We start from the raw sequence: 288,358 nt of genomic DNA on the forward strand, positions 1-288,358 counted from the left end.
GTCTAGTCCTCTATGATATATTGCCTGTGAATGACATTGAAATATCTTTTTTCGCTTTTCCCGTTGTACCTTTCCTTCTTGTTTTCTTCTCAAAAATTTTATCTGCTGTATGTGGTACGTGTACATTATGATAGGCTACAATTTTAATTAAATTCATCTGTCTCTCAGTTTTTTTTCTGGAGTTAAAGGCATTGCTACTGCAAGATTTATGGCTGAGGGGTAAAACGCCATCTTGTTTGATTGATTAATAGTTCAAATGGTGTATGATCCGTACCAGTTGCATTGCGAAAAATATCGGAACTTATTCTGTCAACTGTGAGCACGAGTTTTGTGTCCAAAAAATTTTTAGTTCACAATTCACATTTTGTAACTCGCTAAAAGAAGACCATTAAATATTTTAAGCAGTTGATCAATTTCATCATTTGTCCCATTAAATACAGTCGAAATATCGTCATCATACGTGGAATAAAGTTGAATTCTTAATATTATAGGTGCCTTTTATTTCTACTTGGCTATTTCTCATGTGACATTACTAAACTTTTTAGCCGCGTCTCTATGACCGCTTACTTTCTGTTCAATGGAAAATACTTCTAAATGACCGATGGGATGGTTTTGGGTTCTTCTTATCACCAGCTATTGTTAACTTCTTTATGGAAGATTTTGAAAACACGTATTTTTGCATTTTGATCTCTATGACCAATTTGTTTTATAGTTATGTGGATGACACGATTTTTATCTAACCTCGCGGAATGGACGCAATGCCTCCGTTCGTGGACCACGTTAACTCCATACATCCGAACATCAGATAGAAGTAGAAACAGAAGACAAGTTGCCGTTTTTGAACGTGTTCGTGGAACTTAAAATGGATGGTTGATTGGGTCATTCCACATACAAAAAGGCATCTCGCAACGATCTTTATTTCAATGAGCGAAATTTCCAGCAGCTAGCACAAAATCATTCCGTCCTGAGTACCTTATAGTACGGAGCACATAAAATTTCAGACTATGATCGCCTGGGATCTGAAGTGAAACACCGTAAGAATGTGTCCAAGAGAAACGGATACAAACAACATCAAATTAGAGCTGTATTTGCTGATAAAACGTAACCACAAAACCCATCCAGCCAATGGGGAAAGAGAAACCGGCAACATTATTTCCATTCTACAGAACCACCTCAGGCAAAATTAGAAGCATAATACGCAAATATGGTAGTAGACTAGTTTTACGATCTGCGCGGAAAATCGAGGATTTGCTACTACCAGTGAAAGACGGCCTGGATTTGAAAGTAGCTGGTGTCTGCAATGTGCCGCGTGAATGTGGGGAAAATTATGTAGGGCAGACAATCCGAGCGCAGCACTGAACATAGTCGGGACGTCAAATAACGAAATCTCGAGAAATCAGAGATAGCGGAACTCAGTCTTACGGAAGCGCACAAGAGCAAAAACGACGGTATTGTTCCATGCATCGGCCTACCGGAATTCTGTCATAAAAGTATCGGTAGAAATTCGCAGGTGCAATAACAACTTCAACAAAGGTGGAATTATAATCTGAGTAATGCGGCGGACGAGCACTTTCGATGAGCGCCTTGAAAGAAATACAACCAAAAATTATAACTCTTAAGGAGACAGGTGTTGCTGGGGGTGGTCTCCGTTCCCCTTTCGCCCCTCAGCCGCGACCGGGCAGAGGAGGGGTGGGAGCACCCCGCGCGCTGCCGGACACTTGATTTGCGCATGCGAATCACGCCCTCCAGGTAACGTCACCGCCAATGGAAGTTACAACTCCAAGCACATCAGCCCTCCAATCACAAGCTTGTACGACACTATAAAGGAGGTAGATTTCGCTCCCGACAGACAGTCATCTCCCGACTAAGAGGTCTTAATCTTGGAATGCTCGAATTTCAACTGTGATTCGACGCTGTCTGAACGCCGAGAAGATTCTATACAAAATTGTAAGCGTATTATAACTTTGAATTAAGAAGCTGAGTAGTGTCTTTTGATGTTAAGTTATAATATTTGTTCTTATTACTTCTTGTTCAACTTAAAGCTTCATTTATGGATTAGGTTCGAGGAACTTATTCCGGTTTCAGCATCTTAGCTCCATCGTTCCGTGATACGATCGACGTCCCTTTCACCTTTGGGTACGTGTTGCAAAACTTTTTCTTTCATCTGCTTTGTTCCATTCTGTTTGCGTGTTCTTTCCGTTTCTGGTTATATGTGTAGATTTTTTTCTGTTGTTGCAGTTGTTTTGGTCTCACTTTAACATCTTCGTTTCTTCATCATTTAAGTGATCCGAGGAATTTCATTTCTGACGTTTGTATTCGATTTATGTCTTGCAAGCCTCAGATCCATGACGTAACAATGGCCTAGCTAGTGTTTTATAGAATGTAAGTTGCATTTCTTTAGTTGTCTTTTTGTTTAACGTTTATTTTATTGTTCTACAAACACCTTGGTATTTTGCTGCTTTGCTGTTTACATCTTTATCATAATCAAAAGATATTTCGCATCCCAGGTAGTTAAAATAACTTACCTGCTCGATTATTTTGTTTTCTATCACTATTTTTGATCGCACCTGCTGTTTTCGTCGGAATGCCATTATTTTTATTTTTCCTATAGATATTTTGAGATTACTATTTTGACAAATTTCGCTTATGTTAAAAATATTCGTTTGTAATTCTTCTTCTGGAGTAGTTATTATGGCCTGATCGTCGGCATACATTCACGTTTTTATATGATGGTCATTATAACGTTAATAATTGTTCTTATCATCGGGTAGCTCGATAATGCCCAAAGGCTTGATATTAGCTAATCGGTAACAATGAAATAAAGGTTTCACTTGGAATGAAACACAGCCTGCATAGGAAACCGACATCTTTTAAGATTCTTTCTTGTGTTCTGAAGTATGTACACTTAAATTTTTCTTACCAGTACAGCCGTGCTTTCGGTCATACTTAAAGTGAACAGTAGTGTAATCGCAGCTGTTGTAACGACTTTGAGTTTTTACTAGAGCAGCTCAGTGCATTTACTAAATCTGACGCTGAGCCAATAGCAAGACGTAATGAGTACACATACAGCGCCAAATATCGCTACGATCAGTTGAAATATAACGAGGTATGTAGACAGTTCGGTGCTTAAGAGATTAATACCTAGTCTGGAAACAGGTTTAGTTCCAGAATTTGAGAACTGGAACGTTCTTACGTCCTTTAGTTTATGAAGACCACTAATGAAGGAAAGATGGGAAGGAGATGAAGGTTTAACGCCCCATCAACGACTAGGTCATTACAGATGGAGCACAAACTCGGGATGGGGAAGTAAATGAGCTGTGCTCTTACAATGGAACCATCCGGAATACGCTCCAAAAAATTGATTTTTTGTTTTTCATCTTAAATAGATGTTTAGAGTTTTTAGAACAAAATGGTGGTTAAAATAACTGAATTGGAGATGAAGAAGTTGTTTAAAAATGAACTTAAAGATCTCGTGGTGTGCATCCACGCCCTTGTTTCCGCTCCCTCCACCCATCAGTGTCGTCATTAGACTCATATTCGCGAAACATATACCATAAAACCGTTTTTCAAGTTGAAAGCCCTGTAAGACGATACGTTTTGCGATGTTCTTATGTCTCCCTTGTATATATATGGTTTTCTAGCGTTGTTTTCCTTATAACCTTTTCTGTAGTTTTATCTGCAGCTATTTTGTCATTCTCGAAAGTTATTATGCCTGTAATTTGTCTTAATGGAGAACAGTTATCAGGTGAAGTCTAGAATTGCTAGGACTATATATTCTGCGTTTAATAGGAGACAATCGCTGTTGGCAGTCGATTATTTGAGAGTAACCGAAACTGAAAAGTGGGTCCTGGAGGCAAGCGAAGACGGCGGATTATGGAGAAACGAGAAAACGAAGAAAGAAGATCAGGAACGTGTAATCTAAGAAGATTATGCAACTGGAACGTATTACGAACAACAGAGGTCAATCGTTAATCAAATACATCTTTGAATTGAATTTCCCAAAGATAAAATTTTCTGACATGTTTATTTTATGCAAGGAAAAAAATCTGTTTGAGGTAGAGGTCTGAATTTTTTTTCGATGTCGCAGGATACTATTTGGAGGAAAGCAGACTACAGACACTAACGTACTCTCAACAGGAAGGAAAACACATACTGATTAATTACAAAAAAGTACCCTTAATTTAGATTATAAGGTGTAAGTATTTCTAGAATAAAAACTTGTGGCAGAAATGACGTATTGTAGTCTACTTTTTAGACAGACATGTTGTTTGTGTGTACTTAAAGTTTCACGCTTATGAGAAGCACAGTTAGTCAGTAGAAAGATTCCAAGTATGTCCCGGTATATAGAAGTGCAACCAACTGATCTTCACAAAAAAATTGTTATAAATTAAACGTGAGAACTAATTTCATTAACTGTGTACCAAAATGTTCAACAAGAAACATTCCTATTGTCCTACAATTTTCACCCCACTAGGAGTTCACATTTTTTGGTCAAAGCCGCGTAAAATTCATGAAAATTGTTTATATTTTTCCAGGTGTTCACAGGAAAGTTACCTTCAGCGGGTTAGGGAAATCACAGAAAACCTTAATCTGGATGGCAGGATATTAAATTGTATCGTCATCCACCCGAATACGAGTCTAGTACGCTAAGCAAGGCACCAACTCACTCAGTACCACTATTCAGACGGCCAATCTCTTTTTATAGCGCCCATTGTTTGCTGCAGAACCAATCTAGTTCGTCAGTCTGCTAACTGAAGTTGTGCTTCCCTGTGTGGTCAGTTTCATATACGCATGCTAAGGACATTGATCTTATCGCTAAGCATACTTTTTGACAAAGCATCTCTGAATATAGGTTGCCGTTTCGGTCGCAAACCCTAAAAAGGATTCTGTATCTTCATTATTAGGTTACACCTTTTTATATCGTCTTAATTACAATTTCTAAGGGTTCAAGCAAGGAACTGCAAACCTATGATGGGTGTTTGTGATAGTTAAGTGGTTATCAATAAGAAATTAACAATTTTGAGCTGACGAGAAATGTACTATACCGGAAATCGATTCACGTATTCGCACTCACTTAATTTCGAATTAATTTTCCCTTTTTCTTTATGTACAAGTTAGTATAAATACTAATACCTGCCGTTAATAAATTACAAAAATTGTAGCGCCTTTAGTTTTATGGCTACTATCTTTATGAAAGCGGCATCGTTTTTGAAAAATAAAGACTTAAAAGGCCGTCGAGTTGGTCGAATGTCACTATCGATAGGTCGCAGGCGGGGCGCGCCCCCGCGTCGACGCAGTGGACCCGTCCGCGCTTCCTGTTTGTGTTGGGCGAATATCGAACGGCAGGGGCAGTCGGTGTGTGCTAGCACGTGCAGTAGGCTTTTTAGCCGCTGTGCCTCCATCCAAGCTTCACGCCCCGGCACCAACGGCGAAGATATTCTTTCGCGCCGACTACGCACATACCAGGTAAATATACCGTACCGCTCGCTGTAAATTCGTTGGCAAGTTAGCATGCAGAAGCGCGTTCGTGTTAATGACAACACACGACGTTGTTCGTCGAAAACAGTTTGACTGAGAACGAATGCGGTTAACACCGTGACAACCACTAATTGTTTCCACATATAACACAAAGTGTCGGCTTCTTTCCCTCTAAAATGATGCCAAAATCTACATCTCCTCCGAATCCCTGAGAGTATATGCGGCACTTCGTGGCTATGCAATTTTTCGAAGCAACTCTCTTGTACCCCAACCCTGCAGACACAGGTTACTGTATTTGAAAGTGAAAATACGAATACGCTTGCTGGGTGCTTTCCAGTCGAGCAGTGGTTACGCCCACTCGAAGCGTCAATGTGTGTGTGTGTGTGTGTGTGTGTGTGTGTGTGTGTCTGTCTGTCTTCACTCACGTGTAAATACGGTCTCCATCTGTTCACCATACTTCAGGTAATTTCACTCAGTTGTCAATGGTGAACACGATGCACTGCTGGATAGCACGGAGTTTCAACCATATTTTATCACAAGAACTTATACTGTCATTAAAAAAAAAAAAAAAAATAAAGAAAGAAAAAGAGAAACTTTTGCAACGTTTGGTCTTAGGACGCTTCAGTGCAAGATTTGGAATGAAATAATACATGATTCCCCGTATAGTTCTATGTTGTCATTATCGAGAGCGAAATTACGATTTTGCCCACCATTTCAGACATTAGAATATTCCGCAAATGTGCAGTATACTTCCTCGCGTAGACACCAAGTACAAACAATGATTTCTTCAAATCCTTGCAGAGAATTGCACACTGTCCATATTTTCCCCACTGTTTAGTATGCAGTAGCTACAGCGTTTCATTTCTCTATAAATTGTAAGGCCGAAACATTGATTGTTGTTCGCAGTATCAAATTTCCGTGTCAGGCAGGAGTTGTAAGTACTTTGTGTCACGCAAGAGTCATAAATACTTATTTGAGCAATCTGATTTCGGGTTAACTTAATTTATGAAGTGTTATAAATGTTTTTTTCTTTCAGTTACCAGCATGATGCTGCTCTTTTAATTGTATTTCGGACCAGACATTGTTGCTAAATCCTTTCGTTCAGACTGTCTGCTGAGCCTGAATGAATTTCAGGAAGCGCTTAATGTCAATGGCGGCATGTCAGATGGCAGCACCAATGACTGTCCAGTAAATTCTCTCAACGGATCAGCTGACCTACCACTGACACAGATTGTGCCTCTCAACCACCTATACGTCGAATATCATTAACTATACTTTATAATTCGCTCATCGATACTGAAAATGTCTGTGACGTTGCCTTGTTCCAAGATCTATTAAAATGAGTTGAGAAAATCACTGAACTTTAGCCGAAATCACGTGAGACAGTGCACATGGTATCTGCGACAGGTTTTTGGCTTTTTTTTCGAGCGCCGTAAATATTGATTAGTACGCTGATACGTGAACAAGCACTGGGAGGAACGCTTGTGCCTCTTTCTAGCGAAGCAGTTGTGCGGTTTGTATTAAATTGATGATGTAGGAATAAAAAAATCCAAATGTAATTAAAAATGACAATGTGTCTTTTTGATTAGGAAATGTGGAACTGTAATTTAACTATGTAACATATCATTCGAGATGGCAGAAAGCCGAACAGACTAGCAGATGATGTGATACAAACTGAAATTTAATGTTAGGAGAAACATTCTGATAAAAACATCTTTTAGAGCCGTTATTGGTCACGAATAAGGTAGTTTAATTTCATGAATGAAGTACTTGCTATTCCCCTAACTGAATTTTATATTTATGTAAACAGCTTTATGTGTTTTCTTACACTGTATAGTGTTCGAGGATTATGTGAAAAATTTATTTTTAAATGTTTTCGGCGTGGGTGATTATTCTTGGCTATAAAGATAAAGAATATAGTTCTTTTCTGTCAATTATAGCTAACTGCTTAGTTGTTCTTTAATTGCGATTACTTTATGAAGCATTTTAGACTGATAATGATATGTGTGTTTGGGCTCAAGTCAGCCAAGCCATTAGCACCCGCACTAAAATATTTTTGAGGCTATTGTAGTTAAAATTTGTAAAACGGAGAAGTGTGAGCAACAATTGAAACATAAAAATGCACCCTCTCCTCTCACACACACACACACACACACACACACACACACACACACACACACACAAATGCAAGAGTACTGATTCATGGTTGTCCGTTAGTGATACTGAATCTATAAAAGTTTTATTAATTATTTGAGTTTCCAGATATCTCTCATAATATAGTAACACTGTAGAGATAGTTCATCGACATACAACCTTCAGCATGTTACAGATAAGTAAGTGCAGCATTTTTGTTTTAGTGTACCAATTGTGTCATGTAAATACTGTAGCATTTAGTAACAGTTTGATTTTCTTAAGAAATTAGTTTACAGCTTCTATAACACATCCCAATGAAGTATTTCTGATATTGTTACCTTCTTCTTAGTTTTTCATGATGCTTCAGAAATTCATGTGTCTTACCACTTTTCTTTTATTTTTACTATTATTGTTGCCATGAATTGCTTCAGCTTGATACAGGTGAAATAGTAGAATAAAAGATGGATATGCAAGGCTATCCTGGAGAATTTATGAAAGAAGACTGCTAATTCCGGAAAACAAAATTCTCAGATTTGAAGCTGAGGTAAATCTGTAGTACGATAAGCGTAAAAAGCGCTTGCAGTGGAACCGGATCACGTAAGCTACGAGCAGTGTGAGTTAGTTGTGTCTGACAATGGGAGACTTCTTAAAGGCTTTAAGTAATAAGGATGCGTAGTCACTACATACATGACATTCCATATGGATTCTCTGAAGCAAAACCTTTGATTGGTAGAAGGTTGTAATAAAAATCCGCTTCCTAAATTGAGAAATTAATATTCTCAGAATAGAACTACAATATTAATTCATGTTAACTTAAATTTATCGAAGCAACTATTTTCATGTAAGTGACTTCAACAGCCTCTAGAATCTTCGTAGGATATTCATAGCCGTAACTGATAATATACATCATTGACTGTTAGTCTTCCAAGACAACTGAAAGATAGTCAAATTCCTCGGAGCTAACAAAACGGATAAACTGAAAGAGTATGTTTAAGAAATTAAGTGAATAATTCCAGTCGCAAATCTTCTTCTTCTTCTTCTTCTTCTTCTTCTTCTGATGGAGTTACAAAGCTGCATGGGCCTTAACCTCTTCAACAAGGTTCCTCCATTCTACCCTTTCCAGAGCGCTTCTTCAGCATTCTCTAACTCGGAGATCTTATATCTACTTCCAGATTGTCTCTCCACGGCTTTCGTGGCCTTCCTCTTTCTCTTCTCCCAGTTGGCCTCCACTCGGAAACCTTTTTAGTTGTTCGTCCAGTTGCCATCCTAAGAACGTGTCCAAGCCAGACTATTCTCCTAGTTTTTATTGTTCTGACAATGTCAATTCCTTGTATGAGGCGACCCAGCTCAGTTCGTTCTAGATCTCCAGAAACAATTTTTATCCTAAATTGCCCCATAGATCTTGAGCAGCACTCGTTAATGTCCATGTTTCCCACTTCCGTATGTTACAAGTGGGCTGATCATGACCTTATAAATTTGAAGTTTCAATTGTGTATTTAATGTCCTAGAGGCCAGCAATCTCTTAAACTTGTGGAAGCATCTATTACCACTTGGGATGCGCTGTTTTATTTCAGTTGACATAGAATTTGCCCTACCAATATTAGATCACAGATAATTCTGCGTGTTCAACATTGAAACCAGCTGCCGATAGTTTATCAAAGTTATTATTTCCCTTCCTGGTGAAATTCATGTATTTCGTCTTCTTTTCATTAATAGACAGGCCTCCATGTAGTTTGGCTTCTTTCAGATCACCTATTGTTCTCTCTAGTGAAACTCTTCTTTTACTAATAATTGCTACATCATTAGCGTACGAACATATCTGGGTTGACTTAGTGCTGACGTAACCAGATATTTGAAGCTTTTGAATGGCTGCTTCAAGAGTCATATTAAAAAGCATTGTACCTAGGGGATCCCCTTGTCTGTCTTCATTACTAACGCTAAACCATTTACTGAGTTCCAGTCGTGAATAGACTTTCATTAATGCGTAAGAGCATTGATGCGCAAAGGACAGTGAATTATTAAATGGCCATACGAGATAGTATCACGGAGCGTAGTGAAGTAGTCTGCGCCTTAATGGAACTTCACAAGAAACGCTACTCAAAACTCGTGGCTGTCTCGAGTTGCTAAAGTGTGACGCGGGCTAGGCCTTTGAAAGGAAAGGAAATGACTAATTGAAAGTGTCTAAATAATGAGTTATTTACTAGTCATTCAGCCATAACTCAGTGTTCGTTCCCTTAGAATTACAAAACCATACACAATGGGAAGCTTAATGCTTGCGCCTTTACAACAATAACTTCGTGTTTCAACCTGTGTTAGCTTCATTGAAAGACGCCACACAAGTACGATGGAACTAAGGCAAATTTTTTATTTCTGGAAACGGAATTTGTCGCACGGAAGATAATGAATGTGGAGAGTCACTGTCATAGTCAGCCATATATCATACATATTTTCCAAGAGAAGATATTTCTATTGCTTATCATTGCTGTATAGAATCGTATATTTTGTTATATGATGTACTGAAGAGCTATATACATGAGAAATTACACAAAACTCGTCCTCTATCCGGAATTAAGACTCTTTCTATTCACGATGCAGTACGCAAACTAGCGATTCGTTACAGGTACTTTATTTATATTATACATAATATAGTTGCGTGTGTGATTCGTTCTGCTAATTTCTATCATAATAAAATTCACTTTCAATTCGATACTTCGTAACTAGGAGCTTTAATGCTGCATATCAACTCGGTTTATGAACACCGTAAGTTCATGGTTACAAAGTGTACAAGTGGTAATTCAGGTTACGCTGGCGTAGAAGTAGATCCACCACGTTATTGATATCAGTATGCTGTATTTTCTTTTGATCACCACGAGAGGCAATCGGAAATGGACGTAAATTCCATTTAAACGCTAAGTTTTTCTCGTGTTTCTGTCTTCAGTAATATGTCGTATTCATTTGAAAGTCTTTCTTCCCTAAGAAACATAATTTTATCTATACTTCGAGTTTTTTCAGTGCACCGTGCTTCCTTTTGCGACATTCCATCGCTGTCTATAAATTTATGTATGCAGAATTTTCTTTTATCGTAAATCGATCATTTCGTCCTTCTTTTCTTTATATTTTTAAACTTCAAATTGCACCTGATCGTTATCTACCAATACGTTTACCCTTCTAGCCAAACAGTAACTTCTGGATGTCAAAGAAGCACAGGCAGACTGGGATATTAAACTCTGTCGATTTCTCCACAATCTATCAAAGTGAAAACAGCATCTATTGTGCTCCTGTCAATTATTAATGCTCTCGCTTGTGCCACTTATTTATTTCATAAATCTGGTGGAAGGCACACTACAGTTAAAATTTCCTCGTGGAAACACTCTTCTTTATCTGGTGACGAAACGAGTGCTGCGCGCTCTAATATTTTTTTGTGTTGGCTGAACTCCGGCTTGGACGGTTGGTGAAAAATATCAACATGTTACAAGGTTTCTTACTCAGCTGTAATGGCACCACATGCATAAGAAATTATATTTTAGATGCTTGATTAAGATAAAAGCTTTCAAATAAAAAAATAGGATCGCATTAAGTTGTTAGAATTTAAATATTTTGTAACAACTTACACGCCATTCTAGACTCTTTTTTTTAAAAAAACTTGTATTCTAATTTCTGATCGCTGTTTCCCAGGAATGATGTTCCAAAAGCTGTTTGATTAAGCATTTCTCTCGCCCTTAAATACGTATTTTAGAATGCAGCTGATAACTTGAAATAAAAATTACTTATTTTTAATTGCTCTCGTTTTCATTGCTTTATATGAACTGTGTGTCACGTGTCCCCAAAAGCAACAAAACTTAGAAGATATTCTAACGCGTTAATGCGGAACCGATTAACTCTGGAAAAACTAGTTCCAATTTTGGCCACCAGGTGCAAATCTGGTGCTATGAATGAAAGAAAGACGTACAGAAATATTTCCATGAGTAACAGATTAGGAATGGGACGTGGGCAGGAAAGGTCAAACAAGAAACTAATAATGTTGATGTTATTATTAATTGCCGCTTACAAAGTTTGTTCAATATGAGCACCCAAGATGTCGACGAGATGCTGTATAGCGTGAGATTTGCACCTGGTGGACAAAATTGGAAATAATTTTTTTCGGGTGTAAATCGGTTCCAAATTAACGCGTTAGAATATCTACCAAGTTTTGCTGCCTTACGATAATTACAGTTCACACTGTGAGTAGCTGCAGTTTAATTATAACCACCCAGAACCTTCTTTGAAGTCTCCATGAAGGCAGACTCTAGATTTTTAAATGCGGTTCCTGCAGCAACATGTAGTATCTGTCGTCTAATGGAAGAAGGAAGGAAGATTAAGGTTTAACGTCCCTTCGACAGCTAGGTCATTAGAAACGAAGCGCAAGATCAGATTATTTTTAAGGATGGGGAAGAAAATCGGCCCTTTCAAAGAAACCATCCCGGAGTTTTCCTGCAGCGATTAGGGGAAATCACGGAAAACCTAAGTTTGGATGATCGGACGCGGATTTTAACCGTCGTCCTCCTGAATGTTAGTCCAGTGTGCTTACCACTATGCCATCTCGCTCTGTGCTCGACATTCGGATCATTAGGGGGAAAAATTGCTGTAGAGTTACCAGAGAGAAGTTTTGTAATCGCCCTCTTTCGTAAATAAGGTAATCTCCCTCAGGAAGATTTTAATGAATCTCAGCCTAGTATTTTGTCTAGAAACAGATTTGTATAGTCGTTGCGTCCTAGTGCGATTCGGCAGACACTCAAACAAATAGAGGCACGTGGAAATTTATATAATTACAAGCAACCGTCCGCCGTCAATCTGACTGGTACAGCGCGTCACGTGATAATCGAAGGAACATTACAGTGGCGTCGCTGCGTAGCAGATGGACAAAGCACGAATTCATTAGATACGGAGCCACCTAAAGATTTCATAGACAGCTATGTGAAGACGTATACCATCGTGCAGATAGTGAATTCCATCCATAAACACATTTTGTCCATTTTGTCATACAACCAGATGCGCAGATTTTCGCATGGATGGATCAGTGAATGGTAGTGACACTGTCATAACAAATCCTAAGTGTATTCAGCCGACGATGGCATGGGAAAGCTTGCAGATTAGTAAAACAGGTTCACAATTCGTGGAATATTTTAGACGCGGCTAAACGTGTAGCTACGGTTACCATCAGCCTGTAAAAGAACAACTCACAGGGAATGGTATGAAGTGGGCCTGCTGAACCTGGTGGCATACTGGTTTCTTTCTCCGGACTAGCATGGTGCACGATATGTAATTGCGAATCTGGCAGGTGCCACCACAAACCAACACAGGTCGCTTTGCTAAATGGGCACAAACTGCAGGAAACGATCGCTGAAAGGATAAGGGGCAGAAATAAAGTTCCGCAATTAACTGCACTACAGCAAATGTCTCGTGCTCAAATTATTCTTGGGATCCTAGCCGGCCGCTGTAGCCGAGCGGTTCTAGGCGCTTCAGTCCGGAACCGCGCTGCTGCTACGGTCGCAGGTTCGAATCCTGCGTCGGGCATGGATGTGTGTGATGTCCTTAGGTTAGTCAGGTTTTAGTAGGTCTAAGTCTAGAGGACTGATGACTTCAGATGTTAAGTCCCATAGTGCTTAGAGCCATTTAAACCATTTCGGGACCCTAGGGTTGGCTGAAAACCGAAGTAGAAAGCTCTGAGATCTTTAGCGGTTCATGGAACGTGTATCGAGAAGGCAGATTTGTCTCCATAGAAGGAGGAGTGTTCATTGCAGCTGAGAAAAATGTAGCTATTGAGGTCGAATGTGAGTGACAGTGAAGTCATCTGGTTGCGTAACTCTAGGCGAAATCAAGGTAATTGTTGAATGTTTTTACCGGCCACCCGATTCCGTTGTGACAGTTTTCGAGTCATTCAAAGCTAGTGTACTGTCAGCATTGTAGAAATGCCCAGATCATGTAATGTTGGTTGGAGACGACTTTAACCTATCGAGTATAGACTGGGACATCTATGGGTTGATTGCATGGGGTACAGACAGATCCTGCGAAGTACTTTTGAACACGTTTTCCGAAAACTGTCTCGAACAGCTAGTTCGACAATCCACACAAGATGGAAATATTTTACACCTTATAGCTACAAACAGGCCACGTTTTATCGACAGTGTCAGTGTATAGACAGGGATTAGTGATCATGATATCATAGCGGCTGTCGTTACTAAAGTTTATAATTCAATTAAGAAGGATAGGAGGGTATTTATGCTAGAAAGAACAGACAAGCAGTTGTTAGCATCCCACTTAGACAATGAAATGACATGATTTACGACCAGTATGATGGATATAGAGGAATTATGGGCAAAGTTTAAACGGACTGTAAACCAGATTAGGCTTATCCATTACGGGTGTTTAAGAACTCTTGCCTGTTTATCCAGTATAAATACGGGAAACTGCAATCTGTCCCTTTTTTTGAAATACTTATTTGTTCTATAAACCGCTTTACGAACCTTTTCGGACTCGTCTTCATGTGGTGCACGGAATGTTACATGACTATTTTAACGCATAATGCCGGTTGCTGGTTCTGTGACAAGAAGATGGAACATGCTTTAATGCAGTACCATGAGTACTGTTTATATGACGATTTGGATCCAAAAATGAATTCTGTACTTAAAGTGACAGTGTGGGTGGCTTTGTTGTTAACACCCATCCAACAGTTTCCATTGTGATGGAAAGCTGCCAAGGTTTTGTAAGTACGGTGTATATACATACATATCCTGTGAAAAGTGAGTAGTGTTGCCTACTGTCCATCACAATGGAAGTTGATAGATGGTTATTAACAAACCCACCCATACCGTCGCAGTAAGTACAGAATTCAGTTTCGGATTCAAATCGCCTTATAAACAATATCGTGTCGATGCATTAAAGCATGTTCCATCTTCTTGTCAGGGAGCCAGCACCCAGCATTACGCTTCAAAATAGTCCTGTAACCTGTACGCAACCTGAAGATAAGCCTCAAAAGCCTCGGTTAATGAAATAAATAACCATTTCAAAAAAGGGTTGACTGCAGCTTTCTGTATTTATATGGATTGTAAATCGTGCAATGGAGAAGTAAGTGCTGAGTAACTGAATTAAGGATGAACAAGACCCACCGCGGTTTAACAACGAAATTGGGAAAATTCAGAAGCAAAGGCAGTTGCACTATCGGTTCAAAAGAGAACACACAAATGACGACAGGCAGAGGTTATTAGAGATTCGTGCGTCTGTGAAAAGATGTATGCGCGAAACATACAAGAACTATCACCTACCTTAGCAAAATATCTGCCCGAGAATCCGAGGAAATTCTGGTCGCATGTGAAATCGATAACGGATCTAAGCATTTCGTCCAGGCACTCGTTGACCAGGTAGGTGTGGCAGTAGAAGACAGCAAAAGGAAAGCCGTAGTTTTAAATTTCTCTTTTAAGAAATCGTTCATGCAGGAAGATCGTACAAACACACCGTCATTTGGCCATTCCCGTATGGAAGACATTGTAATAGACACCATGTCGTAAAGAAACAACTGAATTAGTTTAAGGGTGATATCCCAATTAAGTTTTACAAAGAATGCTCTCCGGCATTGACCGCTTACTTATCTTGCATTTACCTCGAACCTCTCGCCCAGCGCAAAGACCCAAGCGACTGAAGAAAAGCTCAGGTGACTCCTGAGTATAAGTAGGGTAGAAGAACGGATCCGCAAAATTACAGACCAATATCCCTAACATCGGTTTTCTGCAGAATTCTTGAAAATATTCTCAGCTCGTTGCTGATGATGCTGCGGTGTACGGGAAGGTGTCGGAGTTAAGTGACTGTGGGAGGATAAAAGATTACTTAGAAAAAATTTCTTGTTGGTGTGCAGCTGGCTCTAAAAAGTTAATGCAGATGAGTAGGAAAAACAAACCCGTAGAGCTCGACTACTGCATTAATAGTCACGTCGAGTAAATATCTAGGCGTAATGTTGCAAAGCGATACGAAATGGATCGAGTATGTAAGGATTGTAGCAGGGAAGGTGAATGCTCCACTTTGGTTTATTGGGAGAATTTTAGGAAAGTGTGGTTCATCTGTAAACGAGACCTCATATAGGACACTAGTAAGATCTATTCTTGAGAACTGCTCGAGTGTTTTGGATCCCCACCACGTCGATAAGAAGGCATCGAGACGATTCGGAGGCGGGCTGCTACATTTGTTTCCGGTAGGTTCGAACAACATACAAGTTTTACGGAGATGCTTCGGGATCTCAAATGGAGGAAACGCGATGTTCTTCACGAGGAATACTAGAAAGAAAATTTAAAGAACCGGCATTTGAGGCTGACTGCAGAACTAATCTACTGCCGCTAACGTACATTTCGCGTAAGGATAACCAAGATGATAGAATTTAAGGCTCATATAGAGGCATATAGACGGTCGTTTATCCCCTCGCTCTATTTACCAGTGGAACAGGAAAGGAAATGACTAGTAATGGTGTAGTGTACCCTCCGTCACGCATCATACGGTGGCTTGCGTGATACGTAGATGTAAATGTAGAAAAGGACGTACGGACGGAAATGCGTTCCAAGGGAGGTAGAGATAAAAGATCTTTCACGGTGACCCCAGTATCAGTACCGGGCAGGTGATCTGCCAGCATGGGATGAGCCAGACGACCGTGTGGAACATTTTCCACAACTGCCACTACCTGCGTCACATGCGTCTGCAGGCTGTATTACATGTGGACTTGCTCATTAGCACCGTTTCAGCCTCCCACCATATCTACGTCTACATACATATTCCACCGGGCATCCTATAGTGCATGGCAGAGGGTACCTTGCATCACTGTTAGTCATTCCCTTTCCTGTTCCACTCGCAAGTAGAGCGAAGAGGTAAACGACTGTATGTGGCTCCGTATGAGCTACAATTTCTCGTATCTTATCTTCGTGGTCCTTAGGCGAAATGTATGTTGACGGCAGTACAGTCATGGCTGAAATGGGTCTGAGCACTATGGGACTTAACATCTGAGGTCATCAGTCCCATAGACTTAGAACTACTTAAACCTAAATAACCTAAGGATATCACACACATCCATGTCCGAGGCAGGATTCGAACCTGCGAGCGTAGCAGTCACGCGGTTCCGGACTGAAGCGCCTAGAACCGCTCGGTCACATCGGCCGGCTAGTACAGTCATTCGGCAGTCTGCTTCAACTGCCAGTTCTCTAAATTTTCTCAATAGTGTTATTCGAAAAGAACGTCGCCTTTCCTCCGGGAATTCGCGTTTGAGTTCCAAAAGCATCTCCGAAACACTTGTTTGTTGTTCGAACCTACTGGTAACAAATCTAGCAAACCACCTCTGAATTGCTTCGATGTCTTACTTTAATCCGACCTGGTACGGATCCCAAACGCTCGAGCGGAACTCAAGTATAGGTCGCACTAGCGTTCTATATTCCGTCTCGTTTACAGATGAACCGCACTTTCCCAAAATTTTCCCATTCGCCTTTACTACCACATCCCTCACTTGCTCGTTCCATTTCATATCGCTTCGCAACGTTACGCCCAGATATTTAAACTATGTGACTGTGTCAAGCAGGACACTTCTATTGCTGTATCCGAACATTACGGATTTGTTTTCCCTGCTTGTCTGCATTAACTCATATTTTTCTACATTTGGAGCTAGCTTCCATTCATCACACCAACTAGAAATTTGTCTAAGTCATCTCGTATTCTCCCACAGTCACTCTACTTGCCGTACACCACACCATCGTCGGCAAACAGCCGAGATTGCTGCCCACCCTATCCGCCAGGTCATTTATGTATATAGAAAATAATAGCGTTCAGTCACACTTCTCGGGGCACTCCTCACGATACTCTTGTCTTTGATGAACACTCGCCGTCGAGGAAAATATCTTGAGTTTTGTCACTTAAGAAGTCTACGAGTCACATATCTGGGAACCTATTCCAGACACTCGTACCTTTGTTAACAGCGTACAGTGGGGCACCATGTCAAATGCTTTCCGGAAATCTAGAAACATGAAATCTGGATGTTGCCCTTCATCCATAGTTCGCAATGCGTCATGTGAGAAAAGGGCAAGCCGAATTTCGGACGAGCCAAACTTTCTAAAACCATGCGATTCGTGGAAATAAACTTCTTAGTCTCAAGAAAACTTCGTAGGCCTATATACGAAATGAGGAGGTGTTCAAGGATTCTGTAGGGAATCGATGTTAGGAATTTTGGTCTGTAATTTTGCGGGTCCGTTCCTTTACCCTTCTTTTACAAGGGGGCACGTGCGGTTTTTTCCCAATCACATGGGACTCTGCCGTAGAGTACTCTTTGTAAAACAGAACTGGAATTCCATACGGACATGACGACTTATATGTTTTCAATTATTTTAGTTGTTCTGTAGGCCAAGGATGTTTAGTACTATGTCATCCATACCGAAGTCTATTCGACGGTCAAACGACGGTATGTTTGTACGACTTTTCTGCATTAACGACTTCTTAAATGCAAATTTTAAACTTCGGATTTCGTTTTACTATCTTCAGCTGCTACAACAGACTGATCAATGAGTGACTGGATGGAAGCCTGACTCTCTTAGCGGTTTTACATACTGCCAGAAATTTATTGGGTTCTGGCCAGATCTTTTGCTAAGGTATGATGATGGTAGTTCTTTTGTGCTTCACGCATAGTTTTTCTCACAGAGGCACGAACCTTACTAACGTCTCCCTGTCATCATTTGTGCGTTCTCGTTTGGATCGGGAGTGCAACAGCCTTCGGTTCCTCGACATTTTTCATATTTCATTGTCAAACCATGGTGGGACTTTTCCGTCCTTAATCCACTTACTCGGCACATACTTCTCCAGACCACGATGCCTTAGGTTCACTGTCATCGATCAAACTGCATACAGTCTCGATATGATCTCAATTGTATTTCATTAGTTTCCAAAACTTAAAATAAAACTTTGAGGACTTCACTTTGATAGTGATGATGCGGTGTAAGCAGAGGTGAGGTTGTGGCTCCATCAACAAAGTCAGACTGTCTACAGTGACGGTATCAATAAATTGGTCTCTCGCTGGGCCAGAGCGCCTACGTTGAGAAATATGGTTATTAAGAACCATTTCCTTCCTTTTTGTAATGTCCAAGGGACCATCATCAATCGCGGTGACTTCAGTGTAATTATTATCTTTTAATAAAAGTGTCATTTCTTTTCGTCTCATTACGTATTTTTTCAATTACCTTCAGTACTATAATGTAGCAGGTCTTTCTACGTACCATCCAAGTTTCACAGAGCTATGTTGCTTTGCAATGACATATCATGCGAAAGTTACTTCCGTCTTCGAAGTTTTGCACACCTGTGTACATCTGACACTATGACACTCTGACTAAATAAACCAGTTTCGAAATATGCCGTTCTTCTTTGATCTTTCTCTGTCTTATCAGTGAAAACTGATTTAGAAATGTCTCAGACAGAGAAGTGGTACTAGACTGTGCCTCCACTCCACTTGTCAGCAGCGTCCTGCCTAAATTATTGTAGCTAACCTTGCATCTACGTTATTGACAGCTGGCTTCTCATCCTATATTTGACTTCTAGTGCTGGTTCTAATGGCTCATCGCAGCTATTGTAATCAGGAAATAACAGTCCTGCTTGTTACATTTGCTGATATTCAGAATAGGTTGCAAATATATACATAAAACGTACAAAAAGAAACGAGCTGGAGACATGATTACAGAAAACAGTACCTGTATGTTAGAAGTATTGAGCCTGGCTGTTGAGACACTTGTCCCACTGTGACACAAGGCGGTGAATGGCTGTCTTCTAAAATTTCCGGGGCTGCGATGTTAACCAGCTCCGCACGTACAGCTGGACGTCGTCGTCCGAGGCGAATCGTTTGCCCCTCAGTGCCTCTTTAAGGGGACCAAAAATGGCCTAATCACAGAGAGAGAGGGTGACCGAGAACCTCCCATTTGAATTTCTGCAAGAGTACCTCTAATGCCCAGTAGCACGTCCTCTTGCATTGATGCATGCCTGTATTCGTCGTGACATACTATCGACAAGCTCGTCAAGGTACTGTTGGTCCAGATTGTCCCACTCCTCAACGGCGATTCGACGTAGGTCCCTCGGAGTCGTTGGTGGATCACGTCGTCCATAAATTCATATCTGGAGAAGATGCTGGTGCTTTAGTCAGGAACCGCGCTGCTGCTACGGTCGCAGGTTCGAACCCTGCCTCGGACATGGATGTGTGTGATGTCCTTAGGTTAGTTAGGTATAAGTAGTTCTAAGTCTAGGGGACTGATGACCTCATGTTAAGTTCCATTGTGCTCAGAGCCATTTGAACCAATTTGAATTCCCCACTCACTCCGTCGCCAGGCCACGAGTGGCCTACCGGGACCATCCGACAGCCGTGTCATCATCAGTGGAGGATACGGATAGGGGAGATGTGGGGTCAGCACACCGCTCTCCCGGTCGTTATGATGATATTCTTGACCGAAGCCGCTACTATTCGGCCAAGTTGCTCCTCAATTGGCATCACGAGGCTGAGTGCACCCCGAAAAACGGCAACAGCGCATGGCGGCCTGGATGGTCACCCATCCAAGTGCCGACCATGCCAGGCAGCGCTTAACTTCGGTGATCTCACGGGAACCGGTGTATCTACTGCGGCAAGGCCGTTGCCCTATTCCCCACTACAAAACCCTATTTTTCAACAATTTACGTTCAATGAGACCACCATACGTTACCCTACTGGGAGGGCTTATATGCTCGCTTTTCTGGTCGACGTCGGATCCAACGTCTTGGTGCATCAATAACTTCCCCATCATTCACGTGCTGCATCCTGTGGAGTGCCTCCTTCATTGAGCCAAACGGATGGAAGTCGGAAGGTGTGAGATCCCGGCTGTAGGGTGGATGAAGAAGAACAGTCCAATGAAGTTTTGTGAGCTCCTCTCGGGTGCGCAGACTTTTGTGACGCCTTACATTGTCATGGAGAAGTAGTAGTTCGTTTACACTTTTTGTCGACGAATATGCTGAAGTCCTTTCTTCAGTTTTCTGAGGGAAGTACAGTTGATCATTGCACCGTGAGGGAAGACATCAAACGGAATAACTCCTAGAGGACCGTCGCCGTGACTTTAAAGGCTGAGGGTGCGGCATTTAACTTTTCTTTCGGGGGAGACGTGGTACGCTGCCATTCCACAGATTGTCATTTTGTTTGTTTCTGGTACGAAGTTATGCACCAATTTTTCATCGTCTGTGACGATGTTCGTCAAAAAATCGTCACAATCAGCCTCGTAACGCTCCAGCAGTTCCTCGCAGATGGTTCTTCGTTTCTCTTTATGTTGCTCTGGTTGGTGGCGGGGAGGCCAGCGGGAACACATCACTGAGTAACCCAACTGATGGACGAGTATGTCAGACCTCTCAACAGAGACGTCACGTTGTTCAGCGAGGCCGGCCTAAGTGGCCGAGCGGTTCTAGGCGCTACAGTCTGGAACCGCGCGACCGGTACGGTCGCAGGTTCGAATCCTGCCTCGGGCATGAACGTGTGTGATGTCCTTAGGTTAGTTAGGTTTAAGTAGTTCTAAGTTCTAGGGGACTGATGACCTCAGAAGTTATGTCCCATAGTGCTCAGAGCCATTTGAACCATTTGTTCAGCGAGGTGTTGGTGAATCGTCGATCACCTCCAGTGAGGGAGTCCGCATGTTCCAGCATTGCACGTATCACAGCTGTGCGCTGCAGACCGACACATGGGAGATCGCACAGCATTCCGCTATCTTGAGGTGATGATGACAGACGCCTTATTTGGAAAGCACCTCCTTTATAGACCCCATTTTGAAGGCTACGTATAGCGAAGCCACCTATCGGTAATCCATGAAACTATAGGGGCTGAAGCGGAAATATTCCACGATGTCCCAAAACAAGCTCCACATTTTTTTTACAATCGAAATTGGCCGAGAAAAAAATATTGCATTGCTTATTGGATGCCCCTCGTAAAAATTTTATTATTTTCTATCCTTCCTTGTGTTTTAGTTTTAATGGCCAGCTGTGCAGTCAGATGTAGTTTGTTGTTTCCTTCGTCCGGCTCTGTGAGTCAACTAATGTACACAGTTACGGGGAAATCATGGGGAGTCGTGTAGCTTAACGCGCGGTCTGAGACTGGGACTGTGTAACGTCTCCTTCGAGAGACAGATTGTGCTATAATTGGGAGGCACCGTATCTACGCTGTAAGTAGGATCTGTATGCATTGCATATCTAAATCACAGAAACTGTTATACCACTGTTGTTGTTTCAGTGGAACCAGGTGATACATTTATAAAAAGCGATCTTCATCGTCAACGACGAGTACCGTGTTTCACTTATCCCTGCAGTAAAGCACAGCGGGTCCCACTGTTGATGTATTCACCAAATGACTCGAACACCTAGATCTTTCTAAATTGCGAAGCAGCCATCACAGCAGTTCGTTTGGGAAACCTCTTGTCTGAATTTACCAGGACTAGGAAGTTAGGTTTCCTTAATTCGTCACTTGCCGTCCTCGAAGTACTCGTACTTCTCCGTCTCTCACGATTCGTTCGAAAAAACTGCGATCTTCGGTGCACCGGACTGACGGCTCTCAAGTACACTTAGTGTAAAACGAACGAAGACACTTCATTGTTTAGCCTTTAAGCATGTGTGGAGACGAATTATTTTGTTAACAAAGACTCAGTTTGGAATTTAAAGTTAGTGTGATGTTTATCTACAAAACGTGGGGAAATAAAGTCACAGCACATATAGCATAAAATAAGGTAAGATTTCGTGAGAGGAAACAACACGCACAGCTTTTAGGGGTATTTTAAGAATGGCGTCTTTTGGCTTTAGCCGTTCTACCGGGAATAATCACTGAAGCAATCTGAGTGAAATACATTCGCATACTTTTCAGACTCTTCAGATGTGCAAGTTCTCTTGCTTTGCGCATTAGGTGTAAAGAAATGATTGTGCTACATTAAATGTAGAGGAAATATTAAAAAAAAACTCAACTTCTGTACATTATTTCACAAAAATTAATTACAAAATATCCATTGTACCAATGAGTTCGATTATACGTACTCATCTTACTATATTGGGACCACTAATCTTGGGATAATGTTCATGAGACTTGAACACACCATTGTTCGCTGCCCGTGCATCAAGTCTTTTTTTCCCTCGTTCTACTGCAAAGTATGCCCTTATCTTCAGAAAGCGGATGGTCTATTAGCTTCCCGAAAAATCTTATAAGAGCTTCATGCAGCCTGTAAATAAACACACAGGACAACAAATTATTCACTTTCAGAACAATTTAAAGCCATATTTACTGTTAATCGACCGTAATCGAATATCAGACCAACTGTGTGATTGGACTGAAGAGTTTCTAGGAAATAAAACTCAGTATGTTATTACGAACAGAAAGAGGCCCCAGGAGAGTATTATAGGACCATAACTTTTCACCATATATGAGGGTTGGAACTTTAATAGTGGCAACTATTTATTTACAGCTCGTATAAAATAGATACGTGTTTCAATGTTTTACTGACCTTCAAATGGTTCAAATGGCTCTGAGCACTATGGGACTTAACTTCTGAGGTCATCAGTTCCCTAGAACTTAGAACTAATTAATCCTAACTAACCTAAGGACATCACACACATCCATGCCCGAGGCAGGATTCGAACCTGCGACCGTAGCGGTTGCGCGGTTCCAGACTGTAGCGCCTAGAACCATTCGACCACTCCGGCCGGAAATTGACCATAAATTGGTAAAATCAGGACAAGGAAAATGGTTGCTTCACGCTTCTATCCAGGGCATATCACACCAAGGAAATCTTGAGACCTCCAGACGAATGTTCCGAGAGGACTCACGACTCCAAACATACGAATAACTTTGGGTCATGCGTGTATCTCGGTACACTTATACAGGGTAAACCAGGAGGTTACTGGCAAAATTTTTGAGGGCGTTCCGGGATATATTCTAGTATTTTCGTACGATGGACCCATGATCTCCTGCGGCTCAATATGTGTATATTGTATTTCGTTTGATTTCTTACGATCATTTGTCTTTGTATCCTTATTATACTGGAAATATCTGTAAAACACTGCAAATATCGGCGGCGTAGGCTGTATGCCTTGTATGGTAACAAGCTAGTTCCACACACTCACAGTACTTGCCGTTGACAACAGTAACGCCTACTTTACTCTTTACCCTCAAGTTTGCATTCATTTGTGCCCGGATCTGTCTCGGAGTTGTGTTTTCGGCTGTGTTAATTGTACATTAACAGTGGTACACGGCTGTAGGAACAAATTTTCCGATGAAGACTTGGTCAATATTCACCCCGTGTGTTGGTTACCTGAAAGCAATGGATGAGCGACACAACGACGTAATGCAGAGTTGATCCCTCACAACACAATACTTTTGTATCTGCGAGTTGTTGAATTACTCTGTGTTTTATATTGTACGTTTTGATGCTTGCACTATGAAGGTATTTTCAAAATCGAATAACTTATAATTACATTCTTACTTTTAGTGAGTCAGTGGAGATCACGGGCCCTTATACGAAAATACTTTGAAAATATCCTTCAGCAACCTCCAAACTTTTGTCCGTTGGGCTAGAGTTAACCCTGTATAGAATCGAAGTAAGACACTCTCAGACTCAGTGTACATCTAGTAGACGATGGAGACACGACTGTTGTTAAACTGGAATACGCTAAATATACCCTATACCAAAACAAATCGTGGATAAACCTTGTGAAATAGCGGATTCCTCTGCCAGTCAAAATGAAACCCCTAATGTATCCAAGCAGTATTGAATTAATAACGTAACTGCAAGCGTTTTGTGAGAAGCCCGTATAATCCTCTGACGCAGCAAATGCTGTACTTTTATGAAACTCATAAGGGGCAGTTAAATGAAAACGAGATATATGGAAAAAAGTGTCAACTGTTTATTATTTGAAAAGTATCCGCCGTCACTGAGAATACATTTATCGCACTGTGAGACAAGACGGTCAGTGCCTTCATGGAAGGTTCAAATGGTTCAAATGGCTCTCAGCACTATGGGATATAGCATCTGAGGTCATCAGTCCCCTAGACTTAGCCGGCCTTGTGGCCGAGTGGTTCTAGGCGCTTCAGTCTGGAACAGCGCAATCGCTACGGTCGCAGGTTCGAATCCTGCCACGGGCATGAATGTGTGTGATGTCCTTATGTTAGTTAGGTTTAAGTAGTTCTAAGTTCTAGGGGACTGATGACCTAAGAAGTTAAGTCCCATAGTGCTCAGAGCCATTTTAACCATTTTGAACCCTAGACTTACAACCACTTAAATCTAACTAACCTTAAGGACATCACACACAGCGATGCCCGAGGCAGGATTCGAACCTGCGACCGTAGCAGCAGCGCGGTTCCGGACTGAAGCGCCTAGAACAGCTCGGCCACAGCGGCCGGCTTCATGAAAGGATATTCGTGGTTACTTGCGGAACCACGATTGTACCCAACCGTGTACCTCTTCGTCCAAAGCAAATCGACAGCCACGAAAGTCTCTCTTCAGGGCCCCGAAAATATGGCAGTGGCATGGGAAGAAATTGGGACCGCATGGAGGATGTGTAAGGGCTTCCCAGAGAAACTTCCGGAGCGTAGTCGAAACAACCTTGGCAACATATGGGACCGACCACGTATTTTTGGAACCGCATATTTTAGAAGCACTGAAGAAAGACATTCGTGGCCATCAATTTGCTTCGGACGAAGACGTGCACGTCTGGGTACGATCGTGGTACCGTAGGCAACCGCAAACATTTTTCCATGAAGACGTTGACCGTCTTGTCTCACAGTGGAATAAATGTATTAACAATTATGACCACTACTTTTGAAATACTAAACAGTTTACTTACTTTTTATCTATTTGTCTCATTTTCTTTGATTAATATCTGAGGTCATCAGTCCCCTAGACTTAGAACTATTTAAACCTAACTAAGCTAAGGACAGCACACACAGCCATGCCCGAAGCAGGATTCGAACCTGCGACCGTAGCAGCAGCGCGGTTCTGGACTGAAGCGCCTAGAAACGCTCTGCCACAGCGGCCAACTGTTGGCGAACAGTGATGAGTGTGATAAAAATTTGACACATATATTTGAGGCGTGCATTTAATGATTTTTGCCTGTTTACTTTTTTGAACATGCTCTTTTTAGATTTCAATACATATTTATTCCTTACAATTATAGTAATTCATCTAAATACCTAAGATAGGCCATAAAGTGCATATACTTGCGTATAAAAAAGGGTTTATAATAATTATTACTACTTGTTACTTACTAATGCTGCAAAAAAAAAAAAAACTGATAGTACAAAAGGGAAACAGAAGAAGGCAGAAAATAAAACGTCGGTAAGCATTGTCTGTTGAGATCCTTTGAAGTGTGGCTGCACGTCAGAGGCATTTTCACTGTAGTAATCGATTCTTTGATTCACTGTAATATCTCAGGAACCACATTTCCATAATCACATGCACAAATGAGCAGGAAAATCTTGAAGACCGTCTCCTCCGATGGTCGCTGACCTCAGTTTCTTTCGGGATAGTTACACACTGACGGGTGGTTGAGTGTCTCGCAAAATCATCTCTGAGCTTCCTGGGTGCTGCGGCTGCTGTATCGCGAAAGATGTACCAAATCGATTTGTTTTTCAGCGCTGTTTTGGGATTCCGCGTCCTAAATGACTTACGAGTATTATCTATTGCGCCTCCGTTGAGTATGCAGTCGCGCAACATATACATCGGAGTGCCCACACTGTCGTAATAAAAGTATCATTTATCTGTCTTTTGATTTCTTACAAATACGCAGCTTATGGTCCATGTCCGGACAGGTAATATATCAGGAGTTCCCATTCTTAACTTCTCCCTGATGTTGCGGAGAAATTCCTATATTCTTCTGCCTGTGTCGGAAGTATCCCATTCATTTTTCCAAAATCATAAAATGCAGCAGTGTTTTAATTTCTGTTTAACCAATGCAGGTTTCCTCTTTTCCAGATCTCCAGGTCCAGTTGGCATATTGCCAGAATTACTAACAATGCATAGTTTGGCATCGTGCAGTAGACGCCTGTTGATCTCACTCGTATATCTAGTGGTCCTCCAAGTGTTGAAGGTGGTTTCATGTATTTTTGGACCCACACTCACACCATATAACTGACGCTAATTTTCATTCATATCATACCTCGACTGTTTTCAAAGGAGGCCGAAACTGTCTATTGGCGATGATTATAATTTTGTACACCAACTTTGTACATTTTCTGCCTGCCTTCAGTACACTACTATGATTGTGAATACACCTAAATATCTGATTACTAAGCGTCTTGTAATCGTTAAGTTATTCAGTTTTGTTGTAAGATGTGTTGTATGTTCGCTTTCAGCAAAACGTTTGTTACTTTTTGAGGTATTAGTGATACCAGTTCACGGAACATCACATTACATCCATCTTCTATAATTCTTCTCAAGCCATAGCTTACGACGAACAACATGTCATCTGCAAATGCCACCAGTCGGCTCAGCTTATCGCTGTCTTGTAACTTCCGTACTGTGAGCTCAAATGCTACATTCTAAAACTCTGGAACACACACTAATCTCTGCGGATAGCCTTTAGAGATGTTATTTGTCATTTTCAATCCTGGAAACATTAAATAAGTTTGTTTCCCACAGTAATAGTGTCTTAGGTTGTTGTATAGTACCTCTGGACACTCCAGCCCCCTCAGGTGACCAAATGGAGAATGCCAACACAGGTTGTATACCATCTTCGCTCGAAAATACACTGTCTGACAAAAAGAGTGAAGCACTTAGCAGACGTGGTCGGATGTCAATGCACTTCGTTCATGTTCACACCGTCGGTTGCTATGAAAATTAATAGAGTTGCATTTCTTTGTGACAGGTATATCGGTCACCACAGTGCATTAGTCTTGTTTGTCTTTAGTGTCGTTACAACTGCTGGTAGCGAATATCATGGACATCGACGACATCAGATGTTGAGTTATCTCGGTGAAGGACGCAGAGATGTGGCTTGGTCGCGTGGAACAGCGTTATCAACACCTGACAACGAGTTCGAAACGGGCCTCCGTTTGGCCGGATGGTCGAATCGTATTGTATCCAGATTTGGGTGTATATGGTTGTGACGCAAGCCTACTTCACATCGAGGTTCAAGTCGAGCCCTCTGACCACCACAAGGGAGGACTACCGTATCTTGCACCAAGAACATAGAATTTTTCCGGGTTGTAGGGCCGTGGTCCATGGAACTCTTCAATCCCTGACATTTCGTCCAAGGCTACGTTGGACATCTTCGGAGGTGCTCCTGGTTGTGCTGAGTCTTGCCGACTTCGGTCGTGAAAACCTTCATTGTATGACATAGTAAACCCTTCGCATCTGCTCCTACCATCCGAGAACAAGTGATGGACTCAATGCAACATACTGTGTTATCCCGCAAGATTGATCAGAGGCTAGTAGCAGCCGGACTATGGAATTACCGTCTCAAGTGTAGACTGTTGATAACACTGCTGGTTGGATTGCTGCCACGGCCGGGAAGCGTGGACTGCTGATGAATGGCGTCTCATTGAGTTCAGCGATAACGCGGACCTATACTACCCAGGATGACCATTGTCCAAGAGTATGGTGACTACCAAGGGAGAGGTCTCATTCTCCCAATGTTTTGAGAGGCACAGTGGCCTTACTCCTGACGTCACGGTGTGGGGAGCCATCAGGTATGATTTCAGGTCACGGCAGGTAGTGACCGAGGGAACTCTGACGGAAAACAGTAAGTCACGGACAGCCTGCGTCCTCATGTGTTACCATTTATGTGACGGTGGTTCAAATGGTTCAAATGGCTCTGAGCACTATGGGACTTAACATCTGTGGTCATCAGTCCCCTAGAGCTTAGAACTACTTAAACCTAACTAACCTAAGGACATCACACACATCCATGCCCGAGGCAGGATTCGAACCTGCGACCGTAGCAGCCGCGCGGTTCCGGACTGAAGCGCGTAGAACCGCTTGGCCACCGCGGCCGGCTATGTGACGGTATCTCGGTACCATTTCTCAAGAGGACAATGCTCTTTCTCACCTGGCACCTGTATTTGTCAACAGTCCGCGTGATATTGCGGTACCCCATGTCCAACAAGATCCCCAGATCTGTTCCTGACAGAAAATACGAGGGTTGTCCAGAAAGTAAGTTCCGATCGGTCGCTAAATGGAAACCACTGTGAAAATCAGAAACATTTTATTTGCAAGAGTTAGCTACACTTTCCAGATACTTCTCTACACAGTCGCTGCTCCGACTTAGACATTTGTCGGAGCGTTATACCAAATTTCCAACACCATCGTCATAGAAGGCAGCCGCCTGTGCTTTTGTCTTCGTATCCAGCGTTTCATGTGAACAGAAATGATACTCAAGACGAGCCAATTAGGGCTGTTTTGTGGGTGACGGACACTTCCCAGCGAAAAGGCTGCAGGAGCGTCTTCACTGCCCCTGCTGAGTGCGGCTGAGAATTGCCATGAAGAAGGAAGTGCGTGGTAGTTGTGTGAGGTCGGCTGCATTCAGTAAGGCGAAGCCTCTCAGAGGGTCCTCCTACGTGGCGGGAGACATCGTTGTTCTAGGCACCTTTACTCGCTCACAGTGCGCTCACAACTGAAAAGAGCGTCTTGATACGAGCAACGGTCATACTAGAGACACTACCCAACACATCTGGGCAAAGCTTCATCGGGTTTTCACTGTGCTGTCCATTTCGCAACTGATCGAAACTTTTTTTTTGGACAACCCTCGTATGTGGGACCAACTAGGACGTCAACTCCGTGGCTTTGCCAATATGGAGGATATCGAGGTCCAGTTGCAGCAGTTATAGATTATTTCGCGCAGTGTGGCTTGTCTGTCGGCACTGACAACTCTACGCAAAAGCCACTGCTATTGGTCGTTAAGTGAAGGGCATCGGCCATTGGTTGTTCGTGATGATAAATAGTTCCTGAAATTTGGTATTCTCAGCACACTCTTGACACTGTGGATTTCGGAATACTGAATTCCGTAACGATTTACGAAATGTAATGTCCCTTGTATCTAGCTCCAACTACCATTCGGCGTTCAAAGTCTTAATTCGCATCGTGCGGCCATAATCACGTCGGAAAGTTTTTCACGCGAATCACCTGAATACATATGACAGCGTCTGCCAATTCACTATTCTTTTACGTCTTATGTAAGTGATACTGCCACCATCTCTGTATGTGCATATTGCTACCCCATGACTTTTCTCACCTCAGTGTGCCTATTTTGTGCAGAACCACAAATTCACTTGAGAATGGCCTAGAAGATTGAAACTCGTGAACAAATAAAATTAATACATCATCAGTGGAAAAGTCACCTTGTTTTTTATTACTCTTTTAATCTGGCAATTTCTACAACAGACTACCCTGGGTGTAACATTGTGTTGAGAGTTTCCTTGCTAACCCTGAAATCTAGTTTTGTTAGACAAAAGTTTATGTTTTTCGCAGAATTATTAATGGAATACGAGTTGTGAACACTTAGCTGCTTCTCTTTCTTTTTCAACAAAAAAAGTATCGACTCAATTAATTTCAACATGGTGGGAACCATCTCCGTCACCACTGCTGCTCTTTTCTTCTTCTAAAAAATGATTCAAATGGCTCTAAGCACTATGGGACTTAACATCTGAGGTCATCAGTCCCCTAGACTTAGAACTACTTAAACCTAACTAACCTCAGGACACCACACACATCCATGCCCGAGGCAGGATTCGAACCTGTGACCGTAGCAGCAGCGCGGTTCCGAACTGAAGCGCCTAGAACCGCTCGGCCACAACGGCAGGCTTTCTGCTTCTCATAGCCAACGAATCCAATCATGTTAATACTAGCCCCCTCACGCTTGTTTGTGAAGAAATTTTCAACAACCATTTCTCAGGCTGCTTTGAACTGAATACTGGCTGTAATCAGTCAAGTGACCTAATTAGTTCCCACTTTGGTTGAAACCGAAGTTTGCATGGTTATAAATGTATGGTCTCGTTCGGCTCTGAGTTGCCAGTGGAAGAAACTGGTTTGAGCCACTACATGCTTTGTCCCTCAAGCTGGTACATCCAATGTTTTCAAGCATAGGAGGCAGTGGAATGTGAATGTTTGAACGTTTGTTTTGATATTGTTGTAATCTATTAAATTAGTCGGTACGTTGGTACTTGAACCGACAACAGACACACACATTTTCTTGCCGAAGTGCCACTGGCTACTCTAGAGGCTGTACCACTTGGAAGATGTAGATGTATGTGATTGCAGCATGATGGGTACTACCTTATGGCTACGAACATGCTCACCCAGCTGTTTCTTGACCGCTGCATAAGACGGCTAAGACCTTAACACGGGCCCTGCTACGGCGTGCCAGACTTTAGCGCGTGCAGTGTGTGCGAACCGCGGGCGTGACAAAGCCCGGCCATCACTCGAGTTTGCTCTATCCTTCTTGGAAGTACTCGGAACGGCGTGACACTTCATTTAGCATTGCAGTGCGGCATTTTTCGGTCGGCGCAACTCTCTGAATTCGACAGAATCGTTGTGTCAGCTCTGTTTACCCTTAGCTATTTGTTCTTGGTATGAAGGACGTTCACAGGTCCAGTGGCTGTTTGCCCAAAAAGAGGCAGTCTATCGATCTATCGTTACAATCCTTTAAAATGAATGGGAGTGAGAAGAGAGTGATGAGAATTCTCAATTCGCGTAAGCGAAGGGCACTGCTTATTTTCTATGAAACTACATTACGAGACTGGAATAGAAGGGAGAACCGATAGAGGTACTCAGGGTACCCTCCGCCACACACCGTCAGGTGGCTTGTGGAGTATGGATGTAGATGTAGATGTAGATGTACAGTATGATTCAGCGAGAATTTAAAAATTTAGATGACAATGAAAGAGCAAAAAATTACAACGATCGGCAGATGGTACTCATTGTTCTGTATATAAAGAAGTAATTCGTGCTAAATTTTCAGGCATGAAACACTTGAAAAAATTGGTGGTTAGATTAGTAAAATTCCTGAAGTCGCACCCATTGTTCTATTGTCATATTGCAAAAATTTTCAGAGGAAATGAACGAAGAGTATGGAGACTACATATATTACTACAAAGTAAGTAGTGTAAGTCAAGGGGCATACCTGGAACGATTTTTCGATTAAGAACTTGTTATTGTTGAATTTGTGAAGGAAAAAGGCGTGCAGGAACGAAAATTAGAAGATCCGGACTGGATTGTAGACTAGCATTGTAAGTGGACTTGACTGAATACTGCCCACAGTAAAACACTGCAAGGTAACTTCTTTCAGAATGATGGGAATACATTCAAAAAAAGAATCGCGTTGTAGAAGGGAGCCGGCCGGAGTGACCGTGCGGTTCTAGGCGCTACAGTCTGGAACCGGGCGACCGCTGCGGTCACAGGTTCGAATCCTGCCTCGGGCATGGATGTGTGTGATGTCCTTAGGTTAGTTAGGTTTAATTAGTTCTAAGTTCTAGGCGACTGATGACCTCAGAAGTTAAGTCGCATAGTGCTCAGAGCAATTTTTTGTAGAAGGGACTCAATCTGACAAAGACAGTAAAGCTGCCTAGGCTCACTGGCTTTCAAGAAAGTGCGAGGTTTGAAGTATTCATTGCGGCCTTGCAAGAATTAAAAGGATAGTATTATAAAGCTTTTGACTACACTGTCAGTCTTACATCTCTTTTCGAGGTGTTTTCGAAACCGTTTGCCATTTCAGTTGAAAGCGCCCTGTGCATGTGCAGACATAACTGATTTACCTGCAAGGTAGTTTCAGTTTCAGTGACAAATTTTTTTACTTTAAAACTGTTCCAGAACATCTACATCAATTACCTCAGGTAGATTTTCCAAACCTCCATAATGACGCTGCAAAAGCCCTGAGCACTATGGGACTTAACTTGTGAGGTCATCAGTCCCCTAGAACTTAGAACTACTTAAACCTAACTAATCTAAGGACATCACACACATCCATGCCCGAGGCAGGATTCGAACCTGCGACCGTAGCGGTCCCGCGGTTCCAGACTGTAGCGCCTAGAACCGCTCGGTCACCACAGGCCGGCGACGCAGCAAAAGTGCTACAATATGTCGATCGACCTATTTGTGTGGAAGAATTTTGTTTCGTTATGAAACTACACTGAAGCGACAAAGAAACTGGTATAGGCATGCGTAGTCAAATACAGAAAGTCGGCCGCTGTGGCCGAGTGGTTCTAGGCGCTTCAGCCCGGAACCGCGCTGCTGCTACGGTCGCAGGTTCGAATCCTGCCTCGGGCATGGATGTGTGTGATGTCCTTAGGTTAGTTAGGTTTAAGTAGTTCTAAGTCTAGGGGACTGATGGCCTCAGATGTTAAGTCCCATGGTGCTTAGAGCCATTTGAACCATTTTGAACGAAATACAGAAATATGTAAACAGGCAGAAAACGGCGTTGCGGTCAGCAACGCCTATATAAGACAACAAGTGTCTGGTACAGTTTTTAGATACAATGACACGTTATCAAGATTTAAGTGAGTTTGAACGTGGTGTTGTAGTCGTCGCACGATGGGACACAGCATCTCCGAGGTAGCGATGAAGCGAGGATTTTCCCGTACGACTATTTCACGAGTGTACTGTGAATATCAGGAATCCGGTATAACATCAAATCTCCGACATCCCTGCGGCCGAAAAAGATCCTGCAAGAACAGGATCAACGGTGACTGAAGAGAATCGTTCAACGTGACAGAAGTGCAACCCTTCATCATCACGAATTTCCATACGAGACAGCAATCAGTTTGATGTTCAAAGCAGGGAAATCTTAAGTTCTAAATACTAATATTTCTTTACAACTACTTATCGGAATTAACAGAGCGATATTCTGTAGAAATCGTCTCTACGTCGTTATTAGCACAGATTACTGTAATTCATTTAAATACGAGAAAAATCGAATATGATATTGGAATCCGCGTAATTGTTGTTTCTTTGACAAGACAATATAGGGCATTTAGTGACGACTTTCATGTAACTCACCTGGATGAAAACAGAACTACGATTTAAGCTCAAAAATGGCTCTGAGTACTATGGGACTTAACTTCTGTGATTATCAGTCCCCTAGAACTTAGAACTACTTAAACGTAACTAACCTAAGGACATCACACACATCCATGCCCGAGGCAGGATTCGAACCTTCGACCGTTGCGGTCGCGCGGTTCCAGACTGAAGCGCCTAGAACCGCTAGGCCACACCAGCCGGCTGATGAAAATTAAAAAAAAGAATGTAACAAATCAGCCAGGCAAGAGGGAACACTGACTTTTAAAAATGAATCTGATGTTGTTGTTGGTACTGTGGTCTTCAGTCCGAGGACTGCTTTCATGCAGCTTTCCATGGTACTCTATGCTGTGCAAGCTTCTTCATCTCCGAATAACTACTACCCCTTACATCCTTCTGAATATGCTTACTGTATTCATCTTTTGGTCTCCTTCTACAAGTTTTGCTCTCCACACATCTCTTTGGCCAGCCGGGGTGGCGGAGCGGTTCTAGGCGCTACAGTCCAGAACCGCGCGACCGCTGCGGTCGCAGGTTTGAATCCTGCCTCGGGCATGGATGTGTGTGATGTCCTTAGGTTAGTTAGGTTTAAGTAGTTTGATCCCTTATGAATTCACACCCATTTTCTCTTATTCAGAAACGCTTTCCTTGGCATTGCCAGTCTACATTTTACATCCTCTCTGCCACGGCCGTCATCAATTATTTTTCTGTCCAAACAGCAAAACTCGACTACTACTTTAAATGTCTAGTCTCCTAATTTAATTCTCTCGGCAACATCAGATTTAATTCGACTCCATTCCGTTATCCTTGTTTCGCTTTTGTACATTTGTTGATGTTCGTCGATGATGATCATGGAAGGCGCCGTAACGGCTGTACGATACGTGAACGCCATCCTTCGACCAATAGTGCAACCATATCGGCAGCATATTGGCGAGGCATTCGTCTTCATGGACGACAATTAGTGCCCCCATCGTGCACATATTGTGAATGACTTCCTTCAGGATAACGACATCGCTCGACTAGAGTGGCCGGCATGTTCTCCTGACATGAACCCTATCGAATGTGCCTGGGATGGATTGAAAAGAGCTGTTTATGGACGATGTGACCCACCAACCACTCCGAGGGATCTACGCCGAATCGCCGTTGAGGTGTGGGACAATCTGGACCAACAGTGCCTTGATGAACTTGTGGATAGTATGCCACGACGAATATAGGCATGCATCAATGCAAGAGGACGTGCTACTGGGTATTAGAGGTACCGGTGTGTGCAGCAATCTGGGCCACCACCTCTGAAGGCCTCGCTGTATGGTGGTAGAACATGCAATTTGTGGTTTTCATGAGCAATAAAAAGGACGGAAATGATGTTTATGTTGATCTCTATTCCAATTTTCTGTACAGGTTCCGGAACTCTCTGAACCAAGGCGATGCAAAACATTTTTTTCTGATATGTGTACTTGCTCAATGTACAGATTGCATAATATTGGCGATAGACTACAACCCTGTCTCACTCCCTTGTCAACTTCTGCTTGCCTTTCATGCCTCTCGACACTTGTAACTGCCGTTTGATTACTGTACAAGTTGTAAATAGCCTTTCGCTCCCTGTATTTTACCCTTGCTACCTCAGAATATCAAAGAGGATATTCCAGTCAAAATTGCCAAAGGCTAGTCTACAAATACTATAATCGTAGGTTTGCCTATCCGCTAAGATAAGTCGTAGGGTCTGTATTGCCTCGCGAGTTCCTACATTTCTCCGGAATCAAAAAAATTGTTCAAATGGCTCGAGCACTATCGGACTCAACATCTGAGGTCATCCGTCCCCTAGAACTTAGAACTACTTAAACCTAACTAACCTAAGGACATCACACACATCCATGCCCGAGGCAGGATTCGAACCTACGACCGTAGCAGTCGCGTGGTTCCGGACTGAGGCGCCTAGAACCGCTCGGCTACCGCGGCCGGCTCTCTGGAATCCAAACGGATCTTCCCCGGGGTCGGCTTCTACCACTTTTTCCATTCTTCTATAAAGAATTCGTGTAATCGTTTTGCGACCATGACTTATTAAACTGATAGTTCGGCTTTCTTTGGAATCGGAGTTATTACAACAGTCTTGAAGTCTGAGGGCATTTCGCCTGTCTCATACATCTTGCTCACCAGATGGAAAAGTTTTGTCATGACTGGTTCTCGCAAGGCTGTCAGTAGTTCCAACTGAATGTCATCCACTCCCGGGAGCCTTGTATCGAGTTTGATCTTTCAGTGCTCTCTCCGATTCTTCTCGCAGTATCGTGTCTCCCATCTCATCATCATCTACGTCATCTTCCAGTTCTACAACATTGTCTTCAAGTTCATCTTCCTTGTATGGACCCTCTGTATATTCCTTCCACATTTCAGGTTTCCCTTCTTTGCTTAGGATTGGTTTTCCATCTGAGATGATATTCATAAGCCGCATCTCTCTTCTCCAAAGGCCTCTTTAATTTACCTGTGGATGGTATCTACCTTTTCGCTAGTGAAATATGCTTCTGAATGCTTACATTTGTCTTCTAGCCACTCCTGCATAGCCGTTTTAGCCGTTTTGCACTTCTTGTCAATCTCATTGTTTAGACGTTTGTGTTACCTTTCGTCTGCTTCTTCAATATCTGATGTGTCATCTAAGGATTTCTACAAGACCTTGTCTTTTTACCTATTTGATCCTCTGCAGTCTTCACTATTTCATCTCTCAAAGCTACCCATTCGGCTTCTAGTGTATTCCTTTCCCCTGTTCTAATCAATCGTTGCGTACTGCTCGCGCTGAAACTCTCAGCAACTTCTGGTCCTTTCGGCTTATCCAGATCCTATCTCCTCAATTTCCTACCTTTTTGCATTTTTTTATTTTTAATCTACAGTTCATAACCAGTAAATTGTGGACAGAGTCCACATTTTCCCCTGGAAATATCTTACGATTTAAAATCTGTTTCCCAAAACTTTTTTTTTACTATTATTTAATAAGTCTGCTACCTTTTGATGTCTCATAGTCATTTCCATGTATACATACTTCTTTCATGATCCATAAACCAAATGTAAGCTATGACTAATTATGCTCTGTGCAAAATTCTATTAGGCGGATTACTCTTTCATTCCTTTCCCCTACTCCATACTCACCTACAACTTTTCCCTCTCTTCTTTTTCCTACTATAGAATTTCAGTGCCCCATCGCAATTAAATTTTCGTTTCCCTGAAATATCTGAATAATTTCTTCTGTCTCATTGTAAACTTCTTCAGTGTCTCCATCGTTTACGGAGGTAGTTGGCAAGTAAACTTGTAGTACTGTGGAGGGTGTTACCTTTGAGTCTATCTTGGCTACAATAATGCGTTCACTATGCATTTCATAGTAGCTCACGCGTATTCCCACCATCTTATTCATTATTAAACCACCTTCTGCATTACCCATATTTGATTTTGTATTTATAACCCTGTATTCACCTGACAAGAAGTCCTTTTCCTTCTGCCACCGAACGTCACTAATTCCCACTACGTCTAACTTCAACCAATCAATTTCTCTTTTTAAATTTTCTAACCTACTTGCTTGATTGTGATCTAGGATTCCACGTTCATAGAACACTAGTTTTTCTCTCCTGATGACGACATCCTCTTGAGAAGTACCCGCCCGGAAATCCGAATGGGGGACTATTTTAACTCCGGAATATTTTACGCAAGAGGATGCCATCATCATTTAACCATACAGTAGAGCTGCATGCCCTCGGTAAAATGTTTTCTGTAGTTTCCCCTTGCTTTCAGTCGGTTGCAGTACCAGCATAGCAAGACCGTTTTGACTGGTGTTACAAGGCCAGATCGGACCATCACCCAGACTGTTGCCCCTGGAACTACTGAAAAGGCTGCTGTCCCTCTTCAGGAACTACATGTTTGTCTGACGTCTCAACAGATACCCATCCGTTATAGTTGCACCTACGGTACGGCTACCTGTATTGCTGATGCATGGAAGTCGCCCTATCAATGGAAAGGTCCATGGTTCATAGAGGGTGGATGAAACTGATAAGAAGCACAAAATGCCAGGGCAGGAATGGCTAGAGGAGAAATTCAAAGATATAGAAGCATGCATGACTGTCGGAACTATAGAGAGTGATTCTTATTAAAGTTTAAAAATCCCCGAAGCGACGTAAGTGACACTGAGACAAGTAATTTAATATAAGGCATATGGGACCGCAAAATTCGGAAATGCCCCAAAAGTGGATGACAAGTGTTGAACACGTGACGTCACCAGATGCAGTCAATCAGAAGCTGTTCTTATTTTGATTTTCTTTCCTTTTGATCCTTCTATTTTTGTTCGCAGACTTTATTTTGCAAAGAAAACGTTGGCCATTGCCATTTACTGGTAACGACGCATTTCGGTGTTGTACGGTACTTTACAATAAACCAGCAGAGACCGGGAGACCGGCAAATAAAATAATAAATATTACTTGGATCAAAAAAGTAACTGTCTAACGCAATGCAAAAAAGCACTGCCTGCCGGACGCAGAACTCGAATCCTGAGCCCCACGCACTGAAAGTGCACACGTAGACCCGCAGCCACACCGTTACAGGTCGGGATGATCAGGTACGCAGATCGATAGGCTCAACAGGTGCACGTGCGCCGAGGTACGTCACCTCGTGACGTCACATCTTCAAACGTTGTTATCCACTTTTGGGGTATTTCCCGACACTTGCGATCCCATGCGTTTTATATTAAATTACTTGTCTCGCCGTCATATACGTCGCTTCGGTGGTTTTGAAGCTTGGGATTCAAACCCGGATTTTCCGCTCATCCCGAGCGGTCGTCTTAACCACTTAGGCTATCCGAGCACACCTCGAGGACCGGCAAAAGTTTTCATGTGTCACCAACAACTGACGTCAATCCGCATTCGAAAAATGTGAATCCATTTCGCTAAGAAGGAAAGGTTGAAAGATGAAAATATAGGACTACTTAAACGTAGCCGGCCAGGGTGGCCCAGCGGTTCTAGGCGCTGCAGTCTGGAATCGCGCGACCGCTACGGTCGCAGGTTCGAATCCTGCCTCGGCCATAGATGTGTGTGATGTCCTTAGGTTAGTTAGGTTTAAGTAGTTCTAAGTTCTAGGGGCTGATGACCTCAGAAGTTTAAGTCCCATAGTGCTCAGAGCCATTTGAACCATTTGAACTTAAACGTACGAAACATAAAGACAGTATTATACACTGAAGCGCCAAAGAAACTGGTATAGTCATACAGAGATATGTACTAAGAGAGAATACGGCGCTCCGGTCGGCAACGCCTATATAAGACAACAAGTGCCTGGCGCAGTTGATAGAACGGTTACTGCTGCTACAATGGCAGGTAGCGATGAAGCGCGGATTTTCCCGTACGACTATTTCACGATTGTACCGTGAATATCAGGAATCCGGTATAACATCAAATCTGCGGCCGGGAAAAGATCCTGCCAGAACGGGACCAACGACGACTGAAGAGAATCGTTCAACGTGACGGAAGTGCAACCCATCCGCAAATTGTTGAAGATTTCAATGCTGGAACATCAGCAAGTGTCAGCATGCGAACCAGTCAACGAAACATCATCGACATGGGCTTTCGGAGCCGAAGGCTCACTCGTGTACCCTTGATGACTGCACGACATAAAGCTTTACGCCTCTCCTGGGCCCGTCAACACCGACATTGAACTGCTGAGACTACACACATGTAGCCTGTTCGGACGAGTCTCTTTTCAGATTGTATCGAGCGGATGGACGTGTACGGGTATGGAGACAATCTCATGAATCCATGGACCCTGCATGTCAGCATGGAACTGTTCAAGCTGGTGGAGGCTCTCTAATGGTGTGGGTCATGTGCAGCTGCAGTGATATGGGATCCTTGATACGTCTAGATACGACTCTGACAGGTGACACGTACATAAGCATCCTGTCTGATCACCTGCATCCATTCATGTCCATTGTGCATTCCAGCAGGCCAATGCGACACCCCACAGGTCCAGAATTGCTACAGAGTAGCTCCAGGAACAATCCTCTGAGCTTAAACACTTCCGCTGGCCACCAAACTTCCCAAACACGAACATTATTGAGTATATCTGGGATTCCTTGCAACGTGCTGTTCAGAAGAGATCTCCACCCCTCGTACTCTTACGGATTTATGGACAGTCCTGCAGGATTCATGATGTCAGTTCCTTCCAGCACTACTTCAGATATTAGTCCAGTCCATACCACGTCGTGTTGCGGCACTTGTGCGTGCTCTCGGGGGTCCTACACGATATTAGGCAAGTGTACCAGTTTCTTCGGCTCTTAAGTGAAGAAACTAAAGCGGAAATGGACGAAGATGAGATGGGGAAGAATATGACAGCACTGACATACCCAAGTCGAAACAGGGCACCTGAGGTTGACAGCACTTCCTTGAGTTATTGAGATGCTTGGGATAGCCAAACGTGAAAAAACTGTTCTAGATGTTCTGCAAGATATGAGAGAGGCGAAATACCCTCAGACTTCAAGAAGACTTACGGACTCTAATTCCAAAGAAGGCAAGTGCTGACAGGTGTGAATATTATCGAACCATCAATTTCATAAGCGAAAGGTTCAGAAAATTAACAGAAATTATCTACAGAAGAGTGGGACGACTGACAGAAGCCAGCCTGGGGAAGGATCAAATTTTTTCGGGAGAAATGTAGAAACACGCGAGGGCATAGAGAGCCAATCACGTTTCGTAGATACAATGCAATGTTGCTTCGGACGTAGTTGCATTAGGAACAGGCACTGCGGCGTTGTGGAACACAAGAAACGTATTCGCAGTTGCGAATATAGACATCCATTAGCTGTGTATTGGATTGACGACAGTGAAAATTTTGGCCGTACTGGGACTCGAACCCGGATTGCCCGCTTATTGCGAGCTGTCGCCTTATCATTGGGCTATCGGGGCACGACTCAGGGCCACACCCGAATTTCGATATGTCGTCAACCATGTGTCTGTAACCTGTAGTCGTATACCCATTATATATACTCCCGTACAGGGGAGATATTTTACTTGAAAGTCGCTTACCCGGTGTCGACGGATAAATACGGCATTTCAGTGGCGGTGTTATTCCGGATTACGATGCAATGTTCCCTGGGACACGCATGTATATATACCGCACTTATCCGGCGGCACCTGGCAACCGACTTTCAAGTAAAATGTCTCTCCTTTACGGGAATATACACAATGGATGCACGAGTACAGGTTTTAGACACATGTTTCACGACATATGAAAGTTTGGGTCGTGTTCGGATAGCCTAATGGTAAGGCGACCTCTCGCGATAGGCAGGAAATGTGTGTTGGAATTCCAGCCCGGCACAAATTTTCATTGTCGTCAGTCTATTATAATCCTGATGATTGTTCACATTAGCAACTGTGAATACATTTCTTGTACTTATCTTAGAAGACAAGCTCACTGGTCGAAATATTATTCACCCACTTCGAAGAGTAGACTGGCCGCTTTGAAGTGCTGCACGAGGTGTGGATCTTTTACCAGGCGATCATGTGACCCTCCTCCAGGGCCTTACCGTGACCGCGGCGCAACTGATCTCCGCCAAGAGCGCAGACACAGAGAGAGCACAAAAACTGACTGGAAAAAAAAGACCAAGGTAGGCGGTTTAAAAATTTAGCGGGAGCGGTACATGAGAGAAGGCCCGGGACTGCAAAGGCACTCTGTTGTCGGTGTCAGGTGTCCAAGCAGCATCGTAAATAAATGAGTACTGCCGAACAGGCGTCACATGGGTTGTGTGTCAACAGTGCACCTGGTGCATACCGCTACCAACTACGCAGCTAACTCATGTTCAACAATGGAGTTTTGCAGAAACTTCAATACGATATTGTAGAATCTCAAAGTTTAGTAAGTGGTTGCTGAGGCAAATATGTTATTTGACTGGAGGCTTATGATTTTTGTCGAGTTCTGCCAAGTGAGGACTGGAGTGAAACTGTTTAAGATAGAACGCATCAGATTATTTGGTAGAATAATACATGAAATGGGGAAAGGAATTTCTCTCACTTTAATATATATATATATATATATATATATATATATATATATATATATATATAGCAGAATTTGGTGTCAAATATAGCAGAAATATCTATACAACTAAGCTGGTTAACGAAATAGCGGTTTTCAAATTCAATAGAAAGAGCTGATCAAGAGCACCTACACACCTTCTCATTTGCATTTTTTGAAGTTTTCTTTCAAAGTGTGGGTTATGAGATGCTTATCCAAACACTGCTGTAACTTCGAAGATATTTGACAATTCCAGTGATTGAAGCATCTTTACAACTTAGTTTCTGCAAATTAAAGATGATAAGAAACCATTTAAGCTCGAGTATAGGTTTAGCGGACTGTCACATTCAGTTGTCTTGTTGATAGAACACGTCACAGCTGCTAAATTTGACTTCAGTGACATAACCAATGAGTTTTCTTCTCTCAAACAAAGCAAATGGAGACTAAAATTATAATAAAACATAATTTTTGGAAAGGAATATGTTCTCAACTGTTATTCATAAACCATCTCGTTTATTTCCCATTAATAATTTATGTGCTATTAATAATTTGTGAACAGCAATTAAGATCTGTTATTTGTTATACATTATACTAAACTTGGTATGCAGTAGCTGACATAAGAAAATAAGTAATTTATATTACGACGTGATGACATTGTATAATTCATGGTTTTACTACCTGACGAGAATGATTTATAGTTTGCCTGAAACGATGTTGTGAATTCTTTTATGAACCTGGTGATGGTCAGACTAATGAAACTGGTTGTGTATATAAAGAATTTTACCAGCAGCTCAAGGCTGTAATATGACGTTTCTCAAGTAAAAAATAAAACAGATTTTAACTTTCAGTTGTTTAGAAGGTTTATATAATTTGTAACTTATTTACAACAATGATGCATTTAATTAATTGTGTGCAGTGGTTTTAGTTTATTATTGTGGTCTTCAGTCTGAAACTGGTTTGGTGCAGCTCTTCCTCCTAGTCTCTCCTACGCAAGCCTCTTCAACTCTGCGTAACTACCGCAACCTACATCCATGTGATCATGCTTTCTGTATTCAAGCTTTAGTCTCCTTCTACAGTTTTTACCCACCAACACTTACTGTCGCTACCAAAATGATAATTCCTTAATGCGACAGCAATGCGCCCTACCAACCAATCCCTCCTTTTAGTTTAGTTGTCCTCGAGTTTATTTTTTTCTCCGTTTCGATTTATTTGTTATCCTATCTACCCATCAAATCTTCAGCATTCTTCTACAGCACATTTCAAGTTTCTTCTTGTCTGACTTGCCTTTCGCCCACGTTTCATTTCCATTCAATGTTCTTCCCGAAGTCTGAGAGTTTCGTATGTGTCATACATATTGCATACCAGGTAGAGTAATTGTGTCATTGTTGGTTCTCCCCAGAATCTCACTCCAGACAAATAACTTAAAAAAAAGACTTCCTTAGGTTTATATTAGATGTCAACAAGTTGCACTTTTTCAGGAGAGCTTTTCATGCTATTATCAGCCTACATTTTATTTTTTCCGTAGGTCCCTACATCGACCATCATCAGTTATTTTCCTGCCCAAATAACAAAATTCATATACTATTTTAGCGTCTCATTTCATAATATAATTCCCTCTACATCGCCTGATTTACATTACATTATCCTTGTACTTTTGTGGGTGTTAATCTCAAAATCTATTTTCAAGACACTACCCAATTCGTTCAACTGCTCTTCCATTCTCAGCCTTTGAGTCTTATATTGCAGTCTGGTTTCTGTATAAGTTCTAGATAACCTTTCGGTCCCTGTATTTTATCACTGCTACCTTTAAAATTGAGAAGAGTGTAATCCAGTTCACACTGTCAAAAGCTTTCTCTAAATTTATAAGTGCTATAAATGGAGATTTACCTTTTTTATGTCTAGGTTCTATGAGTCTATGGTATGTCTTAGGCTCAGTATTGCCTTGTGCGTTTCTATATTTCTCCGAAACCCTAACTGTTCCTCCTCAAGGTCAGCCTCTACCTGTTTTTCATTTTCCTGTAAATAACTCCTATCAGTATTTTGGATCAAAAACTTACGGTTCGGTAGTATTCTCACCTGTTAACACATGCCTTTTTTGAAATTGGAATTATTATGTTCTTCCCGAAGCCTGAGAGTTTCGTATGTGTCATACATATTGCATATCAGGTGGAGTAATTGTGTCATTGTTGGTTCTCCCCAGAATCTCAAAAATTCTGAGACGATGTCGTCTGCTCCAGGGACCTTGTTCCCACGTAGGTCTTTCAGTGCTCTGTCAGATTCTTCACGCACTGTCATATCTCCCATCTCGTCTTCACCTACTTCCTCTTAACTTGCTATAATATTGTCGTCAAGTTTAATTCCTTCGTAGAGGTCCTGTGTATATATTCCTCCAAACTTGCAGCTTCACCTTCTTTGCATAGCACTGACTTGCTGACTGAGCTCGTGCTATTCATACAGTTGCTTCTCTTTTCCCCAAAGATATAATTAATTCTCCTATAGACAGTACCTACATTTCCTCTAGATCCATATGTTTCTACGGCCTTTCATTTGCGCTCTGCCCATTCATACTTAATACGTTACTGGCCATTCAAATTGCTACACCAAGAAGAAATGCAGATGATAAACGGGTATTCTTTGGACAAATATATTATACTAGAACTAAGATGTGATTACATTTTCACGCAATTTGGGTGCATAGATCCTGAGAAATCAGTAACCAGAACAACCACCTCTGGCCGTAATAACGGCCTTAATACGCCTGGGCATTGAGTCAAACAGAGCTTGGATGGTGTGTACAGGTACAGCTGCCCATGCAGCTTCAACACGATATCACAGTTCATCAAGAGTAGTGACTGGCGTATTGTGACGAGCCAGTTGCTCGGCCACCACTGACCAGACATCTTCAATTGGTGAGCGATCTGGAGAATGTGCTGGCCAGGGCAGCAGTCGAACATTTTCTGTATCCAGAAAGGCCCGTACAGGACCTGCAACATGCGATCGTGCATTATCCTGCTGAAATGTAGGGTTTCTTAGGGATCGAATGAAGGGTAAAGCCACGGGTCTTAACACATCTGAAATGTAACGTCTACTGTTCAAAGTACCGTCAATGCGAACAAGAGGTGACCGAGACGTGTAACCAATGGCATCCCATACCATCACGCCGGGTGATACGCCAGTATGGCGATGACGAATACACGCTTCCAATGTGCGTTCACCGCGATGTCACCAAACACGGATGCGACCATCACGATGCTGTAAACAGAACCTGGATTCATCCGAAAAAATAACGTTTTTCCATTCGTGTACCCAGGTTCGTCGTTGAGTACACCATCGCAGGCGCTCCTGTCTGTGATGCAGCGTCAAGGGTAACCGCAGCCATGGTCTACGAGCTGATAGTCCATGCTGCTGCAAACGTCGTCGAACTGTTCGTGCAGATGGTTGTTGTCTTGCAGACAGCCATGCGGATAAGATGCCTGTCATCTCGACTGCTAGTGATACGAGGCCGTTGGGATCCAGCACGGAGTTCTGTATTACCCTCGTGAACCCACCGATTCCATATTCTGCTAACAGTCATTGGATCTCGACCAACGCGAGCAGCAATGTCGCGATACGATAAACCGCAATCGCGATATGCTACAATCCGACCTTTATCAAAGTCGGAAACGTGATGGTAGGCTTTTCTCCTCCTTACACGAGGCATCATACCAACGTTTCACCAGGCAACGCCGGTCAACTGCTATTTGTGTATGAGAAATCGGTTGGAAACTTTCCTCGTGTCCGCACATTGTAGGTGTCGCCACCGGCGCCAACATTGTGTGAATGCTCTGAAAAGCTAATCATTTGCATATCACAGCATCTTCTTCCTTTCGGTTAAATTTCGCGTCTGTAGCACGTCATCTTCGTGGTGTAGCAATTTTAATGGCCAGTCGTGTACTTTTGCACGTTCTATCAATTTCATTTTTAGGCGTCTGTATCCATTTCACCTGCTTCATTTGCTGCATTTTTATATTTTATCCTTTCGTCGGTTGAAGGAGTCGGAGGAAGAAAGTGCTAACCCGTAATTTAATAAGGGCTAATTTAACCATGTTTATGTTTTGTCTTCAGCTGCACCACATTCTGGCATGAAGCAGATCCATAGGTATCCCTACACAGTGTTGTCTGCTATACGTATTGCTTTCTCTTATTGTATTTATAATCTCGTCTTTGAATTTAACCTATAATATAACACACACTAACACAAATTAAGCTCCTGTGGGTTAATACCTTCTTCCGCTGACCCCTTCAATTACACTTAATATCTGATTAGTTATCCAAAGATTTCTACTAGGTCTAGTCTTTTTATCTGCCTTCACTATTTGATCTCTCAAAGCTACTCATTCGTTTTCTATTGTATTCTTTTCCCCTGTTTGAATCAAACGTTGCCTAATGCTCCCTCTAAAACTCTCACAAATCTCTGTTTGCTATAGTCTTTACCCATGTCCCATCTCCTTAATTTCCTACCTTTTTGCAGTTTTTCCAGTTTTAATCCGTATTTTAAAACCAATAGATTGTGGTCAGAGTCCAAATCTTCTCCTCTAAATATTGGCAGTTAAAAATCTGGTTTCGAAATCTCTGTCGTACCATTATGTAATCGATCTGAAACCTTCCAGTGTCCCTAGGTCTCTTCGACGTACACAACATTTCTTACATGATTCTTAAACCAAATAAAGGATATTATTCAATTAAGCTCTGTGCATAATTCTAACACGGCAACTTCCTCTTTCATTCCTTTCCCGCCGACCATGTTCTCCTACTATTTTCTTGTGTCTTTCTTTTCCTTTTGCTGAATTCTAATTACCCATCACAATTAAAGTTTCATCATCTGTAACTATCTAAATAATTCCCTTTATCTCCTCATACATTCTGTCAACGTCTTCATTACCTGCGCAGCTAGTGGACATTTAAACTTGTGCTCATTTCCGTTTTTCTTACTCATTATGAGACTTACTCCTGCATTACACCTCTCTGATTTTGTATTGATAGTCTTGTAATGACTTAAATGAAAATCAATACATCTGACTTCAACCTATGCATTTCCCATTCTAAATAATCTGACCTTCCTGCCCTAACATTCCGCGCTCAAATCCGTAGAATGCCACTTTTTTTTTTTTTTCTTTATGAGATCTTCCTGATTACGCCTCGTCCAGTGATCCGGATGGGTACTGCTTTACCTCTAGAATATTTTACCCGAGTGGATACCACCATGATTTAAACATACAGCGTAGCAGTATGCCCTCGGGAGGGAAAAGGGACGGATGTAGTTTCCCCTTGCTCTAGGCCGTTGACAGTACCGACGCAGTGAGGCCATATTGGCAAGTATTACAAGGCTAGATCAGTTAGTCATGCAGACTCTTGCCCCTGCAACTACTGAAAAGCCTGCTGCCCCTCTTCAGAAATCACGGGTTAGTCTGCCCTTTTCTCACTTACTGTCTCTCTCTCTCTCTCTCTTAAACACACACACACACACACACACACACACTAACACACAAGCTTCGTTGTGGTTGCAACTACAGTACGGCTATCTCTATCATTTCATCTATATAGCTCATTTAAGTAATATTTTTCAATAACGCCTCATTTTTATTGCATCTACCTTATAAATTACAAAATTTTCTAACTCTATGTAGGAAAATTGCAGAAATATAGTTTTTTCTAGGGGGAGGGTGTGCTGGTTTGGCAGTTCCGCAAAGGGGGTAGGATCACCTCGGTACGGTTCTGCCCTCCACCGCTGACGTATGTCGTGGCAGTGAAGCAGCGTGTGCGTGCCAGATGGTTGTATGGGATCAACGTAGTAAGATGGTCTGACTTGGAGACGAGGCACAATGTCAGAAAGCAGCTATTGTGTTTGAACGTGCCCATGACCACGCCGTGAACGAAGCTACCATTTTTTCTGATGTATCAACGATCACTGCCCAAAGTGTTTACAAGGAATGGTGCACTCCTCGCAGTAATGCAACATGGAGTAAGAACAGTGGTCGCGTACTGATAATGCTGTCACATCTTCTCCGGATGCCCTTATAATTTTCACTTGTGACTCAGATTCTGAAAAACTTGAATTTTAATAAAAAACTCTATTTTCTTGAATGAAATTTTTCCCCTGCAGCGGAGTGTTCGCTGATATGAAACTTCCTGGCAGATTAAAACTGTGTGTCGGACTGAGACTCCAGCTCGGAACCTTTGCCTTTCGCGGGCAAGTGTTCGTTGTATTTGGTGATAGCGGACATCACATGACATCCGTTGAAGTTCGTTGTTGATCCCTTCACACAGCTTTATATATACACTCCTGGAAATGGAAAAAAGAACACATTGACACCGGTGTGTCAGACCCACCATACTTGCTCCGGACACTGCGAGAGGGCTGTACAAGCAATGATCACACGCACGGCACAGCGGACACACCAGGAACCGCGGTGTTGGCCGTCGAATGGCGCTAGCTGCGCAGCATTTGTGCACCGCCGCCGTCAGTGTCAGCCAGTTTGCCGTGGCATACGGAGCTCCATCGCAGTCTTTAACACTGGTAGCATGCCGCGACAGCGTGGACGTGAACCGTATGTGCAGTTGACGGACTTTGAGCGAGGGCGTATAGTGGGCATGCGGGAGGCCGGGTGGACGTACCGCCGAATTTCTCAACACGTGGGGCGTGAGGTCTCCACAGTACATCGATGTTGTCGCCAGTGGTCGGCGGAAGGTGCACGTGCCCGTCGACCTGGGACCGGACCGCAGCGACGCACGGATGCACGCCAAGACCGTAGGATCCTACGCAGTGCCGTAGGGGACCGCACCGCCACTTCCCAGCAAATTAGGGACACTGTTGCTCCTGGGGTATCGGCGAGGACCATTCGCAACCGTCTCCATGAAGCTGGGCTACGGTCCCGCACACCGTTAGGCCGTCTTCCGCTCACGCCCCAACATCGTGCAGCCCGCCTCCAGTGGTGTCGCGACAGGCGTGAATGGAGGGACGAATGGAGACGTGTCGTCTTCAGCGATGAGAGTCGCTTCTGCCTTGGTGCCAATGATGGTCGTATGCGTGTTTGGCGCCGTGCAGGTGAGCGCCACAATCAGGACTGCATACGACCGAGGCACACAGGGCCAACACCCGGCATCATGGTGTGGGGAGCGATCTCCTACACTGGCTGTACACCACTGGTGATCGTCGAGGGGACACTGAATAGTGCACGGTACATCCAAACCGTCATCGAACCCATAGTTCTACCATTCCTAGACCGGCAAGGGAACTTGCTGTTCCAACAGGACAATGCACGTCCGCATGTATCCCGTGCCACCCAACGTGCTCTAGAAGGTGTAAGTCAACTACCCTGGCCAGCAAGATCTCCGGATCTGTCCCCCATTGAGCATGTTTGGGACTGGATGAAGCGTCGTCTCACGCGGTCTGCACGTCCAGCACGAACGCTGGTCCAACTGAGGCGCCAGGTGGAAATGGCATGGCAAGCCGTTCCACAGGACTACATCCAGCATCTCTACGATCGTCTCCATGGGAGAATAGCAGCCTGCATTGCTGCGAAAGGTGGATATACACTGTACTAGTGCCGACATTGTGCGTGCTCTGTTGCCTGTGCCTATGTGCCTGTGGTTCTGTCAGTGTGATAACGTGATGTATCTGACCCCAGGAATGTGTCAATAAAGTTTCCCCTTCCTGGGACAATGAATTCGCGGTGTTCTTATTTCAATTTCCAGGAGTGTGTATATATACACGCCTGGAAATGGAAAAAAGAACACATTGACACCGGTGTGTCAGACCCACCATACTTGCTCCGGACACTGCGAGAGGGCTGTACAAGCAATGATCACACGCACGGCACAGCGGACACACCAGGAACCGCGGTGTTGGCCGTCGAATGGCGCTAGCTGCGCAGCATTTGTGCACCGCCGCCGTCAGTGTCAGCCAGTTTGCCGTGGCATACGGAGCTCCATCGCAGTCTTTAACACTGGTAGCATGCCGCGACAGCGTGGACGTGAACCGTATGTGCAGTTGACGGACTTTGAGCGAGGGCGTATAGTGGGTATGCGGGAGGCCGGGTGGACGTACCGCCGAATTTCTCAACACGTGGGGCGTGAGGTCTCCACAGTACATCGATGTTGTCGCCAGTGGTCGGCGGAAGGTGCACGTGCCCGTCGACCTGGGACCGGACCGCAGCGACGCACGGATGCACGCCAAGACCGTAGGATCCTACGCAGTGCCGTAGGGGACCGCACCGCCACTTCCCAGCAAATTAGGGACACTGTTGCTCCTGGGGTATCGGCGAGGAACATTCGCAACCGTCTCCATGAAGCTGGGCTACGGTCCCGCACACCGTTAGGCCGTCTTCCGCTCACGCCCCAACATCGTGCAGCCCACCTCCAGTGGTGTCGCGACAGGCGTGAATGGAGGGACGAATGGAGACGTGTCGTCTTCAGCGATGAGAGTCGCTTCTGCCTTGGTGCCAATGATGGTCGTATGCGTGTTTGGCGCCGTGCAGGTGAGCGCCACAATCAGGACTGCATACGACCGAGGCACACAGGGCCAACACCCGGCATCATGGTGTGGGGAGCGATCTCCTACACTGGCCGTACACCACTGGTGATCGTCGAGGGGACACTGAATAGTGCACGGTACATCCAAACCGTCATCGAACCCATCGTTCTACCATTCCTAGACCGGCAAGGGAACTTGCTGTTCCAACAGGACAATGCACGTCCGCATGTATCCCGTGCCACCCAACGTGCTCTAGAAGGTGTAAGTCAACTACCCTGGCCAGCAAGATCTCCGGATCTGTCCCCCATTGAGCATGTTTGGGACTGGATGAAGCGTCGTCTCACGCGGTCTGCACGTCCAGCACGAACGCTGGTCCAACTGAGGCGCCAGGTGGAAATGGCATGGCAAGCCGTTCCACAGGACTACATCCAGCATCTCTAAGATCGTCTCCATGGGAGAATAGCAGCCTGCATTGCTGCGAAAGGTGGATATACACTGTACTAGTGCCGAGATTGTGCATGCTCTGTTGCCTGTGTCTATGTGCCTGTGGTTCTGTCAGTGTGATCATGTGATGTATCTGACCCCAGGAATGTGTCAATAAAGTTTCCCCTTCCTGGGACAATGAATTCACGGTGTTCTTATTTCAATTTCCAGGAGTGTGTATATATATATATATATATATATATATATATATATATATATACACACACATATATATATATATATATATATATATATATGTATATATATCACAGAGAACAGCCTGTTCTCTGACCGAACACGCTGAGCTACCATGCCGGCTGCCAACTCAGCTACCCAAATACGAATCACGACGCGTCCTCTCAGCTTCGATACTGCCAGTTTCAAACTATTTTCTTCTTTACTGTTGACTCATAAATTTCACACAATTTGTATTTCAAGTTTCTAACTAGAATCAGAGTATCGTAAAATTGTTATTACATCTCTGCACCGCGTAACGTCTTAAGAATGTCTCTATAAGCGTTCCAGGCTATAAAATAATGATCGTCTTAATACTGCTGTATCAGGACATTACTTTTGGTTGTGGTACATAACAGAAGCGTAGAAGATCGTAATCAAAGCTATTTTATTCTCTCGTCCTGGGTAAAAAAAATTTTTTTTCGCAGTAAGCGACGTACCAGTTGTGCAATCTCATTGCTGTACACTAGCGCGATGCCTTGCATCTGCAGTCTTCCTATAAATCACTACATTATCGCGAAACGGCCTGTCAGATTACAGACCATCTGCTTTATCATTTGTTTGCTAAGTCCAGAATGTTATAATCGTTAACAGAGATTACACTTTCTACCTCTTCAGCTGTCTGTCCGAAAGTCTGTACGCGTTTTATCCATTATAAATACAGATTTCACTGATGACTTTAAATGTTTTTCGGTACTTTCCTGCAAGCTATGATCCAGCGCGAACTTGTAGTCTGATATGTGGTCACTTTTTTGCATAGATACATTTAATCTCTATTTGTGATTCAGATTCTACATATAACTATCTTATTTGAACAAACTGGTCGATTAAAAATGAAACAGAATGAAGCAAATTTTGATAATTATTATTCGAACAGCCAGTCATTCAAAACATTGGAAATCGTCATTGCTTTAGAATTCCTAACAAGAAAGGCGGTCTGCTGATTACCTTCGGCATACAATAAAACTTCGCCGTTCACCGTTTGAAATAGGCTCTCTTGTTTATGTGACAACTGTGCAGGGAGATTAGGGGTTATCGTCCAGTCGGCATAGAGTCCGTTACAAGAGGAGCAGTAAAACGTCGACAAAATGGCCGTATATTTTCCGAATACGGCTGTAGCGTAGTAAACATGATGTCACCCGGTTTGCTGAATAAAAGTTTCACCGCTGACATGTTAACAAAATTCGAACATTTGCCCTCATCCGACGGTAGTATCACTGTCAACGTATGGTCTCAATTCACGAAAGACTGCAAAAAGTTTCAGAAGTTTGATCCAGATTACCAACGATAAGTCTAGTGATCAGGAGCTATACGCTACGACCTCTTCTCGTCTTATTCGCCAAACTCTGTTGATAAAAATTTCATCCACCCCCAAGACTCTAACGAGCTACCTTCTGGTCGGGCGGGACTGCAATACTGTTGCTGCCCCACACTTCCCTTATATTTTTTAAGCTTTTCCATCTCCCCTTATAGCTCATCCATTCTTTCTAAAAAAAATTCTTTCTATGGATAGCTTCTCACATTATATTCTTCCACATTTTTTTCGTTTATTCTCGTCTCCTTTTCCTTTTCTTATTCGAATTCTCGAAGTTAAATTTATTTTTATTTAAAATGGAAAAAAGGAAGAATGTCCATTCGTCCGGATTAGGATACTCTTTCTTGTCCAGTAAATGCCATTAGCGTTCAAAGAGCATCTTCTATCGTCGTTGAATTCCAGCTTGTATTCCTGAACAATGCAAACCGAGAGAGGCTGTGGTTACGGGGTAGTGAGTGAAATGAGCCACACACCAAGTTGACGACCTCTGTTTGGTTCCTGGGAACATGTGGCAGTCCGTCTGGAGAATGATATTCAAGTCTATGGTGGAATGGATAGTTCTGGTTATTAAAGCCGTTTTCTTCCATGTCCACGGCCAAACTGCATTTTGGCCACAACAGTTGAGTCTATGCGCGAGCATGTCCGTAACTGACACTTTCTGCAGAAAGGGTCTTACGTTAAATTGATGAATATCTTCTCTCTGGCTTGAACATTGCTATAGATTACGTTCGACCAAGCGGATTTGATATCTGTTAGTAGAAATTTTGGATTAACATTTCGCCAAACTCTGCTCCAGTCTAGTAGTAGTTTTATTCATCTGTAGATCTCTTTTACAAGGATATTGGATATGTCTTGGTATTACTGATTATGAACAACAAAAATAAAGTAATTCATATAAACAGACATTTACACATTTACAGGTTTAGTAAGCTAAGGATGGGACAGGTAGTCGGCCGTAGCCTTTGTAGTAGTAGGACTCATCCCAGTTGCCTGACGTAATTTAGAGAAACAACGGAAAATCTAAATAAGGATGGCTGGATGAAGAGAGGAGCCTCCGCCCTCCTGAATACAAAGCCAGTCTGTTTAAAACAGTGCTAGCTTATTCGGTTCGTCAGTAGAGTACGATACTGTTTTACAGATAAATTATTTAATAATGAAAGAGGCTAATGCAACACTTGTCATTCACTTCTCACTCCTAGTCACTGCACACACTACAGACAGTATACACGCATTGTTTCGTAATACTACACTCACTATCAGCTGATGTCAACACCATTTTGTGTGGCACAGCTTCCCATTTGCTAGCCTGAAAAACTGGGTCAGCATCCCTCTATGACGAATGAGATGTAGAGTTCAGAATGAGAATAGTTGTTATAAGTCGTTATTACTATACAGTCCATAGTTTTGCGAGTAAATTGCTTCAGAAAATCAAAAATGAAGGAAAAAAATATAGTGTGAAATTGTTATATGGAATGTTATATGTTTTGACATCAATATTATTGTTATTATTATTTCTTACCCATCTGTCGATGTGTAATTCCTGTAAAGTCGGTGTACCGGTGAGTGCTGAAATGCTTGTTGATATAAAAAAGCTGTGGAACCGTGGAGGGATTCCTCCCCTATGTAACTTGACATAATGAAATACGACTCCACACGACGGGGCCTCTGTTTCAGGCATGAGTAGGGACTGAGACGTATCGACAGGTCTTGAGGCGTTGAGCAAGGGTTTGTTCCCAGAATTTGTAATAGCTGATAAGACACTGAAAATACTTCTGGCCTTAATAATGTTGAAATACGCTAGAAAATTGTACAGACTCAAATCGCCTTCAGAAAGGAAGTGACTGTCGTTTGAAAGAGTATCATGAAGACGTTAGACGCCCAAGATTGCCCAGGCAGTGGCGGCCAGAATCTTTTTTGCTAGGTCGCCCGGGATGGGGTGAACTCGTGCGACGCGGTTAATGAAATGGAGCATCTGCAATCTGTCGAAATGTCGTAGTCGGTGCTCTCGCAGTGTTATCCAAAAATACTGCATTTTGCTCATCTAGTTTTTGTGTAATATGTCCTTGGGATTGGCTAAGATGTGTATTCATAGTTGGTTACGGAGCGTGAAGTTTTGTAGCCATGCAGTTAGTTCACGTCTTGTTCACAGCCCACCCGTAGCACAGCTGATTTTTGCCTATTGAGAATGACGTCGTTATTGTCTTCATATTCCTGTATGAATTGTTGCGTGAGACGAAGACATACGTCGCCAGAAAGGTTGATGTTTACGTCATCTGCCTTTGCCTGCGCTCCATATTTACAGTCAGTTCCACAAGAAAGAATACGCGGTTATATGTATGAAATAAAAAACATTATTATGAATATATGTTTATATGAAAATACATGTTATTACTAATTGCACGATTACCTAACAGTTAATCCAATCGCCGCCATTATCAATTATAGCTTGTCATCTTTTTGGCACGATTTTCACGAGATTTTCTGCATATTCTCTCGGTTACAATCTCCCTATTGTCCTGATTTTGTATGACAGCTGCTTGAAATACGATCAAACATTTTCGATCGTATTTGCAACCAGGGACACTGCAGGCCACTCCGTCTTGGACACCCCATTGTCTTGTTTCCACGCTGTACAGCGACGGCTGCAATGTTTCGGATTATTACCCTTTTGAAGTACCCAGTTTACCTCGTTCGAACGAAATAGCTTCTCAACGGACCTCAGAAGGCATTTTTGATAAATATTGCACATTTTTTCAGCGTTTAAATTGGCTGGAAAGAAGTGCAAATAGCCAAAACCACGTTTAGCGAAACATCCCCAAACATCCACTTTTACCAGGTGTTTGACAGTCCGTTGAAGCAAATTCGTACACCAAGCTTTCGAAAGAGGAGACCAGGTCCAAAAAAATGATTGACAAGGAACACTGCCTTGTGACGGTTCAGATATTTTTCACTCATCTTAAAATGCAACCGACAAAACGAAGCGTTCAACTCTCACATTGTTTACCTGTACACTGTGCAAAAGTTCAGATTCGAGACCATCGCCAGAGATGTCGCTGAGGACGTTACATTTAAAATCATGGCGTACACTTTCTTGTGGAACTGACTGTATGTCCGAGTAATGTTAAGCATTCGACGTTTAAATGGAGGCGTCGCAAAGGTGCTTCCATGACTACAGCACATAACCTCGCCGATAGTTGGCATTCCTGCCTCAGATCTCGATGGAAGTTTACGAGGGATGTGTGGGACTTATTGGCCCTGATTCTTGTTTTCTTGTAGAAGAAACATCCCATTATAGCCTGCTAATATCTCGTATCACTAGTTTAATGTCTCCCCCAGTAATTGCTATTTTGCATTTTTTTTCTTTAACTTACGGGGAGCCAGCGTAGTTACCAATCGTTTAAAGTTTTGGTAATCGGCTCCTACGAATCGCTTTTCCGTGTTATGCTTCCTCAGTCTGCATTGATGTCAAACATTTCTTGCCGTTACTGCTGACTCGAAAATCTCTCCCTACAGGGGAAGTGTTGAACGCACTTGGTGTGCAGCCGTTCCCGTGTGTAGTGGAGATGGGCGAAGCTAGCAGCCTGGGGATACCATGCTAGCTCGACCGCCTGTTCGAAAGCCCGAGTCCGTCCTCTTCACGCCAGTGCTGCGTCAGCTAGGACGTCGCCCGGTAGCCACTTCCCCAATTACTTCAGCCGCCGGCAGGATTAAAATATACTCTCATCTTCGATCCCTAGTCCCTTGCTTCACAGTGGCGCAAGGTATTACTATAAACGGCTAGCTGCATAACTTACCAACAGAATTCTAAGAGCGTTAAGATAAAGGAAGTGAGGAAAGAAAATTAGGGTTCATAGAAAGTATTTAAATTCCGTCTTTGCACGTAAAAGAAAATCGTTGTTTTTGTCACCAAAAGCATTCCGTTTTATTGAAATAAAACATCATCAGTGGTCTGTACTGAGAGATATTTACAAATTGGCTTTCTTTCTAGATCGAATAATAGTTCGTTTAAAAAACATATTGAATCTACTTACGGTATTTTCTGGCCGGTTTTCACTCACGTCAGGAAACACCGTCTACTTGCACGTTTTTGAGTTATTCCTTGTTTTGGCACTGTCGATTATGGTCTAATACCATACTTCTTTGCAGAACTATGTGTTTCTACATGTGAAACGCGTCACAGTATATCACCCAAAGAGTTTAAATTTCAATTGTCCGCCATGTTTGAGGAAAATTTAGCTGCCTTGTTTTCTGGGGTAAAAGGTATCCATAGCGAAGGATCCTGACTCACATTGTTATTCAATAGTGAATCGTTATTTAACTCACATAACAGTTTTCAAAAGGCAAGGAGATAAAATTTTCTAGGGGATGTGGAATACTAACCAACACCTCATACTCCAGAAAAAATGGCAGTTCAATTTGCCTAAAATATGGTGGACGTATAGCGTCTCTATAACATTTAAACTATCTAATATCACTACTATTGTCTGTTTTTATTTTTCTGGCCACATATGCCTAGTGTGCTTAGCATAGTATTACCAAATTTACTAATAGGTTTTTCTTGATCTAGAAATGTACTCATTCTCTTTTAAGCGTTATTTGTATTGTCATCTAATCATATTTTTATATATTTATTTAATGTGTCAGAGAAATGAAGGTGTAGTGATGGAGTTGAAGTTTTAAATGGCGAGTAGTTGGCGGAAGAGGGGAGGGGGGAGGGAGACAGGGGCAGAGAGGGGAGATGATTGGTCAGTGAATGCAAATTCGTGGAAAGGATAGTGTGTTGGAAGAAAAGGGGGTAAGGAGAAAGAGGTAAAAAAAAAAAAACGGGGAGAGACAGGGTGAGAGAAAATGAGGGATTGGAAAGGTAAAGATTGTTTTGCATTACGTGATTTTTTCGATTAATTTATATAGTGTCTGGTTTCCAATATTTATCTGTTAATTGAGTAACTGTTTATTTTGTGTCAATGCTTTCTGTGAATAAAAGTTTTCGTGAAGAAGGAGGAGGTGCTTGTCTTTAGTGATTTTTATGATGTTCATCTCTTTCTCTACTGTGCTTGCTCTATGGTATTTCTACATCTACATCTACATTTATACTCCGCAAGCCACCCAACGGTGTGTGGCGGAGGGCACTTTACGTGCCACTGTCATTACCTCCCTTTCCTGTTGCAGTCGCGTATGGTTCGCGGGAAGAATGACTGCCGGAAAGCATCCGTGCGTGCCCGAGTCTCTCTAATTTTACATTCGTGATCTCCTCGGGAGGTATGAGTAGGGAGACGCAATATATTCGATACCGCATCCAGAAACGCACCCTCTCGAAACCTGGACAGCAAGCTACATCGAGATGCAGAGCGCCTCTCTTGCAGAGTCTGCCACTTGAGTTTGCTAAACATCTCCGTAGCGCTGTCACGGTTACCAAATGACCCTGTGACGAAACGCGCCGCTGCTTAAGACGATCTGAAAATGTTGTGTCTTTCCATGTCCTGATGTGCTCTTAACGTATTATGTCAAATGTACTGCCAGTCATCCCGGTGTAGATTTTCTCACAGTCTCCATTATAAGAGGAGTATATTTCTAGTTCAAAGAAACACTATCGACAAAGTCCGTAATCCTACACAAAACGGACGAGGCTTATGTGGCCCTAAAGATACAGAGAGTAGTTGTGAAACATTTTGGTGGCTTTAACATCATGAAATGCATGGCTCTCCAAGGCTGTATGGGATTAGACCAGAACCAACGGTTACAAAAGATTGAATAACTCAAAAATGTCCTGACAGACGGCGTTTCCTTATGTGAGCACAAACCAGGCACGAAATACCGTGAGTAAAGTCAGCATCACTTTTAACTAACAGTTTTTCGATTTAGAAAGAACGCTAATTCGTAAATATCTCTCATTGCAGACAACTGATGATGTTTTATTTCAATACAAGGGCCGCGCGGAGTGGGCGCGCGGTTTGAGGCGCTGTGTCGCGGATTGCGCGGCCCCTATCGCCGCAGGTTCGAGTCCTCCCTCGTGCATGGGTGTGTGTGCTGTTCTTAGCATGAGTTCGTTTAAGTTGATTTAACTAGTGTATAAGTCTAGGACCGATGGCCTCAGCATTTTGGTCCCTCAGGAATTCACAAACATTTGAACATTCAATATAAGGAAACACGTTTGGTTGACAAAACACGCAACTTCTTATAGTTGCAAAGACGGAATTAAAGTACCTTCAATGATTATAAAGTAACTGCGGGCAATATGTTCCCACAAACGAAGAATTAATGTAGAACGTACAGTTGACGTCGAAGTCATTAGAAAATGAGCACAAACGCGGACTGGACAAGAATGAGATAGGAAATCCTTCTCGTCCTTTTCTAAGGAAGCATCAGAGCAGTCACTGCCAATAATTAAAGTAAACTCTCGCCGTTGTCGCCCAGTCCGCTAACACACGCCTATGAGGTGGCGCTCCTCTGGGAGGGAAACCGATTAAAATCCTGGCAGTGGAAAAAAAAAGAAAAAAAAATTCATCGTCGGTAACTGGACGACAAGGGGAAGAGAGGTGGTGGTGGAAAGTTCTTGATCACCAGACTTTGCGCCAATATTCTGGACTAAATTTCAAATCTCTTCATAGTGTATTATGAAGTGAGGGCATGTGACATTGTGAACAGTGATCCTTCCGTCGGATAGATGTGTTACACCTGGCGGCCTCCTCTGTGCTATTCGTGAGGATTAGACTGTGTGTCGTAACGGGGTTTTACCCTCTCACTTCTCTAATCATCATGCAACACTAACATGACATCACTTTACACAACCCTTTACAGTTACCCACACTCTACGCATACACTTAACACATTTCCCGAAGGAAAGGTGTCTATTGTGCTGGAAGGAATGAAAAATCTTTTTAATTATGTGGCTGAACCTACCCTTCACCGTCTCCCACCAAACCATGTCCTACAATAATCAATCATTTAAAATAAAGCATGCAAAACCTAAATCTGGATAGTGAAATGGCGATTTGAAACCAGCTCCTCCCGAATAGAAGTTAAGTGACTTGAAACCATAGCGCTACCTTGGTCGGCCAGTAAGAGGTTCAACTTCTGGGTCCATCGGCATAATTTAGACTTAGGACTTTAACTGAAACACTAATGCTTACTTTGTTATAGCTGCGGGTCAAGATATGAACTTCCATGGCTCTTCATTTACCCTTCAGTGCACCAAAATAGACAGTAAGAAAATTCGAGGGGCGTTCAATAAGTAACGCAATATTTCTTTTTCTCGGACAATTTCTGTTGAAAAACTTCGGAATTTGTTGCTGGACGTCGTGGAATCTTTTTGCTTCAGCCCCAATAGTTTTATTAAGTTCCGATGGTTGACGGCCTTCAAAATAGGATCTGCAACGGAGGTGCGTTCCAAGCAGAAAGCTGTCTTTTGGGGGAAAACCAGAGCATCGCAGATATTCATAGGCACTTGCAGAATGTCTACGGAGACCTGACAGTGAACAAAAGCACGGTGAGTCGTTGGGCGAGGCGTGTGTCGTCATCGCAACAAGGTCGCGCAAACCTGTACTATCTCCCTCGTGCCAGCCGGGCGCACACAGTTGTGACGCCTGCAATATTGAAACATTCAGGCACTCTCATTCGAGGTGATCTACATCTACATCTACATGTACATCGATACTCTGCGAATCACATTTAAGTGCTTGGCAGAGGGTTCATCGAACCACGTTCACAATTATCTATTATTCCAATCTCGTATAGCGCGCGGAGAGAATGAACACCTATATCTTGTCGTACGAGCTCTGATTTCCCTTATTTTATCTTTGTGATCGTTCCTCCCTATGTAAGTCGGTGTCAACAAAATATTTTCACATTCGGAGCAGAAAGTTGGTGATTGGAACTTCGTGAGAAGATTCCTTCGCAACGAAAAACGCTTTTCTTTTAATGATGTCCATCCTAAATCCTGTATCAATGGATGACAATGAAACACATCGCTGCTTAACTGGACGTCTCTGTTGATAGTGCTGACACAATTGTCCACCCGTTGGGATTCTCAAGGGTGTGTGCTACTAGGTTCCTCGCCGCCTAATAGATGCATGTAAAGAGCAGTGGAGGACCCTCTGTGCGGAATTGCCTGTGCGTTACGATGCTGATCGTGATAATTTTTTGTTAAACATCGTCACAAGCTCTGAAATGTGTGTTCATCACTTCGAACCGGAAACAAAACGGCAAATTACTAGGGTGGACGATGGTTCAAACCAGCGTCTGGTCACCCTGATTTAGGTTTTTCGCTATTTCCCTAAATTACTTCAGGCATATGCTGGGATTGTTCCTCTGAATGGGCACGGCTGATTTCCTTCGCCATCCTTACCTAATCCGAGCTCGTGTTCCGTCTCCAGTGACCTCGACCTCGACGGGACTTTAAATACTAATTTCCTCCTCCTTCTAAAACGGCAGTCCATTGAGTGGCACCACACCACTTCTTCTCCGAAGAAAAAGTTCAATGCCGCACACTTAGCTGGTAAAGTCATGGCGACAACCGTTTGGGACTCTGAAGGGGTTCTTCTCTTTGATGCCCTCCTTTATAGTGAAACTATCAACTCTGAAATGTGTTGTGCTATCCTCAAGAAATTGAATAAACGACTGCAGTATGTCCATCGCAAAAAAAAGACCAAACGAACATCTCCTTCTCCATGACAACGCAAGGCCTCACATAAGTCGGCGCATCCGAGAGGAGCTCACAAAACTTCACTGACGGTTCTTCCTCATCCACCCTTCAGCCAGGATCTCGCACGTTCAGACTTCCATATGTTTGGCCCAGTTTAATGAGTTCCTTTTAACATTTGTGTGGATGACTTCATACTTTTCATTATTTAGGGTCAACTGCCAATTTTCACAACATTCAGATGTCTTTTCTAAATCGTTTTGCAGTTTGTTTTGATCTTATGATGACTTTATTAGTCGATAAACGACACCGTCATCTGCAAACAACCGAAAACGGTTGCTCAGATTGTCTCCCAAATCGTTTATGTAGATAAGGAACAGCAAAGGGCCTGTAACACTACCTTGAGGAACGGCAGAAATCACTTCTGTTTTACTCGATGACTTTCCGTCAATTACTACGAACTGTGACCTCTCTGACAGGAAATCACAAATCCAGTCACATAACTGAGACGTGTTGACTTTGTGTCAATAGACCGTTTTCTTCGAGGAAATTCATAATGTTTGAACACAACATATGTTCTAAAATCCTGCTGCATATCAACGTTAACGATATGGGCCTGTAATTTAGTGGATTACTCCTACTATCTTTCTTGAATATTGGTGTGACCTGTGCAACTTTCCAGTCTTTGGGTACGGATCTTTCGTCGAGCGAACGGTTGTATATGATTGTTAAGTATGGAGCTAATGTACCAGCATACTCCGAAAGGAACCTAATTGGTATACAATCTTGACCAGAGGACTTGCTTTTATTAAGTGATTTAAGTTACATCACTACTCCGAGGATATTTACTTCTATGTTACTCGTGTTGGCAACTGTTCTCGATTCGAATTCTGGAATAATTATTTCGTCTTCTTTTGTGAAGGCATTTCGGGAGGCTGTGTTTAGTAACTCTGCTTTGGCAGCACTGTCTTCGATAGTATCTCCATTGGTATCCCGCAGGGAAGGCATTGATTGTTTCTTGCCGCTAACATACTTCACATAGGACCAGAATCTCTATGGATTTTCTGCCAGGTTTCGAGACAAAGTTTCGTTGTGGAAACTGTTATAAGCATCTCGCATTGAAGTCCGCGCTAAATTTCGAGCGTTGAACGGAATTATGTTGAAAAGAAGGGTTTTGTAGCCAAAAGAGTCGGCAATAATATGGTTTATGGGAATCCTGAATAAAACCAACCTGCTTTCAGAAAAAAGTGACCTGTGGATGCTACGAATATTAACTCAAAATCATTTAGTATGTCATAAAATTCAATACCCGAGTTGCTCAAAATAATGGGATCGTGACAAATCGTTTTGGTCATGATGTGCAGATAGTAACACTAAAAAAATGTAACAGAATATACACTTCAGAAAAATATAGACACCACTAATGCTGCTCGATGAATTAAGATTACAGTAAACATAAGAGCGGTTTTCAATTACCCCAATTACATCTCTGAATTTCACGTATTTCTTTATACGTTTGCATAGATTTTTGTATAAAGGCTTCTAAAACAAAACTTAACGCAATAGTACGAAGTTAGCTAAGAAATTTGGGGTCACTAAAGGAATCAGTAAGCCTTCAGAACGAAAACGGATATGTACAGAACCACAATCCATTTACAATTTAAGCAGCAACCAGTCACACATATGGTTTATAAAAGTTTATTTAACTCAAACCGTTATCGGTTTCGGATTTATTATAAGGGCAATCAAAAAGTTCCCGTTTGAGGGCGCTGCTGTAGCGTGTATGCAACGTACCGCGACTCCGATATAGGAAAGGGATTAGTGTGGCAGGTGTGTCGTTCCGACGTGCGGCAAATGTGGAAACGTGACCTGTGGCGACGTTATTTCAAAAGCTTCTAAACATGACCAACGAGCTGCTATTCTTTTCTTCGCTGCCGAACGACAAACAACGGTAGACATCCACCACAGAATGAAAGTTATATACACTACTGGCCATTAAAATTGCTACACCACGTAGATGACGAGCTACAGACGCGAAATCTAACCGACAGGAAGAAGATGCTGTGATATGCAAATGATTAGCTTTTAAGAGCAATCACATAAGGTTGGCGCCGGTGGCGGCACCTACAACGTGCTGACATGAGGGAAGTTTCCAACCGATTTCTCATACACAAACAGCAGTTGACCGACATTGCCTGGTGAAACGTTGTTGTGGTGCCTCGTGTAAGGAGGAGAAATGCGTACGATCACGTTTCCGACTTTGATAAAAGTCGGATTGTAGCCTATCGCGATTGCGGTTTATCGTATAGCGACATTGCTGTTCGCGTTGGTCGTGATGCAATGACTGTTAGCAGAATATGGAATCGGTGGATTCACGGGGGTAATACGGAACGCCGTGCTGGATCCCAACGGCCTCGTATCACTAGCAGTTGAGATGACAGGCATCTTATCCGCATGGCTGTAACGGATGGTGCAGCCACGTCTCGATCCCTGAGTCAACAGATGGGGACGTTTGCAAGACAACAACCATCTGCACGAACAGTTCGACGACGTTTGCAGCAGCATGGACTATCAGCTCGGAGACCATGGCTGCGGTTACCCTTGACGCTGCATCACAGACAGGAGCGCCTGCGATGGTGTACTCAACGACGAACCTGGGTGCACGAATGGAAAAAAAGTCATTTTTTCGGATGAATCCAGGTTCTGTTTACAGCATCGTGTTGAAGCTGCACGGACTTATGTGGCAAGCTCTGTTGGACTCAATGCCCAGGGGTATCAATGCCGTTATTACGGCCAGAAGTGGTTGTTCTGGGTACTGATTTCTCCGGATCTATCCACCCAAATTGCGTGAAAATGTAATCGCATGTCTGTTCTAGTGTAATATATTTGTCCAATGAATACTCGTTTATCATCTGCATTTCTTCATGATGTAGCAATTTTAATGTCCAGTAGTGTATATATGATGCAGCACGTATGTCAAAAACCATCGTTGTGGAATTGTGCGTTAAGGAGTGCTGCTGCTTCATGACAACCCACGTCCCTATCTCGCAAATGTCGTAATGCAGAAGATACGCCAAGTGCGAGACCCTCGAGCACTCGCCCCATAGGCCTGATCTCTCCCCACGCGATTACCACGCCTTCGGTCCCTTAAAAAAAGGTCGATAATTCCTGTCGGACGAGAATATGCAGCAGGCGGTTGCGGACTTCTTCACGCAACAGCACACTGTGTTTTACGAAACGCATATCTTCAGCATGGTAAGTCGATGGGATAATTGCCTGATTAGCATGCCGACTCTAAACTGTACGCCCTTATAACGGAAACGTTTTGATCGCTCCTTACACAAATTCACCTGCAGATGCCTCTTACAGCCCTTTTTCCTGCTGGAGCCTCGTTCTGTGTTCGTAACTGCTGCGGTATCCTAAGATAAACTCTTTATCTGTTACCCCCAGGACACCTCACCCTAAAATCGTGTAACACCGCCTCTACCCCTGCAAATGACATCAGTTCGGCGAGGAAGAGAGCAAGAATGTTTCTTCAGGCATGGTATACCTAACTGGAGCCACTCACTTTTGATTAGACCCCGTAGAGTTTGGAAATTACGGAAATGTTGATGCTACGTTTCATCCGCTGTTCCAGATTTTCCACTCATTTTGTATGGGATTAAGAGCGGGTGATTTAGCTGCTCAGTTGAGATGCGATACACTGCCTGAGTGTTCGTCAAACCAAGAACATATTCAAGCAGCCCTGTGTCATCTGGGGAAACAGGAGGGTCCACAGCATACATATTATGAGAATGTAGAAGAAAGAGCTACATCTGCTTACCAAGATGGTTGAGAACAGCATCCAGGTTCATGTATACGGTAACATACAGTCCAGTTACTGTGTTGTTTAGTCCACTGAAATGGTGTTTATGTTCCTCTGAGAGAATGGCCTTTTGCGATCACTGGGGCAACGAAAGATACCAGGCGATTGGAAAAAGCGCACATTATTACCGTTTTGAAGAAGTATCGCAGAGAAACTCTTCCAATCCATATGTGGCATACGGCGAACCAGTGCTTAACAGTATTGGTTAAAAGCAGTCTTGGTTGCAATTTTAGTTTTTTTATTTTTCAACGACGCGTTTCGCCTTATTTAGGCATCTTTAGGCTATCTTTTCTAGATGGACACGAGAGGCACCAAGAACTGCATAACGCGTTCCCGTGCATGCTTACTACCTGAGCCCGCATCTTACTGTTACTCGCTCCTGAGAACGGGAACGCGTTATGCAGATCTTGGTGCCTCTCGCGTCAATCTAGAAAAGATAACCTGAAGATGCCTATATAAGGCGAAACGCGTCGTTGAAAATTTAAAAAAAACTAAAATTGCAACCAAGACTGTTTTTAACAAATAGGTATCGTAGAACAGATGCTAATAATTATAGACCTATTTCGTTGACGTCAACCTGTTGTAGAATAATGGAACATGGTTTATGTTAAATAATTATGGTATTTTTGGAGAACGAAAATCTCCTGAATAAAAATAAACATGCATTCTGTACAAAAAGAGATCATTAGAAGCACAGCTCACTCTGTTCCTCCATAGCGCTGCAGACAACGCGCTCAGGCCGATGCCTATTCCTTGATTTCAGGAAGGCTTTTGACTCCGTCTTGCACTAACTTTTAGTTCAAAAAACTTTCTGAGACTCGGACCAGATCTGCGACTGGATTCAAGACTTCCTTGCAGACAGAACTCAACAAACAGCTCTTAACGGAACAGAATCGACAGGTAGAGAGGTAATTTCCGGAGTACCTCAGGGAAGAGTGATAGAACCGTTATTGTTTACAATGTATATAAATGATCTAGTAGAAAGCGTCGGAGCTCTTCAACACTGTTCGCAGATGATGCGGTTGTCTATAAGGAAGTAGCAACGCCAGAAGACGGTATCGATTTGCAGAATAACTTGCGCAGGATTTGCGAATGGTGCAGTCTCTGGGAGTTGACCATGAACGTAAATAAATGTAACACAATGCGTATATTCCACTGCTTTAAAACTACACTATAGATGCCAAATTGCTGGGAACAGTATCTAACGTAAAATATTTAGGAGTAACTATCCAGAGAGCCCTTAAGTGGATAGGAAAAGCAAATGCCAGACAGAGTCATAGAAAGAATCATAAGAAGTGTAGCTCATCCACGAAGGAAGTGGCTTACAAGGAGCTTTTTTGACTCTTTGAGTATTGCTCATCGATCTGGAATCCTTACCAGATAAGACTGATAAAAGAGGCAGAGAAGATGAGAAATTTACTATTGAAATTTCGAGACAGTACTTTCAGGGAAGAGTCGGACAGCATATTACTTCCTCCCTCATACAGCTCACGAAATGACCACGACGAGAAAATTCAAGAGATTAGAGCTAATACAGAGGCCTATCGCCAATCATTCTTCACACGCGTCATTTGCGAGAGGAACAGTGAAAGGCAGGGGGGGGGGGGGGAGAGGAGGGGGGGAGGGAAGCAGTTGGTGGTATCAGAAGAAGCCTACGCCCCACACCGTTAGGTGGCTTGCGGAGTGCGGTGTAGATTCAAATGTACACGACTACTGATGCCCACTGCGAGTATTTCCCTGGTTGTGATAGATCTGCATCCATTGACAGAAGAAGTTCCTGTCGTTTTTGAAACCCATTTTCAGTGATAAGATGTGACAATCGCCTTCGCTTCTTATCTATTAGGATCCTTTTACGACTACTGTTCCTACATTGTTTTCCATGGTTTCGAACAGTACAACATTCCATATAGTTACGTAGGACAGTCCACGTTGATACTTAAGAAACTGGGCAACGACATTCACAGTTTGGTCGTGGGCACATCTAAACACTACAGCTTCTTTCTGCCACGCTGTGACGTTTCCATGTCGACCTGTCTGATTCCATACAGTAGATTGTCACACACACAGCGCTTCACTGCCATGACATACGTCAGCGGGTTAGCGTCATATGAGAGCATGATACCAGTTCTACACAACTAGCAGCATTCCAGAGCGACCAGTATGCCCTTTCAAGGAGGTGATTAATATTCGGTCAACTGACCTTACTTGATCAACCAAAACACTCAAGTAAAGCTACTTTTCTAAAATAATAATAGCCTATTTTGGACACATATAAATAACTTACAGAAAGATATAATCGTCTTTTGACTGTATGATATGCTTTATTACGCGATCTAGATTTCAGCCTCAGGCAATTTTCAAGTGTTGCAAATGTCAAAAATCATCTGACTTATGTGGAACACAAGTAATCGTGAAAATATATATCTTCAGTTATATAAACCTGATGTTTCGTAAGTAAAAGTGAGAATTTTTTTGGTATTTTAATTGGCTGGCGTCTTGCAAGTTCTCACTTTTACTTACGAAACATCAGGTTTATATAACCGAAGACACATATTTTAGCGATGACCTGTGGTCCACACAAATCAGATGATTTTTGACGTTTGAAACCCTTGAAAATGGCTTAAGGCTGAAATCGAGATCTTGTAATAAAGCACATCATACAGTGAAATGGAGGTTATATTTTCCCGTAAGTTTCTTATCACTGGCTCCACAAGAAAGAAAAATTATCTGCATATAAGTAAGTAAGTTAAGTCCTACGGTATAATATCGGATGTTAATCCTAGAAAGTAATTAGAATTACGTGTGAGATTCACACATGTTTATTTTCTAAGCACGTGTTTAAATACCTGAGCCTATAGATTAAAGCGTGACACTGCATTAACTCACTAATTAAATCGATTGTAGGTTTTTAAACTGCCAGGTTAGCCGAGAGCGCTAATGCGCTGCTTCCTGGACTCGGATAGGCGCGCGGGCCTCGGATGGAATCGCCGGGCTGTTTACCGACAAAGGCCGGTGCGCCGGCCAACCTGCATGTTGTTTTTAGGCGGTTTTCCACATCCCACTAGGTGAATACCAGGCTGGTCCTTACGTCCCTCCTCAAGTTACACGACTCACAGACATCTGAACACATTCGCACTATTCCATGGATTACACTAGGCGCAGACAGCTGGGGTACACTAATTCTGTCCCAGGGGGTACAGGGTGGCGACATGAAGGGCATCCAGCCACCCCTTAAATTAACCTTACTAGATCCGTCTCCAACCATGCCGACCCTGCGAAACCGTGGGACGAAGGCACAAGCGAAATAAGAAAGAAGAAGACTCGAGTGCGGGTTTTTAGTAATAGTTATTCAAATATGCATTTAGAATGAAAAAGACACTCCGCTCTAAAAGGTCCAACTTCAAGAAAAAACGATAACATACGCAACTATTAATCTTTCTAACAGCTTATCTAAAGAATTAAAACGACTGAAAGCCACCAGTAGTGTTTTAAAATACTGATGAAAGTTATTTTTTCGTTACGGTTCCTTGTATACCATAGGGGGAGTCTTGAGTAGTAATAGTGAATTAATTACAAATCTGTAATAGATCAACATTTTGTCACATCAATATATATTTACAGCTTTGGTGCAAATTATGCTTTTTACGCTATAACGTTTATCGTGAGTATAATTTGCAGAACACACAAGTAATCAAATTGGTTTAGAACTGGAGTAGCTCCCGGCGTATCCAAAGACGGAAAAAAGAAGCCAAAGTTGGCCAAGAATGCAGTGGAGATGGGGAAGGGTGCTTAATCGATAGCAGAAAGACAGAGACGATTACAGTAATTAAATTAAACGATTGGAAACTTTGTAACACAGTATAGCCTTGCCCCACTTTTCGCCTTCTTCTAACAGCTGCCTCTTGAGGAGAGTCCACGCAGAACTTTAGAACAATCTACAGCCACCTTGCACAACTAGCGCTCCGTTTTAATTAGGAATGTACCTTGACGTGCTACTGTCAGCTTCGTGGGAGCTGAATGTCCAGTAATGAAAGAAATGGGAAAGTTCCTGCGTCAATTACTTTTTCTAGAACCTGTGACAAACATACCTGCAGTAATCGACAGATTGACAGATTTGGCCACAGACCCCTAAAAGTGGGGCTTTTATCTATTTATTTTCTGCTAATGTAATTCACCAGGAGACAGATTTTCGTGTATACCAATCCATATTAATGAAACACCCCTTTGACGTTCCACTAAAGAATATGTTTCTAGGAAAGTGACACGAGGCAGCTTCTATTTAAATCAGTTGAGCAAACTACAAAATATTTAGAATTCTTCGTCGTTAAAACCTTCTACCACAACTTCGAGATTCACAACTATTTTAATTAAATCTGTGGGATATAAAATTTGACCTAATCATTTGACGTAACATGTAAAGCGACGGCTAATGAGGCAGGGAGGCAATCCAGGCATCGATCGAATCCGCGAGCCGGACGACTATCCGTTGCTGTGGCACATCAGCCGTCTGGGAACGGGTAGGCGATTTCTACATCCTATTAACTGAATGCCAGCCTAGTTCATTATCTGTCTCAATGACACAATATACAAAGAATTAAGTACTAAAATACACAGGCCTTTTCGTAGATGAATCTGGCGTTGTGATATCTAGAACTGCCACGGGACACAGTAACACGTCCCATATTAACGACGAGCAAATATTCATCAGGTGCAGATCTTGGAACTCGAATAAAAAGAGATAGAAGAAGCTAACAAATGCAGCATTTAAAGCAGCACAGGAGACGTAACCCCAAATAACTGCTCTTATGTTCTGTTTTGTGATGAATAAACCGTCAACATTCCTATGCGTCGCAATCTGTGGCACGAGGAAGTGATGCTTGAGAATTTGATGAAAGTCGAAATTCTCTGTATAATTTATTGTGTAACATGACATTTAGGAAGTGGTTTTGGGCTACTTCGCGTTTCAGTGTCTGATCTTTCTCATCAGACACTGATATATGGTGAAATATCATCCAATAGTTTTCAGACCTTACTACTGTAGACAGCCTAATTGCTATATATTGGAAATGTTTCTGCAAAAATAGGCATAATACTAAGAAAAAATGAGGTTAAAGTGATGTTTCGCTCTCTATTAAAAATCTCGGATTTTTCGCTTCTGTAATCCGTCAAATACAGCATAGAGCTGCGGAATGCAGGTGTTTATAAGATCCAATGCGAGTGTGGCAAATGATATGCAAGGTGTCCCAGGAGCAATGGTCAATATTCAGGTATATGAGAGGAACGCTCATTTGAAATAAAAAAACTTCGTGTGGACATATGCCCTATTCCAAATGGTTTCAAAGGTAGAACAGATTTAATGTACATTTTACCAGACGTATGAGGGAACATCTCAGCCGAGCTTACCCTAATCGCCTCATTGGTCGTGGCAGTACAATGACTTGGTCACCAAGATAGCCAGACCTTATATCACTCGATTTTTGTTTATGTACTTAGATAAAGTCTGAGGTGTACAGACGAAAGATGAACAAGCTATATGGACTGCTTGGTCGGATCATGGATGTTGCTGCCCTCATTAGGGAACACGCAGAGGCACTCACACACACGTTCAGCCAAGAGTGTGCAAATGCACTCAAGTTGAAGGTGGGTTATTCGAACATTTATTATGAACTTTACAACAGCTGGGATGTGACGTGTACGATAATGCTTAAGTTGAATGTGCTTAAAAGATGTATTTTCAGCTGATATTTTGTAAAATGGATGTTGTAATGTTTACTAGCTGTTGTACAAGTGTACTGATCTCATTTAGGAAAGGAGATCTACGTGCGCCATGTGTTAGTGAACTGTGCTATATTGGTTGATACATACAGAGTCTTTCTAAATTCCCGTTAAAAATTAGTTGAATGTATAGGGGAAGCTGTGTACGTAATAATTCGTGAAGAGACCCAAACCCCGAGGTAAGCCTTTCGGTATACGGGAATAGACACGTAAAACAATAAGTTCCCCTCTACCTCGTATTCACGATGAAGCAGTGATAACAGTTTACTTGATTATGGTAATTTCACAATAATTTGAAACCAGCTAGGCCACCTCTCCAATGAACCGTGGACCATGACGAAGTGGAGTAGGCTTGTGCCTCAACAATACAGTCAACCGTACCCGTAAATGTAATCACATCGAAGGGGTATATGAAGAGAGGCCAGAATAACGTATGTTACCTGAAGAGTCGCAGCAGGGTTTTGAGTTTTTGCAGCGGCATCAATTTGGATGACTGACTGATATGACCTTGTAACATTAGCGCAGATGGCTCTGCCATGTTGATGCCGCGGAAAGGTGAAAGCAAAGGGAAATTACAGCCGTATATTTCCTGAGGGCATTCAACTCTCACCGAGCGAGGTCGCGCAGTGGTTAGCACACTGGACTCGCATTCGGGAGGACGACGGTTCAATCCCGTCTCCGGCCATCCTGATTTAGGTTTTCCGTGATTTCCCTAAATCGCTTCAGGCAAATGCCGGGATGGTTCCTTTGAAAGGGCACGGCCGATTTCCTTCCCCATCCTTCCCTCACCCGAGCTTGCGCTCCGTCTCTAATGACCTCGTTGTCGACGGGACGTTAAACACTAATCTCCTCCTCCTTCTCCATTCAACTCTACTGTATGGTCTAATGGTGTCCTCTTGAGTAAGATACTTCAGAGGTAAAATAGTACTCTGTTCGCATCTCCATGAGGTACTACTCAAGAGGCTGTTGTCATCGGGAAAATGAAATCTTGTGTTCTGCTGTGCAGCGCATAGAATGTTACAACCCTTAACCGGATAGGTAAGGCAGAGAATTTAAAATGAGAAATGCATACATTGAAATTACATATAACTGAAACAGGCGAAGTGCTGTGGCAGGACGAAAAGAACTTCTGGTCAGGTGATTACAGGATTAGCAACATAAAATTAAGTATATTTAGCGCAGGAATAAGTCTAATAAAGGGTAAAGATAGAATTTCGGGAGAGCTACTATGAACAGCAGAGTGAACGTATTGCAGCCAAGACTGACCCATATCCAACACCTACCACACCACTATCGGTTTATATGCCTCCTAGTTCCACATATGACGAAGAGATTGAAAGCATATATGATGAGACAAAAGAAATTAACCAGATCATTATGGGAGACAAAAATTTTGTTGTGCTAGGTAATTGGAATTCGATAATAGGAAAAGGAAGAGAAGGAATTGTAGGAGGAGTGTATGGAAAGAAGGAAAGGAATGAGACAGCCGCCTGGTAGAATGTTGCAAAGATCACAACTTAATCACTGCTGTCACTTGGTTCAATAATATAGGTGAGAGAGATCTGGAGACAACGAATGGTTTAAGTCCGGTTATACGAGGCGTGTTTTTTTAAGTAAGTACCGTTTTAAAATTTAAAAAAAGACGTGCTAAGATATCTCATTAATTTTATTTTTACATGAAGGCCTGTACCTTAATTTACTTTTCTACGTAATTTCCGTCAATATTGAGGCACTTGTCATAACGTTGTACCAGTTTTTGAATACCCTCCTCATAGAAGTCTGCCGCCTGACTTGTTAACCACTGCATCACCACTGTTTTGACTTCGTCACCGTCTTGAAGACGCTGACCGCCCAGGTGTTTCTTCAAGTGCAGGAACAGATGGTAGTCACTGGGCGCAAGATCGGGGCTGTACGGAGGATGATCTAGAGTTTCCCATCGAAAAGATGTGATGAGATCTTTTTCTGTCTTGCAGCAAAACGATGTCCTTGCTCAACTTCCATGGACTGTTGCTTTGATTCTGGTGTGACGTAAACCACCCATGTTTCATCGCCCGTAACAATTTGGCTTAAGAAATCATCACCGTCGTTGTGGTACCGCTCAAGGAAAGTCAATGGACTGTCTAAACGTTTGGGTTTGTGCACATCCGTCAACATTTTCGGATCCCAACGTACGCTCAATTTTCGGTCATTCAAGTGCTTGGTCACAATGCCATACAAAACACTACGAGAAACATTAGGAAAGTCATCCCGCAAGGAGTAAATCGTAAAGCGTCTGTTTTCTCTCACCTTATTGTCCACTTCCTGCACCAAACTTTCATTGACAACCGAAGGACGCCCACTCCGTTGTTCATCATGCACATTTGTGCGGCCATCTTTAAATGCTTTCACCCACTTTCTTACCATTCCATCACTCATAATATTTCTCCGTAAACTGCACAGATCTCACGATGAAAATCGATCGCTTTTAGGCCATTAGCACTAAGAAATCTTATAACAGCCCGTACTTCACAGTCGGCGGGACTCGCGATTATCGGAGGCATCTTAAACACTCAGTACACAACGTAAACAAGGAAGAATCAGACTGTAATGGCATCAGTGCGTAGATTAAGGAACAGTCTTTCATGTAAAAATAAAATTACTGAGATATCTTAGCACGTCTTTTTTTTAGTTTCAAAACGGTACTTACTTAAAAAACACGTCTCGTACTGTGGTAAGACAGAGATTTCAAAACAAGATTTTAGACTGTATATCTTTTCTGCGGACAGATATAGACTGCGACTAATATTTATTGGTTAAGAAATTCAGATTAAAACTTCCATGAAGGCAAGAAATTGAGGAGAGGAGACATTTATTATGTGACTGAAGCAGTGGTTATTGAGAGTTCCAAAGGGATCATCAGGTACCTAAAGACTGAATGAAACAAGACAAAGGAATAGAAGATGAACGGGCAGCTTTGGTAGACAGTATAGTGAAGGAAGCAGAGGGACAACGAGGCAAGAGGACAAGCAAAGTCCAGCAGATATCCTTGGCAACACACGAGGTAATTAATTTAGTTGAATAAGGATAAAATTATAAAAAATGCAGAAAGCGGAAGCGACAAAAGAGAATACAGATGTCTAAAAATGAGAGTGATAGGAAATGCAAAATGGCAAAGCAGCAAATGCTGGAGAGGAAATATAAAGCTGTAGAAGCGCGCACGGCTAGGGGAAAGATAGATACCATTTACAAGAAAATTAAAGAAGCAACTGGAGAAAAGAAGAAGATTAGGGTTTAAAATCCCGTCGAAGACGAGATCATTGGAGAAGAAGCACAAGGTCGAATTGAGGAAGGATGGGAAAGAGAACTGGCTGTGCCCTTTAAAAATAAGAATCCCGGTATCTGATTTTAGGAAATCACGGCAAACTTAAATAAGGGTGGTCGAAAGGGGATCTGAACCCCCGTCCTCCTCATTACTAGTCTAGTGCCTTACCACGACGTCACTTCGCTCCGTTCGGAGAAAAAAGAGGCAACTATGTAAATACCAAGAGCACATGTAGCAAACCAGAACCAAACAAAGAAGAGAAGTGTGAAAGATGGAGAAGGGATATACAAAGCAAAGAAACTAGGAGATAATATTATGGAAAAGGAAGAGGAAGTAGATGAAGATGAGATGAAAGATGAGATACTGCAACAAGAGTTTGACAGAGTACTGAAGGGACACATCTTCAGGCGTCAAGGAATAGTTAATTTGGTAACGGAAGAGTGTGTGTTGGGTTGAGAGACGGGAAAAATACACTGCGCAACAGAATTAGAACGCCACTTTTTCGAAATCTCGTAATTATTTCCTGTTGCGGCGTATAAGTTTGAAATTTGGTTCAAAGGTGCCTGTAATGGTACAAAACCGTGGTGCCCTGCAACATCAACCTCGGGCTGGACGACGCTCAAACATTAAGGTGTCGACACATGCGAAAAAAAGCCACACCTCAGAAATTAATGTGAGATGTAAAGTGTGTTAATGATGTCACTTTTCTCACCAAATTTCACCAAATTCTACTCAACGCCACAGTGGACGTGTCACAAGGTGCCGCTCAGAATCGACACGAAAAGGCCTCAGGATGTGACATAAAGGGCGTCAATGAAACCACCCTTTCCATCGAGGTGTTGATCCGCACACATTTTGCTGTCTAAAACGATAATTGAGCAACAGGACGACATTCTTGACAATCCCTGACACTGCTGATACCCCAGTGACGCTTCAACTCTTCTCTAAAGACATCTTGGTCCAGCAACCCCGTGAATATGATGGCACACCTTTGGAGTGCCGTGCGAACGCAATATTTGCTCTGGTGTACAGTGTGGAAATGCAAGGGGCACTTCAAAACCATTCGACGAAATTTGGATGCGATCCGAAGCAGGAAAGGGTGCTTATGCTTTTTCGGCCATACCGTTTTGCGCCCTCGTGTGGTCTTATCACGGAGGGATTGACATTATGACAGGCGTGAATCAAACGTCATAGGATCCCTCTAAGACCACCCAGTTCGACAACACCTTCAGTGCCAACCACCCACGATTGTTGAGCACTTTAAAAATGTAGCTGTACTGAGAAAACCAACGACGAGAGTCCTGGGCGGCTGCAGGTAGGCAAACCACTTGACTCCTCTCCTTTCCAGCGTGCATACTACACTACTGGCCATTAAAATTGCTACACCAAGAACAAATGCAGATGATAAACGGGTATTCATTGGACAAATATATTATACTAGATCTGACATGTGATTACATTTTTTCGCAATTTGGATGCATAGATACTGAGAAATCACTACCCAGAACAACCACCTCTGGCCGTAATAACGGCCTTGATACGCCTAGGCATTTAGTCAAACAGAGCTTGGATGGCGCGTACAGGTACAGCTGCCCATGCAGCTTCAACACGATACCACAGTTCATCAAGAGTAGTGACTGGCGTATTGTGACGAGCCAGTTGCTCGGCCACCATTGACCAGACGTTTTCAGTTGGTGAGAGATCTGGAGAATGCGCTGGCCAGGGCAGCAGTCGAACATTTTCTGTATCCAGAAAGGCCCGTACAGGACCTGCAACATGCGGCCATGCATTTACCTGCTGAAATGTAGGGTTTCGCAGGGATCGAATGAAGGGTAGAGCCACGGATCTTAACACATGTGACATGTAACGTCCACTGTTCAAAGCGCCGTGAATGCGAACAAGAGGTGACCGAGACGTGTAACCAATGGCACCCCATACCATCACGCCGGCTGATACGCCAGTATGGCGATGACGAATACACGCTTCCAATGTGCGTTCACCGCGATGTCGCCAAACACGGATGCGATCGTGATGATGCTGTAAACAGAACCTGGATTCATCCGAAAAAATGACGTTTTTCCATTTGTGCACCCAGGTTCGTCGTTGAGGACACCATCGCAGGCGCTCCTGTCTGTGATGGAGCGTCAAGGGTAACCGTAGCCATGGTCTCCGAGCTGATAGTCCATGCTGCTGCAAACGTCGCCGAACTGTTCGTGCAGATGGTTGTTGTCTTGCAAACGTCCCCATCTGTTGACTTAGGGATCGAGATGTGGCTGCACGATCCGTTGCAGCCATGCGGATAAGATGCCCGTCATCTCGACTGCTAGTGATACGAGGCCGTTGGGATCCAGCACGGCGTTCCATATTACCCTCCTGAACCCACTGATTCCATATTCTACTAACAGTCATTGGATCTCGACCAACGTGAGCAGCAATATCGCGATACGATAAACCGCAATCGCGTTAGGCTACAATCCGACCTTTATCAAAGTCGGAAACGTGATGGTACGCATTTCTCCTCCTTACACGAGGCATCACAACAACGTTTCACCAGGCAACGCCTGTCAACTGCTGTTTGTGTAAGAGAAATCGGTTGGAAACTTTCCTCATGTCGACACGTTGTAGGTGTCGGCACCAGCGCCAACCTTGTGTGAATGACCTGAAAAGCTAATCATTTGCATATCACAGCATCTTCTTCCTGTTGGTTAAATTTCGCGTCTGTAGCACGTCATCTTCGTGGTGTAGCAATTTTAATGGCCAGTAGAGTAGTAGGCAGCCAGGCCTCTCTTACAGGTTTTCTCCGAGCAGGTACATTTTTAAAGTACTCAACAGACGATGGAACAAGGCATTGACAGTATTGCCGAAGTGAGAGGTCTTAGAGCGACCCTTTGCCGTTTTGTTCACACATGTGTCGATGTCACACCCTTCCATGATCGCACCACAGGAGGGGGCGAAGCAGGAGGGCTGAAAAAGTATAAGCACCCTTTCCTGCTTAAGATCGCGTTCAAATTTCGTCGAATGGTTTTGTACAGTCCCATGTTGTTTCACGCTTTTAAGCAAAGCAAATATTGCAGTCGCACTGTACGCCAAAGAGGTGCTGTCGTGTTCAGAGTTATTGCTAGCCCACGGTGACATTCGAGATGGATTGACGTGTTCGTGGGGTGTTAGCAGTGTCAAAGATGATCAAGAACGAAGTCCCTTCGTGTGACACGACCATGGTAGTGTTGCACAGAATTGTGGTGAAATTTGGTTCCAATGGGACATCATTAACCCACCTTACACATCACATGAGCTTCTGAGATCTGGCCTTATTTTCGCATATGTCGACACCTTGCTGTTTGAAGCGATGCCGAGCTCGAGATTGACGTTGCTGAGCGGCACTGTTTTCCACCATTACAGAGGAAGGTTGTAGGCACCTTTGAACCAAATTTCAAACTTATATGTCGCAATGGGAAATAATTACGGGGTGTAGAATAAGTGATCGTTAAATTCTGTTGCATAGTGTATTACATAAGGAGGCCAAAGCTTGACTGCAGTAAGTAGGTTTAAATGGGCGAGATTTACAGTAGTTATGCAGAGATGGGATATGGAATATGGGATATGATCACCATGCACACGTACACAGGCCTCACAACGGGTTGGCATACTCTGGATCAGTTGGTCGAGCAGCTGCTAGGGTATAGCCTCCCATTCTTGCACCAGTGCCTGTCGGAGCTCCTGAAGTGTCCTAGGGGTTTGAAGACGTGCAGCGATACGTCGACCGAGAGCATCCCAGACGTGCTCGATGGGGCTTAGATCTGGAGAACAGGCAGGCCACTCCATTCGCCTGATATCTTCTGTTTCAAAGCACTCCTCCACGATGGCAGCTCGATGGGGCCGTGCGTTATATCCATCAGGAGGAAGGTGGGACCCACTGCACCCCTGAAAAGGCGGACATACTGGTGCAAAATGTCGTCCCGATACACCTGACCTGTTACAGTTCCTCTGTCAAAGACAGGCAGGGGTGTACATGCACCAACCATAATCCCACCCCACACCATCAAACCACGACCTCCATACAGGTCCCTTTCGAGGACATCAAGGGGATGGTATCTGGTTCCTTGTTCACGCCAGATGAAAACCCGGCGAGAATCAGTGTTCAGACTATACCTGGAATCGTCCGTGAACATAACCTGGGACCATGTACTGTGTTCTTGACATCAGGCTTTACGGGCTCTCCTGTGACCAGGGGTCAGTGGAATGCACCTTGCAGGTCTGCGGAGGAATAAACCATGTCTGTTCAGTCGTCTGTAGACTGTGTGTCGGGTCGTCTGTAGACTGTGTGTCGGGAGGCAACTGTTCCACTGGCTGCGGTAAGGTTCCGAGCAAGGCTACCTGCAGTACTCCGTAGCCGTCTGCGGGCACTGATGGGGAGATACCGATCTTCTTGTGGTGTTGTACACTGTGGACGTCCTGTACTGTAGCGCCTGCACACGTTTCCTGCCTGCTGGAATCGTTGTCATACTCTTGAGATCACACTTTGTGGCACACGGAGGGCCCGTGCTACGACCTGCTGTATTTGACCAGCCTCCAGTCGCCCTAGTATTCTACCCCTCATAACGTCATCAACATGTGTTCTTTGAGCCATTTCAACACACTGTCACCATTAGCACGTCTGAAAACGTCTGCACACTTACTCGCTGCACCGTACCCTGACATGCACCAACACACCTCTGTATGTGTGGACTGCTGCCAGCGCCACCGTGCGACGACCGCGGGTGAAATGCACCTCATGGTCATACCCCGAGGTGATTTAAACCCGCAAACCGCCCACCAGAGCGTTGTTTTACCATGTATCAGCATTATCCTTAATTTATGAGCATGAGTGTACATATGTGTCACACTACACTTTCGTTATCTCCTCTTTCAATGACCGTTTGTGTTCTATTTTCTACTGAAACTGAGACTATCGTAGAACTAGGTGTACCTGTTCGTATCGGACGACTCTAGAGAGTGTCGAAAATATGAAGATCAACGCTCGCTGATGCACCAAACGAGTGATACTTGGTGACGTGTTCGTTAGTGAACGTTGCGGAAAGTCAGTCAAAATCCATAAGTAACAATTCAGGTTTTATGAAACCAAAAGTTTTCTTTAATGTAAAGAAAAGAAATGACATACAAACATAAAATAAAGAGATACCTGAACTGTATACAGAGTTCGTCCAAATAAGCGAAACAAGTGCAAAGAAATAGGCATTATACTTCAAGGTGATGCTGAAAGGAAACTAACAAAATTATAGGAAGTGTTCTAAGACCCCGTGCCCAGTGTTGGAGGAAGCATGACTCGTGCACAAGGTTTACCATCGACTTGCGCTCTGTCGCAGATGCCTGGTGCTCTAGGAACGTTTTCATGAGCCGACATATCGTGTTAGCTAATCCCCTGCCTGATTCCTCCAGCATTTCACAAATTCCGCTCTCCAAAAGTCTTCAGGAAAATAAGTCCAGGTGGCTTGGGTCATTCGATGGATGCGATAATGAGCCACTATTTTCGATACTTTGTAGCGTCGTTGAATAAGATTTTGGACCAGATATATCTTCTGTTAGCTCTTTCAGGTACCCTCTACAATAATTCGATGTTTTTCAGCATCATTCTAAGACACTCTATTTATTAATATCGGACGAAATGTAGGGAGCATAATGAAAGGTTAATGGTGGAAAATGATCCTACAGCAGATATGAAACCCCTGTCTTTCACAGCGTTTTGTAGAGATAACTTATATGTCTGTGCGACCTGTCGCACCCCTGAAGCCGCCTATTAAAAAAAGCGTTATCTGTTAAATTTCTCCAGGAGGAGGATCAGATTTGGAAGGCGTATTGATACGTTAGTGACAGCTGCTCCACTGGCGCTTCTTGGGCTGGGAAATAAGGATAACACAATATTGTCCAGAACAGCATTTATTCAGCTTGTAATAAGAGAGCATGCGAGCTTTGTTCCCACTTTCTTAATTCTCACACTGGCAATTCTAATAGCCTATCACGAGAATGTCAGCGGTTGTAAAGTGTTTCCCGTGAACACAGCCACCGGATATTTACAGTGTTTAACCACGGGTGTCAAATCCACAGCACAAAAGCCAGATTAAATTAAAGTTAAAACACAAGAATTTCCACTTCATGGTGTGGTGGCACAGCAACCAATTATGTAGACTTTGGTGAAAGTAAGTCTTGGTTCCAGAATTCATTTTATTGCTTTATTTACGTATTTCAGGAAGCCTAGAAGGCTCCTGAACGGCCTTCTCACACTTACATGTTTAGAAAAAACACTCTGCAAACAAGGCCTATTCCTGCGTCACCCTCTGCCGATGGCGCCACTGTACGTCGTTATTCGAGGTGCACGATATCAGCACACCGCTCGCCCTCTCATCAATGTCAGCCTTCCCACACCAGTGCCACTAAATCTCCTTCACTACTAATGGACTGAGGGTACCTTGTTCCAATGCTACAGTCTTGTAACCAAGGAAAAGTTCTTAGCAACACTGGAATTCATCACCTAGTAATCAGCGCGGACGGTTGACCGCTCAGCTACGGAGGCAGGCTGTGTGTGTGGAAGGACGAATTTTTCTTGTCATAGTTTCACTGCAGTAAAGTCACTGTAACACATGGTGTGAGCCGAACTACTCTTCTTCACAGCAGGAGATTACTCGGGAGAACTAGCCTGTTATATTTCATTTGAAGGCTGGGTGATAGTACACGTTGTTACATTACGTAGTTACATTACTGTGAGTTTACGAGTTTTACCTGTTTGATTGCGAGCAGTCATACTGGTGCCCACAGCAGTTATGGAAATAAGTTCCCTCAGGCGGAGCCCGCATACCTGGATAAGCTTAATACAGCTCAGTTGGACTGAGGTTACTCTCTAATGAGTCAGTCGCCAGAACACCCTTTCATCTTCTCGGCACGTTACCTACGATGAGACCACACGATGATTTTCGTGCAGTTGCTATTTTTTGTGGTTTCGATAAGGAAATCAAATTACCGTTCCCTGGATTAACAGGATCTGACCGCTGTGCGCAACATTTGTCGATGAAGCACACCCCGATTCTAGAAAGGGGCACCGTGCTTTTCTTCTCAAAACGCAAAAATAATATGTTGACTCCCACGTAGACAGGGAGAAATTAACATCGTAATAAAATAATAGAAATCGGAACTCGTAATGTTGTGCGTATCTAGATGAGCTAATCGGCAGCCTAGAATTGCTGCGACGTAAGATGAATTTGATGCATGGCTGAACACTAGTGGGGTGGGACACTACGAATGTAGTGTGTGGACATACAAAGTGAGAAATGTGGGTCTCACGGGAGACGTGCGCGGGATAGCTCCTGCAGTCGCACTATCCTCTGTGCCCTCGGGGGCTCAGATGGATAGAACGTCTGCCATGAAAGCAGGAGATCCCTGGTTCGAGTCCCCGTCGGGGCACACATTTTCACCTGTCCCCGTTGATATATATCAACGCCCGTTAGCAACTGAAGGTAATAATATAATTCGAATTTATTTCTAGACAGCTGCAGGTCCGAAAGAACAGACACCATATCCATATAAGGTTAAGGATGTCCACTTTACAGCACTTTGAGATTCGACAGTAACCCACATCAAATATTAGTGCAAATCTGCATACATTTGCGATCTCAGAAAAATGAGACGCATCCAATGACACAATAATATCTCAATATCTTTAAAACTGCAGAAGTTAATATCTCGCAGCGAATAAACATTTTTGCAGTGGCACTCTGAATTAACAGCTTTTAATCGCTTCATTCGATTTCAACAAACTTCATGTCAGATGATAGGATTGCACTATAGCTATCATCCCTGAAAGCTATAGTGCCTGTATCTATTTCATTTCTTCATTTACAACGTCTTTTACATCTTTTTCATTATACAAGTGTATATCAGAACATAATATTCTCCACATGTACACAGCAAATGAATGAAACATGAAACCGCTATCTTGTCGTACTTGTGTTTTCATTTAATAAATAGTCTACTGTTGTACCTGTAACTTTATTTAAATGTTGGTTGCAAGTGCTATTAATAATCTGTGCTAATTTAAAAGTGGTCAATCGCATGTGTCAGCAGACAGCACAACTGTAAAGAGAACCAAAAGACGCCTCTGTCAAGAGGGCATAAATAATTGTTTAAATAATATTTAGCGATAATCTGTAATTATTTAACGTGATCGCACTTGCGCAGGTATACTGGTTTATTTATTTATAAACAACTATTACTAATATTTGTAAATTATCTGAATGTAACCGAATGTTTATAACGTTTTTTTTATTTAAATACTGTTGTAGTATTAGTTTGGTGCGGGAAAGTCGTCAAGATGAGTTAAAACCTGTGTGTGGAACCTGAGAACGATGTATTTTTGGTGTGGATGGCCTTCAGCCAGCGAGAGTTGGACAGTGGCGGAACACTGCCGGAATCAAGTGGACTGGGACTATCCGAGTGCAGGTGTCAAAGGATCGACTCTCGACGCTTTTACGTGACTTCTGGAAGGAGTGGACCTGCCATAGTAACGAGTCGTTTTCGATTGTGAAAGTGCTTGATTCTGGGCGGTGAACGGCCGCTATCATACTTAAAACTTCTGAAGGGACTTTATATTTCGAGAGGTCTGAATGTGTTCCAGAGTAGGACTCTAACTTTGCTGCTTGATTTACGGAACGTAAAATACACGGAGTATGAGTTAATATTCTTCGTACTGAGTGTGTTCATTTGTGAATCATCATGTTGATTTCAACAACTACTTTGAGCTGGAGAATCTTTCGTGTATTGTGATCACGAAATGGACTTAGTTTTTGTAAGTCTTTGATCACTGTGTAGTTAGGGGATTTTGCTAACATACTCGTAATGCTCTCAACGAAACTTTACTGCATTTTATAAGGACACTTTCTGTTTGTATTTTAACTGAATATCGGAAGACCACTTCCCGTTTATTTGAGTCGTCCTTTCCTGAACAAACATCATTCATCATAATGCTTTGCCGTCTGCATCAATTACAGACGTTAGAACAGAACCCTTGTTATTAAATTATTCATTTATCTTTCAGCTAATATTTCTGAGTATTTGTGAATCATCATGTTGAACTCAACTACTTTGAGCTGGAGAATCTTTCGTATATTGTGATCACGAAATGGACTTAGTTTTTGTAAGTCTTTGATCACTGTGTTGTTAGGGAATTTTGCTAACATACTCGTAATGTTCTCAACGAAACTTTACTGCATTTGATAAGGATACTTTCTGTTTGTATTTTAACTGAATATCGGAGGACCACATCCCGTTTATTTGAGACGTCCTTTCCTGAACAAACATCATTCATCATAATTCTTTGCCGTCTACATCAATTACAGACGTTAGAACAGAACCCTTGTTATTAAATTATTCATTTATCATTTAGCTAATATTTCTGAGTATTTTAGTAACTCACAATTCTAGCCAATGCAAATATTATGTGACTGCAGGATCACAGCTGCAGATAATTATTTGCAACGAGTAAGATGCGGGGCATGAGAACAAACGTGCGCTGCTCTACCCAAATACAACATCAAGCTATTCTTTTTAAACAGAGCCGTGCATATCCCCAGTACATGAAGTATGAGTAACTGCAGGTGAAGACGCAACTAGTTTGCTCCTATGGAGTGGAAGAGCTACACTCTATTTTAGCAGTAACCCTTAGGTACCGTCGCAGACTTCAGGAAAGATTTAGGTTTTCATTTTCCCCAAGTGCTATTTGAGAGTGGAACGGTCGAGAAGAAAGAGGTTCTGCGAACCCTCTGCCTAGCACATAAGGATGAACTGCAAATAGTTACATAGACAACAACACAACTATATCTAAATGTATCTCCTAACTTCGGAATTCTGGGTTCGACAAACCTATACACACCAAAAACAATCCGAGGCCGCTGACTTAACGCTAGTTTTCTACTCTGTTGAGACATCCTAGAGCGAATTATTTCTTGAATGCAGTAGAACAAATTTCTTTTGCGTAATGTATATGAGTCCCAATGTTAGTAGCATTCTTATCTTATGGCATTGCTATAAGTGTCAGAGGTTTAATCAAACCAGCCAGTCGTGTTCCAATACGGCCAAATGTGTTACCTGTGGCAGGGATGCCCATGAGGGTGATTGTCCACCCCCATCCCCTCGTTGCATCAACTGTATGGGGGACCACACTGTTTCCTCTAGAGATGGCCCTATTTTTAAAGATGAACACATTATTCAGGAAATCCGAGTGAAGGAAAATGTGTCTACCTTTGCTGCTCATAAGTTATTCGCCAGTAGAAATCCCACTGTGCTCCCAGCGGGTAAATACAGCAGTGTCCTCGCCTACCCTTGACCTACTAAGGAGGTAGCCACGCAGACTTGCGATCTCACCTTTAGGGCCACGGTTGTCAGATTGACCAGCCCAAAGATCGCCTGTTCAACCTCTCCAGTATCACCCACTCACTCTAAAGCTCAACCTTCATCGGCTCCTGTTAAATCACGGGCCCCAAAATCGGGTGAACGGACTTCCCAAAAAGAGCCTACACATGAAGATATTTTACCTACCCAGACCTCACAGCCATCCACTCCTCCTTCATCTCAACGTCCTGCTTCCAAGAAGGCTCATAAGAAAACCAGTTCCTCTCCTTCTACAGTGCCATCTAGCAGTACCCGCCCTCGGCCGTCTTCCATGTTGTCGAGACACACCACTGGCAGCCGATCAACCAGCCGATCATTGGCGGCAGGAGCTGCCCCCAAACAACCTATGGATCAGAATCTTATGCCTCTGGCTGAGTGCCATTCCATGCCACTGACCACTGGCACTTAGCGGTTGCTGAGTTGATGGCAAGTGTGGTGAGACTTTTCCTTTTTTCTTCCACCCTATGTCAATTATCCAATGGAATATCCATGGAATTCGCTCAAATCGGGATGAACCGTCGATCCTCTTACGATCCTGCTCCCTGGTCATCTTCTGTCTTTAGGAAGCAAAGCTATGTCCCCATGATTGCTTTGTCTTCCCTTATTTCCAATCAGTCCGGTACCATACACATTCCATCGTCCACAGCAATGGCAAGAGCCGATCTCCTTCATCTCCTTTGTCAGTTCCCCCCCCCCCCCCGCTATTTGCTGGTTGGGGACGTCCACGCCCACCACCTGCTTTGGGGATCTCCGCGTCCTTGCCCGAGAGGCTCCCTATTGATTGACCTTTTCCACCAAGCGGATTTTGTTTGTCTCAACACTGGGGAACCTACATTATTGTCTGCCTCCACGTCAATCTACTCTCATTTGAACCTTTCGGTTCGCTCTTGTTGATACACACTCAAGCGACCATTTTCCTTGTGTCCTTCCATAACAGCCACAACTGCCATCTATGTGCCCAAGACGCTGGAAGTTTTTCCAAGCCAATTGGACACTTTTCTCCTCTCTAGCAACATTTGATGACCGTCAGTGTCCTAGCATCGAAGATCAGGTCACTCATGTTACGGAAGTTATTCTGACAGCTGCAGAACGTTCAGTAACTCGTGTCTCCCCTTTGTTCCGGCACCAGCCAGTTCCTTGGTGGAACGAGGCATGCCATGACGCAATATGTGAGCGGATATGTGCTCTTCGCGTTTTCTGCCATCATCCTACGTTGGCCAACTGTATCCGTTATAAGCATTTACGTGCGCGATGCCGTCACATCATACATGATGGCAAGAAGGTAAGCTGGGATTTCTTTACTGGCTCCTTTAATAGCTTCACTCCCTCATCAGTTGTTTGGAGTCGAAGTCAATGGATATCCAGCACGTCCAGTTTTTCCCCGGCCTCTGGGATAACTGTCGCGCAGGGTACCTTAGTGAACCCAGTCGCAATCTCTAACTCATTGGGTCGATACTTAGCTGAGAGTTCGAGCTCTTCTAATTACCCACCAGCCTCTCTCCCGAAGAAACGGATAGCGGAAGAGCGACCTCTTGTTTTTTCCTCTCAAAATCGCGAAAGTTGTAATACCGTTTTTTTCTATGCGGGAACGCAGACATGCACTCTCCTCCTCCCGCTCTTCTGCTTCGGGACCGAATGGTATCCACGTCCAAATGTTGCTGCATCTATCATACCCTAGTCTGTACTACCTTCTTCGCCTTTATAATCGACTTTGGGTCGACAGTACCTTTCCCAGAAGATGGCGGGAAGCTATCGTCATTCCTGTTCCAAAACCTGGAAAGGACAAACATCTCCCCTCCATCTATCGCCCAATCTCTCTCACGAATAGTGTTTGTACGGTTTTGGAGTGTATGGTAAATTGCTATTTAGGCTGGTGGCTGGAGTCCCGAAACCTTTTAACAACTGCCCAATGGGATTTCCGAAAGCGTCGTTCCACAGCTGACCATCTTGTCGCTCTCTCCACTTACATCATGAACAATTTTCACGGGAAACGAAAAACGGTAACTATATTTTCTGATCTGTAGAGGGCATGCGATACCTGTTGGGGGACAGGCATCTTCCACACACTGTTCTCTTGGGGCTTTCGATGTCAGCCACCCCTTTTCATCTGTGAATTTATGACAGAGCGCACATTTAAGGTGCGAGTGAACACTACTCTATCCCGTACTTTCTCCCAAGGAAAAGGGGTGCCCCAGGGCTCTGTACTAAGTGTTTTACTGTTTGCCATCGCCATAAATCCAATTATGAATTGTTTCCTTTCTGATGTCTCGGGCTCCCTCTTTGTCGACGATTTTCCAATCTACTACAGCTCTCAACGGACCAGCCTTCTTGAACGACGTCTTCAAGGATGTCTCGCTCGCTTCCACTCATGGAGCATCGAAACCGGCTTCCGATTTCCTCCCAGTAAGACTGACTGTGTAAATTTTTGGCGCCGTACGGAGTTTTATCCACCTTCCTTAAAATGTTCAAATGTGTGTGAATTCCTGAGGGACTAAACTCCTGAGGTCATCGGTCCCTAGACTTACACACTACTTAAACTAACTTAAACTAACGTGTGCTAAGAACAATACACACACCCATGCCCGAGGGAGGACTCGAACCTGCGGCGGGAGGGACCACGCAATCCGTGCATTGCACCTCAAACCCCGCGGTTACTCCACGCGGCCCGCCTTCCCTACATCTACGCCCTGTTGACCTTCCGTTCTCGGACGTCGCCAAATTCTTGGGACTTAAGTTTGACAGGAAACTGTGCTGGTCTTCCCACGTTTCATATCTTTTGGCTCGCTGTCTGCGATCTCTCGACGCCCTCCGTGTTCTGAGTGGTACCTCCTGGGGAGCGGACCGAGTGGTCCTCCTCCGCCTATATCGCGCATTAGTTCACACGAAATTGAACTATGGAAGCATAGTTTACTCCTCTGCATTGACGTCTATTCTTTGGAGTCTAGATTCTGTCCACCACCATGGGTTGCTTTTATCATGTGAAGCTTTTTACACTAGCCCCGTGGATAGCCTTTATGCTGAGACTGCTGAACCTCCGCTGTCCAATCGGCGAGCTGTCCTTCTGAGTCGTTACGCTAGTCATCTGTCTTCCATGCCTGATCATCTGACCCGTGCCCTTTTTTTCGATGCCTCCTTGGATTTAGCGTATGCAGTCAGCCCTTCCTTTCGACTACCACTGGGAGTTTGCTTCCGTCAACTGCTGCATTCACTTTCCTTCCAATTTCCTAAAACTTTCTTGACAAGTGGGGGTACGACACCACCGTGGCTTCGGTCCCGGACCTGCCTTCTCCGTGACCTTTGTCAGCTTCCCAAGGATAGTACCCTCCCTATAGTATGTCGTCAGGCATTGTCTGCTCTATACGCACAAATTGAGGGTGTCACATTTATTTACACTGACGGCTCCAAGACCACCTCTGGTGTCGGGAGTGCCTATATTATTGACGCCACCCCTATTAGATTTCGGCTTCTCAGTCAGTGTTCAGTTTTCACTGCGGAGCTTTACGCTGTTCTCCATGCTGTCCAATACATCCGTCGCCACCAGCGGCTACAGTATGTTATCTGCTCGGATTCGCTCAGCTCTCTTCTCAACCTCCTAGCTCTTTATCCCGTCCACCCTCTGGTCCACCGGATTCAGGACTGCCTCCATATGCTCCACTTTGGGTGCATCTCTGTGGCATTCCTCTGGATCCCAGAACATATTGGTATACGCCGAAACGAGGCAGCCGATATAGCGGCAAAGGCTGCTGTCTCTCTTCCTCGGCCCGCTGTTCGCAAGGTTCCCTTTGCCGATCTACAGAGCGTTTTATGCCGTCGTGTCTTTTATGGCACACACATTGGTCTGTACTTCAGGATAATAAATTACGGCACATAAAACCTCTTCCCTGTGCTTGGACCTCTTCCTCCCGGCCTCGTCGTCGAGAGGAGGCAATTTTAACCAGACTCCGGATTGGGCACTGCCTTTTTAGCCATCGACGTCTTTTAAGTGGCGATCCTCATCCGCTTTGTCCGCCTGCTCTCAGTTATGGACGGTGAGACACCTTTTACGTCAGTGCCCCTATTTTAATCCGCTACTCGCCCGTTTACAGCTGTCGACTGATATTCCCTTTTAGCAGATGACGCGCGCTCAGCCGATCGCGTCCTTGAGTTTATAAATGTTAGAGAGATGACATCGGTCATTTGAAGCTCTTTTTGGAGAAAACAACCCCCCTTCAAAAGCACTTTTCTAAGATTTCCTTCCGTTTTTGGTCTCCCTCCTTCTTGAGTTTCGCTCCCATTGTTGCCAATTTACATTCCTGTTTTTATCCTTCACAAAGCCACAGACTGGGCGCTTATGACCATAGCTGATTTGCGCTCTAAAACTATAATCTAATAATAATAACAAACATTAGTACAAGTTTATATGCTAACCAGCTACTCAGATTATGAAGAGATTGAAAGAATCCATGATGAGATAAAAGAAATTATTCAGATAGTTAATGGAGAGGAATACTTAAGTTTGATGTGTAAATGGAATTCGGTACTAGGTAGAGGAAGAGAAGGAAAAATATTAGGAGAATATGTACTGGGGCCAAAGAATGAAAGGAACAGCCGCATGGTAGAATTTTACACAGAGCATAATTTAATTTTTGCTAACACTTTGTTTAAGAATCACGAAAGAAGGATGTATATGTGGAGAAGACATGAACACAATGGGTGATTCCAGACTGATTATACAGAGATGCTTGACGTCTATTGGGATATCTTGCCATGTACACCGTACATAAACGAACTGTATTCTTCCTACACACTCCATACACCGTGAGCATGTCATCTTTTCCTTCATTGGTAAATCCCATCGTCCACTCACCACCAACCGTAGCAGTCGCGCGGCTCCAGACTTTAACGCCTAGAACCGCTCGGCCACCTCGGCCGGCCTAGGTGCTACACTACCACTTTCACGTAACTGGTTGACGAGGTTGGCAGGCAACTGCCGAGATGCTTGACGTCTATTGGGATATCTTGCCGTATACACCGTACATAAACGAACTGTATTCTTCCTATACACTCCATACACCGTGAGCATGTCGTCTTTTCCTTCATTGGTAAATCCCATCGTCCACTCACCACCAACTGCTTGGACTATCACACCAACTGACTAACAATTAGCAATGCACTCAAAGATCACACAAGCACACTGTAAGCAAACGTAACAACATCGTACATAGCAACTACGCAGGTTAAATGGCACAAACAAGTGTCGATGTGGAAACTTTACAATATATGATACGTCGTTAACGACACGCACTAGAATCCTGCAACAAACGCCACTTATATTCTAATTTACACTACTTTTAGTTTGTTAATGTCAGTATGCATTGGTCAATTTAAAAAAGTGTATGTTTGCACAAAAAGTACACTTTTTAAGTGTTGATTGGCTAACAATACGAGCCCATAACTACCGATCCAGTCTTTAAAAAAGGCACATCAATAGCAATTTCCATTCCCGATGCAAATTTTAGATGATTCACCCTGTATATCGGTAAGACAAAAATTTCGCAGCCAGATTTTAAACTCAGGGATATTTTCAGGAGCAGATGTGAACTCTCATCATAATTTATTGTTTATTGACTGTAGATTAAAATGGAAGAATTTGCAAAAAGATTGGAAATTGAGGAGGTTGACCTGTTTAAGTTGAAAGAACCAGAGGTCGTTGAGAATTTCAAAGCGAGCTTTAGGCAACGATTGACTGAAAATACAGAAAAGAATACAGTACAAGGCCAATGGAGAGTTTTGTGAGATGACATAATGAAGGAATCAGGGGCTCAAATAGGTAAAAAGACAAGGTCTAGTAAAAAATCCTCGAATAACACAGGAGATATTGAATTTAATTGATGAAGGGAGAAAATAAAAAAAAACAGCAAATGAATCAGGCGAAAGGAAATACAAACGTCTGAGAAATGAGATTATTAGGAAGTGCAAAATTGCTAAGCACGAGTGGCTAGAGGATGAATGTAAGCCTATGGAACCGTGTATAACTATGGGAAAATTAGAGAGTCTTTGGAGAATGGAGAGGCTGTCGTGTGAATATCAAGTGCTCAGATGGAAAACCAGTTCTAAGCAAAGAAGGGAAAGCTGTAATGCGGAAGCAATATATAGGGGGGCTGTACAAGGGAAATGAAGTTGAAGGCAATAGAAAGGGAAGAGTTCCAAAGAAATCAGGCACTGATAGGTATGAGTATTACCGAACTATGACTTTAATAAGTCATAGTTACAAAGTGCTGATGCGTGTGATTTACAGAAGATTGGAAAAACTGGTAGAAGCCCATCTCGGGATAGATCAGATTGGGTCCCGGTGAAATGTTGAAACGCACGAGACAATAATGAAACTACAGCTTATCTTAGATCGTGGGTTAAAGAAAGATAAACCTACGTTTGTAGAATTTGTAGATTTGGAGAAAGCTTTTGACAATCCTGACTGGGATAAACCCTTTAAATTTCTGAAGGTAACAGCAGTAAATTACAGGGAGCGAAAAGCTATTTACAGCTTGTAGAGAAACCAGACGACAGTTATAAGAATCGAAGGGCATGAAAGGAAAACAGTGGTTGAGAAGAAAATGGGACAGGACCTTCCCTACCACAATCCTCACATGCTCATTCCATTTCATATCGCTTTGCAACGTTACGAAAGATATTTAAACGACGTGACTGTGTCAAGAACACTACTAATGCTGTATCCGAACTTCACGCATTTGTTTTTCCTACTCATCCGCATTAATTTGCATTTTTTCTACATTTAGAGTTAGCTACCATTAATCCCTTCAACTAGAAATTTTACCTATGTCATTTTGTATCCTCCTATAGTCACTAAACTTCGCCACCTTCCCGTTCTCCACAGCATCGTCAGCAAACAACTTCAGATTGCTGCCCACCATGTCCATCAGATCATTTACGTATACAGAAAGTAATAACGGTCCTATCACACTTTCCTGGGACACTCCTGACGATACCTTTGTCTCTAATGAACACTCGCTATCGAGAACAACGTACAATGTTCTATTACTTACGACGTCTTGGAGCCACTCGCATGTCTGTGAACATATTCCACATACTCGTACCTTCGTTAACAGTCTGCAATGGAACACCATTTCAAATGGTTTTCGGAAATCTAGAAATATCGAATCCTGCCTTAGCTTGCAGCGATTTCCCCTTATACCAGTGGACTAACGAACCGTGTCTAATTTTTTGGCAGCAGGAACGGTTATCCCGTGAATGGTCGACTTTCTGTGCATCGAATATTCTTTGCAGGTGGTCAGGCAGCTAGCCCATCTACATGGGCTGGCTCTCAAGTTGCAAGCTCATTCGTGTGGGGAGCCTCACGCAAGCAGCTGAAAAATATCCTATGTTAAATATAGTTTACAATTCCTTAGAATTACTTGCATTTTGGAGATTCAGTTTTATGCTAATTTATTCTCTAAAAGTTAGTTGAGAAATTTGGAACTTGAGGAATGTAATAACATAAAGCTTTTACCACAAATTCTTTTAAGGGGTGGATTTGCCCCTGGATTTAAGAGCCAATGAAATAGTTGTTGAACGAGCAGGCGGAACATTTCTACGAAGTTAGAATAAATGTTTTTCTATCAAATGCATCAAATGAATGAACACTATGTCGGAGAAAACTAAAACTAGTTCATAAACCCACATACGAAGCTTCATTTTTTCTGTATGTCGTATCTTTGCATTTGGGTTACACCCATCATTACATAACTTTTATTGCAAGAGGTTTCTAGTGCTAAATTGTTATTGTCTACGACATCGTTCTTAGCTATTATGCTCAATAGTCTTTGCCATATGTGGTGGTATGCTACGCATTTTTACCCTAATGTAACTGGATTGTGGTCACTGTTGCATTTAACTGTTTTCTTTATTTTCAGAGTATTGCTTCGCTCCGGCAGCGGGATGAGAATTTTCATTATTTCATGAGAACGTCTCCAAAGAATTTCAGAAATGTCGAAACATCGGCCTGTCAAGGATAATAACAGTGAACATGTTGCATGTTTGCTGCAGACTGTCATCGAGTAGGAGCCCCACTTACAGGTAATGAACACACGAGACAAAATTTGTGCAAAATTACCTGACCAGTAAAAAATTAATGACATATGACAGTTGTTTCACACCTTTTTATGTGAAAACTATCAAGAAGACTAATCAAAGAAGTTTCCATAACACTGACAGAAAAACTGCCTATTGGCTTTTGTCTCGGGTTCTTCGGCCGACGTGCGTCTGATGATCTTACTGACGTTTCGCCAGCACGAGTGGCTGGCATTGTCAGAGCTTCACCCTCCATTGCCAGTGGTGAATGGAGGGTGAAGCTTTGACAATGCCACTCACTCGCACTGGCGAAACTTCAGTAAAATCATCAGACGAACGTCGGCCGAAGAACCCGAGACAGAAGCTAATAGGGAATTTGTCAACAAGTGGACATGAAAGCCTTAACAATTTTGTACTGACAGAAAACCAACAGACGTGCGCTCTAAAGCTTAATCTTTCTTCAAAAAGATCTGCTATGACAGTCGATTGCTACCTCATATTAGTAGAAGGTGTACAACTTTGTTTCCGCCGTTTTCCCCCAACATTTGAGGCTTTAATGAAACAAATTGGTTACACATGTATCATTCAAAGTGTTTTCCATCGCTGGCCACTGCTTTCTCCCATCTTTCGGGCAGTGTACGAATCCCGCGTCGAAAAAATTGTTCATCTTTTGAAGTGATCCACGAATCGATCCAATTTGTAACTTCTTCATGAGATCGGAAGTGTTGGTCAGCCAGGCAATGCGTCATTGATCTAAACACATGATAGTCAGAGGGAGCAATGTCTGGAGAATACGGCGAGTGGGATACGACTCCCCATTTTGACATTTCCAAGTACGTGTTGACCTCTTTTACAACGTGGGGTCGAACGTTGTCGTGCTGCAAAATCACTTTATCGTGCCTCTCACTGTGTTGCGGCCATTTGTCTTTTAATGCTCTGCTAAAACGCATTAACTGCTTTCGATAACGAGCACCTTTGATTGTTTCACTTGGTTTTAACACCTCATAGTATACGACGCCGAACTGGTCCGACCAAATGCAGAGCATGATCTTGGAGCCGTGAATATTCGGTTTGGCCGTCGACGTGGAAGCATAGCCGGGACATCCCCATGATTTTTAGCGTTTGTGGTTATCTTAATGAACCCATTTTTCGTCCCCGGTCACAATGCGATACAGAAATCCCTTCCGTTTTTACCTCTGAAGCAACTGTTCACAAACACATGAACGCCGTTCAACGTCTATTGGTTTCAGCTCACACGGGACCCAAGTTCCTTCTTTCTGAGTCATGCCCATAGCCTTGAGACGTTTTGAAATGGCTTGCTGTGTCACTCCCACAAATCGTGCCAATTCTTCCTGAGTTTGACGCGAGCCTCCACTCAGCCTCATCTCCAATTCTGCATCTTCGAAAATATTCTCTCTTCCACCACTACGCCGGTATATGACGTTAAAATCACTGTTCTTGAAGCGTTGAAACCACTCACGACACGTTCTTTCACCAGTAGCGTCCTTACCATACGTACTTGAGAGCATTCGATGAGACTCAGGCTCTTTTCTTCATACTGAAAAAAAAAAACAGTAACACCTCCTGCAAATGACGAGAATTAGGTTCGTAAACTGACATTTTCAATCAAGAACAGCCTTATGATGCAGACACAAATCGACTAATGTTTGAATGAGGTTATGTTGACCGAGGTCCTAGCTAACTGCCTGACGTCTGCGATCCGTTTCTTTTGACCGCTACTTACCGTTGTCGCCACCTATCGGCAAACGGCGGAAGCTAGACCATAGGCTATACAAAGCATGTCGGAGGGATACGGAAAATAGTGGAGTCGCCAAAATGCAGAAACGGAGAAATTTATCTGATTTGCAAAAGGGTACAATCGTTGGCTTTCGGGCCAAGGGTGGAAGCATTTCCGAAACGATTAGATTTCTAAACTGTTCACGTGCTACCGTGTGTGAAGTACGCTGAGCGTCTCAAAATGGCCCTATCCGAAACTGGCGCCGGCCGCTGTGGCCGAGCGGTTCTAGGCGCTTCGGTCCGGAACCACGCTGCTGCTACGGTTGCAGGTTAGAATCCTGCCTCGGACATGGATGTGTGTGATGTCCTTAGGTTAGTTAGGTTTAAGTAGTTCTCAGTCTAGGGAGCTGATGACATCAGATGTTAAGTCCCATAGTGCTCAGAGCCATTTGAGCCATTTTGAACCAAAACTGGGGCCGAGGCAGATGTTCTGCACCACGGGCTATAGATGGCAGGGGTGAACGACGGGTGCGGAGATGTGTACGGGCGAACAGACGTGCAACTGTTGAGTAACTCACCGCCTGGATGAACCAAGGGACTAGAAACAGTGTCACAGCGAACGTTGCTGCGTATGGGCCTTTGCAGCATGCAACTTCTCCACGCAATCCATGCCGACTGCTGTTCATCGGCGCGAATGCTTGGATTTGTACGCCATTACCGTAACTGGATGTCCAATATGTGGCAACAGGTGGCCTTTTCAGACGAATCACGTTTTATGCTCCATCGGACCGATGATCTTTGCATGTATGCCCAAGCAACAATCATCGGAATGGTCCAGGCCAGAGGAGGAAGCGTTATGGTCTGGGGAATGTTTTCGTGACGTTCCCTCGTCATTCTGTAAGGCACAATGGATCTTCACAAGTATGCATCTGTGCTTGGAGACCATGTCCACTCCTTCATGTAGTTTGTTTTTCCACAGCAATATGACGTCAAGCAGCGGGACACTACATCGTGTTACACAGCTCACAGTGTAGATACGTGGTTCGAAGATCGCCAGGATAAGTTTATCGTACTCCCCTGGTCGTCAGACTCCCCAGTCTAAACCTAATCAAGAATCTGTTGTACCAGCTCGATCGGGCTTTACGCTCCATGGGCATCAACCGATTAACCTAGCGCAGCTAGCCACAGCGCTGTAGTCGATGTGGTTCCAGATCCCAGGCGGTACCTTCCAGAGCTTCACTGATTCTCTTATTACACGTACCGCGGCGATCTGCTTTGCATCTACATCTACATCTACATCTATACTCCTCAAGCCACCTGACGGTGTGTGGCGGAGGGTACCTTGAGTACCTCTGTCGGTTCTCCCATCTGTTCCAGTCTCGTATTGTTCGTGGAAAGAAAGATTGTCGGTATGCCTCTATGTGGGCTCTAATCTCTCTGATTTTATCCTCATGGTCTGTTAGCGAGATATAAGTAGGATGGAGCAATATACTGCTTGACTCCTCGGTGAAGGTATGTTCTCGAAACTTCAACAAAAAAAGAAAAAATGGTTCAAATGGCTCTGAGCATTATGGGACTTATCTGTTGCGGTCATCAGTCCCCTAGAACTTAGAACTGCTTAAACCTAACTAACCTAAGGACATCACACACCTCCATGCCCGAGGTAGGATTCGAACCTGCGACCGTAGCGGTCGCGCAGTTCCAGACTGTAGCGCCTAGAACCGTTCGGTTACTCCAGCCGGCCGAAACTTCAACCAAGTTACTGAGCGTCTCTCCTGCAGAGTCTTCCACTGGAGTTTATCTATCATCTCCGAAACGCTTTCGCGAATACTAGATGATCCTGTATCGAAGCGCGCTGCTCTCCGTTGGATCTTCTCTATCTCTTCTATCAACCCTATCCGGTACGGATCCCACACCGGTATGCAGTATTCCAGCAGTGGGCGAACAAGTGTACTGTGACCTACATCCTTTGTTTTTGGACTGCAATGTGGTTTATTCATGCTTTTAACAGGGGGTCACATTACTGTGCTGGACAGTGCAGATGTAGTTGTAGATGTAGACTATACGTCAGCTTGAAAGCTTGCAGTTGTTTATTTGCATTATCAATCTTAGAAAAACAGAATTGCACTTAAAATTTTGCATAGTGCATGTTAGCGAAGGAAATTCGTAGTGAAACGTGAGATTTTTATGCAAAGAATCTACGTAATGACCGTTCGTTGAACGCGACTTGCCGGCCGGGGTGGTCGAGCGGTTCAAGGCGCTACAGTCTGGAACCTTGCGACCGCTACGGTCGCAGGTTAGAATCCTGCCTTGGGCATGGGTGTGTGTGATGTCCTTAGGTTAGTTAGGTTTAAGTAGTTCTAAGTTCTAGGGGACTGATGACCTCAGAAGTTAAGTCCCATAGTGCTCAGAGCCATTTTTTGCATATATCTAATATGCATTGGCGGAGAAGAGACCAGGCTGTTATACACCGTTATTTCAATCTAATCGTATGTTTCCAGTTGCATTCCAATTTTCAAGACGATGGATTTACATTACCGATCTCTGACAACCTCAGAATCGTAACATTAGAAAGTTTGCTCCATGTTATCATTTACGGCCATCATCTCAACAACGAAACAGTACAACTCGACAAGAACATTAGCTCTTGTTAATCTTGTTATGGTGCCGTGAAACAAGTAAAGTAATTCTACGAAATCGAGAAGTATTTCGGAATACAACTGCATGGTCTATATAGTCACGTCTGACAGAAGTGATCAGCATTTCATTTAAGTGCGACATGATCTTCTTGGAAGACAACGTTCTTCTTCACGAACATCTTCGTGCTAAAGCGTTCTCCTTGTTAATCAAAGACGTGAAACTTATTACCTAGCCGAGGATATTCAGTTTTTGAAGCTCGTGTCTGCTTCTGATAACAGGAACATATTTTCAGTCTAATAATTGAGTTACGAACTAAGTCGTCATAGTTTTACTGTCCTCTTCAATGAGGATTGGCTTTCGACTGCAATTAAATTTCCGTGACGATGTCTTGCCACGATTCGAACACACTGTCCTGGCCTTGAAACAGGATCGGTTTAAGTTCCAGATGATACAAGCTTCAGCTTTGGGACTGAGAGAGGCACCAGAGTGCAAATTTTGTACACAGTGTGTACCAAAATTAGTAACGAAAACTGAGACGAGTGGAAGTATACATGGGAAAGGGGGAAGAGACGCCAAATGAAATGTAAACACGTCCTCAAATCGGCCCTCTCTTGAAAACTGATGCTGGCTTTGTTTCTCGTCCTCTGAGTAACTTAATTTCAAGAAACCGCCATCGCTGTTAGTCAGAAATCTCTCCCATTCGTGTAAAATGCGTATTAGGCGAACTGATAAAAGCAGACGGAATGGTGAAAGTAATATTGCCTGCAGGCTGCTATAAAATAGAGAAAACGAAACTAACTTCAGAATTTCAAGTGGGAACGTGTGAAAAATTAGTACCTTTGGAAAGAGCTCTCAAAACTTTATTTCAAAAATGTTGTTTTATTATTTTGCACCGTTTCGGTGATATAAAAAATTGTTCCTGGTGCTAGCGACTCGAGAAACGATTAAGGACAGCAAAGAAAAAATTGTAGGGTAATAGATGTGCTTTTAAATTTGAATAAACTTTATCTATTGATTGAACACAACAAATTATTAGAAAGTATCACGTTTCTCGGTTTAGGCTTACTGTAATAGGTGTTCAAAATGCTTTTCGCCTAGTTCTAAGCTCAGCAGTGACCGCCTTTATGTACACTGACTACCTTGAAGTATCTCGTCATCTAAGAGAGATATCATATGCTTCGCAGTTTCTGTCTTTAATGTCATCTCCTATTGTATGACGCTATTGATACTTAATATCTTCGAACTGTACCTAAGAGAAATAATGAACAGGATTTTAATCTGACTATTATAGGTTTAAAGTTGCTGAACCTCCATTACCATGCCATCGACCTGATAAAATCTGATTTGAATTATGCCTGGCCATCAAGGAAATTTAACCGACAGGAAGAAGATGCTGCGATATGCAAACGATTAGCTTTTCAGACCATTCACACAAGGTTGGCGCCGGTGGCGACACCTACAACGTGTTGACATGAGGAAAGTTTCCAACCGATTTCTCATACACAAACAGCAGTTGACCGGAGTTGTCTGGTGAAACGTTGTTGTGATGCCTCGTGTAAGGAGGAGAAATGCGTACCATCACGTTTCCCACTTTGATAAAGGTCGGATTGTAGCCTATCGCGATTGCGGTTTATCATATCGCGACACTGCTGCTCGCGTTGGTCGAGATCCAATGACTTTTAGCAGAATATGGAATCGGTGGGTTCAGGAGGATAATATGGAACGCCGTGCTGGATCCCAACGGCCTCGTATCACTAGGAGTCGAGATGACAGGCATCTTGTCCGCATGGCTGTAACGGATCGTGCAGCCACATCTCGATCCCTGAGTCAACAGATGGGGACGTTTGCAAGACAACAACCATCTGCAGCATGGACTCTCAGCGCGGAGACCATGACTGCGGATACCCTTGACGCTGCATCACAGACAGGATCGCCTGCGATGGTGTACTCAACGACGAACCTGGTTACACGAATGGCAAAACGTCTTTTTTTCGGATGAATCCAGGTTCTGTTTACAGCATCATGATGACCGCATCCGTGTTTGGCGACATCACGGTCAACGCAAATTGGAAGCGTGTATTCCTCATTGCCATACTGGCGTATCACCCGGCGTGATGGTATGGGGTGCCATTGGTTACACGTCTCAGTCACCTCTTGTTCGCACTGACGGCACCTTGAATAGTGGACGTTACATTTCACATGTGTTACGGCCCGTAACTCTACCCTTCATTCGATCCCTGCGACACCCTACATTTCAGCAGGATAATGCACGGCCGCATGTTGCAGGTCCTGTACGGGCCTTTCTGGATACAGAAAATGTTCGACTGCTGCCCTGGCCAGCACATTCTCCAGATCTCTCACCAACTGAAAACGTCTGGTCAATGGTGGCCGAGCAACTGGCTCGTCACAGTACGCCAGTCACTACTCTTGATGAACTGTGGTATCGTGTTGAAGCCTCATGGGCAGCTGTACCTACACGCGCCATCCAAGCTCTGTTTGATTCAATGCCCAGGCGTATCAAGTCCGTTATTACGGCCAGAGGTGGTTGTTCTGGGTACTGATTTCTCAGTATCTATGCACCCAAATTGCGTGAAAATGTAATCACATGTCAGTTCTAGTATAATATATTTGTCCAATGAATACCCGGCCTGCCAGGGTGGCCGAGCGGCTCTAGGCGCTACAGTCTGGAACCGCGCGACCGCTACGGTCGCAGGTTCGAATCCTGCTTCGGGAATGGATGTGTGTAATGTCCTTAGGTTAGTTAGGTTTAAGTAGTTCTATAGTTCTATGTTCTAGGGGACCGATGACCTCAGAAGTTAAGTCCTATAGTGCTCAGAGCCATTATTTTTTTTTTTTTTTTTTGAGTGGCAATTTTAATGGCCAGTAGTGTACATGAGTGATAACAATAACAGCGAGAAAATGAAAGTTACGTTGCCTAGCGTCAACAGTCCGTTCTGTTCGGTTGACTGGTGTGGTGTGGTGAGGTTCGGCGCGTTACCACAAGAGTTTCTTGATGTTTTTGAGGAAAGGATTGAAAATATAAAACAAATTTTTGGTAACAAAATGTTCTGCTTTGAGAGCTATTTTCAATGACACTATTTTTTTGTCAATATTCTTGTTTCAAATTCTGAGGTTGAGTTCAATTTCTCCATCTTCCAGAGGCTTCTAGGCAATGGAAGGCACACCATTCTACTCATTCTTACCTGCAAGAAGCGGCCTGCAGTCGCTAGCCACACAGGTACACTACACACGGCGAACAGCTCATCGGTTTTATATTCTATATACACCATCTGATAAGGAAACCAACCAGTGGAAATTAATATGACGAGTGTCCATCCTTCGCCTTTATAATGGTTTGAACCCTGCTGGAAACACTTTCAGTGAGGTTTCCAAATGTCTGTAGAGGAGCAGCAGCCACCTCATCCCCAACAGCAGAAACCACAAAAGCTAGTGTGTTGGATGTTGTGGTCAGGAGCGAAGATGACGTTCTGGCTCATTCCAAAGCAGTTCCATTGGCTTCAGATCGGGACTCTGGGTAGATCGGTCCATTCCAGGAATGTTATTGTCCACAAACCGTGGACAGATGTTGGTTTATAACATGGTGCATTGTATGTTGATTCACTCAACATTGCTGAAGTGTACCTCTATTGGACACAATACACAATGCTCTAAAATGTGTTCGTATGCTTCTGCCTTTAGCGTTTTCTTAATGGTAGTAATGGGACCACACCCGAACCACAAAAGACACTCCCATACCATAACACCAACTACTCTGTAGTTCACTGTAGTCAATACACATGATGGCAGGCAATGTTCTCTGAGGATTTGACAAACCCAAGCTCTTACATCGGACTGCCACAGGGTGTAATGTGATTTATCATTCCAAATCATTTCCAGTCATCCACTGACTAGTGGCATCACTCTTTAGACAATTTCTAGAGTCGCTTGGGATTGACTACGGAAATGTGTGGCTTATGAAGAGCTGCTCGATCATTGTATCCCATTCTTTTCAAATCCATACACAAATTCCGTGTGCTAACTGTATTGTTGGTAGTACTTTCCAACTCACGAGTGATTCCTTCCGCCGATTTCATGCGATTTTTCACAACCATCCGCCACAATGCTCGACGGCCCTCATCGGTCTGTTCACGAGATTTGCCTTGTCTTGTTTTATCAGTGGTTCTTCCGTCACAGTTCCACTTCAAAATCACATCATCAACAGTCGATTTGGGCAGCTTTAGGACGGAAGAAATATCCCTGATGGATTTATTACTTCAAAATGGTTCAAATGGCTCAAAGCACAATGGGATTAACATCTGAGGTCAGCAGACCCCTCGGCTTAGAACTACTTAAACCTAACTAACCTAAGGACATCACACATATCCATGCCCAAGGCAGGTTTTGAACCTGCGACTGTAGCAGCAGCGCGGTTCCGGACTGAAGCGCTTAGAACTGCTCGGTCACAGCTGCCGGCTGATTTATTACTCACGCGACGTGCAATGACTAGCCCACGTTCTAATCACTCAGCTCTTCTGACCGACCCATTCAGCTGTTACTGTGTTACTGATCTCAATGGTAACATAAAATTTTATACAGAAGGCGGGGGGTCCCCTCTCGTGACATCTAGTGGTGAATTTGCGTTACGTAGAGGTGTCCACCGGATGTTGTTGATCAGATAGTGTCTCATAAACAAATACACTTTTATATAACTTCCTGTCAGATTAAAACTGTGTGCTGGACCGAGACTCGAACTCGGGATCTTTGCCTTTTGCGGGCAAGTGCTCTGCCAACCTAACCTAACCTAACCTAACCAAAGCTAAGTCATGTCTCCGTAGTATCCTTTCTTCCGGAAGTGCTAGTTGTGCTAGGTTCGCAGAAGAGCTTCTGTGAAGTATGATAGGTAGGAGACGAGGTCCTGGACGAATTAAAGCTGTGAGGAGCGGTCGTGAGTCGAGCTTGGGTAGCTTAGTTGGCAGAGCACTTGCCCACGAAAGGCAAAGATCCCGAGTTCAAGTCTCGATCCGGCACACAATTTTAATCTCCCAGGAAGTCCATATCAGCACACACCCCGCTGCGGAGTGAAAATCTCATTCTGAAATACACTTTTACATTAACCAGGCTTCCAGTTTTTGGTCTATGACATATTGCCCCAGAATTAAAATAAAAATGATTCCCAGCCCCCCCCCCTCCCCCCTCGGTTCTGACGAAGGTTTTCAGGAGGTTTCTCTTGGTTGTTAGGCAAATGCTGAAACTGAAAATTACCTTCCAAATGATCTCAATGGGGACTCCCTTTGCCTCACTACTGGCTTGCCTGAAATTTGGCTGAAAGGGACGTGACTTTACCTAGCCTGCTCCACCTAGAGAATGAAAAAAGGAAAAAAAAAGGAAACGGAGAAAGTTTGGACGTACCTATACAGCAAGTACCGAAAAACACATCGCCTAATGTATTGCAAGCTAACTCCTTTCAGCGTAATAACAAACGACATTTTTGGTGCGTAAATCATAAAATTGTAGCCATCAGTATTTTTTTGTCTTCATTACTTTATTTTTAGCACTTTGTGGTGATGTACACTACACCACCCACTGTCACTGAACACTCCACTGCACCTGCTGTGTGACATCAGCCTATGCATTCACGATTGCAGAAATGTAGACACAACCCGTACATGTCTAAGGCGTGCTTTCTGTCATTGTGAGTGACTGGATAGAGCTGACTGGATTCAAATTGATCATAGGGGCCCACAAGTTCGAGGATTTGGTCAGATATTTCAGAGAAGTGACGAAGGAAGGTCACAAAGTTCTAGCTGCTGCTATTAAACTTGACAACAGTGTTAGTACTCTCCGTAGTCACTCATCTGTGCGACACATTTTTTACGCCGGTGAATGACTTGGTTGTAAAAGTCTGCTTTTTATCTGTTTTGGCAATACACCTCGAAAATCACTCGTCGTCAACATACATCTGCATCTACACACATAGTCTGCAAGCCACCGGATGGTGCATGGCAGACAATACCTTGTACCACTGCTAGTGATTTTCATTCCTGTTCCACTCGCAAGAACAGCGAGGGAAAAACGACTTTCTGTATGCCTAGGTTCGAGCCCTAATTTCTCTTAACTTCGTGATCCTTACACGGAATGTAAGTTGGGGGCAGCAGAATTGTTCTGCAGCCAACTTCAAATGCCGGTTCTCTAAATTTTATCAGTAGTGTTTTGTGGAAAGGTCGTCCCTGGAGGGATTTCCATTTGAGTTCATCTCCCATTTGAATTCTTTTCCATAATAATTTTATGCTTATCGTACCTTCTGGTAACAAATCTAGCAGCACACGTATGAATTTATTTGATGTCTTCTTTCAATATAACCTGGCGTTTCTGTGTCTTGCTTGAAGCTGACCTGGTGTGGATCCAAAACACTAGCACAGTACTCACGAATGAATCATGCTAGTATTCTGTACATGGTCTCCTTCACTGATGAACCACACTTTCCTAAAATTCTCTCAGTAAATCGAAGTCAATCATTCACTTTCCCTACTGCTGTCATTATGTGCTCATGCCATTTCATATCATTTTGCAACATTCGCCTAGATATTTAATTGATGCGACTGTTTCAGGTAGCCCACTACTAAAGCTGTATTGAAACGTTATGTGATTGTTTTTCCTACTCATTCACATTAACTTAAATTTTTCTACATTTAATGCAAGCTGCCATTCATCACATCAACTAGAAATTTTGTCTATTTTATCCTCACTCAACGACACCTTCCCTTACACCACAGCAAAACTTTCTTTTTGTAAATGAAGTAAAGCTGTATCCTACATTGCATTTTACTCTATGCAAAAATAATAAAAAACCACTGGTTTTGGACTGACATGTTTCTTGGCTATGCAGTTTTTCTGAAATGATTGCAATCATTGCAATTGCAGTCACTTAGGTGGCTTGCATGTCCATAACCAGTTATCTAACTGGAGAAAGGGGAGCCACAGTGTAACATCAAATCTGAGCCACTATGTAGCAGTGAAATTGTTTTCACATCTTAACTTTAATTCATCATTATTCAGTTTGTACAAAATATTTAAAAAATTGCATACAAAAACCTTCCTCGTGAATTAGTAAACACATTAGTGAACACCAGATCAAAGCCTGCACATACTGACAGACCTGCGAAGGCAACTTAAAAAAAAAAAAATAAATAAATAAATAAATAAATAAATATATATATATATATATATATATATATATATATATATATATATATATATATATATATATATATATATATATATATGTTAATGTGTGGTAACTGAGCAGAAAACAAACAACATGAGAATATTTTGGTATTTACTTTCAAAAAAGTAGAAAATCTACAGCAAATTATTCATCTGTAAATGTGTACCTAACTGAGCATAATAACTGTATGTATATTCATTTTAGGTGGTGAACTCAAAGTACTATGGTAAAACTAAATAACCCACTATGGATTACATCCGTGAATTTGACATACGTTTGGACCGAGAAATGTACTATGCCGGTGAAAGCCTGGCAGGACATGTTGTACTTGATACAATAGAGAATTTCAAACTAAGGGGTAAGTTAATGTTGTGCAAGTGGTAATATTTAGTACAAGAGATAATGCATTGCATTTTATTTCCTTCTTTTTTTTTTAAAAAAAAAAAAAGCAACAGGAATGATGCTATGAGCAGTGGATTGGAAATTAATTTTCTTTGAAACACCATTCTGTACATGCTACTGAATCCTAAAGTGTTACACTCTGTAACCAGATTTTCTGTTTCTTGCACTGTAGAAAAAAATAGGGGTGTTTATAAAGCTATAAGCAATTTTTCTTCAAAATTGCAACATCATTTCTGTGTAAATACATACTTCCATAATTCTGAAACTGTATTAAACCAATAAACTATTTGAGTTTTTTGCATAATATATATCTCTGCATTACTTAGGTGAATATGTTCTCATTCAACTTCTGTTTAAAAGCAAAAAAACATATATTTCCTCTTTTTATTTCACAAAATGATATTTCAGTATCTATCACTTACCCCTTTTCAATTACATTTCAACAGTCAAATACAGCAAACAATTTATTTTTGTGTTTTCATATGTTAAATGCAAAAAGAGGACTGTGTCTATGTTGTGAGTAATCTGTAATGCCACAATATCTATACTTTTCTTTTTTTCAGCGGTTCGTGTTGTCCTAAGAGGAAAAGCACATGCTGAGTGGAAAGTAGTTGTCAGTGGTGACAGACGCACAGTTAAGGATGATCAGTATTTTCTTGATGATCGTGCAATTATATGGGGCAAAGGTATTAGAAGCTTACAGCATGAAGAGCATGTCACATAAGTTTTCATTCTCACAGTTTTCAAATTATCATTCAGAATGGAGACACTTCTGGAGTGAGATACATATAATTTCTGTAGAGTAATGATACACATCTAAAATACAAATTCTGTAAGCTCTAAAACAAAGTAACTCATAACTTGCTGTTTGAAATATTCACCATTTTTGTGTGAGCATTTATTGTAACAGAACTACAACACATCTTTTTATGTGGTATATGTGTCTGACCTGCCCGTATAGCATAATGTGCAGTGCACTAGCTTATGGGACAGGAAACCGCGCCAGACCAAGATCAAATCTGCACAGCAAACTGACAACTGGGGTTGGCACACCAGTCAGCCTGAGTGTGGTTTCTAGGTGGTTTCACACACTCATTTAGGAAAATGCTAGGTTAGCCCTCGCCTTCTATCCCAGATACATGATAAACAAACAGCTGAAATGTGGTCACACTCTCAGAGGAATTGATGATTGTAGTATCACGGAAGGGTTCCAGATGCAAAGTTAAATAAAAATACTTTTGTCAAACTTAAATACAGTGTGGCCTGTCCTAGATGGGTAAAACACAAATAAAAAGAAGAAGAAGATGGGGTATATGTGTCTCTCAACAAAGACTTTAATTAAGATTTTTATAGAATGCTAACAATGAGACCTATGTGAATTTAGAAATGAATACGATTAAACAGAGATGGTTGGCTACTAATGTCTCCATATGAATGTGAAATTGACTTTCTGCAAATTATCTGCCTCACTACCTGATCATTCTGTCATTCATGATAACAAGGCTATGTGCTTTCAAAGATTTGATTGCCAGCTTCCTTAATTTATATCCTAGTGTAACACAGCTGGCATGTATGATGCCTGCAGTTTGCAGAAGATTATGTTCTAGTATCACTTCCTGACATACCATCAATCCCGAACTAGTGCTTTTACAGTTGTGCAGCCAATATTTATTTGAGATCTATCTATCTTCTGACTTCTCTGAGGTGTCCATTGCAATCCTCTCCATTATAAAAATCTCTTCAGTTCAGAAAAACACTCACACCCAATGACCTAATTATTTGCTATGTCTTTCCCCACAAGTTTTGCCCTCTATGACTCCCTCTAAAACCATGGAAGCTACTCCCTAATGTATTAGCACATATCCTACCATACCATTATTTCTTCTACATTGTTGACCATTAAAATGGTAACACCATAAACGCATCATGGGACAAATGTCCTTACTTGAAATGTGTGTTGGCAGCAGTAGAATCATCCAGCAGTCAGCTTAAAATGCTGGTTCTCTAAATTTTGTCAATAGTGTTTCTTAAAAAGATCATCACCTTCCCTACAGGGATTCCCATATGAGCTCCCAAAGCATCTTCATAACACTTAGGTGTTTTTTGAACTTGCTGGTAACAAATCTAGCACCCCACCTCTGAATTGTTTTTATGTACTCCTTCAATCTCACCTGGTGCAGATCCCAAACCGCTGAGCAGTACTGAAGAACGGGTCACACCAGCATTCTATATGCAGTCTCCTTTACACATGAACCACTCTTTCCTAAAATTCTCCCAATAAACCGAATTTGACCATTTGCCTTCCCTATCATAGTTCTCACAAAGCTCGTTCCACCTCATATTGCTTTGCAATGTTATGCCTAGATATTTAAACAACTTGACTGTGTCAAGCAGGACACCAGTAATGCTGTATCCAAACATTACGTGTTTGATCTTCCTACTTATTAACATTAACTTACATTCTTCCTCATTTAGGGCTAGCTGCCATTCATCAGACCAACTAGAAATTTTGTCTAAGTCGTTTTGTATCTTCCTACAGTCACTCAACTTTGACATCTCACTGTACACCATGGCATCATCAACAAACTACCACAGATTGCTGCCCACCCTGTCAGGAAAATCATTTATGTATATAGAGAACAACAGTGGTCCAATCACACTTCCCCAGAGGAATCCTGATGATACACTTGTATGTGATGAATGCTTGCTGTCAAGGATGACATACTGGGTTCTATCATTTAAAAAGTCTTTGAACCACTCACATATCTGTGAACTTAGTCCACAGGGATATTGGTCTGTAATTTTGCAGGTCCATTCTTTAACCTTTCTTATATACTGGAGTCACCTGCACTTTTTTCCAGTCACTTGGAACTTGGCACTGGGAGAGAGATTCCTGATAAATGCAAACTATGTAAGGGACCAATGCCATAGAGTACTCTTTGTAAAATCGAACTGGGATTCCATCCAGACCTGGTGATTCATTTGCTTTCAAATCCTTCATTTCTTTCTTTATGCCAGGTATGCTTATTACTGTGTCATCCATATAGGAGTCTGCCCAATGTTCAAATGATGATATGTTTGTACATTTCTCCTCTGTGAATGGTTTCTGGAACATGAAATTTAAAACTTTAGCTTTCTTTTCTATCTTCAACTGCCTCACCAGACTGGTCAACAAGGGACTGAATGGAAGCATAGTGATTTTACTTATGGCCAAAATTTTCTCAGGTTCTCTACCATATCTTTTGCTAAGGTGTAATGGTGGTAGTCATCATATACGTTACACATAGACACATGAATCTCTACTACCCTTTGCTTTTCATCGTTTATGCATTCCCTTTCCAACTGAAAATGCAAGAGCCTTTGCTTCCTCAGCATCCACCAGATTTTGTTATTAAACCATGGTGGATCTTTTATCCACTTACTAGGCGCATAAGTCTCCAGACAATGATTTACAATCTGCTTAAACTTTGCCCATAATTCCTCTACACCCATCTTACTGGAACTAAGTGATGCCAATTCACTGTCTAAGTGAGATGTTAATAATTGCTTATCCACTCTATCTAGCAGAAAGGCTCTCTTAGCCTTCTTGACTGATTTATTAACTTTTATAATCATAGTAGCTATAATGACATCATGATTGCTAATCCCCATTTGTATACTGACATTGTCAATAACATCCAGCCTGTTTGTAGCTATAAAGTCTATGATATTTTCATTGTGTGTTGGCTGACAAGCTAGCTGGTCAAGACAATTTTCAGAAAATGTGTTCAAAATTATTTTGCATGACTGTCTGTCTGTACCCCCAACAGTGAATCCATAGACACCCCAGTCTGTACATGGCAGGTTAAAGTTGCCTCCAACCAGTATTGCATGATCTGGGTATTTAGTCACCATTAACTGTAGACTTTCATTGAATGACTGTAGAACTGTCCCAGCTAAATTAGGTGGCCAGTATAAACATCCAACAATCAACACGGTGTCACCTACACCTGTTATATGTGACCAGATGACTTCACTGTCACACTTATTATAAATAACAATGGATCATTATTATTTTATGAGGGGATTGTTATGCATTATGTAAGAAACAGTCATCTTTAAGCACATATTGGGATTTGACTGTGGCAGGATCAAGGATTATTGAAGCTGCAGTTTATTGTTCTCTGATATTGCCAATATGTGTTGGTTGAGGTCCCATGCCAGTCATACAAAAATGGAACTGATGGGTTTAGGACAGCCACAATGAATGCTGTGCAGGACTTCAGTGGCCCCATGCTACTAGTGCATGATAGGGCAGAATTATTGTTTGGTTGACTGTGCAGGTTCATACAACCATATTACTTACAGGGATTGGACAAAAATATTGAAACACTATGTGAAATGCAAGCTTGAATATGATGTTAGCTAGCTAAGTCTGAAGGTTACATTGTTGCATTTGGCTTCAAACAGCACCTGTGCCTTGTCCTCAATATGATGCAAGTGCCAGTTGTTAAAACTGTGTTCTGAGTAGTTGCGAGTGCAGTATGTCAGAGCTAAGTGAATTGAAACATGGGCAAATTGTTTGTGCTCACATTGCGGGTGCTTCCGTATCAAAGGCCTGCTGAGTCACAATGCAGACAAAATTATGTGCTGATTTATCATGACAGATGGTCATTGAAGAGGACTGTGACAAAAAATAAGAGGACAACATCAGCAAAAGCCACTCCAGAACTGAATGTCACACTTGCAATCCCTTCAGCATGAAAAGAACACAAAAGAATTGCAGGGTGAGCTGGAATTCCAAAACAACATATCAGGGATGCAAATGCCCATAACAGGAAAATGTGGTTCCAAAGCTATAAAACCAGGGCTATGAAGCAATGGAAGAAAATCTTTTGGTTGGAAGAGTCTTGTCTCGCACTGTATTCAAGTTCTGGCCAAGTTTACATCCCAAAAGTGAAACATGGCAGGGGATTGGTGGTGATTTTGGCAACTATATTGTGGTATTCCATGGGTCCCATGGTTACTCTGTAGGGCTGCATTACTGCCGAGGATTATGTGACAATTTTTGTTGCCACAGTGGTGATGCTGTGTTCTAAAATGACAGGGTCCTTGTTCACATGACCCACATTGTCCAGGGCTGGTTTTGTGAGCACCTCGTCTGGCCACTGTAGTCACCCGCTGTCAATATTGTTGAGGCTTTGTTGTCTACTTTGGAGAGAACGACATGTGATTGCTATCTACCTCCACCCTTGTTACCTGAACTTGCCACTATTGTGCAGGGTGAATGATTTAATATTCCTCTGAAAACAATATAGGACCTGTATTTATCCATTCCAAGAAGAGAGGAAGTTGTTTTGAATGCCATTGGTTTTCCTACACCATGTTAGGCATTTTAACGTGTTCCTTTTTTGATTTTTAAGTATTTTTGTCCACCCCCTGTATCCTAACTCAGTAAATTACCTTGTTAGCAACAAGACAACTGTCCACATGGACACTATAACAACATTTGGAGCACCACAAACTGTCGGCATGGTAACCATTGTTGCTGCTTCCATTTGCACAACATCAGAAATAGATGAGTGAACATTGGTGCACCAGTGACAACAGTGGACACAGAAGTGGCACTATGCCATATTTTCAGAGAAGTCCCAGTTCTGTGTGAAGTATAACAACTGATATATCAATGTGTGGAGGCTCTGAGGAGAACCAACATTGTCAGATTACATTTGTTATCTTCACACAAACTGAGCAACTGATAAGGTCATATGGAATACTATCGCATACACAAGACTACCACCTTAGGTTTGCACAGCCTTTAATCTGAACAGTAGGCATTACACTGCTCACATATTAAGGCTGGTGGTCATGTCCTATCTACTAGGTCTCCTTGACATTAACTTTCAAAAAGACAACCCAAGACTGCTTGTGGTCTGTGCTGTACTCACCTACCTTAATACAGATGTGTTCAACTGTTCCCCTGCCTAGCATGTTCTCTTATCCACTTAAAACATCTGGTCAAGAGTCGGACAGAGATTGGCATGCCATCACTTACCAGCCGGTGTTATTGATAAATTATGGAATAGAGTTAAAGCAGCATGATATGAAGAATCTATATCTGTGATCCGAGCTCAGTTCAACTCAGTCTAGATAAGAGCCATTGTTGCTACTAGATGGGTCAACTCTGTGCACTACATTTTTCCTCCTGTCAACTTCCAAATCACCTACAAATTTAACCACGTGTTCTTCCTACTATATTGTATATATTCAATAAGTAAAAGTTCATTAAAATTTTGAACATAGCTGCTGTTCAGCAACAGTGAATATAAATGAATGATTTGAAAAAATCAGCAAATGAGTTGCGAATATAAAGATTTATTAACAGCCCTTGATATGGTTTCAACAATTGTAAGATTGACTTCTTCACACATACATGGACCTATTGAGGAAATTTTTTGCATCATACATGCCATGAGCCACAAACAGCCCATTTCACAGACTTTTAATCCCATGTGCAGTTTAATATGAAGACTTTTACACTTAGCCCATCTCCAGTGGGAATGTCTTTTTATGGATTTTATTTGGTTTTATTGATGGTCACTCATACCACATCACTTGACATGTGCTTGTTTGCTCTGAAATTTGTCATCATCAGTACTTGATTTTATGTGTAAGTAATTTTTATTTATTATATTTTCATCCTGGGACTTTGTTCATGCTTTACACTTGATAATTCTTTTTAATTATGATGTAAAAAAATTCCTCAATAGGTCCATGAACTTCTGAAGTAAACAATTTTACAAAAAAGCTGATCCCACCCCTGGAGACTTCTCCTTGTAAGTGAAACAGTTCCAGGAGTTCCAACAACGAATAACAGTGCTCAAACAAAATGACTATTTTAAAGTAACTAAGACATAGGGGAAGACTGTTTCAAAGCACTATGGAACTTAAAAATTTGAGGTGAAATTTATCTCATTTTGGCAGGAGTTTCTGGTCATTTCCCAAAATTATATTTACAAAAACTTTGAACTCTTCTCACAGACCTGAAGCTTGCTTCTGTGCATATCACAGTTCATCTCACTGGCTCAGAGAAAGGGTAGAGATCTTCTTTGTTTTTGCTTTCCTGCTTGCAGCATTCAGAGACATTATTAATTATTTTTCCAGCTCCAATTGATAAAGTGCTAAGCCATACCCTTCTCTGAGGAGTGAAAAGATTATCTGGTGCTGCCCATTATGTGCAAAGAACCTCTTTTTACTTATCAGGAGATATTAATTTGTGACACAACACAGCACAACACAACACAACAATCATTTCACAATGACTACATATAGAAAGTTCTGTATGAAACTGCTGACATTAGCAGTTGCAGGACAAAAAACATGAACTGCCGAAGTCAACCGATGTCCACCAACCTCTGCCATGCTAGAACTAGGGAGCCATCATTCATCTCTTTGTGAACAGATCATACATCTGTCTTCATTTCCTTCAGTGACTCCCACTACACCTTGTTTCCATGTTTGCATTCCACTTTTCAGTCATTCTAGCTTCTCTACCACATTCAAACTTGTAACAATCCATGCTATGACTCATAGAAAATTGCAGTTTCCAAGGCTTTTCATTCTTTTCCTCATGTTCACCTTCTCACTGGCAGCTGTTTCCAAGATAGCTGAATAGCAGACTAATGCAGTGTCCTTGGCCAATGGGGAGATGATACTGATGCTTTCTCAATATATTTCATGTTTTTCTCAATTAAAGGTCACTTTTACTGTGAATACACTTTCTGTGTGCTTAGTCCAGCAGTTTTCTCAATTGCTTAGGGCATCCTAATGCTGTTGATCATCACTGATTCTCCCTGTTTTAGGAAGAGTTTCCCACCCCAATGACAAGATGATGTACTAAACCTCTACCATCTCTGCCACCCTTTTTGGACAAGGCTGTTGGCAGAAAAAATGTGATTCCCAAAATCAGAAGTCTTCCACCACCATAGCTGATGAGTTTTATTCAAAACAAAGTAGTGACTATGATCAAACACAGACCCCAAGACCTTTGAATTAGTAGTCAAAGGTGCTATCCACAAACCACTAAAAATATTACAAGTTACTGTAAGATAGGAGTTTGCAGCTATGAAAGGCATAATGGATATATGTGAAGCTTAACTTCTGAAGATCTTCTGAACTAGTATTAAGTATGTGTAAGCCTCAACAGTCTCAGCAACAGACAAACTAATATTAACAAAAATATTTTAGTAACAGTACAACTATGCTAATAACATTTCAAACACTCTTCTTTTTTCTTCAGATAAACCAGAAGGAAATGTCCCAATATTGCCAAGGGGTGTACACCAGTTTCCCTTCAGATTCCAGCTTCCAGAAAGTTCTCTTCCATGTTCATTTGAAAGCAAACCTGGCTTTATTCGATACTACATAAAGGTAATATGGACAACTGCAAATTAAATTCTAGTGAATGATGATAATTATTATGTAGAAATAAGAATAACTTTTTATAAATATTAATAATCACTCACATTAATGATCAATTACATTCAGTATAGTATAATCAAAAAATGTTGCATCACTACTCCACTGTAATTACCATTGCTATTTTATCAGAAATAAAACATTCATCAGTTATTATATGAAACTTTGTGATGACATATGCAACACAGAATATTAAAGATATTTACTGAAAAGAGCTAGTGAAATTATGGGCTCATTACTGAGAGACAACAAATAATTCTTAATTCCTTCTCAGTAAATGCAACATTCATTTTATTGATTCCATGTTATTTTCATCAGAGTTCATCATGAAATGAATCTTAAGAACTGCCATCATGCAAAAAATATGATGGGAGTGCACATGGTCGTTATAGACAACAGACTGAAGAAAAGTGTGCCTTAATGTAGAATCAATTATTAGCACACATTTGCACTTTAAAGTTTTATAACATTTTAGAATAGAGTTAACTACATTTAAAATGTAGAACTTGAGTCCAATGAAATCCTTGCCATGCTCAGTGTGAATCTAAAGTTGAATTGCCTCTGTTGCCAACAAAAGTTTATTAAATGGTCTGTGAACAGAAAAATACTCCCAGTGAAGATAGATAATGGACTAAGCTAATTACATAGGTTCAATAGACCTTGACTTTTAGAAAGTTTGATTGCATTCTGCTCTAGGAATCATTCCCTTGGTATATCTAGAGAAAAGAGAAAATGAATGGACTCAGATTTATTGGTTAGCAGAAAGCTAGAAAGCTTAGGCAATCAAAAAGTGAACAAAACCTCAAAAGAAAAAAAAAGAAGAAAATATGATAGCCTTCTGATGGAAACTGGTGGACAGTATTGGTCAGCTCATCAACATAGGCAATAAGCCTATTCATAAGCAAGAGTTGTCACTGAAATTCTTGCAAATGTTTCATGTTCAAGTTTAGCATTATGAACACTGGTTCAAGTTTTTCTAATAGTTTTATTCACACAAAAAGTAAGTTATTTTCACTTTTTTCTTGATGTCAATGTATTCATACATTTTTCAATCAATATTTTACAAGTTTTCTTGGCAGTGTGTTCCTGGATGTTTTTTTAAGCTGTTCATCTCCTATTTCTTGTATGACTTGGAAATCAGTATTTCACTTTTTTTCATAGTTTTGGCATTAACTACATTTCTTTTCCTTTCTTCTTGTATCAGGAACTGGGCTCTCAGTTTCCTTTAATACATAGATGGTCAGACAAGGGGCATTAAGAATAGCATGGCTTCAAGTACCAAGATGTGAACAGTTTGCCTGGAGTATAGTTGTCAATACAGGCTGGTCTGACAAAGGTGACACTGGGCTGGGGGAGGAAGAGGGGTCATTCCATCCCTGGGACACCAACTACTGAAAGGGGCCTGAACATGATACAACAAGGTCATCTGACACATTTGCTAAACATTTTTTTTTAAATATATGACTGAAGGAAAGGTGAATTTAATTTACAGAAGTTTCAATTTATGTTAGAAAGTAATGAGAAAGGGTACTCAAGGCACTTGACTATAGAGCAGCATGGTTTTCCCTTTTCACAATCTCAACAATGGATAAACACAGCACTTCATGAAGTATTGTTTGACTTCACAGAACACTACATGTTGTACCATGTGTACCACATTCTGACATAATGAATTTTTCCCAGTATATTTATTTATAAATTGTGTTACAATAAATGAGAAATTATACACTGCTAAACTACACTATGGAACATATTGCAGGTCCCACTTTTTACATACTTTTCTGATGTGTGAGTTATTTGCTGTGTACTTTTTATTATACAGCCAAATGATATGTTGTGTAACATAACTGAATTTCTTTTGTCAAAACAGTTGTTTCAAAGCACACTTACAGGCCTATCAAAAAATCTGACAGAGATATGTAGTATTCTTTGTAGTCTAGTCAAAGAGCATAGTGAACCAAATTTAGGGCCTATTCTGTCTCTCAAAGGGCCCGACAAAGGAAATTCAACTGCTGCCTTGAATTCGGACAATCTGGTTTTATCTCTTCATAGGAGAATGTAAGAATCTTCTACATTGAAGTCTATTGCAAAATTTGTCATCACTGGCATGACAAAATTCAGATCTATGAAAACATTTAGATTAAGGGACTGATCTCCTGTACACCAAAAGCCCTTAAAAGGTGTCTTGTGAAACTCTTCTAAAAGCACCCCTTACAAGAAAGAACTGCTACCTTATAAATAAGCATCTGTAATTGGTGAGGATGAAGCACCCAGGTGGATTGCTAATTTTTTTAATGTGGTGACTTTGAGCATAGGTGATAGCCTCCAGGTCTTCATCTCATTAAAGATTGTTAATAGAACAAGGTGTTTAGAAGAGTGATATGCAAATTTTATAAGGTGCTGCATCTCTTTTAAGAACTAGTCAGACTTCATTCACTCATTTTGTTAGGACTCTCCTACATTTTCTTTGGAAGCATCACATGCTGCCACAGAACTGTAAGAAATGGTGGAATAAACTGATGCCCAGAATTCATGCTGAAGATCATGGTCACACTACTTCACTGTTCAGCAGAAATGATTCACCAGCTTCCTTATTCTGTCTGCATTGTAGACCCCACATCTTACATATTTTTCTTGTTTCAGCACAGTACTGTCATAATCAAAAGTGTCTTTTCTCAACTAATGAGTAGAATCACAAATGTGAAAGCCCCTGTTCCAACTCATACCAGTCAATAAACACAAACTTTACATGATCATTACTTCCAGCAAGGAACTACAGCAAGGAATTACCTCAAGTATCACATGCAAGTTTCATCAACAGCTATGTAAATCCAAGGAAGCTGAAACTTTGTTAATTCTCCACATCTTAGAAATTAATTGGATTTAGCCATTTTGGTACTAATCAGAACAAAATATATCAATTTACATCGAGAGAAAATAACTGCCCAAATGCTAACCAACAACATACTATAGGAAAAATTGTGTGTGTTAGGATGTAGGAGCCAAACTGGGGTGCAGGACTCAGTTGCAATGTGAACCTACCTGTTGGTACTGCAGCTTTGAAGCTCATCCGCACATCCTCAGCCTGTTAAACTTACCTACCCTTACCTGCAGTGCAGTTGCTGGCATACTACACTCCAATGTATGAACTCTGTTGATGAATTACTCAAACACAACAACACTCTGGGAGAGGTTGGTACACCCATAATTGAACAGCAAACAAATCTGATAAAATCTTAATATTTATTTGTCTGTATTTTCTGGTACCAGTCAGCTTCATTTGTTTTATGTTTAATTTAGCATACAGCATTGGGTTTTGAGCATGTTCTCACCTTTGGGCATTTATATACATAGGAAACTGTTACTTAAAAATAAATTATCTTAAACCAAATTTACACAGAACGTTTTGTTTACTATTCACTGCTGTGGTATTTGGAGGGGGGGGGGGGGGGGAGCAGTGGTTGGCCATTTTGGCATCCCAAAGCAGCTTCATTTACATCTTTGGTACTCTAGCAGAGCTATTGTGTAACATAAAACTATTGCACTATTTATTTTGACACTGATTTTTGACGTAATTCACTATGCAAATTTTTCTGCACTATATATTTAATACAATATGGTGGTCTTACAGCATGTGGAAGAGTATTGACTATAGCATTTCAGTAATATTCCCAATACTGGCAGTCTGGTAATCATTTCTTTCATACCGGCACAAATTAATTCAGCTGCATTAGAATTGGCTGAAGACTACTGAACAATTTTGCATTTTTGAGTTTACTTATCTCATAAGAATGTTATCTCCATATTTTGTATTATGAATGAAAATTTCCATTTCTTCCATGATACCCATTCTTTTACTTTTTCTAATTTTTTGAAAAATTTCAAGGTTGTCTTCACCTATCATAGGGTGGCCTGTGTCTTCAATGTGTATTGCTACTGTTGATTTGTTACATTTATCCAATGTTTAGGATTCTATGTAGTCTTTTAACTGAGTTCTGAAATTTTTGCGTGTTTGGCCTATATAATATTTGTTACACTGGCTGGAGGTAATTTTGTAAATGCCAAATGCATCAAGATCTGTATCTGGTGGTTTTATATTGTGTTTAAGCTACCTACTTAGGTTGTTGGTGGTGCTGAAGCTGATTTTTACATCTGTGTTTCTTAATAGCTTTGCTAATTTGTCAGATGTTATATCAATATAAGGCATTTTTACATATTTAACTGTTGGGGTACAGTCAGTTGTGAGTGTAGTTTGATTTTGTTTGTTTAATTTATATTTTATCCGTCATGACATTGTATTAATGAGTGAAGGATCAAATCTATTGTTTAATGTGATACATTTTATGGTTTTTATTTCTTGCTGGAGTGCTGTATGTTGAACCAGAAATTTGTGGGTTCTGTATAGCATTTGCAGATTTATGGGAGGTGAGATGTGTAGAGAAATTTTGTATAGTGGTGTGTGTACCAATAGGTTTCCAGTAAACACTGAAAGACAGATTTTGGTTCCATTTTGGTAGTTTAATGTCAAGAAAAGGTATAGTGGTGTTCTCTTTATGCTCAAGGATGAATTGAATATTTTTATGGAGGCTACTGAATTTATTAAGATGTTTGTCACATCGTCATCTGTGCCATCATACAGAATAACGGTGTCATCCACATACCTGTCACAGAATTTAACTTTGGTTGTAGCACTATCTTTAAGTGTCAATATTTTATTCTCTATATCCTTGATAGCTTTTTTTACTATTAGGCCACTAAGAGGCCTTCCCATTGTTAGCCCTACATCTTGCTTGTAAATTTTGTTGTTGAAAGAGAAGTAATTGTGTGAGAGTACTAAAGTAAGTACATCTATAAGATTTATTATTTCTGGTGTGCTCATAGTCTTGTTTTTCAATAGGCACTTTCTTATTACCTCAAATGTTTCATCTACAGGCATAGTGCTGTACAGGTTCACAATGTTTAAGGCTAAAAACTTAGCTTCAGGTCGTACAGTCAGGTAATATATATTTGTAGTTCAGTGTCATTCAGTTCGGTAGGTGTACATTTATTACATCTATAGTGTGAAGTTAGAAGTGTGTTTATCAGAATTCATGGAGCTCATGTGACTGTAGCTAATTCCGATCAACATGACACAACTTCCACAAACAAAACAGTTATCTGCATATAAATTTACACTTCCAAGCTGCTGCAACACTGCTCTACTGTGTAGCATAAGATTTTTGGTCTCTGCAAGTGAGACTTAAGATGGCTATGTCAGGATAATTTAGCATCTGCTGTCATTAAATAACATAATATTCTTCAAGACACAAAAATAATCTAAATATACTTTCTTGAGTACAAGTATTTTTGTGACCTGTGCAACTTTCCAAACTTTAGATATAGATATGCAATCATCTGTAGCAGTAGTGTTTGATTGTTATATATAGAGCTAATACATCACTATACACTGGAAGGAAACTAATTGATATACTACCTGAACTGGAGGACTTGCTTTTATTAAGTGATTTAGACTGCTTTGCTATACGGAGGATATTTACTTCAAACTTACTCATGCTGACACCAGTTCTGGATTTGAATTTTGTATGTTTACTTCATCTTCTTTGGTGAAGGAATTTTGGGAAACCATATTTAGTAACTCCACTTCAATGGCACTGTTGTTGGTAACATTATAATTTATACAGCAGAGTGAATGTATTGATTGGGTCTTGCTGCTGGTGCACTTTTCATATGACCTGATTCTCTTTGTATTGCGGAAGCCATTAAAAGCATCTTGCACTGAAGGCCATGCTAAGTTTGAAGCATCAGTAAAACATCACCATCCTTGGAGATTTTGTATTCTTTTAAATTTGTGATGCATTTTCTTTGCTTCTGCAACAATTTTCAGACCTGTTTTGTCTGCTATGTGGCATCAGTACTGTCTTGTAGTAATCTATTCAATGTGAATGTTTCAGTTGCCACTGATACTGTTTCTTTGAATTTAAGCTACATTTGGTCTACTCTTACATAGTTGGTGGGGAAGGAGTGGACACTGTTCTTTAGGAATCTGTCAAGTGAATTTTTATTTGCTTTAGTAAATATATATATTTTGCAGCTACTTTATGGTAAATTTTCATGTTGCAGTGGCCAGTCTTGCTACAGTGAACTTGTGATTACTAATTCCTATAAGCATCATGATGCTACCTATTTACTGAGGATTATTTGTTGTTAAGAGGTTAAGTATGTTTTTGCAACCATTTACACTCTGAGTGGGCTCTTGAACTGATTGCTTGAAATAATTTTTGCAGAAAGTATTTAGTACAATGCCTGGCAATGTTTTTACCCATCACTAGGTTTGAACATGTATTTTTGGCAACATATCAAGGGTAAAATGAAGTCACCATCAACTATAATTGTATGAGTGGGATGTCTATTTGATATGATACTCAACTTTCCTTTGAACTGTTCAGCAGCTTAATCATTGAGCAGGAGGGGCAGGGGGAGGAATGTGAGGGGTGGAGGGGGTTTCTGGCAAGGGGAACCAATTATTATTTTATAAACTCTACCCATACTAACTCTCAGGAAGTATCTGCTTCAATTTCAGTAAAAGATAAACTATTTCTAACAGCACCAAACACACCACCATAACTGCATTTAATCTAACCATTCTGGACACCAATAGGTCCTCTGTAAAAATTTTGGATGAACTTATCTCTGGCTTCATCAGCTCTTGGTACCTATAACAATCTGAGCTGTTAGTGCTTCCAGCTCTGGTTCTTTCCCAACACAACTGCAACAGTCTACAGTTACACTACTGATTGTAGCTATATTTATCAGCATCCTGTGTTTCTCCTGCACACTCTCACACTGAAGTCATTTATGCACTTTGCTAAGGCCCTCTAACCTAAATACTGCCCAGTTCATTCTGCACAGCCCCTACTACTTGTGTAGATGTCTCCTGTATGTAGTAGACCCCTGACCTATGATGTAGAACCCAAAACCCCACCACTTAATGGCACAAGTTGGGAAATTTGTAACCTACACAGTACAGAACTGTCTGAGCCTCTGATTAAGATCCTCCATTCAGCTCTGTACCATAGGTCCACAATTGATCCTGTCGACAATGCCTATATCTTGCAAGCAATACTGGCAGTTTTTACCACTTTAGCTAGCTGCCAAAAATGAGACAAATCTCTTCTGATACAAAGCAACACACATCATTAGTACTGACATGGGCCGTCACCTGCAGTTTACTGCACCCTGTGCTCTTTATCCACATCTGGAATGACTCCTCCCAGTATGCACACATAGTGCACACTGGATTTCTCCGCCTCTTTGGCAGCCTTATCGCTAAGGGACCATGTTATATACCTAACAATGGAACTCCCAACTACCAGTAATCCCACCCTCTGTGAATGCCCAGGTATTGTGAACTGAGAGGCTTCCTCTTGAGCAGGGCAAGCAACTGCATCTGAATCAGTATCTTTGTCAGCTGCAGATAGCACCTGAAACCTGCTTTTCAGGCAAACTGGGGAGGCCTTTTGCTGGCTGCTACAGTTTGAAACAAACTCCTACTCACCCACAGATGAAGGTTCATCCTCAATACAGGCAGTAACCTTGGTGGTAACAGTAGTGAATTATGAGGGATGTGGTGGATGTACCCTGCATCCCCATGTGTGACACACTGGATTTCTCCGCCTCTTTGGCAGCCTTATCGCTAAGGGACCATGTTATATACCTAACAATGGAACTCCCAACTACCAGTAATCCCACCCTCTGTGAATGCCCAGGTATTGTGAACTGAGAGGCTTCCTCTTGAGCAGGGCAAGCAACTGCATCTGAATCAGTATCTTTGTCAGCTGCAGATAGCACCTGAAACCTGCTTTTCAGGCAAACTGGGGAGGCCTTTTGCTGGCTGCTACAGTTTGAAACAAACTCCTACTCACCCACAGATGAAGGTTCATCCTCAATACAGGCAGTAACCTTGGTGGTAACAGTAGTGAATTATGAGGGATGTGGTGGATGTACCCTGCATCCCCATGTGTGACCCCCCACAATAATGCCCACTGGCAATAGCCTCAAGCAGCATGACTGAAGCCAGCACTACCTGGAGCTGTGAGCAAACTGTCACCAACTCAGTTCACATCTAAACACAGCAATCTAGTCTCTATCCATACTGAAGATGGCAGATCTATAGACTAGACAGATACTGAAGCGTGGAACTGTGAGTGCAAACACACTGCTGCTGCAGAGATGAGAGCAGCTATCAAACTAATGAGTTTTACACCATAACTGGCTATTCACTCAGAAACAAACAGCTGTTGTGGTAGAAACAGTAGAAATATACACTACACAGTTGTTAAAACACTGGACTGTGCTTATTAGATATACACAGACATGCAAGAAATGTAAGAATTTAGACTAAAATGCACACAATGTATAAAAATAAGTTTCTTCTAGTTATTAGAAGCTCACTACAACTCACAAACAAAACACTGTGCTTTGATGTGCTGCTGCATAGATGGGAGTTTCTGCCCAACTAACTCACTACTTTCTGCACCACAGTAAGGCTGGATGATGGTTAGTGTAAATCATTTCTAATTCTAGTATTATACGTATGAATCTTACTGTAGTTTTCACACTATGATTGATTGTTGCCAACAACCTCCATAAGGGAGTAAATGAACCAAGCAGCTGCTATCAGTCTGCCCAACTATTTAAAGAGATGTCTATAAGAGGTTCTAGAGTGGACAGCTCATACATGCATTATCCTTACTAAATGCTTCTGTTGGTGATGACTGTACGAGTGCCACAGTTACTGATATCAGGATTAGTGATAAAAGATTAGAAAATTAACTAAAATCACTCAACAAATTAGATGTGACTGGATCTGATAGGGCATCTAAACAATTCTTTATAGACTATAAAACAGAATTTGCTTCTCTTCCTGTAGCTGTTTATCATAGGTTGCTCGAGCAATGACTTGAAAAGGTGCTGGTTATTCATACTATCAAGGAAAGTAATCAGATAGATGAGCTTAACTGTTGGTCTACAGACTCATGTGTGCTATAGAAATATGGAATGCATCTTATACTCACATACTATGGCATTTTTAGCGAAGTCTTCTAAGTCTGAATCAACATGGATTCTCAAAAAACTGATCTCATGAAACTCAGCTCTCTCTACTTACCCATGACATCCAGAAAGCAATATATCATGGGGCACAGGTTAATGTTGTGTACACTGACTTACATAAGGCACTTAATACAGTCTTATATTGTCAATAACGAATGAGGTATGAGTTTATTGAATATTGGACAAACTTTTTCATTGGATTGCAGACTTCCTTGCGATTAGAGCTCAGGATGTCATTCTTAATGGGGAGAATGTGGCAGACAGAAAGCAGCATTGGGTGTAATCTAAGACATAATAGGACCGTTACTGCTTCCAAGATCCAGCATAAATCAGAATTCAACTGACAAACCTTCAGAGGTTCTTCAGTGATACTTTCTGAGTATTTGGGTATAAGGGAATAATGGTCTCCCATTCTTTATTGCAGAGTAATTGAATTTTATTTGGTTAGCAATGGATTGGTCATGATGGTCCTGTTCCATAGCCAGCCCACTCACCAGTGATGACACACGTGGACTTCTTCTTCTGGGGCATGTGAAGAGCCTCTAGTTTTTGAGACTCTGATTAATACTCACATGGACCCGAGTACTGGAATTATCGCAGCTGTGGAAGAAGTATGTGAAACTACTGGAATTAGTAAGCTTATAAGACTGTCGATGGTGCATCACTGTAGACTCTGCCATGGGTATGGTGCTCAAAGTTTGAACAATACCTGTAAGGAAACAGTTCTGCATTTCTTACATATTGTGCTGTACACTGAAAAAAAAACAGACTGAACACACTGTAATAAAAGTGTACGTCTTTTGTCTGAGGGTTGTTGCATTACTATGTGTCGTGTGTTGCACATTTTGGTTATTTTGTGTTACAGCCTTTTTCACTGTTGTGAAGGTATTTGCATAGAAATGAGGGTGATTGTGGTGACAAACTGAATAAATCATAATTACAATATTACTTTGTAATGAGCCACCAGGGGCTATGGGTCGTTTATATAAAATAGCCGGAAGGTATACCTGAACAGCCTCTTAAAGTTTGTCAGTAGGCATCTGATTCACCCCATATATAAATAATATTGTGGGTAATATCAGAAGCTACATAAGACTGGTCACAGAGGGTGCTTTTGTGTAGAAATCATAGTCTGAGGAAATTGTAGCAAAACACAGGATGATCTGGAGAGGATCAGACTTGGAGACATGAGTTTACCCTCAAAAGAAACAAATGTTATGTAGTATACATAAATGGCCAGAAGGATCAATTATTATTTCATTACATGGCTGGTGGACCCATTATAAACAGTTTAAATCTTTAAATATCTTGGAGTTGTGTTTCAAGTAGAGTAAAATGGAATAATCACATAAAACTAGTTGTAAGTAAAACAAATGCTACACTGAGATTCACAGCAAGAATTGAGAAGAAGTGTAATTGGCTTAGAAAGGAGGCAACTTACAAATCCCTCATTCAACTCATTACTGAGTTTTCATCACCACTCCAAAGCTCATGCCATGAATTACTGATAGAGGGGATCTGAAGAAGAACAGCACATTTTATCAAATGTTCATTTACAAAGTGCAAGAGACTCACAGAGATGCCCATCCCACTTTAATGGAAGATGCTACAAGAGAGATCTTATGCATTATGAAGAGACTTACTTGCAAAATTCCAAGAACAAAAAGGGGGAAAGCTACTATAGTACATGGGATAGACTGCCAAATACTGAGGGATGATTTGTTGGGTGTATATACAGATATAGACATAGAATGGTAATAGGTTTCCTGACTTGAAATAATGTGCCACAGAAATATTGAAACAGCTGATATAGAAAAGATTCAAAGTATGACCTATATCACCTTGTAAAGATTTATTAAAAAAATTCTAACAGCTTTCAGGGAGGAACATATCACTTTCACTGGAATGTGACTCTTAAGCTTAGGGTAGAAACTGCATGCACAAAAAGGTACAAACAGTTCTTTCCCTCATACTCTTCCTCTGCTTCAAGTGCACATAAACTTTAATACAGTGCTCTACTATCAGTCTTACCAACTGTTCTGGACATCAGTTTGCTGCACAAACTTCTCTTCAATCAATTACTGTCATATAATTTTTCTTCATATTTATTTTATTTATTTCATTCGTGTTCTACTATCAGTCTTACCAACTGTTCTGGACATCAGTTTGCTGCACAAACTTCTCTTCAATCAATTACTGTCATATGATTTTTCTTCGTATTTATTTTATTTATTTCATTCGTGTTCTACTATCAGTCTTACCAACTGTTCTGGACATCAGTTTGCTGCACAAACTTCTCTTCAATCAATTACTGTCATATAATTTTTCTTCATATTTATTTTATTTATTTCATTCGTGTTCTGTAGACCCATTAGTGATAAATCGCTTGGGTGTAGAACGTGTCATTTACATAGATTTGAGACATTTGTTTGTAATAATAGGTTGTACAATGAATAATATATTACATAGAAAAAATGTTTACATGAATTGTTTTTTGTAAAAAGTTACAAATTACATTGAACAGACTTACAATAGATCAAAATTAATTCACATATTCTCATACATAAATTCATCCAGCGAGTAAATGGTTTTAGTTAGAAGATACTATTTAAGTTGATCTTTCAAAGTAGGTGGATCAGTAACTGCCATTTTTATTGCCTGAGGGAGAGCATTAAATATTTTTATGCAAGAGTAATGTATTTCTTTTTGCACCATACTTAGATTCTTTTGCTCAAGATGTAGATCATTTTTTACCCTAGTGTCATAGTTATGATACATGCTGTTCATTTCAAAAAGGGAATGGTTTTTACACAAGAAACACATGAGAGAGAAAATGTACTGAGATACTGCTGTGAGTATTCTCAGTTATTGGAAGAGTTTCCTGCAGGAATGTTTGTAATTGACACCACACAGAATCCTAATGACTCTTTTCTGGGCTATTAGGATTTTGTTTGCCTTTGGCTGGTTTCCCCAGAATATAATTTCATAGGCCATCAGGGCATGAAAATAACCAAAATAGGCAGCTTTCAAAGTATTTAAGTCACTGAAGGAAGCAATCACATGAATAGCATAAATTGCTGAGCTTAGTTTTTTTGTATAGGTAAGGAATGTGTAAGGCCCAATTTAGGTTGCTATTAACAAGTAGACCCAGGAACTTCGTTGACTCCACTCTTGCTAAATTCCCATCATTGTATTTAACATTAATCTCCCCTTCGATAATTTGGCTTGTATGGAATTGAATCAATTGAGTTTTTTTCAAAATTTAGTGATAATCCATTAGAGGTAAACCAGTTAAAGGTCTCTTGAAAAATTTCATTTACAGTGATTTCAAGATCAGTATTTGTTGAATTGTCTACCAGAATCGTCGTGTCATCAGCAAACAAAGTAAATTTTGTCTTAGGCCTTGTACACACTGGAAGGTCATTTATGAAAATAAGGAAAAGTAGAGGACCCAGAATAGAGCCCTGTGGGACTCCACAGTTTATTGTGCTCCAAGAAGAGGACACTGGTTCCCCATTAGTGTCGTTTACCATGACTTTCTGTTTCCGTTCTTTCAAATAGGAGGCAAGCCACATCCCTGCTTCTCCAGTTAACCCATAAAATTCTGCCTATCTCAGAAAAATCTCATGGTTCACGCAATCGAATGCCTTAGAAAGATCACAAAAAATTCCAGTTCAGTCTCTGATTATATCAATCCAGTACCCTGTGATTCTTCCACTGTATTTTGTTCAACAGCATGGTATTAAATCTTCAGGAACGTTAGTTTAATATTTACATGACTTCACTGATAATTATCAGGGATTTACATATATTTATGGTAAGTGTATTATTTACTCTTTAAATTGTTAACATGAATTTTACACTTTGATTCTAGATAATTTGCATGAGGATACATTAATAATATATGCTACATTTTGTTGACAAACGTTTTTGGACAATGATTTCTTGGAAAACTTACTATAAGAAAACAGGGGTGAATGTATACATAGTTATCCAAGTCTTCAGGTCAGCACAGTCAGAGGTACTTTTAAAAGCAAAATATTCCAAATTAGGCTTCTTGATTATTATATATAATTTTTGAGTCAATTTAGCTTACCATATAGCTGGAAATCTAAAATTTAAGATGAAGTTTTTTATTTATGACATGATGTTACTTTCTATTTCCGGTACAGGTATTTTAAATTGCGTAACATGACTCTTTGTGAGACTAAGGCTTAAACTATTTGCTGTAAATGAGTTAGAGGTGCATTCAGCTACAATGTGACTGTGTTTAGGGTGGTTGAGTTTGGGCCCTTCGCATTACTATGCACATGTCATCAAAATACACTCCTGGAAATGGAAAAAAGAACACATTGACACCGGTGTGTCAGACCCACCATACTTGCTCCGGACACTGCGAGAGGGCTGTACAAGCAATGATCACACGCACGGCACAGCGGACACACCAGGAACCGCGGTGTTGGCCGTCGAATGGCGCTAGCTGCGCAGCATTTGTGCACTGCCGCCATCAGTGTCAGCCAGTTTGCCGTGGCATACGGAGCTCCATCGCAGTCTTTAACACTGGTAGCATGCCGCGACAGCATGGACGTGAACCGTATGTGCAGTTGACGGACTTTGAGCGAGGGCGTATAGTGGGCATGCGGGAGGCCGGGTGGACGTACCGCCGAATTGCTCAACACGTGGGGCGTGAGGTCTCCACAGTACATCGATGTTGTCGCCAGTGGTCGGCGGAAGGTGCACGTGCCCGTCGACCTGGGACCGGACCGCAGCGACGCACGGATGCACGCCAAGACCGTAGGATCCTACGCAGTGCCGTAGGGGACCGCACCGCCACTTCCCAGCAAATTAGGGACACTGTTGCTCCTGGGGTATCGGCGAGGACCATTCGCAACCGTCTCCATGAAGCTGGGCTACGGTCCCGCACACCGTTACGCCGTCTTCCACTCACGCCCCAACATTGTGCAGCCCGCCTCCAGTGGTGTCGCGACAGGCGTGAATGGAGGGACGAATGGAGACGTGTCGTCTTCAGCGATGAGAGTCGCTTCTGCGTTGGTGCCAATGATGGTCGTATGTGTGTTTGGCGCCGTGCAGGTGAGCGCCACAATCAGGACTGCATACGACCGAGGCACACAGGGCCAACACCCGGCATCATGATGCGGGGAGCGATCTCCTACACTGGCCGTACACCACTGGTGATCGTCGAGGGGACACTGAATAGTGCACGGTACATCCAAACCGTCATCGAACCCATCGTTCTACCATTCCTAGACCGGCAAGGGAACTTGCTGTTCCAACAGGACAATGCACGTCCGCATGTATCCCGTGCCACCCAACGTGCTCTAGAAGGTGTAAGTCAACTACCCTGGCCAACAAGATCTCCGGATCTGTCCCCCATTGAGCATGTTTGGGACTGGATGAAGCGTCGTCTCACGCGGTCTGCACGTCCAGCACGAACGCTGGTCCAACTGAGGCGCCAGGTGGAAATGGCATGGCAAGCCGTTCCACAGGACTACATCCAGCATCTCTACGATCGTCTCCATGGGAGAATAGCAGCCTGCATTGCTGCGAAAGGTGGATATACACTGTACTAGTGCCGACATTGTGCATGCTCTGTTGCCTGTGTCTATGTGCCTGTGGTTCTGTCAGTGTGATCATGTGATGTATCTGACCCCAGGAATGGGTCAATAAAGTTTCCCCTTCCTGGGACAATGAATTCACGGTGTTCTTATTTCAATTTCCAGGAGTGTATTAGAAAGTAACCATAAGTTGTGCTGCATGTAATGTGGCATAGCAATTAGTACTTCTGGCACCATCAATTATTTGTTATTTTGTATTTATCATTTGTGGGAGGTTAACAAAATTTCTAATGCTTTTAATGTTTACGTATTCTTGAATATTTGATGTTTCTGTAAATAACAGCCGGCCGCGGTGGTCTCGCGGTTCTAGGCGCGCAGTCCGGAACCGTGCGACTGCTACGGTTGCAGGTTCGAATCCTGCCTCGGGCATGGATGTGTGTGATGTCCTTAGGTTATCTAGGTTTAAGTAGTTCTAAGTTCTAGGGGACTGATGACCACAGCTGTTAAGTCCCATAGTGCTCAGAGCCATTTGAACCATTTTGTAAATAACACCCCTCTCTGTCCAGGAGTACATTTTTCTTCCATCTGTACACTGGTGTTCATAACAAATCTGTATTCAGTACTGAGAGTTGTAGATAACCCTGCTTTTGGATTTTGGCAGTCTGAATCATTATATGCTCTTTGTGTCCCTGGAAAGATATTATTTTTAGGGCATTTATTGTTTCTTTGTTCAACATCTTGTTTCCTAAGCAGTGCATTCAGTGTCACTTTTCTCATTGTTATTGATAATCTGATGATCTTCTGTTGTGAGAAGTAATTCCAGGTTCTCTCCTCAGCTACTGTTTGTAATCTACCTCTCCCTCACATAATTTGTTGAATGTCTCAGTCTTTATAGTTAACTCTTTTAATAAGCTCCAAGAGGAGTAAGATTTACAATGAGCCCTTTACTTATCTTCTTTTCTCATAGTTGGTTCCAGTTCTTCACATCTGGGGGCTGATTCTTGAAGCTGAAATTTTGACATTACAGGTTCTCATGGTTCCAATTGATGTAATAAACTTGAAGTGAGGAAATGAGCCAGTAAAGTTTTTTTTTTTTTTCCTAATATATTTTTGGTGTCGATTACTTCTGTAGAGGCAAGAATTCCCATTTTCTCATTTGCTGTAGATTTTGGATGTGGTAATTACTGTCCATCACACAGCTTAAAGAAAGCACAGGTAATAGAAACATCTACATATCTACATATATATACAACAACTCACCTGAGGGTACTTCACAACAATGTTACCTACTTTCTTGCAATTCCACTTGCACTCAGTCCATAGAGAGGGCAAAATTAATGTTTGTATGCATCTCTACATGTCCTAAAATTTCTCATTTTATTCTCATGATGCCTGCAAGAGATATACAATGATGGCTGCAAAATGGTCACACAATCTTCTTCAAAATAATGTTCTCTAAATTTATGCAACTGTGTTTCATGAGAACTATATCCCATTTACCTTCCTCAAGCATTTCTGTTACACTTTCATACGGACCAACTTGCTATGATCCTAGGTTTTGAAGGTATGTGGAACCAGATGTCTATACACAGGTCATGCATTTCCCATAAATTACAGAGAGGACATTTGTTGGCACAAAACTGGCACTTGGTAGTGTCCCAGATGTTCTAAATCAGGTTCAGATCTAGTGCATTTGGTGGCCAAGACAATTCTTGAACACTACCATGCTCCTCAAACCATTGTAATATGATTCTGGGCTTGTAACATAGACAGTCATCCTGCTGGAAGATGCCATCATCATTGGGGGGAGGGGGGGGAGGGGGGGGGGAGATCAAGCAATAAGCCACCAGGATATCTGCAGTAGTATTCACATAGCCCCCAGCTGTCATTGTGCTGTTAATTATTACCGCAAGTTCCATGGAAACCCAGGTGAATGGGTGAATGTTGCCCACAGTCAGCCATAAGGCTTCATTTTTGAAGCACCAGGAGACTAGCAAGTCACACATTTAGCTTTTTTCATTTGTTTCATAGTTTAATTCTTAAATTAATGGTATGGATGGTGTGTGAGCATGTTGTATGCAGATGATGGGGAGCTGGATGCAGTTCATGAGCAGCTGAAGGCACTTATGGTCACAGTCAGCCATCTGCAGGCTGCTGCCTTGGGGCGTAGTGGTGGAAGAGCGTATGGTGAACCACATGGGCACCTCAGCTGTTTTTTCCATGGGCTCTGCTCCTTAGGCACCTTGCAGTGTAGACATAATGGGGAATCTGCACTCACCGTGCACAGAATTGTAGGTTGTAACGCATTGCTTGAGATGGAAAATCAATGTGGTGGCTGGCTATCTGGCCTTGCCCATTCATCCTGTGAGTGGACAGGTGGCTGCCCCTTCAGCAGGTTCCAAGCAGGCACACAAGGGGAGGTATTTACTAGTTATCAAGAGTACCAACATTAGGGACTTTATACAGCTCCTTAGGGAAATAGTATCCAGGTATGGAAAGAAAGCCAATATGCATCTACATCTACATGTACATCTACATCTACATCTACATCTGCATAGATACACTACAAGCTATGATAGAGTGCATGATGGAGAGTACCCTGTACCACTACTAGTCATTTCCTTTCCTGTTGTACTCGCAAATAGAGTGAGGGAAAAATGACTATCTATACATCTCCATATGAGCCTTAATTTCTTGTATCTTATCTTCATGGTCCTCATATACAAAGTACATTGGTGGCAGTAGAATCATTTATCAGTCAGCTTCAGATGATGGCTCTCTAAATTTTTTCAATAGTGTTGCATGAAAAGAAAGTTGCCTCCCCTCCATAGATTACCATGTGAGTTACTGAAGCACCTCCATAACACATGTTGTTCAAACCTACCAGTGACATATCTAGCAGCCCATCCCTGAATTGCTTCAATGTCCTCCTTCAATTCAACCTGATATGGATCCCAAACACTCAAGCAGTATTCAAAAATATGTCTTTACAGATGAACCCCACATTCCCGAAATTCTTCCAATAAATCAAAGTCATTCATTTGCCTTCCCTACCACAGTCCTCACATGCTCATTCCATTTCATATCACTTTGCAATATTATGCCCAGATATTTAAGTGAAGTGACTGTGTCAAGCAGTACACAACTAATGTTTTATCTGAACATTACTGGTTTGGTTTTCCTACTCACCCACATTAACTTACATTTTCCCACGTTGGAAGCTAGCTGCCATTCATCACACCAAATAGAAATTTTGTCTAAGTCATATTGTATCTTCCTACAGTCACTGAACTTCAACACATCACTGTACACCACAGCATCATCAACAAGCAACTGCAGACTGCTGCCCACACTGTCTCCCAAATCAGTTTTGTATATAGAGACCAACGGCAGTACTGTCACACTTCCCTATGGCAATCCTGACAATATCCTAGTCTCTGATGAATGCTCGATGTTGAGGACAATATACTGGGTTCTGTTACTTAAGAAGTCTTCAAGCCACTCTAGTATCTGTGACCTTATTTCATAAGCTCATTCCTTTCTTAACAGCTTTCAGCGGGGTACCATGTCAAATACTTTCAGAAATCTATAAATATTGAATTTGTCTGTCTGCCATTCATCCATAATTTGCAGTGAGAAAAGGGCAAGCTGAGTTATGCATGAGTGATGCTTTCTAAAACCACGTGTCATCAAAGACATAAGCTTCTCAGTCTCAAGAAAGTTTATTATATTCAATCTGAGAATATTTTTGAGGATTTGCTGCAAACTGAAGTTAAGGATATTGGGCTGCAACTTTGTGGGTCTACTCTTTTGCCCTTCTTATATACAGGAGTCACCAGTGCTTTTTTTCCAGTCCCTTGGGACTTTGTGCTGGGCGAAAAATTCATGGTAAATGGAAGCTAGGTAAGAGGCCAATGCCATAGAGTACTCTTTGTAAAACCAACTTTTCATCCATATGGGAGTCTGTCCAATGGTCAAATGATGGTATCTTTGTATGATTCTCCTATGCGAATGATTTCTTGAATGTGAAATTCAAAACTTCAGCATTTGATTTACTATCTTCAACTGCCACACCAGGCTGGTCAGCATGGGACTGAATGAAAGCAACATGTTTATTTATTTTATGTGGGACCAGAATTTTCTTGGGTTATCTGTTAGATCTTTTATTAATGTATGACAGTGCTAGTTGTTGTATGCTTCATGCATAGATATTTTCACAGGTGCACAAATCTGTACTAACCATTGCTTGTTGTCATTTGTGCATTCTATTTTGAACAGAGAGTGCAACAGCCTCTGCTTCCCCAGCATCTTCTGAATTTTGATATTAAACTATGGCATGTCTTTTCCATCCTTTGTCCACTTACTTGGCAGATAACTCTCCAGATCACAATTTACAGTGTGCTTCAACTTTGACCGTCCATCTTATTAGAATTAAGTGACATCAGTTCACTCTCTGAGTGAGATGCTAACAACTGCTTATCTGCTCTACCTGGGCCAAAACACTCTCCTAGTCTTCTTGACTGATTTATTAACTTTTGTGACTATACTTGCTATAATGACATCATGATCTCTAATCCCCATTTCTATACTGAAATTGTCAATAAGATCTGGCCTGTTTGTAGCCACAAGGTCTAAGATACAGGGTGTTTCAAAAATGACCGGTATATTTGAAACGGCAATAAAAACTAAATGAGCAGCGATAGAAATACACCGTTTGTTGCAATATGCTTGGGACAACAGTACATTTTCAGGCAGACAAACTTTCGAAATTACAGTAGTTACAATTTTCAACAACAGATGGTGCTGCGGTCTGGGAAACTCTATAGTACAATATTTTCCACATATCCACCATGCGTAGCAATAATATGGCGTAGTCTCTGAATGAAATTACCCGAAACCTTTGACAACGTGTCTGGCGGAATGGCTTCACATGCAGATGAGATGTACTGCTTCAGCTGTTCAATTGTTTCTGGATTCTGGCGGTACACCTGGTCTTTCAAGTGTCCCCACAGAAAGAAGTCACAGGGGTTCATGTCTGCCTCCTGTATGTTTCGGATAGCCCAAAGCAATCACACGATCATCGAAATATTCATTCAGGAAATTAAAGACGTCAGCCGTGTGATGTGGCCAGGCACCATCTTGCATAAACCACGAGGTGTTCACAGTGTCATCAAATTCACGAAGAATGTCCAGATAGCGTGATGCAGTAATCGTTTCGGATCTGAAAAATGGGCCAATGATTCCTTTGGAAGAAATGGCGGCCCAGACCAGTACTTTTTGAGGATGCAGGGACGATGGGACTGCAACATGGGGCTTTTCGGTTCCCCATATGCGCCAGTTCTGTTTATTGACGAAGCCATCCAGGTAAAAATAAGCTTCGTCAGTAAACCAAATGCTGCCCACATGCATATCGCCATCATCAATCCTGTGCACTATATCGTTAGCAAATGTCTCTTGTGCAGCAATGGTAATAGCGCTGAGGGGTTGCTGCATTTGAATTTTGTATGGATAGAGGTGTAAACTCTGGTGCATGAGACGATACGTGGACGTTGGCGTCATTTGGACCGCAGCTGCAACACGGCGAACGGAAACCCGAGGCCGCTGTTGGATCACCTGCTGCACTAGCTGCGCGTTGCCCTCTGTGGTTGCCGTACGCGGTCGCCCTACCTTTCCAGCACGTTCATCCGTCACATTCCCAGTCCGTTGAAATTTTTCAAACAGATCCTTTATTGTATCGCTTTTCGGTCCTTTGGTTACATTAAACCTCCGTTGAAAACTTCGTTGTGTTGCAACAACACTGTGTTCTGGGTGGTGGAATTCCAACACCAGAAAAATCCTCTGTTCTAAGGAATAAACCATGTTGTCTACAGCACACTTGCACGTTGTGAACAGCACACGCTTACAGCAGAAAGACGACGTGCAGAATGGCGCACCCACAGACTGCGTTGTCTTCTATATCTTTCACATCACTTGCAGCGCCATCTGTTGTTGAAAATTGTAACTACTGTAATTTCGAATGTTTGTCCGCCTGAAAATGTACTGTTGTCCCAAGCATATTGCAACAAATGGTGTATTTCTATCCCTGCTCGTTTAGTTTTTATTGCCGTTTCAAATATACCGGTCATTTTTGAAACACCCTGTATTTCCATTGAATGTGGGCTGCCAAGGTAGTTGCTCATGACAGGTTTCAAAAAATGTGTTCAAATGTTTTTTGTATGGCTGTCTGTCTCTACCCCCCTGCAATGAATGCATAGACATCCCAATCTATGTGGTATGTTAAAGTTGCCTCCAACTAGTATTGCATGATCTGGGTATTTACACACTGCTGACTGTAGACTTTCTCTTAATGACTCTAGAACTGTCACAGCGAAATTGGGTGGCCAGTAAAAAACATCCAGCAATTAACTTTGTTTCACCTACACCTGTTATATGTGACCACATACCTTCACTGTTGCACTGGACTACAATCTAAATAGAGACAGTGTTTTTGTCAACTACAATGAACACTCCCCCTTCTACAGGCTCTTTCTGATACACATTCCATGACTCAATATGTCTGATGGGGGATCTCATCAGTAATGTGGAGGTGGCTCTGCCTGAGGCTATCAAGCATGGAGGGTGTAGTTGTCCACAAGTTGTGCCTCACATCAGCATCAGTGTTCTGTCACTAAGGCTCTGAGGCCATCCTCACAAGGGAATGGTCCAACATATCAAAACGTGCCCTGAATTTATTTATACAGGAAGAATACCCCTAAGAATACCTCCTAAGATGCACTGGAAGTAGTTTTTGAAAAATGTTGAAAATTGCAAATTTGTAGCTCTCCAGGTGGCTGGAGCAATGTACACCCTTACTGGAGCTGTAGCATGCTGCAAATGCACAACGTGGCAGATGCATGTCATTGGTTGATGGAAAATCGATACTTGTGTCCTGGTTGGACCTACCAGTAACGAATCTATCAGCATGTCTCTGAATTGCTTTGATGCCTTCTTTTAATCTTTAATCCAACCTGATGTGGATCCCAAACATTTGAGCAGTACACAGGAATGGGTCACATCAGTGTTGTCTATGCTGTCTCCTTTATAAATGAGCTACAGTTTCCCAAAATTCTCTCCATAAAATGAAGTCAAGCATTTACCTTTACAACTGCCAACTTGATGTACTCACTCCATTTCATATCACTTTGCAACATCATGCCTAATAATTTAACTAATGTGTCTGTGTCAAGCAGCACTTTATTATGGTTTAGATGCTTCAAATCCATACATCACCCTGGATATTTGTGCCATGTGGCACTATGTGGTGCTGCACTCTCTTGTCATCACTGATCATGCACTTGGCAGGAAAACACGGTACAAAACACTGTTGAAAGCAGTTATTCATGTAGCGAAAATGACTAATTTCAAAAATTTTGAAAAAAAAAGAAACTTTCAGTGCAAGTTAGCAGCTAAAATTTTGACAGTGCATTTCTTTTGTTGTATTCTTGCTGCATAAAAATTTCATGGTGGGTTTCAACATGTTGGACTGGACCAGTCCCTTGTTACTTCATATGGGTGGCTGGTGGAAGTGGTGAAGAGGCTAGCTTCATGCACAGAGTGCAAGCAAAACTTATAATTTGCAACATCATTCCTAGAATTGATTGGGCCATTTCTTTTGGAACCAAGTGGATGGTCTAAGGCTCCATCGATTCCGTGATGGTCTTGGCTGCAGATTTCTTGACTTTTGTACAGGATGAAGAGTTGTAGGACCCCCCTTAGTAGGTCAGGGGTGCACTACACAAAGGAAGTAACTACTTGGTTAGCAGACTACTTGTGGAGTGCACGTGGATGTTTTTTAGGCTGCATGGTAATTTGAGGGCCTCTGATGAACATTCACCAATTGATACATTGAGGGTGAAATTAGATTGTGCACAAAGAAGAGATACCTTGACAGTCATAATTTTAACAGTAAATGGTTGAACTATTCGTAATCAAGTTCCTGAACTTACTACCCTCCAGGAAAGTAGTCACATTATTCTCAGAACTGTGAGGTGCCTGAAACCCAAAGTAGAGAGAACTGTAATATTTATTAAGACATGGAACATTTATCAAACTGACAAATTAGATGATATAGGAGGGGCAGTGTTCATTGCTGTCAACAAAAATATGGTTTCTATTGAGGTCAAATTTTAGTCTGACTGTGAAGTTATGTGTACATGAGTAGATGACGTAGGTAAAATGAAGTTAATTATTGGATGTTTTTACCAGGCATCTGTTCTGCTGTAACATTTTTAGAATCATTCACTCCTTTTCTGTTCCAAATTCTATGAACTTGAAACTATACACTTTAATCATATCAATAAATCCTGCTGATTCACAGGATTCATTTATGACATTTATGTTGGAATCAACAACTGATATAATATTTTTTTGTAACTATGGAAAATCTGTTTGTCAGAAGGGCCATCCACTATTTCCCTTATTCCATTTTTGGAGGAAGCAGATAGTTTCATCCTTATTTTTGATTGGATATTTAGATGGTTCATAGCTTGTACTTGCCACTTATCATTTTAAAGATGTTACACAAAACAGTTTTGATGAACTCTGTTGGCAAAGCCTCTTGTAAATATATTCGAAATTTTTTACAAGACAGACTAGAATGAAAAATGTTTGCTACTTTAAGTTGTTCAGCATTCAAAATATTTTCAATTGCAATGTATCGCCGGCCGCGGTGGTCTAGCGGTTTTAGGCGCTCAGTCCGTAACCGCGCGACTGCTCCGGTCGCAGGTTCAAATCCTGCCTCGGGCATGGATGTGTGTGATGTCCTTAGGTTAGTTAGGTTTAAGTAGTTCTAAGTTCTAGGGGACTGATGACCACAGATGTTAAGTCCCATAGTGCTCAGAGCCATTTTTGCAATGTATCACAGTTTATCCATAATCCTAATGACTGAAGTGCCATTACATTCTTCCCTACTTGAATTCAATGTGGTTTCAAAAATGTCTCAAATGAACACTGCAATGGGACATATTCCTCTAACATTACTTTTCCTCAACAGTAGTTGTTGATATCAGTATTATTTTTTGAATTTTGGATGGGTCAATATTATCTCAACTGCTTTTCTGAAAATTTTCATATAATTTTCTGCATAATATATTATATTTCAAGCTAAACTTTATGAAAAGGAATTACTTTATTTTTGATTTTGCAATTGATGACTGCTAGCTCCGAATGTAGAGTTAAGTTATTTTTTTTAGAATCATTTGAAATTATAAATTAGTTGGCACGCTTAAAATTTCTGTTATTAACTATGCAATCTAGTACTGTTCACTATGTTTACTTGGATTCATTTATGAAATAATAACTGAAATTGATAGAAATTCATTTGTCAAGAAAAAACTATAAACCCTTTGGAATATGGTTATTACTGCAGAGTGAAGTAGTAGTGAGCATGCAATAGATGTGATGGGACGTATTTTTGTATTTTGGGCAAACAATGTAATTTTGACTTTGTTACAGTGAAAATTCTGAAGACTGTATGATATACTAATATGTGACAAAATATATTAACATAACAACAAAAATTCTGCAAAAACAATCTTCAAATTTATTTAGATCAATTCAACCATGAGTACCTAAAATGTAAGAATTTCAGCTTCAAGAACCAGACCCCTAGGCAAGAAGAGCTGGACCCAACTCTACAAGAAAAGCTAAGTAAATTAGAAAGGTTATTGTAATCTTCACTCCTCTCAAATTTTTCAGAAAAGGCTTTGCTTATTGCGGACAGCAACTGGAGTTAGTAAGGAGGGGGGAGAGTACAACACTTCTTTCATTCTATATGCAAGGTCCTAACCCCCAATCCTTGTCTCTGTGAGTGTGTGCTCCATGAACTGAATTGGTTAACATAATTTTTTGATGTGCTTACTATATTCATTCAGAGTTAATTGAAAATACTTCATAAAATATATATGGACTATTCTACGAGACATTTCTTTTACTCTATCTTCCAGAAGTTCACATAATATGTTGAAACTATGTTTAAATTAATTTTGATTGCTTTGAATTTATTAGTAATTAATTCAAAAACAAGTACAATAATTTTGGAAAAATTTGCTATTGGACTGAAGAGCATGAAGGGGTACTGCCTATAAATTCTGTACCCAAACAGCAATAAACTTCTCTTTTCAGGTTACTGTTGACATTCCATATGCCTCTCCACCACAAGGAATGAAATATTTTACTGTAATAGGACCTCACATTGACTGCATGGATGAGCAATACCTGGTAAGGACTTTTTGAATATGTTTCATCAACAATTAACAATCTTAAATGCTGATTGTTGATTACATTGGTACTTTGGCGGAAATATCCAGTAACAAGTTCCATTAAGTTTCGGGTGTGCAGCTGCAAGAAATCTCCTTCTTCTTCTAATATTTCGGCTGTAAAACGTTCAGCCATCTTCAGAGTGAGCCTCAAGACTGCCGCTCCAGTGCTTGCTTCGTCCCTTTATACTGTTGTACCGTGCGACTGCGCATGTGGCCACAGATGCAAATGTGCCAGAGCCGTTGGTCAGCAGCAGAGACGTGCATAATGCGCGAGTTGTATCTATGACTCCGCAGTTGATCTTTGTTGGCATATCGATATATCATTGTGAGCTGCACTGTGACGACGTCTTTGCGAGTTTATTACAGCAAGTGCCAGATTCCAGGATTTATCAAGATTGAAACCACTGTCTCTATTAATTAAGTTCATCGTCAAGCAAATTTCAATTGCCTCCTTTACTATCGAGTCCCAAAATGACGATGTAGTTGCCAAAATTTCGACGTTGTCATACAACATACTGTGACAATTATCAATACAGTGCCCTGCCACGGCCGACTTGTTAGGTTGTAAAAGTCGTGTGTACCTCTGGTGTTCTGTACATCTTTCTTGGACAGTACGAGTTGTTTGTCCAATGTAAGAAAGGCCACATTCATAGTGAATTTTGTAAACTCCAGATTTTTGGAGCAGCAAATCATCTTTGACGGAGCCCACGATTGCAGCTGCCTTAGGTGGAGGACGAAAAATCACTTTTATTTTGTGTCTGTCGAGAATGCATTCTATTTTTGATGAGAGGCTACCCACATATGGCAGGAAGGCCATCTATTTAAAGGTTTCTTCATCTTCTTCTGCTTTCTTTGTGGCCTCTTTCGGTTTCATTTTTAGTGCCCTCTGTATTTGTTGTGGAGAGTACCCATTGTCTTCAAACACTCTTTGTAAGTGGGAAAGTTCATCTTGCAGACTGCTTTCGTCAGAAATAATATGCGCTCTGTGAGTCAAAGTTCGAAGAACACTCATTGTCTGGGCAGGATGGTGGCAGCTATTTGCACATAAATACAGATCGGTGTGTGTCAGCTTCCTATACACTTCATGTCCCAAAGTGCCATCCTCTCTGCGGCGAACCAGAACATCCAAGAATGGAAGGCATCCCTCCTTTTCAATTTTCATTGTGAACTTTATTTGATCATAGAGGGAGTTCAGATGTCTTAAAAAGTCTCACAAGTTGTCTTCACCATGGGGCCAAACTACAAAGGTGTCATCAACATACCTCCAGAATACCGTGGGTTTCAAGTCAGCAGATTCAAGCGCCTTCTCCTTGAAGTCCTCCATAAATAAATTGGCCACCAGAGGGGATAAGGGACTACCCATGGCGACTCCGTCCATCTGTTCAAAAAATTCGTTGTTAAATAAGAAATATGTGGAGGTCAGAACATGTTTAAATAAAGCTGAAATCTCTTTGTCAAAACTTCTTTCAATAAGTTGTAGAGATTCTGGAGGGGAACCTTTGTAAATAAAGCCACCACATCAAAACTAACTAATATATCAGACGGGTTCATTTTCAATGATTTCAGTTTACTAATGAAGCCAGCCGAGTTTCTTATGTGGTGAGTACATTTTCCCACAAGAGGCCTCAACAATTATGCCAGATGTTTGGCAACGTCATAGGTCAGAGAGCCTATGTTACTCACTATGGGGCGTAGAGGAACATCTTTCTTGTGGACCTTTGGTACACCATAAAGTCCTGGAGGCACCGGACCACTTGGTTTCAATCTCCGAACAACTTCTGGTGGAAAGGGAGAATCATTCAGAAGCGAAAAAGTTTTCTTTGCCACTCGATTAGTGGGATCCCTGCTGATCTTCCGGTACACGCTATCACTCAATAAATTGTACATTTTATCATGGTATTCGTCCAGAGGCGAATGATTCTCTGAATGATTCTGAATGATTCTCCCTTTCCACCAGAAGTTGTTCGGAGATTGAAACCAAGTGGTCTGGTGCCTCCTAGACTTTATGGTGTACCAAAGGTCCACAAGAAAGATGTTCCTCTACGCCTCATAGTGAGTAACATAGGCTCTCCGACCTATGACGTTGCCAAACATCTGGCATCATTGTTGAGGCCTCTTGTGGGAAAATGTACTCACCACATAAGAAACTCGGCTGACTTCATTAGTAAACTGAAATCATTGAAAATGAACCCGTCTGATATATTAGTTAGTTTTGATGTGGTGGCTTTATTTACAAAGGTTCCCCTTCCAGAATCTCTACAACTTATTGAAAGAAGTTTTGACAAAGAGATTTCAGCTTTATTTAAACATGTTCTGACCTCCACATATTTCTTATTTAACAACGAATTTTTTGAACAGACGGACGGAGTCGCCATGGGTAGGCCCTTATCCCCTCTGGTGGCCAATTTATTTATGGAGGACTTTGAGGAGAAGGCGCTTGAATCTGCTGACTTGAAACCCACGGTATTCTGGAGGTATGTTGATGACACCTTTGTAGTTTGGCCCCATGGTGAAAACAACTTGCAAGACTTTTTAAGACATCTGAACTCTCTCCATGATCAAATAAAGGTCACAATGGAAATTGAAAAGGAGGGATGCCTTCCATTCTTGGATGTTCTGGTTCACCGCAGAGAGGATGGCACTTTGGGACATGAAGTGTTTAGGAAGCCGACACACACCGATCTGTATTTACGTGCAAATAGCTGCCACCATCCTGCCCAGACAATGAGTGTTCTCCAAACTATGACTCACAGAGCGCATATTATTTCTGACGAAAGCAGTCCGCAAGATGAACTTTCCCACTTACAAAGAGTGTTTGAAGACAATGGGTACTCTCCACAACAAATACAGAGGGCACTGAAAATGAAACCGAAAGAGGCCACAAAGAAAGCAGAAGAAGATGAAGAAACCTTTAAATCGATGACCTTCCTGCCATATGTAGGTAGCCTCTCATCAAAAATAGGACGCATTCTCGGCAGACACAAAATAAAAGTGATTTTTCGTCCTCCACCTAAGACAGCTGCAATCGTGGGCTCCGTCAAAGATGATTTGCTGCTCCGAAAATCTGGAGTTTACAAAATTCACTATGAATGTGGCCTTTCTTACATTGGACAAACAACTCGTACTGTCCAAGAAAGATGTACAGAACACCAGAGGTACACACGACTTTTACAACCTAACAAGTCGGCCGTGGCAGAGCACTGTATTGATAATTGTCACAGTATGTTGTATGATAACGTCGAAATTTTGGCAACTACATCGTCATTTTGGGACTCGATAGTAAAGGAGGCAATTGAAATTCGCTTGACAACGAACTTAATTAATAGAGACAGTGGTTTCAATCTTGATAAATCCTGGAATCTGGCACCTGCTGTAATAAACTTGTAAAGACGTCGTCACAGTGCAGCTCACAATGATATATCGATATGCCAACAAAGATCAACTGCGGAGTCATAGATACAACTCGCGCATTATGCACGTCTCTGCCGCTGACCAACGGCTCTGGCGCATTTGCATCTGTGGCCGCATGCGCAGTCGCACGATACAACAGTATAAAGGGGCGAAGCAAGCACTGGAGCGGCAGTCTTGAGGCTCACTCTGAAGATGGCTGAACGTTTTACAGCCAAAATATTAGAAGAAGAAGGAGATTTCTTGCAGCTGCACACCCGAAACTTAATGGAACAGTCTTTGCGCTGCCAAAACCTGAAGATTCATATCCAGTAACAATTTTACCATTTATATACTTAGTCCTAATTATATACAGTTTTTAAGACAATTGCAACCACTGAGTTGTTTTACATTCTTATATTATTTGTGAAATCTGAAAATCAGTTCTGAACTTCCAAAATTTTTCATCAACTGAATTTATGTATTTTAGTTTTTAAATTGACTTTTTGCCATATATTGCATCTGCAGCACACTGATATGAATTTAGTCCATTAGGTATGTGACTTGAACCTGCTGATGTAGTCAGTAGATTAAATTTGATTAGATACACTTCTTTTTCTATAGATTCATATTGAAAAGAGTCTCAAGGAAGTAGGACATGCCGTAACACTAGAATACATAATACAATTTACAGAAAAAAGGATATGCTTATGTCCTTTCCACTGATCCTAAGTGAAATACTTGCCATAGATGTGGAATAAGTAACAGAACCTTAAACATATATTCATTTAAGTGCCAATACCAAACTTTTTGTGTTGTGGTATGTCACATCATATTTGCACAAACATGGATGGATCAGAGCACTGACAATATTACTTTTGCTCCTGTATTATTTTTTTCTTAAATTTAAATTGCTGGGGCATACTGCTCCATAGCATAGGCCAAAATCTTTATCAGGTTGAAAGGGAACAGTCTGCAATGCTAACAAATATAATGTTCAGAGAAAATTATGATTCTTGTTATGGTGCATATGTAATGCATATCGGGTTTTGATGAGTGAGTTATGTCCATAATTTTTATCATGTTGTGGGTGAAAGTTGTGGCAGTACTGGCCAGTAGGATAAAACAGTGGGATCAGCTGACTGATTATGAGTTACCAAAACAACAACTATACATTTATTTTTATCATAAGGAATGTGAGAAAAGATAACGAACAGTTTTCAGACACAGATTTTAACTTGATGTCATACAAGCACCATTTCCTGTAGATCAAATGCTTCCTGACCACAAATACTTAATGGTGCCAAAGGAATTTAAGACCATGAGAATAATAATTAAAATAATGTATTTACAATCAGTGCCATAGTAGAGAACAATGAAATAAGGTAAATAATGGTACAGCAAGGTTAAAAGCTTCAAATATTCTTATTGAATCTTGTAGAGCAAATGTTTAACACACATAATTGTGAAGATGAAGAAGAGTAGCTTCATCTAAATCTGTATCTACATATTTACTCTGCAAGCCACTGTATGGCCCAAGTGGAGGGTACCTTGTATCTCTACTAGTCATTTCCTTTCCTGTTCTGCTTGCAAATAGAGTATGGGGAAAACAACTGACCAAAAGCCTCTGTACAAGCCCTAATTTCTCTTATCTTATGTTTGTGGTCCTTAGGCAAAATTTACATTGGTGGCAGTAGAATCAGTCTCCAGTCAATTTCAAATGATGATTCTTTAAATTTTCTTAACAATGTTCCTCAAAAAAGAACATCGCCTTCAGTCCAGGGTTTCCCATTTGAGTTTCAAAAGCATCTCCTCATAACTTGAATATTAAACAGACCTGCTGGTAGCAAATCTACCAGCCCAGCTCTGAACTGCTTCAATGTTATCCTTTAATCTGACTTGGTGGGGATCCCTAACACTCCAGCAGTAAAGAATGACTCACACAGGTATTCTATATGCAGTCTCCTTTATAGACAACCCACATTTTTCTAAACTTCTTCCAATAAACTGAAGCTGACAATTTGCCTTCCATACTACAGTCCTTACATGCTCATTCCATTTCACATTGATCATACAATGAAGGTTTTCACAACTGGATGTTTCAGCTGCCAAGAATTCTTCCGGGTTGTATGGCTGTGGTCCATGGAACTCTTTTATCCCTGATGTTTCATCCAAAGCTACATTGGACCTCTTCAGAGGTGCTCCTGGTTGTGATGAGTCTTGCTGACTCAGCACAACCAGGAGCACCTCCGAAGATGTCCAACATAGCTTTGAATGAATAGTCACGGATAGAAGAGTTCCGTGGACAACAGCCATACATCCCAGAATAATTCTCGGCAGCATTTCATATTGCTTTGCAACATCACTCCAATATATTTAATCGATATGACAGTGTGAACTAGCGCATTATCAATGCTGTCTTTGAACATTATAGAATGGTTTCTCCTACTCATCTACATGAACTTACATTTTTCTACATTTAGAGTTAGCTGCCATTTATCACACCAACTAGAAATTTTGTCTAAATCATCATGTATCCTCCCAGAGTCACTCAATGATAACATTTTCCCATACACCATAGCATCATCAGCAAACAGCTGCAGATTGCTTCCCACACTATCCATCAGATCATTTACATACATAAAGAACAATAAAAGACCTATTACACTTTCTCTGGTGCACTCCTGACAATACCCTTGCCTCTGATTAATACTCACTGTCAAGGATAAGGTACTGGTGTCTATGACTTAAGAAGTCTTTGAGCCACTCACCTGTCTGGGAACATACACTGTGTGCTTATACCTTAATTAAAAACCTGCTATGGGCACCATGTCAGATACGTTTTGGACATCTAGGAATATGGTATCTACCAGTTTCCCTTAATCTGTGGTTTGCAGGAGATCATGTGAGAAAAGGGCAAAGTGATTTTTACACAATCAGTGCTTTCTAAATTCATACTGGTTTGTGGACAAACTCTTTTCTGTCAAGGAAATTTGTTAAGAGATGCATTCAACGTGTAATGCAACACTTTTTTCTGAAAGTTTTTTTTCAGGATTCCAATACATCATGTTATTCCCAACTATTTTGGCTACAAAACTCTATTTTTCTACATAATCTTTGTTCAATATGATGAGCTTATGCTACCTTACTGGGAGGGCTTGTTTGCCTGCATGGTGGCACTCTATTGTTCAATGTCAGAGTCAAAGTCTTGCATCATCAGAACCTCCCCACCATCGCCATACTGTTTTTCACATGGTGCATGCTTCATTGGGCCACACAGATGAAAACTGGAAGGTGCAAGATCCAGGCTGTAGGGTGGGTGAGGAAGAGCAGACAAATGAAGTTTTATGATCTCTGGTCAGGTGTGAGGCCTTGCATTGTCATGGAGAATGGGAAATTCATTTTCATTTTTATGGTGATGAAGACACTGGAGCCATTTTTTCAGTTACCTGAGGCTAGCATTATATACTTCCAAGTTGATCATTGCACCATGAGGAAGGACATCAAACAGATAACCCCTTCAGAGTCCCAGAAGACCATCGCCATGACTTTACCAGCCGAGGGTGTGGCTTTGAACTTTTTCTTTGGAGCAGAGGTGGTGTGGTGCCACTCCACAGATTGCTATTTTATTTCCAGTTCCAAGTGATGAATCCATGTTTCATTGCCTGTGATGATGTTCAACAAAAAATTGTCACTATCAACCCAGTAAGGCACAAGCAATTCTGCACAGATAGTCTTTCATTGCTCTTTGTCAACTTCTGTTAGGTGGCAAGGAACCATGTGGGCACTCACCTTTGAGTACCCCATCTGGTGGATGAGTGTGTCAGCACTGCCAACAGATATGTCTAGTTGTGCTGCAAGGTGTTTGATTGTGATCCATAATTCACCTTAAATGAGAACATCCATATATTCAAACATTGCAGGAGTCACAGCTGTGTGCGGCCATTCGGCATGCAGGAGATCAGACAGGTTTACGTGATCCTACTGCTGTGATGGCAGACAATTTGTCCAATGACTCACTGTGCTTTTGTTCACTGTCAGGTCTCTATAGACATTCTGCAAGTGCCTATGAATATTTATGATGCTCTGGTTTTCCACCAAAAGAAACTCAGTGACAGCTCTCTGCTTGGAACACACCTCCATTACAGACGACACTCTGAAGGCCACTGCTGGTCTATTCCTTTACCTTTCTTATATACAGGAGTCAACTGCACTTTTTTCAAGTCACTTGGGACTTTGAACAGGTTGAGAGATTCATGATAAATTTAAGCTGAGTAAGGGGTCAATGCCAAAGAGTTCTCTTTATGAAACTGAACTGGGATTCCATCTAGACCTAGCAACTTATTTGTTTTCAACTCTCAGTTGTTTCTATATTTGAGGGATGCCAATTACTATGTTCTCCATAAAAGAGCCTGTGTGGTGATGGTATGTTTGTACAATCCTCTTGCTTGAATGATTTCTTAAATGCAAAATTTACGACTTCAGATTTCCACTTGCTCTCATCTTTTGCTTACCAGACTGACCAACAAATGGCTGTGTAGAAGCCTTTGAACTATTTAGTGATTTTACACAGGACAAGAATTTTCTCAGGGTCTTGGTAAGATCTTTTGCTCAAGTATGACAGTGGTAGTTGTTGTATGCTTCATACAGTGATTTTTTTACAGACATTCAAATCTCTACTAACTTTTGCCTGTAATCATTTGCACATTCCCATTTAAATGAGAGTGTGAGAGTCTTTGCTGCTTCAGCTTTTTCTGAATTTTGTTATTAAACCATGGCTGGTCTTTTCCATCTGTAATGTATTTACTCAGCACATACTTCTTTACAATCCATTTAAACTTTGCTCGTAATTTTTCTACATCCATCATACCAAAACTAAATGATGTCCATTCATTCTCTAATTGGAGTGCTAACAATCACTCATCTGCTTTTCCTAGCATAAATACTCTCATAGCCTTCTTGATGGATTTGTTATCTTACTAACAATCATCATTATGATGGCATCTAGAACATTATTTCCCCTCTCTATACTGCCTCTGTTGATAAGGTCAGGCCTGTTAGTAGCTGCAAAGTCTAAAATATTTCCATTGAATATGGGTTGCCTAAGTAGTTGTTCAATGCAATTTTTGGAAAACAGAAGTATTTAGAAGACTGTCTGTCCATACCACCTGTAGTGGATACATAGACATCTCAGTCTGTACTCAGTAGATTAAAGACACCTCCAACTAATACCATATGATCTGGGTATATTCTTGCTACTGAGCATAGACTTTCCTTGAATGATTCTACAACTTTTATGTCAGAATCAGGTGGCTGGTAAAACCATTCAGTAATTAACATGAGTCCACCTAGGCCTGCTACTCGTATCCAAGATAACTTCACACTCAGACTCAAATGCGATCTCAATAGACACAATATTTTTGTAGGCAGCAGTGAATGCTACCCTCCTGTATCATCTAATCTGTCTGTTTGATAAACGTTCCAAGCCTTGATAAATATTTTGGAGCTTTCTACTTTGGGTTTCAGCCAGCTCTCAGTTTTGATAATTATTCAAGTGTGACAACTTTCCTGTAAGGCCATAAGTTCAGGAACTTTGTTATGAATACTTTGACAATTTGCTGTTAAAGTTTGGAGCATTCCTCAGAAGACTTCAGACTACCAGCTAACCTAAAAAAAATTAAAAATGCACAGTCAAAAAGTACTCTGTTTCCCAAGTAGCTGCTTCCCCTGTGTAGTGCACACCTGACCTGTCAAGGGATTCCTACAACTCTCCACCACATAATGCAGGTTCATATCCATTCTTTAGGCAATGCTCAGATATGGCTGACTTGTCAAGCTCCCTCTGTGTAATATATCACTTGCACTCACAAGGGAACCTCCCCACCACACCCCCCTCAGATTTATATATAAGTTGGCACAAAAGATAAAAACTGAACACAGACCAATCGAGAAAACAGGAAGAAGTTGTGTGGAACTATGAAAAAACAAGCAAAATATACAAACTGAGTAGTCCATGCGTAAGATAGGGAACATCAAGGCTAATGTGAGCTCAGGAGCGCTGTGGTCCCGTGGTTAGTGTGAGCAGCTGCGGAACGAGAGGTCCTAGGTTCAAATCTTCCCTCCACTGAAAAGTTTAATTTCTTTATTTTTGCAAAGTTATGATCTGTCCGTTCATTCATTGACGTCTCTGTTCGCTGTAATAAGTTTAGTGTCTGTGTTTTGCGACCGCACCGGTAAACCGTGCGATTAGTAGACGAAAGGACGTGCGTCTCCAATGGGAACCGAAAACATTTGATCGCAAGGTCATAGGTCAACTGATACCTCCAAGGGAAAATGCGTCTGATATATTGTAGACGACACTGGTGACTGCATGTGCGTCACATGACAGGAATATGTTGTCGACCCACCTAACTTGTACACTTGGCGAATGGGTAAAAAGATTCTTCTACCTTACCCGATACCGGTTTTCTTGTGGATGTGATAATCATTCCCAAAAAAATGATGAAAACATAAGAGTTTGTCACATAAACTGAAAATAAAAGATTAAAATTTTCACTGGAGGGAAGACTTGAAGCAAGGACCTCTCGTTCCGCACCTGCTCACGCTAACCACGGGACCACAGCACTCGTGAACTCACAGCAGCCTTGATGTTGCCTATCTTGCGTATGGACTACTCAGTTTGTACATTTTGCTTATTTTTTCGTAGTTCCACACAACTTCTTCCTGTTTTCTCGATTGATCTGTGGACAGTTTTTCAAGGCCTATCCACTGTGCCAACTTATAACTAAATCTGAGGGGGGCACGATGGGGAGGTTCCCTTGTCAGTACAATCTTCTTCAACAGTGTAAATAGTTTGAACCATATAGTTTCTGCGACATTTGCAGGAGACACCATACACTCCTTTACCAAGGAAATGTCCACTCCATTAAAAATGGAGTGGTCATGAAAGCTTTCCTTGGTCCATTAAAATGGTGTCAGGAATTCTGTATAGTTTTACTAAGTGATACACAAAGGTTTTCACTATGGTCTCTGCCATCATATCTGCGATTGGTACTGATCAAAGTGATCAATAATTGACAGACTGTATTTATTATCTTGTTGAATCTGATGAAAGGGTACCATAATATTCAACACAATGATCTAAAATGGCCCAGAATTTCCAGCACTCTGTGCACACAAGAGACAAGCATGTATGTATCTCTCCATGTCACGTTGTTGACTTTGCCACCAGTAATGGCCAACAGTTTGAGCATTAGAGGTGCATCTTCCACTATGTCAGGCATGAATGCTGTCATGAAATTGGCAATAATACAGTGCTGTAGCCAGTGCCTTAGGTATCACTAACCAATTCCTGAGGGGATTTTTCCATTGCAGTATATTATCTTTCAATACAACATCCAAAAGAATAGTATACTGCTGACAACTGGTGTCCTCTCTTTGTGCCTCTTTCAGCTCCACAATAAGCACCCCATCTGTTTGCACTATGTAGAGTTTTCTACTTAATGCTTCTGCATGTTGATGAAGTTTCCCCAGATTATGATATGCATTGTAATCATACTCACTCAACTTGCATGCCCAGCATGTTAAATTTCTGCTGGGGTCTTTCAAATTCAATATCCACAAAAGGGCACAAAATGGCCAGTTACCATTGTGAACTTCCTGCTATATGAATAGCATTTAAAATAATGAGGTCAAAAGACCAAGGCCAACAGTTCCTTTGCCACTGCATTGCAATTAATTCAGTGTTACTGAATTGTTGAGATGAGTAACCATTCGGTTTCACTTTGCCATTCTTTCCTGACTTGGAATGCATCCTACAGCTAAATCAGGTATACCACATGCCAGTATAAACTGCTTCTCAAAGTCAGGGTACATTAGCAAGTATGGGACTTGTCAATGCATCTTTGAGCTGTTGCATTGCAGTCTCAAATTCTACAGTCCACTCTAAAGTTGTTCATTTTTTCAACAACCTGTCAAAGGTTTACTTAACAGCATAACTCTTGAAATGATGATAATATACCATCCAAGAAAACTGTGCAGTTCCTTCACATTAGTGGGTGCAGGGAAATTGCCTTTCACCACCATTAATCATGGATCTCATTTTACCCCATCTAAACCAATAATATGTCCCAGGTACTGAACCTGTGACTCTGCAAAGAACTTTTTTCTAACTTTAAACTCAAGTGTGTGCCTTGTACTCCTTGGCAATATTCTTCTTAGCTGTTCAGCATGCTCCTCAATTTTTCTGAAGAATACAGTAATATCATCTAAATAAACCAGGTACAGTGTTGGTTTCAGACCTCTTAACAAGAAGTCTACAAATCACTGAATTGTGGCAGGCATGTTCCTTAGACTGAAAAGACACTCTCAAGAACTCATATAACTTGTAGGACACTAGAAAAGCAGTTTTTCAGCCTACCTTATGGTGCAATAGGAATCTGATAATAGCCTAATTTCATATCAATAGTGGTTAAATACTAACCTATCCAAGGTTTCATTTATATTGGATGGGAAAGGGAGACTTATTTATCAGGTGTTGTGACTTTGTTGACTGCCGTTATATCAACACAAAGGCAACAGCAAGACTTAAAAAGATTTGATAGTGTTTCTCTACTATTGATCTGGCACTCCTGGTAAGAATTTTGTGGTATGTTAAGCCAGTGGCTGGAAAATATTGCCTCTCCTCAAACAACCACACAAATTGTTCTAACACAGGAGAAAAAAAGACTTCAATCTGATTCTGAAAAATGTGAAAACTTTTCCTGGAAGTGATTTTTGAGGGGTGGCATGATTATATAAGCTTCTTTTTATGTCAACGATTTCTGAATCTCACTCTTCTGAGATATCTTGCCTCACATCAGAGATAACTCATCATCCAGTATCTCCTGTATACTAGCCAGTATAATTTAACATGGTTTTACATCTCTCACTCCCAAGTTTTCTAAGCAAATTGGGGCGTATACTTTCATATTCATGATTTTGACCCAACAAAGGCAGTCTATGTATTTTATGTGAACCTGAAATCTATCGTGAATGTCATTGTGTGTTAACAAGCCAATCAGAAAGCCAGTTCCCTTAGGCCCTTGGATTCTGGCTGCATCCCAAAGAAACTAAGAGGTTTTACAGTTCTTCTGAGAGCACTGAGAGATGGCTGTTCTGGCTCCACTGTCATTTCTATGGTTAGATCTTTCCTTGTTTTTAGATTTTGGTGTCCACTTTGGTCTTCATTCACTCTACTTGTTTTTCTTTTGGGGACATGGTGATGGTCATCATTGTGTGCAGGGATTGACATAAATTGCCTCACTTCTTCATGCAACAGTGCTAAATAGACTGCTTTGTATAAAGAGGGTGGTGACTTTTCCAGCAATTTGTGGACTAATGCTGCAGGTAAATACATACACTTTGGCTTCCTCTAAAAATGCATTACATATTGTATCTCTGCCTAATTAATAACTTTGGCATGAAATTATTCTGATTCTGTCATCAAATGCCTCAATATCTTCTCCTTGGTTTTGGCAAAGGGTAGACGACTTTTTGTAATAATTACTCACTTCCCTCTTATCAGTATACTGCTCTGTTAGTACCTACACCAGAATTTAAAAATTTCCAATGTTCTTCAGTGCCTCTTATGACTCTACATATAAATGTTTGCCACCCAATAACTTCAGGTGCACCACATTTAACAGAAATTCCTCCAGTCACAAACACATGTGAACAATGTCATGGATATTTTGAAAAGAAAAAAAAAGGTTCCTTATTACCAACAACTGTGATTGTACCTTTGATAACATCTCCACTAGGATGAGATTTTTACTTATCATCATGTCCACCAGCCCCTCAGAGCCCTAATATTCTCCTCATCACTTTCTTCCATTCTGCTATCTGGTTTTATGCATGAGATGGGCAGTCTTTTATCGACTGGAGCCAAGGTTATTAATACCATTTTGTAAAACAGAAAAACCACGTCCTCCATTCTAATGCATAATTTCACCAAAGAAAATATTTTGTTCATCTCTTGGTCATGATGCCCCTTCAGTTAGTATCTGGAAACATCGCCAGGCTGTGGCTAAGCCATGTCTCTACAATATCCTTTCTTCCAGGAGTGCTAATTCTGCAAGGTTCGCAGAAGAGCTTCTGTGAAGTCTGGATGTTAGGAGACGAGGTACTGGTAGAACTGAAGCTCTGAAGACGGGTCGTGAGTCATGCTTGTGCAGCTCAGTTGGTAGAGCAGTTGCTCACAAGGCAAAGGTCCAGAGTTCGTCTCTGTCTGGCACACAGTTTTAATCTGTCAGGAAGTTTCAGTATCTATAGTACTTGGAATACCAACACTTATAGCAGTTATGATGAGGCATGGTGCGCTGTGACCTGACACAATGTGTGAGGGGCAGTGGCATGTGACAGTGGGGCAGTACACATTGTGCTACGGTAGATGTGAGAAGCTAGACCCTGCAAGCATACTGCTGCCATGTGGTAATGGCATGCGTGGTGGAGAGAGTGACCTGTATTGTAGTGAGGCTCAGTGTGGCCCTCAGTGCTGAATGTTGAACCCTCAGATGGAGCACACATCCACAGTAATTAGATATAATTATTGGTGGGTGGCTTGGCGGCCACAGCACGATCAGTGCACGCAAAATAGCCTGCAGTGCCAGAAACTTAGCTATTCACAAGGCCACATTGCAGTGGGGCACCAAGACAATGGGGCCAGCCATTCTGCCATGCAGCAGCTGATGGGGCAGCACTGGCGGGTGATGTGCTTGCAGAATTCTCTTGGTGTGATCAGATAGCAGCAAGGCTGTGGTAGGTGGCAAGTGCATCTACAGCAGGGCCATGTTAATGTGTACCTTGCAGGCAGGCCACATGGCAGCATGAGTCTAGCATGTGACAGTGCAGCCAGACTTTACTTGACATGACTCAGCATGTTATGGAGAATAGCAGTGGCTTGGTGACAGCACCTGGGCACAACTGCTACAGTGTAATGATTGTACAATATGTCGCAGCTCCTGGCCCACTTGTTGATAGTGGGTGACAAGAGCAAAACACATCCAACACAGGAAACAGGCTCACAACACCCCATAGTGTCAGTGGATGAATTTGGGCAGCACCAATCTCTCACAAAAATACTCTGTCTGCAACCATGGCAACATAACAACTAATCTTATTTTGTGGGTAACTGCAGCTTAAGTAATCCATATTTTATGAATAAACCACTTCCAGCTGTATATTAAGCTTTATCTACAGGAACATGACCAGTCGTGTGATATCAAATCACTTCCTCATATGTACATCTGTACAAGATACAAAATAATCAGTCAACATTATGATCCATGGACTTCTGTCCTAATAATCTAAGCCTTATGCATCTGGTATATTTTGTTGTATCTATTTTTTATGGTGAAGTATTTTATAGTTTGCATGGTAGTGTTGTTAACATGGAGCCCAGTCATCTCATGATATTTGGATATGTGCAGAAATGTTTATAACTTTCCTCACTTTTCTGCATGATGGTGCTAGTGTCCTGTGCCATCACACATGGGTATGTTGATTAGGGTGTCACCCTACATGGAGATGTAGTTGGAGGGATGCTGTACACCACTTCCTGGTATGAAGTAAGTTTTCTTAAGTGTCAGACTTTGAATGTTACTTGCTGGGACTTTTTCTTATGTTGGTCTTATCACTGCAACTTAATGTGGTTTTAACATATCAGTTTTTCAGCTGGTGAATTTGAGCTCTGATGCCCTGCTTATTGTTGGTAAGAACATTTTATTTTGAGATGGTTGAGTGCACTTCCTTCCCATATTATGGGATAAATATTTTACTCACATGTAAGTGTTTCATATTGGTTGTCATATGGCTTAGATTATTATGAGAGGTGTCAGCTTTGGTTCATAATTTTGACTGATTTTCTTTTTGTATCTTGTTCAGATGTACACCTGAGTAAGCAATTTGATATCACAAAACCAGTCATGTTACTGTAAATAAAGGTTTATATACATCTATAAGTGGTTTGTTCATCAAACATTGTAACCTGTATTTTGGAATCCAGCTGCAAAACCCAAGACACCACAAGATGACTCAGATCCTGATTCTTATACTAGCTGTTCAGGATGTGAGGTGTCAGGACTTACAAGTGGGCATTCAAAAAGTCCTTTCAGATAAGAACAGCCAAATTTGCTAAGAAGAAGACATGCTGTAATTCATGATATGTGGTACTCAGTGCTCACTTAGAGAAGGTGTGCATGCTTTCATTGGCTTGGAAGAGCCTCATGACGCAATTAAGATGGAATGATAGGACCGAGGGAGGACTGCACGTTACCAGGTCAGAGGCTGAAGGCAGATAGATTCCATCATGTGGAACATGCTCTGCTTGCAACCTCTGAAGACATATGCAACATCCTCCCCCATATCCAGCTGGTGGCTTACTGTAGACAACGCATGCTAGTGTGCCTCACCAGCAGTATTCATCATGGAAACTATGATTTAACCAGCTACATAGGCCATTTCTGGAGCTCGAGTCAGGGATGAATCCTGTGAACAAAGTAAAAGAGAATCCTATCAATCAGTGTCCCCAATAAACTCCTCCAAATGAGTGGCCACCCACAAATTTCAGTCTTTCAGTCACTGTCTGTCTGCAAAGGTAATTAAATTGGGGGGAGGGCCATTATCAAGTCAGCATTTTTGGCTGAAATACTATCATAAACAAACCAACTGGATGACAGGGTACAGTCAGCTGCATTGATGTTTGGTAAACAGAAACTAAACAAAATGTGACTGTCTGTTCAGTCTGTATTTAGCTATAATAAGAGGTTATTTTGTAGTCTGGCACCCCATGACAATTTGTAGAGCAACTGTAGACATCTGTCCAGCACGATCTCTTTGTATAAAAGTAAAATGACTGTATATACATCAACATACAGTGAGCACAATTGTTTCCTCATTAACATCCAGTATTGTCAATATTCATGTACAATAAACAAAACAGCCCATGATTAACTAGTAAAAGATAAAACTACTATGTTTTTTCAGTAGTACTCAAAGACACCTGTATCGTAGAAACTGACTCAATTATTATTTTCCTATTATATGTGTGGCATTTGAGTAGTAAGTTCAGTATTGCAGTTCATGTTCTGAAAACCAAAAGACATATACAACACACATAAAACTATTAAATAAGTATTGTGGTAGTAGTGGGACAGTGCAAAAATGGTTTAATTCATATTTAACTGGAAGAATGAAGAAGGTTGAAATTAATGGTACAGATAGTCTGCAGAAATCGGCAGAGTTGTCTAACTGGGGAGGTATCAAGAATGGTGTCCCATAAGGGTTCAGTCTTAGGTCTCTTATTGTTCTTAATATATGTCAAGGACCTGCCACTCTAAATTCATGAAGATGCAAGGCTGGTTCTTTTTACTGATGATACTAGTATAATAATCACACCCAAAAAACAAGAATTAACTGAGGAAATTGTAAATATTGTCTTTCAGAAAATTATTAAGTGGTTGTGTGCAAGTGGACTCACTAAATTTTGAGAAAACACAGTATATAGATTTCTGTGCAGTAAATGGCATAACACCATTGATGGATATAGATTTTGAACAGAAGTCTGTTGCTAAGTCAGAATATTCAAAATTTATGGATGTGTGCATTGATGATCAATTGAATTGGAAGGAACACATTGATGATCTGCTGAAACGTTTAGGTTCAGCTACTTATGCTATTAAGGTTACAGCAAATTTTGGTGATAAACATATAAGCAAATTAGCCTACTATGCCTATTTTCATTCATGGCTTTCATATGGCTTCATATTTTGGGGCAATTCATGTATTCATTGCACAAAAGCGAATAATCAGATAATAGCTGGAGCCCACCCGAGATCACCTTGCAGTCATTTATTTAAGGAGCTCCAGATATTCACAGTACCTTCACAATAAATATATTCACTTCTGAAATTTGTTGTTAGTAATCCATCCCAATGCAAAAATAATAGCTACAACAATAGGAGAAATGATGATCTCCACTATTCTGGCTTAAATCTGACATTGGCACAGAAAGGGTGAATTATGCTGCCAACAAAAATCTTTGGTCAGTTTCCAAATAGCATTAAAACTCTGACAGATAGCCAAACAGAATTTAAAAACAAATTAAAAGAATTTCTGAATGTAATGTAATGTAATGCAAGAATCATGGGCATTATGTACCTTATACACTCTGGGATGTGCTTCAGAACAACTCATTCAGTCTTTATAAATTACAGGAACTGTGACCTCCTGCTTTAGCTTGATACTTACAAAATTTGTGAGTTATTCTTATTCATTTATGATGAAAAGCAGAACTGTAACACTGTAAAACTTTTATTAGTTTTTTATGGTCTTTTGCTCTTTGAAATATTTTTTCCAGGCATACTACTTTCTTTTTTATAGAAATTACACGCAGTGTGCGTGTGCGAGTGTATACCCATCCTTATTTCCCCCTAAGGTAAGTCTTTCCGCTCCCGGGATTGGAATGACTCCTTACCCTCTCCCTTAAAACCCAAATCCTTTCGTCTTTCCCTCTCCTTCCCTCTTTCCTGACGAGGCAACCGTTGGTTGCGAAAGCTAGTATTTTGTGTGTAAGTTTGTGTTTGTTTGTGTGTCTATCGATGTGCCAGTGCTTTCGTTTGGTGTGTGTGTGTCCATATATATATATATATAAAAAACAAAGATGAGGTGACTTACCGAACAAAAGCGCTGGCAGGTCGATAGACACACAAACAAACACAAACATACACACAAAATTCAAGCTTTCGCAACAAACTGTTGCCTCATCAGGAAAGAGGGAAGGAGAGGGGAAGACGAAAGGAAGTGGGTTTTATGGGAGAGCGTAAGGAGTCATTCCAATCCCGGGAGCGGAAAGACTTACCTTAGGGGGAAAAAAGGACAGGTATACACTCGCACACACGCACATATCCATCCACACATACAGACACAAGCAGACATATTATGTCTGCTTGTGTCTGTATGTGTGGATGGATATGTGCGTGTGTGCGAGTGTATACCTGTCCTTTTTTCCCCCTAAGGTAAGTCTTTCCGCTCCCGGGATTGGAATGACTCCTTACCCTCTCCCATAAAACCCACTTCCTTTCGTCTTCCCCTCTCCTTCCCTCTTTCCTGATGAGGCAACAGTTTGTTGCGAAAGCTTGAATTTTGTGTGTATGTTTGTGTTTGTTTGTTTGTCTATCGACCTGCCAGCGCTTTTGTTCGGTAAGTCACCTCATCTTTGTTTTTATATATAATTTTTCCCACGTGGAATGTTTCCTTCCATTATATATATATATATATATATATATATATATATATATATTTTTCTGTTCTTGCTATTTAATGTGCAGTACTGGATTGTCATTGTGCGTTTTCATTTCTTCAACTCTCAATTTCATACTCACAGCATTTTTTTTGCCTTCCTTTATTGCATGTCCAGTTTCAAAATCTCTTTTGATGCTATGCAACTTATCTTTATCTTCATACCAGGTGAAATTAGTATACTTCATATATCTTGGAGAATTTGTGTAACAGAAATGTCTTTTGATAAAACCAATAATAAGTGTCTGTTCAGAAAAAATAATTTCTTAATTTTGTGTTCTTATCACATGATGAGTCACATTATTTGTCTACCTGTCAACTTTGAAATGGCCTTCCAACATGTGTACCATGTGTTTTCAATAAAATTTTGCTAAGCATTTACTGTTTGTTTTTGTCACTAGGCAGGTAATGCTTATTTTGTAGCTACTGTAGTTTTAAGAGATTGAGTCATGACAGTGGTATTACTGGACATTTTTTGAAAGACATCATCAATGACTTAACTGTTGAAACTACCTATCCAAAATGTTTTGTACGTCTGTGAACCCTAGCAATAGAAAATTAATATTGGGCTGCTGCTTCTCAGAAAATCTATTACATAATGACCCTGACTCATTTTCCTATAAAAATGGTATATAGAACTGATAAAAATGTCTGCGTAAATGTAATTCCTATTTTATGCAACAGATTAGCCAATCAGTCACAAGAATAATGTTATAGGACATAGATATATGATATTCACTATTATAGGAAGAAGAAAAACTTTCACTACGTCTCGTACACTATGTGACCAAAAGTATCCAAACACCTGGCTGAAAATGACTTAAAAGTTCATGGCACCCTCCTTCAGTAATGCTGGAATTCTATATGGTGTTCACCCATCCTTAGCCTAGGTGATAGCTTTCACTCTCACAGGCATACGTTGAATCAGGTGCTGGAAGGTTTCCTGGGGAATGGCAGCCCATTCTTCATGGAGGGCTGCACTGAGGAGAGGTATCAATGTCAGTCAGTGAGGCCTGGCACAGAGTTGGTGTTCCAAAACATCCCGAAAGTGTTCTATAGGATTCAGGTCAGGACTCTGTGCAGGCCAGTCCAGTTCAGGGATGTTATTGTTGTGTAACTACTCTGACACAGACTGTGCATTATGAACAGGGGCACTATTGTGTTGAAAGATGCAATCGCCATCCCCGAATGGCTCTTCAACAGTGGGAAACAGTTGCCACTACACACACAGGCAGATGATGTTCATGAGGTGTTCACCATCGGATTGTCACATAGTGTACCGTGATTTGTCACTCCACACAATGTTTTTCCATTGTTCAGTCGTCCAATGTTTACACTCCTTACACCAAGCAAGGTGTCGATGGCATTTACCGGCATGCTGTGTGGCTTATGAGCAACTGCTCGACCATAAAATCCCAGTTTTCTCACCAGCTGCTTAACTGTCATAGTACTTGCAGTGGATCCTGATGCAGTTAGGGATTCCTGTGTGATGGTCTGGATAGATGTCTGCCTATTACACATTACAACCCTCTTAAATTGTTGACAGTCTCTGTCAGTCAACAGACGAGGTTGGCCTGTACGCTTTTGTGCTGTACGTGTTCCTTCATGTTTCCACTTCACTATCACATTGGAAACAGTGGACCTAGGGATGTTTAGGAGTGTGCAAATCTCATGTACAGACATGTGACACCCAATCACCTGACCACATTCGAAGTCTGTGAGTCCCGTGGGGTGCCCCATTCTGCTCTCTCACAATATCTAATGACTGTTGAGGTTGCTGATATGGAGTACCTGGCACTAAGTGGGAGCACAATGCACCTAATATATATGCAAAATGTATGTTTTTGGGGTTGTCCAGATACTTTTGATCACATATTGTATACAGGGTGTCCCATTTATCTTGACCACCCTAAATAACTGTGTGTCCAGATGAAAATTCCAAAATGTTTCAAGCAAATGTTCTTTAGCTGTCATGGGGACATCAATCAGCATGATTGCCTTCATTGCAGCTTTGTTTTTTTACAAAGATATGAACAGTGGCATGACTTTTTTAAATGGCACCCTGTATTTGTTATGCAGTAATTCATTTCCTCTCCTAAAGACCTATTCAAAAATGTATGACAGCGTACCATTCACTGAAACACAACATTATTAATTACATTACACAACATAGACATTGACGTTGACAGCTCTTAGTGCAGGTACTCAGGGTAATGGAACACGTCCATGTGCTGACTTTGACAGAGGATAAATGTAAACATAAGTAGAATGCACACCCGTCATTCCGTCAACCATCGTCAGTTGAAGAGTTGTGTGAGTGGAATATACACCAATGAAGAGAAGGTAGAAATGCTCTTCATCTATGGGGAATGTAAGTTAGCAGAACAGTAATTGCAATACTGTTTTCTTTTGTATGGATACATTTAGTACAGTAGTTTAGTCCTTTTAAATACTGTTGTGTAGAGTAGGCATACAGTGAAGGCTATCCTTCCTACAAACTGCATCAGCATAACATTTCTTTCATTGTTGTTGTTGAAGGTAGACAAAATGCTACACAGGCAGCGGAACTGTACAGAGAGCAATATCCTGTAAAGAACCCACCTTCTCGATGGATGTTTTTTCGCCTTGCTGTGACACTTCAGGAAACGGGAAGTTTCAACCCACAACAATGCAATCATCACAGCACTCACACAGACAAATCTGCCGAAGTTACTGTTCTCACTTCTGTTGCTATGAATCCACATGTGAGCACACGACAGCTTGAATATGAGGTTGGAATTCCTCAAACCAGTGTACATCATCTTCTTACATGTCACCAGTTCCATCCTTACCATGTACACCTACATCAAGAATTGCATGGGAATGATTTCCAGTATCATGTACAGTTCTCTCAGTGGGCACAGCAGCAAATCCTCATCAACCCAAACTTCTTCTCCAGTGTTCTGTTTACCGATGAATGTTCCTTCTCAAACAAAGGACAGGTAAACACAAGGAACATACATTATTGGTCCAGCAACAACCCATGATGGCTTAGACAGGTGGAACATCAGCGTCAATGGAGAGTTAACGTCTGGTGTGGGATGTTTGGTTCTACAATCATTGACCCTTATTTCATCAATGATAGTCTAAATGGCACAGTGTATGCCAACTTCCCCAGATTAATTTTTCCTTTTCTTCTGGATGAAGTGCTGCTAAGAACCAGAATGCTTATGTGGTATCTACACGATGGCTGTCTAGCTCATAATGTCTTGGGTGCACATCATGTTCTGAACCGAAGGTATCCTGCCAGCTGGATTGGTCGAGGAGGAACAGTTACTTGGCCTGCTGGGTCTCCTGATTTCAATCCTGTGGATTTTTTTCTTTGTTAATGCATTGAAGACTTGTCTATCATGGTATTCCAACAACTCCAGAGGACATGCAGGAACTTATTGCACTTGCTTGTAATTCTCTTCAGCAGCCAACAGTGGAAGCAGTAAATAATTCTTTCATTCAACGAGTGCACCAGTGTATCAGCGTCCAGGGTCACCACTTTGAGTGCCTATGAATGTTCTACTCCTGGGCAATTGTACAGGAGAGTCAAAGTCAATTTTGTGTTATGTCTCTACTTGTTTTTCATTTGTCTTCTGACTGTTCCAACAAGTGGACAAGTTTGTGATCCCATGCTCAAAGACAATGTTGTGTTATGTAAGTAATAACGTTGTGTTTCACTGGATAGTACACTGTGATACATTTTTGAATAGGTCATTAGGAGAGGAAATAAATCACCAAATAAAAAATACAGGGTGTCATTTTAAAAAGTCATACCGCTGTTTATATCTTTGTAAAAAACAAAGCTACAATGAAGGCAATCATGCTGATTGCTGTTCCCCTGACAGGTAAAGAACATTTGCTTGAAACATTTTGTAATTTTCATCTGGACAAACAGTTAGTTAGGGTGGTCAAGATAAATGGGATACCCTGTATATGCTCATAATAAATGGGCAGTAACAAATAAACAGCAATTATATTGTAGACAAAATGGAAGATACTCAAGAATAAAATGAGTGGTGCTGCAGATGGGGGTCATCTTTCTTATTCACTGCTTCACTTCACTACTTTTTAATGCAACATAAAATTTACATTCTGGTATTTTTTCAGCATTATTAGTATTTATTGTGAGTTTTATGATGTTTTAGTAGCCACCAATCTACAATAATTAAATGTAAATGTTAACAGAAACCAATGATAGGACAAGACAAACGGACCAAATGCTGCCTGTGCTGTGAAAAGGGACCAGTTGTATTAAGGACTCAACTTGAGCGTTCAGCATATGTGTGTGGTGAATCAATTAAACTGAGAGCAAACATTGACAACCAAGGAGAAGAAATTGTCCGACTTAAAGTGAAAGTCATACAAGTAAGTGTTACATTGTCAATTGTGACTAACTATTTAGTATAGCTCTTTGCAGGAAATCAGATACTTAGTCGTACCTGAGTTACCTAGTGTTTGGGATCAAACTTATAATGGCATAAGTCATGTGCACACTAGTTCCACATAATAATAACTCTTGATAAGGGTGCTATAAGTGCAAAAAATAGGAAGTCTGAGAAATTGTTTCTAATTATTTGGAACAAATAAGATACTTTTTAACTAGAAATAATCCCACTAGAATCATTATCAAACAAGATACAGATTTGTGGTGGAGAAAAAGAATAAGAGAGAGATATGAAGATAAGAAAAAAATTCTAAATCTTACAAGAGCCTCTCAAAAATTCAGTTGGTCTGTAAATAAAAACAGAAAGTCTAGAGACAACAGTCAACTAAAATTCTATGTTCAACATAATCTTTCAAGCACAGTTCATCAGTAACATTCATGACAGTGTAAAACTGTGTGATAGACAGGTCTCATGTTTTCCATACTGATGTATTAATTCACATCAGGATGCTACAAAAAGCTCATATTACAAAACTCTCTCTATGAATGTGAAATATCTAATCCTAAGTTCCATTCTGGCACTCACTTCTAATGTCATAAAATTTTGTTTAAAAGCATACTTTTGCACAGTTACATGTTTCATTCAAAATTAAATACTCTGCATATGTACTGCCAGAAATTTCTGGGCTTACAAAAAATTGTAAAGCAGACTCAGACTCAAACACAGACACTTGCAGGTACCAGTAATGGGAAATGCTCTTATAGGTGAGCTGCCTGGTCATGACTTATGACTTATCTTAAAACTTCAACCCACTAGTATATCTCTCTTCGTTTCAAAGCTTTTGAGATACACAAATACATTTCTCACTGTGAAGAAGAATAATCTGGGAAAATGCCTTAGTCCCAACACTTTTTACCGGAAAGGACATTTTGGTCTGCTGTACAAAGTGTATGCATACTACAACAGGTAGTTACAAAACTGAATACTAACAATATCCATGATGAAAGAGTTGTACCTGCCAAGAGGCTGAGGCAAGTCTAATCATAAAAGAAACTTTTGAAATGCACTTTAATCTTTGAAACACTTCATTAAGGCTGTGGATGAGAAAGGAGATAATTAGGAGGATGAGTTCAAATCAGTTCTAGCTGAATGACAAAACTTGAGTATATGATGGACTGTCACTTCTCCTCTCTGGTGTTCAGATACACTGGAGCTTAGAAGGAATTTCATATGAGTTCTATAGTGAAACAATGACTCATATCCCAACTGTTATGTTCCTTAGCCTGTTCAGTGACAAGATATTGACTGATGCTGCTGTATACATCATATAAAAAAACATTAATTCTGCTTGACAGAGGCCATGCCAGAATAAGAAGCTGATGGTATATACTTCTTTAGCACCATTATGTTATACTTAAAATAATGATAAAATGACAGTTTCATAATGGTGCAGAAGTAGAGATTCTATGGTAAAACTTTGCACATACATACCATGCCAACAGATGAAAGTGTGTTATTGACTGAAAATGCTTAAAAGAAGGTAAACAAATCGCTATTTCATTGTGAGCAAGCACAAGAGAACTGTACCATATATATAGGGATTCTAATGAACATGTAATTCTCCTGATGATTACATTTCATAACCAATGTTTCATAAGTTCATACAGATCCTCAACAGAAATAGTTTTAGTGATCAAAGGAGCACAGAATCAACAGGGATAAGTGAAAATTTTGAGAAAAGTAAAATAAAATAATTAGAAATGGAGTTTCAGCTTTTGGACTCCATCATGTTTTGTGAATAGCTTTGTGAGTTGAACAGATAGGGAACTGTTGAGGATGTAGACAGATTGTGTAGCACCAGTAATCCTGAACAGCAGTGCAGTGGTGGTCACTGTTCATATCATGATGTAGGAAAATTTAAAGTCTTATGAAGAAAAAATAGTTCAAATTCAGGAAGAAGGCTTGTTATTTTATCACATTATTGTTTTTTTTTTTTTTTTTTTTGGGAGCGAGGATGTAAGAACATGACTATGATGGAAAGTGAAAATAGAAAACTGAAGAAAACTGGAAGGATTAAAAGCCTGTGGTGTAGAATTTAGCAGCCCTTTTGATTGACACCCATCCCATAAACATAATGGTGATAATCCGTAGAGCCACTTCTTGAATCTCAGCATAACATGGCAGTATTGTCACAGGTATCAGATGGTCTATTACAAAACTCATATTTTTTGTGTTTAATAGAACTGGATGAAGTCATTTCCCCATGCAGAATATCCTAATATCATAAACATCAGCAAGTATAGCTGCAAACTGCTCATGAAAACATATAATATGTGTAGTTCTTGCAAGAGTCCTTCCTTATCATGTTCTACATTGTTGACTTCTCATAGATATTGTGATGTTATGGTAAATGGCAAGTTTGATATTCATGTTGTACTACCACAGAGGTGAAACAGGCTCGGTTGAAGTCTGCTTCATTTCCATATCTGAAAACAGCACATGAAGTATTACAGGTATTGTTGGTGAACTCAGCTGTTAAGAACTGTGAGTATTGTCTCTACAGCCAGTATGCTAAGGAACCCTTAGAAACTGGAGCCCAGTCCCATCTTTCACAGAGCCATGATTTATTGCATTTCAACATGATAATGTCTGATTACTTGTAATAAAATTGTTAAAGCTTTCTACATGACATTTCTTCATTGAATCACTCATCCACTGCCAATTTTGTTATGATGGCTTGAAAGTTCAATAAATCAATTTCACCCCAATTAGTCATATGTACATCAAATTGCCTCATAACAACACATTTCTGGTAGCCCAAATACTATAAGTTCTGCAGATGACAGTATTTATAAAATAATTTTTCTGCTTCAGTCACTTTTTACCAGTATTTATCAGCATAACATAATTTGGCAGCATGTTTCCTTCCTCAGATGCTTCACAAATACATATACCTCAATTTTTAGTAATAGATTCTTTTGATGTGTGATGAGTTTAATTTGTTGGATGTACAAGTGAGGTTATGAACTGAAATTAGTCCATTTATGCTGAGTATGTGTTTATCTGGCACACAGAGCAGTAGAATAAACATAACACAATCACTTAACATTTTCACTTCCAGCTTTTTACATGGAAAGAGAATGTAAATAACTCAATGTGAAAATATTGCATGATGGTATTGTGTTTGTTCTTGTGCGCTGTGTGCCAGAGAAATACATATTCAGCAAAAATGAATTAATTTTGATTCATCACGTCACTGGCACACCCAGCAAATAGAGCTCATCATACTCCAAAAGAATCTACACACATAAAAAAAAGTTTTGCATCCGAGAGTTCTGGAACCTGTACAGAAAATGGGAATAGAGATGACATAAACATCATTTCCGCTCTTTTTATTGCTCATGGAAACCACACATTGCAGGTTGTACCACCGTACAGCAAGACCTTCAGAGGTGGTGTTGGAGATTGTTGTACACACCAGTATCTCTAATACCCAGTAGCATGTCCTCTTGCATTGATGTGTGCCTGTATTTGTTTTGGTATATTATCCACAAGTTCATCAAGGCACTGTTGGTCCAGACTGTCCAACTCCTCAATGGTGATTTGGTGTAGATCCCTCAGAGTGGTTGGTGGGTCATGTTGTCCATAAACAGCCCTTTTCAGTCCATCTCAAGCGTGTTCAGTAAGGTTCATTTCTGGAGAACATGCTGGCCACTCTAGTTAAGTGATGTCATTATCATGAAGGAAGTCATTCACAAGATGTGCACAATGGGGGCGCAAATTGTCATCCATGAATACAAATGCCTTGCCAATATGCTGCTGATATGGTTGCACTATCAGACTGAGGGTGGCATTCACGAATTGTACAGCCATTACGGCTCCTTCCATGACCACCAGTGATGTATGTCGTTGCCACATAATGCCACCCCAAAACAGCAGGCACCCTCCACCTTGCTGCACTCGCTGGACAGTGTGTCTAAGGTGTTCAGCCTGACCAGATTGCCTCCAAACACATCTTCGATGATTGTCTGGTTGAAGGCATACACGACACTCATTGGTGAAGAGAATGTGATACTAACCCTGAGCGGTCCATTCAGCATGTTTTTGGGCCCATCTGTACCATGCTGCATGGCTGCAAAGATGGACCTCACCATGGACATTGGGAGTGACATTGCACATCATGCAGCCTATTGTACAAAGTTTGAGTCATAATATGAGGTCCTGTGGCTGCACAAAAAGCATTATTCAACATGGTGGCACTGCTGTCAGGGTTCTTCCGAGCCATAATCTACAGGAAGTGGTCATCCTCTGCAGTAGTTGCCCTTGGGCGGCCTGAGCAAGGCATGTCATTGACAGTCCCTGTCTCTCCGTCTCTCCTCCATGTCCAAACAATATCGCTTTGGTTCACTCCAAGATGCCTGGACACTTCCCTTGTTGAGAGCCCTTCGTGGCACAAAGTAACAATGCAGACGCGATTATACAGTGGTATTGACCATCTAGGCATGATTGAAATACAGACAAAATGAGCCGTGTACCTCCTTCCTGTTGGAATGATTGGAAATGATCAGCATGGTTGTTTACGTCTTTGAGTGGTTTTAGTGACATCTCTGAACAGTCAAAGGGACTGTGTCTGTGATACAATATCCACAGTTAATGTCTATCTTCAGGAGTTCTGGGAACCAGGGTGATGCAAAACTTTTTTGATGTGTGTATTACTAAGCATTAATGTACATGTAACTCTAAAGCATCTGAGGGTAGCAGTGTGCTGTAAAAACATGTTATGCTCATAGACTTGTGAAAGCTTACTGAAGCAGAAAGACTGTGTAATAAATTTAGTAATACAATCACTGACCTTACCAAGTTTCATACAAAATGGATAAATTAAGTTCAAAACATGACAGTATGGTATAAAGTTTGATAACCCACCTTCAGATGGTAGAACTATTTACATATCATTTTTAATGGTAGCTATTCTTCCACACTTTGAAAATTAGTGTATAAAATGTATAACAAAAATATGATAAATAATCTGTTGAGTGTTGTTGCAGCTAATTTGGTCATTCCTCCCATCAAAAGTGCCCCTCATTGGTTTGTAGCCTAAAAGCTATCATAGCTACAGGGAAAATTCACTGCACATTATCAAAATAGAGGAATATTTCCCATGCAGTATGTGTCTCCTGTGACAGAAACTGTTGCAACTTACAGGTTGACCATTCAGCTACAGTAATGACCAGCAAAAATTTTTTGTAAAAGATCAACATAGCATACCTAGAGCTTCTTGGAATAGGTGTAGAATACAGACAGAACCATTTTTGGGTAATACATAAAGTAAAAGTCCCTCTTCTGCATATTTTCAAGGTAATGCAGAAAAATTGCACATTACATTTCATTTGCATCAGTGCTCTATCAGACTTTGGATCTGACAGGCACTTTCTGCCAACAGTTTGCATTTTGTCAACTGTACTTGCCATTTTGGTTGTCATGCATATTTCTTGCTCACAGTTTGATGTTGCAGTTTGAGAGTTTGAAATCTCTTACAGATAATGACAAAATAATAATTTGTCTACAAAACCCAAATTACTAAAGATTGAAAGTGTTAGCTAGGGAAAAGGTATTAATGTCAGAATTTATCTTTGTCATTAGTCTATTTGATTTGATTGAGTGTGCTGAGTTCATCTATCCACTATTGTATATTTCCATTATTTTCTTTTTTTCAGTATGTGGAGTATTTCATAGACCGTGGAGTGTTAGGTGTCAATAAGGAAGTTCAGCATCTAGTTCTGGAGTACAGAGGTGACCCAGTCCATCCAAACACTCGATCCAAGTGGGATTCCGCACAAAGCCTTGTAGTTCCTGTTATGCCTCCTTCATTAGTTGGCGTATGCAGACTGCTTCAAATATACTATGTCCTGAAGGTACTATCAAAGAACTTAAGTACAGAATAATTATGTTTGTTTTATCTTATGTTTGTTTATATTTTCAGCATTCTCACACACTTTTTTATGTTCTGTAGTCAGTACATGCATTCATACTGTTGTATACATAAGTTAGTTTGCACAAAAATGCACCATAATAGTAAAAATCTCAGATTTCCCACTTATGAATCAGATAAATTTATTTATTTTGATGCCTAACTTTTTAAGATATGTCTTATGTAAAATTTCCTTTATTTATCTCAAATGTTACTGAAGTGAAGAAACTTATATTTTTTTGTTATATACATCACTTAAATTATTTCAAACAATGGAAAATCCAAGATGAAATGTAACAATGTTATGAAAAGGATACTTGCTACTCACCATATAGTGGAGATGCTGAGTCTCAGAAAGGCACAACAAAAGGACTGTTAGCTTTAGGCCAACATGGCCTTTGTCAAAAATAGACAACACTCACACACACACACACACACACACACACACACACACACACACACAAACACACACAAATGTAACTCACACACACATGACGACAGTCTCAGCCTCCAACTGCCAGAGATTATGTCGTGTGTGTGTGTGTGTGTGTGTGTGTGTGTGTGTTTGTGTGTGTGAGTGTGTGTGTGTGTTGTCTAGACCTTGTTGGCTGAAAGCTAACTTTCCAACAGTCTTTTTGTTGTGCTTCTCTGCGACTCATCATGTCTGCTGTATGATGAGTAGCAGCTAACCTTTTCATAGTATTGCCACTTAACTTATTTCTGTATTGAAGGGTAGCATCTGATAAAACAATAACTTATTGAGAATACAGATGAATGTTACAGCATGTAAGCAGTCTTGGTTCTTCATACATATACTTATATCAGAATAAAATAAGCATGGTACTTCATTCTTACTTATTTATTGTTAAACCATGAAAGTTATCTTGAGAAAGTTTTCTGTATCGAGTTATTTTATTATATTTTTATATCTATACAGTAATGCCAGTAAGCTTTTCCTGGATGTGTAGCATGCCACATCATATGTAACAAATAGTGAAATGTATATCATGTTTCATTTAGATACTAATAAATTCTTTTGAAGATGCCTTTATAATGCAAAAAAAAGTATAAGTGAGTAATATATTCACACTTAAAAGGTGATGTATTCAGGTGAGGTTGACAGTTCAGCCCAGCTGTTGTCATACTTATGGGCAACTGAGTCACATGTTGCGCAATCTGCTTGTGCTTCATTTCTATGATGATAATGGGTAAACTCCACAGATATCACTCTCTGTGTTATGACAGATGCTTGCAGGATCACTGTCACAGTCATTGTAATTATTTAATGAAATAATCATTTCCTCCACTGATTTTCCAAAACAGCTTCATTCTGCCATGCCACATTCTGTTGTATGTCTTCTCATCAGGTGTTTGTTGATGCTGGAATGGTGTCCTTAACCATGGTGCAGTGCCATACCTTCATCTCCTAAAACTAAAGCATTACACTGGTTCTTTCTTACTGTCTGGCAAACATTAGAGTTTCTCCATATCCTAGCATCATGTATAGACTCAGGCTGTGAAGCACTGACACCAGTAAAAATTTTACTATAAGTACATGTTGCCTGCACATTGACACTAGGAAAGACCCTTTGGTCAATGTATTCATTCCCATGTGCAGAAGGTTTCATAACTGATATGTGTGTGCAATTGAGGGCCCCCAATGCACAAGGAAACTGATACTATTACTGTTTCTAGTTCTCCTTCATTCTGGGAAACTGAATCCAAAAAGGTGCTTTTTGTCTAACATGATGGAGAACATTTGAAAATGTCAGTGACACAGTTATCTAGAGTAACCTAAGTCTTTATCTAGACAAGTTCAAAAACCTGGATGCACTAAATAATGTAAGACTGTTTTAATTTTCACTTGATTTGAAAGGCTGCCACCTCTTCTTTTATGATTTTCAGGAAGGAAGAGATTTGCAGCCAAAAAAAGTTTTCGTTGTTAAACCTGTATAAACTTGTATAGTTTCTCTTTACAGTAATTATTTAGGCTAAGTGTATCTTTTTTGTCTTCTTAGCAACATAAATTCTGCCATTTTTACTAAAAGAAAACCTCAGTAAAATTAAATTTCAACAGAATGTACTCAACTTAAAATAAGCTTCAGAGCTCACTTCAAAACATGGAGAATGTTCTCAGCTTGCAAGAATTCATATGAAAGTGGAGAATGTTCTTCACACTGAAAAATTCCCGTCTCACACTCTACTCAAGCTGGGAACATTCTCAGGTGAAGCACATTCTCTGACTTGGTTTATTCATGTGAAACTGAGAATCTGCTCTGAAAGTCTAAGAATAATGTACATTCTCCATTTTATTCATACAACCCATGGAATAGCATTCCTTGTGTCGGAAGCTTCTAAGACTTAAAACTTTGACAGCACCATACTAAACATCCCTTTGCACTAACGACAGGTGTTTTTAAATACAGAGTGAATGCCATTTTTGATGTGGTGTCATGCATATGGAGATATTATTTTCATAAGTTCCTTTATAATGAAGTAAATAAAGGAAAATATGTATTTTTATGCAACAGTAAATAATTGGAGCTGCCTTAACAGTTTACAGCAGAAGCTTTCCTGGCTTACCTTACAAATAATTCTACTTATGACACTCTTCTCTGTGCGGCAGAGACTGTACAGTAAGAAACAAAACAAAACAAAACAAAAAACAAACTGTAAGAAAGTAAATTCATAAGACATTATTACTTGCACATATTTGTGTAGGTAGTTTATGCTTATTGTACTTTACTAAAAATTCCTCTCAGGCATTGTGGATGAAACTGAACAGAACGACATTGGTCATCCTTAGGTTGTCTGAGGCTGCAAATAATTTCAGGACCAGTGCTAGAATGTTATTGGTGTTGGAGATTGATAAAAAAATTAATCACAGTGCTGGGATCATCTGCAAACATACTCTAATTTATTTAAATTTTATTCAACTGGACCTCTCTGTTAGTTGCACAGTCTCACAGAATATGTTATAACTTACTGAGAGAAAACAAAACAGGATAATAAAAGCATGTGGCACAGTCTCACAGAATATGTTATAACTTACTGAGAGAAAACAAAACAGGATAATAAAAGCACGTAACTGTGTAATTACAAAAAGATAATAACAGGAAACACAAGAATAATAAAATTATTAATCATGTGGGACAATAATGTACTTAATTTAGCAATTTTTAATGATGGGCAAAAATAGGGAAAGGCATTGACTATGACATCTTAGTACTTGTCTTCCCAGCATTCACCAGTAAAAATACTGGAAAACCATAGAACACCAAAATGGTTGTATCAGGTAAACAAGTCAGTTTCCTCTGTACATGAACAGTGTTCACACTTGCCAGTGCATGTCAGTGAGTTTCAGTTGCAATAAGGCAGATTAAGCAAACACTGAGGACTCATATTTAAACAAAATGTGTTAAATGCAGACCCTCTTCAGGTTTCAGAAATTGTACAGTGGTCATAACTTTATATCAGAGCCTTCCACTGTCCCGTGCAAGAAAGAATACCTTACCTGCTCATCTCTGAAGCTATTTCTAAATCAAAATGATTCTTCTCAATAAATTCTTCTCAAAGAAACAGGTGTGTTTGTCTAAATGGACTCTACATTGACTGGCATTTTTTGATATAAAAACACACAAATAATAATATATTTTACCTTATCTTAGGTGGAGGCCTCATTATTAAAATTTAAGGGTCTTTGTAATAAACCTTGTTGAAAAGATCACTTACACAATAAAATGGATATGGTGTTAACGTAACATTACAGGTCTTCAATATCCTAATAGATAACTGGTTGTAAAATTGTGAATCATTTTACACAACTGACTTGATTTTTGCATTAATTTCATCTCTCTTAGTTTCCAGAAGTACAATTATCTTCCATTGCTTTAAAAAAGCATTCTGTAAAAATATTGTGTGAAAGAAATTTAGATTTAATTTACCCACAACAGTTAATAAGTGATATGTAAAGATCCTACATCTATATTTACATCTAGCTGACTACTCTGCAATTCACAGCTAAGTGCCTGGTAGAGGGTTCATTGAACTAACTTCAAGCTATTTCTCTACCATTCCATTCAACACTTAAATCTTTCCACACAAGCTCTGTTTTCTTCAATTTTGTTACAGTGGTCATTTTTCCCTGTGTAGGTAGGCACCAACAAAATATTTTTGTATTTGGAGGAGAAAATTGGTGATTGAAATTTCAGGAAAATATCCTGCTGCAGCAAAAAATGCCATTGTTTCAATGGTTGCCATCCTAACTTGAATATCACATCCACGATACTTTCTCCTCTATATCACAATAATATAAAATGAGCTGCCTTTCTTTGAACTTTTCCGATGTACTCCATCAATCCTATCTGATGTGGATCCCACATCATGAAACAGTTCTCCAGAAGAGGACAGACTAGTCTCATGCAGACGATGTCTTTGGTATATTTGTTGCATCTTCTAAGTGTTCTGTATTTAAGACACTGTCTTTGGTTTCAAATCCCTACAATAATTTCTATGTCATGGTTCTGATTTAAATTGTTATAATTATCATCCCCAGGTACTTAGTTGAAATGAAAATCTTTATATTTGTGTGATTTATTGTGTGTCCAAATTTAATGGATTCTTTTCGGTACTTATGTAAAGGACCTCACACTTTTTATTGTTTAAGGCCAATTGCCACTTTGCACTCCATACATATATGTTTTCTAACTTATTGTGCAAATTGGTTTTGGTCATCTGATTACTTTATGAGTAGTTAAATGACAGCATCATCTGCAAACAATCTATGACAGCTGCTCAGATCATCTTCTAAATCATTTATATAAACCAGGAAGATTTAGAGGGCCTATAACATATCCTTGTGGCATACCAGATATCACTTCCATTTTACTCAATGACTCTCTCAATTACCATGAACTGTGGCTTTTCTGACAGGAAATCAGGAATCCACTTGTAAAACTAAGGTGATACTCCATAGTTAAATAATTTGATTAAAAGTTGCTTGCAATGAACAGTGTCAAAAGCTTTCTGGAAAGCTAGAAATATGGAATCAATTTGAGATCTCCTTCCAATAACACTCATTACTTCATGTGAATAAAGAGCTAGTTGTTTTTCACAAGAATTATATTTTCTGAACCCACCCTGACTGTGTGTCAACCTACAATTAAATTCAAGGTAATACATTCAATTTGCCAGTATCCCAAGTACATGTCCATGGTTGAGAAAACCTTAGCCCCCTTCAGATAATCTAGTGTATCATTAATTCGTGGAAGAGGGTAAATATCCTTATTAGTTGTCTTATTAAGTTTCCTGTAACCAACACAAAAGCACCAACTGCCATCCTTCTTCCTGATGAGAACCGCTGGTGATGACCACGGGCTCTGAGAAGGCTGAATGATGTCATTCTTCATCATTTTCTCTACTTCATCATGAATTATTCGACATTCCATTGCTGACACATGATATGCTCTCTGGCTTATTGGTTGATGGTCTCCAGTGCTAATCCTGTGCTTCACTGTTGATTTGTCTAATTTGCCCTTCACCTGTGGATTGGAGCATTCAGAAAACTCTTGAAGAATGGCAATTAGCTTCTTCTGTTGCTCCTTTGTGAGATCTGGTGATAGTCAGGCTAGAAGATCTTGTCTTGTAATGGTAGCACCAATTTCGCCCACAGACTCAGCATGGGAGGTCTCTATGATGCTCAGCTGTCCAGAAATTAACAGCTCAGCATTTGCTATGCACGTGCATCTTGGAAGGATCTGCGGTTCTCGGCGACAGTTAACTACCCACAATTCACCAAATCCATTGTTAAACAAGACGGCAGAGGCTGGGATGACCAAGTTATTCTTCAGTGGTATGCTTCTCTTACATTCCACTACAAGATATATGGGTTGATGCATGGCATGACACGTGACAGTTATCTTTCTAGTGCTGACTGTAGGAATGATCACTTCATCCAGCACACGTAGTCTCCACACACTTGGATGTGCATCTTCCTGTCCACAGTGTCTCATCTCATCTAGTATAATCTTCGAGTGACCACCATCTATAATTGCCTGAGAAGCTTTCAAAAAGTTCCATCTGAGAATGATGTCATGACTACACTCTTGTAAGATGATGAACTCTAAGGGCTTGTACCCACACGAATGACACATCTTCCTTTAGGTTTTAGATATTTCCCATTAGCCACTTTCAGCAGAGATGTTTTGCTGTCGGCAAATACTGTTTTCTGCAACTGGTGACAGTACTTCTCCGAAATGACTGAATATGATGCTCCAAAGTCCACAAGAGCTTGGGCTGGTCAGCCATCCATGAGGATATCGACGTAGTTTCCTATCATTTTTGTAGTGATCGACGGTGGAAGATTTTTCTCTGCGGCGGCCTCACATCCAAGGAAGGTCACACCCTTTAGTTTTCCAGGCAGCTAGGTGATCAGCTGGAGCTTCTAAACGGTGATGGAGACCTTGATTGGCGTTTTGGGGAGCGTTCTATCCAGTGGCTAGCTTCGGGCAATGTTGACCTACATCCTCCTGCACTCACATCTTCTTGTTCATCTTTGTCATCCCAGAGTTGGCGCCATCTAAGATCGGTCTGCTGTCTTCTGGCACAGGTGTCATCAAATATCTGCCACCTTTCTTGACAATAGCACACCACATGTCCCAGGCATCTGCAGTGGAAACATACTGGTTGGTCATCGTGGGTCCTCCAGACGTCAGTCTTCCTTGGTGCCCTAACAGGTTTCTCATGTGGCATTGTAGGAATGTAACTTCACCTGGGTTTTGACTTTTTCACCATTTTAAAGGGAAATGGAGGAAAAGAGACTGGGTTCAATGTTTGTACCACTTCCTTCCGCATGACCTCTTGAAACGTCTCAGTTTTCAGCTCGCCGTGCAATCCAAGTGACTTCTGAACTTCCTCTCTTAATATCTGACAAAGAACACTTGTGAAATCAGTTCCTTCCCCCATCACAGACATCAGTATGATGTTTGGAATCCATTCAAATTTCTTGCTTGTAATTCTTTTCTGATGCATTGTCTCGATATACTGGCACCATTTTATGAAGTCGTCTGCTGTTGAAGCCTCCTTCAGGAGTAGGGCTTGATGCATATCCTCTGCAACATCCTTCATGAGATGTGCAACCTTATCTTCCTCCTTCATTCTAGAATCCACTATTTTACACAGCTTGAAGAGGCCTTAAATGTAGGATGCTGTCGTTTCTCCTGGATGCTGTGCCCTATACTTTAATTTATCTTCGGCCTTACACTTCTGTTATTGTGTGTCGCCGAAATACTTACGCAGTTCTGCCTGGAATACATCCCAGATTGTGAAATTCTTCTCTTTGTTCTTATACCATTGCTTGGCAGTGCCCTCCAAGTAGAAAAATGCATTAGCCAAACACATGGTGTCATCCCATTTGTTAAATTTGGCTGTACGCTCATATACATTCAGCCACTTTTTTGGATCTTGGTCATCATCACCAGAGAACCCAGAAGGATGTCTCATGTGGTGGCACACAGTTGCTGTCATCATAACATCCTCTTCTTCTTCTGTCTCTGATAGACTGTGATCTGTTGAATATGGCTCGAACTTGGGTTTCTCACCACATAAACGGCAGCTCTGTCGTGGCTTGATGGGAGCCACTGTGTTGTCGATGATGTGCACTATCACAAGTTTCAGTACCCAGCGTCTCTACCAGAATAATGTTGTGTAGAAGAAGGTGTAATTAGATGAATGACAAGCACTAACTTCACTTAACGAAGGTTTATTCGGCACAGAGCGCGGAGTGAACTGCCTCCGGCCAGAACACATACGATATATATACAGTAACAGAACTTTTCAGTACAGTGATTCTTGATATTTGTGGATACTTGTAGAATGTCCTTGTACCAAATATACAAATTAAAATTTTGTGGTTCAAGTGAGTTTTGAACTCAAGGACCCGCCCTGCAACAGTCTAGTATCATAACTGCTACACCACAGTGGTGCGACAATATCTATATTACCCATTTTATAGTAGTGTGAGAATTAAACTCAGGCAAAGTTTCTGTATCTTCCTCTGTAAAGGAACATTTGAAAACAGAGTTTTCAGCTCTTCTGCTTTGGCTTTGCTACCCGCATTTTGAGTTTGAAGCACTTGCACTTTCCCATTAAGTATCCAAGTTATAAAAACCCAGATGAGCAAACCAGTTGAGACACTACTTTCCCTTAATTAGCCCTGCTTTCAAAGCATTTCAAACATGCAAAAAAATTTCACAGTAATTTTTATGAGTCACAAATTTTAGTTTGTAATAATACCTTTCTAGTACATTCTACACTAATTTTGCTTGTGACGCTGTCATTTCAAATATACAGGGTGAACATCAACAAGACTGACAAACTATAGGAGCAGATTCCTAACTGGAAATGGAGGAGAAAAGGTCCTATGAATGTGTGTCTGGAAATGGACGGTGTACATGCAATGACAACAAATCATCCCAGAACACAGCAAGAGCAGCATCACATCGATGTAGATATAGATGTTCAAAGTGCCCTCTGTGGGATAGAATTCACCTGTTCACACATTTCATGTCATGGATTGCCATAGTCTTTTGGATGTTTGGGCCTCTCTTCGAATAGCGTCACAGGCATAGTGAACATGTCACGTCATGGATTGCCACACTCTTTTGGATGTTCGAACCTCTCTTCAAATAGTGTCACAGGCATTGTGAACATGCTGTTGAAGGGTCTGCAAGTCAGGAACTGGTTCAGCATACATAATGCTTTTCAGATGCCCCAGAGGTAACTGTCCAGGAGATTTAAGTCTGGTGATCTATCAGGCCATGCTACAAGGCTCTCCACATCCTATGCAATGCCCGGGAAAGATGGTGTTGAAGTGTCAATGAACTGTAATGCAGAAGTTGGGTAGTGCTCCATCATGTAGAAACCATATAACCTGTCATACTGCCAAAGGCACATTCTCAAGTGGTCCAGGCAGAGTATTCCACAGAAAGTCCACGTATGTTCCTCTGTCAAGGCATTGTGGAATAATAACTGGTCCATATATGAGGTCACCAAGAATCCCTGGCCTCACATTGATGCTGAACCAATGCTTATGAGATGCCTCAACCATTCCTTGAGGATTATCTGTAGCCCATAGATGATGGTTATGCAGATTGATGATGCCTGTTTTGATACAGGTTGCTTCATCAGTGAAGAGGAAGAATGACTGATATCCCATAATTTTGATGGACTGGTGCAAAATCCATCAACAAAATCCTTCCTGTAGAGGGAAATCTGCTGCTGATAATTCTTGAATTCATTGCAGGTGATAGGGATAGCAGTGCTTATTATGCAGGACACACATAATTGTTCTTTGGTTAATACCATGTTTCTGCACCTGTTAGCTGAGTGGTCAGCATGACAGAATGTCAATCCTTAGGGCCCGGGTTCGATTCCCAGCTGGGTCGGAGATTTTCTCCGTTCAGGGACTGGGTGTTGTGTTGTCCTAATCATCATCATTTCATCCCTCCCCATTGACATGCAAGTCACCAAAGTGGTGTCAAATCGAAAGGCTTGCATCCGGCAAACGGTCTACCCGACGGGAGGCCCTAGTCGCACGACATTTAAATTTAATACCATGTTGGTGGGCACTTGTCTGGAGCTTGTACTAGGGTTTGTCTCAATATACTGTAGAACCTGGTTGTCCAAATCTTGAGTGCACTCAGACCTCTGCCTCCCTGTATGTTCATCTATCTGAAAGGACCTACAATCACACAAACACCCAAAAAGGGCTTAAAATATTGTGTGATGTGTTTGGTATCTGTGAGGGTGCTTATTTTGGTATAGATGTGCTGCCTCGTGACCATTTACATATGCTTGGCTGTACACAAACACCATTTTGGCTTGTTCTTGACAAGAATACTAAACCATTTTGTTGCTTACAATATGCTGTGTCAATGTCACAGCCTGCAACATACAAGGAACACACAGGACACGGACAGAGGGACTTTCATTCATCAGCGCCATCTACCATGGCAACAATGCATTTCTAGACACATGTTCATAGGACCTTAATTCCTCAGTTTCCAGTTAGGGATCTGTCCCTGCAGTTTGTCAGTTTTATCAATATTCTTGCTGTATATATTAGCTAATACTCATCTTTACTTGAAGACAGCAGTAGAGTGACATCACCACCTAGAAGGTCATAGGTTGCTACCTAGTATGAATGATAAAATAGTTGTCTTATTCTTGTAATCCTTCAAAACTTTTCGTAATACCTTGAACCAGATTCATAAAATTGTTTCTATTACAATGCAGATGTCAGAAAATGACAAAAGAACAATTCTGATGAAATTTCAAATGTTTACATACACATTTACTGAAATAATGTCATCATTCAAAGATCTTGCAAAAGGTAAAATTGGAAAAACTGACTTACATGTTGCACATTTGAAATCTAAATAACAACTGTAAATACTACCATATAATTAGTGCATCATTTGGACTTATATACACTGTCTGACAAAAAAGTGAAGCACCCAGAAGACATGGTTGGATGTCACTGTGACTTCATACACATACACACCATTGACAGGTACATAAATATTAGAGTTACAATTCTCATAACAGGTAAAATGACCACCTGAGTTCCTTAGTGCTGTTCATGTTTAGTGTCATTGCCAAACCTGGTAGGTTATATAATGGGCATTAAAAGTGTCAGATGTTGAGTGATCACTGAAAAAGACATGGATATATTGAGTACACATGTGAGATAACATTATCAGCAACTGATGGAGACTGAAAGGGGTCTCATTGTGAGTCTTCTTTTTCTCGGCTGGTCAAATCATGCAATACTAGATTTGTGTGGCATTTTGATATTACAGTAGCCTTACCTGATATTGGACTGCATGTGCATATGATGGCTAGCATACTCATCATCAAGAGTCCTGTCAACCACATCTGACCATCACAATCGAGGATCACCATACTGTGCAAGAAGCACATTATAATCCTTTCACAACTGTGCCTGTCATCAAAGAACAAGGAATGGACTCCCTGCAACATTCTGTGTCATTCTGCACCATTGTTTGGAGACCACCAGCAGCTAGACTAGGAATTTACTGCCTCATACATAGGTTGCTGTTAACATTACAACACAAACAGTTGTGTTTGGAGAGTTGCCATGTCCACAAAGCATGAATGGTGCCACATCATATTCAGTGATGAAGTCTGGTTCTGCACTAGCCTGAGAGACCATTGTCAGTGGGTATAGTGGTAACCTGGGGAACAGCCTAATTCTTTCAGTGTTTAGGAGAGCACAGTGATGTTACTTCTGGCGTCATGGTGTGAGGAGCCATTGAACCATGACTTCAGATCATGGCTGATAATCTTTAAGGGAAGTCTGGTGGCATAACAGTATGTCACAGACATTCCATGTCCTCATTTGTTACCTCTCACATGGTAGTATTGTGTTATCATTTTTCAATAGGGCAATGATTGTCTGTATAAACTGTTTGCATGATATTGGGGTACTCCCATGGCCAGCAGGATCCCCAGATCTCTCCCCTATCTGGGACCAGCTCAGACATCGACCCTGTCCCAGTGCAAGTAGCAAATATATGAAGGACCAGTTACAACAGCTGTGTGCCAACTTGCCTGAGGAATGAATCTGAGCAATCTCCAAATTTCAAGATAGAAGTAAATTAAAATATATGAATATATTTTCTGAGGTTGCAATTTAAGTGCTATAAAACAATGGTGTTTTCATTTAAATTGAATTTGTCTTATTTTGGAACTTTTTAGAGGGACAGAAGCAGATATTCTTTGTTGACATTATTATTTTGACTTTTTTCTGTAAGCAATGTGTTTCTGAAAAAACTAATAACATGGTTAGTGAGTAGTGATGTTTATATCATAACCTTCTCAAGAAAATTTTCAAAAATATCTTTTATTATTCTTAACTGTTCCAAAATAAATTATGGAATGACAAATCCTAATTAAGAAACATTACGTTTATGTATTGTGTGTTGACTCATGTGTTTGGTGGGGAAGGGGGAATTGGGGTGCTCAACATTGAGGTTATCAGTGGCTAACCCATGACTGGTAGAAATGCTAACTGTAGTTACTGACAGTTTAAAGTTGTACTGAGACTATATAAGTCTGAAAGTAGCACTTGATTCAACAGTAGAACCATATCAGGAATTAAAAGTCTGCAATTGTATTCAACAGCATGAAATAAAGATAATTTTAGTCTGTTCATACTACCAATTTGGCCTATATTTTGGTACTTCACAATTTGCTATCATTTGTGTGTGTTAATTTTGTTGCCTCTGACAGCTTTTACGTATGACCAGAATTTCCTTGTGTTTTGTTAGGTCTTTCAATAAGACTGTGGTGCAGTAGTCACTGAATACTTCATGTATTGTCCTCTTGACAGCCAAATGCATTTAATTCAGCATCTATAGCCCTGTCTACACCTATAACTACATACACACTCCTCAAGCCTACATAGAGTGCATGGTGGAGGGTACCTTGTACAACTGCGAGTCATTCTCTTTCCTGTTCCACTCACAAACTGTGTTAGAGAAAAATGGCTCTTGTCTTTGTGGTTGTTACATGAGATAGACATTGGTGGTAGTAGAGTCATTCTGCAGTCTATCACAAATGCTGGTTCTCTAAGTGTTCTAAATAATTTTTCATGAAAAGAACATTGCTTTCCCTCCAGGGATTCCCATATGAGTTTTCACAGCACATCCATTATACTCACATGGTAATCAAACATACCAGTAACAAATCTAACAGCAGACCTCATGGAGATCTCAAAACATTTCAGCAGCACTCAGGAATTGGTTATACAAATGTTCTATATGTGGTCTTCTTTAGAAATAAACTAAAGTTGACCATTCACATACCATATAACAAACTTTATGTGCTCATTTCACGCCATTGCTCTTTGTAACGATATGTCTAAATATTTAATTGAAAGGTGACTGATGACCTCAGAAGTTAAGTCGTATAGTGCTCAGAGCCATTTAATTTAAATGAATGTGTCAAGCAGCACATCATTTATACTGTATCCAGAAATTACAAGACTATTTTTCCTATTCATTTTCATTAGCTTACATCTTTCTACAATTAAAGCAAGTTGCCATTCATCACACTGAAGAAAAGTCATCCTCTGTCATCCTACAGTCATTCGATGATTACACTTTCCCACACACTGCAGTGTCATCAGCATACAGTTACAAACCACTGTTCATCCAGTCCATTAGCTGATTTATGTATATAGGGAACTATGGTGGTCATATCGCACTTCTCTGTACCACTCCAAAGATACCCTTGTCTCTGATGAACACTCATCATTTTGGACAATGTACTTGGTTCTACTACTTAAAAGGTCATTGAGCCATTTGCACATCTGAGAACCTATTCCACATGCTCAGACATTTATTAACAATCTGCAGGGGGCACTTTGTCAAACACTTCCTGGGTGGCTAAAACCAGTGAACCTGTCTGTCGCCCTTCATTCATGGTTCTCAGGATATCCTGCAAGGAAAGAGCAACATCCATGTACACTTCACAAGTACTCTGCTACCCAAGTAACCTTCTCTGTGTAGTGCATCCCTGATCTATCAAGGGGAATCATTCAGTTATCCACCCCATAACATAGGTCCATTAATGTGCAGCACAGATGGTCACGGACCCAACAGAACAGTCAATTGAAACCCTCCACTTGCCTCCAAGCCAAAAGACCCTGATAATGTTTGGGTACAATACTGCAAATTGTAAGCCCTACTTGCATCCTCCAAGCAAGGCCAGCAGTCTTCACTGCTTCCACTAGCTGCCTGTATGAAGTGAGGATGACCTCAGAATCCAACCAAAGTGGCATCATTGGTGCTGACATGATCCACAGCTTGCAGATGACTGTACTCTGGACCTTTGGTAGTAGCAGGCTAAAAAATAGCAAATTTCTGGCCCCAATTAACCTGTTTGTATCCCGTCAAAGGTGCAGCCACTTGTCCATTCATAAGATGAATTGGTGAGGGCATGCAATCAGCCCCTGATTCACTCTCCACTCACCCTGCGGTAAGTGTGGTTCCCCCAGTCGGGTATGTTGGAGGTGCCTCAGCTTTACAGCCCATGAGAAAAATAATCAACACCTAATGTGTTCCATACCATTGCTACACCCCAGGGCAGCAGCCTGCAGACAGATGACCATGGCCAACAGCATCCTCAGCTGTTCACAAACTGTGGACAATTCCTCCTGTAAGTACACACAGAAGGCACATTACCTATTGATTCTACCATAAAATTTAAATGGAAACAGTATATAGGGCCCCAATTAGTTCTTGGAACAAAGCTGGTCTTCTCAATCCTATTTCTTCAATGGCTGTCAAAACAGCCTCAAGCATGTTGAACATAGCCATTGAGCATACACACTGAGCTGCTAAGACGATCCTTTCCATCCCTTGCTGTCATTTTTTAAGCAGTACCATTATTTGCCATACATTTGATATACCAATAATTAATAAACTCCTACTCTTTTGAGTTTATATCCCCTTGAAATAGGACACACCAGGTTTTTCAACAGATGAAGTGAATCACACTGGCACAGTTTCAGTTTTAGTGGACGACAGTCTCTCCAATGTGTTGGTTAGGGATATGGTGCTGTAATACCCTGAGTTTCTCTTAGCACCTATTTGCTATTGACATGCCACACACAGACAAGGGGACAAGAGGTGACAGAGACTGTACTTCTTGTAGAGGAGACAGTATCCATGATGGGAAACTATTTGAGGTACCTTTGGCGGTTCACCCAGCACACCTATTTAAGTCAGTTTCTAATCACTTTGCAGTAGTCAGGACGTTTTTTGGCTGCTTACAAACAGCATCTAACTTAGTGTCTGCCTGACAACAGCATCCAGAGTGATGGGGCATTCTGACTGGTACAATATTTATATTACTATTAAACAAAAACCTATAAATTATGCTTACTGAGTTTATTTTAATTTCAAAATCTGTTATGTGACAAGGATTGTAAGTTACTTCTAAGACGTGAAACTATAACACCCAAGAAAGTGGTTGTGTTATATATAGAAAGAAAAAAAGAAAAAGAAAAAGCAGGATAAAATTAGCAGATTCCTTGAAGAAACCTTTGTGGCTCCAACTTTTGTTGAAGTTAACCATACTAAAAGACTCATTTATCAATTTCAAAAACAGTGATAATCTGATAATCTGTGACAAATGTTGACTCTATACACCACTGTTGCTTGGGAAAACTAAATGGAACACAATAGGACAGTTACAATATGCCCAAAATACATTACACCATGCCAATTGATTTTGTAAGAGCTATATTTATGTCTCAATCATAAAATTTCAAACACTGACCTATAATAAGCAGATTAGTGAGCAGAAACAAGTGGAAATATTGCACTAATCACATAATCACATTATTTGCTATGCCTGAAACACATACTGTGTCAGATCATTAATATTTCCTGTTAGAGGCTGATATGAAAGTAGGTGTCTTCCATCGCATCCCAGACATTCTCTGTGGGTAACAAATACAGGGACCAGAAAGGCCAGCCAAGTATCCATACTTTCATAAAAGTATTTGTGGTGTGAAGTGCAGTGTGTGATACTAGACTGTCATGCAAGAATATGTCATTTGGTACCTTGGTTATGAAGGGTATGATAACAGGATTTACAATTCTTGCCACATACTGATGAGTCCTAGTATTGAATTGAATAGCTCTTCACACTGTGAAACAAGGAGCTGGGGAGGTGTGGATCTTGAGAATCACAGTTTCCTGTGATCTCTCACCAGATCATCTACAGATGTTTTGGCACCAGTGTGACTGCTACAAACAAAAATTAGACTCATTACCAAACACTACAGAAAACCACTCAATGTCCCACTTGACTTTGTTGGTTTAATATGCTAGTCTCTGCTGTCTATAAAATGGCATAATGGTAAAAGTACATATGGCAGCTTGAGATATCAACCCAAATTCTACTGATCTGTTGGTAACAGTTTGTCTTGCATAATGATCATAACCTCAACCTGGATTTCAGCTGCTGTAGTCCATCTATCTGTCACAGCTAAACAATGCTACAATCTTCTCATGGGTTTTAATCCTCCTGAAAGGATCAAAGCCTACTGTTCTTGTCACACTTTTGCCCAAATTCAGTCTCATTACCACTCATTCTATAGACAGTTCTCTCTGCAGTCTGTTGCTATGATGGTATCCATATACACCACTCCAATGTTTCAAACTTTCTACAAATCTGAAAGTTTGAACTTCACATGGTGTTAGTGATCTCCACCTGAGAATTTCCAGTAATGTTAGACACACCCAATAGCCATTATTTTCTCTTACAACTCTGTATGTGTAAGAGAGATTTCTTATGTACTGAAAATACTGAATATAAGCTAACACATGGATGAAATTTTAATCAACAAATCCCACAGGCTTTGAAATTAATTTGGTAGCTTTTGTTCAAAATGTTCATTATGAAGATTTTTCTGTTTGCATCAGTGTGTGAGAAGGGTAGGAAAACTGACCCTCTGATACTAGTAATATAATAGACACTTATCTCTTTTGGAATCATATGATGTATTATTAATTCAATTATTATGGCTTATCTTCAACAGACCAGTGTTTGTCTGAAAACATAAATCTTCAAAATGCCAGATTATACTCTTCATATATGACACCCTAAAATCAATAGGTAGCTGCAATTAGGTCAATTGAGTGCTTTTTTTAAATTTAAAAATCATTTTCATGATAATCATGCAATGATGATTTCTGAAAAGAAAGATATATTCATATGATGTATCTATCCATTATTATTGTCTGTAGACATAATGCATTACTTGAACAAATAATGTAAATGAACACAGTGATTATCACTTCAGCAATGTTATGATCAGTTTTTCTTTTTTAATTTTGAGAAAACTACTGGTGTCTAATTTATAATGCTCAGGGTGTAGAGGGTATATTAAAAGTCAACAAATTATAAAAACAATGAATCTCAAGCAATGATACAACAGACTGATAGACTATGTCATATTTACAAAAATGTTCAAATGTGTGTGAAATCTTATGGGACTTAACTGTTAAGGTCATCAGTCACTAAGCTTACACACTACTTAACCTAAATTATCCTAAGGACAAACACACACACCCATGCCCAAGGGAGGACTTGAATCTCCGCTGGGACCAGCTGCACAGTCCATGACTGCAGCGCCTTAGACCGCTCGGCTAATCCCACGCAGCTCATATTTACAGCTGTAGATATATTTTAAAAAATCATTGTGCATTTCATGTTGAGGGAGCACAATATCATTATTAGGTGCTCACAGTCCAGTGCATTAGCGAGTAGAGTGGGGTAAAATTGAAAACTTTATATCTCCATGTGCTCCATAATGTACAAGGGGCATTTGAAAAGTCTACGCAAAAATAAAAACTACTTACGTGTTTGGTGTAAACCTTTTTTATTTTTTGACATAGTCTCCTTTTAGGATTGTACACTTCATCCAATGCTGTTCTAATTTGTTGATCCCTTCCAAATAATAGGAAATGTTCAAGTCTGCAAAATAGCTATTAGTTCCTGCAATCACCTCCTTGTTTGAATAAAATCTTTGTCCCGCCAGCCATTTCTTCAAATTGGGGAGCAAATAGTAGTCTGAGAAAGCCAAGTATGGAGAATAGGGGGGATGTGAAATGAGTTTGAATCCTATTTCCATTAATTTTGCCACCACAACTGCTGAGGTGTGTGCTGGTGCATTGTCGTGATGGAAAAGGACTTTTGTGCGGTCCAATTCCTGGCATTTTTCTTGCAGCTCGCTTTTCAGACAGTCCAGTAATGATGAATAATATGCACCTGTAATATTTTTACCCTTTTCCAGATGGTTGATGAGGAGTGTCTCTAGCGAATCCCAAGAGACAGTCACCATAACTTTTCCGGCCGAAGGGCTGGTCTTCACCTTTTATGGTGCAGTTTCTCCCTTGGTAACGCATTGTTTAGATTGTTGTTTGGTCTCAGGAGTATAGTAATGTAACCATGTTTCATTCACAGTGATGAAACCGTGCTTAAAGTCCTGCAGATTCTTCCTGAACAGCTGCAAACCACACGAAATTCTTCATCCATTTTTTGACAATCACTCGACTTCCTTGATTCACACAAATGCTGAAAACAAAGAACTAGACCAGTATGGCTGAAACTTAGTGCATGTTCTTTCCAAAGATGCTACTAACTAAACATGACCTCGATATGTGCCAGTGGTGCCATCTCTTGCGCAGACTTTATGAATGCCCATCATATGTTACAATGCCATTTCGATCCATATGAAGAACATATAATGGTAGAAGCAGAATCCTTGTACAGTTTCTCTTGAACATTGGGTAGTTGTAATGTGGACATATTCTATCTTTCTATGGTTCTCTTACAGTTTTTTAAATCAAGAAGCAAACATCTTAACTGAATCTTCTACTTGAAAACTAAATTTGTTTTCTCAGAAGTCCTTTGCTATGCCACTTCACACAAACTTTGCAGAAATACTAATGTGAACAAAATACTGAATTACAGTTTGTACAAACTTTCCTTCAAAAATGTTCTAAATTTTCCCAGATTCTTACAATAATGTAAGATTGTTGTTCAAATGTCTTTCAAAACATTGTTTCTTACTTAATTAATTAAAACTTCCAGGCTGAATTGCCATGGTCCATATATAAAACTGCTTCTCCTCCCTTATATTTTAATTAATGAAGACGCTGACCATGAAAGCTTACATGTTATGACTGTTTCTTACTGTTTATTAGGTAATAGAAACTTGTCATTATGGTTTTATGTCATCTTTCAGCTGAGTTTAACAAAACTTTTGTTTACATTACATTGTCATGTGTGTCATGTTACAAAATGAAAATAAATTAACATTTGTTTGCTGTTATAACAAAGTGTAAATACTGTGTGTCATGTAAAATTATTCAGAGATGCTGATCATGATAAGAAGTAGCTAATACCCCAGACTGACTAAAATGCATAATATGATAATCAGGAAATTACATATATTATAACGAAACTCCACCCCAACAGGCCATGAAGGCCCAACAGTACCAACCAGGCACTGTGTCATCCTCAGCCCTCAGGTATCATTGGACGCAGATATGGAGAGGCATGTGGTCAGCACATTGCTCTCACAGCCGTTGTCAGTTTATGAGACTGGAGCCACTACTTCTCAATCAAGTAGCTCCTCAGTTTACCTCACAAGGGCAGAGTGCACCCCACTTGCCAACAGTGCTTGGCAGGCCAGACAGTCACCCATCCAAGTTCTAGCCCAGGGAAACCAGTGTTACCACTGTGGCAAGACTGTTGGCAATTACATATATTTCTACCATTTATTACCAAGCCTATGTCATTCATCAGCCCTGGCTGCATACACTGAATCAAAAATTACAAAAATGATATATTACAGTACAAATAATATGTAACAATACAAAAAATTTGAACAATTTAAGTTTTTTGCAACAGATACATTTCATGTACCATTGACAACTTAGTTTTCTGACAAATTTACTAGTTTTAGAGAAAGTTCACTTTCCTCACAGTCATAAAATTCCTGGATGGATTATAGTGCATGTAGTTTTAAGTCCGAAATTTTTTTTCTTGAACCTCTCCAGTGGCAGAACCTGCACATCCATGGATAATGATATGATGATTATGATGTTTGGTTTGTGGGGCAATCAACTGCTCGGTCATCAGTGCTAGCTGTAGAGGTGGACTGAATGGGCACCATGAACAGTGACTTTCTAAAAACACATGAACAGTAACTTCCTAAAAGCATCTACCACAATAAACCAACAGGGACCTGCATAGTCAAAATGCAAATGCTCCCAAGCGGCACTGGGCTTTGCCTAATCAAAAAATTTCTGAGGCAGAGCAGCCTGGTGTTCCATACATGCAAGACATTGTGAAGCCAATTATTCTATTTGAGCATCTATGTCAAACCACATGCAATGGTGTCAGATGAGCTGCTTAGTGTGTACAATGCCCCAATGGCCTTGATGGAAAAGGTGAAGAACTTTCTTCTGTAACAAACTGGGCAAAACTACATGGGACTGATCATTATCCATATGTAGGAGGATGATAACCTGCTGGACTAATAAGCTGTGCCAGAGTGCAAAATAATGGCATATGGCTGGATAGCAAATCTGCTTAATTGTGTATGGCCAACTGTTGTGTTGGTACTTCAACAGAATCTTGAGATTGGGGTCTGCAACCATTGCCTGAGTAGTTGCCTGGTTGACAGGAAACCAGTCAAATGTTTCATTATCCTGGACATCATTATGAAAGAGAGAATCCTCTGAGGTGTCAAATGCTGAACCAGTGCCAACTGGTAGGTGAGAAAAAGTGTCTCCATTCAAATGCTTAGTCACTGCCATTGCCTGTATGCAATTTCATACTGATACTCTGGGAGGAGCAGAGACCAACAGGAGGACTGGTTTAGAGAGCTGATAAATGAGGTGAGAGGCTTGTAGTCTGTCACCAAGTAGAATTTTTTACCACACAAGTGTTGGTGTAATTTAGTCATCCCATATATGACAGCAAGAGCTTACTTCTCAAATTGTGAATAACTGCACTGCACTTTGTTGAGGAATTTGGATGTGAAGACGAAGTGATCCAACTCTGCAAGAGAAAACTACAAATCCCACCAGCATGAATGGCTTAGTGGAATCGAAATGTACCAAACAAAGATTGCTCAGTAAAGAAAGCATCTTTCAGTTTCTGAAATGTGACTTGACACTCCCTAATCCAATCAAATGAACATTCTTTTGTTGAAGATGATGCAGTGGAGCTGCAATCTGTACAGCATTTGGAATGAACGGAATGTAATAAATTATTTTACCCAACACAGCTTGGAGTTCACTGGGAGGTTCTACATGGTGGCTAAGTGCAGTTGGATAGGATGGATACCCTGACTGTTGATTATGTGTCCCCAAAATTCAACCTCAGTCTCAAAGAAGGAGCATATGGCTTTATTACACTTTAACCCAGCATCTGAGAGCACTTGAAACAACTGCCTGGGCCTGGAAAGATGTTCATTGGGAGTATGACCCAAAACTACTATGTCATTCAAATAGTTCAAACAAGAAGGAGCTGCAGCAGTGAACCATGGTAAGTATCATTGAAAAATTACAGGCGCACATGTGCTGCCAAAGAGAAACCACAAAAACTTAAATAACCCCATGTGGGTGTTTATCACAAAAACATGTTGCAACTGTTCATCTAAGGGAAGCAGCAAATAAGCATTGCAAAGAAGAATCTTGGAAAAGAAGGGATCTGCACCAAGCTTGTCCATGAGTTTCTCAGACTGTGACAAAGGGAAAGAGATTTACTATTGCCCTGAAATCTGGACATAAGCATAACTTGCCTGAAGCCTTCTTTATAATCACCAAAGGGGATGCCCATTGACTGGCTTCTACAGGAGAAATCACAGACTGCACTTGGAAACATCATAGTTGTACATTGTATTCTTTTATGATGACATGAGCCTCAAAATTAACAGTTTTGCATATGCTATTTTGAAAAGTCACTAAATTCATCAAAAATTTCAGCTACCTTGTCCTTAGGCATGGAGGAGTTCAGAGAGAATGTTGTCTTGAATGTGCAAACCAAACAAATCATATATTCACTTTCACATTATCTCAAAACTGTTTTAGTAATGTTATGAAATGTGGCAGGTAGGCAGCAAATACCTAGCACAGGAATGTCATGTCCACCATAATCAGAAAGAGTTGCCTGTGACTTTTGTAGCTTGGGCTTGCCTGTCAATTCAGTTCTTCTGTTCAAAAGAGTCACTGATGCACCAGTGTCTAACTGCATGCATACTCTATGTTTGGCACTCTGTAAAGTAACAAACAATTTAGTGGCCTGATGCTGAATGGAAGGATTGTGTCACTTCTTCACTGTTGCACTTGATTTGCATTGTGTTGCACTGGGATCACTTCTGGGCTTCTAAAAATTGCGTTTACATTCATTGACTGAGATGTTGGAGAACATGCAGAGTGCCTGTTTGACTTGCATTTCTGCAGACAGGCTGAATATGACTATGCTTGCCACAATGATAACACTTAACTTCATAACAGGAGCACACCAGCTGCTTGCAGGCAGTGAAACACCAAAGGCAGGATATAACAGTGCTAGCTTGCCATCTAGTACACTGGTTTTGTTTATGTTACTGTCCTAACTGAGTCTTTACATGCCACAGTGCATGACCTATAGCTGAATCCTGTTTACCATTAATCTGAACAGCATGAATAGGAGCAGAAAGAAAGTCTACTGCTGTACTATCACATGAGTCTTGGATGCACATCTAATTCCAAAACCTGTTGTAAACTAGGATCAGGACATGTAATAATCAGTTCATTTATGCAAGGATCTGACACATCTTGAGAAATGGCATACCTAATCATGGCATCACTACAATAATTTCCACGTCCACATTTGAATTTGTAATGGCGTTTAACTCATAAGTCAGTCAACCACTGCTTATGATTCTTACTGGGTTGCCTACACAAATGAAATAATTTGCAATATGCAGCTGCCACATTAATTTGTTCAACATAGTATTTATATAGAGCAGCAGTCAGTTCTTCGTAAGGCATATATTCAGGATGGGTGGTGGGAAAAAATTGCAGGCTAACTGGTAAACGGAGAGACTGACTGTTACAAGAAAATATTGGTTGCATATTACTTCCTTCAATATGCTGCACCATCAAGTGTGAGTCAAGCTGTGCATGGTAATCAAACCATTCCTCTTGTGTAGAATCAAATGCACAGAATGGTAGCACAGAAACATGCACTGCTTGCTGTGGCAGTGCTGCAGGTGCTGGTGGCAGTGCTGTGTTGTTTGCTTCTGCAGAAAACAGTATGCTCATCATTTCTATGAGCTGCTGCACCTGCTACAGCTGATACTGAACAATCTGAGTTACTGAAAGATGTCTTGGGGGACTGGCCACAATGGAACACACAAAAAATTACAAGAAATATAGCACAACTACTAAAGAAAGTATGGGTTAGTATCAGTTGAAGAACAGCCCCTGTAAAGCACAATGAGATAATCTCAGTTGCACGGATAATGTTCTGAAACACACTCAGAAACAGAGAAGCAAAGTAGCAGGCAAGCACGATGAGTGGACACAGTTCTGCAAGAAAGACACACAGTTAATATTGTCACCAGTCGTTTGTATGGCGAGAAGTAAGTGGAAACCAAACATAGTTTTCCCTCATTGCCAGATGTTTGGTCATCCTGGTGGTCGATGCCAAGAAGCTGCTGGGTTATAAGACAGAGAACAAGACAATGAGATGCACCCATAGTTTTTAATGAGATTTTTTTTACTTAACTCGAATAACTGCAAGTCTGGAGCACTACTGAAAGTGAGTCTTGAGATAGGCCAGTTCATTATCCACAATAACAACATAGGATAACTGACAATGCTCCAACTACACAGGCAGAACTGAACTAACAGACAGATTAGACACAAGGTCAGTGTGCCATCCTTTTAAGTCATCTCTATGGCAATACTCACAGAGCGGACTGAAGAGGGTATGTCTTGGAGTCAGCTACAGATTGGCAGTGCAGTCATATGGGTTAGTGCCAACTTCTGGTCATGAACTGGTGTGGCATAATATCGGTAATGCATGATAAGGCCATCATTAGAAAGATGTCTCTTGTTTTGGGCAATAGACATGTTGGCAAATTTATATTCTTTTTGGTGTGGTCATGCATGTCATGCCTATTGCTGAAGGAATCTAGGTTTTCCTTAACACAAAGGAGAAAAAAAAAATACATAATGACTGTAAACAGTCATTATTCCAAATTTTGTGAGCAAAGGCCTTCAGTGCTCCTGTCTCCTGCTTGTGGTACACAATATTCTAACTTTTGTTCAAATGGTTCAAATGGGTCTGAGCACTATGGGACTTAACATCTGAGGTCATCAGTCTCCTAGAACTTAGAACTACTTAAACCTAACTTGCCTAAGGACATCACACACATCCTTGCCTGAGGCAAGATTCAAACCTGTGACTGTAGTGGTCGCGTGGTTCTGGACTGAAGCGCCTAGAACCGCTTGGCCACTGCAGCCAGCCTTTCTAACTTTTGTCCCTAGAAGAGTGCCTTACACACTGTAGCATTTTAATTTATAGGGGAATGCAGTCAAATATTTTGCTCAAATCAAACAATGTGATTGCCACAGACTCTCTCTTTATATTTTTTTAATAAGTATAAAATAGCTGTAGTTGTGAATTTTCCCTTTCAGAAACCATATTGTCCTTCAGGAAAATAATTGTATTCCTCAAAGTAATCCAGAAGCTGATTTTCCTAATAGATTCAATCACTTTAACTAAGATTGGAATGATTTAATTTGACCTATAGCTTGGTACTTGCTCTGGGTCTATCTTTTTGTAAATTGGAACTGCCCCTGCCAGTTTCAAGAAGTCTGGGAAGGCTCCTGTTGATAAGTAACTGTTTAGTGCTATGGTTAATGACTGAGCTATTTCAGTGCTACTTTTCACCAGGACTGTACAGGACATCCCATAAATGTTTACACTCTCCAAACGTTTGTAGTCTTTCACTATTTTCATTATGTCATTTGGTTGTACTTTTTTCCACTTTTCCATTTTGCAGTGGGTTATAGTTTTTAAGGAAGCAACAGGATCCACACACAAGTCTGGAATTTCAGCTACAGTATTTTCAACAACTTTAATAAAGCAGTCATTATAATGATCAACAGTCCAAGTATTTAAGGAGGATGTAGGCTTTTTTCTGTGTTCATTCACTAGACTCCACGTTGCTTTAATGGATTATAGATTTCACTTATGAATCTATCATTGTTTTTCATACTGGATTTGTCTACTTCTTTTCTGTATAGTTTCTTGGCCTTTAAGTATTTACAATGAAACATGTGTTTAGTTTCAAGGTCTGTGGCTGCCTTAAAATGGTCATTCAATATTTGAATAATACTTTTCAGACTAACTACTACAACTGTGTATGACACCTTTCTTTGACTATTTTTTGTTTTTCTTGTGATTCCAACCTCTGTTTCATGTAGTTAATAGACACATGAACAAGAAATGGAACATGTTAAATCTGCAAAGGAACTTGCATTTTTCTTCAAAGCTCATATACAAGGACATCTGTTTAGTCTTGGTACTGTGGAGCAACTGTAGAGAATACCTGCTTTGATTTGTTGTGGATGGAGTAGATGAAATTAATAGGAGAGATATTGGAAAAGGAGGGCCTAAGGGAAACAAGAAACAAGGGAAAAAGCAGGAAGGATTAGTATGGCAAATGGATTTGAATGTGCTTGCAGAGAGAGTTCACATTGCTGTAGGATGGTTAAGTTTTTTTGGAGAGGGCAGAATAGGGTAGAAAGACCCCCCTACATAAAAAAACCATAGCAAATGAACTTCAATGCCCATGGACTCAACAACTGATTTATTTAAGCTTTTATTTCATTTAAGGTTATCACTTCCATACTTCTTTTCCCACCTGACATCCACCTATCATTATAGAGACATTTCACATAATTTTTCTATATGATGGGATAACAAAAAGCAACTTGAATTCTTTCCCTGCTGGCAAACATTCACATTATTTTGAATCAATTAGCCTACCATCATCCATGGAGAAGCATCAGATTGCTTGTTTTCATTAATTTGGATTCATATCTTCCATTATTTTTGTTTAATCTCCTATCTGTAAGATTTCTGTACAGAACATGTCACTGTTAGTGCCAACTATGTTTGCCACTCACTAAGATACCCCTTTCCAATATTTCATAGAACCATTGATTCAAAAAAATCTGAAAGAATCTAAAATCTGCACATTTTTCAGTCCTATCCAAATTTCTCATCTTCAGTTTGATGTCCAAATTCAACCATGGTATACAAATCAAAAATCTGTTCTCCTTCCCTGTTCTTTTTGTCACCTGGATTTTTTAGCAAATCAATGGTAAGCCTGAACTGGGCGTTGCCTCTCCCAGTTTGTACCTCAGTCAAACTGTGATCCTCCCTCATCCCAACCACCTCCCACCCCTGGTAATCTTTCAGGAATTCCTGTATGTCCCTCACTTTTTCCTTGACCTTTTTCTTACCTTGACAAGGTAAGAGCAGCATTCTGCTGTCTTAAAACAGACCATGATCTGACCAGTCTCTCTTTAGTGATGGGATCCATCACTGATGTGATGAACTGTGGAGATTTTCTGGCAGAATGTCTCTGACATGTCCATCTACAATCCTTATTATAATGATTAAAAGAGTACTGCAAGATGTTTAGTGCCAACTAAAATCTTGAGGACTACCTCAGAATCTCTCATGTGAATACATTACCCTGCTCAGTTTCCGCATGTAGAAAGCTTTTAGATGCTTCTTAAACACAAGCCCAACTTCTGGAGAAATCACGTTGCCTCTAATTACTGTGTTTCAATGGAGAAGATTTCTGGCATAATTGACTAACACCTTCAACCAGTTTCCACAACTTAACTTCCTACATAAATAACACCAACCACAATACTGTGCTACTACTGAACACTACTTTTCCCACTCTCCTGCCTACTCTATACCCATCACTTCATTCCTTATACTGGTTATGAATTACATCCTCCATACCATTAAAACTAACTACTCTGTCCATTTAATTCTGATGATGAATTATATCCACCACACCATTAAACCTACCTATTCTACCCATTTCATCTATTTCTCATCAGTTCAACAAATCACATTCCTTGATGTACACTTCCAACTCTCTTATTCCTCCACAAACAACCTTTGTCCATATAAATCTACAATATTATCATCAGACTCATTTCTACACTCCTGGAAATTGAAATAAGAACACCGTGAATTCATTGTCCCAGGAAGGGGAAACTTTATTGACACATTCCTGGGGTCAGATACATCACATGATCACACTGACAGAACCACAGGCACATAGACACAGGCAACAGAGCATGCACAATGTCGGCACTAGTACAGTGTATATCCACCTTTCGCAGCAATGCAGGCTGCTATTCTCCCATGGAGACAATCGTAGAGATGCTGGATGTAGTCCTGTGGAACGGCTTGCCATGCCATTTCCACCTGGCGCCTCAGTTGGACCAGCGTTTGTGCTGGACGTGCAGACTGCATGAGACGACGCTTCATCCAGTCCCAAACATGCTCAATGGGGGACAGATCCGGAGATCTTGCTGGCCAGGGTAGTTGACTTACACCTTCTAGAGCACGTTGGGTGGCACGGGATACATGCAGACGTGCATTGTCCTGTTGGAACAGCAAGTTCCCTTGCCGGTCTAGGAATGGTAGAACGATGGGTTCGATGACAGTTTGGATGTACCGTGCACTATTCAGTGTCCCCTCGACGATCACCAGTGGTGTACGGCCAGTGTAGGAGATCGCTCCCCACACCATGATGCTGGGTGTTGGCCCTGTGTGCCTCGGTCGTATGCAGTCCTGATTGTGGCGCTCACCTGCACGGCGCCAAACACGCATACGACCATCATTGGCACCAAGGCAGAAGCGACTCTCATCGCTGAAGACGACACGTCTCCATTCGTCCCTCCATTCACGCCTGTCGCGACACCACTGGAGGCGGGCTGCGCGATGTTGGGGCATGAGCGGAAGACGGCCTAACGGTGTGCGGGACCGTAGCCCAGCTTCACGGAGACGGTTGCGAATGGTCCTCGCCGATACCCCAGGAGCAACAGTGTCCCTAATTTGCTGGGAAGTGGCGGTGCGGTCCCCTACGGCACTGCATAGGATCCTACGGTCTTGGCGTGCATCCGTGCGTTGCTGCGGTCCGGTCCCAGGTCGACGGGCACGTGCACCTTCCGCCGACCACTGGCGACAACATCGATGTACTGTGGAGACCTCACGCCCCACGTGTTGAGCAATTCGGCGGTACGTCCACCCGGCCTCCCGCATGCCCACTATACGCCCTCGCTCAAAGTCCATCAACTGCACATACGGTTCACGTCCATGCTGTCGCGGCATGCTACCAGTGTTAAAGACTGCGATGGAGCTCCGTATGCCACGCCAAACTGGCTGACACTGACGGCGGCGGTGCACAAATGCTGCGCAGCTAGCGCCATTCGACGGCCAACACCGCGGTTCCTGGTGTGTCCGCTGTGCCGTGCGTGTGTTCATTGCTTGTACAGCCCTCTCGCAGTGTCCGGAGCAAGTATGGTGGGTCTGACACACCGGTGTCAATGTGTTCTTTTTTCCATTTCCAGGAGTGTATATATGCTGTCCATCCTACACTAACTAATATCTCCCACACATTCTTGTCACCAAAAGAGAGCACATCTGCAGTGAAATGGAGTATCTTTACCATGCTGAAGGCTTTACTGAAACCTTAACATATAGAGTTATAGGCACTCTCTGCCAAATGAGGCTAATTAACATATCTCATGTGCCATACATATGTCTAAAACTCCGAACAGACTCACTAACCAGCTAGCCATCCAGTTAAAAAAAATATTACACCATACCACAATAAGCTCAACCACAACCTATGATGAAGCTTTGACTACTTTTCATCTTGACTTGAAATGAAGCACAACCCCTCTCACTAAGCCTACAAATATCCCACTCCATTACTATGCAACTCACACTGCCAAATCCTTGTCAGCATAGCATACATGACACACAAAGGAAATAGGCAGGTGAAAGGGCAAGGCATGTGTGAATTTATTGTATAATAATTACAATGCAAGCAAATCAATATGATTAAATCCTCTGTTTGGTGGCACAGCTTGGTCTGCATCAAGAATAAATGAAGCACTCTGCCACCAGCTGTTGATAAGGCTTGCAGCTGCCAGCAATTACAGTCAGCCAAAGTGTGCAGTAATGACTCAGCAGCATTTTCTTCACTTTACTCATACCTGTGTGGAGCAGTATGGAAAGTAATTATCAGGGAGTACTTCCTAGCACACACCTTTCTGGGAAAAACCCTCAAGCTCCAGCAAGGAAGTGCATGTCAGAGAGAGACACCAACTCTTAGGTCGACATTTACTCGCAGCCCAATCTGCTGCTGTGCGGTGTGTCATTTGCTGTTGATGTCTGTTGAAGAAGTTGGGTGGAGGGTGTATAGTTGATGTAGTGCATTGCACAAGGCCATTGTTGATTCCCTTACTCAGTCTTACAAGGCTAGGCTAGCTCTTTGTCTTTGATTATCTTGATTGTCATGGGACATGAAATCCTTATTCTTTCTTCCTTTTTTCCTACCAAAATCTGTAGAATTTTCTTACTCTTCCTTTTAAGAGGATAGTGTTGGACATTTTAACCAGTACTTGATTCAATGTACCATGAAAAACACAAACACTGCAAACACTTCAAATCTGAAATATGCTATTTATGATGTGTATTTATGTGTTTTAATATATTTTTATTAACACTGTATGAAATTATGGCATTGCATATCTATACATTTCCATCATAAACTATAAGACAATAATGTTGTTTCATCTTTAATTCTTTGTGGATATCATACATTTCTACAAGTATATTATGCTGAAGAAAGGAGTATTCTCCATTAAGATTATTAGTGTACTGAACTGTCTTTGTATCACTATTTTAAGTAGTGAAATATGAAGAGAACTTAAAAAGTCTTTGTATTTACAAAGTCTATGTCTTTACTGTGGAGGCAAGTTTTTCCTTTTAGTCCTTCAGCTAATTTACATATTAAATGTAGCTTAACAATCATGTTCTTGTAGTTCTTTTTAAATTGTGCACGCTACTTGATAAAACAATTTCATATGCACTGGATAATAATGACTTTTTTCTGCATGGTTTTAGAACTCACTGTATATTCCTACATGCACAGAAACTAGCAGCTCACATAATCACTTTGTAAAAATTAAATAAAGTAAATACCACACTTTACTGTGTGTAAATAAAACTGTGGTGTAACAGCTGTTTGTTGAACAACTGATCTTCACATGTATTGTGTTTATTACTAGCTGTTTAACACAGTTATAGTTTTCTTTTTATTGCTTATGGCATGAATTTTCCATTTTGTATGCATTATGCCAACAGGTCAGCCTAGAATTTGAAAAATCTGGAGATGATTTGCAAATGCACTTTCCAATTACTATTGCGACTGTGCCATTTCGTATTCCGAACTCAAACCAGCAGCCTAAAATTCAATATGGTAATGTATTGCCACCAGAAAAATTATTAGTTATAATAATTGTATGTTCTCAGATAAGAAACTGGCCAATATAAGAAACAAAAAACCAGACAGATTTGCTTCTACCGACTCTTTAGAAGAAGGAAATATAAAACATGAAAAGAGATGTGAATAACTGAAACTGACTAGAATGAAAGCTTAATCCAATAATGCTGGCTAGTGATGAATATAATTACTAACACATATATACATGTTCTATCAACTCGACTTCAAGACAACATAACAGTAACCATACCATTATGTAAAATGTGAATTTCATATCTTCTTTATGAAATTAACTAGAAAAATCTATATGATTATTTCATAAAACTCTTATTGTTTCCTTATGAAAAGTAGTAATTTTATCTCTCTCTTCCACTGTATTTTACTGTCTGATATACCTGTATTTGAAAATTTGTTTCATGACAACATATTATACCTTTCACTGCCGCCTTCCACTTTGCAGATTCTAAAATTTTGTCCTTTCCATGTGTCTATACTATTACTATACAGTAGTCTCAGTGGCTAACACATTAATAACCTATGTTTCCCTTCATGGCAACATCTACACAGTAACACAAGATATGAAACACATGTCCCTGCCTCGATATGTGTAGATGGCAATACACTGCATGCTGCATCTATTTAACCTCAAACAAAGAATGCTGCACAGTTTGGCAATGCTTTTCTAATAACTTTATATGGAAAAAACCACTTTAGATGTATACAAAACATGAAGTGACAGTTAAATGAAAAGTATCAAGTAATGGTCAAATGATAAAATAAACCAGACTATCAGTTATATCAGAATTATCTGCTTTTGTGAGTTTAATTTGAAGTTTGCTAAAGTAATAAGTCAATGTCTGTCATATCTGTAATTCTTATCAGACTTTCAGAATATGAGACAAATGTCATATGTCACACTATTTTGTGAATTCAAATGAACTGTTGTTATCACTGGTTCAGCACAACATAGGACACAAACATAGAGACTTATCTGTGGGATTTAGTTATTTGAGATAATCACAATATTTGAACAGATTATAAATAAGATGTACTTTTCCCTTCTTTTGGTGTATCCATGTCTGATGAACAATTTTTTATTTCTTTAATTATTGTCAGTGGTTGATAGGAAAGGAATGGAAAAATAATAAGTTTACACTCTTTGTGCATGTTTTCGAGTGACTGTTACAATTGTTATTTGTTTTTTGTAAACAAGACAGGCTCATTTTATGTTCATTCAATACATTCCACAACAATAAGTAATGATAGGGACTAATAATTACAATGGTGTTATCTATGACATTCCTCAAAGGAACCCCTCACTGTTATGGTTACAATCAAGAATATTTGTACTAAAATATGTTATGACTCTCCAGATGTCAGTTTAAATTACGTATAACCCTTGGTCAGTCTGCTTGTTCACTCATTCTTGAGCTACAAATCTAAGTTTCAGTTTTTAGATATTATCTTCTGTTTGCTGTGATTTCCTTGTTATTTTCGGGCTGTTTAACTTATTTATGTAATTATATATCCTTTCACAATTTGGCATAATGATGTAGGACATATCATATAAATTACAAAAATGTTTGTGTTGTATCAGACAATTATTGTTAAAATGTGCCTAAACATTAACAATTTCATTTACACCTTCATTTAGTTAGTTACATACATTTTCCATGGATCATTTTGCACAATAGACTGTAATGATGTGGAACAAATTATTTTAAAAAGAAAAAAAAAATGCAGATGTGAGTGAGTAATTCCTACCCCCCAGCCTTTACACATAACAGTAATAGAAATTCCTCTGTGGAGTAGTAAGAGTTGTCAAGGAGAAACTTTCTGTTTGTTATCAAATTATACTTTGCTACTGTCAGATATTTTATACCACTGGGTATGTGATCAAAACTTTTTGTTGCAGCATTGTGCACCCCTTTTTGTGCTAAAGACAACCTTAATGTAGAGTAATGTATGTAATTTTTCCTTCAGATACTGTAATTGTGTACCCCATTGTTCCTTTTGAACTGTAGTAGGCTATTTACAACAAACTTCATGAGGGTATAAATATACTGTGATCAATAGTCAAAAAGCCCAATATCTCATCTTACTGATTTGTGTCTTCCCAAGATTTATAGTGATTCTAAATGCAAAAGTAACTGAACTAAGTTGTTTTAGGAGTTCCAAAATGTGTTTTCTCCAATTTTAATTCTCGTCAATATCAATTCCAAAGAATTTTGAAGCTTCCCCCGTACTTATTATTTCCTCACCCTGAGTTACAATTATCATTGGTGTAGTACATCTGGGTGTGCAGAGCTGAATATGTAGTGTCTTTTTAACATTGAGGGTGAGACAATTCAATGATATTTTTATGAACTCTGTTTACAATTACTTCTGTTTTTGTATGTATGCTTGGATTGATTACGGTAATAGTGTCATATGCAAAAAGAACTAAGTCTGCTTGTTGTATATGAGGTGGAAGATTGTTTATATATATTAGGAACAGTAGTGGACCTAAGAATGAGCCTTGGTGAGCCCCATATGTGATTTCTCCCCGTCAGAATTATGTCCCTGGGCTATATTGCTTGAATTACTAAGTGCAGCTTTCTGTGTTCTTTTGGTTAGATATGACATTGTCTGTTGGTTGGCTTTAACACCAATCCACTAAAATGTCAATTTATCTAGGAGAATACTATGATTCACACAGTCAAATGTCTTAGATCATTAGCACAAAATACAAACTGTCACTATTTTATTATTTAATGCTTGTAAAATCTGATGAGTGAATGTGTAAATGGCATTCTCAGTGGAGCAGTCTTTCTCACACTTAAACTGTGATTTGCTAAGGATATCACAGTTGCTAAGGTGAAATACTATTCTAGACTATATCACATTCACAAAAGTTTTGGAAAATGGTGTTAGCAGTAAAACAGGATGGTAGTACTTGACATCTCTCTTATCATCTTTCTTAAAGAGGGGTTTAACAATGGCATATTTCAATCTCTCTGCAGTAATGCCTTGAGTCATTGATGTGTTCAATACATCAGATGAGACTGGGTTTATTACATGGGAACAAATTTTTAGTACTCTATTGAAACACCATCAAAACCAGATGAGGTTTTAATTTTTGAGAGAATGTATAATTCATAAGACTGAATTTGTAAAAGTTACATTTTCAACATACTGCTGTGATTTTGCTCTTGAATTGTTTGCCCCTGTGCTTTCTACTATATTTAAGAAGTGACTATTAAATGCATTAGTTATCTTGACTAATCATTTATAGCCCTTCCTTTCATTTCAATAGTCAGATTGCCTTGTTCTGTGGCTGGTTGTCCTGTCTGTCATTTCACTACACTCCATGTGACCTTAAGTCTGTTTTCAGAAGTACTGATTTCTGCCATTATATTCACATTCCTTGATTTTTTTAACAACTGTCTTAATAATTTTAAGTAATTTTTGTAGTGCGCAACTATTGCAGGATCCATACTTGTTCTTGTCAAAGGATACAATTTCCTCTTCATTTCAAAAGGCACTGTGATCCCTCTAGTGATCCATGGTGTTTTTGATTAGCTTATGCTAATAACAGCAAATAAAAACAGTGCCCATTTTTAACTTTAACACACAATCACACATACTGATATGTACATTGAGTGTATTAAAAATATATTTGAAAATTTTTAGGACAGATTTCCCACACTAAAACAAAGAGGATAGTCAAATTACTGAGTTAATGAAAGAGTGTTTCACAAAGTTGACTAGTCAGGAACTCATAATAAATGTTTAAATTGTCTGATCTAATCTTCTCCTTACTTATGTACTTTCATAAACTCACAAAATCATGGATTACAGCAGCCTTTCAAATACCCACATTTGGTACCGAATAGTTGCATAAATTTCTGTAACTTTTGAAGAAATGTCTAAATTATGAATTTTTCTTCTATAAATCAATAGTCTTAGATAGGCCTTGTGATAATTATCCAATTGACTGAGATTGAGGTGTCATGACATTTTTTGTCTTCTACCTATTTGTCTTCCATAGTAAATGTCTTCCTGTGCATTTTTAACAATATGACAATGGATGTTTTTAGCTTTATAGTAAAAACTGTGTACTACTTATTATCTAGATATAAGCATAGTCACCAAACTCTTTAAGGAATTAGATTAGGAGGACCTAAAATATTCAAGTACACTCTTTTAGAACATTTTAGAAACATTCTGTATCTTGGTTTACATCCTCCACCTCACCCCTTTCCTTTCAGAGTGAACTGTGAGAGGTGATGTCAGTGTGACTCATATGTCTGAGTGTTGATTATTTTTACCCGTTATAAATTAAGTAGTTTAAAGATAACAGTTCCTCTCCTGAGTTGGCTTTAATCATAGACACACAGTTCGACATCCTACAGAGATATACAGTATGTCTGTGAATGATGCAATGACATATTTTAAAAAGAACTTTTCTGTAATGTGAATGAATCTTCTAATCTACTGTGAACCATGTGTTTTGGTTTGAAATTTCTTGCTAGATGAATACTGAGTACTAAAGCAAAAGTACTGGACCTGAAACTTTGACTTTCACAGGCAATGCTTCAACACACAATATTACTTTGTAAGGAAGGTTTAAAGGTTTATTTTAACTGATAGTTTGGTGTAACCCAAAATTGCATTCCATACATGACAAGGGACTGATAACACCCAAATGATTTCATTCTGGCAACTTGTGTTGGGCACAGTTCAAAACTAATTTTCATAAAAGAAAGAAAGAAAGATTGAATTGAGCCTGTGATAAAGTCTCTTAACAGGATCTTTATAATACACGTAGTGGTCCACATACATTCTCAACACTTTTGTAGATTATGCAATTTCTATGTCTTTATGAACCAACACAAATTATAAATCAACATTCTGAATCTTTTTTTTTAAGTTATGTTATCACCACCACCATCATTGTCATCATCAGCCACTTGACATCCACTAATTGGTACCTCATAGATTTACATCTATTCTCTGCATCATGAAGTGCATGGCACACATTCTACCCCATATTATGGTTTCTTCTCATTCCATTCATATATGGAGCAAGGGAATGCTCTGTGCACATTTAATTAGTCTGATCTTGTCTTTGTGGTCTCTGTGGTAGTAATATGTAGGAGGTGGCAGTATAACTCTCATGATTCCTCACCAAATACTGGCTTTTGAAGGACAGTTGATATCTATGCTCAAGCATTTTCCACTTCATATTTTTCGCCTCTTGTGTGTTGTTCTTCCATGAGTCAAATAAATCTGTTACCATTCTTATTGCCCTTCTTTGTATATATTCAATACCCCTTGTTAGTCCTATTTAGTATGAACCCAGCACACTTCAGGAATATTCTAGAAAAGATCATGTGAGAGGTACATAAGCACTCTCCTTTCCAGACTGGCTAAATTTTTCCCAATGTCCTACCAATGAACAGGGGTCTGCCACCTGCTTTACCTATGAATGAGCCTACATGGTCATTCAGTTTCATATCCCTGCAAACAGATCTATGTATCTGTATGAGCTGACTCACTGCAATTGTTATTGATTGATATTTTAGTTATATGGTGCTATATTTTTGCATTTTGTGAAGAGCACAAATTTACATTACAGAACATGTAAAGCATGCTGCCAGTCTTCACACCACTTTGAAATCTTATCAAGATGTGACAATGCATGTGCAGGCTGGTTTCAAATTGTACTATCAGAGTTATTGGCTGCATCATCAACATAAAACACACCACTTCACATTTTTCATCACCTGAATGATGCTCTTTCATGAGTCAAATAAATCTGTTACCATTCTTGCTGCTCTCCTTTGTGCATATTCAATACCCCTGTGCCAGTTATTTCTAATGTCTGTGAATGACTCTCAGTTCAAGACAACATTCTGTACTCTCCTTATCTTGATATCCCTTATGATTTTTCCTTCATTAACAAGCATTGTTATGGCAAATGTTATTTGGAAATAAAGAAATACTGCATCTGCCTGTTTGCCTTGATCCATGGATTTCACAATATCACATGAAAGACCCCAAGTTGAATTTTGCATGACAAATGTTTACAGAAACCAATCTTGTTGGCATGCAAGAGATAATTCTGTTTGAAATATCTCATTGTTTTTGAGATCATAATATCTTGTAAGATTCTACAACAGATGGATGTCAATACTAATGGATGGTAGTTCTGTGGATCATATTGCCACCCTGCTTATAGATGGACATGACCTGTGTTTTCTTCCAACCACTGGGCACAGTTTTTGTTCATGGGCTCTGTGATGTATTATAGTTAAGACTGGGGCTAACATAGCTGTAAATTCTATATAGAATGACTGGGATTCCAGCAGGCTTTGAGGTCACTTTAAATTTTAGTGACCTCAGCTGTTTCTCAGTAACACTGACACTAATATTTATGTCTCTGATTTTTGTAATGATGGGAGAATTAAACTGGATCTTCCACTGTAAAAGAAGATTTAAAAATAGAGTTCAAAATTTCTGATTTTCCTTTGCTACTCTCTTTTTTTAATTCCTGTGACATCTAGTGAAGGCTTCATGCCGTACCCATTTGCTCTTCATTTAGCATTTCTCTCTCTATAGGCTTATGCTTTGTTTGATAACTATTGTGCAGTAGCTGCTGGTTCCTTAGAATTTTCACTACAGGGACTGTATACCATAGTGTGTGTTCTGGCCATTTCAAGTGAACTACATGAAAAACAAAATGTCCTTGCAAATGAGAGAGAACAAGGAATATTACTGACACCATTTAAGAAATAAGGGAGTATAAAAGTATCTATATAAAACTATATTTCAAAAGACGGTTTGTAAAAATGTAATAATGTTTTACTGTGTTTGTACAACCATACCATTTTCTGCATGTTTTAAATTAAAAAACCCCACTGATGATGGTGATACTTGTTGCCAAAACTATTTTGGGATAATAAAGAAATAAACAAATAACACGGTGTTTTGCATCATGGCAGACTCAATTTGTGATATTACTGTTGGACTTAAAAAATTTGCTGCTGATAAGCAGTTTTCCTGAGACACTATCAGACTCCTTTAATAAAAAGAAAAGAGAAAACAGTGCAAAACAAAACCTCATGTACTGAAAAGGACACTTGATAATTGGTAATCTTAGAACAGTTGGTACAAGTAAAATTGAACTCTATGCAGGCAGCCAACAGTGATGTATAGACACAGAATTTATGGGTAGAAGCACTCATAAATTAACTTACATATTAAAACCAGGAGTAAAATTTAGTGCAGCCACACCAATGAATCCAGAAAATATTTCATTACTACTCACTAACAAAGATTTTTCCGTCTTCCTGGTGGGATCGAATGATATTGTAAGGAACAAAGACAGGGAGGGAGAGAGAGAGAGAGAGAGAGAGAGAGAGAGAGAGAGAGAGAGAGAGAGAGAGAGATATGAGAAGGACAAATGTCATTGTTTTTTAAGTGCCACATTGACACAACTTGGCACAGTGGTTTTGTGTCAACAAAAAAACTGGAAGTGCTAATACAGAGATGTGGAATTCTGCAGCCATTTTTAAAATGCAACATTTGTTGACACTAGCAATTTGGGGGAAAGAGTCCACACTACACATGGTTTTCACCTAAATAGACTAGGAAAAAATGTTATAATAACAAAGATTTTATAAATGTAAATAAGAACTCAAATGTGTAGGTTGATGCTACAGTCATGCATCTCATGGACACAAAGTGTATGTTATCAGGAGAATCAAATGTAATTTCTGCTGCCAGTGAGGCTACATCACTCCAAGGTAACTGTAAGATGTTGTTAAAGTAAGGAAACATCCAAAATGACACCAGTTCACAGAGAAGAATTGGAAGAACAAGATCAGCTAGTGTGCTTGATACAGCATATGATGGGTTACCAAGTATGAAGATTTCTCAGCCTCCAGAAACATCTCAATGAAATACTAGAACCTAACAGGAGAGCACAGTAGCAGTGACAGAGCAGACACCCAAAGCCTCTGTAACAGCAGCACCATCATCACTGAAAACAAAGTTGGAAAAAATGGCAGCGGTGGCAAGTTACTCACTGCAGCCCAGTGAATGATTCATGAGGTGCAGGAAACCTGCGCTTCTTAAGGATTTTTTGAACCTAACCACGATAAAGGACAGAACATGACACTGAATACTGTAAATATGACTGAAAAACACTCTCATATTAATAAAACACTAAGTGTGATGCAAGTGAATTTCTGTAGCTTTAGGAATAAATTGTTGAAATTGGAGCACTTCTGCAGTAATGAGGAAGTAGATCTTGTATGTGTATCAGAGCATTGGATGAGGAATGATGAGGTAGAGTTCTTTATTCCTTGAGGATATGTTGTTGCAGATGTGATATGTCAGGAAATGAAAAAAAAAAAAATGGTGGGGCAGGCATAATTGTTAAAGAGGGTATGAGATTCACAAAAATTGGTATTACCTCATACTGTTTCAAAACAGATGGGGAGTTCAGTGGTGTAAATCTTGTAGAGTATAACCTAACCATTATAAAGGATATCAAATTAAACACCTTTCAGTCATCAATTTTTAACCTTATTTTATTGGGCAACCAGTTTCAGCATTTTGCTACGCTATATTCAGGCTCCTGACAAATGGGTAGGAATAATCTACATCGCTTGTGATCAAAACAGGGGCCAGCAATACTGGTGTTAGTAGTTACAGTGACCACTTCAACCATCACCTGCGGACCATGGAAAATGGTGTAGTAAAATGCTGAAACTGATTGCCCAATAAAATAAGGTTGAAAATTGACTGCTGAAAGGTGTTTAATTTGATATCCTCTATCAAACAGCCAAGTCCCACAACCATCACTAAAAAGATGGACATACAGTAACCATTATAAGTCTCTACAGGTCTCCATGTGGAGACACAGACATTTTCTTTGAGAATTTTGTATTGATAATGAAAAAGTTGTTAAAATCTAAAACAAAAATTGATATCTGCAGGACTTCCATATAGAAATGGGAAATGAGAGTGAGAAAGTCAATATGTCATTTTTCAACCTCCTCAGAGTATTCAATCTACATTGTAGCAACATAAAAGTCACATGTGATGGAACATTTATAGATAACATCATTGTTAACTCTGAAAGTGATGCGTACATTATCAGTATTGTTGGTGGGGGATTTGCACTGCATGATCCAATACTCCTTAGGCTTAACCAAAACAAAACTGGTGAATTCCTCTATAAAAAAAAGTGCCAACACTAAGGGAAAGGTGACATGGGGTAGAGGACCAAAGGAAGAAGTAGTAAACAAGTTCATTTACAAATATTAAGTGGAACTGTATATACTAGTGTGAAATGGGTATAAATGAAACTGAAACTGCTTTTGAGAGGTTCATTAAAATTTATTTAGACCTGTGGTATATTTGTTCTCCTCTGATAAAACTCATTCATAAAAGCAAACCTATAAAGAAGAACATTAAGTGGTCTACAGATGAACTTACCAATATCAGGGAAATATGTTATCTTTGTACCATGTGTATAAAACTTCTCCTAAATATGAAACAGAGCAGAATGATGAATTGTAAGAAGCTTATCTTGAATGTACGAGCACCTACAGAACTAAGCTTAGAATGGCAAAAAGAACAGCATATGAAAGGTACATTGAAGGTGCTCCTGATAAGTGCAAAGCTGCATGTAATGTTGATGCGCAAGAGCATCACATGTAGCATGAACATGATACAGTTCGTGATCTGGACAAAATTAATCTTTTTGTCATGGATTCTGTAACTGATATTAGGAACAAAATTAAAACTACACATACTAATCCAACTGATCTACTTAAGCATCAAAACTGTAGAAACCACAGCTTTAAATGTAGGACAATCACACCCACTGAGATTAAAAAAGTAGTAGCAAAGTTCTCAAACTCAAAGAGCATGGACTACTCTTGGTTGTCCAGTTATATGATTAGAAAAACAGTACATATAATTAGTGAAACATTGGCCTTTCTTTTTAATGGGTGTCTAGATTTGGGAGTATTTCCTACAATACTAAAAATATTCAAAGTTATTCCAGTGTACAAAAAAGGCAGCAAACATGGTCTCAAAAATCACCAAACAGTTTCAATAGTTCCTGTTTCCTCCAAAATATTTGAAACTCTTATTTATAACCAACCGAACAACTACTTTGGGTTGCATAATCTATTTTCTAATAGTCAGTTTCGCTTCCACATGGGAAGAAATACTACCACTGCTGTCCTCTCAATTGTGAATGAAGTAATAACAGCCTTTGAGAATAAAAATAAAGCTTCACTCCTTTTTTGTAATTTGAGTAAGGTATTTGACTGTATTTCTCATGATATCTTACTTGATAAACTCAACTTCTGTGGTGTACAAGGATCTGCATTGGCAGCAATTGTATCATACATGAACAATAGGAAACAGTTTGTCTCTGTCAGAAACAGGCACTCACAGCTGAAAGAAGTTAAAACAGCGGTCCCACAAGGTTCTGTCCTTGGGAACTTTTTTTTTTCATAATTGCAGTCAGTGATTTACCCCACTGTGTAATTGCTGATGACATAACATTGCTAACTAAGCATTAGAATAAATTAGATCTGCAAGATATGATGCAACATGACATGGAAGCAGCACTAAACTGACTCTCATCAAATACACTGCTTTGCAACCATGATACAGACCAGCAGATTATATTTGGATTGTCAAAACTTTAGAAGTAAAAGCAGTTAAAATTCTAGGAATTCGTGTAGACTCTATGTTAACTTGGTAAACATGCAGAATTATCCTGAAAGATGACCTAAATGTCTCTCTACCTGGTTTATCATATATCTAAATCTTTCTACTTGGTTTAGTTGACATTTGTACTTTCTTAAGTACTGTTGCTACAACTGCTTAAAGATCAGTGATATCAGTTTAAGAGTGATGATCCTCAAATATATCAGATCTATTTGTTCCGTAAGATGTACTGTACTATATTTCTGTTACCAATGTTCAACATGCTAAATGAGACTGTACAGGCATACACACAGAATGTACAATATAATCCTTCACACCATTTGCTGTCATTTCTGTCTCTACTTTCCCACACATTATATTGTCTTCAGTTAGATACATGCATTAGTTCCTGCATGTTTTATGATGTCATCTACTCACCTTCTTTTAGATTGTTGTTTCAGTCATGTCTCTACCAGCTATCCATATGGCTAAATGTTCTCACATCCATTTTATTTTCATTACAGTTATAATTATGAAAGCAACTCCAGTCTGTTTCCTGGCACATTTGTTCATTTTACTTTTTCTCCTAGTAATTTTCAATAAGTACCTTCCCTTTGATTGATGATTAATCCTCAGCTATTGAATAGTTTTTGTGTTAAAACTCCATATCTCACTACTGTGAGTCAAAACCTTCCTTTTCAGATACATTGTAAGTTTGGTTTTGAAAACCCCATTTAATTTACCATATGCACTCCAGACCATTTTACCATTGTTTTATTTCTTTTGCTGTACATTTAGTCACTGTCTTCAACTGCTGAAACTATACGACTTCATCAACTGGTTATATGACTTTATTTTTTATCTATACTGTTTTCATTTTGATATGTTGGTTGTACATTATTATTGTCTGATCATAACTGAATTTAAGGCCCCCTTTCAGTCTTGTTCTATTACATTCTTACATTTTATGTTGAAGTTTTTATGCACTAACTCAAAATAATGGTCAAAAATTGGCAATACAAATGTACAATGAAGATGTGGAACTTTCTGTGACAGAGTCATTCCCCACAGAAATAAGGGATGCAAAAAATTATGTCAAGATGCTTGAAGATGCATTAAGGTACCTTGCAGAGCTTTCTGTGCAGTCAACAAGTGATAGGCAGTCGCAGTTCACTGAGTGTAAAAGCACTTACTGTTCTAGGCCTAAACTAACAAACCATCATGTACTGCTAAATAATAGATGTGAAATACTGATACCAAGTTTGCACACTCCATATGTTACTAAAAATGGAATCACAGCAGTGGAGGTAAATAACAAATGTAAGAAGTCTCTCACATCATGAAATATAGCCACTAAACCTGAAATTATTCCACCTACAGTAAGCCAGACAAATGTAATTAAAGAACAGAGGAATAACAGTGATATCTCTATATATTCCAGCAGTCATGGGAGAGCAACTGCCAACATTTTACAATATGAACAGTGTGTAAATGCCACCAATTTCATCAAACCAAGTGCATCCATGCGTGAAATCATAAAGAACTGCCCCAATACCAGTAACAAATCGTGCATGGAATTAATCGCAGGCTCCAACAACATGTAGAAAAATGAACTCAAACAAGCCCGAAAGGCGTAAATAAAAACACTGATGCTACTAGAGGAACAAAAAACAGTTGTTTTGGGAATACCACATAGATTTGAGCTCCCACATTTCTACTGTGTAAAAAAAGAGATTGAGAAAGGCAACAAGCAGTATTATAAAATCTGCCAAGCCTTCCAATACCACATTCTTTCTTGACACTGGCTATATGGACCAGGAATTCTATACCAGACATGGTTTGCACCTTAATGGGAAGGGAAAAAGTTACATTTGTAAACAAATTGTAGAAATCCTGGGGAATGTTCATGGCACATCTAGCTCATTGGTCATTCCTTTACCCCAGTCAATCCAAATAATTTCACAACGTACAAATCATAATCAGACAAAGTGCAGTGAAGTGTCCCAAACCATAGGAACAACAGCAGTATCAACAGTGACATCTGGACCAGAACCAGAAGATAAAGTATCCCTACCAACAGAATAAGAGGAAACAGCTGCAAGTGAACTGTGTAGTGAAACAGGCAGGCCAAAAATAGTGCCTCCATCCCACCTGAAAGATTTTTTAACATCAGGCACAAGGAGGAGGAAACCACCACGTTAAGTAGAACCAAATTTTAACTGTACATATACACTCTAGTATAAATAAGAAACCAGAAAAGAGTCAGTGTGGAAATCTTACAAAGAATGCTAATTTTGAGACGTTAGAGAGAAGTACCAGCACTTTCTTAATGCACTTTAACATAAATGGATTAGGTACAATCAATCATAATGGCAGAGTGAATAAAATTGACAAACTGCAGATTTTACTCTCAGAATGCAGAAGTATTGAAACTATTTTTTTAAATGAACATTGGCTTACAAAAAATTGTGTCACAATTTTAAATATGCTAAACAATTTCAGTGTAGCATCAAGTTTCTGTAGAACAAATAGTATCTATGGAGGCTCATGCATACTTGTACACACCTCTTTGGAATACAAAGTGAAAGATGATTTCAGTATTCTAAATGAAGGAAGTGTATTTGAAAGCTACTCAGTTGAATTAGAAAAGCAAAATATTGTCATTGTGTCAGAATACAGAATTCCAGGTGTAGCAGTAACAAAATTATTTTTATGAACGTTAATGGGTCTTTTACAGAAAGTCAGTAATGACAAAAAGAAAAAGCACTTTATTTTTACAAGTCCGTCTTGATCACATCAAGATGAACTTGTAAAAATAAAGTGCCAAAAAAATGATTGATGGACCTAATCCAAAAATTTCGGTTCAAGGCAAAGTTCATGGAATTCACAAGAAAAAATGACAATACAGAAACCTGTATCAGTAATATTCTAACAAATTATAAATTTGAGGAAGCTATGTGTAGCTTTAGGACTTTCTGGCCATTCTGCTTTGTTTATTGAAATGACTAATACAAATGAGCAAAGTACTAGAAAAACTTAAAGCAAAAGACATTTTACTGTAGAAAACTTAAAATTGTTCTGCTCTAAACTAGAAGAGGTGGAGTGGGAAGTCCAAGATGAGATTCCAATCTCAGTACATTTTAACACATTTTTTGAAACATTTTTACATGTCTTTAATTAAATACTTCCACTTAGAGGGTGCCAGACAAAAGTGTCAAATAAGCTAAATCAGATCACTGCTTTTCATTAACTATGTTAATCAGTATAAAAGCATATTTAAAAGGGTAGTGTAAGCAGCAAAATAAATGGTTAATACTAAATACATCTCGGCTCATGGAAACAAATCAAAGGTATTATGGTCCATCATAAAATCAGAACTGGGAATTAGAATTGACAGCAAAGATATTTCCATAATTAAGGTGAGGAGTGAAATTGTAACAAACCTGGCTCAGATTTCAGTCATTCAACATTTTTTTTATAAACATATCTAAATCAGATGTAAATGTACATGCTTAGGCAGAAGAATACTTTAACAATTTTGAGAAAATCTCAGTTAAAGATGTAGAAAAAGACTATTTTACAGCTAAAAAACAAAAATCCTGCTGTATGGGATGGCATATCTACCAAAGAAGTTAAAGCAGCTGCCAGGATAATAGCACACCTTCTTTGCTCAATAATTAATAAATCACTCGAGGAAGGCCACTTTCCAGATGTCCTAAAGCATGCGGACGTAAAATCTTTGTTTGAAAAAGGCTCATGCAAAGATATGGGGAACTGACACCCAATTTCTGTTCTCCCAATTTTTTCAGAAATATATGAAGAAGAGGTGTAACACAAATTTAAAAAATTATGGAGGAATCAAACATAATTTCAGATAATCAATATGGCTTTCAAAAAGGAAAGAGAACAATAGAGGACATTAATGAAGTTGTGAAAAAAATCAGTTCCACCTTAAACAAGTCGAGGAAAGTTGCAGGAGTACTGTGTAACCTCACAAAAGCATTTCATTGTGTAAACAATCACTTGCTTCTGTATAAAATGGAAAGATATGGAATTGGGGGTTATGTTTTAGAGTGGTTTAGGTCATACCTCATGAATAGAAAACAAAGGGTAGTTATATCATCAAGTCAGGGAAATTCCTTCTCTGAATGGATGCTTATTTCACAAGACATTCCACAAGGCTCAATTATGGGTCCAATTTTGTTTTTACTTTATATAAATAATCTACCCCTGAACACAAATTCACACTCTGTTTTAGTCACTGATATTACTTCTGTCCTTGTTGAAAACAATGACTGTGAACAAATTCCTTCAACTGTTACAAAACTATTAGACAGTATGGAAAACTGGTACCAACTAAATGGGCTAAAACTGAATACTGGGAAAACACAATTTCTACAGTTTAAAACTAAAAACTCTCAGTTAAAAGAATTCCACATTAGTCATAGAAACCAAGAACTGAAAGAAACAAACTGTTTTAAATTTTTAGGCATAATTTGGATCAAAATCTATCCTAGTCTTCACACATAGAGTATTTAGCAAGTAAATTAAACAGCCTGACATTTGCAATGGATATCTGTCATATTCAACAAGCATGGAGACAAGAAAAGTAGTTTACCACAGCTACATTGAATCAGTTATAAGGTACGGCATTATTTTTTGGGGATGCACAATCAAAATGACTATAATTTTAAAATTACAAAAATCAATTGTTAGAAATATATGAAAATGGTATCTGTTCTTTCAGACATGTCCGAAAGAACAGATACCATTGGTTACCATGCAGCTCTCTTAGAATGAAATTATAATTAATTCAAGACCTTAAGCTGTCAACAGGTGTTGATATACATCAATGGGGACACTTGAAAATGTGTGCCCTGACCGCTCGAACCTGGGATCTCCTGCTTACATGGTACATGCTCTATCTATCCGAGCCACCGAGGGCACAGAGGAGAGTGCGACTACGTGAGATCTACATTCCCACCTTAATGTCTTCACGCTACATTCGTAGTGCCCCTGCCCAATACACTCATTACTCGCGGCAGACAATCTTACCAAGTCCTGTATGCGTGTGCATCCAGGACACAAGGAGAAGGTCAATGGCCAATTAGCCTTAACTATATGAAGATAGTGACCATGCAGCTCTCAAAGAATGAAATGATAATTAAATCAAGACCTTGAGCTGTCAACAGGAATTGATATACATCAATGGGGACAGTTGAAAATGTGTGCCCTGACTGGGACTCTAACTCGGGATCTCCTGCTTTCATGGCAGATGCTCTATCCATCTGAGCCACCGAGGGCACGGAGGATAGTGCAACTACAGGGATTTATCCATTGCATGCTTGCCATGAGACCCACACCCCCAACTTAATGTCCACATACTACATTCATAATGCCCCTGCCCATTACACTCATTACTCATGGCAGACAATCTTTCCGAGTCCCATAAGACTTCGGGCAATGCGTGTGCATCCAGAACAGAAGAAGAAGGTCAATGGCTGGTTAGTCTTAACTGTATGAAGATGGTATCTGTTCTTTTGGACATTTTCAACTGTCCCCGTTGATGTATATCAATGCCTGTTGACAGCTTAAGGTCTTGATTTAATTATCATTTCATCCTGAGAGAGTTGCATTGTCACCAATGGTATCTGTTCTTTCAGACTGTTGCTAGGCTACACACAGATTATAAATTAATAGATTAGATTATAAATTAATAATTATTGTTTCTGTAATACACATAAATAGTAACTGCAGTACTGATGAGTCCCCTGTACATTAAATCTTGTGATTTAACTCTATATGTTATAGGACAGTAAAAACATGATTCTGATTCAGAGTACAATATCATTAGCAAAGTGAAGGTATTGCATATATGTTCCAACAGTTTATACTCCTCTGTTGTATTAAATAGCTGCTGAGAATAAATTTGATGGTATGGAATGTCCGTCTTTTATTCTGATCTATCTTTCCAAATGTTTATTACATTGTACAGGGTCTGCTGTTTTCCATGACTTGGTGAATTTATTTCATTTTTGCTTCATTGGTTGGTTCCCCTCTTGCTGCCCCCAGTAAACAGTTACCTAAGGGAGAGAAGGGTTGTGAATTATCTGTCTGTGAGTCATGTAAACTTTGCTCCATGTACAACAAAATTTTAACTGTTTGTATTTATATTTTCTGAGTCCAAGCTTGGGGACCAGCCATTTGCCTAAAAGAGTCTGAGAAACCTCCTGTTAATCACATCTGGGCTATCTGATGTAGCTGACCGTGGTTATTAATAATGATAAACATCATCATCTTAAATAGTTTCAAGCACTGGGCTGAGTCTGTTTGGAACATACGCCTCACCATCTAGTCCTGTTTTCCCACCATTTGCAATGCTGCAAAGTAAGGGACGGTCTACAGGGATGAAGTACAATGGGGACTTCGAGTAACCCGGGACCAATATGGTTACTGTGAAGGCCCTGTAGGAACTCTAAAAAGTGGCAGCTAACAGGGCTCAGGTGAAGCTATGATAGGCTTAGCTAGCCAACAGTGCATCAATAATCAGCTTAAAAAAAGGAAACTAGCCTCAGAAAAAATGGTTATCAATCCACTGCATTAATTCAATCTGGAACAGGTTCAGATTCTGCCTCACAAGGTAGTGCAATGTATGTTAAGCAAGATGAGAAGATGCTCTAACTTTATTTATGATTTGCTAATGATTCGTTGAGCTTCATCTATTTATTAAGCTAGTTTGGTTTTTGCTTGATTAAAACTCAATGCTTTTTCCTCTATGGTTGGTAACAATTAAGATGTGTTTCAATTTGTGGTAATTGTCTTTCTCTGCAGATGGATTTTAAATAATTTTGCTAGTTCTTCTTTTATTACTTTGCCTGCAAAATTATTGAAACACCATTATTTCTGTGCACTCTGCATTCCTTTATATCATGGATGGCTTTACACACCTCAGCCAGCATTACTTCTGGGATGTCACTATTTTTATTACCAAGTACCTATGATTCTGATTCATATCTTGAGCTATAAAATCTATAAAGAAATGTTGGTATATTGGTAAAATTTTCTCTATGTTGTTTGTTCCTCTGCTGTTTGCTGCGTTAACTGATGAAATGCGGTATTTGACCAACAGAAGTATCTGTTTTGTTTTCTTGATATTCCTATTGTTTTCAACTGTCCCTCTTATCATATTTTCATTGCTCCTTCTCATAACCTCTTGATTATGTAACTGAATGATCTTGATTGATTCATTGTATCCTATGAGTGACAATAGTAAATCATCTATATCTAGTTACATTTTGAATTTTTGCGTTTTAATCACTTTTAGTGCTTAATTTTCATTCACTAGTACTGCCCAAATGCCACAGATGAGTATGAGACTTGCCCTTTTTTCATTATTTGTGAAGTTCCAGTTTAAATTTTAGTTGGATTTACAAAATTATCTACATCAGTTCTGTTTCAGTTTTTACAATTTAAATTATATATTTTTATTTATTTCCAAACTCTTATTACGCTGTTAGCTTATAAGTTTGAACAAAAATGAAGGATTTCTTCATGTTTTCAGTTGAATGTTGAGTCTTTCTGTAGATAATTTTTAATGCTTGTGATTCAGATACTAGATTTAGTGACTGTACAGAAATTTGTTCTGTCCAGCTTCCTTGGAAGCACATTTCAAAATTAGTTATCAAGAATTAAAAAACTGCTATACACATACTTTTGACAGTTGTTCTTATCAGGCATCTACCTTCTCTACCACCTTATGGACCACTATATCACATACAGTAACATGGACTGAAAACACCAGTTAACACGAAATGTATATGGAAGAGTATTTCTCTATATTACATTTAATAATAATTATAGTTCTGCAGTTTTTTAAATATTTTCATTGAACATCTGTGTTCTAATAAATACTTAAACATTGGAGACAAGGTACTGGCAGAATTAAAGCTGTGAGGATGGGGTGTGAGTCATGCTTGGGTAGCTCAGTCAGTAGAGCACTTGCCCGTGAAAGGCAAAGGTCCCGAGTTCGAGTCTCGGTCCGGCGCACAGTTTTAATCTGTCAGGAAGTTTCACTTAAATATTTGTTTTCCTGTGCAGATAAATTAATCCTATCTATATTACGGATGAGTTGAGTTATTGGATTTTTAAGTTTCATGCAGTTATGTATATAGTAATGGAAAGCCCTGGTGAAATTTAACTGATTTAAAGAGTAAAGGTAACAACTCATTGGATAGCAAAGGCCTGTGTGGCTACAGGGTCCTTGCTGACTACATTATGCCAGCACTACAGATCTACAGCACTACTATTAAGTGGAATGTTATCTATACCCCTTAATTTATTAAATGCAGTTGTTGATGCTACAAAATTGATTTAACTCCAGTGGTTATCAATAGCCACTTAAATTTACCTTTACATGACTTTTTTATCCATGTGATACAGCCATACACTTTAGAGGAATTACATTTATTAGGTTATGATTAGTTCCAGAAAAGAGTTCTCACTCTGCCATGGACAGTAAATTAGATTAAATCTTTATGATAAAGAGTGTGGCTTGAACTTGGAGATTAGTTATTTATTAGCTTTACTGTAAAAGGTGAGCAATTCAAATATGTCAAATATATTAATGTAAGACTTAAATTTGTCCACCCACTTCTCTCTCTTCTGGCAGTGAATTGCAGAAAATTTGTATTCAGGACCCAGGCATGCATAAATTATTAATGTGTTAAAAGGCTGACTTTGCTCAGACTTCACTGTTTTGTGAGATATGTCATTCCAGAATAAAATATAGATTATGGTCACACTACTATCTATCTTTCCTCCAACAGGTGCCAGTGCTGCATAGTTTAAAGAGATCCTTTGTAGAGTTCTGGAAAATTTCAGCTGTGGTGATACATCAGCAATTTACAGAGCGAAAAGCAGAGATCCGATTTGATGGTTTAAGCTTTGCAAGTATGGTTATGATTTTTTCCAGAGAGAGATATTTCATTATGGAAAGGCAATTCAGTGATTCAATCATATCATAATGCAAATTTGAGGTTTTAATGATATGAAATTAGTGGAAAATGGCCCACTTCTTCATTAAGTCCTATTTTTGGATTATTTTCACTGTGCATTTTCCTTGGAAATTTATGTCAATTTTTTTGCATAGAATTGATTTAATTGCAGAAATGATGTTAGAACCAGATACTTATTGGTCTGAATGATTGAAAAAATGGCTCTCTGCATCAGAATCAGAATTTTTACTATCCCATAACATACAAAGTCAAATCACAGATCTGATGTACTGAGGACTCGTCAACATCACATTTACATTACAATTACAGTTTGTATATACAGTATTACAAAAACAATACATCAACATTCCAGTTTACTTGTATTACAAAGTAATATATTACAACAGTATTTATGTAGTGAACATATTTTTACAATCATTTATCTGACACAAAACTGCCAAGCTTAATTTACAGGTGATGTTTCCTTGCTCAGACTTCCACATCACCAGTCATAAATTCTTCTATGGAGTAATAACATTTCTCCACTAATAATTTGTGCAGCTTTGGTTTCAGTTGCCCTAGCTCCATGCTGTTTATTTGTTTCTTTTTTAGCATGTTGTAGATTTTCAGATTAACAGCAGATTCTCAATCAAAATGCACACAGTCTTTCTAATCTTTCAGATTATATGTATTTTCTGATTTTGGATTTCATAGAGAGCATATTCCTGTGTCAGCACTCAGGACGATTTATGGATCTCGTTAATTGATTTTGACTAGTACTAAATTACAGTACAAGCTGTGTATAATGAATTTTAATGGGACCAAGTAAAAAACAAATAAAATCAGATGAGTAACTAAGAGTTTCCAAGTTGTGAATTCTCTCTGCTTATCTCTGGAACAAACTTAGGAGATGAAAAGTAAGTTGAAGACTGGCAAAAACACCTAGAACAGGGAGTCATTTGACTGAAACAGAGTAGCCCTTAGGATGTGGTGTTTCTAGCTTTTGCAGTCAGTTCAACTTTGGTATGTCTGAGGTTCATACAGTGGGTAATGTAAATTAATAAACTTATCTCAAGAATGATGTTCTAGTTACTATTCAGAAAAAGCTGAATTATCCAGCTGCCAAAATGTTTTTCTGTAACTTCCCCATAGCATCCTCCAGGTTGTAAATCTGTGGTCATAAAGGCTTCAAAATTATAAAAGGAATGGTCATGCTTAAAAAAATTTACTTTCATTTATTTGTGGCAAACATAAAACACAGCCAAAAACACACAGTTAGATGTCAGGGAACTTCGGTTGGAAAAAAAGCAAATTATTTAAATAAAAACATATCATCTTGATACTGGATGTATAATGAGGAAGATTTTTATTTACATTATGGGCAGCCTTGCAGCACTTTTGGGGCTTGTCACACTACATTACTTACCGAGTACTAGTTTCTTGTTCAACACTGTGTTGTATTTTCACAAACAGTATCACGACATTTGCATAAATTTCAGTTCAATTGCAATTTAGAGTAGTTTAACAAGAATATTTTGCCATAATTTGCACTATAATATGTAGGACAGGTTGCCTCAGTAGGTTTATAAACAGGAACTCTGCTTTCATTTGTCAGTTGCATTGTTCATTATGTTTACAAATGTGGACACATATTGTAAATTAAGAAGCACTCCAAAACCTTCCTCATACAACACAGATATTTTCCTAGTTTAAAGTGTAAGTAATTATATAAATGATAATAAAAAATAAATAATACATTTCCATTTGCTCACATTAAAAAATATCACTTTATCAAACATGCCAAGGAAACTTGTTCTGCATAAGCAAAGACTATAATTACCGATACAGGTATACATCCACAGATCAAACTAGTCAGGGACAATACTGTCATTTAACAGGCTGGCAAGGCCTGCAACATTAAAATATGCCTCCAATTTATTAGTGATTCTCCTTATCTGTGTCTTCTTTCACTGTTATTGTACCAACTGCTGTCCTGGTCTCAAACATCTCTTATATATTATGGACAGAGAATGTAAGCGGAGTCACTGCTGCTAGTTTGCACAGCTTACTGTTTTGAATTCCTACAGTCATGACACTATATTCTGCTTGCATGCCAATTGTTTTATTTTACTTTGAATTCCTGTTATTTGTGTCAGTTTTATTTAATTTGTATGAAGCCGAGTAGCAATTCATATAGCAGAACTACAATAAGTAACATCTCTGTGGTTGACAAATGATCATGATGGTACAAGAGACTACAGTCAATAAATTTAAGTGCCATAAACCAGGATGTGGAGGTTTCCACTCAGCATTTTCTGAGAAGTTTTACTGTCCTTTGTGTGAAGTACGATGCACTGTATGGATGTTGAGCATTACAGGAAGCAAGAGGAGAAGTTGAATGTTCAGCTGATAAATTCAGCACTATTCCCATCTGATCTTATACTTTAGGCTCATTGCAGAAAATCATGATGAATCATTTCAATATACACTCAACTCTGGATAAACATGCACTATATTATACTTCCACATTTTATTGCATCAAAAATATTTTTCTGGCCATTTCTTTGAGTACCTAGATCATGCCTCTATTCTGGAAAAAAAAGCAGCTCATTCTAAGATATGTATGAGAATGTCCTCTCAAAATATATTTTTGTTTTCTTTCTTCTTGCACATAAAACTTGAAGCCTGATTCAAAGTTCTCTTAGGAGGTAGTAATTTGAGGCAACTGATTTGAAGTAAACATGCATACAATTTGTCATGGTATTAATTAAGAGTTGTGGTATTGTTATGCATTGAAGGACCACAGCCTCATTACTGACTTACTGATGTGTTTATTTAGTCACAGATGTGATAACTTCTAAAATCTTAAACCATGAAAGTGACTATCAAACCTTGTGCATTTCTCAGATCTCTTCAAAATGCACTGACAGTGTTTGATGAGTATAATAATACTCAAAGTGCTAGTAACCAGTCCATCCTTTGTATCTACTCAATATTCTTCTTATCTGCCATTCTTATGCATGGAAACATAATGAACTAAGATCCATTGATCTTAGTGGATGATGAGAATGACTAAGATTGCTGGTTCATCATTGATGTAATGCTAAATGTAGCTAATGCAGCACTTCACAGACAGGTTGTGCAAGTCTTACTGCCATAGGAAAAACCTATAATATCAACAGGAGTTTATTTTCTGACACACTTTTACATTTTTGGGCATTATTCAGTAAGAAAATGGCCACAGTTAACTGATTTTAAGAATCAGAATTTAGAGAACTGATGAAAATATAGTGTCATTCCTTTTCAAATCAACAAATGAAAGTGTGATTTTTGATCTGGCCATTCTGGATTTGTTTGAAATTAAGAATGCATGTAGTTTTCATAATGAGGAACATAAAGCAATTTTTTTCACATTTTGTGGTGAAAAGTTCCTGAGTAATGGGGGCTAAAAAGTTTTTAAAAATTTTTTAAAAATGGCTTGTGGAAAAATTTTGATTTGTTCACAACTTGTGTTCTAATTAAGACAGAATGAAGAAACTGAGTTTATTAGAAACCTCTTTCAAAGAGCTTTCATATGATATAAGATATAGTTAGCTAAAATATTATAAAATATGATTATTGGATAAACTGAATGCTGAAACAATGCATTTTATGATTCTAAAAAACTCTGTGTGGGAGATGCTGTTTCCCTCTATGTATTCTGAAAATTTCAACTTGGAATGAGCATGGGATTGCTATGGAGAGTAATTTTGTGTTTAAGATGGTGCATTAAATGCCATAAAAATTAATTTATTTTAAATATTAGGTCTACTTGTCATCAACTATGTCTTATTGTACAGCTAAATGTTGACATCAAAATAAGATATCTTACAATAAATGGAAGACAAAAACAATATTCTCCTTATCAGTGTTGAATTAACAAATACAACAAGTTGAAAACCTTCAAAAAAATCAAAACAACTGAATACCAGAGATGGACAAAGTTTAGTTTGACTCCTTACTGAGAGGTATGATATCAGTCTAATGCATGACACTTCTAGCAAATCAATTTATTGAACATTATCATTTCTGCATACATCTTATTCTGAGATCCATCAACTCTTATAAGAACACGGGTTTTCTACCATCATCCACTTGGCAGCAGGACACAAGTTTTTCTTATGCTTGTTATGGTCCTTTTCATTAAAGGAGTGACTGAGCTCACAAAGTTGGTATTTTAGGTATTTTATGTCATGTACAGTATAATTTTTGTGAAATGTTTTCAAACTTCACTGCATCAGTTTTCTGTATTTAGGAATACACAACATTACTTCTTCATTATTCATGTCCTGGAATGTAATGTTACGTTAACAGTTGGAAGTTTAACTGGGTGTAGACATATAAACTTATACACTCTTGTGAGAATAGTACAGAAGTACCTTTAAACTAATTTTGAAATACAACATTTCAGAATTAATCGCATTATTTCACTTTGTAGGCTATATACACACCAAAAGAAAATGTACAGGGCTCTTTCAAAAACAACTGATAACAGCTGACTGACTAGTATCCAATGACAAAATACTAAACAGATGGCATATAGTCACAGCAACCAGTCGCCTTGCATTTAGTCTTTAAAATAAGTTTTTTCCATTTTATTAAGATATTTTAGAATTTAAGTCAATTTATAAATTTTGAGTTATTGATTTAGCTTATACTAAACTTTAAAACCCAGTTATTTGTATGAAAAGTACAGTTTAGTAGTCTAAGTGATAAATCCAACTATGATTCTCAAATGTGTCACAGGTAGCAAAATAAAAATAACAATTCACAATCTGAATGACATTGAACAGGATAGTGATAAACATAAAATTACATTTATTGGTGATCCCATGCTCATTCCAAGTTGAAGCTTTCAGAATACATAGAGAAAAATAGTATCTTTTGCATAATATTTTTTTTTGTGAATTTGAAAGAAAATTTTTCAAAATTCAGTCAATTCAATAATGATATTTTTATAAAAAAATGTGTGTATATTTTTAACCAATTATGTTTTATATCATATAAAAGCCCCTGAAAAGAGCTTTCAAACAAACTCAGTTTCACTGTTCTATCTTAATTAGAACACAAGTTGTGAACAAATCAGTGTTGTTGCACATGTCTTTTTTTCTTGTCTTTTCATTTTTTCTAGCACCCATCAGTCCTGCTCAGAAACATTTTGACAAAAAAAAAATTAGAAAAAATTTTTGTATGTTACTGTTTATGAATACTACAAGCACACTTAATATCAAATAAGTCAAAGAGGGTGAGGTTGTAGCACTTGTTAATTTGACGCAGAATAACCCCCTCTCTAAGCAATGGCAAGTGGAATTTGTTGAACCACTGCTGTGTGATTCATGGTTATCATCTATTTCATCATGAGTAAAAGTTACTCCAACAGTGAACAGGTGTTGCTGATAAAAGGCTACATCACATGCTGATGCAATGTTCAGCCCAATTTACTATGCTGAAGTGATCAGAATTTACGGCATTCAGAGACATACAACATAGCCTACTAGACATCCTTACCTTAAAATAATGTGGTACTGCAGCCTGTACTGTCAGTGGTTGTATTGTATTCATATCCATAAATATGGAGAAAGTGAATCATGTAAGCTGTTTTGGTTCAAAAGCTATGCCCTTTTCTGTTCTCAAGCTGTAAGGTCTTTGTCACATGTACAGTACCATGCTAATAATTCAACCTGTATAATTGTGTAGGTGTTGGGTGGTGATACATTGCCCTACGTCTTGCATCCTAAAAATCAGTCTATTGATTATAACAGAGTTTGTGTTCCTGGGTTTCTATTCATGTGGATGATTCAGTTTTTCTACACAAAATTTTGATCACTGACATAGGTAGCTGTCTTTGATAGGTGGTTAGCACATCTAAGACCATCACTGGCACCGCCAGATCATGGCAGCTAAGTCTGTTGTTGAACTAGAATTATGAGACTGAAAGAATGCCTCAAAATATATTTTCCAAGAATAATAATTTTCAAGACATCATCATTATGGAAGTAAATAGTGGATTTTACTGTCCTGGATAAGCTTCTTTGCAGTCTTGAATATGAATGCTGCCAGTAAAAATTAAAGTCAGCCACAATTTTCTCAGCTGCACATGACACTCAAATGGATATTACAGGGGCTACATAGTTTGGATATTCAGCATAATGTATTGTGTTGAATTATCTAATGTGGATATCTCAATAGTTATGTAGTAATGTTGAAATATTATAACTATGAGAATGAATATAGATGGCAAAAGTAATGAATCTTTTCTTGGGACTTCCTTTTTAGTCTCTTCTACATAATCCAATTTACAATCAAGATCAGCTGTTTCTCATAGCTTACTATTTATATTTTTCATCTATATTAAACAATTATATACTCCTGTAAATAACTTATTTATCTCAAATTTTTATGTCAGTGCTACCTGATCTAAATGTGTATGAATGTATAATACAAATCATGCTGTTTGTTGCCACCACTTATTCTTCTTTGTCTATGATTCATTACTCTTTTAATCTTACAGCTTCTGTTTCATCCTTCAGAGAATCAGTCAACCAGTAGTTATTATGACACATTCATCAATTTTGACTTTACTGTTTGAGCATTACATGAAAGACTTGATGACAGTGAAGTTCAGCAATTAAATCACAAAGATTAACTGAATATGGTATGCACAAGAAAGTCAGGGATTTCTGTAGAACAAATCAGTTTTTTGTTTTTTGCTTCATTCTATTCATCATGAATCCAAGTGAATTCCATTACAATCATTCTGACAGCCTTAAACAATTTTAAAACTTTCACTTTTGTTGTGGAATATGTGGGTGTTAAGAATACTCTACAGTTAATGGGTGTAAAAGTCAGTAATATAGATAAATACGTTTCTGACTATAACAAAACAGTTTCTAAAAAATTCATGAACTCACTAATGACAAAAATAACTTAACAACATAACAGAGGGGAAGTGATTGCAGCAAAATCTGAATATATATTTGTAAAAGTAAGGGGTTAAAAAATCATGTAAGGGACCTTTATATTTACTGTCAGTTACTGGGAACTACAGGTAGAAGTCACTCATGATAACATAATTAGGCTGTAACTATGAAATGTCTCAAACATAATTAAACCAACAAGTAAACTGAAGTAATAAGACCACTGAGGAAAATGTGTGAGAGTCAGTGCAGTTCTAAATGTGAACATGAGATTCATTTTGTAATGTGAGATTTATGTTGTATTGTTGCAGAAGTGGCATGTGAACATGTTGAGGGTGGTCTGTATATTGGCCCAGAGTTCCTGCTGGGGCAGGTCTATGATGGCAGCAATGCACATGATGCTCGTGAAACAGTTGTCCTGTACAGGCCTGTGTATGTGACTGTTGTCAGAAATGATGGCATTAAACCTAATGCCACAACTACTTAAAGAAGCTGTCAACCATTACTCTGCAGTGTGTGTCACACCCTGTGTATTTGTTACCTGATTAACATTTTTAAAAAAATCTTTTAGTATGTGACATAATAGTAATTTGTCTCATGCTGTCATACAAACTGTTAATTAATTTAAAAACAAAGTTTCATGTGTCTATGATCACTAAACTTTTATTCCTGAAAACTGAGATGAGTGCTCAGTTATGAGATTATTTTTACTGTACAAAATATTTTTAAGCAAACCTCTTTTTACAATGAATCTTGACAGTTCACAATTAAGATTTTTCAGAACTGAGGACTATTTATAGTTGCATGAAAATTACTATCATATATGAATCAGTCATGTATTTTTCATTGAAATAGTCTCAAATTAAACACTTCTGCAGTTTACAGAACGTCTTGACTATGGGATTAGCATATATCTAGCAACCGAAAGTTGACAGTTTCCTGTTTGTCTTGCTGTGAACATGGGGAACTTATCATTTCAAACTGTGGATTTTTCTGAATCACGCACAAATTGTCTGCAGTTACCTCAATGTAGTTAAGGAGCACTACTTACATAGAGAGAATAAACATGTTTCATTGATTGGCAACTCCATGGAGTGCTGTGTGCGCAATGACCATGTATGTTAAATTAAAAGAAAGGTCAGCGTTGGTGATAATATTGATGCTTAATTAATAGCAGAATTGATTTTCGATCACATAGTGATCATCTTCAGTGCTGTACACATTAAACTCAGACACTGGTATCAAGTTATCAATAACCAAAACTGAGAAGCGATCACAATATCGCTTTTCAGTTTTGCTTATTGATAACTTGTTACCACTGTTTGAGTTTAATGTGTACAGCACTGAAGATGATCACTATGTCATCGAAAATCGATTCTGCTATTAATAAAACATCAATATTATGACCAATGCTGACCTTCCTTTTAATTAAACATGTTTCACTCAGTGGCATTTCAAATCAAAATTCAGATAGTTAACTGGGATCAGAATTCTGAAGATTTGTAGCAATAGTTACAAAGTGCTATTGATATGATTAATGAAAATAAAGAAGTACCCTCCCCCTCCCCAATCGTTTGGTTGAAATTAAACATACGAAATTTGGTCAGTCTGGATTTGTGGATACAGACACATCAATCTTAAATACATTTGACTATTTCACTACAAACAAAAATATTACCTGAATAAGTTTCAAAAATATTACCTGCTCATGCATTCTAACAGCTTATAAAAATTCAGTTCTAATGCTCAAATACAAATTTGCATTGATACTTTTGTCAGGTCACTAATGTATCTGTGAAAGAAAACCCCTAATCACTAAAGCAAGCTATATTTGAACCTCTATTCTTGCTGTACACATAGTTCAAACATCTTAATTGTAAAACTGCAGATTAAACTAGATTCATTGTTAAAAATGAGTTATTTAAATGATAATTCTTTGTACATCTATTTTTCTTTCTTCTTCCTTGTGTGAAAAATTTTCTTGTAACTGAGACCATCATTGTATGAAAAAAAATACCTAATATGGAAGAAATGCTTGGTGAGACATAGACATCTCAAGTGTTTTTAAATTAATTAACTTTGTTTCACCAAGCTACAGATAAGTCAATCAGAATGCTACATTTGGGATTGAAATGTGTCTTAGATAATGTATTTCCATGATGAAAGAATATGCAAAATAGCTTTAAATGTTGTTTCTATATTGGATAAATTTTATCATGTAAATTTTATAATTGAGCAGAGGCATTATTAATGTTTTGTGTGAAGACAGTGTTATATGTGTGTTATGTACTGAAATAAAATATGTAGATTTGGTGTTAAATATTGTTTCCATGTGGTTAGAGGCTGGTTAGTGGGAAGCCCTATTCAGTTTCTTCTGTACAAATATTTAACAACCTTAAAATGAAGAATGAGAAAAGAACTGTTCAATCAACAGACTGTTGAGACACAATGCCCTAATCAGATGTTATGTGTGTGCCTGCATAGCCCAAAAATACCCCTTCAAAGTACCTCTAAAACAAGAGGGATAAATTTGTTTACAATCATTTTGAAAGCATTTTCCCATATATATATATATATATATATAACATTTTATAACACTACATAAATTATGAAAAGTGATTTTGATAGAGCACAGTGGAGTACACTTGTTCTCTCATTGCGGTGTTTATGAAAGTTATTGTTATTTTTAAATGTGGGATATAACATTAATAAAATTGTTGTTGAATGTTAATGATTGTGAAGCTGTTTGTTATTGTGTACTTAAATATATGCATAAAAGAGGTTTATGTGTGAATCAAATGTTTTATTCTTCTCACCAACTTTTGTTCAAGTGCAGGTTTATTGCAAAATACACTCCTGGAAATTGAAATAAGAACACCGTGAATTCATTGTCCCAGGAAGGAGAAACTTTATTGACACATTCCTGGGGTCAGATACATCACATGATCACACTGACAGAACCACAGGCACATAGACACAGGCAACAGAGCATGCACAATGTCGGCACTAGTACAGTGTATATCCACCTTTCGCAGCAATGCAGGCTGCTATTCTCCCATGGAGACGATCGTAGAGATGCTGGATGTAGTCCTGTGGAACGGCTTGCCGTGCCATTTCCACCTGGCGCCTCAGTTGGACCAGCGTTCGTGCTGGACGTGCAGACCGCGTGAGACGACGCTTCATCCAGTCCCAAACATGCTCAATGGGGGACAGATCCGGAGATCTTGCTGGCCTGGGTAGTTGACTTACACCTTCTAGAGCACGTTGGGTGGCACGGGATACATGCGGACGTGCATTGTCCTGTTGGAACAGCAAGTTCCCTTGCCGGTCTAGGAATGGTAGAACGATGGGTTCGATGACGGTTTGGATGTACCGTGCACTATTCAGTGTCCCCTCAACGATCACCAGTGGTGTACGGCCAGTGTAGGAGATCGCTCCCCACACCATGATGCCAGGTGTTGGCCCTGTGTGCCTCGGTCGTATGCAGTCCTGATTGTGGCGCTCACCTGCACGGCGCCAAACACGCATACGACCATCATTGGCACCAAGGCAGAAGCGACTCTCATCGCTGAAGACGACACGTCTCCATTCGTCCCTCCATTCACGCCTGTCGCGACCCCCACTGGAGGCGGGCTGCACGATGTTGGGGCGTGAGCGGAAGACGGCCTAACGGTGTGCGGGACCGTAGCCCAGCTTCATGGAGACAGTTGCGAATGGTCCTCGCCGATACCCCAGGAGCAACAGTGTCCCTAATTTGCTGGGAAGTGGCGGTGTGGTCCCCTACGGCACTGTGTAGGATCCTACGGTCTTGGCGTGCATCCGTGCGTCGCTGCGGTCCGGTCCCAGGTCGACGGGCACGTGCACCTTCCTCCGACCACTGGCGACAACATCGATGTACTGTGGAGACCTCACGCCCCACGTGTTGAGCAATTCAGCGGTACGTCCACCCGGCCTCCCGCATGCCCACTATACGCCCTCGCTCAAAGTCCGTCAACTGCACATACGGTTCACGTCCACGCTGTCGCGGCATGCTACCAGTGTTAAAGACTCCGATGGAGCTCCGTATGCCACGGCAAACTGGCTGACACTGACGGCGGCGGTGCACAAACGCTGCGCAGCTAGCGCCATTCGACGGCCAACACCGCGGTTCCTGGTGTGTCCGCTGTGCCGTGCGTGTGATCATTGCTTGTACAGCCCTCTCGCAGTGTCCGGAGCAAGTATGGTGGGTCTGACACACCGGTGTCAATGTGTTCTTTTTTCCATTTCCAGGAGTGTATAATGCAATAAGACAAGATGAATATACATTGGGAAAACAGGCCAATATATATGCTGGTTCAAAGTCTTTGCATCAAGTGTGTAGGGGCAATAAATCGTGTCTTGGAGAAGAACTTTTGTTAGAGACAAAATATTCACTGTTGCATCCTTTTCACTGGCTATGCCCCTGAAATTGGAAGGGCATAGGCACTCTGCTGTTTGTGTATGCAGTGTGTGTTGCAATGATCCAGTCATCTGCTCCATATGAAAAGGATGACAAAGTAAATTAAAGTTCTTGATTTGTTTCTAAAATATCTTTCCCACTTAGAGACATCCACTCTTATGGTTTTCTTTTTGAAAATTACTCTAGCAGGTTATTGGTGTAGGTAACATGCAGCGCATCTCATTAACAGACTCTGCTGCTTCATTTAAATCTCACTGTGCCAGTGCAGTGAATAGTAAATGACACTTAGCATCAATAGGAATCTTCAGCAAACATTTTGTCTCTAACAAGAGATGTTACCCATGATTGCTTTGAAAGATCCTGTGTGACATAGGGCCTATATATGAATCCTTTTTAAATTTATTTATTTATTAGGATCTGACCTTTTGAAAAACTCTCAGCACACAGCACAAGGTTTTATATAACAAGGTTTCATCTAACATTATGTATGCTAGATATTTTCATCCCACTTTCTGCTTTTTTACTCTGGCTCCAATTCTTTTAGAAGCACTATCCTCCTTTTATTCCTCCTTGATCATTACCATACTTATCATTTACTAACCATGTCAATGTGTGCTCCATTCAGTATTAACCAGTAGAAATATGAAGAGACTATTTTAATTTAGCTGAAAGTTATGTAGACCCTGTTTTGGAGTTCACAAAGCTTATCATTGAAGCTGAAACCGGCAGCAGTTAAAAACTTTACAGATCACTCTGGATGTTTGTTACTGTTTTAAGCATTTCTGACTTGAATATTTCCAACATTTTACACAAATTTCTGTATATTCACCTTAAGTGCTGGAGATAAAAGTTTATCTATTGTAATAGGGCCTATAGCAAATACAAGGTGAAAAAATCAAGCTGACAATAACATCAGAAATGGCAGGGGACATCAAATTGAGCAATACTTATGAAATTAAACATAGGCTACAAATCATTAATTTTCAAGCTACAGCCAATGAGAAATGACCACATGGAAGTTAATGCACAGTACAGTAAGAAAACATGTTTTTAAGTTTGTCTAATAATGTGGCATACGTGCTGCCATGTTCTGTACAATGCCTGAGTCACCACCAACAAGTACTCAAACAACAGACTAACCCAGCCCAGGATCTGTGATATTTCTGAACTGGGGCAAAACCTTGATAGTGGCATTTGAGATATGATGTCAAAAATTTAAAAAAATGTTTTTCAGAAAATGTTCATTTTGTAGTGCACATCTTTCTGAAGAGTTTGATGTATAAAATGTAAATGTTCAAGGATATGTGTGTGACATGTCATTTGGTCTTAAGTGTGCCAAAGTACAGTGTCAAGCCTCTTCACACAGTGTTCTTCTATCACACATCACTGTATTTCGCTCTGTGGAATTCAAACAGGTATATTTTGTAATGAAAGCCATCAGACCTGTATTCAGGATGGTGTAAATTAAAATGTCATAGGTGCCTCTCCTGTTCCCAGTTGGCTGGTTTGACATCCTACCCCTCTTCTTTTTTTTCTTTTTTTTTTTTTAAACTCACTATTAATACTGGGTGGGATTATTTATGGCCCAGAGAAAGTGTAGCGATCTGGCAAAAATTTTCTGTCAAAATTTCATGTTCTTGGACACCGAGAAGATAATATGTAATCTTTCTTACCTGTTAGTAACTTATTTCCATTCTGGTAGTTTGAATCTATGAATTTTGTTAATAATTATAACAACACTTATCACTTGCTCACCAAATCAACCACATAAATAAACAACGTTTGGAATTCACCTGTTCAGGTTTATTCAGCTCAACTCATATAGCCCGATACACTTATGTCTCCAGGAAAGCTTTTTTTTATTTCCAGATGTGATGGGGATTCTGCTGGCAGAGACATCACATACACTATGCACGCATTCCAAAATCAGCTTACAATTTGTTCAGAAATGAACTTAGAATATGATTAAAAAGATCCAAAAACCAACAGGGATGTATTGCAAAATCATATGAATAACCAATAGGCCAATGTACACTGGATGCTAGGTGCTTTGTGAAGCTAAGATTTTTTTTCTTCAAGAATATGATTTTGACTACCCCTGAAGGAAGTTGTAATATATTCCTAGATTCATCACTTAAAATTGGTTCTAGAAACTTTCTGTGAAGGTTTTCATGAGACAGTTTGCATCTATCTTCAGGCATCTGCCAGTTCTGTGTTTTCAGCATCTTTGTGAGACACTCCCATAGGCTGATTGGCTCTATGGCCATTCACACTGGCCATCTTTGTATCCATTCAGTATCTGCTGTTAGTCATATTTGAAACAGGTCCCACACACTTTAGAATATTCTTGGATGAGTCTAACAAGTGTTTTGTATGCAGTTCCCTTTGAATACTGATTGCACATCCCTAATATTCTACCAATGAGCTGCAGTCTATCAACTGCTTTATGTATGACTGAGCCTATGTAATAGTTCCATTTAATGTATTTGAAAATTGTTGCATACAGGTATTTGTGTGAGGTGGCCTATTCCAACTGTGATTCTTTGATATTATAGTGAAAGAAATTCATATTGTTTGTGTTATGTGAAGTGAATAATTTTACATTTCTGAACATTTAAAGTAAGTTGCCAACCGTTCATCACTTTGAAATCTTATCAGTATCTGACTAAGTATTTGTCTAACTTCCTTCATTACAGATAATTGCATAATCTGTGAAAAGTGTGAGGTTACTATTAATATTGTCTTCAAGATCACTGATATACAACATGAACAGCAAGGCTCTCAACATACTTCCCTGGGAAAGACACAAAGTTACTCCCACATCTGTTGATGACTCTTCATCTAAGATAACTTTGTGCATCCTCCCTAACAAAAAACTCTCAAACTAGTCACAAATTTCACTTGATAACCATACAATCGTACTTTTAATAATAAGCATAAATGTGGTACTGAGTTAAATGCTTTCCAGAAATTGAGAAATAATGCATCTACCTGCCTGTCTTTATCCATGGCTTTCAGTATGTCATATTAGAAAAGTGTGAGTTGTGCTTCACATGATCTATGTTTTCGAAATCTATGTTACTTGCCATGGACAAAGTCGCTCTGTATCAGATACCTCATTGTATTTGAGTTCAGAATATATCCTAATATTCTAGGATGAATGAATATCAAGGATATTGCATGGTAATTTTGTGGATCATGTCTGCTACCCTTGATGGATGTGGACACGTGCTTTTGTCCAACCACTAAGCATGGTGTTTTGTTCATAGGATCTACAGCAGGGTATAGCAAAGTGAGAGGAAAACTCAGTCACAAATTCGGTACAGAATCTGATAGGGGTTCCAACAGGCAATAGAGCTTTGTTCAGTTTTAGTGATTTCAGCTGTTTACAAATGCCACTGACTCTAATATCTATTTCATTCATCTTTTCAGTGGTATAAGAATTAAATTGGGGCAATACTCATGGGTTTTCCTTTGTAAAGGAACATTTGAAAATCGAGTTAAGCATTTCTGCCTTTGCTTTGCCACCCTCAATTCAGTTCCTGTCTTATCCTTGAGTGGCTAGACACTAACTTTAGTGCCACTAACAATCTTTACATGCAACCATGATTTCTTAGGGCTTTATGAAACGTCTTTGGACAGTATTCTGACATGGTAGTCGTTGCATTGCTCTCTTGACAGTGAAATGTGTTTTGTTCAGCATCTCTCTATCTATTACCCTACGCTTTGTTTTACACATCCTATGCAGTAGTCTCTATTTTGTTAGGAGTTCTTTTAAAGTGACTGTATACCATTGAGGATCTCTCACATCACAAACTGTTCTGTTGGGTGCATATGCACACATTAAAAAAAGTTTTGCATCACCCTGGTTCCCAGAACTCCTGAAGATAGACGTTGACTGTAGATATTGTATCACAGACACAGTCTCTTTGACTGTTCATAGATGTCACTAAACCCGGCCAAAGCTGTAAACAACCATGCATGAGCATTGCCTTTCAAACAGAAGGGGTCCGATAGCTGATCAGTTCCAGTCATTCCACCAGGAAGGAGGTACACGGCTCATGTTGTCTGTAGTTCAGCCATGCCTAGATGGTCAATACTGCAGTTTGATCATGTCCACATTATTACTTAGTGCCAGGAAGAGCTCTCAACAAGGGAAGTGTCCAGGTGTGTTGGAGTGAACCAAAGCGATGTTGTTTGGACATGTAGGAGATACAAAAAGACAAGAACTGTCGATGACATGCCTCGCTCAAGCCGCCCAAGACCTACTACTGCAGTGGATGACCACTACCTATAGATTATGGCTCGGAGGAACCCTGACAGCAGTGCCACCATGTGGAATAATGCTTTTCGTGCAGCCACAGGATGTCGTGTTATGATTCAAACTGTGTGCATAAGGCTGTATGATGCGCAATTTCATACCCAATGTCCATGGTGAGGTCAATCTTTGCAACCACGACACAATACAGTGTGGTACAGATGGGCCCAACAATATGCCGAATGGACCACTCAGGATTGGCATCACATTCTCTTCACCGATGAGTGTCGCATATGCCTTCAACCAGACAATCGTCGGATACGTGTTTGGAGGCATCCCGGTCAGGCTGAACACCTTAGACACACTGTCCAGCGAGTGCAGCAAGATGGAGGTTCCCTGCTGTTTTGGGGTGGCATTATGTGGGTCCAATATACACCACTGGTGGTAATGGACGGTGCAGTAATATGTTATACGATACGTGAATTCCATCCTCTGACCGTTAGTGCAACTATATCGGCAGCATAGTGGCAAGGAGTTCGTCTTCATAGATGACAATTCATGCCCTCATCATGCACGTCTTGTGAATGACTTCCTTCGGGATAATGACATCACTCAACTAGAGTGGCAAGCATGTTCACCAGACATAAACCCTATTGAACATGCCTGGGATAGACTGAAAAGGGCTGTTTATGGATGATGTGACCCACCAACCACTCTGAGGGATCTACGCTGAATCGCCATTGAGGAGTGAGACAATCTGGACCAACAGTGCCTTGATGAACTTGTGGATAGTATGCCGTGACGAATACAGGTATGCATCAATGCAAGAGGGCGTACTACTGGGCATTAGAGGTACTGGTGCGTACAGCAATCTGGACCACCACCTATGGTGGTACAACATTCCATGTGTGGTTTTCATGAGCAATAAAAAGGGCAGAAATGATGTTTATGTTGATCACTATTCCCATTTTCTGTACAGGTTTCGGAACTCTCAGAACTGAGGTGATGCAAAACTTTTTTTTATGTGCGTATATCCAGTGCATGGCCAATTACTCTTTTAAGCTTGAGCTATAGCTCCTCTGCATGTTCCTATCCTGAGCTAAAAGTTTCAAATTCCTTACTCAGATGTGACACTACTGCTTCTTTATGTAATTTACTGAACACATAAACCTTTCTACTTTTTTCATTTGCCCCTTGTACATTGCTAATAATTGTTGCAACAGCTGCCTCATGGTCTAATACCAGTTTCAATGTGGATATCCTCAAAGAGGTCAGGTTTATTTGTTGCCATTTGATCTAACATATTTTCATCATGAGTGGGGTTCTGAACCATCTGTCCTAGTTAGTTTGCAGAGAAGACATTTAGTAATGTTCACAGGGTGTCTTGTTACACTCACTACTAACAAAACTGTAATTATCCCAATTCATTGTTGAATGATTAAAATCTCATCCGACAATTACAGTATTTACACTCTAGTGAACTGAGGTTTCTCTAAAATTTTCAGTTACACTAGGAGCCGAGTCTGTTGGTCAATAGAAGTGTCAAATTATAATTTTGTGCCCACTCCTTGTATTGAGTCTTGCCCAAACAATCTCACACCCAGCTTCAGTTTCTGTCTCCATAGGTTTGAGTTTACTGTCTACTGTAACAAATACCTCACCTCCATTTCCCATTAGCCCATCCTTTTAATGAATGCTTAAATTTCCCCAAAAATCTCACTGCTGTCAACTTCTGGTATTAACCCACTTTTGGTACTTATTACTATGCATACTTCACTGCTTTTTAAAAGCACTTTAAACTCTGGTACTTTGTTGTAAATGACACTAGGATTTTAATACTCTCACCTGTGAGGGAGAGGAGGGGGGCATTTTTTGGACCTTACACTGATACTTCTGGCTATCCTGCACGTATCATTAACTGCACTGAATTGAGAGTCAAGCGATTATGCAATTAAAACAGAACCTTCATAGTGTCTAGTTCAAGCCTTCCATTTGACTCAGAATGAGGGGGCCATAATCTGTTCTCAGGACAATGCTGTTGATTGCCAGCTTTGTTGAAACTCTGTGAGTGAGGCTGGCATTGAGAATCTTCTCTGACAGTGACCGGAATGATACCAGTGACCGGAATGATACAAGTACAACCTCAGAGGCCAGATGACAGACATTGTTCATTGCAACATGTGCCATAATCTGCAATTGTTTACACTCCACTACCTTAATAGCTGCTGAATAGCCTCTCAACATGTTGAACAAGGCCCCTGGCATAGACTGATTCTACAGTTTTCCTTCCCATCCCTTTCTGTCATTTCTCTAAGGGGTACGATTATTCACCATACAGTTGGACTGCCAATGATTAATAGACCCCTGTCCTTTAATGTTTACCTCCAATTGACTGGGACTCAGAACTTTTTCTAACAGGTTCAGTGAGTCACATTGGCTTGATCTCGGTTTTAGTGAAAGGCAGTACCTTGAATTTTTTGGCTAGGGTGACAGATGTAACATCCAGAGTTCTTCCTGGTTGCTGTCTCCGTTGTACAGGACAGCTGGACCTACCATTGACATGTCACCCAGTCAAGTGGATGAGTAGTGACAGAAACTGTATTTCCTAAAGAGGAGAGGATAGAACTTGAGGTATCTGTGTGTGCCTCCCAACACACACATTTGCAATGGCTTCCAATTACTTCGCTGAAGTCAGGGTGATTTACAGTTCTTATAAACAAGAACTAGCTCATCCCATGCCTGACAATGGAATTGTACCTGTAGCAATATTTCACTGAATAGTAAATATCCATCTGATTACCTATTAACTTATGGGCCTGATCGGCTACAAGTGTGACCAGTAATCTATTAGAACTTAAGCAACAAACAACCAAAGCGAGATATCTGTTACCAAGGATGCCCATGGCCGGGGGCAAAGGGGGCCCTTGTGCCCCCTCCCCTTATTTCTCAAAAAAAGGAAAAATATAGTGTAGTCAGGTGATTTAAAAGTCGGTATTACGCAGGTTTTCAACTGGGTTGTAGCTAGAACTTTTATTCTTCCGAAAGATTAAAATACTCCATACCTACAGGTCTAGTAGGAAGTAGGAACCCCCCCCCCCCCCCCCCCCCCAAGTAAACTATCGTATGGGCGCCCATGTCTGTCACAAAAGAAGAAAGCGATACAAAATTTCCTGTTTCTTTGAAACTTTTTTCAGGTTATGAACACTAACAAGGCAGTTTAATATAAATGCAGAGAATGTACACCCCTGTTAAAAGAATGTGACATGGTATGTTAGTTATTTACAGTAGACCTAGCACAACTGTAAAACACAAATGCAATTTAAGAAAATTCTCGAAAATATACGTTAGTAAACGTCCATAAATTTCCAAAAAATTACCTTTTTCACGTAAATATCGGTGTAATGGAATTAGGAAAGAAAAAAACGGAGGAAGATTAGGTATACCGTCCCGTCGACATCGAGGTCATTAGAGACGGAGCACAAACTCGGATCGTGTATAGTATGTGGAAGAAACTCGGACGTGCTCTTTCAAAGGAAACATTCCGGCATTTGACAGGAGCGATTTGGGGAAATAACGGAAAACATAAGTCTGGATGGCCGGGCGCGGATTTGAACCGCCGTCCTTACGAATGAAATTAAGGAACGATTGGTTTTGAACGAGAATACTGTGACCAACATAAAAAGAACAAATTACTGTTAACGATAAAGTTCAGTGCCAGTTATTCACAGCATTCTTAAATGTTCGAAAAAACACTATGTATCACGAGACATGCGAGTACGGCAACCGTTAATGAAAGATTACGCTAAAACGTCACGAGCCTTATAATATTATGCTAGAATCCAGATTTTGAAATCGGACATATCTGACACGCGGTGTATCACAAAAGAAAATTCGAAAGTCGTCTTACATATTTAAATAATTGAGCTAATTTCACACATTTCTTACCTAGCTGAATTTAAGACATCCCCTACTCTAGCGGGCCAGAAATTGGACGATGCAGCTTCAGTTTATCACAGTCAGAAATTGTGGACGAGCAACAAAGCACGGCTTCCGCATACGGCGGGTAACAGTCCAGTACTGCGGCATTTAGAAGCAATTTCTTCAACCAGCAGCTGAGCACCACTTCACGAACTCGACGCTACTCATTAGCTTGTTTGGAATGTCGCGACAAAAAAATTTTGCATCGCTACCACGCACAAGAAAACGGACGATTGGAATTAAATTATATAAGGTGAGCAACTTTTTTGTCTGGGCATTAAGGCAGTGTCAGAGTCCCAACAATGCGAGGTTTTCCTAATCCATCCAGTTTACGTATGAGGTTAGATTTACTAGGGAGGCAGTATTTAACGTTCTCACCTGTCACCAGTGAGTATACGAAAACGACCATTATGTTCAAGGACTTGGTCACCAGGAAATATTTTCGGTGACTGTCTAAGCAGGAACAGTTGGTGACAACTTGACAGGATCTTTTGTTCTACCTCATCGATTTTGGGCACAATTACGAGGGTTGCAACTTAAATAGTGGCAACTATTTATTTAGAACAGAAACAAAAAAATTGTTCAAATGGCTCTGAGCACTATGGGACTTAACATCTGTGGTCATCAGTCCCCCAGAGCTTAGAACTACTTAAACCTAACTAACCTAAGGACATCACACACACCTATGCCCGAGGCAGGATTCGAACCTGCGACCGTAGCAGTAGCGCGGTTTCGGACTGAGCGCCTAGAACCGCTAGACCACCGCGTCCGGCACAGATACAAAAGAGTTACATGTTTGCACCCGTTACTGTCCTTCAAAGTAGTCACAAGCGTTGTATAAAACCCGTTGCTAGCGATGTGGAAGGCGAAGTAAACAGTTAGCAGAGCTTGTTCTGTTGATGGTGCGAATGGAGCTGTCTGAAGTTATGATGATACTCGTGTACGACTGTGATGGTGTTATCCTAACGAATTACGTTCCTCCACGGCAGACCGTCAATGTATTACTGTTCGTTTTTGGAACATCACCTTCGACCAGCTTTGCGAAAGAAGCGGCGACAATTTCTGCGCAACCCACCCATCAGTTTGCACGACAATGCGTAGGCGCGTACAGCGCAAACTGTGGCTGCTCTGTTCGGTCGTGGGACTGGAAAGTACTGTACCATCCACCATACTCCCCAGTCTTAGCTAGTCCTTGTGACTTTGATTTGATTCTGAAGATGAAGGAACTACTTTGTGACACTCGCTTCAGAATTGTTCCAGAGATTCGACAGGTAGTAGACCGCTCCATTCACACCATCAACAGAACAGGCTCTGCTAACGGTATACGAGGTGCATTCAAGTTCTAAGGCCTCCGATTTTTTTTCTAATTAACTACTCACCCGAAATCGATGAAACTGGCGTTACTTCTCGACGTAATCGCCCTGCAGATGTACACATTTTTCACATCGCTGACGCCATGATTCCATGGCAGCGGCGAAGGCTTTTTTAGGAGTCTGTTTTGACCACTGGAAAATCGCTGAGGCAATAGCAGCATGGCTGGTAAATGTGCGGCCACGGAGAGTGTCTTTCATTGTTGGAAAAAGCCAAAAGTCACTAGGAGCCGGGTTAGTTGAGTAGGGAGCATGAGGAATCACTTCAAAGTTGTTATCACAAAGAAACTGTTGCGTAACGTTAGCTCGATGTGCGGGTGTGTTGGCTTGGTGAAACAGCACACGCGCAGCCCTTCCCGGACGTTTTTGTTGCAGTGCAGGAAGGAATTTGTTCTTCAAAACATTTTCGTAGGATGCACCTGTTACCGTAGTGCCCTTTGGAACGCAATGGGTAAGGATTACGCCCTCGCTGTCCCAGAACATGGACACCATCATTTTTTCAGCACTGGCGGTTACCCGAAATTTTTTTGGTGGCGGTGAATCTGTGTGCTTCCATTGAGCTGACTGGCGCTTTGTTTCTGGATTGAAAAATGGCATCCACGTCTCATCCATTGTCACAACCGACGAAAAGAAAGTCCCATTCATGCTGTCGTTGCGCGTCAACATTGCTTGGCAACATGCCACACGGGCAGCCATATGGTCGTCCGTCAGCATTCGTGGCACCCACCTGGATGACACTTTTCGCATTTTCAGGTCGTCATGCAGGATTGTGTGCACAGAACCCACAGAAATGCCAACTCTGGAGGTGATCTGTTCAACAGTCATTCGGTGATCCCCCAAAACAATTCTCTCCACTTTCTTGATCATGTCATCAGACCGGCTTGAGCGAGCCCGAGGTTGTTTTGGTTTGTTGTCACACGATGTTCTGCCTTCATTAAACTGTCACACCCACGAACGCACTTTCGACACATCCATAACTCCATCACCACATGTCTCCTTCAACTGTCGATGAATTTCAATTGGTTTCACACCACGCAAATTCAGAAAACGAATGATTGCACGCTGTTCAAGTAAGGAAAACGTCGCCATTTTAAGTATTTAAAAAGTTCTCATTCTCGCCGCTGGCGGTAAAATTCCATCTGCCGTACAGTGCTGCCATCTCTGGGACGTATTGACAATGAACGCGGCCTCATTTTAAAACAATGCGCATGTTTCTATCTCTTTCCAGCCCGGAGAAAAAAAAATCGGAGGCCTTAGAACTTGAATGCATCTCGTACAATGCCTTCCACATCGCTGGCAACGGGTTCTACACAACGATGGTGACTACTTTGAAGCACAGTAACAGGTGCAAAAATATAACTCTTTTCTATCAGTTGTGAATAAATAGTTGCCACTGTTTCAGTTCCAACCCTCGTATTTACAATTGTTGCAGGTGGAATCGCTTATATCGTTAGAAGATGTTCCTTTCCACATACACCGAAAATCGTTGTTAGCTGCATTCCACTACGGCAGTCAGGCATTTGAAAAAAATATTCGGGAACAGGTGGGTTGGGCGCAGTGAACCGAGAGAGTGGCGTCCCATGTCGCCTGATTTAGCGCATCAGGACTTTTTATGTGGAGTAACTTATTATGAAAGAGTGTATCTAAAATAGGTCGTCTAACAAGCGAGAAGAGCTGATCGCAAAAGTTTTTCAAGTCACTACATCATTCGTAATGTGTCAGGAATTTTCAAGATAGTGAGCCATTCATTTCTTCGACAATTTGAACTTTGTAGCGATGTTGGGGACTCGGAGTACGTGCATTTACTGTAAAGAAATGCGATTTGAGAAAAAATTACCTTTTAAATTTAATTTCTGTTTTCTTTCTCATCATTATCTTAAAACAGGCGGCCTTCAGGTTTCATTGTTAATAACTTATAAGGTTTAGTAACAATATCAGATTACAACTTTTGACATTTCGAGATCTCAAGACCGACTGAATGTTTTTCAGTATAAATTATATCTCTTTGACATTCGTTATGTATCAGGAATTTTCAAGATAGTGAGCCATTCATTGCTTCGACAATGTGAACTTTGTAGCGATGTTGGGGACACGGAATACGCGCATTTTCTGTAAATAAATGCGATTTGAGAAAAAAAATTACCTTTTAAATTTAATTCCTGTTTTCTTTCTCATCATTATCTTAAAACAGGCGGCCTTCAGGTTTCATTATTAATAACTTATAAGGTTTGATAAAAATATCAGATTACAACTTCTGACATTTCAAGATCTCAAGACCGACTGAAAGGTGTTCAGTACAAATTATATCTGTAACTCTGTATTCACTGTTAACAAAACTAGGTACAGCAAGAACTTGACGCTCTTCACATCTTCTACATCACTCTGGCCACCGATTTGTTCTCTTAGGTGTGAAGACTGCCGTCGCTGCCAGTTTCTTGCTGCGTCTTTCATGGAATAAAATTAAGCAACCTCTTTTTGTGGTTACAAGCGAACAATACAAATTACATAAGATTAAATCATAAGTCAGAATTACGTTAAACATGAATTCGGCTTATCATATATCGTTGCCACTGGGAAGACAGTAATAATACGACTGAATACTTTGTATCACAACAAAACAATTCCATTCTAAGAAATTTAAACTATTTTCGGAAAGCAACGGCATTTCACCACTTCGGACCAGCACCGTCTCATCCTGAACGAACTTTCAAGTCGCACGTAACAAAACTGGTTCAACAGTACAATAAAGACAATGATTTATTGATCTTCCTCTCTCAGTCCAGAGAAACTCCACACGATACACAGTCTCCAGAGGAGAAACTCCATGGAAGGCCTCGCCGAACATTAATGTCGATTTTAAAGGCACTTACGTGTTCACAACCTGAGCTTCGACAACAGTCCAAGGAGAAAGTTTTTTAAAGTTAATGATCCAATACTCATTTCAATGTACAAGTGTAGGAAAAAGACATGGGTACCAGGTAGAATTGCGCTCTACCAAAACTACAGTTCTGGAGTTTTAGTACAGTACTAAAAATAACGAGTGAGTGGAAAAAGGGAAATTAGACTGTATCTGCTATCCAGGGAACGAAAAATGGGGACTGTTACAATGGAACTTCACTGATATAACTGAGATTGAGAATTTGGTTGAGAGATAATATTCCACTCAAAGGTGCTTAATTATTTTAGATGTTTAGAAATGGCAGGAGAATGGCTCAACAGTGAGAGCTAGGTTTGTTGACAGCTCTGTAACAATGCAAACTGGAGCAGTTTGCTGCATGTGTGTTTATATTCAATGAGTAGTATATACAGTAGATATTTCTCAGTGAGTGAAGCATTCTTTTGTGTTCTGTGAAAAATGTCTGAGTCAGATGAGGATGTGACTGAGCCTTGAAGAAAGCGAGGTAAGATGAACAAAGATATGCATTCAATGGAAATGGAGAAACTGGTTAGAGAAAGGGGTGAAGAATTTGTCACAAGCAAGGGTTATTTGGTGGGTGCCAAAAGATTCCGGATATAGTTAGAAGTGCATGGCTGGTTCCAGTATTGTACAGAAACGGAGTGTGATCGAAAATCTGTAAAGTGGACGTCGGAAAAATGAGAGATATACACATCTCCTGTGATTGATACAAAGACACGATGTTGCTAGACATCGACCAACCACTGAAAATTCTAAGCAAGACACGTCATCCTTCAAATACTTCGCCATGAATTGATTCAATCGGGTTGAAGTTAGCAGTAAGGCCTATGTTAGTTTGCATGTTGTCTCAAATAAAGTGGTGCAACGTTTAAACAAGTTTTAGAGAGTAATCAGTAGCCTATTGGCACGAGAGGTAAATCATTTAAACCGTGGAAATTTGAAACAACGCCCACAGCTAAAATTTATGAGCATATCTCCCCATTTCCCAACCACGAGTCGCACTACACTTCCATTTTCTTAACGTCTTTGGGATCCTCTTTAACAGTTCGAGAAATGCACGAACTTTTCATTGAGAATCATCCTGAGCTCAGAGGGATAACTAAATGCGAGTTTTATTTAAGACATTTTAAATGAGAACTGTTACTACAAGTGTGGCAGGTCACAAGTTGATGTTTACTGCGAAAATCTAAATGTAAAAATAAAACCTTCAGGTATTAATTAGGTAACAAAGAGAGCGGCTATCGCTGAGATGATTGTCCACAAAACAAGCGCCAAGAAATTTTACAATGAGATGCAAAAAAGTCACTGAAATCTGCAAGACTAGACCTGACGTCAAGGCCATTGCTTTCGATTTGATGCAGAATCTACCTTTGCGATTTATGCCAGTTTCGTTTTATGTTCTCAAAATTCATGATATAGGAAACGAGACATCACTATTCTACATATTCACAGAAAGGGGAGCTAAGAAAGGCCGTAATGAGGTGCGCAGCTGTTTACTTGACTTCATTAACAGGATTCCCGTAGGAGTGGAAGAACTGCATATATTTAATGATACATGTGCTGGACAGACTCGCAACCATACATAAGCAAGGCTGTTTTTGACACTCACCACAAATGACGGATTCTCGGTCATCAACCACTAAATGGCTCTGAGCACTATGGGACTTAACTGCTGAGGTCATCAGTCCGCTAGAACTTAGAACTACTTAAACCTAACTAACCAAAGTACATCGCACACATCCATGCCCGAGGCAGGATTTAAACCTGCGACTGTAGCGGTCGCTCGGTTCCAGACTGTAGCGCCTAGAACCGCTCGGCCACTCCGTCCGGCCATCAACCACTATTATCCGATTCGAGGACGTAATTTTTTGCCCTGTGACAGATACTTCTCAGCCGTCAGGAGAGTCTCTCGAAGACTCGATTGGATTCATTTGGCTGAAGAGTACGAGCAAATCATTTGATCTGCAAGGAAACGCAAACTCCCTTTTGTCGTTCAGAGCTTCCAAACCAACCAAGTGCTGAACTTCAAGGACTGCTGGCTCGCTACTTCAAGAAGACGTCCAAGGACATTGGGAGGAGTCGCTGTTCGTTCAACATTACTACACACAGACATCTGGAGTACAGTAATAAACTGAAAGGGTATGAGAAGGCTTTTGAGTTCATCGATAGCCTAGTTGAGAGAACGTTCAAACTGAAGAAAGAAGAGGATATGGTGCTCCCGAAAGACAAAGCGTATGTTGGAAAAGGCCCTGTCATTTCTAAAAAGCTGCAAGCATCTGCGAGGTCAAACACTATGTTCCTTAAAAACACAGGATATGTTATAATGAGATTCTTCAATGGTCAACTTCTGACACAGTGAAGAGTGACACTGATGCGTGAAGTAACTCGAAATTATTATGTAAATTTTAATGGGTCTACTTTTTGTTCTTCAAGTAAATAAAGTGTTCATTAACAGCTGTGAATAATAGCTATTGTCCTCAGTATTTTGTTTCGGACTATTTTCTGTCCCAATAGCCTTTCTCATCACTATTTATCGAGGTGTTTGAACAGCGAGGGGAAAAAGCATAATATTCCAGCACGTTTAAACGCTAATTAGTCGTTAACTAATGACAGTCCTGTTGCAGCAAAGAGCTTTTTTCGATTTCCCAGAAACATGGCAAATGGTATGTTATTCTTTTTCCACTCAGTTGCTATTGACGTATTAAATGGTAGGACTACCCATAGTACTGCTTCTCTTTGTTTTCTGTTTGTTTGTAATGTTTGCTTGCTTTTTACATAATTAGAACTGAACATCGCTCAGTGTTAGTCCAACGTGTATTATATTCTAAAAAAGGTAAATTGCATTTTGTAAGTAATAAAAATTTGTTGATCGTGTAACTTCTGACCTTTTATTTAACTACAGCAATTACTTTTGATGCAAGTACAGTTTACATGTACAAACATAAAATATTAAATAATTGTTGTTCTTATTTTTGACTCAATGAAACGTTAGTCATCGTAATGAAACGCAAGAATTTGCTGTTTTTATTGATAAGTGCGAAAATTGTTTATGAATAACAGAAACATGTTTTATACAAGATCGACGAAGTATTGAAGCGAAGTCTGACATGTTTTTGTTTTGAATTTTTTATAATTTTACCTTTGTTTGAAGATATTACGTTTTCCAGCTCTATATTATAAATCTGTTTCTCTTTTTTAATTTTACTGCAAGATCTCTCTGTTTCACATTCCAATTAATAACTTGCGAATATAACATGAAGATTGAAAGTTTCGATTTTGCCATAAATACCGTTTATTTTTAAGGAACAGACAGAAGGATAGCTACGTAGAACAAAAATTTTCCGTAGATTACACGACCCCTCTATACAGTACTGGCCATTAAAATTGCTACACCACGAAGATGACCCGCTACGGACGCGAGATTTAACCGACAAAGAAGATGCTGTGATATGCAAATGATTAGCTTGTCAGAGCAGTCACACAAGGTTGGCGCCGGTGGCGACACCTACAACGTGCTGACATGAGGAAAGTTTCCAACCGATTTCTCATACACAAACAGCAGTTGACCGGCGTTGCCTCGTGAAACGTTGTTGTGATGCCTCGTGTAAGGAGGAGAAATGCGTACCATCACGTTTCCGACTTTGATACTGGTCGGATTGTAGCCTGTCGCGATTGCGGTATATCGTATCGCGACATTGCTGCTCGCGTTGGTCGAGATCCAATGACTGTTAGCAGAATGTGGAATCGGTGTGTTCAGGAGGGTAATATGGAACGCCGTGCCGGATCCTAACGGCCTCGTATCACTAGCAGTCGAGATGACAGGCATCTTATCCGCATGGCTGAAACGGATCGTGCAGCCACGTCTCGATCCCTGAGTCAACAGACGAGGACGTCTGCAAGACAACAACCATCTGCACGAACAGTTCGACTACGTTTGCAGCAGCATGGACTATCAGCTCGGAGACCATGGCTGCGGTTACCCTTGACGCTGCAACACAGACAGGAGCACCTGTGATGGTGTACGCAACAACGAACCTGGGTGCACGAATGGCAAAACGTCATTTTTTCGGATGAATCCAAGTTCTGTTTACAGCATCATGATGGTCGCATCCGTGTTTGGCGACATCGCGCTGAACGCACATTGGAAGCGTGTATTCGTCATTGCCATACTGGCGTATTACCCGGCGTGATGGTATGGGGTGCCATTGGTTACACGTCTCGGTCACCTCTTGTTCACACTGACGGCACTTTGAACAGTGGACGTTACATTTCAGATGTGTTACGACCCGTGGCTCTACCCTTCATTCGATCCCTGCGAAACCCTACATTTCAGCAGGATAATGCACGACCGCATGTTGCAGGTCCTGTACGGGCCTTTCTGGATCCAGAAAATGTTCGACTGCTGCCCTGGCCAGCACATTCTCCAGATCTCTCACCAACTGAAAACTCCTGGTCAATGGTGGCCGAGCAACTGGCTCGTCACAATACGCCAGTCTCTACTCTGGATGAACTGTGGTATCGTGTTGAAGCTTCAGGGGCAGCTGTAACTGTACACGTCATCCAAGCTCAGTTTGACTCAATGCCCAGGCGTATTCAAGGCCGTTATTACGGCCAGAGGTGGTTGTTCTGGGAACTGATTTCTCAGAAGCTATGCACCCAAATTGCGTGAAAAATGTAATCACATGTCAGTTGTTGTATAATATATTTGTCCAATGAATACCCGTTTATCATCTGCATTTCTTCTTGGTTTAGCAATTTTAATGGCCAGTAGTGTATACCGTTAGGGACTCACGCGTTCGATAGGCAATCATTCTTGGAAGTAACCAAAAGTTTAGTATATGATGAAGCGAGTTCGATGTAGTGACCTGAATCCCAAAGAGTTTGTTGGAGATATTCTTGGAAGTGTGTTGTCGTCCCCAATCCTCCACAGGCAACTGCCACATCGAGAGTAACTTTTCTCCTCATTCTGCGGAATCCGTAGATACCATTAGTAAGTGCTTGTAGTAAAGTCACAATACGTGTGGAAGTTATCTATTGTGTGCAAGACTAACACATCAGTTTCGTACATTTCAAACATGTTCCTGATACGAATATAACTGCTTGCTTGAAACTGTACTTTAATGTTTATTCATACTGTGGCAAATGTAAGCTTTGCTAAGTCTCATAAAAATTCTCTTACAATGTTTGTGCTCTTGCTATTGATTTTCTCTTATATATGGGAACCAATCAGTTATTGTACTATACGATGTTGCAGTGCCTGTGTTATTCAGTATGATCACGTAATTTCCTGCCGGCTTTAGTGGCCGAGCGGTTCTAGGCGCTACAGTCTGGAACCCCGCAATCGCTACGGTCGTAGGTTCGAATCCTGCCTCGGGCATGGATGTGTGTGATATCCTTAGGTTAGTTCGGTTTAAGTAGTTCTAAGTTCTAGGGGACTTATGACCTCAGAAGTTAAGTCCCATAGTGCTCAGAGCCATTTGAACCATTTTTTTGTAATTTACTTCGTACATGTATGCAAGTCCGAAGGAACAGTCACAGCGGTGACTATAGCCCTTATGAAATATATTAAATGTATTCGCAGTTGCGAATATGGATAACTATCAGCAGTTAAGTGGAATAGCGACAATGAAAATTTGTGCCGGAAAGGGACTCGAACCCGAATTTCCCGCTTATCTCGAGCGGCCGTCTTACAATTTGGCTATTCGAGCATGCCTGCATGTCCGAAGGAAGTCCGTTACTGGTTCTCGGATGGCAGGCGCAGATGTGAAGGGGCTACAGTGTGCTACGTCACATTCGAATGCCCCACAAAACTTTCTGTGGCACGATTCGACCAGCCGGCCGGATGGGGATCAACAACAACGCCTCTTTGTATCGTACGAGTACACGTATTTCATTCAACATCTGACGCTGTTCGCGCCCCTTGTATGCCCTAACGGCCCTCGTAACAACATTAAACATAAACAACACTAATCCTCTCTAATGGTTATTTTACGTGTCACAGAGAATTGCAACTCTAGTCATTTACATACCTGCTGATGATGTGTACTTGTACGCAGTTACATTGACGTCCGACCACGTCTTCTGGGTACCTCACTTTATTTGTCGGGCATTGTATTCCCGCTAGACTTCTTGGATCACGTTCCAGAGAAAAATTGTGCTGTCTAGTGTTTTGCACTGAGGCACCAAATTCCACAGATCAGGTAATGATGAAAGGGATGCGGACAACGTTGTAGGGTCACTTACCGCAATAAACACATATATGTGCAGCAGTACGAATATGAACAAGGCAGCATGCGAGATTAGAAATACAACTGAGCACTGTCGATTGAAGAGGTCTGGACGGAATTTTTTGTTTTGGTAAAAATACGTAGGATGACTGTCTCTGATTTTGTTATGAAGTGGAAACCAGACGAAATGTTTACAATCTAAGTGTGACCAAACGAAGTGTGTGCTTAGAAATTTTGGAAATTTGTGGTAAGGTCTTATGGGACCACACTGCACAAATCATCGGTCCCTAAGCTTACACACTACTTAATCTAACTTAAACGAACTTACGCTAAGGACAACACACACACCCATACCCGAGGGAACACTCGAACCTCCGACGGGGGGAGCCGCGCGTATCGTGACAAGACGTCAGACCGCGCGGCTACCTGTGTGCTTGGAATAAAAGATATCGTAGAGAATTTGCGCACCTCGTCTACTGGTCTGCCCGGTAGCCACAGAGAATTTGATGGCTCCAATTGTCGCAGAGCAGACCTATTTCCCATAAAGAGAGCTTGGGACTGCTATTTCTCTGTGTGAAAATATGACGCCTAACGGATACGAGGTTATACTGACTATTTACTCTTACACTAGCAGCAAAACATTAAATGTAATCAGAAAAATAGGAAAATCAGAGATGAAAATATGAGAAATCACTGTAAATGACTCTGAGTATTTCGTCCAAAAATGGAGTTGTGCAACACAGCGAGGTGGAGCATTGTGTATCACGCTAGACTCGTAGTCGTGAGGGCAGCGTTTTAAATCTCCATACAGAAATTCCGATTTACGTTTTCCATGATCTCACTAAGTAGACAAATTTCGGTATGGTTCCTATGAAAGAACACGATCGATTTCCTTCCCTATCCTTCCTCCATCCGAACTTATGCTCCTTCTGTAATGATATTGCACTCAAAGGGACGTTAAATCCTAAATCTTCCTCGGAATTGTGCTAACTTTATGAGAAATAGAGGCTACCGGCTTCGAATAAAAACGTGATTCAAAGATGAAAAGCAGTGCATTAGGCTAGTGACATGACAACCGTGTTTTTACTTTCGTTGTGATGCCACAACTGTGTCCTACGTAGCCGCCACACCTTTTTTCTGCGATGTATTGTCCCTGGACGCCTTGAAGCACGTCTGACACAGTCCTCAACTTCAGCAGCTTTGAAGACGTCATACACTATTATTTCGAGGCTTTGGCGAGAGTTCTGAAACACAAGAAATGTTCGCCGTATGCCTGTACAAAGTCGGCCAAAAATAACAACTAAACAACAAAACTCGATATATTGACGGAAGTTGCAACTAAAGTCGACGTTGTCCAGATGACAATTGTTTTTATAGCTTGCAGATGCCTCAGGAGCTGTAGTTTGCTGACAAGAAATACATTGAAGGTGCACAGCAGTTTCCGAACGTTCGCCAACGTAGAGGACACCAACAGCACCGTGATAGGACCATGGTTGAATGATGCAGTATGCTCATCATAGATGATCCCCGCTTTACTGTGCAGAGTGAAAGAGGAAGTGGTAACTTGTACAGTCCAACCCCGTAATCAGTGCGTCAAGGAAATCTGGTAAGTGCAATATTTATTGATTTCGAGAAAGCATTTGACTCAGTACCACACTATCACTTATTAAGGAAAGTGTGATCATACGGGACATAAAACGAAATTTCAGACTGTCTAAGGATGTCTCGGTTAAGAGGACGTAGCATGCTATCTTGGATGTATAGTCATCAACAGATGTAAATTCAAGAGTGCTCCAGGGAAGTGTGTTGCGACATTTGCTGTTCACGTTGTATAATAACGACCTGTGAATCAGTACTAATAGTAGCTTCAGAAATTTTGTAGATGACGCATTTATCTATAATGAGGTAGTAGCTGAAAAAAAAAATTCACAGATATTCGGGCAGATGTTGATAAAATTTCGAAGTGGTGAAAAGACTGACAACTTGCTTTAAATGAACAGAAATGTAAAATTTTGCACTAAACGCAAAAACACAGCATGCTATGACTATAATATCAGTAAACCACAAATTCAATACCTGGCTGTAAAGATTAATGCGATATGACATGGAATGTTCACGTAGACTCAGTGGCAGGTAAAGCGGGTAGTGGGCGTCAGTTCATTGGTAGGGTACAGGGAAAATGCAAGTCAGTCTACGGATGGAAACTGCATACGAAATACTCGTGCGACCTATCACAGAATATTGCTCGGGTGTGTACGACCCATAACAAATAAGTTCAATAGAGGTTATTGAATGTATACAAAGAAGCACAAATGGTCACAGGTTTGTTTTACCCATGGGAGATACTAAAAACCCTGAACCGGCAGACGCTTGATGGCAAGTATGAATTATTCCAAGAAAGCCTTCACCATCTGATCAGTAGCATCCGGACATCTCAATGAAATGTGGCATTGGCCACTACACATCACGAGAGGTGAACGCGCTAGTATAAAAAGAGGTGGAGTGCACCGTCTTGTCAGTAGCGAAGCAGCAACAGCAGCGGTCAGGAGAGTTCAGTGACTTCGTACATGGACTAGTCATTGGATGTTACTTGAGTAACGAATCCATCAAGGACATTTCAGCCTTTGTAAAACTGCCCAAGTCGACTGTTGGTGACGTGACTGTGAAGTGGAAACGCGATAGGAACAGCCACAGCTAAACCAAGACAGTCAGACCTCATGTGTATTGACGGATGGGGGCCGTGACGCATTGCTAAAAGTACACTGCCCTCCATAAGTTTCGAAACACGATGCTGCGTATCACAACGGAGCAAGATGGAAGTGATCTACGTGAGTTATTGGTTATAATACGGAATAGCAAGCTCAAATAACGGTTAATAATGACACGTACAGTATTGTACACTTAATTATTGTACATATACATACATATTGGAACATACTAGTATTGCTCCGTTTTCTGTAAACCGACGTTACCTGTCCATGCAGTTCTACTAAACACGATAGGTGGCGCGAGTAGACCGCATGGCTACGTAGAGATACATTGTTTACATTTCTGTTCACTTGTAGTTGCGTTTGCATAAAGGTATAACACGCCGCGAAAGTAATTGAAAATGACCCCAAAGTGCCAGCTTCCTCATGGATCACGGGTAATGATAATCACTTTGCACCAAGAAGGCAATGGTGACCGACAAATAGCAAAGAAACTGATGATTCCCATCACGAAGTTGTCAAAACCATACACCGGCATCGAGAAACAGGCTCCTATGGAGATCGTCCTCGCTCAGGAGCATCTAGGAAAATATCAGAAAGCCAGAAAAAGTGTTTGGTAGTGATCAGTAAACGTGACAGATTAAAAACTGTCCGTGAACTGACTGCTGAACTAAACGTAGCGAGGGATACACCGATGAGTGAGTCAACAGCGAGACGACGCCTGGCAGGCAACAACCTCCGAGTTTATGTAGCAACAAGGAAACCACTGTTGCGCCCCGTTAAAAAGAAGAAAAGGCTTCAGTGGGCTAAGACACACCACCATTGGACAGCGAGGGATTGGGAAAGAGTATTATTCGCTGATGAATCGAAGTTCGAAATATTTGAAAGTAAACGCCGTCAATTTGTACGCCGTTTACCCCATGAACGCTTGAATCCTCAGTGCATAATTCCAACTGTAAAGCATGGAGGAGGTTCTGTGATGGTATGAGGACCCTTTGGAGGGAATAGAGCCGGAAATTTGGTGAAAACAGATGAAAAAATAAACCAAAAGGACTATCATGCCATTCTCCAGCGACATGCTAAGACATCTGGTTTGCGTCTGATTGGGAAAGGGTTTGTCTTGCAGCAAGACAACGACCCGAAACATGCGTCTCGTATGTGTCAGAAGTATGTGAAGTCTTTAGAGGTTCGTAAAATATTGAAAATATGGAATGGCCTCCCCAATCCCCTGATTGTAACCCAATCGAGCTGCTATGGGATGAATTGGACAGGAGGGTCCGAAATCGGGAAATCATGAGTGGGTCATAATAGTGGGAGGTCCTGCATCAAGAATGGAGATTAATTCCAAGTGAAACCTTGACAAAACTGACGCAGAGCATTCCGAGAGTGAGCAAGGCAGTGATGAAAGCAAAGGATGGCTATTTTGAGGAATCGAAAATTTAATTGTTTCATCTTCCTGTGTATTTTTTGAGCTTAATAAACATTTGGAAAACAACAAAATGCATTTTTATACTGTATTTCCTTTCTGTTGTCTAAAATTACTAGGTGTTTCCAAACTTTTGGAGGGTAGTGTAGCTATAAAAAATCGAATGCAATTAGCGGAAAGGAATCACTCGAGAGTTCCAAAGTACTATCAGCAGGCCAGCTAACACCCTGACGGTGAGTAGGGACTTAAAGAGAACGAGGGACAATGGTCGAGAGCTCCTCAAAAACCATGCATTTCTGCAGTCACTTACAAGCGACGCTTGAGATGGTGTAGAGAACGACGCCACAGGACAGTGGATAACTGGGAAGAGCGATTTCGAGTGATGAGTCACGCTGTGGCAATCCGATGGAAGAGTTTGGATTTGGCGATTGCCTGGCGAACGTGCAGTGCCAACAGAGAATTACGGAGGAAGCGATATTATGGTATGGGTATGTTTTTCGTTATTAGCGTGTCCTCTTATTGCACTTACGGAACGATTAACGATGGAGTATGAACTCATTTTACAGCTTTGTGTACTGCGTGCAGTAGAGAAACAGTTCGCAGATGATAATTGTTTGCATCAGCGTGACAGTGCACCTTGTGTTAAGGCAGCGTCTGTCAGACACTGTTTTGTGAAATGGAAGTGGAATGACCTGACCAGAGTCCTGATCTGAGCCCAATGGAACACCTTCGCTCCAGACCCCAGCGTCCATCATCACTTCCTTCTCTGGTTTCGGCTCTTGAGGAAGAATGACTGCTATTCGTCCACAGAAATACAGACACCTCATTCAAAGCGTCCTCAGTAAGGTTCAAGCCATCAAAAAGGTGAACGCTGGAAACATCCCATACTAATTTCAACTAATAAGTGTCTGCGTACTTTGGATCAGGTAATGTACATAACCCGCTCCTCTCCTTCTCATTTTCGTAATGGTCATACTTACGTCTTCGCCTCCAGTCTGTGGCCTAATAAATGTGATTTTATTCTTGTTGGTGCCAATAATTCCCAACATGCTCCTCTCTATTTCTCGCTCAGGAGTCCTCAGAGACTGAATGGTTTTGGTACTGGAAGTCCAGGTCCCACTGCCATAAGTTAAAACTGTTGGTTCAAATTGATTAGAAACCTTCATTTTCAGCAGGTTCGAAACTTGGCTTTTAAAACACTACTTAGTTCACCAAAAACATTCCACATCATTTTTTCTCTTCTGGTTATTACTTTTGCCTTCCATAGAGTCGTATTAATTTACCGGTTATAAGTCTTCGTTGTTAATATGTACTATTTTCATTTCTAACTGCTTGTTATATATTATTTTAATTTTATTGTAACTGATTTTCAGGACTTTTTTCAGACTTCTTGTAGTACGTTTTTGCATTCATTGTTATGATTTATGTACACTAGAGGTAAACAATACAACGTAAGTGTCAAAACGGAGGTGGTTAAGATGTGTTCCATCAACAAGTATTCCTTCTTTGTTTTCCCAAGTTCAATAATCTGAAAAGTTCCTCTAGGTCTGCTGAGAATATTTTTAGCGACATGATACCTTCTTTCCTGACCCCTCGTTTAGTTTTGAATTTCTCAAATCCTAATGAAGTTAAGTGCACCCTTTGCGTAACGCGTAATACATTTTGTTGACATCACTTTACCCACCAAACTTTCTGCAGCACGGGCCGATGAGCAAGTTATCTACAGTGTGGCCAAATTATATGGCCCGGGAAATAATTATATACCCAAAAATAGGCAACCTAATTTATATCATCTATTCCTGAGGCAATTGGGTTACCTATCTTGAGGTGCATGAAATACACTGCGCAACAGACTTAAAGGATCACTTCTTCGAAACCACGTATTCCCATCCACTACGATGTTTAAGTTTGAAATTTGACTCAAAGGTGCGTACAACCTTGCTCTGTAATCGTGCAAAGGCATGGCGCCCTGCGACGTCAGCCCTGGACTCGACGACGCTGTCGACACACGCTGAAAAATGTCACAGCTCAGAAGTTCATGTCACTTGAAAGGTGGGTTAATGATGTCACGTTGGTACCGAATTTCTCCACAATTCTGCCCAGTGCCTCCGTAGATGTGTCACACAATGGGAACGTCGGCACACTCCGTATTACACACTTTTTAGCACTTTTTTTGGCGCCTCTGCAATGGAGGTCACAACCACAACGCCCAGCGTTGAAATCACGCGGATTTCTTATGGATGGCCGAGGAAAGCATTCCAGAAACACCGCCGCTCATAATCGGCAGGAAAAGGCCGCAGAGGGTGGGTAAAGGGCGTCAATGAAACCAATCCTTTCTGTGAGGTGTTGATTCCCACACATTTCATGAGCGACGACCAAAAGCGACAGTTCGCAGTGCGATGGGCAGTAGGAAGACGTCCTTCACAACTTTTGACACTGCTAACATCTTCGGGCGTTTCAGCCCTTCTCTGAGGACACTGTTGGGCTGGGTCCCCATCGAACGTGATCGCACCCGTTTGGAGCGCTGCGCGACCATAATTTTTGCTCTCTTGTACAGGATGGAACCACTAGGGACTGTTCAGAACCATTCGATGAAATTTGAACGTGATCCAAAGTAGAAAGGGGTTCTTACGCTTTTCAGTGCTCCTATTTTGTCACCTCCTGTGGCATTATCATGGGGCGATGCGATATTGACACATGCTTTAATACACTACTGGCCATTAAAATTGCTAAACCAAGAAGAAATGCAGATGATAAACGGGCATTCATTGGACAAGTATATTATACTAGAACTGACATGTGATTACATTTTCACTCAATTTGGGTGCATAGATCCTGAGAAATCTGTACCCACAACAACCACCTCTGGCCCTAATAACGGCCTTGATACGCCTGGGCATTGAGTCAAACAGAGCTTGGATGGCGTGTACAGGTACAGCTGCCCATGCAGGTTCAACACGATACCACAGTTCATCAAGAGTAGTGACTGGCGTATTGTGACGAGCCAGTTGCTCGGCCAACATTGACCAGACGTTTTCAATTGGTGAGATATCTGGAGAATGTGCTGGCCAGGGCAGCAGTCGAACATTTTCTGTATCCAGAAAGGCCCGTACAGGACCTGCAACATGCGGTCGTGCATTATCCTGCTGAAATGCAGGGTTTCGCAGGGACCGAATGAAGGGTAGAGCCACGGGTGGTAACACGTCTGAAATGTAACGTCCATTGTTCAAAGTGCCGTCAATGCGAACAAGAGGTGACCGAGACGTATAACCAATGGCACCTCATATCATCACGCCGGGTGATACGCCAATATGGCGATGACGAATACACGCTTCCAATGTGCGTTCACCGTGATGTCGCCAAACACGGATGCGACCATCATGATACTGTATACAGAACCTGCATTCATCCGAAAAAATGACGTTTTGCCATTCGTGCACCCAGGTTCGTCGTTGAGTACACCATCATAGGCGCTCCTGTCTGTGATACAGCGTCAAGGGTAACCGCAGCCATGGTCTCCGAGCTGATAGTCCATGCTGCTGCAAACGTCGTCGAACTGTTCGTGCAGATGGTTGTCGTCTTGCAAACGTCACCATCTGTTGACTCAGGGATCGAGACGTGGCTGCACAATCTGTTACAGCCATGCGGATAAGATGTCTGTCATCTCGACTGCTAGTGATACGAGGCCGTTGGGATCCAGCACAGCGTTCCATATTACCCTCCTGAACCCACCGATTCCATATTCTGCTGAAAGTCATTGGATCTCAACCAACGCGAGCAGCAATGTCGCGATACGATAAACCGCAATCCCGATAGGCTACAATCCGACCTTTATCAAAGTCTGAAACGTGATGGTACGCATTTCTCCTCCTTACACGAGGCATCACAACAACGTTTCACCAAGCAACGCCGGTCAACTGCTGTTTGTGTATGAGAAATTGTTTGGAAACTTTCCTCATGTCAGCACGTTGTAGGTGTCGCCACCTGCGCCAACCTTGTGTGAATGCTCTGAAAAGCTAATCATTTGCATATCACAGCATCTTCTTCCTGTCGGTTAAATTTCGCGTATGTAGGACGTCATCTTCGTAGTGTAGCAAGTTTAATGGCCAGTAGTGTAAAACGGCAAAGAGTCCCTCTAAGACCCTCAGTTCGGCAAAATCCTTGGTGACACCCGCCCTCGCCAATCTTTATTGAGAATTTTTAAAATGTACCTGCACAGACAGAGCTTTTGACGAAGTCCTAGGCGGTTGCAGTCTAGCGGCGAAAGAGCAGCAACAAAGCTTGCTTACAGGCCCCCGGGACTCACGTCACAGGTTCCGTCCATACAGGTACATTTTTAAAAATTCCAACAACTGTCGTTTTCGACCGCCAAATGTGTGGGAATCAGCACACTAGGGAAAGGGGTAGTTTCATTGACTCCCTTTGTCCAACCCCCTGCGGCCTTTTCCTGCCGATTCTGAGCGGCGGTATATCTAGAATGATTTCCCAGGCCACTCTTAAGAAAACAGGGTGATTTCAACGCTGGGCATTGCGTTTCTGACCTTTACAGAAGAAGAAGGGGTGAAATGTGGGTAATACGGAATGTGACGACGGTCCCATCGTGTAACACGTCCGCGGTGGCATTGAGCAGAATATTCGTGAAATTTGGTGACAATGTGATTTCATTAAGCCACCTTACACGTGACATGAACTTCTGAGCTGTGACCTTTTTTTAGCATGCGTCGTCACCTTGCTGTTTGGACCGTCGAGAGTGACGTCGCAGGGCGCTACGCTTTCACACCATTACAGGGGAAAGTTGTTTGAGCCAAATTTTGACTTAAGCGTCGCAATGAGTGGCAATTACGGGGTTTCGAAAAAGTGATCCTTAAATTCTATTGCCCAATGTATTTCCCGGGTCAATTTTATTTTTTCCACCCTGCATATTTGTTCTCACACGGCGACCTATGAAGTCTGTTGCCTAATGGGTTCAAACAGTTGCACCGTTCAAACCTCCAGGTTGCATAGTGGGATATAACCTGGTTGGTTCTGAAATGATAATTAAATAGTCACCCTAGCTGCAAGCAGGCGTTGATATACTTCATTGGGGACATGTTGAAAATGTGTGCCCCGACCGGGACTCGAACCCGGGATCTCCTGCTTACATGGGAGACGCTCTATCCATCTGAGCCACCGCAAACACAGAGGTTAGTGCGTCTGCAGGGACTTATCCCTTGCACGCTCCCCGTGAGATCCACATTCCCAACATGTCCACAACACTACATTCGTAGTGCGCCTAATAGATGTTTGCCCATCATACTCATTACTCGTGGCAGATTAATCTACCAAGTCCCGTACGAGTTCGGGCATAGCATGTGCGTTCGCACAAGAAGGTCAAAGGCCGGGAACCCATAATTTTAACTATATATATGACGCTAGTATCTGTTCCCGAAAGAACAGTTACCGTGGATGACCATGCAGCTTTGCTAGAAATGAAATGATAATTAAATAGTCACCCTAGCTGCAAGCAGGCGTTGATACAATTCATTGGGGACATGTTGAAAATTTTCAACATGTCCCCAATGAAGTGTATCAACGCCTGCTTGCAGCTAGGGTGACTATTTAATTATCATTTCATTTCTAGCAAAGCTGCATGGTCATCCACTCGTTGGTTCTGTTAATCTCACTGAAGTGTAATTAGGGTCTCCCCCTCAATTTATTGGTAGAGGCCATTTTGTTACCACATGATAAATTGTTAATCACGATTTCTAGTCAGACTTTGACAATATGTCGACCCGGTCATTTCTGAAAACCCAGAATCTACTCTGTAGGAATCAACATGGATTCCGGAAACAGCGATCGTGTGAGACCCAACTCGCTTTATTTGTTCATGAGACCCAGAAAATATTAGCTCAGGCTCCTAGGTAGATGTCATTTTCCTTGACTTCTGGAAAGCGTTCGATACAGTTCCGCACTGTCGCCTGATAAACAAAGTGAGAGCCTACGGAATATCAGATCAGCTGTGTGGCTGGATTGAAGAGTTTTTAGCAAACAGAACACAGCATGTTGTTCTCAATGGAGAGACGTCTACAGACGTTAAAGTAACCTCTGGCGTGCAACAGGGGAGTGTTATGGGACCATTGTTTTTCACAATAATATGTAAATGACCTAGTAGATAGTGTCGGAAGTTCGATGCGGCTTTTCGCGGATGATGCTGTAGTATACAGAGCAGTTGCAGTATTAGAAAATTGTAGCGAAATGCAGGAAGATCAGCAGCGGATAGGCACTTGGTGCAGGGAGTGGCAACTGACCCTTAACACAGACAAATGTAATGTATTGCGAATACATAGAAAGAAGGATCCTTTATTGTATGATTGTATGATAGCGGAACAAACACTGGTAGCAGTTACTTCTGTAAAATATCTGGAAGTATGCGTACGGAACGATTTGAAGTGGAATGATCATATAAAATTAATTGTTAGTAAGGCGGGTGCCAGGTTGAGATTCATTGGGAGAGTCCTTAGAAAATGTAGTCCATCAACAAAGGAGGTGGCTTACAAAACACTCGTTCGAGTATTGCTCATCAGTGTGGGATCCGTACCAGGTCGGGTTGACGGAGGAGGTGGAGAAGATCCAAAGAAGAGCGGCGCGTTTCGTCACAGGGTTATTTGGTAAGCGTGATAGCGTTACGGAGATGTTTAGCAAACTCAAGTGGCAGACTCTACAAGAGAGGCGCTCTGCATCGCGGTGTAGCTTGCTGTCTAGGTTTCAAGAGGGTGCGTTTCTGGATGAGGTATCGAATATATTTCTTCCCTATACTTATACCTCCCGAGGAGATCACGAATGTAAAATTAGAGAGATTCGAGCGTGCACGGAGGCTTTCCGGCAGTCGTTCTTCCCGCGAACCATACGCGACTGGGAGGTAATGACAGTGGCACGTAAAGTGCCCTCCGCCATACACCGTTGGGTGGCTTGCGGAGTATTAATGTAGATGTAGATGTAAAGGCTGTCTACAAATAAAATGTACTAAATTTTGTTTCCATTATCACTGAGTTACGATAGGACTCAGTCTGTCTCATTTCCAGCGTTTATCCTGTCGTACCGAATCCGCCGTTTTCATGATTTGGCATATTTGGTTTATTTCTACTTTGTGAACGGATGTCCTTCCTGTCGCCACATTTTTCGTTTAAGCTCAGGGTGGGAAGTCGTCTGCGTCGCTCTCTGTTATAGGATTTTAAGTATTTGCGCATCGTATTTTTTGAGCCAGTGACTGGGCACTAGCCCAGCATTTGCCTAAACGAACCTGGAAAACCGCCGAAGATCACGCTCAGTCTGGCCAGTGATCCAGGCCGACTGTCGTTAATCCACTACGTGGATTCGATTCGAATGTGCCTTATCTTCGTGTCTCGCAAGCATGCGCATTGCGCGTTACTCTATACGTGCATGTGTCACAGCTAGTCTTATAATACAGATTACCTGGGAGGAACATCTGGAGTGGAACATTGCCATAGGGTCAGTAGTGGGGATGTCAAGTGGCACTCTTAATAAAACCAAATGATTTCAACGCTTGGCGTTGCGGATCTGACCTTCATCGTAGAGGGCTTTAAAGAAGGGGTGAAACGTGGGTGATACGGAGTGTGACGAACTTCCAATCGTTTGACACGTTCACGGTGGCTTTGGGCAGAATATTGGTTTACTGATAACACATCTGGAAACTTCGCTTTATTTGCGAAACACGAAGAATTATATGAATGATATGAACATGTACAGGGAAATGAAGCAAGATATTCAGTTTACTGGAAAGTGTCTCAGAAATGTTCAACAATATGGAGCAGCAGGTGCTCGAGGAGAGAGACTTTTACCTCAAGAGAATCTGGTGAAAATGTTTGAGTGAGAGGATATTGGTAGGGACGCTAAGAATATCCTGTAATACACTAGTAGCCATTAAAATTGCTACGCCACGAAGGTGATGTGCTACAGACGCGAAATTTAACTGACAGCAAGAAGATGCTGTGATATGCAAATGATTAGCTTTTCAGAGCATTCACACAAGGTTGGCGCCGGTGGCGACACCTACAACGTGCTGACATGAGCCGGCCTGAGTGGCCGAGCGGTTCTAGGTGGTACAGTCTGGAACCACGCGACCGCTACGGTCGCAGGTTCGAATCCTGCCTCGGGCATGGATGTGTGTGATGTCCTTAGGTTAGTTAGGTTTAAGTAGTCCTAAGTTCTAGGGGACTGATGACCTTAGAAGTTGAGTCCCATAGTGCTCAGGGCCATTTGAACCATTTTTTGCTGACATGAGGAAAATTTCTAGCCGATTTCTCATACACAAACAGCAGTTGACCGCCGTTTCCTGGTGAAACGTTGTTGTGATGCCTCATGTAAAGAGGAGAAATACGTACCATCACGTTTCCGAATTCGATAAAGGTCGGATTGTAGCCTATCGCGATTGCGGTTTATCGTATCGCGACATTGCTGCACGCGTTGGTCGAGATCCAATGACTGTTTGCAGAATATGGAATCGGTGGGTTCAGGAGGGCAATACGGAACGCTGTGCTGGATCCCAACGGCCTCGTTTCACTAGCAATCGAGATGACAGGCATCTTATCCGCATGGCTGTAACGGATCGTGCAGCCACGTCTCGATCCCAGAGTCAACAGATGGGGACGTTTGCAAGACAACAACCATCTGCACGAACATTTCGACGACGTTTGCAGCAGCATGGACTATCAGCTCGGAGACCATGGCTGCGGTTACAATTGACGCTGCATCACAGACTGGAGCGCATGCGATGGTGTACGCAACGACGAACCTGGGTGCACGAATGGCAAAACGCCATTTTTTCGGATGAAACCAGGTTCTGTTTACAGCATCATGATGGTCGCATCCGTGTTTGGCGACATCGCTATGAACGCACAATGGAAGCATGTATTCGTCATCGCCATACTAGCGTATCACCCGGCGTGATGGTATGGGGTGCCATTGGTTACACGTCTCGGTCACCTCTTCTTCGCACTGACGGCTCGTTGAATAGTGGACGTTACATTTAAGGTGTATTACGACCGGTGGCTCTACCCTTCATTCGATCCCTGCGAAACCCTACATTTCAGCAGGATAATGCACGCCCGCATGTTGCAGGTCCTTTGCGGGCCTTTCTGGATACAGAAAATGTTCGACTGCTGCCCTGACCAGCTCATTCTCCAGATCTCTCACCAATTGAAAACGTGTGGTCGATGGTGGCCGAGCAACTGGCTCGTCACAATACGCCAGTCACTACTCTTGATGAACTGTGGTATCGTGTTGAAGCTGCATGGGCAGCTGTACCTGTGCAAGCCATCCAAGCTCTGTTTGACTCAATGACCAGGCGTATCAAGGCCGTTATTACGGCCAAAGGTGGTTGTTCTGGGTACTTATTTCTCAGGATCTATGCACCCAAATTGAGTGAAAATGTAATCACACGTCAGTTCTAGTATAATATATTTGTCCAATGAATACCCGTGTATCATCTGCATTTCTTCTTGTTGCAGCAATTTTAATGGCCAGCAGTGTACTTTACATATTGCTGAGACTGTTACTGTAAGGAATGACTTTATTGTAACATATAAAGAGGAATCTAAGTAATCATTTTCTCCACGTTTCAGGTGTGACGGACGATGAGAAAACTTCAAATATTGTGCAATGGAAACTATCTTCGGGCATCCAAATTTTAAGTTTTACGCTTAGTTTCAAATTTACATGATGTGTGATTTGATAGGAAGATGTACAACTACTGAAACTAGCCGCTCTGTCATTACTATGCACTACAGCTCGTTTGAAGGACGAGTGGGAAATGCTGTTTATAGTATTAACAACTTCGGTAAATGCTACGCCACCACATTAGGAATATGAGCCATCACTGTATTGCTTATTTCCTTTTCCACATCCCGTGAGACTCCCTCACGCATGCTACCGCCATTCTGAAAGCCACTGCTCGTAACAAGAACGACATTGCAGTAAACCATAAGAAACACGACCTTGTCGCCCAACACTCGTAAAAACTACTCCGTCTCGTTTGGCGAAGGCGGCAAAACATAGAGTTGAATTCGTGCCCAGCATGCGTCTACTTGAGCCGCAGTATGACGTGTCCTGCTACTGCTTGTCTCCTCTCTCATATGAGCCTTGTCGTTGACTATAAGACTTCTCTCACCGAGGATATTATCCAGTTAAACTTTTGTTCCCCATTTTTCAACAGTGCCTGTCAGGTACAATGTTAAAATTTGTAGGACTTACTTTCTTCTCTCTAGTAATCAAAACAATAAGGAAATTACTGCGTGGTTATAACTGAACTTTTCGCTACTCGAGAGGACCCACATGAGAAACGAGTGAGCGAAGGACAATGAAACTTCGTGGAAACGTTTGTAAGGACATGTGGAAGACAAATAACGAATAAACCATTGAATTGCATACCAAGTTACAAACGTTGTTCATTGTGACGACCATCTGCATCCATGACAGCCTGGAACTGCACTAGAGATATCATTTCACAACTGTTCGAAGCACTTTACGAACAGAGGACTATGGAATGTTCAGCAGCTGCGACACAGCTCGTGCATTGGTTGAAGATTGCACATTGTATCCATCATTCTCAGCTATGACAACAGTAACTTCTTCAATAATCTGTGGTGCAATTGGCCATCTGCCTCTCCTAGGAGCAGTTCCCAAATCGCCAGTTAATTCGAACTTACTAATCATATTCTTCAACCCCAGTGCCAAAAGAGGACCTCTCCATATTCCTTTAATGCATCGATACTCGCAAAAAAAGGTAAATAGTTTCCCTTCAACACTGGCTCAAGAAGCGAAAGTTTAATTACAATCCCCCTGTATGTATGACGTGATGGATTTAAGCCACTTTAGAATTTCAAGTGATCATACACTCGCAAGGTCCGGAGTAAAAATTGACGCGAAGCTAGAAAGAAACAAACAAATGAATCAGAAATTATAAATATATGTTATGAGAATTTACTTCAGAGGAGGGAATCTATACTAGATTCAATGAAGCAACAAGCTCAGCATAACTGAAAACGAAAATTATACCCGCATAAATCAACGGGGAATTATTTAACAAAGTGATTTGGGCAAACAACACAAGATGTTGCAAGTGCAAAGAAAGCAAAAGAAAAGATTACTTTATCTCAAATGGAATAAAGCAACTGTTAAAGATACGGTAAGAGTTTGGAATAATGAATGATAGGAACATGACAGAATATTCTAAACAAAACATAGAAGAATATCCTAAACAAAGCTAATCAGAATAGCTTTCGAGAGGATATGAAAAGCTTCAGTGTAGATTGGTTAGCGAAAGAATTGAAAACAATAAAATTCTGAAGGAAAAATTTACATCGTGAACGAAATTATAGAACGTGGAAATACACGGCCCCAGGATATGTAGGCTGCAGATTAGGATCGGTATAACAAAGGGGCCGGCACCACAAAAACAAAAATTGTTGCTTTAAAATACTGTGATACTGGAGCTCTTATAGCCGTAAAAGTGGTGAACGTAATTATTTTGTATGGGTATACGTGGCAGAATTTTCCATTGGACAGCTGACATGAATCAAGGCAGCAATTACCTCTCAAACTCGTCGTTCACTGGCACTAAATTCCCAGTGTTTCCTACTCCACTTCTGTTCGCAAAATCGCTAAGACTTAAAAGAATGGTTAATGTAATTTTGGCTATTTGAAGTGATTTTCCCTCATTTCATCCAAACCAGGACCAATATTTTTTTACATTCTGTGAAACTATAAAACATTCATAGGCTTGCTTTTTTGCTAGTAGTGGACCTGTCTATTGCTTTCAAGAATATGAGGCGAAACCTACTGAGTTAATTGATCGCACTGCCAGTGAGTACGAAAGTGAAATACAACGATAACGGAGATCAGTTTTACAAGGAAATTGAGAACAGCAAAAATAACACAATTATCATATTTATAGGTCTAGCTTGACAAGGATGGGGGGTAGACGGTAGTGAACTTACAGTAGGAACCATTGCGGCATTTGCCTGAGGCGGTTTTGGGAAACCACGGGAATCATAAATCAAGATAACCGGATGAAGAACGGACTCTCCATCCTGCAGAATACAAGCCCACGCTGTTTAAAATAGTGCTACCTCATTCGGGTTGTCCCTAGTGTACAATGCTGTTTTACAATGAAGTTATTTACTTACAATAATGTAAAAGGCTAGCGCTACACAGTTCATTCATTTCTCACTCTAGTCACCGGACACACCACACAAATTGTTTCATAACATAACACTACACCCCGCATCAGCTGATGTCAGGACCATAGCAACAATGCCTGGTTTCCATTTTGTGTGCTGCAATTTCCCGTTTGTTATTCTGAAAAGCTGAGTCAGCATCACCCTATAATGTGTGAGATATTGAGCTCAGAAAGAGGATAAGGTGTCAGTATTACACATTGCATAGCTTTGGGAGTCAGTTTTTCCAGAAAAGAGAAAAAACATAGTGCCTTACGTATTACGTGAAATGATATGTCTTGTATTACGATTATTATTATTTATATGTATTACATTTTTTTACCAAACCCTATTCTGTATTACTTAAGCAATCCTTACATGTATAGAATATATTATTCAACTGGTACTCATCAACCGCCCTTTTAAACAAGTTTATCATCTCTTAAATGTATCGAAGCACCAGAAGTTGAGCTGATCGCCGTAGAATATGAAAATCTTGTTTACTTTGTGTTCCGCAGATTGCTGGTAATTGTTGAAAGTCTTTCGCTGTACACCATGAGTTGCATATAAAATATTTCATTGCCAGATTGGTATTCGGGCTTAGGACCCATCGTCAGTAGCGTCTGTATAGTGTACACTGTGACCAGGAAGTGTGGCCGTTCGTCGTTCGACAGCTGTAACACGTACGCACAACATCCTGTGAACAGCAGAGATGAGCTGGCGATTGATCTTGTCATGATCTCATAGACATGCTTATAATTAGATTTTAAATATCCATGCTATGTTTTCTAGATGCACATCAGTTTTGATATCATAGATATTTTATGACTGATAATTGATGTCAATTTTATAACTGATAACTGATGTCATTTGAAACGGAAGTACACAATAAGTACAGTACGTTTCTACTTTTAGGTATACATATTACACTCGTGTTCGGAAAAAAATAAACACCTTGAACGACAAGAGATAGGATGTTCATACTCACAGAACGTTAACATTAGAATTTCTTTTATTAAAATGAAATTCCTCTAGCTGTACTTAAGATTTTTCACTTACTTCGCTACTAGTTTCGGCGTTGCGTCAACGCCATCTTCAGGTCCTATATAACAACACCTTACATAAAACAAACAATGCGAGACATCAGTAGTCTGTGAGCTAGTGTACAAAATAAATATATTATAAACATATTACACAGGGTGTTACAAAAAGATACGGCCAAACTTTCAGGAAACATTCCTCAAACACAAATAAAGAAAAGATGTTATGAGGACATGTGTCCGGAAACGCTTAATTTCCATGTTAGAGCTCATTTTAGTTTGTTCTTCCACCAACGCTCAATGGAGCACGTTATCATGATTTCATACTGGATACTACCTGTGCTGCTAGAACATGTGCCTTTACAAGTATGACACAACATGTGGTTCATGTACGATGGAACTGCTGCACATTTCAGTCGAAGTGTTCGTACGCTTCTCAACAACAGATTCGGTGACCGATGGATTAGCAGAGGCGGACCAATTCAATGGCCTCCACGCTCTCCTGACCTCAACCCTCTTGACGTTCATTTATGGGGGCATTTGAAAGCTCTTGTCTACGCAACCCCGGTACCAAATGTAGAGACTCTTCGTGCTCGTATTGTGGACGGCTGTGATACAATACGCCATTCTCCAGGGCTGCATCAGCGCATCAGGGATGCATGTATCCTCGCTAACGGAGGACATTTTGAACATTTCCTGTAACAAAGTGTTTGAAGTCACGCTGGTACGTTCTGTTTCTGTGTGTTTCCATTCCATGATTAATGTTATTTGAAGAGAAGTAATAAAATGAGCTCTAACATGGAAAGTAAGCGTTTCCGGACACATGTCCACATAACATATTTTCTTCCTTTGTGTGTGAGGAATGTTTACTGAAAGTTTGGCCGTACCTTTTTGTAACACCCTGTATATTTGACTCCTTAGTTTAACGAAATGCCGGCCGAAGTGGCCGCGCGGTTCTGGCGCTGCAGTCTGGAACCGCGAGACCGCTACGGTCGCAGGTTCGAATCCTGCCTCGGGCATGGATGTGTGTGATGTCCTTAGGTTGGTTAGGTTTAACTAGTTCTAAGTTCTAGGGGACTAATGACCTCAGCAGTTGAGTCCCATAGTGCTCAGAGCCATTTGAACCATTTTCAACGTAATATTTTACGTAAATCAAGAACGATATACTTCTAATTTCCCAAGCCAAATTGTGCATGCTATGTTTCACATTAAGCAATCGTGTATGTTTGATGTCATGTATGTATGGGTTCTGACCCAGTGCTTATGCGGAAGCGTATAACCATTGTGATAATAATGTTAGCTTGTCCAAAGGGACAAACGAGATGTACATCATCATGTCGGTTAAATATAATTACAAAATTGTTTGTCTACACCTTCAAAACTTTTTTATAATGAATATTGTGTTTCACGGCATTTTAATTATTACGTAATGGCATTTTCGTACTATTACCATTTTTATGTATTTGACTCCTTAGTCTTAACGTAACAGTTTACATAAATCGCGAACGTTATACTTCTAACTTCCCACGCCAGATGGTGGGTACTATGTTTTTTTTAAAAAAACTGTGTTATACCTCATTTCATGTTATTCATATATTATTCTTTTTCCTTTCCTTTTTCTCTTTTACTTGTCCTGCACTCTGACAATTTATTATCGATCTGTTTTAAGTTTTGTAAGTTGTTTTTTTTTTAAGAAACAATACACCAGTGTATTTTAGATGTTTCCTTCCCCCTTAGTCTGCTATGTTTTTTACGTACATTTTAAATTTGAATTACTTCATGAGTCACAAATGCACAAGAGGTATTTTGTGTTAATATCTTGCAAAACAGTAATATTAAGTCTTCACGTGACCCATGTCACATAGAGGGCGTTCCAGGCCCTGTCACACCGAAGTCTGCTGTACAGGTGCATATAAACAGCGGCCTCAGTTTATGTGATCGCTCTAAGCTTGTGGTTATAGCTTGATACCAGTGCCCACCAAGTCTAATTGTATATTACAGGAATGTTCCTACCAACTGTTATGTTCATACGCAGGTGTAGTTGTGATATCCGGTTTTATAGTCTCTGATCGTTATGTGAAAATTTTTAACTTCTAGCACTGAGGATGGTCACTAAGTGACCGAAAATCGATTTTGCTGACGATAAAACAACAAAATACGGCCAATGCTGATTTTCCTTCCGACTTAGTTGATGTTAGATCTAGCACTACATTCAGGCAAATAAATATGCGTGTGAAACTACTGTAGTTCACATGATGCTGATAATCCGGCGGGTAAGGAGCTCTTAGATAAGATGTACGTTTAGCCGTATTGAAGGCGATCCCACAAGACTTGACACCTAGAGAATTGCTGCGAAAATTCAAGGAACTGGAAATCTAATGAGCAAATAATGCCGAATCGTCTGGTATGGAGACCATCTACACTGCCAGAGAAAATAATAGATCTCTTTAGAGGTTTCCATTTCATTCAAGATTTAATGTTGCAACAGTGCATATGGAGTACCTGACAAGATTACATTTACACATCAGTAGCATAAGCGGTTCTGAGGTACCAGGTATCGACCCATGCTGAAACGCCCATATTAAAAGGTGGTGTAGCCTCCACAGGTAGCATTGCAGGCGCTTACTCTGGCATCCAGTCGATCGTACAGATGGTGAATACTGCCCTGGGATATTTTATGACACGCCTGCTCAAGCTGTTCACGTTACTCTGTAAGAGTTGTTGGTTGGCGAGTCGCCCGAGTCACTTGTCGTCCCATCATATCCCACACGTGCTCGATTAGAGACAAGTCCGGAGTTCGTGTTAGCCAGCGAAATACCTGCACGCCTTGCAGAGTACGTTGAGTTACACGGGTAGTGTGTGCTCGAGCGTTATCCTGTTGTAACAACGCATCACCTTCCTGTGGCAAGAATGACAAAAGAACGAGTCTAACAACATTCTGCACTTCCCGATCGCTGGTTAGTGTCCCCTCCAGAACCACCACTCCGCAACTCGTGGTCTCGCGTTCTCGCTTCCGGAGCACGGTGTCCCGGGTTCGATTCCCGGCGGGGCCAGGAATTTTTTACCAGCCTCGAGATGACTGGGTGTTAGTGCTGTCCTCAACATTTCATCATCATTTATGAAAGTGGCGAGACTGGACTGAGCAATGGTTGGGAATTTGTACGGGCGCTGATAACCGTGCAGTTGAGTGCCCCACAAACTAAGCATCATCATCATCATCCAGAAACACCAAAGCTGAGCGAGAGTTGTAGCTTATAACATCGCAGACCATAAGGCCTGGGGTGTGGCTAGTGTGTTTTGGACGAATGCACTCTACAAGACAGTGCTCACCATGTCAACATCGTATGTGCAAACGAGCATTACTTGCGTGCAGATAGAATCTGCTTTCATCGCTGTTAACAACGGCGCGCCATTCCATCTTCCAAGTGATCTGGCGGCACCGTCGAGCTGTGTACTTCAATGCTGTGGCGTGAGTGGAAGAGGCGCAAGAGGTGTGCGTGCCCAAAGTCTTGTTGCTAATAACAGATTTACCATAGTTCGTGTTGACACGTCTGGGTTCAGCTCTCTTATCTGTGCTGTGGTAGCTGTAGGATCTGCCACTCGTGATCCCGGTGGGCGTCTGTGCTGTGTGGACGTTCAGAACCTCGTCTGCGGGTGTAAAAATGTTCACGTGACTCCTACCGACACCAGTATAGTTGCACAACTGACGCAGCACACAGCTTGTGTGGCAGTTCTCCGCAAACACCATCCCGCCACTCGTATGGCCACAATTTGACCCGTTTCAAACTCATTCAGTTGTTGGCCGTAGAAAGCACGAGTGCTTCTCCGTCGCATCGCTACCTGGTTGCTTTACAGGTTTGCGCCACACTGAGCCTGGCTGTGAGCATTCCCTATTAAAGGGTAGACACAGATGGTGCTCTGGTATTTATGCCACTACGATATCTGTAGGCGGACGACGTTGAAACCATTATCAGTACATTTACAGTCTTCTAGGTTACATATGCCGTCATTGGCTCAAATTCGACGTCGTCTTTCCAGGTATACTCATTTTTGTTTTCCAGCAATCTACTATGAAACGGGTGCTCCCTGTGCCGCTGCGAGCTCTAATGCGATCCACTGGCAGTAATACACTGTCTTGTCTTAAATAGAGGATGAAAGTCCTGAGATGATGGAGATCCATAGTCACACTGTTATGGATCAACTCTGTACGTCTTCACCATCTGTGACACAGTCTGGAAACAACTGATGTCATCTTGCTTGTAGCTGTTGTTGTTTTTATTTGGAAATTGGAAATTTGTGGTAAGTTCTTACGGGACCAAACTGCTGAGGTCATCGGTCCCTAAGCCTACACTACTTAATCTAACTTAAACTAACTTACGCTATCGACAACACACGCACCCATGCCGGAGGGAGGACCGAGCCTCCGACATGGGGAGCCGCACGGAACGTGACAAGACCCCCTTCGACCGCGCGGCTACCCCGCACGGTTGTTTTTATTTTACTATTGCAATTTCGGCATGTCATCCATTTTCAAGCATCTACAAAGCATAATACAACGTACTGAGGAAAATGAAGTATGGGATTAAGGGTATGACAACCGATTGTGCGGTTTGTTGATGTTCATATACTTAAATGACTTTTTAATTGCACGCTGACGTGTAGAGATATCAACGTAATATGCATGCACATCAAAGAACAACCAGATTAGATTAGATTAGATTAGATTAATACTAGTTCCATGGATCATGAATACGATATTTCGTAATGATGTGGAACGAGTCGAATTTTCCAATACATGACATAATTAGGTTAATTTAACAACATACTTAAGTTAATATAACAACTTTATTTTTTTTGTGTTTTTTGTTTTTCTTTATTTTTTTATTTTAATTTTTTATATTTTTTTAATATTTTTGTTTTGTTTTTTTTTCTTTTGTTTCTTAATTTATATCTAAAAATTCCTCTATGGAGTAGAAGGAGTTGTCATTCAGAAATTCTTTTAATTTCTTCTTAAATACTTGTTGGTTATCTGTCAGACTTTTGATACTATTTGGTAAGTGACCAAAGACTTTAGTGCTAGTATAATTCACCCCTTTCTGTGCCAAAGTTAGATTTTATCTTGAATAGTGAAGATCGTCCTTTCTCCTAGTATTGTAGTTATGCACACTGCTATTACTTTTGAATTGGGTTTGGTTGTTAATAACAAATTTCATAAGAGAGTATATATACTGAGAAGCTACTGTGAATATCCCTAGATCCTTAAATAAATGTCTGCAGGATGATCTTGGGTGGACTCCAGCTATTATTCTGATTACACGCTTTTGTGCAATAAATACTTTACTCCTCAGTGATGAATCACCCCCAAAATATGATGCCATATGAAAGCAATGAGTGAAAATAGGCATAGTAAGCTAATTTACTAAGATGTTTATCACCAAAATTTGCAATGACCCTTATTGCATAAGTAGCTGAACTCAAACGTTTCAGCAGATCATCAATGTGTTTCTTCCAATTTAATCTCTCATCAATGGACATACCTAAAAATTTGGAATATTCTACCTTAGCTATATGCTTCTGATTAAGGTCTATATTTATTAATGGCGTCATACCATTCACTGTACGGAACTGTATGTACTGTGTCTTATCAAAATTCAGTGTGAGTCCGTTTACAAGGAACCACTTAGTAATTTTCTGAAAGACAGTATTGACAATTTCATCAGTTAATTCTTGTTTCTCAGGTGTGATTACTATACTTGTATCATCAGCAAAGAGAACTAACTTTGCCTCTTCATGAATATAGAATGGCAAGTCATTAATATATAATAAGAACAACAAAGGACCCAAGACTGACCCTTGTGGAACCCCATTCTTGATAGTTCCCCAGTTTGAGGAATGTGCTGATTTTTGCATGTTACGAGAACTACTTATTTCAACTTTCTGCACTCTTCCAGTTAGGTACGAATTAAACCATTTGTGCACTGTCCCACTCATGACACAATACTTGAGCTTTTCTAGCAGAATTTCATGATTTACACAATCAAAAGCCTTTGAGAGATCACAAAAAATCCCAATGGGTGGTGTTCGGTTATTCAGATCATTCAAAATTTGACTGGTGAAAGCATATATGGCATTTTCTGTTGAAAAACCTTTCTGGAAACCAAACTGACATTTTGTTAGTACTTCATTTTTACAGATATGTGAAGCTACTCTTGAATACATTACTTTCTCAAAAATTTTGGATAAAGCTGTTAGAAGGGAGATTGGAGGGTAATTGTTGACATCAGGTCTATCCCCCTTTTTATGCAAAGGTATAACAATAGCATATTTCAGTCTATCAGGGAAAATGCCCTGTTCCAGAGAGCTATTACACAGGTGGCTGAGAATCTTACTTATCTGTTGAGAACAAGCTTTTAGTATTTTGCTGGAAATACCATCAATTCCATGTGAGTTTTTGCTTTTAAGCAAGTTTATTATTTTCCTAATTTCAGAGGGAGAAGTGGGTGAGATTTCAATTGTATTAAATTGCATAGGTATGGCCTCTTCCATTAACAGCCTAGCATCTTCTAATGAACACTTGGATCCTACTATATCCACAACATTTAGAAAATGATTATTAAAAATATTTTCAGCTTCTGACTTTTTGTTCGTAAAGCTTTCATTCAATTTGATGGTAATACTGTCTTCCTCTGCTCTTGGTTGACCTGTTTCTCTTTTAATAATATTCCAAATTGTTTTAATTTTATTATCAGAGTTGCTGATTTCAGACATGATACACATACTCCTGGATTTTTTAATAACTTTTCTTAGTATAACACAGTAGTTTTTATAATTTTTGATAGTTTCTGGGTCACTACTCTTTCTTGCTGTCAGATACATTTCCCTTTTCCGTTTACAAGATATTTTTATACCCTTAGTAAGCCATGGTTTGTTACAAGGTTTCTTACGAGTATATTTAACTATTTTCTTGGGGAAGCAGTTTTCAAATGCATTTACAAAAATGTCATGAAATAAATTATATTTTAAATTGGCATCAGGTTCATGGTACACCTCATCCCAGTCTAACTGCTGTAGGCTTTCCCTGAAATTTGCAATTGTTAAATCGTTGACTGAACGTACTACTTTGGAGGACTGTTTAGTATTGCTGAATGGAGCTATGTCATATATTGTAACTAGCTGTGCACCATGATCAGAAAGACCATTCTCAACAGGCTGAGCATTTATCTGGTTAAACTTATCTTGGTCTATAAAGAAGTTATCTATCAGTGAACTGCTATCCTTTACCACCCGAGTAGGAAAATCAATAACGGGTGTCAAATTGAAAGAACCGAGTAATACTTCAAGGTCATTTTTCCTATTACCCTCTTTCAGAGAATCTACATTGAAGTCCCCACAAATAATAATTTGCTTCCCCCTGTCTGACAGATAGCACAACAAGGAGTCCAAGTTTTTCAGAAATAGCTGAAAATTTCCTGATGGGGACCTGTATACAGTTACAATTATAAATGTGCCTTTATTTAATTTAAGCTCACAGGCACATGCTTCTATATGTTTCTCTACACAAAACTTTTTTGTTTCTATACTTTTTGCACAATGATAACTTTTGACATATATGGCAACTCCTCCTTTCTCCATATTTTCTCTCATTACATGTGCAGAGAGCTTATAACCACTTACATTTACCTTATCCGTATCAGTAACAATGTGATGCTCAGACAGGCATAGTATATCTATTTCATTCTCAGCTTCTAAATCTTCTAAACAAACCAGAAGCTCATCTACTTTATTCTTTAAACTCCCAATATTTTGATGAAATATACTTACATTATTTCTAATTATACTTTTATGAGAACCTTTCCTTATTCTAACATTTGCAGTACTCTCCTGTCTGAGTTTCTCATTGTGCTTAGGCCTAGTTCCTATATCAGTCAGCAATACGAGTCAGTTATCGATCTTGACATTCCATTTTATGTACAGTAATTCTGAGTGGATTATGTATTTTACGACAGGCTGGTACATCTAAAAGTGTACACTTATAATACATTAGACTAAATGTATAAAACAACTGATAAAATTTTTGTTTCCGAGGTCCAGTTTTTCACTGAGTATATATTGTGGTTGTTTCTTGAAGGTGCAATGCATCTCATTTTCTTCCAGGGCATCTATTAACCTGCTTTTATTTAGCCAATGTAATACCTTTAAAGATTCCTCGATACATCTGGTGTTATGACTGTAGTTTCGCAGATGTGCACTAAATGAGGATTTACTGTTCTTGCTAATGTTTGTGTGTTCTCTGAGTCTGTTGAAGAAACATCTACATGTTTATCCCACGTAGAAACTTACACATTCACCATACCTGAGTTTATAAATTACTTGTTGAGTTAATGGTTCTCTTTTGTGGGTGGTGTGTCTGACTACAGTCCCTTCTATGTTGTTCGTGCGGAGCCCTGTTCGTACATTTGTTTTACGAAAAGTGTTGGCTATTCTATCTCATATGGTACCATAAAGAGGTAAAGCAACATATTTCGTTTTTTCTTGTTCTGCTTCTAGTGGTACTAGTTTTTCTTTATCTATGTTGTCATTTTTGTTCTATAATTTTGTAGTATACATTTTATTTGCCATATCTGGACTTCAGCCGTTATTTGTTGCCATACATTTTATTATACATAATCCTTCAGTAATTCTGTTCTAAGGAGAGGTTAATGAATCTGTTGGCCAGGGAGAGAAAAGAGGTTTTCTTATGTATTTATAGGCAGCACGAACTGTTGTGGATAATGCTGTCAGTGCAGGTAGATTTCCAAAATATTCTGATTTTATGAGTGTCACTGTAATTCTTTTTCATCAAGTATAAAAAATAATGAAATGTTGTTTTTCTAGTTCTATGGTGAAAACAGTATTTGAAAATGCGCTTTTAATTTGTGAAAGCATACTTTCGATGTCAGCAATCGTGCCACTTTCTTAAGCAACTGTCCGGTATTACTTAATACACTGTACTTCTGGACATCAGTCTATAGGACGAAAAATCTAAGGAAGGAGGAGGAGAAGATAGTGTTTAGCGTCCGTCGACAACCAGGCCATTAGAGACGGAGGATAAGCTCGGATTAGGGAAGGTTAGGGAACCATTTGTCAAAGAAACCATTCCGGCATTTGCTTGAAACGATTTAGGTAAATCACTGAAAACCCTGGTCAGCATGACCGGACGCGGGTTTGAACCGTTGTCCTCACGAATGCGAGTCAAATGGTTCAAATGGCCCTAAGCACTATGGGACTTAACATCTGAGGTCTTCAGTCCCCTAGACTTAAAACTACTTAAACCTAACTAAACCAAGGACATCATACACATCCATGCCCGAGGCAGGATTCGAACCTGCGACCGTAGCAGCAGAGCGCTTCTGGACTGAAGCGCCTAGAACCGCTCTTCCACAGCAGCCAGCGAATGCGAGTCCAGTGTGCTAACTACTGCGCCAACACGCTCGGTCGAAGAAAGGTAAAATGACATAAAAGTTTAATATAAATACAGATACCTGTGACCAGTTAATTAGGAAATATTTATTTGCTTTTGTAAACTACACTGAAGACCCAAAGAAACTGGTACATGTGCCTAATATTATGTAGGGCCCCCGCGACCAAGCAGAAGTGCCGCAACACGACGTGACATGGACTCGACTATTGTCTGAAGTAGTGCTGGAGGGAATTGACACCATGAATCCTGCAGAGCTGTCCATAAATCCGTAAGAGTACGAGGGGGTCGACATCTCTTCTGAACAGCACGTTGCAAGGGATCCCAGATATGCTAAATAATGTTCATGTCTGGGGAGTCTGGTGGCCAAACTCAGAAGAGTGTTCCCGGAGCACTCTTGAGCAATTCTGAACAAGTGGGGTGTCGCATTGTCCTGCTGGAACTGACCAAGTCCGTCGGGATGCACAATGGACACGAATGGATGTAGGTGATCAGACAGTGTGCTTACGTCCGTGTCACCTGTCAGTCATATCTAGACGTATCTAGACTCCAACTGCATACACCTCACACCATTACAGAGCCTCCACCAGCTTGAACAGTCCCCTACTGACATGCAGGGTCCATGGATTCATGAGCTTCTCTCCATACCTGTACACGTCCATCCTCTCAATACAATTTGAAACAAAACTCGTCCGACCAGGCAACATGTTTCCAGTCATTAACAGTAGACGGGCCTAGGCAAGGCGTAAAGCTTTGTGTCGTGCAGTCATCAAGGATACGTGAGTGGGCCTTCAGCTCCGAAACCCCATATCGATGATGTTTCGTTGAATGGTTCACACGCTGACACCTGTTGATTGCCCAGCATTGAAATCTGCAGCAATTTGCGGAAGGGTTGCACTTCTATCACGCTGAACGTTTCTCTTCAGTCGTCGTTGGTCCCTTTCTTGCGGGCTCTTTTTCCGGCCGCGGCGATGTCGGAGATTTGATGTTTTACTGGATTCCTGATACTCACGGTACACTCGTGAAATGATCGTGCGGGAAAATCCTCAATTCATCGCTACCTCGGAGATGCTGTGTCCCATCGCTCGTGCGCCGACTGTAACACCACGTTCAGTCTCATTTAAATTTTGATAACCTTCTATTGTAGCAGCAGTAACCGATCTCATAACTGCGCCAGACGCTTGTTATCTTATATAGGCGTTGCCGACCGCAAGGCCGTATTCTGTCTGTTTACATATTTATTTATTTTAATACTCATGCCTATAACAGTTTCTTTGGCGCCTCAGTGTAGTTTTCGAGCCTTTTCGGACTCCTCTTCAGAGGGAGCATGCAGACGTTACTCCCATTTGAAGATAAGCCTGAAAAGTCTCTAAAACTAGTTTATGTAAGTAAATATTTCAAAAGTGACTAGTTATTGTTATTTAAATTTGTGTTTAATTATTACACATTCACATATTCTAAAATTTCCGTGGTGGATAAGGTTGAGCTTACAATTTTCGGACTTTTATGGTCTTCCAAAACGGACTAATTGTTTCCTGAATTGGAAGTGGTCTATTCCTTCGTAACACCAACGGTTAGGGGATCAGTAATGTCACGTGCCACCTTTTTTAAAACCCATAGTGCCCCATGAAACCACTTTCGCAGCAGGACATAACGAATATTACTCTCGTTTTCAATGGCGGCAGGTTATTGGAGAGATATTCTCTCAGCATTCTAGCATGTGAAGCACGTATAGTTAAGGACATAGAGTATTTTCAGCCGTGCTACAAATAAGAAATGTATTCTTTATGAAGTTCATATAGCAGAAACCTCGTTTACTTACCTACTAATCAGAAATTTCTGAGTTGTAGCTAGTGCAAAACGCTTAAAATTGTAACAGAAAGGCTGGGGTTTAAGAGTTGTCATTGATGGTCTGGCTGACGACTTACACGAAGCTAGCAACTGAAAATTGTGATTTCCGCCCGAAGGTTGCCTCAGAGCAATAGGAAGATTAAAGCCTTCCAATTGCAGAACCACAGCTAAAATGTTACACTAGTTACAATAGTTCATTTTTTAATCGCTGTGATATCTGACATAGTATAGGTTAACTGCAAACTCTGACGATTATGGTACGCAACACATACCATTCCCATCTTGTTTGTAAAAAGAAATTTTAATAATGTGTAATACACTGATCTTCATCGGTTTCATTCAGTTCTGCTGCATGTTTTTCTGACTGGTTTACCTGTCTCAGTAGCCTTAATTGCCTTTGAGCAATGGCCTTTTACGAGGTAGCCGACTCCAAATGTGCATTGGATGCAGTCGTCTTCACAATGTTCACTCGAAAACTGGTTCAGATGGCCCTGGATTCATTGAATGCATAAATTCCCGACTGGGTTGACAGCGATTGTCAATGAAAGGTGTGACACTCGTCTCCGGTTGCTGTCGGTTAGGATCCTCTCACGACCACTGTTCTTACGCGGTATTACTTTGATGCGAGAGTTAAACCACGTTTTGTAGACATCTTAGTTCGCATTGATACATCAAAAACTCTGCAAATTTCGTTCCCGGTGTGGTCACAAACACATCCAAACACAATAGTCCGCTTTTGTCATTCTGTTGACTTACTGAGCTGATACGGTTCAACCGACTGCCACATACTAATACGCACACACACACACACACACACACACACACACACACACACACACACACACATACACACAACATTGCACTGGCACAAATTACGTCAATAATAATTGTGTCCAAAATTTTTTTAGGTGAAGTTATCTGTCCAAGGAAAGCCATACGTTCTACGCAGGGTGATTGACTTCAATGGTTAAATTGGTCGCTGGTTATTTCTACTGAGAGAAGTGCTTATTTTGTGGTTGTGAAAGGTTAATCCATTAACAAAGGTTTTCTATTAGCAACAAAAGTTACTGTTCTTTGACACCTTACACGCACTGTGGTGCTGGTAATCTTACATAACTATTAAATTCTTGTTTTAGATTTTGATCTTTACTGTGGCGTAGCCTGTAGAGACAGTTAGTGACAGGCCATCGTACGTCTTCGAATACTGTACGTATACGTACACAGAGATACTCCGCAAGCCACCGTATTGTGCATGGCTGAGGGTACCCTGTACCACTACTAATAATTTCCTTTCCTGATCTCATTCGGCTGCCCATGATCGTCGATAGTTCAATCATTTGTTTAAAATACAGAACATTTTGCTGCATATGAAAAGTTTATCAAATGAAAGTGAATTTATTCAGAGATTATCCATTTGTTCCTTATTTTTGACCAGTACCAACTTTCCTTAAGATTTATCTGCAGCCATTTGTAGCTTCGGCTCCTAATAGTGCTTTCAGGAACTATGTCCCAACATGCTGGCTACTGAGACAGATGTTATGCTCTATATAAGCCACAGTGCCTACATCATGGAAACGGTTATTGCTGTAGCTATACTGTTCCTCACAAACGACTTGTACTTGAAATGAGTGCCTATGGAGTGTCGTCTCAGTTATGTGACTGGATTCGTGATTTCCTGTCAGCAGGGTCACAGTTCGTAATAACTGACGAAAGGTCATCGAGTAAAACAGAAATAGTATCTGGCATTCACAAGGAAGTGTTATAGGCCCTCTGTTGTTCTTGATGTAGATAAACGATTAAAATAACAACCTAAGCAGTCCTGTTAGATTGTTTGCAGATGATGCTGTCAATTACCGTCATGTAAAGTTATTAGATGATCAAAACAAGATGCAAAATGATTTAGACAAGATATCTGTACGGCGCAAAAAGTGGCAATTGACTCTAAATCATGAGAAGTGTGCAGTCATCCACTTGAGCACTAAAAAGAATCCACTAAATTTCAGTTACACTGTAAACCACAAAAATATAAAGGCTGTAAACTCAACTAAATACTTAGAGATTACAATTACGAATATTTTAAATTGGAACGATCACACAGATAATGTTGTGGGGAAAACAAACCAAAGACTGCGATTTATTAGCAGAACACTTAGAAAATGTAACAGGTCTACTAAAGAAACTGCTTCTACTACGCTTGTCCTCCCTCTTCTGGAGTATTGCTGTGTGGTGTGGGATCCACATCAGATAGGATTCACGGAGGCCATCGACAAAGTTCAGTGAAAGGGCAGCTCGTTTTGTACTATCGCGAAGTAGAGGAGAGAATGTCACTATGTGATACACAGATTGGGATGGCGGTCATTCAAAAAAGGCGTTTTTAGCTGTGGTGGGACGTTCTCATGAAATTTCAATCACCAACTTTCTCCTCAGAGTGTGAAAACATTTTGCTAGCGCCCACCTACATAGGAAGAAATGATCGTCATAATAAAATGAGAGCAATCAGAGTTCGCAAGGAAAGATTTAAGTGTCCGTTTCTCCCACGCGCTGCTCGACAGTGGAGTAGTAGAGAAGTAGCTTAAAGGTGGTTCGATGAACCCTCTACCAGGTAGGTTGTTTTTCTGTAAATACGCATCACATCTATCAATTTCCGTCCCATTCGGATAATTCCCTCGTGATGTGTCTTTTTTCCTCTTTGTGTCAGTGTGTATGTCACTTGCAGTCAGTTGTGCCTGGACCTTCACATACCCACGTCCAGCAACCCTACTTGAGGTCTTGTCGGCAGGATGACAACTTACCATACGTCACAAACAAGCTTATCCCGTGAGGGTGACTTGAGATGGTATCAGGGTGGTCACAGACCTGCAGGAAGGTTACCTCAAATTATATGTTTCTCACAGATGTACAGGTATAGCGAAACAGTCTGTTTTCCTTGCACAGAAAGCTAGCTGCCGACGAGTCTCCTACGTAAATCATAACTCTTTCTCAGTAAGGTCTCTAAAGTGGAAAACAGTGTGCTTCTCGGCACAGTCCACAGTCGCATTGTCCATCGCTCATGTTTTGAGGAAGGATTTCCACAAACATCCAATAAGCATTTAGCTGTTATTTTTGCGTGTAAAGCCGGTGCATACTAGTCACAAACTCTCTGTTATACTTTGGCATTCACTTCTACATCTACATTTACATGATTACCCGCAATTCAAGAGAAAGGCTTTCATAAATTGAGCAAGTCATTATCGCGTTGGTCCACACCTGGCCCGTATGCAAACAGTTGTTCGGCTCGGCATTGATTGATGGAGTTGTTGGATGTGCGCCTACGGAATATCGTGCCAAATTCTGTTCAATTGGCGCCTTAGATCGTGAAAATCCCTAGCATTCGGAGGACCCTGCCCATAATGTTTCAAACGTTCTATATTAAGGAGAGATTGAGCGATCTTTCTGGCCAAGGTAGGGTTTGGCAAGCACAAACACTAGCAGTAAAAACTCTCTCCGTGAGCGTGCGGGCATTATCTTGCTGAAATTTAAGCCCAGGATGGCTTGCCAAGAAGGGCAACAAAACTGAGCGTGGAACATCGTCCACTAACCACTGTGCTGTAAGGGTGATGCGGATGACAACAAAAGGGCTTCTGCTAGGAAAAGGAATGACACTCCAGACCATTCTTGTGTTTGTCAGGCCGTATGGCCAACGACAATAAGGCTGGTATCTCACCACTCTCCAGGGAGTCTCCAGACACTGCTTCGCTGGTCATCAGCGCCCAGTTGGAAGCGGAACTCATCACTGAAGACAATTCTGTTCCAGTCAATGTGATTCCAGGCCGAAGACGTGGCTGGAGACGACGTGGACTGCGTTGGGATACCAACCTAAACAACCACCCGCCATATGGCCCGACAGCCAGGTGATGGTCTGAGATGCCATTCTTTTCATAGAAGGACCCCTTTTATTTTTGACGGGTTTCGGAGTTACGGTATTCAGTCTCGCTGTTACAACCTTGGGTTCACTAATCCCTGTATCCATTTTGATGCTCGTTATTTGCTCAGGATTATTTGTTGGTAAGAGTTCAAGTGTATTTTCACAACCGTTTACTATTCACATGGGCTCATGAACCAATTGCTCGAAATAATTTTCAGAGAATACATTTAGCACAGTTTCGGATGATGTTTTATGCGTACCTCCGGACATGTCTTTTCGCCAACGTATCGAGGGTAAATTGAAGTCACCACCAACTATACAAGTAACTGTATGAGTCGGGCATGTGTTTGAAATTAGACTCAAGTTTTCTTTGAACCTTTCAGCAACTGTATCATCTGAGGTGGGAGGTAGGTAAAAGGATCCAATTATTATTTTATTCCGGTTGCCGAGAGTGACCACTACCAATACTAGCTGACAGGAACTACCCGCTTTAATTTCGCTACAAGATAAACGATTTATAACAGCAACAAGCACGCCACCGTTACTGTATTTAGCCTATCCTCTCTGAACACCGTTGGGTCTTTCGCAAAAATATTGGCAGGACCTACCTCCGGCGTAAGCCAACTTTCAGTGCCTTTAACGAGTGGAGCATCAGTGCTTTCTATTAGCGCTTGGAGCTGTGGTACTTTCCCAAAACAACTAAGACAATTTACAGCTGTTATACTGATGGTGCCTAGATCTACGTTCTTTCTATGTTGGACCTGCACCCTTTGAGACCAAAGCCCTTTTTGTTTCCTTGAGATCCTCTAACCTAAGAAACCGCCCAGTCCACGTCACACAGTCCCCACTACCCATGTAGCCGCCTCCTGACCTATTTAGCAGATCCTGAAACCCTACCACCCTATGGTGCAAGGCGAGGAATCTGCAGCCTGCACAGTTACAGAACCGTCTGATCCTCTAATTCAGACCCTCCACTCAGCTCTGTACCAGAGGCCCACAGGGGTCCTGTCGACTGTGCTGCAAATAGTGAGCTGTGCTTTCATCTCGCAAGCAAGACTGGCAACCTTTACCACTTCGAATAGCTGCTCAAAACCAGAGAAAATCTATTCCGATACAAAGTGACACAAATCATTGGTTCCGACATGAGCCACCACCTGCAGTTCATCGCATCCGAAAGGATTCGTTCCACATTTGGAATGACTCCACCCAGTATGCACACGGAGTGCACATTGGGTTTCTTCCCCTCTTTGGCAACTGTGTCTCTAAGGGGCCCCATTATGCACCTGGAATTGCAGCTCCCAGCTGTCAGCAATCCCATCCTCTGTGACTGTCCTGATCTTGCAGGCTGAGAGATTTCCTCTCAAACAGAACAAGAAACTGCATCTGGCTGAGGGACATTGACAGCCACAGACAGCAACTGGAACCTGTTTGTCAGAATAACCAGGGAGCCCTACGTTCGGCCTCATGGGAAGTCTTTGGCATCCCGCCACGTCCCAAGGGGACCTCCCACTCGACTACGGGTGAGGGGTCAACCTCAATGCGAGCAGTAAGTGGGCTGGGGCCATATTCTGTATCCGCCATTTTGCCGATCGGTTCGGTACGCTAGCGCACCGAACGGTCTTGTTTTCGAAACAGAGCCCCAACATTATTCAGTAAGCATTTCGAAAGCGATGCCGAACGGTCCTAGCGAACCATAACGCTGTTGTTAGTTCTCTTCGCGCCAACGAATGAAAAGCAATCTGCCTCAGATCCACGCATGCGCACTGCAGCACCACAGCAGCATGAACTCGAAGCGGCTAGCAGCCGACACAGTCATGCCATTCTTAACAGTACCGAAAAGTACGTAATACTGTTCAAATTTCGCTGAGCACGGGCTTCCATTAATGCATGATAATGATAGAATATTGACTGTGTTCTGGAAACTGTCGTAAATGTCAAATTATATCATTTTATTCTCATTCACATCGACGTCTTGTTTTGGATTTTACGATTCGGAATATGAGTTAGGAATGGAGTGTAGTACTGCATCGTACAAATATATCTATAGAAACACCCAACAAATTCGTCGCTTTTTCTATTTTCTGTTCTTTAGTTGCTTCAAAATTCATGGAGGTACGTTCCGTCCATGTAACTAATTGAAGGTAGTTTGTTTATTGCCATACGCATTTCGCTTCCTTTATTCGTGATGATGCTTCAGAAATAAAGATGCGAAACACGCGTGGGAACAAACTGCCTTCAGTTAGTTGCATAGACGGAACACATCTCGACGAACCAGAAAAATTGTTTAAGAGAGTGTCAAAGAATAAGAAGATGCATAGAATGTGGTTGTAGCTCGCTCCTAGAGATCCAAATGATGAAGCAGCCTATTTCCTTATATGATGCATCAACGATCTGGTTCATAAAAACAAAATGTAAAAAAATCGCCTTTTAGAGAGCGTGTGGCGAGTGCAGCTATAGAAGTTGGTTGCAGTTTATAACATGCATCTGATGAATCAAAATGTTTCATATATGGTGGTATAGTCTGAAAATATTATGGCAGGAACCATTCATCTCTGTCTACTGTTCTTAAGGATTCGATCGCAGGTAAATAAATGTGACAAGCTAGAGTATAAAGATAATTGCTGCTAGTTTCATTCGCAGTAATTTACGTTGTGCTCTTAGATTCCTTTCTGATCACACTCTCGGAAACCGCTACGAAGAAAATGGTGAATTATTTGTGACAAGAAGTAATATATGTGTCACTGTCAGTTGTTTCATGCACAGTAATTTCATCTTTCATTTCTTAAACATACGGACGTCACGAAATCGGAGATACTCGTTACTGAGAAAGCGTGCTCTTACGTGTAAATTTCATAAGAATGCTTAACTTCGACGGTTAACGAATTCTCAGAATGTATTGCAAACACAAAGAGGAAAAAAAAAAGAAAAAAAAACGTTTTCGCATCCAGCGGTACACACATCTGCCACAGCAGTTCATCACCTTAGCAACTCCGCAACTGCAACTTACGCACTGTTGGCGCTTTATTTTGTGTAATTCCATTCGAGAGAGACGCAGGCTGACTTCGTTGTCGAATGATGCGGGTGTGAGTCGTAAATGTTTGAAATTTTGGAAGGTTTCCTCTCTCAGACTTCACAAAATTCCTTTGCATTGTTACCTAAAAGTTTTAAACGCGTTTCGATAGTTAATAAGTAAACCATTTGCGGAAAAGAGTACGCGAAGTCACTAAATGGTTCAAATGGCTCTGAGCACTATGGGACTTAACATCTATGGTCATCAGTCCCCTAGAACTTAGAACTACTTAAACCTAACTAACCTAAGGACAGCACACAACACCCAGCCATCACGAGGCAGAGAAAATCCCTGACCCCGCCGGGAATCGAACCCGGGAACCTGGGCGTGGGAAACGAGAACGCAGCCGCACGACCACGAGATGCGGGCGCGAAGTCGCTAGAAATTTCAGCTAACACTCATATAATATACATAAGCAGAGCCGATGTCTTGATATTTATTGATCTTTAAACTCTTAATTATATAAAAATAAAAAGTATTTTGAGAGAATATTGACCGAAAACTTTTTTTTATTTTGTAATCATTCAATGTGACAACCTAACATAATCATATTTCTAACAAAGGAAAATAGTTTATTATGAACTCACTTTCCAACCGGACACGTGCTGTGGTGATTGTTTAGTAACACAATCACTAAATCCAAAGCTAAAACCGCTGAATATGTTTAAAATAACAAATTATAGGTGTAATTAAACCACAGCTAACCGAACGACAGGGCCATACCGAAATCCAAAACCTCTCGATACAGTTGTCGAAAAATCGGGAGGAGGATCATTCGGTAAAGGTCTCAGGAGCTTACTAATAGGAAATTCGGATAAAGAACCGAAAATGACGTCACTACCGAGACTAACCTACTGCACCGATCGGTACGAAGGATATAGAATAGGGCCTCCGGCCACCGGTGCAGACCGATTGGCGGACTCGTGGGTTGTGCCGGATGTCTTTTGGTTCCCTGCGGCCGGTCCACAACAGTGATGCCCATCCACTGCAGCCTCAATCTCTGTAGCCGAAGCTTGGACCTGAGAGCAAAGTGTCACCAACTCAACTCCTATCAGCACACAGCAACCATAGTCCCTGTCCACACTAAAAACCGATGAAAACTACGCTACAAAGACAAACAAACGATTATCGACAGACGGTACGAAACTCTACTGTAGACACGAAGATGCAAGAACTGTGTCTAGTAAATTAGATTTTCAAACAGAGATTCAAAAACTAAAATACCGAATCACACAGGTGAGACTAAATAATTCGCTCCTGGATAGAAACTTGTAAAATGTCACAAAATCAGTTACTTTATTATTCAAACGAAAACGTGAGGATTGTGTCTAGTAAATATTCAATTAATACGCAGAAATACAAAAACTAAACAACCTAACTCCTGGTTAGAAACTGGTAAAATGTCACAAATCGGTTACTTCTCCGTTACTGCTTTGTCTTGGACGGTAGCTGATGTCTGACTTCGTGATGACTTTCGAGACACGTCGTGCTGGGACTTCATCTGAAGACTTGGTAGTCAGGACTTAGTCTGCGCTCGCCCATAGTGCTGATGTGATGCCATGACAACCTCAGTCTTCTCCAAATTGTTCTCATTGCCACTCCAATCTTCTCTGGTTTTATTCAGATTCGATGCTCATTCTGACTAGAATTCGCCTTTGTATTCTTTTCTGAATTCTGTTTTCCTTCTCTCAGCTGATGCTGTTTTCGCAGTCTGATTCCAGTACTGATCTCTGCTGCCAAAGAGTCATTCTCATGACCACGGTCATTTGATTCAAATTCGTATCATTGGGTGACACCTCTGTAATTAGGTCCCATGCAAAATGTCACCCCGGTCACAGAGGTGACCCTTTGTGATGCAGCAGCCTAAACAGCGAATGCGCCGGCCGTGTAGCCCTTGCCAGTGTAGGAACGCAGCGCTAATCCCTCTCGGCCTGCACAAAGGGAACAGGTAATTCGGACTGCAACAGCTGTCAATCATCTGCCACGCACTGCTTGGACGCAGAGAGGAATGACAAAACAACAGCCCAAGAAACGCGCTGCAGCAAATCGACGCCCACCAATATTCAACTCTGCACAGCCAACGGCCGATTTAGAACTCCGATGAGATATAACCAACAAGTGAGCTCCTTAGAGAAACCATCTGTACCTTGTATGCTCATTCTAAACGCTTTAATGATGTTTCTTTTTTGTGTTGTTTTAATAAATTGTTTTGATTTTACTGTCTGTGCTACCCTGACAGACATTCCAATGTTTTGCGCTTATGTAGTGAGGAGGTAACTTTTAGTCTGATTAATGGATGATCAAGCCTGGCGCTCAGCACACAAGAAATCAATTAATTTTCCCTACATCCCCACTAAAAATTTCTATTCACCGTATTTTAGCTTCCAACGTGGGCGCGATGTTACGTGATTTACCACAGTATACACCCCTGTTTAAGACGAGCATAGCTGTGAAGAATAATTAATTTCTCGTCTGATTTTTTCAAGAGGTTTGGAGAGTTGTGTTCGACTATGGTTTAAAATGGCTCTGAGCACTATGGGACTTAACTTCTGTGGTCATCAGTCCCCTAGAACTTAGAACTACTTAAACCTAACTAACCTAAGGACATCACACACATCCATGCCCGAAGCAGGATTCGAACCTGCGACCGTAGCGGTCACGCGGTTCCAGACTGAAGCGCCTTTAACCGCACGGCCACACCGGCCGGCGACTATGGTTTAAATGAATTGCATTTTGTTGAGACTGTGGTGAGTAGCTACTCTGTATACAGGATGCGGCGCTCCAACTACATGTGCAACGTGAACGATTTGCAGTTAACAAGCTTTTTTATGGCACAGCTCTCGCGTATCACTGCCGCATAACTGTTGGCACTTTATTGTACTGCATCTGGCAACCAGTATGGAACACATATCAATAATCGCAGAATGTAAGAATGGAGAGTAGCCAGTCTGTAATGTGAGTCATTTAGTGAAGATACCTAAGAATATACCAGCAAATATCGCTCCTTCATCATATGCTCAACTTCGAATCGCGATTTCTCAATTAATTACTTCGGCAGTATCTCATAATCTGATCACAGTAATTCTTCTATGGGTAAAATCAGACGTTTATATAATTAGTTTGTGAATTTAGGAAGACATTTCATATTTTGTTTCTCTCTAAACCATTTTAGAATTCTCAAACGGTCGTGTGGAAATTTTGGAACAGTGATTAAAATTTAAAATTTGGCAATCGTAACTGGCAATTGCAACAGGCCACAACTATTTTGCGCAGTTAAGCTGTTCAGCTGCGGTGAACGTGAGATGAGTTCACATTCCTTGAAAATCGGACACACACTTACGTTCGGAGCCACAACGCACAAAATTAATCGAGGGAGATATATGATGTGTATCAGAAGAATAAGGGCTACTATCGATATTTTATACTAAAGCTCGCGTACTAGTTAAAACTGTGTAAGGGTCTCTGTATTTTCAAGTGGACATCAATAGACATATGATTCTTTCACTCCATTTCACGTAGACTGATGAAGATCAGATGTCATAAATTGTTGTGATGCCGCTAGAGAAATGAAATGCACGGTTGTTCGTCAAGGGGAATCAGTTAAGTTCTACGGGGTAACACTCCAGGTGGATAGGCCGTATCCTTCCTCTGTGCAGTTTATATCTATACAAGAGATATATTCCAGAGTTAAAGGTCCCCTCTAACAGTTCTGCTTTAAAAGGCTCAAATGGCTCTGAGCACTATGGGACTTAACATCTGAGGTCATCAGTCCCCTAGAACTTAGAACTACTTAAACCTAACTAACCTAAGGACATCACACACATCCATGCCCGAGGCAGGATTCGAACCTGCGACCGTAGAGTTCTGCCTTAGATGATGATCATATACAAGGAATATCTCTATGAATGCAGGACCAATGGCAAGTAGTTTAAACGCAATCAGAGAGCTAACTTCAACCGGGAGGACATTCCGCACTCATATTGACCTTCTTAACCGGCCAGCGGGGACTATATCGCTATTACACTAGCTCTTGTGGAGAAATACTTGGACGTATCGACGAAGTGATCTATGTTAGAAATGATTATCAATATATAAGACATAAGAGATATTTAACAATAGTTACGAGCTAGTGACATTACTGTAAAGGTAGAAACATCATGGAGCTCTAAACATAATCATCGTTCAAACCCAAGAAGTTAACCGATAAGCATCACTAAATTCTAAACTTGTTTACATACAGTAGACATTTATCCTTGGCACTTACTGCTTGAGATACGCGACTTAAAGGTATTAATACGTTGGTGGCTACATTAGGCATGACATTCGTTTGATGAGAGGCTCTCTTTAAGTCACCCACATGATGCGTGTTTGTATGGTTTGCCTGTGAAGGTCAGACTCAAAAGCTGAAGAACAGGTGGTGGCGCAGAGAACCTGATCACCAGGTGTGTCCTGGATTAAATTCCAAATCTCACCCCAGTGCCTCAATGATGATGGTGATCAGTCAGTGCGATGGGAACGTTTATATCGGCTGCCACCTTGATGCAGTTCGAGAGCAGTGGGCTATGCTCCAGCAACTAGTTTCACTCATTTCTCTCTCTCACCATCGCCATCACAGTCATCAACAATACCAACACGGGACTACGCTAAACACATTCACGTTACAGTCACCTACACAAGACAATTACTTTCAAGATACCTGAAATGTGATTCGTCAAAATACTGTCAATTACACTGCCTGAAAAAAAAAAGATAAGCGCTCAGAAGAGGAGGAGGAAACGAAATGAAACTGTGAAGGTGGAGAGGTTATGTGATGTTATTTAAGTGATTGCAATATCGAGTCAGATTTAGAAAGAACTTCGAAGTATGAGCTCACTCATTAGTAGGACGCTCCACCCCTCCCGGACCTCGATGTAGGCACTGATTCCATTGGCAAAAGTGTCATAAAGCGGTTGTATCTTCTCCTGAGGCAAGCTGGCCCACAAATGTTGTAAATGGTCCTTAATAGTGGCACTGGGATGGAGTTGACGTCCAAACTACCTCCATACACCTTCTACTGTGGATAGATCTAGGGATGTTGCTAGGCACAGGATAGGCCGTATCCTTCCTCTGTGGAGTTTATATCTATACAAGAGATATATTCCAGAGTTAAAGGTCCCCTCTAACAATTCTGCCTTAAATGGCTCAAATGGCTCTGAGCACTATGGGACTTAACATCTGAGGTCATAGACATTTTATAGCGGCACGAGCATTGTTCTGTTAAAAAGTGGCACCACGATATTGTCGCATGAAAATTAACACTTGATGACGCAGGATGTCCGTTAGGTCCAGTTGCACCGTCAGAGTTCCCTCAGTCAATACCAGTCGTAACCTGACGTCATACCGGATGGCTCCCCTCACCATGACACCTGGAATAATACTAAAGTACCTCTCAAAAACAATGGAAGAATGGCATATCCCCTCAGGACAACACCATAATCGCTGACGATGGTCATCCGGGTTAGTGAAGATTCGCGATTCATCGCACTGAACACAGTGCACTGCCATTCATCAGAAGTCCATGGTTCCCAATGACGGTACCACTCCAAATGAAGACGTTTGTGTTGTACCGTTACTGGCAGCCTACTCGACCTGCTGATTGTCTCCGACCAATGGTGCTGGATGACACGGAATGTTGTCGTGAGTCCATTACCTGTTATTGGATAGCAGGCGCACATGTGAAGGGGTTACGATGTGCTTGGTGCACAAAACGCCGATGCTCCCTTGTGGTGGGCAGACGTT

General features: G+C 40.7%; 1 protein-coding gene across 2 annotated transcripts; it reads left to right on the forward strand.

Moving 5' to 3' along the window:
• Positions 1 to 5,341: 5,341 nt before the first annotated feature.
• LOC124722101 (arrestin domain-containing protein 2-like) lies at positions 5,342 to 224,988 on the forward strand. Of its 2 annotated transcripts, none has more exons than XM_047247298.1 (10): positions 5,342 to 5,466; positions 92,131 to 92,293; positions 104,094 to 104,247; positions 104,855 to 104,977; positions 112,570 to 112,700; positions 137,597 to 137,692; positions 160,672 to 160,851; positions 166,589 to 166,786; positions 196,918 to 197,032; positions 224,036 to 224,988. In XM_047247298.1, the coding sequence occupies exons 3-10, from the start codon at positions 104,136 to 104,138 to the stop codon at positions 224,209 to 224,211; spliced, it is 1,131 nt and encodes a 376-aa protein (XP_047103254.1). In that variant the 5' UTR covers positions 5,342 to 5,466; positions 92,131 to 92,293; positions 104,094 to 104,135; the 3' UTR covers positions 224,212 to 224,988. The 2 variants fall into 2 exon arrangements, with proteins under 2 accessions (XP_047103254.1, XP_047103255.1); XM_047247299.1 differs by lacking the exon at positions 5,342 to 5,466 and adding an exon at positions 6,910 to 6,991.
• The last annotated feature ends 63,370 nt before the right edge of the window (positions 224,989 to 288,358 follow it).

Source organism: Schistocerca piceifrons, chromosome X (assembly GCF_021461385.2).
Source record: "Schistocerca piceifrons isolate TAMUIC-IGC-003096 chromosome X, iqSchPice1.1, whole genome shotgun sequence".
In the NCBI taxonomy this organism is placed as follows: domain Eukaryota; kingdom Metazoa; phylum Arthropoda; class Insecta; order Orthoptera; family Acrididae; genus Schistocerca; species Schistocerca piceifrons.

What these genes read in the sequence shown, in the direction of transcription:
- LOC124722101 (XM_047247298.1), top strand. Translation starts at nt 104,136, where the DNA reads ATGGATTACATCCGTGAATTTGACATACGTTTGGACCGAGAAATGTAC. An exon ending in TGCAATTATATGGGGCAAAG is followed by an intron (nt 104,978 to 112,569) that starts GTATTAGAAGCT and finishes TTTTTTCTTCAG; the next exon opens with ATAAACCAGAAGGAAATGTC. An exon ending in GCATGGATGAGCAATACCTG is followed by an intron (nt 137,693 to 160,671) that starts GTAAGGACTTTT and finishes AAATGTTAACAG; the next exon opens with AAACCAATGATAGGACAAGA.